Consider the following 234,092-nt stretch of genomic DNA (forward strand, 5'->3'; position numbering starts at 1 on the left):
TGTATCTCTATTACAAATATGCGTGTTTTTTAGGAGGTACTTTAAGAAGTAAATGATCTGGTCACGTGACTAGTTAAAGAAAAACCACCCACCTTGAAATGTTCATCTAGAGTCCAGGAAAAGTGTTGAATTTATGTAACTCTTAGGCGATACAAAAAAAGAAGAAGAAGAAGAAGATCCCATTTGTGGCTGGAGAGATGATAGAAATAAAAGTGCTAGAAGTGCTAAAAGTGCTAAAAGTGATAGAAATAAAAGATTGCACATCCTTTAGGTCATGTTTATAAGTTGTTTGTTTTCTACATTGTCATTATACTGTCTTTTATTTGCTTGGAAGCAGAAAAATGGAGGAATCTGATGAGTGTGAATCCTTTTAAGGATTGAAAAGGGACAATTGAATTGGAGCATTGCAGTTTTCTGTAAGCTTAGTCTATACTGATTCTGGATTTGAATTCTGAAAGGGTGCCAGGTTTTTGTTTTTTTTGTTGTTGCTAATTTTGAAGGAAAAGAATGTACTAAAATGGGGAATGAGCATTTTCAATTAAAACTGTGCAGCGTCCTGATTTATAGTCAAAATATTGATCGTATCATTCATTTCTATGGAGGGTGCCAATAATTTTGGAGTTAAGTTAATTATTTATGGACTGCACTGAAGGACAATGAACAAGTTTCTTCTCTCTCTCTCTCTCTCTCTCTCTCTCTCTCTTTCTCTCTCTCTCTTTCTGTGTGTTTGTGTGTGTGTGTGTGTGTGTGTGTCCAGGTCCTGGACTGGATCCAGAACCATGGAGAGGCGTTTCTCAGTAAACACACTGGCGTGGGGAAGTCTGTACATCGTGCACGAGCTCTACAGAAACGACACGACGACTTCCAGGAAGTGGCACAGGTACAGTATGAACAATGTGTGTGTGTGTGTGAGAAACACAAGCATACCTAAGCCCTACTTAACTGCCACTTAAACCCTACTTAAATCCTGTAACGAACCTGAAGTTGATTATTTTCCCGTAACTGCACATACCACGGTTTTATTCCTCTTATACTGTACCATAGCAAATAATCAGTGATTCATATTATTAATAAGTTAAAAAATGACACGTCATACTTCTTTTTTAATCTGTTCATAGTTACATTTAATGTTGTGAAATATCCATGAAACAGTTTAACTTATCATTGTTTTTCTGTCTCTTGAAGTTAATGAGATTTTCCTGCTGTTCTATAAAATGAATCACCACCTTCTGACCAATCAGAATCGATAATGCAACAGTAATATGATGTAGTGTAATGTCTAAATTATGTACACCTCTCTCTCTCTCTCTCTCTCTCTCTCTCTCTCTTTGAAGAACACCTACACCAACGCTGATAAGCTGTTAGAAGCAGCCGAGCAGTTGGCTCAGACGGGTGAGTGCGACCCGGAAGAGATCTACACCGCTGCCCATCACCTAGAGGTCAGAGTTCAGGAGTTTGTGCGCCGAGTGGAGCAGAGGAAACTGCTCCTGGATCTCTCTGTGTCCTTTCACACACACACCAAAGAGGTAAACATCACCCACACACACTTTTGGGAGACCTTGAATATCCAAAACTCCCTACACAAAGGTTATTATGCTTTAAAGTATTATAAGAAATAGCACTTTTTTAAGCATATGTTTTTTTAGGCACACCATAGTATCTACAGAACAGCACTAAAGAAGAAATCGGACATTGTATTCTGTTGTATGGTTGTGTACAAAGATTTCCCCCAGAGGAATAAATTGATAAACCTTACGTGTATGTAAGTGTGAGTCTGTACAGTATGTATACTGTATGCCTATAACGCCCCTGTGTGTGTGTTTGTGCAGCTATGGTCGTGGATGGAGGAGCTGCAGAAGGGCCTGGTGGAACCCGTGTGCTCGGAGTCAGTGGACACGGTGCAGGAGCTCATCCGGCAGTTTCAACAGCAGCAGAGCAGCACGCTGGACGCTACGCTCAACGTCATCAAGGAGGGAGAGGAGCTCATCCAGCACTTACGGTGAGATCCGTTATGGTGAGATTACTGTTCGTGTTTCATTGTGCACTGGAGCTACAAAACAATAGAAGCAACACCAGTGAGAAGATGACACCCTGGAAAATGACACATCTGGCACTGAGTCAGATCAGTGCCAGATGTGTTCATCACCAAGTATTCAGACCTTTAATATTGCATTAAGGCTGCCAGATTAGAACAGCTGGCAGTTGCGCAATGTTGCGTCTGTCCTCCGGAGCTCCCGTCACCTTTTCACTGCTGTGTGTGTATGTATGTGTGTGTGTGTGTGTGTGTGTGTGTACAGGGACTCAGCGCTGGCGAGTAACAGGCTGCCCCACGCCAGCTCCGTGGCTCATATCGAGAGCGTGCTGCAGCAGCTGGATGAAGCGCAGGCTCACATGGAGGAACTGTTCCACGAGCGCAGGATCAAACTTGACATCTTCCTGCAGCTGCGCATCTTCGAGCAGTACGCCCTGGAGGTGTGTGTCATGTGCGTCACGCGCAGAAAATGATTTACAGTTCTGTGTTTGCAAGCTCGTCCAATTTGACGATTCTGAGCCCAACGTGCTTATCAAGCGCTGCTGTATTTGAACAGATGGATTATCAGCACGATTCGGTACGAGCCTGTGCTTGTTGATTTTGTGTCTGCGTACATGTTTTGTGATACACCAGGTCAATAGTTACATAGTTAGCTACTCAGTGTGGGTGTTTGTTGCTAGGGAATATGTCTCTTTATTTCTAGCAAGTGAGCATACCTTCGGTTGGCTGTGAGTCAGAGATTTTAAAGGTGTTTTTTAAAGAGTACTTAAAGGAGCAGTAGGTGATTTCTTACTAGTACAAATAACCTGGCCAATATGTATCATTTGTCTTCTGGGAACATGTAACTATCTTATTTAGCATTTGAAGGGCAGTACTAAATGAAAAAAAAAAAGATCTTTAAACAAATAATAATAATTTATACCGATCGTTCTGTTCAAAAGTTTACACCCCCCTGTTTCTTAATGTATGGTGTTGCCTTCATGAGCATCAGTGAACGTTTGCACCTTATGTAATAGTTGTGTACAAGTCCCTCAGTCGTCCTCAGTGTGAAATGATGGATCTCAGCATCATATAGCCACTGTTGGAAAGGGGTCAAATATGCAGAAGATGCTGGAAAAGTAAAGAATGTGCAGGACCTGGAGGATTTTTCTGAAGAACAGTGGGCAGTTTAACTGCTCAGGACAAACAAGGGACTCATGAACAACTCTCACATAATAAATAAACAGTCATTGATCATCCAGGTAATGACACACAGTACTAGGAATCAAGCGAATGTAAATTTTTGAACTGGTTCATTTGTGTAAATTCAGTTATTATTGTGTCTTGTGGACTATATGTAAACATGTGTTATGTGAAATAGTTTATTCAGGGCAGCACTAAATAAACAACTAATTGCAATTTTTATGATCCCCCTTCTTCTTCTTCTTCTTCTTATTTTTTCATTATGTTGAAGATTTTGCAATGGCATATGTAAACTTATGACCTCAACTGTAGAACTTGATAAAAAAGTCATTGTATAAGCCCTGACCTCGGCACAAGTGTTTTATGTGCCTGAGAAAATCCATTTTGCGTTATTGTATTCTGCACATTCTGTGTTGTTATGTTTACTTGGGCCTCTTTTTATAGAAACTCTCCAACGCCCCTTCACTCCACCCCCATCTCAGTTTGTTCAGAAAGAAATTTATGGCTGGAATCGGTAAGCGCTCAGCGCAGCCTGATAGTTTTACAACGAGCAAAAGATCCATGCTGTGCTTTGAAAAAATTATCAACAAGATAAACCAGAATAAACTGGCAGCATTTTTCCAATATGGAGTAATTTATTACTGGTGATGGTGATGAAGTGTAAACTTAATATTCTAAATCTTTAAAAATACAATAACAAATATTCTTATCTTGTTAATTTGTACTCGTAGGTTACAGGCGAGCTGGACGCATGGAAGCAGGATCTGCTCCGCCAGGCATCTGAATTTAACACAGAAGAGCTCACGCTTGCCGAGCAGAGGCTCCACCGTCACACTGAACGCAAACTCGCCATGAACAACATGACCTATGAGGTCATCCAGCAGGGACAGGACCTGCACCAATACATCATGGAGGTGCAGGCGTCAGGTAAGACACACAGATACTAATCCTGCTTTTCCATTTTATCCAAAAAGCACATTAAAATGTGTGTGTGTCCACATCAGGGCTTACAGTGACACACCTGATTTCACTGATTAAGCACTAACTGTTATCAGCCAGGACTTTAATTAATTAAATCAAGCCCTGTTAATCAATAATTGATTTGAACAGAAGCTTAAAGTAATACTGCTGCACTGAAAACCAACACAGAATGAAGCCTCTTCCAGTGATGGAGAGGAAGATTCTTTTGACAGGATCCCTGAATTTTTTTGTTGTTTTGTTTGTGGCGTAAAGGCTAGTGTTTGTGTTTAACATCAGTGGTCTAGACGCTAGACACCATGATTTTAATCAACTGAATGGTGAGCTCAGAAAATCTACAGTACTTAAGCATGTATGTAACCTGACTCTGAATACACATAACTTTCCCTGTCTAAATATAGACGCAACTCTTGGACATTGACTCTAGACACAGCGCGTAGTCGGTATACTGTATCTAGAATGCTGATCAAGGGCAAGTTTTATAAAGAAGAGAGGTTTGGACCAATCAGAGAGAATCTGGTAAGAACAGATAATAAAAAAAGCAGCTAATTAATAGTTTGTCGTCTACCTTGTGCATGAGTTCTTGGTTTGTGTGCGAGATGTGTTTTAATAGATACACAGAATTTTCAAGCAACCCCCGAACCATAAACAATACAATTAAAAACCTTGAACATACCTGTGAGATAGCTTTAGGGTCTGATTGCTAATTTATAGTAAAGCCTGGTGCCTAGTCATGAATGTTTCTGACAGCAGTCAGAGCAGAGACAAAAAGATGGAGAATGGTGCATGGATGAGTGCGAGGCTTTAGAGAGGATGAACGAAATGCTGTACGAGTATATGGTATGGTTTCAGTGGCTCCTGTGGGTTTCTCCTACACGGACAGCGACACACCACCTCCAAGGCTCTTGGAGTTCATGGGCTGTTTGAGAAGCTCATCAGAAGGAGACGAGTAAGAGATAGACAAAAGAGAGCGAGAGAGAGAGAGAGAGAGAGAGAGAAAAGAAAAGAACAAAAAGTCCTAGCAGGTAGGCGTGAGGACAAAGAGTTCCATGTATTGGTGAGAGGAAGACAGAGACAGAAATGGAGCGAGGGATCTTTTCCATATAATTCCACATACACAGTGTGTGCAGGGGTGGGGTTGCTATGGAAACCCCCCCCCCCCACATTCCCTATACCAAGGTTGCCATGACGACAGACCCCCTCTCTAGTCACCGCCGGGTTGCCGACGGACATGGTCCATCGTTCACGTCCACGGTTTGCGGTTTGTGCAACGCAGGCTCCTGTACACGCCACCTTGTCACGCACCTATTACGTTCCCATGGGAACCGCCTCCTCCTGCTGCCTGGTGTGGAGTTGCCATGGAGACTGCATCAAGCTGCCCGCAGGGAGTAACTGTGGGGGTGAAATGAGAGTAAAGGAGGGGTAAAATATCCTTTACTGCTCCAGCAGACTGAAACACACAGACAGTAGTGCCATAATGCATATGGTGCGTGCGTGTGTGTGTGTATGTGTGTGTGCATGCATACAAATATTTGTGCAGACGTGAGAGAAATTTTAAGAGAGAACAAAATGGTGTTTCCCGCACCACTGGGTAGCTGGGTCACTCGGTGGTTCCGCACAAGCACTCACCTGGACGCTGTGTCCTCTCTCTCTCGCTCCTCACACACTTTTTTTAACAATTACACACGGAACCGAGATGTCACGCTATGCTCATCTTATCTCACTAGTGCCTCCTGCTGGATGCCTCTACACTTGCATCCCTGCTCTGTTTAATCTGCTCCCCATTCCGACACATGAAAGGCTGCTAATTATCATGGGAACTAATATGACATGACAATGCACTAGGTAATTATATATATTTTTAAAAATCCACTGACTGTGAGGCAAAATTTGGGAATTTCTGGTTTATTATTTATCTCCAAATTGAGTCAGAAATACACAGCTAACTACAGAATTACTGGCACACTTCATGAAAATGAATAAAACTAAACAGAATGTCATCATGAACTCCCTCCTTCCTTCTAGGATATAAATAAACAAACAAATCTTGAGTGAGACATAGAACAGGTGAACACAATCAGGTAACACTGCAATGATAGGGCCAGGGGCGGACAATAGAATAGGAATAATACAGAAGCAAAAGCGCATGATATGAATCCAGATTGACCTGAAAAGCGCAAACGCTGTTTACATTGTCATGTGCTTTTGTTGCTTTTCTAGTCCTGTCTCAACCCCTGTCCTGTCATTTGAGTGTTACCTGATTGTGTTCACCTGTTCTGTGTCTCACCTTAATAATAATAATAAACTTTATTTTATAGAACGCCATTAAAAGTAGCTTAATAAGTAGCACAATAAAAAAAGTAAACATCAACAAGCAAATGCTAGTTTAAAAAAGTATGTCTTGAGTTTAAAAATGTCATAAGTTTGAGCTTCCCTAAGTTCAAGAGAAAGAGAGTTCCAAAGGGAAGGCGCATAGACAGAAAAAGCCCTGTCACCCATAGATCATAAGCGGGTTTGTGGAACAGTCAACAAATTAGACTGTGAGGAGCGCAGTCTGCGATTTGGAGTGTAAGGGATTAACAATGCAGATAAATAATGAGGAGCCAAGCCATGTAATGCTTTGTATGTCAGCATCATAATTTTAAAATCGACACGAACCTGACCGGGAGCCAGTGCACTATAAGGACTATATATTACAGGAGAAATATGATTGCATGTCTTGGTCCCAGTCAGGATCCTGTGTTTTGTACATATTGGAGCTTATTATGTGTGGCTTTAGAAACTCCGGCTAAAAGGGCGTTACAGTAATCTATCCAAGAGACAACGAATGAGTTTATCAGCTTTTCAGCTACAGAGAAATTTAGCATAGGGTGCAATTTTGCTATAAAACTATATTTAAACTGTTAAAGCATCCCTTTTTCACCTCAGAAATATAGCAAGATTGTACAAAAGAATCAAATAGAAGACTGGCATCAAAAATGACTCCAAGGTTCCTCATTTTACTCTGAATCTCCAAAACAGAGCCATCAACAGAGACAGTGAACCAGCTTTGAGAATTTGATGACGGGAACCTGTAAGCATAACTTCAGTTTTTATTTCAGAAAGAAAGTCAGAAAGAAAACAAACATCAAGATTTCCCCCAGATTTTGAGTGTATATAGATTTGGGTATAGTCAGCATAAAAGTGTTAACAGAGGCCGAGTGATCGCAGGAGATGCCCAAGTGGAGATAAATAAATATTGAAAAGTAAAGGGCCTAAAACTGAGCCCTGAGGAACACCAGTGAGTACACAGCTAATGTCAAACCTGGAACCACCCATAGAAATAAACAGGGAACAGTCAGTAAAATAGGATTTACACCAGTTTAAATCTGTCCCTGACACACCAAAAACTCTTTCAAGGCAGGTAAGTAAAAGACCATGATCAAGATGGATGAGAATTGAAGTTGGTCCAGAATCAGAAGCCATCAACAAGTTATTGGTAACTTTGACCAAAGCCTGTGAAATTTACGAAAACCTGACTGAATGGGTTCAAAGAGGTTATTAATTGCAAGATGATTACACAATAGAGAGGCAACAAACCCCCTCAAGTACTTTTGCCAAAAACGGAAGATTTGAGAAAGGACGAAATTTGTTAAAATCATCCTGGGGCAGCATTTTCTTTTTTTGGTGTTATAGCAGCATTACTTTAATGCTGCTGGAACAACCCCAGTCTCCAATGAATCATTTATAATACTAAGGATAGCAGGGCACCAAACATCGAAGCAAGATTTAAATAAGCTTGTGGGAATAGGATCAAACAAACAAGTGGTAAGTTTCATGCTAGATACCTCTCTTGCGAGAGCCTCAGTATCAAGCTGTGAGAAACGAGAGAAACACCAGAGAACTCAGATGGACGGAAGAGTGAAACGGTGAAATCAGATGTGGCAGAAATTTGTTTACGAACATTATCGATTTTAGAATTTAAAAAACTGAAGAAAAGAATTACATACTGTAGCAGCATTAACTTGAAGCAATCTATTTATAGTTTGGAACAAGCGTCTGGGATTTCCTTGATTGCTTACAATAGTCTGAGAGAAATAAGATGATCTTTCGGGCTCAATTAATGCTCTGTAGTCACCCAGAAGATCCTTCCAAGCTTGATAATAGACATTCAAGCCACTAATGCGCCATTTACGCTCCACTTTCTGACAAGCAACCTTTCTAATGCGCTGATTTTCATTATACCAGGGAGCAGAGCGGGTGAAAGTAACCTTACGTGACCTTGGTTGAGCAAAAGAGTCTAGATTAGTAGCAAGAGAAGAATTTAACTATAACACTTTCCCCTCCAATGATGTAGGATGCAAATTACTTAAAGTGGAAATAACAGAATTGGGGGAAAAAACTGTCTGATGAATAGACTTCTACTTCCGGAAAGTTACTGTTCGGATGGTAGGCTCATTTGAATGATACAGATCCAGATTAAAGAAGACAGCTGAATGATCCAACAGTCTACAGATGTCAAGAGATGAAAACTGTGATACAAACGAGCCATTTACATTCACAAGATTCAGAGTCGGGTCAGTTACAAACTGTGACAAGTTAAATCAAGTAACGACAGAAATTCTTAAGCCGTCACTCCGGTCCACATGATTGTTAAAGTCCCCCACAATTAAAATTCTGTCAAACTTCTCTACTCAATGTTGACATAAAACCTGCATGTGTCTTAGTCTTTGGTGGTTTATAGACTGTAGCGATGATGGTAGATATAGGAGCAGAAATACTCAAGACCTGGCATTCAAATGATGAAAAGTGGGGAACGGACACAGAGCTTATGTTGAACTTCAGATTGTAAACCACAATAATGCCTCTGCCTCCGCCAGATAACCTCAGGAGATCTAATACTCCAACGCCCGCTCGAGTGATCTGGTTAAACAGGAGCCCATCATTTTCTTTATGCCAGGTTTCAGTTAAAAACAATAAGTCCAGCTTTTTATCTGTAAGAAGATCCATTAAAAGCAGCTCCTTGTTATTCACAGAGCAGGCATTAAATAATGCGGCATAAGCCAGGCTCTGAAGCGGAAACGACAGTGGTTTAATCTCCACGCCGGGAACCAATATTAAATTACTGTGATAAAACACCAGTATAAAACAGTTTGTTGGTCTTACGTCGACAGGTAGGGACAAAGATGTTAGGAGAGGATGAGACAGCAAAACTGCACCTCAAACCCTGATGGATATATCGTTTAGGACATAGCAAGCAGAGTTCTTAGAGTCTTTAGCTAGACAGTAAGAGCTCTGCTTTAAATTCAGAAGTTGGCGTGCAGTGTACCTTAGGGCCATGGTCATTAAGTGCACATACACAGCCAGACTTTGCAAGCATTGATTCCCTGTTGCACGTGTGGAACACCGAAGTCAGAACAACAGTCCAAATTATATAAAATGGCACCACATCGCAACCGTAGAGGCACTGAAAACAATATATCTTAAGTAGAACAAACAAAATGGTGAGAGGAGCGGCAGCCAAACGCACCAGCATACCCTGTCAAACTATGTCTTGTATGTATATATATATATATATATATATATATATATATATATATATATATATATATATATATATCTCCTGCTCTTTCTGTGTTTCTTTGCTGCGAAGTCTCCTTAAATTCCATATGTTCCCCATCTAATAGTTCATGGTCCTTCTTTGTCTTGTTTGTTTACCTTGACCCCTGCTATGTTTTATGACTACGATTCCTGAACTCCATATATTAAAGAGCACACTTTTTAACAAGTTTTTTTGGAACAAAATTCTTTTTAAAGGCTTTCCCAAGTAGTAAATATTTTAAACGCTCGTTTCAAAAATGATAGGCATCCCACAATGAATATTTACAGAAGCCTCCCCTGGAGACAAAAGCAACACTGAGCCTCTTCCTGTAATGTCTAACAAGGTGGGAGAAAATTTTGTAACTCAAGAATTGCTTCCTGAGAGCAAGATTAATGGCATCGTGAATTCCGCTAAGTACCGGGATATTTTATCTCAAAAGCCACTTGCTATTGCTGTGAAGATAAGACTTGGCAGTAGTCTACGGGAAACCTGTGGTGTGAATTGAAGAGGGAAGACTGCATGCACAAACCCAAGAATGTAAAAAATGTCAAATGTTCCGCACTGAGAGGGGTCCAGGATTCTCTACAAGTGTCTCAAACCTTGTCAGACATTCCAGCAGTACTGTTATTATCACTAGAGGAGGCCTATGATTAAGATGCTAATTGGAAGGGTGCCAGTTTTTTTGTTGTTGTTGCTAATTTTGCAGGATGTACTAAAATGGGGAATGAGCATTTTCAATTAAAACTGTACAGCGTCCTGATTCACGGTCAAAATGTTGATCGTAGCATTCATTTCTATGGAGGGTGCCAATAATTTTGGAATTATTTCTCTCTCTCTCTCTCTCTCTCTCTCTCTTTCTCTGTGTGTGTGTGTGTGTGTGTGGTGTAGGTATGGAGCTGAGTGGAGAGAAGGATGTGGATCTGGCAGCTCAGGTCCAGGAGCTGCTGGAGTTTCTGCACGAGAAACAACACGAGTTGGAGCTGAGCGCCGAACACACACACAAGCGCCTCGAACAGTGTTTACAGCTTCGCCACCTACAGGCTGAAGTCAAACAGGTCTGTGTGTGTGTGTGTGTGTGTGTGTGTGTGTGTGTGTGTTCATGCACCACATTGCCCAATCCTCATTACGCACGCACACACCTGGCATTTTTTTGCTGATAGTTTAGTTTCCATTGTCATGTCAGCAAAACTGAAAAAACCCAGTGCTTTGATGCTCGATGCTGTCTGAGTCTCTAAGTGATGCCATTACCTCTAAGTGTGAATGCCAGCTGATGGTGCAGCACTCTCTCTCTCTCTCTCTCTCTCTCTTTCCGACCGGCATGTACTGTGTGGGTTGCACTTCCTGTCCAGCAGAGAAGTGAATCAGTTGAAAAGCATGATTGTTTCTATGGCCTTGAGCAGCAGACAGGAAGACTAGCTCAGATGCATGCCATAATTCAACCCTCATGACACCACAGCACTGTCAAATTCTCTATTCTGATTGTTCAAAATCTGTTGATTCATGTTCTATAACAGCAGCTCTGACAGTAGCTCCAGCTGCAAATCACAGGTTTACATTAATGCCCTCGTGCTAATACATTACACAGGGACTCGTCCGGCTGCCGCTCCACATAAACGCACGAAACATTTGTATTATTGTTGATTTGGTGAAGATTTTGGTGTAGTCTCCATTGTAACAGTCAATAAGTATTCTGACATGGAAAGTCTTCAGGACAGAGGACTTTGCGCTTTATGGGTTCTCTGTAACATGACAAAAAGTCAATATTTTGTCTTATTAACTTTAAAAGAGCGGAAAAGAGAGACTGCTGAGGGAGCTACCATTTATAGCTGCTATAATTTAAGTAATAACAAGAAATAATACTATATGTATTAATATAATAATACTAATTCTATTAGACTAATATAATACTATAATACTAACAGTCAACAGGAAAAAGTATGATGCGTCCCTAGGTGTGGCAAATTTCTGTGGAATAATAAAACATACTGTTATAAAATAAATAATCGACTTTAGGGTTTAACATGAACTCTGCTTCATCAGATTACTCTCTCATTGATTATTTTCCTATAATAGCATGTTAGGGGTTTTATGCCTATGGGGCTCTTGGGAATAGATGAACTACTAAATGTGTATATGTGTATAAACACTATGCGTGTGTGTGTGTGTGTGTGTGTGTGTGCAGGTTCTCGGCTGGATCCGTAATGGCGAGTCCATGCTCACGGCGAATACTGTGAACGCCGGGTCTCTGTCTGAAGCAGAGCAGCTGCAGAGAGAGCACGAGCAGTTCCAGCTCGCCATTGAGGTAATGACATCATCAGCTTATACTTCAATGTAGTGTCTTCAATTAGTTTCACTATTTAACCGGTTCTGTGTATTGTTCCTGCCAACTTCTGTCTCATGAAAGAGTTAAGCAGTACTCTTCCTGTTGGAGTGGAGCTCAGTTTAGGGCCATAACATATTAAACGAAAGCCTGAGACACCAAAAAAAGTTGTCAGGTGCACTGCATTGATCGCTTTACAATACTGATAGTTCAGACTCATCAGATATATTCTCCCAATATATCGGCAGCGGTTTGTCATTTTTAGAGCCCTCTGCTTCCTGTAATGTTAATTGCAATTGCAGTGAAAACAAACTACTCCACCCTTTTTGCTGAAATTATGGCGAATGAACCGAAGAACGAACTAGCAGAAGTATTTAAATTTACTACTACTACTACTACTACTACTAATAATAATAATAATAGTAATAATAAGCTTATTCGTTTATTACAAGTTTTAGTTTGATAAGTATTTAGTTTATTCGTTTATTATAAACGCCTGGAAACGTGTTTGTTCCCTAAAGTGCCATCTGCATCAGCAATGCACCTGCGAGAAACTTTAAAGTGCCCCCGAAACTTTTGACTACGTCAACACTCAGTAAATATGTGAGATGATTTTAATTCAGCAAATTGCCTCCTATAATTCACAACTAATGAGAGCTGGTTTAAACCGGAGCTTGCGAGCGAGCTCAAAAGCAACTCTGATTGTATGCCAAAGCGTTGCCTCTGCCAGACACTCCAGAGGCAATCAAGGTTAAAACACTGCAGTGCACCAGGTTCATTTTTTAAATGTAATTACATTTCTTCTTCCGTTTGTTCGTAAACAAACACTGGGTTAGAAAGCAGCTATTCATTTCTGTACTAATAAAAGGGGACAGATGGATTAAATGATGCTGGTGCCAAGGAAGGACTAAGAAAGTACAAACAACTGAAGCAGTTAGAGTTAACTCAGCCACAAACTGAGATGGTGTTAAACAAGGAAGTTCAATAGAGAATTAAATTAATAACCAAAGCTGAAATTGACCCCCAAATGCACAAGGCACAATGTTGACTGTGAAAGTTAAAGTATATGCAACGCTTACTTGTTAACTATATTAGCCCTGTACTTATAGCACAAAAGAGAGACTAAAATCTTATTATTTTTACGGGTTTCGTCTTTCCGATAGAACTTTTAAGTGTGCACTATACTTTTTTTTTTTACTAAGAGTGTATTTATTTTTCAAAAAGGATTCATTTTTAACTGCTTCAATTCACCTTCTTACTTAATCTCTGTAATAAAAAATCTGATGTCATGGCGTCCCATCCAGAATAGGCTCCAAATCCACCTCAGCTTTAATCAGGATAAAGCACTTACTGAAGATGAATTATCAGAGAAACTGAACTGAGCCCATAAAGTTTCCTGTTCGAATTTCAAGCACTGATTCTGATGACACTTTTACTAAAACAAAAAGTTTTATTGGAGAACGTGGGGCATTTCTTTTAGAGGAATAATTAGAAGTCATAATTCACAAATAAATCACAGAAATAAATTAAGGCTTAGTGTGGCTTTTGGAAATGCAGGCATCAGAGAACGAGCTAGATTCTGGCAGAAATATTATTAATTATTATATATTTTTAGTGATTAGCATTACAATTTTTTTTATGTAGCACTTTTTAAGCAGTTTTATAAAGGACTTTTTTTGCAGAGTGCATAAAAACAGTGACAAAAATGTTTTAAAAAGAAAAAAAGAAGACAATAAAGAGATTTTTAAAAAAGACTTTAAGACCTGACTAAGTATGCCCGTCAATTACACAATGGTTTTCACTGTACCCTGTGTGGCCTCTTACTCAAGTTTAAGGCAACAAAAGTAAATTGAATAATAAAAAAAGACAGTAAACTTAATTTAATTCAAATCTCTCTGAAGTGCCTAGAAATGTGCAGCATTAGTTGATGTTTTGATTTAATTTCTACTGAAACAGAAAGTCAGGGACGGACATATCGATTGCTTCCTCCCCCTTTTAAAATAGCCAATAGCATTTAGCTTACCTCACAGCTTGAGCTAAGCCGTACTTGGCACAAGCCCGAGCAATAACTTTGTGTTTCGGCAAGGTGATTTTTATAATGTTGGGGGGCGGGACACTTCAGATTCTCGAGAGAAAATCTGATGAGAATATTGCTTGATAAAAAGTGACCGAGCAGGTGCATGTCTAACAGAAGTATAAGTTCATGTGTAAGTGATAATTAAAGCTAAGTTTAACTCTTTGTGCCTCCAGTCTCTTCTCCATGCAGATTCACTCCAGAGGACACATCAGAGCGCTCTCCAGCTACAGCAGAGAGCTGAGATGATGCTGCAGGCCGGCCATTACGACCCGGACGCCGTTCGAGCCTGCGCTGAGACCGTGGCGCTGCACTGGCAGACGCTCATGCTGAAAATGGAGGACCGACTCAAGCTGGTCAACGCCTCAGTTGCCTTCTATAAGACCTCCGAGCAGGTGCTGTGTGTAGTGTGGAGGAGTGTGTGTCTCTTATCCGCAGAAACTAAACCTTAATTATTTACATTCTGCAAATGTAAAACAGTTACATGAACCGTATTAAGCTTTCGTTTAAGTATCATTATTAAATGTTGTCCTATGTTGTGTTTTTGGCATGTGTGTGACCCACTCAGGTGTGTAACGTGCTGGAGAGTCTGGAGCAGGAGTACAGGAGGGAGGAGGACTGGTGTGGAGCGCACGACAAACTCGGCTCTACGTCAGACACGGACCACGTGTCTCCTCTCATCAGCAAGCACCTGGAACAAAAAGAGGCCTTTCTCAAGGTTAAACACACACCCACACACTTTACTCACGTATTTACTTACGTGTTTACCCACATGCATATACACAAACACACTGCATCTGTCCCGACACACCTGTCTCTGTTTGGCTATGAGCCTGGAAACACCTCTACATTTTACAATCCCTACAACTTGTAAATGCTTCCATAGCATATTCAAATGAGTTGATTAAAACCATTGCAAGTTTGCATCCAAAACAGTTGAACACATTTTAATATATGAATACAGCTCTGTCTAGACTCTCTAGGCTTTGCGTCAAACATCCAAGTTATTCATTTTGATTTGATTTTTTGTTTTAAAGCATGGAAACATTACAGGTTTTTGTTGCTTAGTACTCATTTCAAAAGGCTTTGTAACAGTATTTGTGGCGGGGTTATACACGCTGTACGACTACGCAGTAGTTATGCGAGCACATTGTGCATATACTCGCACATGGAGTGTTAAAAGTGATATCTACTGCAGGGCAAGTCAGATCCCAAACATCCCTGTCTGTCTAATGCAGGGGTGTCCAATCTTATCGGGAAAGGGCCGGTGTGGGTGCAGGTTTTCATTCCAACCAAGCAGGAGCCACACCTGATTCCACCTGTTTAATCAGTTGATCTTGGCTTTCAATAGACACAGGTGTGGCTTCTGCTTGGTTGGAATGAAAACCTGCACCCACACCGGCCCTTTCCCGATAAGATTGGACACCCCTGCTCTAAATGTACGTTCACACACACACACAGCGATTTTATCGCTGCAAATCGCCAGTCACTTTACTAGGAAGTCGCCAGTAGGCGTAACCTACTACTGGTTGCCATGGTAACATTTATCAGTGGGTGGCGCAACTAGCATTCCACAAACCAGTTTTCTTGCCGTTAAAATGAAATATTCTGTAGGGAGAGCGTTTGTATATAAAATTCGCCACTGTATATATGCATCCTATGAGATGAAGGAGAAGCAGCGTGTGATCTTTGCCATCACAGCCATTTAAATGGTAAATGGTCTGCTTTTTCCAAAGCCCTTTACACTGTGTCTCATTCACCCATTCACACTCACACACACACTCACAAACCAATGGTAGCAGAACTGCCATGCAAGGCGCTATCTTGCCATCGGGGGCAACTTGGGGTTCAGTGTCTTGCCCAAGGACACTTTGGCATGTGGAGTCATGTGGGAATCGAACCGCCAACCCTACGATTAGTGGACAACCGGCTCTACCACCTGAGCCACAGCCGCCAAAACTACAGTACGTGTATCCATCTACAGTATGTGCGGTGACAGCACAAGCACTGGACTGTCTGGGTCAAATGAAACCACTCGGACTTGCAGGCAGCATGGCGGATCACAGATTATGTGCCCTCTACTGTCTTCTCTCCCACTAGGAGTCACTGCACCAAGTCGCTCAAAATTTGTATAACGTTGAAATTTTCTCAGCTTTGTCGCGTTGCTGGACACGCCCACATCTAGTCATCAACGGTCGCTGTCGCAGTAAGTCGCCAGCTCTCATTGAAAATGAACCGTCTCTGGACGCTTTGTAGCTGCGAGTCGCTGTATGTGTGAACGTACCTCCATGTTTCCATATCGACCTGTAAGATGTCAGGTCAGCTATTCTAGAATATGTTAACTCTTAGATGAATTATAGCTTTATGCCAGCTGCATTTGTGTGTTGGTAGAAAAGAAAACATGATTTCTGATCAAAAATATCGTCAGGGTTGTCTGGGATTTTACCCAAGTCTGGGGAAAAACCTACCGGTTCTTTTCTTACAAAACAAAACAAAACAAAACCCTGCAGGACAATCATATAAAATAAATTCTGCACTTTAAAACACAAAGGAAAATTGTTGCTTGACTTTTTTAAACTGGTTGTTCTGCTATTTACTGCTCAATAGTTCTTTTTCTGATTCCTTTTGTTTGAAAATTTTCATTTCATTGAATTATTTGTGAAGGTACTCCTTTTTCCGCTCCCAAGAGACTCACCAGTAAAGCATTCGCCCATCCGTGGGCAGGAGTCAAGAGAGAAAAATTGTCCATGCTCTCTGCAAGGGAGGGGTGGTGTACTCTTGTCAATCAGAGCAACACTAGCCAATCACAGGCATATGTGAGCTCATGTATGCAGAAGAGGACAGATAGCGCTTTCCTCCGAGTGTGTTACGCTGCCCTGTGATGCATGTCTCAAAGGAAACACGTGTTTACGCCACCCTCCCCAGTTGGTATAGCTGTTAGCTAGTTAGCTAGGTGAGAGAGCGGTAGTTGGCAAGACCAAAGTGGGGTGAAAATGAGGGAAAAATCTATGTAAAAAATAAAAAGAACACTTGTTTCAAATACTAGCACTCAGGGTACACGCTGCATGTGAATAAAGCCATGTGGGTTGTGTGCAGAAAAATAGCACTCCATTAAAGTAGACCTACAGCAGACCCGTGAAGTTCACTCTATATCTGTCAGACAGTCGTGTGTCGGTTTGCGTGCAGGCCTGCACTCTAGCCCGCCGGAATGCCGAGGTCTTTCTGAAGTACATCCACCGCAATAACGTGAGCATGTCAGGGGTCACCAGCCACAACCGAGCACCTGAGACACAGGTTAAAGGTCGGTCACCAAAGCTTGCCTGAAATATCCCACAGCCTGCCTGCACGTTTCCTTTAAATAAGCCTGATTTCATACAGTATGTGCATGTCTTTCCGTGTATTATAATGTGTGTGTGTGTGTGTTGTGATAGCCATCCTGAGTGAACTGCTCCAGAGAGAGAATCGTGTCCTGCATTTCTGGACGCAGAAGAAAAAGCGCTTGGACCAGTGTCAGCAGTATGTGCTGTTTGAACGCCATGTCAAGCAGGTGAAGAGGAGATTTTTGCTGACCTAAAGGACGCTTGTAGTGTTAACTGTGGCTTCGATTTGTATTAAAGAAGCCAATGGTCTCAGTGACAGACAGCTACACACTAGCTACTGTTCACAGTAGTTTACAGTTTTTTGAAAACTTTTTGCTATAATGTGTCTTTGACAAAACATAATCGGATAATAATCATTAAATATCATTTTTAAGACGGACAAAAAGTGACAAAATACATAAAAATTTAACTCAGACCTTCCAGCTTTAAATAACTGTAGTCATTATGACAAATAATAACTTTGTGTCGGGCTACGTCATTTTCCTATAACAACACAGTATATAGTCCATAACAAGCCATCGTCTTACTTCTTCTTCTTCTCTCCCTGTTTTCATACTCAGGCATTGGACTGGTTGCAGGACACTGGTGAGCAGTATTTGTCCACACACACATCTCCAGGTGAAACCACAGAGAAAACTCAGGGACTGCTCAAGGACTATGAGGAATTTCGTGTCTCTGCAAAGGTACATTGAGATTTGATAAAATAACTGTCAGTGTTCTACTCTTAGGTGAAGCTGATAGAAAACCTTGTGCTTTCTACCTGGTTATTTCTCAGATTTAGGAGAAATATGTTTTAAATTAACAGAAAACAGCCTTTTTGCTTATTTAGTGCTTTATAAGCCTATACTCTTTCAAACACACACACACACATATATATATATATATATATATATATATATATATATATATATATATATATATATATATATAAATATTAATTGAGTGGCTTTTCTTCCATCCAATCAGATTTTCATAGTGTAAATGTGTTTCTACTGTTTCAATCAACTCTCTAAGTACAGTCTAATGTCACCTCCAGCAAACCCAGGAGAGGGTCAAGCTGTTGATCCAGCTTGCTGGCAGTCTGGTGGAGAAGGGCCATGTCCATGTGGCTGAGCTGAAGCGGTGGGTGTCCACCGTGGACAGGCGCTACCGGGACTTCTCTCAGCGCATGGGCCAGTACCGCTCTAGTCTGGACCGAGCGCTGGGACTGTGCTCGGAGGTGAGGAGCTCGTCTTCACCTACGGCCTTTCTGGATAAAGGAATAGTGCGTACAAAAAAGCAATTGTGGCTTAATAATGAAGGAAAACCAGGAACAATCTGAAGCTGGCCCAGTGTCCATTTTGGGTGGCCCTCCCTAAACAACATTGGGCTAATGTTGGCAAAAGAGCACTTTTCACAACAGCCCTACCCAACATTGGCCCAATGTTGACAAAGGCACACTTTTCATAACAACCCTGCAAACACTGGCCCAATATCAGCCAATCCATTGGATAAATGTAGGGTGCCAATTACAAGGTGGACTTAAAAGTGACTGAAAGTCTGTTGGACTTGAGGGCCAACGTTGAACCAATAGACAGAATTACATTCCCAGTGGAATATCTATTGATTGGCTAATGTCAGTCTGCTACCTTAGTAGTTAGTATTATGGTTCCTGCAAGATTGAGTCACTTTAACATAAACCACATTATCATATCATTATCCTCCTCTTCTTAGTGACTTTCTGTTTCCAGTATTCAGGGTTTCTCCTTTTCTTTTGATTTGACCGCTTTATGTTGGTTTTATTACATTTCTAAGATCATTTAATACAAGTTTTTTTAACAGCAGTGTATCGCAGCACACTGTGTTGTCTCTGACAGGACTATAAAGATCTGGAGTTGGACATTATCCCCGCCAGCCTGACCCACTCCGACCCAGAGGTCAACCTCAACGACCCCAACCACGAAGTCAACGAGGAGAAGAAAAAATCGGCCAGGAAGAAAGAGTGAGGCAGCCAAAATAGTGAACGCATCAAATGCAGTCGTTCAGTTTTATACTTCCTTTTCCGAATCAGTTCCAGACAGTGTGTGCTCTCAGTCCAGCTTGTTATCACACATTTCTTGGCAACTAGTTCCTGGAGGAAAAGCTTTCTCTGATCAATATTTCAAAGTACAGAGTGTTTTTTGTGGAACTCAATGAAACTTTCTCTCTGCTGCAGGTACATCATGGCAGAGCTGCTGCAGACTGAGAGAGCGTACGTCAGAGATCTGCAGGAGTGTCTCGAGGTGTGCTTTTGTACAGACCGTCCAAAAATATTGAATTCTAATTATGGTGTGTTTAATTGTATGGATTTCATGTCATATCGGGCTGACTTTACACGTTACGGCAGAGCACTGTTCTCGAATTCTGATTGGTCAGATGGTGTTGATTCATTTTCTATGACAGCAGCTCAGTAGTTCTGACTCCAAGGCAAATCATAAGCTTATAATAATGCATGTTAAATGACAGACTGACATTTACCATTTTTGGAACTAGGCTCCAGTGGTAGCACTTTTTTCAAGAAAGAGACTGGTGATGGAACAGCTGTTTATACCTGCTGGAACATAAGTGATAATAGGAACTAAATTATAGCGAGAACTTTCTACATCAGTGAATGTAACTATAAATGGATAAAAAGTATGACCTGTTGTTTGTTAATAAATAAATAAATAAATAAACTGTTAGTATTGCTGTGGTATAAGAAGGGGTGAATCTCCACTTTATGTTGAGCCACATCACACAACCCAGATGCTGATTATTTTCCTCTAACTGCATGCCCCTGAAGTGTTTTATTTCCGTACTTATAACATAATTTAAACAGAAGATCTTAGTGCCTGGATTTGGGTTAATCATCTGTTTGTTCGAACTGACTTCTCATGTCTTCGTTCCTTTGACAGACATTCTTGTGGGAGATGACCAGTGGCATGGATGAGATCCCACAGGGAATCGCCAATAAGGAGCATGTCATCTTTGGGAACATTCAGGAGATCTACGATTTCCATAACAAGTATATCGCATACCCTATATTTAATATTATGGGTTTATAGCTTGGAAAGTATTTAGCTGTTCTTATTTTTATTTGATTTCACCCTAAGTAGTTATGAAAATAAACAAAACATTTACTACCATTGTTTGTAGCATTTTTCTGAAAGAGCTGGAGAATTATGAGCAGCTTCCTGAGGATGTTGGCCATTGTTTCGTTACTTGGGTAAGAAATTATATTACTTATGTTGTCCTATCTAATATACTTTTACACCCTAGAAATGTTAATTCTGTCAATGTGAATTCTGATTGTCAAGAGGTGTTGATTAGTTTTAATAACATTGTCAATAACAGCAGCGTTGACAGTAATTCCAGTTTCAAGATTGTTTTAATGCGCTATTGTTTCTCTAGTAATTGCTAAATCACAAAGTGTTCTAAAATGAATAATAAATTAATATTATTGAAATAAGAGAAAAATCTAATCAATATGGTGAATTTTCTGTGAGGACATATTTATGTAATATATATGGAAGGAGTCTCCGGTGTCAGTACTTTGTAGCCGTCATTAAATTTTAGACCTGGTGAAAGTGTTCAGGTCATAAAACTTTCCGGTTTCTTGGTAACATGACACACTGCATTTTTTTGTCTCAATAACTTTAAGTTAAAAATAAAGAGTAAGGTTGGTAAGGGAACAACAGATTAATGTAACTATAAATGGATAAAAGTATGATTTGTCATTGTTTATTTAATAAAAAATTGTTGTATTGGCAAATCGCTGTGTTATTAGTGAAATAAAACAATTAGGGCATTCTGTAATTGGAAAATAATAATAATAATAATGCCTCCAAGTGGATTATTCCTTACATAATGTCCTATCAGTCTTCCTTTTAGTCCTGCTTAGTACTGTAGCATAAACATCACTTCATTCGCAGTGCAATTTGAATTTTAGTATTAGTTTTATGACAAGAAAATTACAGTTACTATTTCTTTCCTGGGTTTTTTTTTTTTTTCAGGCTGATAAGTTCCACATGTATGTCACCTACTGCAAAAACAAGCCAGACTCCAGCCAGCTGATTCAGGGTCAAGCTGGACGCTTCTTCGACGTGAGTTTCTTTTTTCTTGTTTAGGGAAAGACTCGCCAACTGATCTGAGGATTAAGTTCACAGTTAGATGGCAGCAGAGCGCTTCCATAGTGATCCAATCTGTTCATCCCTTTTGCCTTGACTTTATCTTAGACCAAATTTTAGCACTTGTACAAAAAGTGTAATAAGAGGAATTACCCAAACAGGATGTAAGGGTCGTTATGAAATAATTTTTTGTCCAAATTTTTTTTAATTAATTGTGGCTTAAAACACATTGTCGCTAGAATGAAGAAATAGTGCTTAGGGATTTTTTGGTGCTTTTTTAAAAAAATACATATTGTGCTTTTTAAAACAGTAACACTCATTTTTTCAGTAGTGTTACCACTCATTTAAACAAAAGACTGTTGTTAGAAATGTGATAGTATGAAAGCAGAAAAAGTAGCCTGTTTTAATTTTTTTTTCTGTGTGTCATGAGATCCACGTAATGGAGGTTAGGATGGATGCAAATGCAGATAAGAGTTTATTTAGAGAGAGACAGGCAGACAAGTCCAAAACAGGAGACAATAGCGAGGTCAAGAAACAGGCAATGGGTCAGGAGATTGGCAAACAGGCATAAACAGGGCAAGGCAAGACTCGAGAACGAGAAACAAGAAGCAAGATCAACGAACATGAAACAAAACGAGGAACAGGGTACAAACGTTTGGTATGGTGATAACACTCAATACTTCGCAAAGTCATTGTGTTCAAACAGTCTCTTTATACTGTGGTTGTGAGTGCTGTGAATTCGATGCAGGTGTGCGTGATTAGAATTAATGTGAGTGTTCTGGGAATTGCGGTCCATAGCGGCCATGTTTGTAGGCCGCAGTGCAGGATGGGAAATGTAGTCACTGGTTTGCTGTGATATGACCCTGTGCCTCTGTGATTTCCTTTGATTCAATGTAATATTGATTAAATAGTAAGTAAAAAATATTTATTTGACGTTTTTAGCCATTCTTTTATGGTCGAAGAATTGTTTTCCCTGTTTTCTGTCTATTTCTTTTGTCAAAATTTTTTTGTTGTGTGTTGATTTATTGATTGATTAATTCATTTATTGTTTTTTTTATTTATTTTCTAGTTTTGGGTGAAACTGATGCTTGGTATCTCCAATTTCAGTGCTAATAGTTAAGGCTCTGGGTTACTGTTCAGAAAGTTGTGGGTTCAAGCTGCCACTGTTGGGCCCATGAGCAAGGCCTTACCCGTATCTGCTCCTTGGGCGCTGTATCGTGGCTGACCCTGCGATCTGACCCCAGCTTCCTAAAGCCGGGTTCACACTATACGATTTTGGCCACGATTTGGTCGTCTGAGACAAATTTTGAGTATCCTAAAAGATTCCTATAATCCTAGGCTAAAATCTGTAATCTTTTATTGTTGGTTTGATATGTTCCCCGAAAGCCGATTAACGATTGTTGTGTTCAGATTTTTCCTCTGATTAAATTCTGGCAGTGTCAGAAGATTTGAGACACAGTCCTGTAGTGTGGCTTCTCCTACTCCGTACAGTCTTCTTGCATGCTTCCGTTTTTCCCGTCTTGACTGTCGTACAGTCTGACATTAATGACTGAGATCTCCGTTCCTACAGTGTGGCACGGCTTAACAAGCTGGGATATGCGAAGATAAGAATTTCACTGTGATTTGATAAATATACTTCTAATGGTGCTGATGTGTGTGTGTGTGTGTGTGGTTGGGGGGGTTTTGTTTGTTTTTTTAGGAGATCCAGAAAAGGCATGGGCTGGCCAACTCCATCTCCTCGTACCTCATCAAACCTGTGCAGAGAATCACCAAGTACCAGCTGCTGCTTAAGGTAGAGCGTGAAACTTCAATATTACTGGCAATTAACAGGCTATGTTCAGAATGGTGTGTTTTAAATGTGTTATGTGTGTATATGTGTGTGTGTTAACAGGAGTTGTTGACTTGTTGTGAAGAGGGTAAGGGGGAGATTAAGGAAGGGTTAGAGGTGATGTTGAGTGTGCCTAAACGAGCCAACGATGCTATGCATGTGAGCATGCTGGAGGGTAAGAGCTTACAGTTTTCCACATTTAACTCCATAGCAATATAAACATAAAATATAGCATGAAAACGCACCATCAGTTTGGAATTAAGTAGATTTTAATGTTACTCCCATATCATTTTCTGATCTTTGTGTCTGATTGTCAGTCTGATCTCATTTACACCTTCGCTGATTCTAGTTCTAACCTCCACAACATCCTTATGGATTCCAGGTTTTGATGAGAACCTGGCTGTTCAGGGTGAGCTGATACTACAGGACACGTTCCAGGTTTGGGACCCCAAATCTTTGATACGCAAAGGCAGAGATCGTCACCTTTTCCTCTTCGAGATCTCGCTGGTGTTCAGCAAAGAGATGAAGGACTCGTCTGGACGCACAAAATACGTCTATAAGAGCAAATTGCTGGTAGGTTGTGCAGAGAATCAAATGTTTGACGTTATACCACAGCTGTTGAATTCTTGATTCTCATTGGTCAGAAGGTGTCGACAGGAGTTCTGGCTCAAATTCAAATCATCAGCATTGTTAAAATATGTTATCATGCATGTAGTAACATGATATTTTGAAGTTTTATGGAAGGAGACTGTAAGGAGTCTCCAGTATCCATGCTTTTTTTGTAACAGTCCACTGGAAAGTCTTCGAGAAACACTTCCTGTTCCTGAAGACTGTTCCCAGTTTGTTTTGTTTTTTTTGCCTCATTAACTTCTGGAGAGAGAAAAAAGAGAGGCTGGTGAATGAGCGCATTTTTATAGCTGCTATAATGTAAAGTATAATAGGAATGAACTTGTTTTGTGGATGTTCCACAACATTACATAGTTGGGGGTTCCACCCCCGCCTCCACCCTCTGTGCGCGGAGTTTGCATGTTCTCCCCGTACTTCAGGGGTTTCCTCCAGGTACTCCGGTTTCCTCCAGCAGTCCAAAGACTCCAATGCTTTGTAGACTGATTGGCATTTCCATTTTGTCCATACTGTGTGAATGTGTGTGCGATTGTGCCCTGCGATGGGTTGGCACCCCGTTCCAGTTTGTCCCCCGTCTTGTGCCCCGAGTTGCCCATAATAGGTTCCAGGCTCCCCTGGATAACCGGTACAGAAAATGGATGGATGGATGGAAGTATAAGTCATTCCTGAATGAATAAAAACTATAATATTTCTGCTGTATAAAAGGAACAAAATACTTTTGGACATAAAGTTTGTATGTTGTCTTTACATAAAGTTGACTGTAGACTGTAAAGATGTTTAAATCTGTTGCTGTATTTTTTAAAATCTTATTGTAGGTCAAAGCAACGGAGTTGTTATTTATATTTAATTTTTTTATGAATGCCTCAAGAACACCTGGCCACATTAATTGATAAAATTCTGATTTTTATTTTTCACTTAATTCTATTTTTGAAGTCACTTTCCTGTCACTGTTAATGCTCTTACAGACTTCTGAGTTGGGAGTGACGGAGCACATCGAGGGAGACCCGTGTAAATTCGCTCTGTGGGCCGGACGCACCCCGACATCAGACAGCAAAACCATCCTGAAGGTAAACGTTGTGTTAGAAGTTCAAAAGTGTATTTTGCTTGTGTTAAGCTCCGTTGCCTGTAGCTGTAGCCTGTGCACTCACTGTTGGACTTCCTTGTGCACTTTTCCTGTAGGCGTCCAGTATGGAGGTGAAGCAAGAGTGGATCCGGAATATCAGAGAAGTAATCCAGGAGCGGACGGTGCACCTTAAGGGGGCCCTGAAGGAGCCCATCCACCTCCCTAAAACTCCATCCAGACAGCGCAGTGTCAGCAAGAGGTCCCTAATATAATCCCTTTAACTCCTGCTTTATTCCCCTGAACTAACTTTTGTTTTGTTTTGTTTTTTTGTTTTTAAATCTGTCCCTTCTTGTCTCTCTCTACTCCATATTTCTCTTTTTTATCTAATTTTCGAAGTCATATAATAAATGAATAAAGCCTTACTGTGTTTATTTATTTTTTTCATTTATTGGTGTTGATCATGCTTGTATTTTACATGTCATTATTCAGGGAAACAACTGAAGACGCAGACAGTCAGGGTGACGCCAGCAGCCAGCCGGACACGATCTCCATCGCATCCCGCACCTCCCAAAACACAGTGGACAGTGACAAGGTAGGATTACAGCCGTCCTCGATGTGAGGCATTCTTTGTGACTGTAACTGTTTAGAGAGCGCAGTGATTATAAACGTTTGAGCAGAAAAAAGTTCTTCACAAGCAGTTGGAAAAAAAGAAGTTTTACATTTTTTTTAAAAAGGGGGATCAATTCTGTGGGAGCTCAGACGATCCAACACCTTTGGTTCATGTGAGCTCTGTTGATGTAAATGTAAATCATGTCTCATACAGTTTTTTAATATTTGATGTGGTGAGAGACAGCACGTTAACCAGGGGTGTCAGATTCATTTTAGATAACGGGCCACGTTATTGAGTTTAGTGAGATCTAACACATCAGCAACTCCTCTTAAATGTTTTCAATTAGGTGCAAAGAAAAAAACGAGCGAACGCATAAGTTATTCACCCTGGTTGCTGCGAAACCTTGACATTAGAAAGAGACATGGTAATAGTGTCAAATTTGTACCTTGCTAATGAAGAATTACACATCATTAAGACTTATTGTCAGTAGCTGAGTTCATGACCCTGAATTTATTGCTCTATTTTTTTCTCTAATGGAATAACAGAGACTATAACTTTTTTTTTAAAGAACTCAAAATTAATTTGGTCATTAGTACCGCAGGCCGTATGTTTGACACCCCTGCCTGCTCCTTCTAACACTTTATGATTATTAGAGTCCCCAGTTTACATGTTTACAGCTATGATTCCTCTTGTCATGATTTGCCCAACAATGTAAGTACATTTTGATTGATAGTACAGTATGTCACCTTACTGCGGAAATTAGCTGATAAAGCTTTAACCTGCTTTATATGCGTTGTTGTTTACTTGTACCTGGAGTCGCTGTAGAGAAAGGACGAAGTGCTTAGAAGCACACAAATATCTGAGCAGCTCTCAAATCTGTGTTAAATTCCGAGATCTGAATACAAATGCATGTAATTGTAGTATTCGTAATATTAACGTCTCAGCACAAGATCAAATTTGTGGTGGCTTAGTTGTTAGCACGCTTGCGTCGCACCTCCAGGGCTGGGGGTTCAAATCATGCCTCCGTCCTGTGTGCACGAAGCTTGAATGTTCTCCCTGTGCTTCGGGGTTTCCTCTGGGCACTCTGGTTTCCTTACCCTGTCCAAAGACATGCGTTGTAGGCTGATTGGCATTCCCAAATTGTCTGTAGTGTGTAAATGGGTGTATGAGTGTGTGTGCAATTGTGCCCTGCGATAGGTTGGCACCCCATCCAGGGTGTCCCGTGAGTTCCCTGGGATAGGCTCCCCCATGACCCTGTGTGGGCAGTGGTAGCTCGGTGGTTAAGACGTTAGGCTACTGATCGGAAGGTCGTGAGTTCAAACCCCAGCACTTCCACACCACCATTTTTTGGCCCTGAATTGCTCAGATTTATAAATGCAATAAACATCTGCCAAATGCCATAAAATGTAAATAAGCAGTATGGAAAATGGATGAATTTGGGACAAAAGGGCCTGTGTCTGAGTAAGCACCATTAAACTGGGTGGAGAAACAGGTCATCAGTGGTGTGTGTAGAGAGGAAGGAGATGGAAAAAATTACCCTCTCCCATTATGGTACAGTGTGTTAATGGACCTGTATGTGTGTGTATATATACTGTATGTGTGTGTGTGGTTTGGTTTCGATGTTAGGGTGTGTCTATAATCCACACAGTACAGTAATACAGTTTTCTCCTAGTGAATTCTTATGTTTTATGCAAAGTACAGTTCTTTCTTTTCTCTTATTGGCCATATGGTATTAAAATAGCACACAAACATATTTCTTTGTACTATAATATATATTTAGTGGTTTGTGTAATTGGGATTTTGGACAGCATCCTCGCAAACACTAGCATGTTTGTCCCCAATAGTGTACAGAAAAAACCTTATTATTGCATACAGCATGAATCACAGTTTGGCATTCAACTTTCTTCACTTCTGGTTTTTTTTTTTTGGTCTTTTGCTGCTTCGTCCCACTTGATCTCAGTGACTCAGCCCTGTTTCTGCTCAGTACGCTTCTGTGGAAAAGCTCTGTCTGATCTGAGATAAATGCAGTGGTGTGATTTCACTCTGGCAGAAGTATCACCAAGCAAGTGAAACAGACGTGCCAGTGAAGATATGAATCTTGCTAGTGAGTGAATATAAGGAGATTTATGTTAAATAAATGTTCCATTGCAAATATTCCGAGTTTGAAATTTAACTAAAAAATCATGTCTATTTTTGGGAAGGTCGCTGGTATGTGATTTGACATCTCACTTTAACTGTGGCTGTGTGCAGTCAAGTCACACAAGCAGCTAAAATTTTCTGTGTTTTATGCCTCCTTATTTAAACTTTATTACTGATGTATAAAATAAATCCAATAGAGACAGCAAGCTAGGCTAGTTAGCTAGCCAATACTATCCAGGACTGGTAATAGAAGCATGACAAGTGTGAAAGCAGCCAGTGTTGCCAACTTTTCAGAGCCATTTCATTTATAAAAAAGACCCTAGTGACAAATATAGCGATTTTTTGAGCAGATATTACCGACTCGATATGTGGCTGTCCTGTTTATGTTGTTCCCAACGACCAATCCCTGATCACCACTGCTCCTAACAACCAGTCATTAATCATCATTGTTTCCAACGACCAACCACTGTTCACTAATATTCCTATAACCAATCACCATTGTTACCAACAACCAATCCCTGATCACCATTGTTCCCAACAACCAATCCCTGAGCACCATTGTTCCTAATAATCAATCCCTGATCACCATTGTTCTTAACAACCAATCCCTGATCACCATTGTTCCTAACAACTAATCATTAATCGCCATTGTTTCCAACGACCAACCCCTGACCACCATTGTTTTTAACAACCAATCCTTGATGACATTCTTCCCATTGACCAGTCACTGATTACTAATGTTCCCAATGACCAAACCCTGATCACCATTGTTCCTAACAACCAATCCCTCCCTGATCACCATTGTTCCTGACGACCAATCCCTGATCACCATTGTTTGTCCCACCTACACACTTCTCTCTTCTTGGCTTTAAACTTATTGCTGATGATAATTACAGCAATTAAAGTGAGTCATTTCCTGAATCCTTGCTACTACTGCTACAATTTGTCCATGTTCTTGATTTAAACAATAGAATTTGGTATTTTTTGCGATTAAGTAAATAGTCTGTTCATGGTGTAATGTCTTCATTACCAGTAATGTCTTCTATCTATACATTTATTATAAGTTTAAATCTAAATCTGTAATTCTCTATTCTGTTCGATTCTGTTCTTTTCGAAGTGTCTTCAGAAAATGTTCCTTCTTCCTGTAACACGTTTTGATATGCTAGTGATCATGCAATAAATATGCAAATTAGTTGGCCCCGCTGCGATACACAACTTCTTCCCACTAGTCCTGTGAGTCTGTTTCGGTCTTTTGTCCTTTCTGTCTGTCCTGTTTTTCACCCACCTTACAGTAACGCTAAGTATCCTGAGCACAGATGACATTATGGCTTTGGGTTTTTGCTGCATGTGTGGGCGGCTGCATTGGACACCACACTGCAGCGCTAGGAATAAAAAAAAAAACACTGACATATTTTTCCAGACATTTGGCCATTTTGTTGGACAGTGGTGTCACTGTGAGTTTCTTTGCAGCACAGTTTGCACAGTGAAAAACAAGAAACAGCCCAAACAGGAAGCAACATAATTTCAGGTTGGTAGGCCGAGTTTATTTTATACCAACTCGAGACGCCGGAACATCCACAGTGACGACAGTAAGAGCAACCACATCGTCGGTTCAGTGCGCATTGATGCGACTGTAATAAATGAATTAACACTGTTATCATTGGTATCATTAGCCAGTTGATTTTGGCTGTAACAAAAGTACTGATGCAGAAAGGATTTCAACTCTTAAACTGGCAGCTTCATCCTAAAGCATATTTTCAGTAACTACTATGAATGAATACTACGAATTATTTAGTAATTCCTATAAAATTAAGCAGAAATAGTCTGTGGACCTGCCAACAAAACCTGAGAATTTAATGACAGGACAAAAAAAACATTATCGTAACAAAACAAAACAAAACAAAAAATAAAAACGTAGTTAGGAGATCATTGACGAATTAAAATACCTGAATAATTAATTTATTTGTATGTATGTTGTGAGACACAGGGTGCAAAACCAATCAGGTTTGTGCATACTATTGTTAGCCCTGCCCACGAGTACCACCAAATTACACTCTCCTCAAGGTTTTCGGAAGTATATATGTCTTAGTCAGTGTAACCGTTATGGTCATATGAACAGTATTAAAACTTGTGTGTGTGTGTGTGTGTGTGAGAGAGAGAGAGAGAGCGAGAGAGTGTGTGGCTGAATCCACATACTGTTATTACCCAATCAGACCATACACACCCACATATGCTGTTTGACCTCAGGCTCTTTGCATGTAATCAAGCAACATCTTTTTCTATCTCTCTCTCTCTCTCTCTCTCTCGCTCAGGCAGGACTACACTCAGCTTTAGACCTCAGTCTTAGTTGTGCAAAGTTAACCCAGCACATCAGCAGCTCATTACCATGCACAGAGAAGTTTGGGTAAGGGGGCGTGGCTACACTTTTTAGTCTAGACAGACAGCCAATCAGAGTCAGGGATATTTTTGCGGGTTTTTGGTTTTAGGCTGGGTATTTGGATGAGAGACTCTGGCAGTGTCATGCCAAAGTGGAGAAGCTTCACACAGCCCAAGGGTACAAGACCTGTGAGTAACGCTGACATTTGTTTTACTAATAATACAGCTTTATTATAAACAGTTTCTTTATATCATTTTTTTTTTAATTTCAAGCTATTTTTTTCTGATTTCTCAGATAGAAATGCCTTTATTTTACATCATTTGTTAATTCTTGGAGAAGAGGGTCTGTAGGATAGATTGCAGAAATACAGGATATTTTTTAACCTGTTGTGGAGTATGAAATGAATTGAGAAGTGTATAAGGAGGATTAGGCAAAACAACAGTATGGCTTCTGTGTGTTTTTAGGGAGGAGAACTTATTTCCATCTCTCTGTTTATGCGTGTGTATATGTGTGTGAAAAGTCATAACACTGTAATGACACATTGTAACCTCACACCCTCAACCGCTTGCTACTTTATCATTCATTAATACTGAATTTTACAGAAACAATTCCTACATTTAAATATTATATAGTGTCACTTTTACGTTGTGGTTGTCTCTTCAAGATGTTTAGTAATCACAGGTGAGAAATTGTTTGTCGTTGTACTATTGTTATTTAGAATTACAGTCCACATTATATTACATGAAGTCGAAATAAGGTGAGCCCAGCACAGAGGTGAAGCGGGTAGCGTTGCCGCCTCACAGCTTCACGTTCGATCCTCAGCTCTAATTACCGTCTGTGCCGAGTTTCACATTTTCTCCTCTCCACCTGGGTTTCCTCTGGCTTCCTTGGACCTCCCAAAACATTCTAGTAGGTAGATTGCCTATGCTAGGTGTGAACAGGTGGGCCAAAAAATTTGTCAGCCATCTTTGCTCAAAAAGATGATCAATCGGGCCAATGATGCTACAGACATCCGTGGCCAGGAGTTTAGAGAGCAAAAATGACCGTGCTCTGTGGGTGGGGGGCACACTCTCTCCTCTGTCAATCACATTGACACTAGCCAATCGTGGTCATCTGTGCGCTTGTGTATGCGGAGGAGGGCCAAAAGCACTCTCCTCTACAGCATTAGCAGCAGTTTGAAAAGATGCAGTTGGCTGGCTTTACACATCCCGGAGGAAGCACGTGTTGAGAATGTGCAAAGCTTAATTAGGAATATGGTTAAGAATTAAATATATACACTAGTTTTGGTTTACTGAACTTTTCTTGATCCCAGTATAATTGAATATGTCTTCATTATAATTATAGTAATAAATGAAGACCTTCTATGAGCAGGGGTGCGCAAACCTTTGACTGTTAGTGTGGCTCAGTGTGTGTTTTGAGTTGCACTAAGCATGAGCTCACTCTTGGAGTGTATTCTCTCTCTCTTGCTCAGGAGGGAGTGGCTGTCTTAGCTCTATTCAGAGTGTTTGTCCAGTTAGATTTATTCCTAAAGTCTGAAACTCTGATAACCTCACCTTATACAAGCATAACATTACGTAAGATGCAGCAGAGGAAGAAAAAACACTAACAGGTTTACCCTAAAAACCAGTGCTGAGGGTTGCGCTTATAGGAACCCATGGTAGAATATGAGCCTATGCTATACTAACAATATCAAACAATGCATTATGAGTATGTCTGGTTTATTAGATTTGTTCTTTTTACTTTCATTTTGATGCCTCTGAGAATTCGCTCCATGTGGAGGACACCGTGTTCCATATGGTGGGAATTCCTGGCCAGATGTGGAGACTCAGAATGGGAAGCAAGGCGTGCTCCCTTGAGGAGGGTGTTCCTCTCCTCCTCTTCCTCCTCCTCCTCCTCTTCCTCCCTGTCATCATTGTCATCATCTCACACTACTTTTTCTTTATTGTTACTCTGACATGTTCTTGAGGGATTCTCGTAGAATTCAGATTAGAGTTAGTTTTTTTTGTAGGCACACAAACACACCCACAAAACCTTTCAAGAGAATAAAAAGACACTACATATATAGAAAGCCCAGATTCGAATGGAAAAATACAGTAAATATGGATTTACAGTATTGTACACACGCTGTTATGTCGAGCAACTCACAAAAATGCTTTGTTGTCCAGAGAAGACAGTGCTCGTAGAATGTAACCGAATATGAATACTTTATTTAGAATAAACTGTTTATAATGTGTTCTAAACAGATGCAAATACAGATAAGAATAGGAGGCATATTATTCCTGTTTTTTGTAGAACACTTACCCACACAGGGTATCGTGCTGAAACTAGAGATGTCACATACTTTCACACGAGTTGAAGGTTGTGAGCAACCTGTCCCAGGACAAACACTCGTTAAAAGGTACATGAGTTTCTTTGACGAATGAGGTGTCCGTTCATTCATCCTTAGTAACTGCCTGTTCAGGGTTCCAGATTTGAGATTTATTTAGACTTTGAGAAATAGAACCACCTACATTTGTTAGAAAATATTGCAAGCAGGTAGAAACAAAAATAATAGCTAAGCAAGCATGAATTTTCCTAATTGAAAAGTTATGAAGCTGAGGTCGAGGAACTATCAGAGCCAGAATTCACACTCCATGCTGACACATTTCTACTTGTGAGGGTTTTTCCCCAGTGTTTCCAAGCACATGGTTGTTTAATTTTTTTAAAAATTGTACTTTAGGCCACACCCACTTCACAGATACACATAGTGACATTCCAATACACTACTAATACATAGTAAATGATTAATTTATTAATATTTTAGTCTAGAAACACTTTTTTCATTTTTCCTAAAAAAATTTTAAGCCTGTCTTGGAGTATTATTAACCTCTAGATTAAAATATATTTTCTTTTGTTAGCAATTTTATATATTGCGGTGCATGTCATATTTTGATATGCAATTTATTTTTTTTTTCGTAATGTAAGCCGTGTGTTTCCGGTCTGGGCCGGTGATGCCTGCTCAGCTCATACACATGCTGATGTGAAACAGAGGTTGGGGAGCCGATCACTGAGCTTCAGTCAGATCAGTTACAACTCCCAGAATTCTTTAATACAGAATGCTTTAATACAGCGCCAACATCCTGGGGCAGGGGTCAAAGGTCAGCTTTAGGGATGGGCAGGAAAAAGAGGTTGGGGTAGAGTTGGCTATAGTGGGTGAAGTACGCACAGCTGTAAAAACTGAGCACTTCCATGTTCACTTTACTCACTGAGTGATTCATGCACCCAGAAAGAGATAGAGAGGGCGACAGTGTGTGTGTGTACTCTACATGCATCTAAACCTGATCTCCAGTTGAGATAATGTGTGTATGTGTGTGTGAGTCAGGCTGTAAATACACAATCCCTGCTCTTCTTCTGCTGACAGCAGTAGTGTTAATGACTCGGGTGGGTCATGTGCTTCTGTCACAGCAGGGAACAGCTATATCACACACACACACATACACACACATACACACACAGATATGTTCTGTATCCTCCCATCCTCCTGCTTTCTCTCTAACTTGCTGAGTTAATTTATGTAAATATCTTAAAACAATGGTTCTCAAATCACGGTCCAGGAATCCGTGAAGCATAAACACATGGTTGATGTCGCTGATTTTGAAATCACAACCCACCATTATTAAAGTTAGGATATTTATTATTGAGTTCTTATAGGTATTTTGCTGTTTGACTGTCATTTAGGTTTACCTTCATAATGCCATTTCCCAGAATGCACCACTACAAACATGGCCCTACAACTACAACTCCCATTGGAACACACAGACACTTCTCCTTCTTCTGAGGACTAATCACTCACACCTGTTCTCTATCACACCACACTACTTAAGAGACTCTCACACACACAGCCATTGTGAAGTATTACATTCAGTTGCCCTAGTCACTGTATATTACCAAGCCGTTCCATTGATTTGTCTATTTTGGTTTTGATTCTGCTTTGCCTTTGATGTTGATTTATGCCTTACCTGTGCTAGCCTGTTTGCCTAATCGCCTGACCACTACCTGTCTTTGTTTATGTCTTTTGCCTTGCCCTCTGAATATTATTGTTACGCTCCCGCCGGCAGATAGCACTGCAGCGTCGACATGCACGAGACTCTTGTATATGAACATGCGCCTTTGTTTGTTTTGGTTCTCCCCCTGTTTAAGCATTAGTTGATGTTCGAGGGTGTGTCTTGATTTACTCCAGGTGTTTGTGTTTTAGTTTGATTGTGTTTGTTATTTAAACCCCTCGTGTGGCTGTGCACTTCGCGCAATATTATCCGTGAATGAGTATTAGAACCTGAATGTAACGGTGAATACGCTACGCATGCTAAGCAGTCCTGTTTGCATGTCCCATTCTCGTTCCATGCCTTGACTTCAGTTCTATGTTCAACCCGTTAATCTTGTCCAGTATAGATCGTGTTTCCTGTGTATTGTCTGCTGTGTAAAAATAAAGACGGTGATCTGCATCTGCTTCTGCTTCCCGACCTGTTTCGTAACAATTATAATCTTTATTAAAACTCTTAACTGCAATTGCATCTGTCCTAACCTTCCTTACGTGACAAAAACAAGTAGCTTAATATTGTCAAATAACGTCAACTTGAATCTAATAGCAATTTGAATAAAATGTCTGTTTATATATATATATATATATATATATATATATATATATATATATATTATTATTATCCCTTCAATATAGATATCAAAATATTATTGTACACATTTAAATTATGTACATTAAATAATTACTGAAAGAATATTATTTTACATTAAAGGTATCCCTGGCTGCGAAACGTTCAAGCACTCAATGCCTCTGTCTTCTTTCTCTGTTTATTAAAATCATTTTCAGCTTTTTGAAGAAATTCAATTTAGTTCCTTCTGTATTAGCTTCTGTTGGTCTACTTGTTTAGAAATATTTTCTATGTCCTTTTACTTTGACTAATGTTAGCTCTTGAGACAGAGACAGAAAGTCCTGGAGGCATATTTGCTTCTGATTTTTAGAGGCTGATACATGAATACGTGAGCACATTGTTAGAATGGGCAAAATGTAAAAATTTGAAATCGACTTTCGACATCTAAACTTCCAAATGTATTTCAGTTGTGGATTACTGGAATTTTCTCCTTTTTTCCTTAGGCTAAGGAGCAGTTTGTTTATTTCGTTGAAATTTATTATCCTAATATCATGTAACCATAGTTGGAAAATGTTCTTTAAAAACAGAATGGATAAAACATGTTAATGGGATAATTAATGGCTGTATCTTTGTATGTGTCCAGTATCTTTCTTGCCTACCTCCCTTTTTACCAGGGGCATGTGGATGGAGCTAGAAATAGTGCAATCAATTGTCACAGAATTGCCCTGATAATGTCTGAGCGGCTTTTCGAACACTAGGGAACATTGATATTTAGTAACAGTGTAGTAACGGTAACAGTGTAGTCTTTAACATTGGGTTAAACTGCTCCCTCAGTTTTTCTCCTGACTTTTTGTCTCTTAATCCCATTGGTAATTTAGCACACAAAATTTCATCATGGTGTTGTAGATTATGTGTCTGAATTATTTATATGACTTGCCCAAAACTGTAGATTTGTGCCCAAGAACTGCTGCTGTTATCAGAAATTCAATTCAGTTTTATTTCTACAGCACTTTTAACAATGGACATTGTCCCAAATCAGCTTTACAGAAATATATAAATTCAGGATATAGATTTTAAATGTGTGAATTTGTCCCTAATGAGTGAGCCGGTGGTGACGGAGGCAAGGAAAAACTCCCTGAGATAATATGAGGAAGAAACCTTGAGAGGAACCAGACTCAAAAGGGAACCCATCCTCAGCTGGGTGAAACCGGATAGTGCGATTATAAATAAGTCCCTGGAAGCTTCTTGACAATATACTCTTATACTCAGTTAGTATTGATTCTCTTTACTATTAAACACCTGTATACTTGAATGATTTATAATCCCACTGTAAGGATTATAGTCTGGTTCCTCAAACAGGTTTCTTCCTTAATGTCACGTAATGGAGGCTGAGAAGGAAGCAAGTGCAGGTTAGGTGGTTTAATAGAATAGTCCAAAGGATAAGGCAGAAATCAAGGTACATAGGCAGACAAGGGTCAATCGAACAGGCAAACAGTCCAAACTAGGCAAGGCAAAGAGACAAGGTCATAAATGAGAACAAGGTCAAAACCAGAATAAACAAACACGGTATCAAGGCTTGGTAACGACAGAGACTTAAGGCAACTGAGCATATACGTTGCAAAGAGTGAATGCATAGAAGGTCCTTTTAAACTGTGGTTGTGATTGTGCTGTAAATTGGATGCAGGTGTGCGTGATTAGAATGAAGGTGAGTTTTCTGGGAATTGCGGTCCATGGCGGCCATGTTTGTACGCCGCAGTGCAGGATGGAAATTGTAGTCACTGGTTTGCTGTGATGAGACAGAACCCCCTCCCGAAGCGCAAAAATACACTCCCTCCCCTGGCGGTCCTGGCCCTCTGGGCAAAATGTTCACACAGCCCCTCAGGTTCCAATGCAGGCATTGTCCAACAAGTGGCAGGTTCCTCAAGGAGCCAAGGAGCAGACATGAGGCTGGGGCTGGTTTGCCGGGGTCATTAGGCGATACCTAGGCTTGGGAAGTTGTGTCGTCAGCTTTAGACGGGGGCTTGACTTGGTGGGCCGTCTTGTCTGCCTTTCTTGAGTGTGGAGCGACGTCCTCAGTGGAGCAGGGAGGCGGAGCGACGTCCTCAGCTGTATAGGGATGCTGAGCGGTGCCCTCAGTCACGCAGAGAGTCTGAGTGTCATTCTTCACCGACTCTGCCGGCTAAACTCGGTTGTCCGCGTCAGCAGACTCGGGCGTGAACATGGTCTGAGATGCCGTCTCCTCGACCTCCGACTGGAACTTGGCGTGGGAGGTCGCCTCGTTGACCTCGGTCAGGAACGTGGTGTGGGAGGTCGCCTCGTTGACCTCAGTCAGGAACGTGGCGTGGGAGGTCGCCTCGTCGACCTCGGACAGGGACATTTCTTGGGAGGCCCGTCTCTTCGACCTCGGACAGGGACGTGTCTTGGGAGGTCGTCTCTTCGACCTCGGACAGGGACGAGTCTTGGGAGGCCGTCTCTTCGACCTCGGACAGGGACGACTCTTGGGAGGCCGTCTTTTCGACCTCGGACAGGAACGTGTCTTGGGAGGCCGTCTCTTTGACCTCAGACAGGAACTTGACTTTATGCTGGAGCTCTGGAGATGAGACAACCTCATGTGTCTCGTGCTGGAGTTCTGGGGAGGAGGTCACCATGTTGGCCTCCAACTGAGGCTTTGGACAGGAGGTCGCCACTTTGACCTCCAGCTGGAGCTCAGCAGGTGAGACCACCTCGTGGGTCTCAGGTTGGAGCTCTAGAGATGAGACAACCTCATGTGTCTCGTGCTGGAGTTCTGGGGAGGAGGTCACCATGTTGGCCTCCAACTGAGGCTTTGGACAGGAGGTCGCCACATTGGTCTCCAGCTGGAGCTCTGTGGGTGAAGTCGCCATGTTGACCTCATGCTTGAACTCCGGAGATGACACTCCCTCATGTGTCTCATGTTGGAGCGCTAGGGAGGAGGTCGCCACATTGACCTCCGGCTGGAGCTCTGCGGGTGAGACCAACTCGTGGGTCTCAGGCTGGAGCTCTGCACTTGCTCTCTTGTGGAGCCATTTGTGGGCATGCCAGCTGCCCTTGAAACATTCCTGAGAGCAGAAATATGATCCGGGTATCCCAAGTTTACTACAGGTGGGACACTGTAGCTGGGCTTCTTTACAGCAGCCTTTGGTCTTGCAGGTCTGTGTCACCCCACCACTGCCCTGTCGGCTGGGGGCTGAAGCTGAGCTGTGGAGGCCACCTTGTCGATCCATTCATAGTAAGTGTGGAACAACAGATCATTCTGGCCCACTACTCTGACTCCTCTCAAGAGTTCATCCAGCCTGCAGTTCTGCCCTGTATTCCCAAACTCCTTTGAAAATAGTTCCGCAAACTGAGTTATTTGGGCGAGGGCACTGGACCCTGTACTGGCCAGATGCTATGCCCATTGGTAGGCTGGGCCATAAAGCCAGGACACAATGAAGCCGAGCCACTGCCTTTTGTCTGGCTTGGGGTTCACCAGGCTTGAAAAGTACATTTGGCAGTGGAACATGAACTGCCTCGGATAATCACACAATCCATAATTCGGATCCGGGAGGTCTATGTCAGTCCGCTGGGGAAACTGGACTGACCTGAATGGTGGCCAGACATCCCCATGTGCTCTGGCGTGACACTCTCCTCGCTCTCCTGCAGCTTCCATGTTGCAGGCAAAGTATTCTGTCACGTAATGGAGGCTGAGACGGAAGCAAGAGCAGGTTAGGTAGTTTAATACAATAGTCCAAAGGATCAGGCAGAAATCAAGGTATATAAGCAGACAAGGGTCAATCGAACAGGCAAACAATCCAACCTAGGCAAGGCAAAGCGACAAGGTCATAAACAAGAACAAGGTCAAAACCAGAATAAACAAACACGGTATCAAGGCTTGGTAACAACAGAGACAGAAGGACCTTTTAAACTGTGGTTGTGATTGTGCTGTGAATTGGATGCAGCTGTGAGTGATTAGAATGAAGGTGAGTTTTCTGGGAATTGCGGTCCATGCTGGCCATGTTTGTAGGCCGCAGTGCAGGATGGGAATTGTAGTCACTGGTTTGATGCGATATGACACTTAATTTGTCTCAGAAAAATGTTCCTAGCCTTTGGCTTGCTGATTAAGGATCAAAAATCCTCATTTCGATTTCTATGATAATGTCTGTTATACAAATTGTGTGCTTCAATGATTTTGTAATCTTTGTGATTTTTCTCTCCTCTGTCCTTACTATAGCTCTCGGGTGGTTGTGAACACACAGTGGTGCTGCAGGACTTTGTGGCGTGTTCGGCGTGTGAGCTGAGTGTGCACTCAGGACAGACGGTGGAGGTGTTGGAGCGCTCGAGCGATCGACCTGGCTGGTGTTTGGTGAGAACCACAGAGCGCTCACCCCCTCAGGAGGGACTCGTGCCCAGCAGCACCCTGTCGGTCTCACACTCACGCAGCAGCGTCGACATGGACTGCTTCCTCCCCTCCGGCAAAGGTAGGGGGAAAGAAACGGAAGAGTCGTTCACACACGGCATAACCATAGAGTGTGTTTCAGGTGATCTGATCACAAGTGGACAGCACTAGTGTAAAATGTGATCCGATAACTCAAACCACTTGCACGAATAATCAGGGATAATAGATGTGATTTGTAGAATGCATCCTGATGTGTCCCCAAAATACATTAAAGGATGACCTACTGGGGGATTGGCTTAACCAGAAATTCTGATCACATGTAATCAGGCAAGACACATTCAAAACACATTCAAGACACAAGACACACATTATCAATTGGATTACTCCAGACAGACACTCCTCTAAATTCATTTCAGGTAAGATATAATTTGTCCCATTGGCTCAGGCCATATATTTGATGTGGCAGGGAATCAAACCCCCTGCTTTTTTAATCTCAGATTTACAAATGGCAAACATTTTAGGTGTTTAGAAACCTTATATTTTTTTAGGATTCACTTCTTTTTATTCTTGTTCTTCTTTTTTGTTTCTTAGGATAGCATAGTGTAGTATAGCATGGCATAGATTAGTATAGTATAGTAGATAGTATAGTATAGTAGGGTTTAGTAGAATAGATAGATATAGTTAATTCAATTAGTATTGTATAGTATGGCATGGTAGATAAAATACATTCAATATAATAGTATACTATATAGAATTGTTATAGTATAGTGTAGTAGAGTATGGTATACTTCCATCAAAACTTATTCACTCAGTCTCAGCTCTGGAGCATGATAGCATGACACTACATGCACTCTTGTGTTTGTCTGGACCTCCCTAAACCATGGTATGAATTTCATGAAAATTGGAGAACAATGATTTTTTTCTCGGCACAAAATTCAGATGAAAATTTTTATGTGCTTAGGATAACTCAGGAGTGCACTTATTTTCATTCTATACTGCTCCAATAGCATAGCATAGCATAGTATAGCCTAGTATATGTCAGTACAGTATAGTACAGTATAGCTCAATATAATCTAGTATGATGTAGTATAGTACGGCATAGTATAGTATAGGACAGTACAGTACGGAGTAGTATAGCATACCTTAATATGTTATAGTAGATATAGTAAGGCAAGGCAAGTTTATTTATATAGCAAATTTCATACACAATGGTAATTCAAAGTGCTTTACATAAAAATGATGAAGAAAATACTAGGTATTTAAATAATATACAAGAACAAGAAATAAAAGTAAGAAATAAAAATTAGAAAAATGCATTAAAATGAGCAGGAGATAAAAAAAAAAGAATTGCAAAAAGTTACAGAGCTGAAATGATATAGCTCAATCAGTAGAGTGCAGCATAGTGTTCAGTCAGAAAATGTGAGGCTAAATAGATGTGTTTTCAGTCTGGTTTTTCTAGGTGGCTAGAATTTGAGCACGTCTTACTTCTTCTGGAACCTGGTTCCAGCCACGGGTGGCATAATAGCTAAACACTGTCTCACCTTGTTTAGCTCTCACCATTTCTAACTGACCTGATCCTAATGATCTGAGAGGCCTGTTCCATTTATATTCAGTAAACATATCTGTAATATTAGTAGATGTTGCCAGAGCCATATTTCCCTGCAGTTCCCGCCTGGTGTCCCACTGAAGCTAAGCAGCGTTAAGCCTGGTTGGAAGTGGTATTAGTGCAGCCAGCAGAGGGTGCTCACTCTGTGGTCTATGTGGGTCCTAATGCCCCAGTATAGTGACGGGGACACTATACTGTAAAAACAGCACTGTCTATCAGATGAGATGTTAAACCGAGGTCCTGACTCTCTGTGGTCAGAAAAATCCCTATATATATCCCTATAATTCTATATATTTGCACAAAAATTGAAATGCATGTTCATGACAAGATTCTGTGCCTAGGTCGGGGTGTAATCATTCATTAATGTTAACATCAAATAAATCTGATTGAGCTGAGATTTGCTATAATTTATAAAGATGTTTCAACAGTAGGAAAGCTGGAAAAAAAATAGTAGTTTCACTTTTAGTAAAATATTTCAAATGGTTTGTTTCGAACCTGGACAGATGAGCTGGGTTCAGGAACTAAAAAAGATCCCAAACAAACATTATTCAAGATATACTTTAAATAGTTTGTGTTATTGTTGGTATTATGATTGCTCGTACAATATATAGGCTATGAGGAATGAGCTGTAGTCTGGAAAGGACTAGGTCTCATCTGTTTTTGGGTTGAACTTCACAAATGACCTCAGAAATTTACATTTATTTAAGGAACCAAAGAAGGCAGCACTCCTGGGCCGTCCTGCATACTGTGCTTTCTGGTTAAAGAATAATTAGAATGAGCTTATTAATTAACAGATCAGGAGAGTCATGGGAGATGCTGATGATGATGATGATGATGACTGTAGGTTTCCTGCTGTGCTTTTGAGCCTAATGAAGAGCCTCTTGTGTTGACTGAGGCTTGAGACGTGTGGTTACTATATTAGTGCTAACTCACATGATGTAGTCTTCTGAGGGGTAAAAACAGGAGGCAGTTGGAAGTTGTCATGAAAATATATCACAATTTCTTTATGTTTCTAAGACTAATTTTATAATAACCTCAATAAAAGTTATAAAGTGACAAGATTAAAACTTTATAACTGATAATGTAACCATGACAGTTAAAGTGGTGACAAGTTATTTTAGTGTTTGGAATTTTTTTTATTTTAATGTTGATAAGGAGTCATCAGGAATATGCTGCGGATTTCTGTCAGTGTTGGAATGGGGTCAGCTATGTTTAGAGTTTATGTTCTGTATTACGCAACCAACAGTATTGTCCTCTTCTCATTTCCCCTTATCTCACAAGTCCTATTTTCCTCAACTTGCAAGACGCACATTTTAAACATCTCCTCACAAGCCCTTTCTTTCGAATAGACGGCCTGTCTGTTTAGACCTGTTTGCTGTTTGGGCCTCAAGTTGGATATAAACTATTCCTAAGAATAGGAAAAGGAAGTAAGTGGGATGAAACGTGGCCTGGTAGAAAAACACCAGAACTAACCACCTTGTGGAATGAGGTAAGCTGAACAGGAAAGTGTCAGGAAAGTGTCTGCTGAGCAGCAATATTTCAGTTTGTAGGATTTTTTCACGTATTCTGTTATCTCAGATATGATCACAAAACCAAGCTTTAAACACTCATATTTACAGTACATTTCACATTTAAGCCATTTATGGTGTCCACATATAGAAATATATTAGATCACTTTATTAAATCACTTCCAAACTGCTCCAATGGTATAGACATTATTTTCCTGATTTTATTTCTGTATGAAAGTGACAAATGCAGTCTAAACCTTTTACAGCCATGTGTGTGTGTTTGTGTGTGAATTTAAGAGTGCATCTCTATTGCTAAAGTAGGTAAGGAGACAGGCTGAAGGTGCTGAAACACAGACGCTCTTTTTTAAAGTGGGCCACTGCGGTATGCTTGGGATGTGTATAGCAGGGGACATGCACGCACACACACACACACACACACACACACACACACACACAGAACCACTTGCTTTATTGCTTAATAATCTTTTTGTGATTTCCAGTAACCAGATATAATGTTATTCCTTGGTGATTAGTTCATTATTCAAAACGACTACAACAAAACAACTATACAACTATTCTCTCTCTCTCTCTCTCTCTCTCTCTCTGTCTCTCTCTCTCTCTCTCTCTCCGCCCCAGTCCCTCCTCTGTGTGGTGTAGAGTAGGACAGACTGAATTTTCACACTCAGCTTTAGTGCCAGACAGACCCTCTGTCTCCATCTCTCTGTCTGTCCCTCTGTCTTTCTCTCTCTCTCTATACCTGTCACTACATCTCTCTGTCCCTCTGTCTGTCATGCAAAGTTGGAGATCGTGGAGATCGTGTTCTTTTGGAGAGTGTTTCAGGTGGATTATAAAAAAGGTGTGCTGTTGTGAGGGGACAGGTGCGTACGTAACCTTGGTTATGTCGTTAAGACATTAAGGGGTGAGTGGTGTGTGTGTGTGTTATGTGTGTGTGTGTATGTGTGCAGCGTGACATAGAGGTGAGTGCATGTGCAGATTTTGCTAGATTTTCCAGTCTGCTATATGCCATTGAGACGAGTGTGTGTGCACGTGTGTGAGAGAGGTATTGGACCATTAAGTGTGTTGATAAGGTCACAATGCTGATAGGGGAGAGCCGGCCGCTCCACGCTTAGTTAATAATCAGGTTCATTCTGAGGCTGTTGGAGATTCTTAAACTTTTGACCTCAGTGCTGCAGAGCAGGTGAGTAACCCTGAACCTCATGTTCAACCCTGCAACCTGCGACAGGACACACACTGAACCTACAGACACTTTCAGAGGAAATGTGTTGTTTTTGTGTGGCACAAAACGTTTGTCTCATTTACTTCAAAAGGCTGTTTATTTAACAGAATATATATTATATGGTTATATACGATATCTCTCTCTCTCTCACTCTCTCATATATATATATATATATATTCAGAATTAAAATAAAAACAAAATGTAAAATAAAATAATTTTTTTTAAAAATTGTTAATGCCTGACTGTTAATTTTTGTCCTTATTTCTTTATCACTTTAGATTGTGAAAAATAACATTCTGTGAAATTTAGAACAATGCTCGCATTATAATGCTAACATTAAATGTTTTAAATGCAGTATATACAATAAAAGTATAACTTGATGCCTGAGTGTTTATGAAGCTGTATTAAAAAACTAATTTTTTTATACCTAGTTTTATATTCCTAAACATTAAGAGAAAAATAAAAGAATTAATAACTTAATAAATAATACATTTAAAATACATCACGTACAATAAATTCACAACTAAATCTTTGACTTTTTTTTTATGTCTTCAACCCTTTAATCTCAATTTAAAGATGCTTTATTTTTGATTAATTTCGATTAATATTTGATTCCCAATTTCAGTCTGGGCATGTTGTAGTGTTTTTAACAAAACTACTACATACTTTAATGAGCTCAGGTACAGATGACAGAGATGATATTTTTTGTAATGTTAAATTTGAAGATAAAAATGTTTTTAAATGTTACATTTAAAGATCTTTCCTATGTTATTAGAGTCTTTTATGTTTGTCACCTTCTTTCTTCATCATTCCCGACTTGTCCTTCATTTCCTCCCTGGATTTTGTTTTCTGACTATTTGTATCTGTATATGTGCATGTTACATACACGTGTGTGTGTGTGTGTGTGTGTGTGTGTGTGTATATGTGTATCTAATCTTGCACTGTTTTCTTCTAACCTAATTTCTGACCAACACTCCAGTGGCTTCTGGCTCCTGTTTGCTTTGTAGCTGTGTTTGATTTCGACTGAGCTGAGATAAGACATCTCGGTTATGAATCTTTTCCTATTCTTTGTGTGTGTATATATATTTATATATATTTTTTTTACCAGCTTGGATTGTACAGCTAACCCTCGTATAGATATGTGCATATTTGTTTAAGAAATAAGAAATGTGCAACAACAGAGTTTTGCAAGCAGTCAAGTTTGCAAATGTTTTATTCATTTATTTTTACATTTATTTCTGAAGTTTTTAGTTGAATTAAGCATAATGAAATTGTATTCTATGGCTTCGATTTGTGTACAAGGTTTCAAATTCAGGTTTATAATAATAAAATTGAGGTGCAGAAAGTTTGAATTCAGTATTTAGAGTCACAATTTTTTTAAACTACTATACTACTACATTATTACACTACTATTACATCACTGGTGATCGAATATGTGCTCCTTTGCCATTCTCTCTCTGCGGTTGTAGTGTTTTGAGAATCTGAATCTAAATTTGAAGATCTGAATTTGTAATGGATCGTGCCACCAAATATTTCATACGAACACTCTACACCTAATTATTATAAACTTGAATAAGAAACCTTTCACACAAGTTCAAGCCATGGAGTACAATTTCATTTTGAAGTAACTTGAATAGAAATTTAAATAAAGACATAAAAATCACATTTGTAACTGAATTAAATTCATATTGTCATTCTGTAAAATTTCTATTTTCTCATTTTTGATGCTTTGGGTTTAACAGTCAGTATAAACCCCCCCATTTCAAATAGACGATTTGGGGGTGTTTTTCAGCACAGATTGATTGAGATGGAAAAGATGATGCATACAAACTTGTTGTTGAATGTTCAGATGTATAATTGGTGTAGGTAATGAATAACAAAACATATGATTGGATAAAATGTCTTGTTTGGTGTTGCTGTTCATAGTAAAACTATTTCACATCTTGAAAATCAAGCAGCAAATAAATAAAAATGCAAAACCTCTATGATCCAAAATATCTTCATTGCTAAACTGTGAAGTAAGTAAATTTGCCATTATGATATATTTTTTTCCTGTTAAGCCACTGCTAATATTTCTACGACAAGCACAAAAAAATCCAAAATTATTAAGCAATATGATCACAAACTTTCAAGGGCTACTATGCTTTAGCTGCAGTGATAAGAACAATACTATTTTTGTTTTATTTTATGTTACTAGCTATAGTAACAAAGCACAATTACTGTTTTTCAGTACTTTCCACCTCGTAATTCCCCTCTGTGCATTTGGTTTGAAAGTGAAAGCGTAGAGATTCTGTGAAAGAACCGCTCCCAATAAACAGCATAACCTTGTCAACCCTGATCACACACAACCTTTGTCTCATTTACAGAGAGAATATAAGAGAACAGGAAGCTATTTTTCCTCTGAGAATGATAAAATTGTTGAATCAACAAATTACATGTACATGTTTTAGCTAGTTCAGATAGACATGTGTATAAACCAGAACCTGCTATGAGTCTGAAGTTGTTGCCAGGTTGGAATGGTGATGATCAAATCAGCATCATCTCACCGCTGAAATAAGATGGTTTGCTTTTTATTATCTCAGTTCAATTTTTTAAAAGTACTATAGTAACAAAGCACATTTATTTTGGTACTTTCTATCTCTCTTCCTCAATCTCTATCTCCATGTGTTTGTTGCTATAAACATGAGGTTTGAAAATGAAGGCATGTGGGTGTTGATGCATTACACTGACCCTCTGGCACAGTTTCACTTCCCTGAGACTGCAGAAACACTCACTGAGTCATGTGTGTTAATTGTATGTTAGAAATTCCACAGTGTGTGTAATGGCTCCAAGATCAGGTCAGTCCGGTTTGGCAATTCTGCTCGAGCCCAATCACAAGAATGGACTGGCTTTGAGCTGTCTGGTTACACTTCCTGTGTCGTGCCACGGAGAAGGGTGTAATGTCCTCTTCTGAATTGAATGCTGGATTTTTAGTTATTTTAACTGTCTAAAAAGTGAGGCTACTGATTTCAGGTGTTGTTTATATACTATAATGTTCTTTCATGCTTTTTGCTGTCTGTAATGCTGTCTGAATTTTTTTTCTGTTTGCTACGACCTCAGCTGTAGTTATTTTGCTTATTGTGTTAATACTAATAAGCACAAAAATACTTTCTACCGTAGAGAATTACCCAGTGGGCAGTTCGGAGGTGAAGTCGGAGTCTGTGACATCACTGCAGCCTCAGGCGTCTGTGAGCTCATTGCCGAGTAGCTCACCAGGACCCAAACGCTCTGGAACGACTGGAAACACGTTAAAGAAGTGGCTCACCAGCCCTGTGCGACGCCTCAGCCACGGCAAGGGAGACAACGCCAACGCCAAGAAACCCAACAACAAACAGCGCAAACGGGACGGTCGCAAGAGTGTGGACCTGGGAGCTCAGCACGAGGACAACGCCGAGGAGGTGGGTGGGAGGAGTCAGGGGAAGTTGTGGGAGGGGTTTTAGTCAAGGTTAAGGGTGGAGGAGAATGAGAAAAAAAATGCATGGCATGATAACTGTACGTTCCAATGTCCTGGATTTCAGTGCATCGCAAAACATTTGCATTTAAAAGCAGCACATGACCAGTTATATAAAGTCAACAAGTTAATCATAATTATGTCTATGAGCAAGGAAACTTTTCATAACATAGATAAAAAGCACATGTTGATCTTTAAAAAAATAAAAGATTGTTTTATTGTTGACACATTGCTGTGGTATAAGAGGACTAAAACACTTCAGGATGTACTATTATATTATAAAAAAAATCAACTTTAAGATGATAACAGTAACTCCACTTTGTCAGGCTGCATCACATGTTGATTATTTTCCTATAACAGCACAACCCCAATGGTTTTACTCTTCTGAGGGTTGCTAAAGTAGTAGTTTTAAGTAGGTAATAATTCAGTGAACAGTGCAGGACGGAGTCTTTTATTCGTCTTTTATATTTATGCTCTCAGTTATATGCGTATACGTGCTTTAGTGCTCAACTGAAGGATGTTGGTTTTTTGGGGGGTTTTTTTATGTCCTTCTCCCTGTGACTTTACAGAGAGGAAGACGAGGAGCAAACAGTGGAGGAGAGGACGAAGCAGAAGACGAGCCACATACACCTCTGCCTCCCCCAATGGAGATCATTAAAGATCCCTCAGCTCAGGAGGAGAAGGTTCAGAAGCTTCTTTAATCAACCTACTTGCACATGATTTATTCATAATTCATGTTTTATGTATCGCATGTACAGTATAGTCTGTTAATTATTTATAACTTACTTTATCATCTGCTTATTTATTAATTACAGTTCAGTGAAAAAGTTTGCACAAAAAAAGCTAAATATTCAGATATACTGTGTCCTACAGTTTGTCAACAGATAGGATCAAATTCAGAGAAGCTAAAAATATAAAATGTTTACGTGTTCTAGCACAAAAGTTGAAAGTATGAGGCAAGGTCAACAGGAATCTAGTTTAAAAGATGTTTTGCCATTCCTCGATCTCCAGAAAGCAGTCTATGACACCAGGGATGTCAAGAAGCATATTACTGAAGATGAAGATTACAAAAGCTGCTTAGAGGATGTAAAAGAGAGAATTGTTATCATTTTTATCGATTCACTAGTCACTATTAGTACGGTTGTGTTACTTGTGATAATGAAGGAACATTGTGAAGCTCAGCCCATTAAATGTCTTGGTATAAAATCATTTTAATTTTCCTTTGTTTTGTCATAAGGGCGTGAAAAATGTTGCACTGTATTTGTATCTGTATATGTATATATATATGTCAGTTTCCCTTTTCTTGATACTTTGGAACAGTCTTAGGCTAATTAGAATAATTCTGTTTGACAGAGTCCACAGCCTGGATCCTTTGCTCCGTTGGCAGCGTCCGATCAAACACCCCGAGACCCAGAAACAGAGAAGAAGAACAAAGCCCTGAGAGCACGCATGTAAGAGTCCACCTAAAAACATTAGTAGTGTGTGTGTGTGCGCGCAGGTGTGTGTGACCAAATGTCCCTACAAGGGTAGGAATATTTGACTGGTTAGACCTTTGGCAGGTCCCCATTTGGAAAACTGTTCTTTTACACACAAAAAAATGTATAAAATAAAATAAAATAAAAAATTATGATTAAAAAAACTAAAACATGGCAAAACATTTTCTTTTTGGATACTGACGTTAAGGTTTGGGTTAAATTTAGGTGTAGCAAAGCATTAATTACCTGCATTAATAATTGGGTCAATAGAAGGTAGTAATAACAAGGATAGTAATACAAATGTGTGTGTGTGTGTGTGTGTGTGTGTGTGTGTGTGGTAAACATAACACTGTAAAGCTGTTCTCTCTACAGGTTTGTAGTGAATGAAATGGTGCAGACAGAGAAGGACTATGTGAAAGACCTGGGTATAGTAGTAGAGGTAAGTGTGATATACAGTGTGTATTATTATAAAAAGCTGTTTTGGATGTTACTATAGAAACGAAAATAAACCTGCAATTTGCCTTGTAGCCAAAAAATATTGTCAGAGCTGCTGTTACAGAAAATTAATCAACACCTTCTGACCATTCGGATACAAGACACACAGGCCTAATACTTGTTTTTCCTTTCCTGTATTCAAAGGGTTTCATGAAGAAGGTTGCAGAAAAAGGAGTTCCCGAGGACATGACGGGGAAAGATAAGATGGTTTTCGGGAACATTCATCAAATCTACGACTGGCACAAAGAGTGGGTCGTGTTTTACATCATACTCCTTATACACAAAGTGTGATTAAAGATTTAAACACATTAATTAAATGATTTAATCTACATCACAAAGATTTATGGAAAACCCCATAACAGCAGGACACAGATATCACATTATAAACAAAACAAATCATGTAGGACACTAGTGAAAGCACATATGAGTAATGTTTTATCATTTACAATCAAAAGTCCCAAGAGCACATTTTAGTAAATTTTAAGTTAAAAGACTTTTTAGCATCCGACAGCTTCGTGGAATCAGTTTAAGTTCCTACAAATGTAAACAGCTAAATGTTAACAACTCTTCTGCGATGTACATTTTGTACTTTGTATCACAGCAGTTTGTATTGGGACAGCTAGCTAGTAGTATTCAACTAGTATGTATGGCCAGAGTCACTGTAATGCTAGCTCTTTTCATGCTAGCTAAATGTAACAGATTTAACAGAGAATGAGATCTGATACACGTCACTGTAATCTGTCTGCTGTTATGTACACTTTGTATTTATTAAAGAAGTATTCATTGGAAAAGCTAGCAATCAGCATAAGTTTGGTCAGAGTTATTAGCATGCTAGGTAATGTTAGAATTAGGAATAAAGCTGTTGTTACTTATATTTAGATAATGTTTTTCCACATTAGTTCCTTGGTGAAAGATGTACTTGTTTATGTATCATAAGGAACTAAAATCAGTGCGTGATTTCAGGCATCTTTTTCTGTTGTAAACTCTTCTCATAATTTAGGAGTTTACGAAATGACTTTTTTTTTACTTTAACTTTAGTGAAATACACTTTAAAATCTTACCAGAGTATTTATTAAAAAGTAAAGATTTTAATGTAATTTTACCAGCTCTGACAATGTAACAGGACATACTGGTCTTATGTAACACCCAGTTTTCATGTGTTTTATGGTATTACTGAAATGCTTTCTTTGGGTCATTTGAAGGTTTTTCCTGGGAGAACTGGAGAAATGCCTGCAAGATCATGACAAACTGGCTGAGCTTTTCATCAAACATGTGAGTACAGAATTACAAAATACATATCTGCCAACCTAACTGTACAGGAAATAGGGATATCAGTGATGGAAAACCTAGAGAATTTTAATAAAACCTTGAGTCGCCCCAAAACCCCAATAAAAAACTTTCACCATATTTCCTTTTGTGTTTTTATTGCCATTGCTGTCTTTGTAAATTAAAGATGATCATTTTGTATGTGTATGTGTAGGTGAGTGGATGTGCATGTATGTGTGTGTGTGTGGGTGTGTGTGTGGGTGTGTGTGTGCGTGAATTACTCTTTAGTGCTGTGCTCTGTATTATTCAAGCTTTACTCTGTGTGTAAAATGGCTCAGAAATCACTGAGTATGGTATAGTATAGTATAGTATAGTATAGTATGTTATACTATAGTATAGTATGATATGGTATAGTATAGTTTAATGTGATGCGGCATAGTATAGTATAGTATGATATAGTACAGTATAGTATAATGTGATGCGGCATAGTATAGTATAGTATGATATAGTACAGTATAGTATAATGTGATGCGGCATAGTATAGTATAGTATGGTATGATATAGTATAGTATAGTATAGTATGAAATAGAATAGTATAGTGTGATGCGGCATAGTATAGTATAGTACAGTATGATTATAATATAGTATAGTATAGTATGATATAGTATAGTATAGTATGATGCGGCAGAGTATAGTATAGTATGATATAGTATGATACGTCATAGTATAATATAGTATAGTATGATGCGGTATGTTATAGTATAGTATAGTATAGTATGTTATACTATAGTATAGTATGATATGGTATAGTATAGTTTAATGTGATGCGGCATAGTATAGTATAGTATGATATAGTACAGTATAGTATAATGTGATGCGGCATAGTATAGTATAGTATGGTATGATATAGTATAGTATAGTATAGTATGAAATAGAATAGTATAGTGTGATGCGGCATAGTATAGTATGGTATAGTATAATATAGTATAGTGTGATGCGGCATAGTATAGTATAGTATGAAATAGTATAGTATAGTGTGATGCGGCATAGTATTGTATAGTACAGTATGATATAATATAGTATAGTATAGTATGATATAGTATAGTATAGTATGATGCGGCAGAGTATAGTATAGTATGATATAGTATGATACGTCATAGTATAATATAGTATAGTATGATGCGGTATGTTATAGTATAGTATAGTATGATATAGTATAGTAAAGTATAGTATAGTATAGTATGATGCGGCATAGTATAGTATAGTATACTATAGTATAGTATAGTATAATGTGGAATAGTATAGTATAGTATGATATAGTATAGTATGATGCTGCATAGTATAGTATGACATAGTATAGTATAGTATGATGTGGCATAGTATAGTATGATATAGTATAGTATAGTATGATGTGGCATAGTATAGTATGATGTGGCATAGTATAGTATAGTATGATGCGGCATAGTATAGTATAGTATGATGCGGTATATGTTATTTTTTATAGAATATGCTATGCTATGTTATACTATACTATACTATACTGTAGTGTACTGTACTGCACTTCACTTTACTATACTATACTATACTATATTACGCTATACTAACTTTCAGCTTTAGAGCACAACAGAAACAAAACTGAATACAGTTCTGTGTTAGTCTTGACCTCCCTGATGCATGTTGTGCATTTGGTGAAAATCTGAGAACCTCAAATTGCGTTTTTTTGGGTGATAAATTCAGTTCTCCTATTTGCACTCATCATGCTTACAATATATTACACTCAGTAAAATATACAGGTTTGGACACACATATTTAAAGATTTTAATGGTCTATATCAGTTAAAATAAATACACAGTGCATGTGCTTGGGTGGAAATATAACAATTTTATATCTTATATTACACTGTACTATATTATAACATACTATAAGAATTTTATCTACCATACTGTAGTATAGTATAGTGTCCCAATGTTTGGTCTTATTTCATGCTATGCTACATTATGCTGTACTGTACTGTACTGTCCTATACTGTACTGTACTGTACAGGATGTGTGTGTGTGAGTGAGAGAGAGAGAGAGAGCACGAAAGAGTGTGAGAAAGTCAGAGATAGAGAGAGAGATCATTATGTATGTACTTTCTCATTACAGGAGCGGCGACTGCATATGTACGTGATTTACTGTCAGAACAAACCTCGCTCAGAGTTCATAGTGGCTGAATATGACACATTTTTTGAGGTGAGAAATGCTTGAAATAAAAAAAAAACACAGTTGTTCTTCATTCGTACATGATTTTATTTCATATGGACTGCTCTCTTATTGCACTCAAACAGGAAGTCCAGCAGGAGATCAACTCCAGGATGTCCATCAGCGATTACCTGATCAAACCCATACAGCGGATCACCAAATATCAGCTGTTGCTCAAGGTGTAGCATTGTAACAGTAATAATTGCTTTAGCTCATTATTGTATTTCTGGACATGAAGTATGTAAATTTTATTTTCCAGGACTTTTTGATATACAGCTCTAAAGCAGGCTTGGACTGTCAGGAAATAGAGGTAAGATGCTTAAACGACCTTTTATATGTATTCTCATGTGTGCACTCCAAGTATTTTAAAGCGCCTACATATGCACTATATTGCATCATGCAAAACTTTGCATCCCCGATGTTATTCGTCCACTTCATATCTGTGTATAATGTTATGGAAAGTCCACAAAACAAGTTCGTTCCTGTTATCATGTATGTTATAGCAGGTAGAACCAGTCATTCCTTCACCAGCCTAATTTTTCGCTCTCTTTAAGTTAATAAGGCAAAAAGAAATCTTTAATTCAATAAATTCTTCTATCCTAAAAACTTTCTTGTTTCAGAAAACTGTTATAAAGTGCTGACACTGGAGACTCCTTCTATAAATGTAACTAAACTTCTCCTCACAAAAACCATATCAATAATGGTTTCAATATCAATCGTCCACTATACAAGTCCCTGCATGATAATGTACACCTTGCAGTCAGGGCTGCTGTTATAGAAAATTAACCAACACCAATCAGACTTAAGAATTGAACAGCACTGAGGTTTAAGAGGGACTATTGCAAAAGGTGTTCATAGGATATAAACGAGTTTGGCATAAAAGTTATCAGAGACTATTTGTATCACATTCAGAAAGGGAGATGCGAACTTTTGGACTGATATCATTTTGAAACATCAACATACGCAATTTTACTTGTCTTAATGTCATGATAATGAAGGGACATCTAAATATCTTGTTGCGATGAAAATAATTTATTATATATTTTTTAAAAGGTGTAAAGACTTTTCACAGCATTGTAAGCCTTAACTCATATTTCTCCTGCCTACAGAAAGCATATGACCTGATGTTGCTGGTGCCCAAACGCTGCAACGATATGATGGACTTGGGGAGGTTGCAGGGCTATGAGGTGAGGCTTAAACCTTTAGCCATGCGATTTCAATCCGACACACCCAAAAAAAAAAAAACCCACACAGGAGAACACATAACACATCAGGGATCAGCTGGAGACCCAGTGCTCCTATTTTGGTGCTGTTATAAAAGAAAAAGAAACTCTTTTTTTGTGTGTGTGTGTGTGTTGTTATGGGCGTTTTCACACTTGGCCCATATACTAGCGTCCGCACCCGGGATCGATTCTTGGATCGCTTGGAGGAGGGGTTTGTTTTCACACACAGGAATTCCCTCTGAACTGTGGATCAGGTACGCAGTTGTGCATATTGTAGTCCTGGTTAATTATCACAAATAAATCTTCCCAGCATTTTAACTCATTTTAATCGAGTTCTGTTTATATACTGAGAAACACTAATGAGGTCGTCAATGTAGTAGTAGTAATAGGCATGGAATTTATAGTATGATGACAATGTTTACAGATATACAGTATGTTCGGTAATCTTATCCTGTCTGAATATTACAAAAGATCAAAAAAGACAAACTGTGAAGAGGAAAAACATATAAACGTTGGCGACGAGCGTTAGCACATGTAGAGGAGAAAGAAACAATAAACAAGTAAAGGCAAAAACAGACAAGTGCAACAAAAAAAAAGCCCTCGTGAGGAGCGCACCTAGTGAGTGGAATCCAGTGGGAGTGTGAAATCAAAGCAAACCCTAGACCGCCGTTTCCAGATGGACCAGGGATCGGTTTTCTCGACCACACCCAAGTTCGAAAAGTTCTCGACCACATGCACCAAAGTGTGAAAACACCCTAACACTGCTCTAAGTGAAGTTCCAGTTCATTTCAGTCATGTTGTCTGCCATACAGATGGTTTATATCTGATATGTTGCTTGGCTAACACTGCGACTATTGCATATTTAGGGAAAACTGACAGCTCAAGGGAAGCTGCTGCAGCAGGACACGTTCTTTGTGACTGAGCAAGACTCGGGTGTTCTCTCTCGCAGTAAAGAGCGCAGAGTCTTCCTCTTCGAGCAGATCATCATCTTCAGCGAACTTCTCCGCAAAGGATCCTCAACGCCTGGATACCAGTTTAAGAAGAGCATCAAGGTACAGAATGGAGAGTCTGGGAATCTAAAGCGATGGTTTACATGATTGACACAACAAATGAAATAACACTGCTATTATTATAGGAAAAGAATCAACAATAGGGCGATGTGTTATCGCTTAAATTATAGCAGCTCTTGCTAAGTTAACAAGAAAAAAAAAATGAGGTCGTTATGATTTTACCTCAGTTACAAAGCGCTGACACTGGAGACTCCTTTCAAAAAATTTTAAATAAACTTCTCCTCACAAAAATCTTCACTAGATCAACAATTACACACGTTTTAATGTTCACACAAATCCCTGTGAATGAGACTATAGAAATAATAAATTATTAGAACAAGTGCATTAATATAAATTTGAATTACAGCCAGCGCTACCATCCGAGCTGCCATTCTAGAAAATTAATCAACACCTATGCATTTGTACTGACATACTGTGTTCATATTTGTTAAGGTGAGCTTTCTGAGCATGGATCAGCACGTAGAGGGTGACCCGTGTAAGTTTGTCCTTTCATGCCGTGGCTCATCCGAGAGGCTAACGCTACAGGCTGCTAACATAGACATTAAGCAGGAGTGGGTGCGGAGCATACGAGAACTTCTAGACCTGCAGAGCAACTTCCTCACAGGTAGGAGACTGGAATTGACATCATTTTAAGATCAATGGTTGAAAATATGGATGGGTTGCCATGGTGTTCCCTTTAAATGTGCCATTTGTAATGTTTAAAAGTGTTTCCGGGTCTGTAATAAATCATATGATTTCAAAGATTAGACAAACAGATCCAGTGGATTTGGCTACTTTCTTTATTCGGAATTGCGTTACATTTTTCAGGAATAGAAATAAACCCCACCCTCATTCAGAACACAGCTATAAGACAGTGGGTGGGGTTGGCTAGGGGGAACAGAAATGCATGTCCATGTATTCACTGCAATTGCAAAGCTCTAAAAATTACAAACTGCCCCTTTAAATGCAGTATATAATTTCACAGTGATTGACATTAGTGTCAATTTTTCACCTTTATTGTTCGCAGCGCTCCAGAACCCACAGGAGTACCAGAAGAAGGAATCCGGATCCTCTCACTCTCTAAACCGCCAGGCGTCCGGCAGCAGCCGCTCCTCTTCCTCGCATCCCTCTACCCCGCTCAAACCCTCTTCCTCCAACAGCAGCCCCGCCCACAAGCCCAGCAAGCAGCAGGAGGAGGTCAGTGAAAAGGCATGAGTCATGAGTCTCGAACAAATATACCAGTACACTTAAGAGTTCAGATTTCAGATTTATTTCCCTAAGAGATGGACATGGCATGCATGTAGAATTGAAATCACAGTAATTAATATCAAACATTATAAAAACATATATATACGTTATTCTGTTCAAATCTTTTTAAAATGCCTTAAATGCAACCTTTACTCAAACAACTTGTGACCGAATTGGTTGGGAGGTGAAAAAGATGGACGTCACTCAGCACTTTTCTTTTAACTTTCAAAGCCCTTCTATGACTGCGGTGCTTTTGAAAAGCTTCCAATAGATTTACATATTAGGAATTTAGGACTCTGGTACACTCAGTAACAATATTCATTAATTTTTAACCATTTCAAAAATAAACAGACTAAAAAAGGAATTAACTTCCTGTTTATTTAGACCAACTTAAACGAGACCAGTGTCTGAAATGGTGCCCTAGTACATATTCCCTACACAGTTCATTATGAGTATTCTGTAGCCTCTAAGGAAAGTTATTTGGACTTGAACCCATTGCAGGGTGTATGCTTTGGGATATTATGTCCAGACATAACACCAGTTCCATAGTGAGCGTTAGTGCAGTGCATCTGTTAAGTTCAAGTGTTTGCACAGATCACACCCACACCATCTTTCAGGAGAGGAGTGGATGGTTATTCTTAGCAGGTCGACTGGCCTAGTTTACCTTCTGTTCACTCATGTCTCATCGGTCTGCAGTCTCTCTCTCACTCTCTCTCTCCTTCTCTCTCTTCATAATGCATCTTGGCCTTGGCGTATCCTGCTTTCTAGGGCTGCAATAAATCAGCCTGTCACTGGGGAGCAGACTGGAGGTGGAGCTGCTCTGCTACGTTTTATTTTTGAAAACGTCTCAGAGCTCAGCCCCGTCAAGTATTCAGGCAGCGAGACATGGGTCAAGGTCCTGATTAGTCACAAGTGGACTATATATTTAATCAATTTTAAAATTCATAACAAGAAAAGAAACAAAACAACAACAATAATAATAATAATAATAATAATAATAATAATAAAAGTATGATATACAATTAATGTAAAAGAAATTTGCCAATAGATGTGAAGCAAATGATACAGCTAGTTCAATGTGTATATATAAATTGGAGAAAAATTAAAAGAGCAATTAATATAAAAGTAAATAAAAAGCTAGTACCACACTGAAGTAAAAAAAAAAAAACACTGAAGTGAAAAAGCACCTTTTGTACATTTTTCATACATAAATAAATGTACATTGCTTTAAACAGTTAAAAAGAAACTAAAGAATATAAAATAATATAAATGTAAAATTGTAAAGTAAGGTAAATATTAAAATCTAGTTAAATGTTAACGTTATGTGTGTGTGTGTGTGTGTGTTTGTTTTGACCTCCAGGACTCGGACGAGGCAGAGTGTAACGGCTTGTCGTCAGTGATGGTGACGCAGGACTACAACGCGGTGAAGGAGGACGAGATCTGTGTGGTGGTGGGCGAGAAGGTGCAAATCCTGGCCACCAATCAGCAGAACATGTGTCTGGTGTATCGACCTGCCAACAGCCAATCGCCTGCTGCGGAAGGCTGGGTGCCAGGACACGTGCTGTCCTCAACCCGGTAAATCCACGCCCCCTTCCCTGCTTGAAAACTCTGGATTAAAAAATGAAAAAAAAATTTAAAAACGACTCACGAAACAGCCAGCATTCAGCGTTCAGTTTGACAACAGACCATACGCCAAGCCAGGACAGCACTGAGGACTCGTCAGTCAGGGTCTGTCTATCCCACATCTTATTGCAGTACAGCTATGAACTGGAGATGCACGCTAAGTTAGACTTGGATGTGACATCATTACTGTTAATACGAGTCAAAACAGAAAAAATGAGAAGTAATAAATTATATTAATAATAATAATAATAATAATAATAATAAAAAGATTGTCTTGTATAGAGAGGAAGTGAAATTGTTAGTGCATTAAGTGTGGATGTTTCTGAATGTTAGTGCTCGACGTTCTCTGTTGCTCTGGAATGTACTGTTCTCTTCAAACAGATCTCTCTCTCTCTCTCTCTCTTTTTTACTGTCTATGCCAAGTCATTTGCACACTGTGTACTATTATTTGGGGGGGTTTTTAAGTCTTTTTCCTTTTTATTTTTTTACAGGAAATCTGTTATTATTTGCTGTTCATTTCCAAGGTAGAAAAAAGAAAAACATTCTGCACCCCCCCCCCCAAGTTATTGCAAAGATGCCAAGTTGTGCAATACCACACTAGTCACCATGCTCATCATTGTACCTTTAATGTAACTAAGAATTTAAATGTATTATTCTGTATCATTTGAAAGTTGTACATAATATTTTTGCCATTATAGAAAACAAACCAGAGGAGACTAATAAAAAAAAAAGAAGAAAAAAAAAACAAAGAAAAAACATAGCTGCTTAGCCTAAAGGATCAGATAAACGATGGTAGTCCACACTGCCACCTCAGTCTGACGGTTATTTTTTACATTTGACGTTATTCTTCAGATTTAGAATCATCCAGTTCATAGCTGGCCAAAAAAAATGTTTACTGAAATTAAACTTCATTAAAGTCAGTGTTGTTGATGGAAAGACCTTTATATAATTGTCAGTATCTGCTCTAGCAGTTTTGAGTGGCCTCATGATTGCAGCTTCTTCCTGCAGAACTTTATGTGTACATAAAAATAATAATAAATCTAGCAGGTATTTCACTTATTAATCTCTGGAATGTGGTTCATAATAAAGCTGGCAATTTTTCATCTTGGATATTTTGGATTGGTTATTGTTTGTAAACAGAAGCAGAGGATTAAGAGAGATCACGGGTATTCTAGCTACACAACATTCCTTGCTTCCAAAATTCTGGATAAGCCACTAATCAGTCATTGCCATTCAATCAATGCCATTCACAGAGGTTTTTCGTGTTTCTTTTTGCGGAAAACTACTTGAACTGGCGAAATTACAATTCAGTCCCTAAAGGATTCCGCGATCTCAGAAATGAATGCAAAATCAATCAAGCAACTGCCATGATATTCAGAGGAGATTGCAATTTTGCCAAACAAACAGTGTTGGCAATTCAAGTAGTTTTACACACAAAAAAAAAAAAAAAAACTGCAAATTTTGAAAAAATTAGCAGCAAAATCAATCACAAAAAACTCTGCAAAATCTTGTATGGACTGGCAGTTGCATGAAATTGTTTTGCACGGTCTTTCACAGTGATGTTTGTTGGTAAATGAGCTGTATCTTTTAGCTGTACTCGTGTTCGATGCACGTGAATTGAAGTGGACTTTGGCTGAATGTGCGTTGTTATGGCCCAAATCTGCAGTAATTTTGAAAAATTGCAAGCTCCCCCGAATATTGCAGGGTTTGCTTGATTTTGCATCCATTTCCATGATCGCAAAAATCACAAAATCCTGGAGGGACTGCCTAACATGACAATCTTAACAACAGTTAGTTATGATTAGTATATAGGTAGAAATAAAATGATTTAACACTGGTGCTTCATGTTACCATTTTTGACTAGTGCCTGATGGGAGAATAAACACATACTTCTCCGTCCAATCATCTTTAAAGCTTTTTGTACCTCTCCTTTAGTGTTACAGCTACAGTGGGGGGGGGGGGGGGTTCTTTTCTCAATTTGTCACTTCTAGGAAAATAGTTTTTTATTTTTATGATTCATCCCGTACTAGTCTTGGGTTCATCCAGTGAAATACTCTCTAGAATGTATATGTCCCACCTCCAGGGCGTTTCTTGCTCTACAGTATCAGCTTACTATGCAGCAAATGTTAAATGATTCATCGGTGCACGGTCTTTAAATGGTCAATTAACCAGCAGGCTCTTAACTACTAAACCGGTTTAGAAATACTGGAAGATATTCTCGTTTCTTGACACTCTTGTCTAAATTAACTTCTAACATTTGGGATAAACCCATGATCGTGGAAAATGAACCTAAAACTAAACAGCAATCGAGTCAGTGTGTACACAAGTTGTGTAAGCAAAGCCATACTACAGACCTAAATCACACCTTCCATGCATTTGAACATTAAAGAAACAAAATTTAGTTAATTGAAGTTTGATTTATTTATTTTCTTACATACAGGTTATTGCACTAATAACTGGATACATATAATACATAAAAGACTTGGATTCTCACACGGTTATAGGAAATCAAGTCAACAATTGGATGGTGTGATGAAGTGGAGCTACTGGTACCAGCCCAAAGTTGATAATTTTTCCATACCAGCAATTTATTCATGGTAAAAAACAATATTTATTTACTTTACTTCCATTTATAGTTCTGTTTAATGTTGTGGAACATCCATGAAACATGTTTGCTCCTGTTATCCCTTATGATATAGCAACTCTAAAAATTCATTCCCTCACCAAACTCACCCCCCCTTCCTTCAAGTTAATAAGACAAAATAAAATACAGCTTGACATGTTACAGAGTACGCAGAAAATGCAAAGACATTTCTTTAACATTTATGGAAGGAGTCTCCAGTGTCAGTGCTTTGTACTGAAAAGTGTGACCTCCGCAGTCCTGAAGACTTTACCATGCTGGAAAACTGTTATCAAGCACCGACACTGGAGACTCCAGGGTCATTAAATAAACGTCTCAGTTAAATAAACATCTCCTTAAAGAAAGCTTCATCATAAAATAATTATACTTTTGTGGGGTTTTTTTTTTTGTTTTTTTTAAAATAGCCACGCATTTTTAAATGTTATTATATTATTAGTCCTACATTATGTGGGCCATCCACTATATAAGCCCATGTGTAAATTGTTACTACAGAAACAATAATGTATTACAACGAGCGAATTAACAAACCTGTGATTTGCAGCTAGAAGCAGAAAATGTTTCAGGGCAGAGTGCATAATCCATAATGCGTCACCTTTGCATAGTAGTGGGCTTTAAGCAATTGCCCAGAGCTTATTACATTACAAAACATGCAGGAATAAAAAAAATTTTGGACTTAAACATTTTTTGACTTAATATGAATAAGTAATAATTTAAAACATTTTACAAGAATATTTTAACCTCTAGAGATGCATTACATTACTCCATTTTGCAGAGATCAATAAATTTTTTCTGGAAGTGATATGAGATGCCACTGCAATTTATGTTCTGGCACACTGCAGTTCTCTTTTACACTTCAACCTTATGAGACTTACAGATGTAAAAACTTTATGTCTTTCTTATTCTCTTGGTGAGCAGCGCTGCCTTCAGGTCCGGGGGACAAAGCGCAGGTTTATAGGTTCTGAAGGAATGAGGAGAGTCCTCGTTTTGGGGTGGACTGTGGGGGCTCCATCCACGGGAGAAAGCTCATAGTGCTGCAACAGCTGGGAGAGCAAGAAGGGGTAGAAGGGTACCTCAGGATCAGCAATCAAAGATAATTCAGTGTAAGGACTATGCATATCTTGATCGTTAGACAATAATCAAACCCAAGCTGGATGGAAGTCCAGAGACTTTACTCAACCAAGAGCTCCAAGTTATAGAAGTTATATAAAAGACACGTACAGGTACATATCAGAAAATTTGAATATCATGGGAAAAACATTTTTTTCCTGCAATTTAATTCAAAAAGTGGAACTTTTGAGATACTTTGAGATACTGGATTTTTGATTTCTGTGAGCTGTAAGACAAAGATTTTAACAAAAGAAGGCTTGAAATATTTCACTTTATGTCTAATGAATCTAGAATATATGAAAGTTCCACTTTTTGAATTAAATTACGGGAAGAAGTGAAGTTTTCCACAATATTCAAATTTTTTGAGATGCACCTGTATATAACTCACCCTAGACAGAACAAAGTACATCTCCAGTTCGGCCACGCGTCTCCCCACACAAGCCCGAACTCCGACTCCAAATGGGATGGAGCTGTAGGGGTGGTGTTGGGAATGCGATGGTGTCCCCCTCAGCCAGCGCTCTGGAATGAAACTTTCGGAGTCTGGAAACTCGTTCTCATCGTGACTCGCAGCATAGTGACACAGATGGAATTGTGTCTGAAAAGGAGGACAATATCAGCATATGTAAGAGGTCCATTAAAAGCACATAACTGCCAGTATATTATGAATTGGGTTTTTATACGATTTTACCTGTTTTGGGAACCAGTAGCCACCTACAGCAATCTCATTTTCCATGATGAGGCGTCCATTACCAGGCACGACAGGATACAGTCTGCACAAACAGAGATAAACAGTCCAACAGTTAGGGCAAAAAGCAAAAAAAAAAAAAAAAAAACACCAACCCACAACAACCTCTTATTAGAGTTGAGAGTCGACTCTTACTGATGAGCAGAGCCAAATACTCTGAAAAAATCTGAAAATGCCATCACTGCAATTAAGCACTTACTGGTGATCTGACTGAAAAGAGACAGGAATCTTAATCACTACAAGTAACTGTTTGGGAGCCGAAATAATTGTCTGTTTTACACGAGTCATTTCATTTAGCTCAGCCTCAGTGTAGAAAGTCAGAATTCCCATCACTACAATGTGTCTCAGCAAGCACGTTTGCCGCACACCTCTGGCATTGGGGGTTCAATTCCCACCTCCACCCTGTGTGCACGGAGCTTGCATGTTCTCCCCATGCTTCAGGGGTTTCCTCCGGGTACCCTGGTTTCCACCCCACGCCCCAGTCCAAAAGACATGCATTGTGGGCTGATTGGCATTTCCAAATTGTCTGTAGTGTGTGAAAGGGTGCACGATTGTGCCCTTCAATGGGTTGGTACCCAATCTTGTACCCAGTGTTCCCTGGGATAGGCTCCAGGCTCCCCCAGGAGGACAATCGGTACAGAAAATGGATGGATGAACAATGAACCATTTGGGAGCTGAAAGAAGCAGCTCTTATTGATGAGCCAAATCAAATGATCTGACTCACTGAAAAGAGCCAGAATTCCCATCACTGAGCCGTTTGGAATCTGAATGAAATCAGTTTTTTTTTTTTTTTTTTTTTTAAAAAGATGAGCTGAGCCAGGTGATCAGAGCTGTTCAGGAATCAGCTGTGATTGGTGAGCCGAGCGATCTGAATCCCTGAACAACAGATCCAGAAAGCACAGTTTTAGCTCTGTGTTATTAATGATTCTAAACGCAAATGTCTCACTCACGCACAAGTCACCATTTTTGCTAACCAAGAAATGTCCACACTGTTTTATCATCTATTGCATTCTGTCTTCCTTGAGTAGTGTGCTGTCGTTGTTAAACAGCTCCCCTTGCTGGTGATATTTTTAATGTCCACATCCTGCCTTGTAATAAACTGACTTTTGACTACAAATATTCCTTGTCTAAAGCTATAAAATCAGAACACTGAGAATGAGTTACCTGTGAATCAGCATCTTCACAATAAGTAAAGAAGGTTCATGTTATTATTATTATTATTATTATTATAATAATAAAAGTCTGGGGCCAAGCACCCAGACTTAATGAGCCACATTCACAGATGTGCTACAAATGTTGCCTCGGCAATCACAGGAAAGTAGAGCCATAACTTTAGGCAAAGGGATTCAAGTGTGATTTGTAGTTTCATTAAAAATTGGAAGCATTTTAAGCATGTTATTGTAACTTTTGACCAGTAGGTGACACCATCATAAAATGTGTTGCATAGCCTCCGGCCATAGACCTGAAGATGCCTACTAAGTTTTGTGTCAGTGCACAAAGTTGTTGCTGAGATACAGCCTCACATCCTGTTTGTTGATGACGGGACAAGATTTGTAGCAGCAGTAGTGAAAGACAGTTTTTTTACAAAATCCAAGGCGGCAAATTTGGACACACGGTTCAAAAGTTATGACCATAAACATACAAAGTGTACAGTGCACACATGATCGATGAATTCTTAAGAAAGATGTTCAGAGTTTCTCACCTGGAGTCACCTAACTGGTCAGACTAGATTTACAAGTTTATTTTAATCTCTTCTTGAAAGAAGTATTTGCGTACGCTCAGGTCATTCATGACATGGTGTCAGATCTGCTGCAGAGAGTGGAGCGAGTCCGCTAACACAGTCAGGACAAGAGCACTGCGTTTGCAGCACTTGGCACAAATTTAGTCAGAATGCCAAATATCACAACTTTTTGAAGAAGAACGACAAGAAGAACAAGAAGAAGAACAAGAACAATTAAAGCTGCAAGCAGCGATGAAAGGGCCCTCGCTCCCGGATGCACGTTGGGTCTGCTCTGCCAGGGGCACTCCGTTCCATATTTTTTTTTTTTTTTAAGCATTTAGATGTTGTTAGGAGTGTGTCACAATGTAAAATGTATCATTTCCTCTTGCCAGCAGGTGGCACTATGACTACTACTACTGAATCTTGGCATGTAGATGTCTTCAGGCTGGGACCTTTATAAAAGACGTGAAGTTTGGAGCAGATTGGACATTCTGTGTTTGAGTTATAACAACTTCCTTTTTCATGGCGAAACATCGTAATTTGTGAGACTGCCACGCCGTGCAACGAAAACTCAAAAGCTTCATCCGATCTGATGAAAGCTCTAGGAGGAGTACGTTAAAGTACGAGGCCTGGAAATGGCAAAAAAAAAACAAGCAAAAATTTAAGAGAAAAATCTAAATGCCTGACTTCCTGTTGAGTTTAGAGCATGGGTTCAAGAGATGTTTTTGTATGTTTGGCCATCTTAGACATGTTTACAGAATTTCGTACATGTAGGTGAAACATGGTGCGAGGCGCACATCATTGAAATTTTGTAGGTGGCGCTGTGGAGCCATTTTGCCACACCCAAATCTGGAACCCCCATCAGATGTAAATTTTCACCGGTTCTTACACGTCTGCAAAGTTTCGTGAGTTTTCGGGTATGTTTAGGCCCTCTAAAATGCAATTCATTTCGGAAAAGAAGAATTATTATTATTATTATTATTATTATTATTATTAATATTAACGGAGCAGATCCAATAGGGTTTCGCACCAGCGATGCTCGGGCCCTAATAATAAACACCGGATAAAACAATAGGGCCCTGCACCGCCAGTGGACACCGGAGGTGCGGCACCTTCAGTGCTCGGGCCCTAACAAGAAGAACAAGACCAAGAACAAGCCTACAAACCTTTGGTGCTTGGCCCCCTAATAATAATAATAATAATAATAATAATAATAATAGAAAACCTTTATTTAGTACCTTTCATACAAAAAGCAGTTCAAAGAGCATTACAACATTAGTTTGTGCATGTGGGTTACACATGTATGTGTGCATGCACAACCTAGGAATCTATTATCCCCTCCCACACAGATTATACATCAAGGGTTTATGTTACATAACAGATTTTTTTGCCCATGATGCCATTTTTGTATCGTCCCTAATTACATCCAGCTGCACATTCACTATATGGCCGAAAATATGTGGACACCACTACTAAAAATGGGCGTTTCAGCCACGCCCATTACTAACAGGTGTATAGAAATCAAGCACATAGCCATGCAATCTTCATAGACAAGCAGAGGCAGAAGAATGGGTCGTACTGAGCTCAGTGACTAAAAGTGACAGTGTCATAGGATGCCACCTTTACAACAGTTCAGACACTTGATGCTTAACAACATCCTTTTATTAACTCTGACAAGACAGAAGTACTTGTACTAGGACCACACATAGCTAGAAGTTAGCGTTCTGATTACACAGTAGGATGTCCTTCCCGTTTCATCGTGTTCAGCAGTAAAAGACTTTGGTGTGATTATTGACCCGAGTCTTTCATTTGACGCTCATGTAGATAATATTACTAGCATAGCCTTCTTTCACCTCAGAAATATTGCTAAGTTAAGAAAAATAATGTCAATACACAATGCAGAAAAATGGAAGAGCTTTCTCTTACAAAGCCCCACAGTTATGGAACAGCATTCCAATTAGTGTTCGGGACTCAGACACAGTCTCAGTGTTTAAGTCCAGGCTGAAAACATATTTGTTTACCCAAGCTTTTTAGGAATCGTTTTTTATTCTTAGGTAAAGGAGCAGATCTAGAGGGCACATAGGCATAGAGTGTTGTGGTGAACTGGGATGTTTGGATGCTGTCACCACCCCACTTTCATGCGTTCACCAATGTTTGTTGTTTGTTGAGGGTGGAGTGGCTGCCCCCTCCCAGGGAGCCCTGATGTCGGTGTTCCCTTCTGGCTTGCCCTTTTAGTTATGCCATCATAGCTAGTCCTGCTGGAGTCCCTGTTCGCACTCACATAAAGTACATGGTCCTTAACCATAACTTGACAATAAGCATACCTAATAATCTCTCCCTCGCTTTCAATCTCTCTTTCTGTCGAGCTATACATGATATTCCTGAGAGACCAGTGACCCTGACTGTTTCTGCTCTCTGGACCTGCCTGATCCATCCTGATGCCCTACTTCTAGCTGGGGTTCTCATCAATTGGAAGTCACCTGCTGCTACTGAGGCCACTGAGGATGGCTCCACATGGTGCAGCCTAAAGTTCAAGATTACTGAGGATGGTACCACTTAAAAACCATAAAGATGGCTTTGGACCTCAATTCATATGAACAGTTATGCACAGGGAAGTAGGTGCATCCCTTCCCCCTTCAATATAAACAAACAATACTTCTTAGTTCTGGATCCTATTTCTCATAGCAAGTGGTATTTTCCGTGTCTGACTTCTGCCTATCTTTTTGGATCCCTGTATGTGGATTTATCTCTGATATCAATACCGGCATGTGTTCTGACCTCAATTCTGTCCGGGACTCAGGATAAGGCTCAATAAAAAGGCATGGCATACTTCCATTCAAGGACAGATATAAAGATATTGAACACAAGAGAAATTCATTTGTCACACGTGAAAATGAACTCATCAGTGCTGCAACATTACTGCATACATGAGTGGTGTTACTGTAAGCAGTATGACCTTGCATAAACAAACAAAAAACAAACAAACAAAAATAAATAAATACACACATATATACTGCACCCTGAACTATGACTCAACCCAGTACGAATTACCCTTATGCCCTGAATCTCATTGTTTACCTGAGAATCTCCTTGATAACAGCTTTAAGGTACGGCATTCTGCTCAAGTCCTCCGTGGTAGGCAGCTGCCTGTCCGGACACACAGACACCACCTCCTGATAGAGACGACTCTGCACCTCCGGATCACGGGCAAGATGATACAAAGTCCAGGACATGGTGTTCGATGTCTGAGAGAAGGAGAGAATTCATTTAACACACATACAGTACAGTGTGTAGAACAGCTCTCTTTCCACAATCCAAAACACATGATTAATAATTCGATGAGTTAAGTATGGAATAAAAAAACAACACCACATAGTTGCACGTTGTTACAAGAAAATATTCGAGGGTGTGATGAGGCCCGACATGAGTCAGGGTTACGGTTACCACCCCGAAGCCGACTGTGTTTCAATGACACAACCCAAAGTATTTTACTCCTCTTACATCACAGCGAACTGACAACGATTACAATCTTTATTAATTAAAGATTGAATTGAACATTTTATTCATTTAATGCTGTGGAATGTCTGCAAAACAAGCAAGTTCACGTGCGTAACATTTTTCCCCCTCACTGGCCTCGTGTTTAGCTTCTTGGGTTACAGAGACACCAGAAAATGTGAAGATGTTTATCATTTATGAGAGGAATCTCCGTGCTGGTTTTTTCCTTTGTCAGCACTTTGTAACAGTACAGTCACCTGTAAAGTCTTCAGAGCAGAGGAGTTCGCACTTCCTGTTTCTCAGTAAAATGACAAATTATTTTATTGCTTACTGACTTCAAGAGAAGAGAAAGAGGGGGAAAAAAGTAGGAAGGTGAGGGCTAACATAACTAAAACTTGTTTTTAGAGACATCAAACCAAACGAATAACAAGGGAAGATGTGTCAGTCTTTAAAGAAGAATAAAAGTTCAACTGTTGGCAAATCACCGGACGGACGGACGGACGCACGCACACACACACACACACACACACACACACACACACACACACACACACACACACACACACACAGGTTTTGGGCCTGATCTGAACCTGAATGTCAGTGACATCACTGAATAAACCGCACTCACCGTGTCAACTCCTCCAAGTAAAAGCTCAGTGATGGTGATATAAACCTCTGGCAGGGAAAGTTTGTTGCTTGATAACAGGTAGGTAAGGTACATGCCTTCCACCTTCTCTCCACGCTGCACCTGCTCCTCTATCTGCTTCACCTTCCTGTCAATCAAATTCCGTGCTGAAGGCCAGCACATTAAGGGGACATGTTATGACTTCCACCTAGTACTTCATAACAGGTTTTAATTTTTGCATACTGGTAAATGTGTCTTAGTGAAGACATGTGTTCATCCAGCATACCTACACCGTAGAGATCATCCCAGGCCTGGATGAACTGCTTCCAGAAAGGAAATATCTTCCGAGTCCAGTGAGGGAAAAACAGCACGGTTTCGGACAGAGTTAGCATGTTATTAACTGCTGTGATAAAGCGGAGTGTTTCCGTGGGAATTTCCTCCTGCAGACAGCCCAAGCGGGTTTCAAAGACAATAGAGGAAATACCTTGAGAGCAAGAGCGAGCGAGCGAGCGAGAGCGAGAGCGAGAGAGAGCAAGAAAGAGGCAGCCTTCAGGAAAATGAGCACAATAAATGCATGAACTTCAGTGATGTTTTGAGCTTAAATATATAGACACTAACATAATATTTTCTAAACCCCCTCATCATTAAAGATTTTCTTATATTTTATCTGCATGGCCTGTCATACATTATTCCTTACTTATTATATTATGTGAGGAACACTGACTTTTCACAAAACTGTATATTGAATTTTAAGGTCCTGAGATTTGATCACAATTGTTTTTTACTATTCAATAAAGGAAGTCTCGACTCCAGTTCAATCTCTGACCTTCAAAGCCGAACTTGTAGAGTTCGGAGGAAAGGTCACACACAGTGCTCTTGTCCTGACTGCACAAGCGGAGTCGCTCCATTCTCTCCAGCAGATCAGACACCACGTCATGAATGACCTGAGCATACGCAAATGCTTCTTTCAACTTCAGCATTTTTGGATTCAGAGCGCCACGCATTCGGTACCACTCCTCACCCGTCCTGTTGGGAACAGAAGGTGTGTACTGAACGCGATGCTCAAGAAGAGATACGAGATGAAAATAAAACACGTAAATCTATTCTGACCAGTTAGAACATGACTTCAGGTGAGAAAATCTGAACATCTTTAAGAATATCCATCTGTCTTGCAAACAGCACAGAGTGCTGAAAGAGACTCACTCAACATGGAGCCCATAAGCCTGACCCCTCATATCTAGGTACTCTTTCCAGTGTGGAAGTGCACTGCGCACTGGGTACCGTCCCTCCTGACGGATCACCTGGGAGATGAGCTCTGCTGTCGCCACGTTCACAATGTCAAACGGCCCGAACCGTGAGCGCCAGATTGGCCCGTACAGGCGCTTGTGCTCCACCTTTAACAAAAGTGTTCATCCAAATATTAAAATCAGTGAAAAGTGGAACTGCAGTGGAACTTTTGGCTGGATGCCTCCACTTTTAAGGCAGCATGACTTAGATACATTATCCATACTTTCATTTGCATGCAATTTTTCAGTACTGTTTCCACCTCTATGTATTCCACTTCCTTAGAAGCACCATCGCTGATATACAGACTCAACAGCTGAAAAAAGTGCCAAACATAAGCACAGTGTGACTCAACACATACCTCTGAATAACAGCAGGAAGATCAGATTGTACCGGTCAGTACCCTATATCATCATGTATCATCATCTCACTCTGCCGGCATCCCGTAGTTGACTGCATCAAGTTCAAGTCTTTCTGGATGCAGAGCAGAAACTCACCCTATCTACCATCCCCATCTCGATGATCTTTACTCACAATGATCTCCATGCATTTATTTATTTATTTATTTATTTATTTATTTAAATTCCAATCACTTTTGGTTTCCGTAATGGATCTGTTTTAGGTTTTTTCCCCCCCACACCATTCAGTGTAAACTCTAGAGTGTTGTGTATGAAATTCCCAGATCAGCGGTTTATGAAATACTCAAACCAACCTTTCTGTTACCAGCATCCATGCCACTATCAGAGTCACAGAAATCACTCTTTCTCTGCATTCTGATGTTTGATGTGAACAGTAACTGAAGCTCTTGACCTGAATCTGCATGATTTTATGCATTGTGCTGGTGCCACATGATTGGATAACTGCATGAATGTGCAAGTATACAGGTGTTCCTAATAAAATGGACAGTGTGTGCATGTTCAAACAGTTTGCCAGTAATATTACTAGTTAGTATTTTCTTCCCCTGTGTAGTAGTAATAATCAGCAGTAGTAGTGAAGAACAGATAATGTAGTTTGCATGTAACAGATAAACCCTCTCCTTGGCTAGAGACACCAAACGAGCCTAGTTAGAAAAGTTACATTGTATCGGTCTGGTAGTCTTACGAAACAGTGACAACACCCAAGGCAAATTGTATGATAAATAGCTTTTTCTGATCATATCATGCATTGACAGCCAAGTTACCCCATCTTCCTTAAACCAAAACTCTAGACTACTAGCTGAGCTGGAAAAAGAAATGCAGGGGGAAACGCATGGAAACCGTCTATTCAGAAGTAGATTTTTAAACGGTTTTTGATGGAGAAGAATCTGGGCTAACACCCCGGATGATTAACAGTTCAGACAATGCCCCTGATCAAGAGTAGGAGTTTCCAACCTGTAATGCATGGCTTTTATCTGCATATCCTTTCCCGAACAGCCAGTAAACCGTGGCGGACAGACTGGGACCAGGCAGCTCATCCATGCTCTTTAATTTCCCAGGTGCAACCGCGGCAGACTGGAGATTCAAGTCTCCAGCCTGTGACTTCACATTCCGCGCTAACAGCTCCTGAACCGAGGAAGTTTTCCGGCTGTGTCTCGCTGCGAGGCTGAACGCTCTGAAAGCTCCACATGCTGTCATGGCGAACGCAGACTAATAGGAAGACTCGATAAACACGTACAGACACACTCACTTTTGAAGAGACGCGGGTAGGTGTGTCTTCGTGGAGGCTCGAGACCACGCCCACAACCAAACTGGGTTATTTTTAACAACGCATATTTTGTCTCATTCTTTTCAACAAGTGTTTTGACTGCTGGTGTGTGCACTCTTTAATGCGGGATTTGAGTTGGAAAAGGGTCATAATAGTCCCACAAACAGCTAAAGCGCACAGTTTAAATCTAAAGCTGTTTAATAAAACTCGTGGAAATGCGCATTTAAATACGAAAGCCCTAAGCGGCCATGCAGTACTATCTTTTTTCCTGTTGTTTTCTCGTGATCTCGACATAACAAAATTTGTTTGGAATTGGAAAATTAAGTCGTGATCACGAGAAAACTGAAAAAAGTAATAATGCATGGCCACTTAGGGCTTCCCTATTTTAACCGTCAAGCGTTACAAGTTGAGGTGCTGCTGACCTTCCTCTCCATTCCACTCCATACACACACCATTAACCTGCAGCGGATATTTTTACTAGGCTGAACTCTGCAAAAGTGGGAGAGTTTCTGGTAGATTCACCATGGCACAATGACAAAAGATTTATTTTGTAAAGACACAGTGCTCCTACCCAGATAGCAAAATTTTCTGGCCCACTTGTGGGCCACATACTTGCTTTAGTTCTGGCCCAGTATACGCCTGGGTCCCAGACCCAAAAGTGGCCCACACACTGAAAATCGACACATACAATTTCCCCTGGTCCAGATCCGGCCCAGACACTGTAAAGTGACTTATATTGTTTTATGTGACCCAGATCCAGCCCAGACACTGTAAAGTGACTTATGTTGTTTTATGTGACCCAGATCCGGCCCAGACACTGTAAAGAGACTTATGTTGTTTTATGTGGCCCGGGTCTGGCCCAGACACTGTAAGACAGATGTGTCCCAGAAACTGCTAAATGTACTTCATTTTAGCAGGGAAACACAAATTCAACCATTTAATAAGATTAAGGGCTTTTATTAAACATTAACAAATAGACTACAATATGAACATTTATTAACAACACACTTTTAAAAACAACAAAATAACAAGTAAATATATTTACAGTATATTTAAAGACAAAACAAATTCTCTCTCTCTCTCTCTCTCTCTCTCACACACACACACACACACACACACACCTACCAACACACACAAATAACACACACAAATAAATTCAAGCACTTAAAAACATCAAGGACTTTTATAAACAATAAAAAAATACAATATGAATATAATATGAATATGTATTAGCAGATAACAAGATAAGTCAAACAAATATATTTACATTTTGTAAAGAAAAGACATATAGAGAACATACAGTTGCGGTCAGAAGTTTACATACCCCTTGCAGAATCTACAAAATCTTAATACTCTTAACAAAATAAGATTGATCATAAAAATCCCATGTTATTTTTTATTTAGTCCTGTCCTGAATAAGCTATTTCACATAACAGATGTTTACATATAGTCCACAAGACAATAGCTGAATTTATAAAAAATTATCCAGTTCAAAAGTTTACATACGCTTGATTCCTAGTACTGTGTGTTGTTACCTGGATGATCCATGACTGTTTTTTTTTTGTTTTGTGATAGTTGTTCATGAGTCCCTTGTTTGTCCTGAGCAGTTAAACTGCCCACTGTTCTTCAGAAAGACCCTCCAGGTCAAAATGGATTACTGTATGGGTTTTTTTTTTTTTTGTTCAAAAGGCCTATTGATTTTCACAATTAGGGAGTTTTCCCATCAGAACTGAGTTATCAGTTAAAAGGGATGATTGTGTGTGTTTGTGTCTTTTGTACCAATTATTGTAAATTGCAGCAAACATATATTTTTTTTTTATTTAACTTACAATCACTGTCCCACTTTTGCTGATGATCTGTCCCACTTTACCTGAAAATACTACTCGTTCAGTGAAAAGCAGTGACTATGTTCAAATGTCTATCATTATCACATTCAAGCTATATCAAATATTTGTTTTCAGTCCATTTACGTCCAGCTGCTGCCCACTGAACCCCACAATGAACCTTCAGCTGTCGTTCTGGTACCAAACATTTTGTTTATTTACGAAAGCAACTCTGTCCAAGCAACAGAGCGTCACCAGTGCTGGTGAGCTGAGCAGCGCCTGGTGCAGTATTCAGTTCCTCTCTTCCAGAGAGTCGGTTCTGCTGGTTTAAAACCAACCAAGCCTGTTACTCAGATCAGGAAGTAATCACAGTCTTTATTACTCTGATGGAGAGAAGTGATATTACTGATTATTAGATGAACACTTTTGAGAAATAGATCTTGAGTTTTTGTAATTGTTATTTGCAGGGATTCTCTTATCATGTCAACACAGAGGATTGTTTCACTGGCATACAGGTAAGGGATTATTCATTGTAGCGTCACAAAATTTTTGTTAATTGCAGTGACTAATCATGTTCACTTTAAATTGTTCTCTTCAGTGTGTATCTGGGAGGGTTACAGAATTCATTTCCTGTAACTGCATGGAGGCTGTCACCGTGCCACTTGAGGACCATGTGGTAAATTTATTACACTGTCATGATGTGTATATGGAGATAGTAACTTATGGAATTTTTTCCGTTGTACATTTATTTGTCCGCAGTGTCGATATTTGGTTTTGTTTTTGTCTTTTTTAATTAACAGCAACCCTTTGAAAAGTTGACTTGCACGTACCTGTTTGTGGGAGCAGATGGTCAGGTGGACACTTCCACTTGGGTTCAGGATCATGAAGATAACTCTCCCTACAGCGATTCAGAGAGTGAACCAGACTCAGACTCAGGTGTTTCAGACCTGATGTGTATCTACATACGCTGTTATTCCCCTGAACGTGAGGCTGTAAAATTTACTGTGGTAGTTGTATTGACTCATGGCTGCAATGTGGCTTGCAGCCTTAAGATTATATCCTGAATAGAGTACATCTGTAAATAGTATTAACTTTAGTAGAGTGCTTATATAGTTTAATTTAATAAAAACTTTCATTTGCTCCTATTGCAGCCTCATTCTGATTATTTCTATTCATCAAGATATATACCATGTTCATTTAAAAAGCAACCCAAACACACAAAATGAATTTCACACTGATATACAAATCCTTTTTAAAGAATGTCATAAACTTTGAGTAATTCTCTAAAATATGGAAAATGACAAATAAATAGATATTTATAGCATTGGAGAATATATTGAGAGACCCAACCTGTAGAAAAGCCTGATTATAGAGTCTGAAATTCTAATTGACCAAAGATCTGTGAGATGGCACCATTTTACATGTATTAGTGGATTGGTTTACATGGAATAGTATTGACAAATTCAGGAATTAAATCATTATAGTATAGCATCTATATCAAGCCATCACTCTGTTACTTTTTAATAGGAAATATTTTTTTAATAACAGAATTTCAGGACAAATCAACCAAAACAACAACAACGAACTCATGGTTATAAAGTTAGTGAGAAGATAAATGTTTCAAATTTAGAGTTATGCATATTGCCTTTCAGTCATTCCATAACACACTGTTAGTGAAACGCTAGAGTGGCTATAAAATAAAAACCAAATAAGTGCACAATGTCCACCACAATTAACCAAAAAAAAATAATAAGTAAAACATTTTCAAGAAAACAAAAATACTTCATTAAACAGATTCTTGTTTGAATCTAATGACTTTTAATTTGAGCTTCATACAAATAAGAAAAGAGAAGAAAAGTAATAACCTGAGAACCATTATCCTTATACATTTCTCCAAATGAATTTATCATGTATATGAAGTGTACATTACATTATAAGTATACAGTAAGTCTCTTAAAATACAGAGCAATCATTACACAGGTAAAAGGCCACATGATTCAACAGTCCGGTTGATACTTTGTTTTTTATCTGTTTGTTTTTAATATAAAAATGGACTTAATTATAGATTAATTTGTTCATTTTAATGCACAAATTGCATCTCATGCAGAGTCTCTCAAATTATAGAGGACTTGAAATATGATTTTAGAAAAAAATTCGAGAGGTCACCTTACTAAAAATTCCTCCGTTTGTACTGCAAAAATGGATTTGTGTATTATTTATTACATATTATAAAATATTATATTTGTATTGGTATAAATGAATACTACATGTATTACAATTATAACTATTTAATTAAATTTAACCTTAAATATCAAATAGTCAGTGGAAATCAGTGGAATTTCATGAAGGTTTTCTGATTTAAAGTCCTTAGTTAACAAGAGAAATTACCACTTAAATCTTACGGTCTGCTGTAGGGGGCATGTTCATTGTGGGGGTTGCCATGACACTTTTTTTTTAACACGCTCTCAGCTCAAAGTCGGGGCTCATAGAAAAATAGGAGTTCAAGTTATACTTTCATGTGCGTTCAGCTCATAATTATGATATTTTCAACAGGAATTGAAGTCACCTTATGTGAGTGTAGTCAAAAGCAAGCAGGAAGTTGAAGTTGACCCAAAAAAAACTACTGGCATTAACCTTTGACCGAGGACCCCCTTTTGCAAGATGTCTTTAAAACACATTAAAAATACAGACTTCTGAATATATACCCCTTTTTTATTAATAATCACATCTTACATATTTACATTACATTAGGAATTGATTGTGTGTGTGGTTGTCAGAGTGAGAATTTATTTTTCACACCAAATTGTTGAGGCTTCCCTGGCACCCCCTTTCGGCCCCCACTTTGTAAACCACTGGTCTAGCCATCACAATTTGACCCTTGTCAGAGTCGCTCAGACACTTACCCATTTTTCCTGCTTTCAATACATCAAGTTCAAGATCTGACTGTTAACTTGCTGCCTAATACTGTGCATCCCACCCCTTGCCAAGTGCCATTGTAATGAGAATCAATGTCATTCACATCACCTGTCAGTGGTTTTAATGTTATGGCTGATCAGTGTAAAATTCTCATGACAAATATCATCACATATCTGTCATGTAGATACTGTATGTATAAGATGTACTACTGTAACAAAATAAACAAAGTTAGTTCAAATCATGTGCAGATGTTTATAATCTAATCATTTTCAAACAGTCCCAAATTCCTAAACATAGCTCAATAATTCTGGACAGCATGGTTCAGGTACATTGGGAAAGTCTTAAAACACAGTAAGTGGAGAGATGTAAAGTGAAGGTATATAATGGATTATCATTATTATTATCATTTTTGTGTTATGCTGGTATGGCATGAAATAAATGATAACATGTTACTTACCTTTTAGTGGTAATTTTTACTTAATCTGTTCACACTGAATTGTAGAAAAGATTGAGCATGATTTTGGATTTTAAAAAATAATACACTAAGCAAAAATTTCTACATACTCAGTAGTAGGCTGTAGTAATGTTCTATATAGTGTTCTTGCACGATACTGTTCACATTTACTCAGAAGACTGTATAAGGCTATACTCACTCTATATCCAATATTATATTTTATTCTATCTATCTATCTATTCATCCATCTATATTTCTTTCTTTTTTCCCAGTCTACATTATATACTTTATATCCTCCTGAGACCCCGCACGTGGACTTGTGTCCTCTGTAGTGGTTATATTGTTTTCATGCATGCACTTTGACTTTTTTGAGCTACTCTAGCAATTCCTGTTATACTATAAATAGGACACCCTGAGCTTTCTAGTGATGCGTCATGTTCTAGGCTGGGATGCTAAGAACAATTTCTTACACTGCACCCAAAATGGCCAGCATAGGAACAAGCACAGTTTATGGAAAGAAGAAAGATAACTAAACTATTGTATTTTTTATTGGTTTTTTTTTTAAAACTATAATTATCACATATATTCTTGTTTATTAACGTATCAGGAATAATAAATTTAGTTCCGAAAGCAGTCAAATTGTTTGTGTTTAAAGATATTAGGATGTACTATTAATGTATTCATTAATATTTAATGAATGTCAATCATAGTGGACACCAAGACCATCTTAATGTACTTAATGACGCCATGTTCTATACACACACACACACACACACACACACACACACACTATTCACTACAACCAGTGATTAATCTTCAGTGACAAATAATTCATATTGTATAATTTCACAAATATAATCATTGTGGCTTGAAGATTATCCACATGGTATCATGAAATATGCAAACTGTTTGTACTCTTGATTTGGACAAATTGTATGGAGATACACAGTGTCCTCCACTAACATTGGCACCCTTGATAAATATGAGCAAAGAAGGCTGTGAAAGATTGTCTTCATTGTTTAACCATTTCATGTTTTGTTAAAATAATTAACAAAAATACTCTGCTCTCATGGATATCAAACAATCGCAAACAACACAGGTTTATAAAAATAAATAAATAAATTTGTTAAATATAGTTGTGCGACAATTATTGGCACCCCTATGAATGTGATAAAAATATATTTTTTAAGTATATTCCCATAGTTTTCATTTTTTAAATACACCTGGGTGACACAGAACAGGAAATTGTTCAACCATGATTTCCTGTTTCACAGGAGTATGAAAATAAGGTAACATATAGGCCAAATTCCCTTAGTCATTCATAACAACGGGTAAGACCAAGGAATATAGCTGTGATATGCAGCAAAAGGTTGTTGAGCTTCACAAAACGGGAAGTGGTCTCAACACACTGTGAAGAGGATGGTTCAAGTGGACAAAAAATCTCCAAGGATCACAGCTGGAGAATCAAACAAAAGATCAAAAGGTTCAACAATAAAGACAATTTTTCACAGCCTTCTTTGCTCATATTTACCAAGGGTGCCAATATTAGTTTAGGACACTGTATAATGACTATGCGTTCAATTTTAATAGAAAATATTACTAACAATCCAGAATGATAATTTTAGCTGTCTTTTCAAACTAAAATGATCCTGTGGTCCACTACAGTGGACATGATTTAAAATTAAAAATACAAATAAAATTGAAAAAGTCTAAATTGTAGAATTTTTTTTTTTTTTTTTAACCCAAAATAGGTAGGAAATCAAACAAAACAAAAAAATTAGATGACACTTTTTTTCCTTGGGTCTCAGGAGGCTCTACACCCCCAATTCCAAAAAAGTTGTGTAAAATGTGAATAAAAACGGAATGCAATGATTTGCAAATCTCAAACCCATATGTTATTCACAACAGAACATAGAAAACACATCAAATGTTTAAACTGAGGTCAATGTACCATTTTAAGGAAAAAATAAGGACGTTTTGAATGTGATGGCTGCAACACCTCTCAAAAAAATTGGGACGGGGGCAACAAAAGGCTGGAAAAGTAAGTGTTACTAAAAAGAAACAGCTGGAGGTTAATTGGGAACAAGTCAGCAACATGACTGGATATAAAAAGAGTATTTTAGAGAGGCAGAGTCTTTTAGAAGTAAAGATGGGCAGAGGTTCACCAATCTGCGAAAAACTGCGTCTACAATTTGTGGACAATTTCAGAATAATGTTCCTCAATGTAAAATTGTGAAGACTATGAATATTTCATCATCTACAGTACATAATATTATCAAAAGATTCTGAGAATCTGGAAAATTCTCTGTGTGCAAGGGACAAGGGTGAAAATCAATATTGCCTGTGATCTTCAGGCCCTCAGGCAGCACTGCATTAAAAACAGGCATGATTCTGTAATGGAAATCACTGCATGGGCTCAGAAACACCTCCAGATCTCACGGTCTGTGAACACAGTTCGTCGTGCCGTTCACAAATGCTGGTTAAAGCTCTATCATGCAAAGAAGAAGCCATATCTGAACTTAATCCAGAAACGCCACCGTCTTCTCTGGGCCAAAGCTCATTTAAAATGGACTGAGGCAAAGTGGAAAACTGTTCTGTGGTCAGACGAATTGAAATTTGAAATTCTTTTTGGAAACCATAGACACCGCGTCCTCTAAACTAAAGAGGACTAAAGAGGAGAGGGACCATCCGGCTTTTTACCAGCGCTCAGTTCAAAGGCCTGCATCTCTGATGGTATGGGGGGGCATTAGTGCCTATGGTATGGACAGCTTGCACATCTGGAAAGGCACCAGCAGTGCTGAAAGGCATATATACAAGTTTTAGCACAACATATGCTTCCATCCAGATTCTTCAGAGAGACTCTGCCTCTCTAAGATACTCTTTTTATACCCAATCATGTTACTGATCTGTTGCCATTCAACATTCTACATCTAGTGGCAGGTATTTCCCCTTCAGGTTCACTTCTAGACTAAAGGGTTCAGTCTGGCTTCAGGATCAATTTGCCTTAACTTCATCCTGATCAGACAGAAGTCCCGATCCTGTTGTCACTCTTTGTTTGCCCTTCTTTGTCACAGCTGAGTAAGCCATTACATCAGCTCATGAATTGATGATCACAGCTTAAAGGAAAATTACAGCTTTTGTAGAAAGCTTTGCTAAGTATTTGTCAATTAAGCTCTACATCTACTTCTTCCAAAGGTAGGAATTTGTGGGTATAAATTATTATCCTTAACACATATCAAACAGTCCAGGATTTTGCGATCGCGAAAATGAATGCAAAATCAAGCAAATACTGCAATAGTTTGGAGGAGATTGCAATGTTCCAAAATTACTACAGATTTTCTGCAGATTTGGGCCAAGAGGCATCATTTGACATCATTTCAACATGCACTCAGCCAAAAAGGAAAGGGAAGGAATAAACGAGGAGCTTGTCTTAGTTGTAGAGCCATAATAAAAAAAAAACTTTATAAAAAAGTGTCGAGCTGTGAGAATCAGCATTTCTCACGATGATGCCAAATGCTCGGAGTCTCCAGACTGCTGCTATCCGAAGAACAACTGAGAGATCAAGGTTCTTCAGCCAAGCTGCTACTTTCTGAATCATTTGAAGGGGTTTGATGGAGCTGGCTGGGAGGCCTGAGAGTAGTGTGTTGCAGCAGTCCAGTTTTAATATGACAAGAGCCTGGACTAGTACTAGCAATACTTGCAATACCGGTACTCGGGTTACTGTCTGTGCAGCAAGCAGGTGGACTGGCTACACCAGAGTGGCCCTGGCTGTGAGTGAGTGTGTGGACAAAAAGTTTATTGAAGACCAATGAATTATTTAGAAGAAGAAAAACAAAACACTGAGAACACACAGAACAAAAGAATCAGACCGAATGAACTGAATAATACAAAGCTCTTTGTAAACTGAAAAAATGCCCTGCAGTGTTTCGTCCTTTATTTATTTTCCACTCGAGGCTTGTAGAGAACAACCAAAACAAGCATTCAAGCGAAGAATAATGCTGGTATTGTTTAATTCCCCAAACATTATTGATGAATGATTAGCTATTGTAAAAGCTCTGCAGTAACACCTACGTAGACTTGATATTTGTTCCAAATTCTTCCTCAAACCCACCGTGACCATGATGTGGAATTAGAGGAGGGACCACAGGAATTAGGGCTCAGTAAAGGAGTTCTGTGTGTTCGAACAATTCTGTTCATTCACCAGCCTCATGTGGCATTATTGCTCGAACAAGACGGGTAAAAACAGAAAAAGAGGAGAATTCATTTTGAATAAAATTGAGGTGTTTTGAATGATGTCTTGGTGGAAATGTAATGGGTTTATAAAAGGTGTCATTGTTATATTGAACTGTTGAGTGCTTGTGAGCAGGTGATATGTTTTTGTCAACTTTAAAAAAAAAAAAAAAAAAAAAAGACAATATATTCATAAAGGATATGCAAGATAATGATTTAGTTAGAAAGTTGACAGTTCCTAATGTTCTCATAAACATTATTTAAATTGAGACAGCTTCATTTTTACATACATACAGAATAATGACAAGGGCACTTAGTTATACTCACCTAGTTAGAAACAAACTTGAGACTTTTTTTTTTTTTAAATTAAAACCAGGAGCACAAAAAAAAGTGAAATAAATATTTTTTTAATTATTATTTTCATTATCATTAGCAACACTATACAAAGTGCCAGCTGTTTACAGGCAATCTCATGATGTCCAGCAATTTGTCCAATCAGCTCTGCTTTCACAGCAGGTCACAACCTCATTGGGCCAATCGAATGCCTATCATGCATATAATCTTGAGTTTTAAAAAAAGAAAAAAAATAAAATTTATATATATATATATATATATATATAAAAAAAATATGCGCCGCACTGATATACAGATTTGATATAAACAGGCTTATTGGTCACAAACGAAATTGAATTATAAACATGGCTTTCTCGTACCATAGACAAAGCAGACAAGAGAGTTTTGAGTCAGATAAGTGAACTCTGTCGAAAAGAGAAAATCTTTCTTTTTATTTATTTCCATTTTAAATAATTTTTTTTGGTTGTTTTTTCCCCCTTTTGGTTAACTTTAATGATCTTTTTCTTTTCAGTTGTGTAGTCAAAAGCGCAAGGCATTGAGCACAGTGCCCTTTGCACTGGCAGTACTCAAATCAGAAAAAGGCCTGACATATATATACACACACACATACACATACACACACACACACAAAGTGCATTCAGGAGTGGCAGCAGTGGCACAACGAACTTCATTAGAAAGCCTGTCCTGTTAGTAAAGTGAAGCCAAGATGGTGATTGGGAACAAGTTGTTAAAGTGTCGAACAGCAACAACATGGTGCTGGCTTGTTCAAGCCTGCAGGCTGCATTTCAAGAAGACAAGAATGCAGACGCACAAGCAAACGCATGAACAGTGCCACTTGTAATTCGAGTGGTACATTCCTGCATGAGCTCGGCTCTTCCTACCACACCGTGTCAGAGAATCCTACTGTTCCCTGGCTGTACATACAATCAAAAGCATTCATACACTCTTACACACACTCTTACAAACACACACACACACGATGTGCCAAACATTCACTGCCAAAAGTATTAAAATCAGTGTACAAATTATGGTCTCCAAAAATGTGCAAAAATTTCAACATCAAAAAGGACAGACGGTTGTACAATTGTACATGCGTTACAAACGCCTGCACACCGAGTACGCTAACAGACACCGAATAATGCTTTCTTTCCATTTCAGGTCGAGTGAACAGAACACGTGAAGAAAATTCTGACCTTTTGACTTTGGCTAAGCACAACATGGAATACAGTATAGCAATAAAATATATATTTAAAAAAAAGTGCTCTTGGCTCAGAGAACTGGGACGTACCAATAGTTTCTGGTCTGGAGGAGGGGTGTGTGTGTATAGGGGTGGGGGGGTATCTGGATTGTACCTGACCTTGCATTAAGCTGAATGAGGGTGTCGATGTAATCACTCGAATGAATTCGAACAACAGGCTCTCAGAGTCTATAACAGTAAACAGAAGAATCTGGAGTACAAAAACTGTAAACATCGCTTGGAGTGAAACAGTTGCATCTTAATCATCAACGGGTCTCGCTTTTTTTTTTTTTTTTTTTTTTTTTTTTTTTTAAAGCACCAGCCTAGAGGCTTTTCTTGTTTGTTTGTTTTTTTTCCCCCTTGTGGTTCTTGTCAATACTGAGCCATGTACATGGCAGCATTCTGATCCATGCCATATAGGTACCAAGTGGAAAATCACAACTGCTACAAACAAACAGAGTCCCTACAGCTTTCAAATTTAAAACATTAAAACAGCTTTCACACACACACACATAAAACAGCAGCACAGTGCCAAGCCGAAGCCATGTTTTCTTCAGGATAAGTATAACTGGTTTGAGGTGATGCCCAAGGGTACCATTTAATATTCAATAAACCACTACTGAAAGATTGGCGAGCAAACACGTACCATCACTTCACGGTGAACGATTAAACAGATCGTGTCCGATACACCTCCACCACCTCCTTTTAACAAGTCGTGTGACCAAAAATAAACCAGCAGCTTTTTTTTTTTTTTTTTTTTTAAACAGTTAAATAACTCTTCCTGTTAAACACAAGTACCTAATGTGTATTCATATTAATGTCCAAGGTTGTTTTTTTTTTTTTTTTTAAATAATAACAGCTGTATGTGAGAGGGAAATGGACTATCCATGAAGAGCTATGTTTACATGCAAACATTAATGTAACTAAAATCTTCACCACAAATGGAAAAATCTTGTTCCACTGACAAAACTTAAAAGGTTCTCCTTGTTATTGTAATAAGTAGATACAATACATGTGGATGGGATTACATGTAACACACACAAGGAGATTTAACAGGCTGTTTGAGGTGAAGATAAATAAATAAATCAAATAATTTGTTCGGTTTAGTGAAAACGTCTGCACGTAAACATGGCCGACAGGCAAAACATCCGCTTCATTCATTTGATTTCGTACTTTGTTAAAAGGATGAGCTCACTTGGATAATTCAGTGGTGTTGTAAACGGTTTAAACAAACTCTGACGCCAAAGAGCTGTGAAAGACCCCGGACATTAAAAGGTACCAAAGAGAAAATTATGTAAATGACCAAAACATAGGCACTGCTGAACAAGAAAAGGAAAAGCAACACATTTCTAACCATAACACTGATCTACACGTCTGCGACCAAAAGGCAAGCTAAGACACTAAGCATGCTGCAGTAGTGTGTGCAAGCGTGTGTTATGGATTAATAAGATGAGCTTACAAAAAAATGAAAATAAAAATACCTGTCTCAAGACGTTTGTGGGATAGTGAGGTCAGTTTCAGTTAAAAACGGTTACAAATACGGTCAAGTACTGTTGAGCATTAATGAGAACTTGAATTCATGTTGGGCGTGAGGTCTGCTTTATCGTTTATAAAAATAAAAAAAATAAAAACACTGAAATCAAATCTTTAATAAAATTTCATCTTTTTTTCCTTCTTCATCTCATGGCACTGTAAAAAAAAAAAAAAAAAAGAAAAAAAAAGAAAAAGAAAATAATACTTTAGAATTCTGCAGGCTTCCAAAATATGGCAATTAAACGCGTATGGATAAACTGTAATCTAAACAAGCCTTGTGTTTATTTCCTCAATCATATATTTCAAATAAATAACATTCATGCTGCTGTTAAAGGAAAACTCCACCCTGAAACACAACATACATTTATATTGAAATATCTGTGGCGTGTTTAAAAGTCTCCGGTGATAATTTTGTACACTGGTGCTGTCTTTGTCCTTACTCCTGTGAAAAGATCGCACTGCTCTGATGTCACAGGGAGACGTTAGTTACAGTGCTGTTTAACAGGAGATAAAACTCGCCGAAATTATGGTCCAGCTCATCAAAAAAGCAAGAGCTTCTTTTATCGCTAACCGTTCTCCAGTGGCGTTTGACGTCATAGGAACGAGAATTCCAACACAGAAATAGTGGAGATGGTGCTGCACATAGTGGGCACAAAGTCACAGAATGCAACACAGCTATAAACGTGACTCAACCGTGCGCGTTAAGGCAGCGGCTAGTTAACGATCTACTAGCACTGGCACTGACAGGCGAACACATGAAAGTTGAAGCTTTGGAAGCTGATGTTGGTGCACGGTGTACAGATCTGGAAGTGAGAGAGCTGGACTAAAAGGACTAAAGCGCCACTGCATTGCATTGTGGGTAACGTTAATTGAAAATAGATCCTCGTGTGAATGAGAAGTTTTTAAAAAAAAAAAGAAAGTCAACATTACAGAATAAATCTTAAACACTACTAAAGATGTGTTCATTTGAAAGATTAATACACGAGTCATTCATGGTGGATTTTTCCTTTAAAGACTTGAATGATTGTAGTCTCTAGGCACCAGCCCCAGCGTGTGTTCTGGGTTTTTGGCTTTAATGAATGAATGTGTTTAAAAGACGACCTCAGCTTACGCTGAAGAATCCGGCACTGTGTTACGGGAAGGCAAAAGGAGTGCTTAAGGAATTGTTTGTTAATGAAGCAGAGAATAAGAGAAGGAGAAGACTTCATAGCACAAATCACTCGGTGTGGGAGCACAGACTCAAAACGGTTTCCACAAACCTAAAAGGCACGAAGCAAAAGCAACACTGACTGAGTGAAACAAACGAATCACAATCCTGCTTGACCCTACAGCTCAAAAATAGTGGCACACTCTGATAAACCGTGAACACGGAGAGGGAGAGACGGAGATACAGCAACAACTAACGTTTGTACAGCATAGTGAGAGATGAAATCTACAGTATAGATGTTGATGAAAGTGTGTGTCTGCGGTCTGTACTAACTGTGCAAGAGAATGAGAACTTAGAGGAGTAACGCTGGAGTCCCAACACCCTGTGGTCTGATTTTTTATCCTTAGATTTGCCTTTTTTTAGCAGCTTGATGGCACACCAGCCCTCTCCTGGGCTCGACAGTACATTCTGGGTCGTGTTGGAACGAGATAGCCTCTCAGATTCATCCCATAAGCCTAGAAGCTGACGAGACTCCCTGGAGCATAGTCTCCTAGTCCAAGTTCACATAACTCAAACAAAAAAAAAAAAAAAAAAAAAAAAAAAAAAAAAAAAAAAAAAACTACAATAATAAAACTCGTTTAGTCTTTAGGGGTACTTACCCCTGAGTGAAATTAAGGTGCAATGTTTTCATACAGAATCAAGCTGCTCCCAAATGCTATCCTCCACCAACAGAGGCATAAAGACCCTTTCTGCTAAGCCACACCTCCATTCTCTCTGGTCCAATGGAAGCGCTCTACAGCAGGCTGGGCGAAGTGTAGAAAAGGGCAGACACTTAGGGTTGTCTCTAATCGTTCAGTGATCGAGGGGTTAGTGAACAAAAAAATGCCGTAATAAGTCCTCAGCAGCTGGCCGTTGTTTTGTCTCCACAAAAATGCGTTTAAGGAAGTCACGGCAGTGGTCAGACACATGGGCTGGGAGTGTAGGGTTGGTCGGTTGAGTTGCGATTTTGAAGATGGCTGCCATCGCCTCGAACTCCGCCCAAGGAGGCCGCTGGGTTAGCATTTCAACTACGGTGCAGCCAACACTCCTGCAGAGATAACAGAGTATCACTGTTATTCATTACCATCAAGTTCTTGTCCACAGTGCGCTTCAGTCCCATTGTCCTTCTAAAACTTCCGCCACTGATACAGAGGCTAGGTGTAACGCCTCTCCTAAAAATGCATTTTAAAAAAAAAAAGGCTATGGAATGTTAGTTTTAAAAAGTTACAAAGAAACAAAAGGAAAAATTCACTCGAGGTCATGCTAAATAAATATTAGCTAGATAGTTGGATACAGGATTTTTTGAGGGGTTATAGTAAGGTTATTAATTCTTAAGCCAGTCTTTACAGCTTTTCACCTTTGTCTCACCACATGCCAAACAGGCTTAGTCTCTCTTGTCTTTGAGTTACTCCTTTTCCCCTACCAGAGTTGCTTTTAAATAATACGCTCTGGCTATAGCCTGACCAACAGGAGCCAAAGGACTCAGAAATGGTCTCAATCATGATTTTGTACGTGTGTAACAAAGAAGGCAACCAAAAAAAAGCAAAGCAGAAGACATCTTTTTGACAGAAAGAAACATTCTACTCTAAGAAACTGAGCTGGACTCCAATGTCTAGTTTCATGGAGGGAAAGCATTTCAACTATTAATAATTGACTATTTTTATAAACAAACCATCGGTTTACAATGGCAGAAACCGACCAAATGAAAACATGCTACTTATGGGATACAACTTGTGGGCCTTTCCTGCAGCTCCTTTGGTGCCCCCTTGTGGCCATGGCTCCCAGTTTGAGCTCTGCTGGCTTTAGCTACAAAGAACAGTGTTCTAAAGACCCAAGTGAGCTCAGGTGTACGAAGTGGAAGTACTGGTCTATGAAAGGTTTTGTAATTTGAGTTACTTCAAACTGCCTAGAATTAGTAAGTCAAGGCAAATGCACTGAAGGATGCAATAATTTGAGGACTCGTTTGCAGTGAAGTCGTTAAATTACACTGCAACAAGTCCAGCTGCTTTGCCTTTATACTGCCATGCACATTATAGGCATCTTCACGTACCATATATCAGCTTTCCTTCCATAGCCCTCTCCACTAATGACCTCTGGGCTCATCCAGTATGGTGTTCCTGTCACTGACTTTATGCCCGTTCCTGACAGACAGATGGTCTGCAGCCGACGACTTGCCCCGAAGTCGCCTAACTTCACATTTCCAGCTGAATCTCTCAGGATGTTGGCACCTGACAGGAAAAAAAAGAAGCACAAAAACAAATGTAAAAAAAAGTATGAGAAACAAAACAGGGTAAGGATTTTTATTAAATAAATAACCCAAACATTGCTTACATCGAATGAGAGCAACTAATTAGTGTGAAATTATTTTCTCATGACTGAGCTATTCCATCAAAGCGACAAGCCTTTTGATTGTCTTGTGAAAAGGTTGCAGAAATGTCTACCCTTATATGTCAGTGTCGGAGCTGTGGGTGTCTTACGTTCTCACCTTTGATGTCTCTGTGTACAATCATGTTGCTGTGCAGGTAACACACTCCTTCCAAGATCTGCCGTGTGTATTTACGAGTGACGTTTTCTGTCAGGGCGCCATAAGACTTGAGTTGGTCTTTAATTGATCCCTGAGAACACAAGCACAAACATCACATCTCGAAGGACGGGATTTTAAACAAGGTTAGGCTTCAGATGGCGGAAAAGAACTGTGTGTTTTACCCCAGGCATGTGCTCCATGAAGATAGAGAGAGTTCTTTCGTGTGTGTCCCGCAGGCAGCCGTAGTACTGGACTATGCGTTCATGAAAAAGATTCTTCAGGAGCTGGATCTCACACTCCAACGCACTCACCTCCTTAACACGTAAAAAGACCAAAGCGTGATGCATATACAAAACAAATTATAGTGTATGTATACGCGTAAATGCATATACATACAGTGGCTTGCATAAATCTTCACCCCAGTGAACTCTTCCACATTTTATAATGTTCCAAAATGGAATTAATTTGTTATTACATGCCATGGATTTACACAAAATATCCCATAATATTCAAAAGGTAATGACTGGTCAGTGACCGGGTTAAGATGGGAATTAGTCAGAGAAGCAACAAAGGGGCCAAGCATGCCTGTCAAACTTGACGCTATCACCACCATGCTTCACTGTGAGCATGTGTTGCACAGAGCTATAAGCAATGAACATTTATGCAGTGAATACTTATACAAGCCCCTGTTAGTCCTTAGAGTAAATTATAAACATTGCATCATATTCACGCTGCACAAATACTGTGTGTTTCTCTCTAACCTTACTGGTCTCCGGGCTGTCTGGGTCGAACTGGACCTGTTTGACGGCAAGTTCTCTGCCCGTGTCAGCATCGTAACAGAGGAAGACCCGACCAAATCCTCCCTGACCCAGCAGCTTTCCCAGGCGCCAGTTTGTGGGGGCACGAGGAGCTACACGTACAAACACACACACACACACACACGCTTAGTGTAATGTCCACTTTTCATGTCATGTCTGCATCTGCATTAGATTAACCCAACATGGCAAAAGACATAAATGAGAATGAAATTTTCATTCCTTTAACCTGGGAATTTTTCGATTTACCAAACTTACAGCGACTGGGCGGGCTGATGTCCATGACAGAGAGTGTTGGGTTGGGGTTGGGCTCAATGTCGCTGCCACGGCGCCGACGACCTGGCTCTTCCAGTTCAGGCGAGAAGATGCTGCTGCCGCTGCTGGTGCTCGGGCTCTGGTCCGTCGGGCTGAAGCTCATGGGTGAGCGAAAGCCGTGGCCCTGTGTTCGCCGTGCTCGTGGAAATGTCTTACGCCCTGCAGTGAGGAAGAGAGAAATCAAACTTTACAGACACACTCCTGGACCAGTAGACAAATGATCATTGTCTAATGTTTTATTAGATATCCATGCACTTCTTAAGCAGCTCATTATGTGATGTTCATCGAAAGTCTCTTAGGACACTACAGACCTTACAGAAACTTAAAGAAGATCTCACAGTTTCGGTTTGAAATCTCGGTTTCATTCCGACGTTTACTAGAGCCAGTGATAGCTCTGCTCTACAACAATTAGATCGATTTTCAAACTATTCACGATGGACGCAAAAAGCCCTTTACCTGCAATATAACTGCTCGACATAAACAACAATAACGACAGCAACGTTAACATTATTTGCATTAAAGTACGTAAATGGTCCCTCACCATCACTGTAGTCCTGCAGACCGAAGGGGACGGGATATCTCCGTGGATACGTACCACCCTTCCCTGACTTCTCGAACACTGGAATGTCACATTCTGAAACAGGGAGGCTTATATTATTCTTCTTTTACAACCATGTTACAACAGATCAAACAGTAGAATTAGTGTTTGTGTGTTTGTGTTTATAAAAGCTTACCCGGAAAGTCCTGATGGTTATCTGGGTAACTCTGAGCTCGGGGCATGCGGGATTTAGGATAGCTATCGCTATAAGATGAGAAAATAAAGTCATTCATATTCCCCCATCTTAAAATTTGTGCGCACACGCGTGTCATTTAAAAATACCTTTCAAGAGGGCTATCCAATGAAGGACAACTGCCTGATGCTGAATTCTCAGGGCTGCTCATGGATAGCGGATCCAGCATCTGTCCATGCAAACACACACTGGTGTCACAGCTATTTCCACCCCCGATCTCAACATGTGCTAAAGCTTGTTTGATATTCAAAAAAAGGCAGTAAGTGTGTCATCACCTGGTCCATGCTCTCAGGTATGAACTCTCCCTCGCTGTTGATGCTGGTGAACGAGCCGTTTCTGGCCACCTGCTGCAGAGCGTCAGGGATGTAGCCTGGTGGGGGAGAGCTGCGGTCTGTCGATTGAGATCCTGCACAGACACAGCGGTTTGTATATCCCTTTAATTAAATTCGATCTCATCTTTAAAAGAAATAAATCTTTGAATCTTTGTTCGAGACTGTAAAACAGAAAAACGGTCGTGGTCAGTACGACAGGTTTATCTTAATTCACATCGAGAACACCCTGTCTGCAAACTCAGCCTCATCTTTAGAGTGGGAGATTGAGTCATGGCTTGGCTGCAATCGTTTACCGGAATGAAGCTATAATTTCCCAAACACATTCATTCAATCAGATCACTAACTGTACATGATGTACACGGTTTGAGACGTCACAAAAAAAATAAATAAATGAGATGCACAAAGATTAAGACGACAGCTTAGAAACTCAGCACTGACCTATCAGGGCCAGCATGCTCTTCCTGTCCGTGTTGTCCAGATGCTCGTGCGTCAGCAACATATTCATACCGGAGAGGGAGTTCTGATCAAATAAATGTGTAAAAAAAAAAAAAAACAATAAATTATATGACTAGGATCATTAAAAACAAATGCAGCAGAACTATTTACATTCCCCTCAATGCGAGTGTTCATGTACGTTAGTGAGAATAAATACTATTCTTAATTTTGACTACATCTACTGTATAGATTATGGCCAAGCTGTACAGATGCTTACACTTATCCAGAAACCTGCTTGTAACTCCATTAAGTACCGTGAGCACTGGCGAATGAAACCTTATTTAACAAGATCCGATTATGCGAATTAGACTTTTAAGACGACCTGTCATTTTAAAAAAAAAGACGTTTTCTATTAACTCAGACTGACCTGAGTAGATGCTGAAAGCACCAGCAGAATCTTGAGACTCTTCATGTGGACGGAGCGATCCAGCAGCTCAACAGCCTTATCCAGATCATCTTGGGTGCTCAAAGGAATCACCAGCTACAGAGGGGGAAGGAGAGAGGGGGAGAGAGAGAGAGAGAGAGCGTACAGAGACAGGGCAAAGAAGGAGACAGAAAAGTGAAAGTGAAAGGATAAGACGAAGGGGTGAAACAGAAAATAGGAAAATGATTATAACTTCCAGTTCATTTCTGATGAATTTCAGTCAAATCTGTGTAGCACATTAATTATTATTCCATTCAAAATGATCTTGCATTATGTTCTAATCATGCATAATAATAATAATTATTATTATTTCTGTACACAGAGCAACGAAGCAGATGCCAGGTCAGTAGTAACTACGAGGTCCAATGTACACATGCACACTGATCTCTGATACCTCATTATTGGTGTAATGCAGGTCCATTGTTTGACCAAATGCCACTTTAGCTTTGGCACTCAGATCGTCCAGCCTGAGAGGTCGAGGAAACTGCAGGATCCTGAAAAACCACACCGAAAAGTAGATAACAACATATTATAATGTTAATACAGTGTGTACACACACACACAATACTGTTATGCAACATTTTAACATACCCACATCACATAAATACAAAACACTAAACAACTATACACTGTATTCATCCTGTATATCAGCATTTCTGAGAGTGGTCCTTAAAGATAAACAGACTGCATATTTTTGTTCTCTCCAAGCTTCCAACACATCTAAAAAGAGGAAATATGACAACTGAATAATCAGTACAGGTGTGTCAACAGCTGGGAGAGAGCAAAAACCACTCCAATGTATTATTAACAAAGATGAATAAAAATAAATTAGTAAAATATTAGCATAAACCAAAGTGTAACCTAAAATATATTACAAACGTAAACAGTTACGAGTAGATAACAGTAGTACGGGACTTTCCGAAGCTTTACCTCTTCAGGTAAGAAACAGGAACTTCAATTACCAACTAATAACCCATTTTTGCACTTGTGAAGCATCATTGTTCTTTACATCACTAACAAAGACGCAGAGCTTAATTTGAAAAGGCAACAGAAAAAAAAGGCAATGGAAATGCTCAACTATTGCTAATAGCCAATCAATAGCCTCTTTCACATAACGTAATCATTTCAAGCTCTAAGGTCACCTGAATTTGTTGTCACGAAGTGAAGCCTACAGTCACGTAGCATGTGTTGTAGAGAGTGTCATGGCGAAAAGAAAGCAGTTATCATTACCAGCATTTTTTAAGAACACAAACAAAATACTAAAAAAGGCAAGAGTCCAAGAGAGCAAGCAGCAGCAGGTCACTGATGAAGCAGTTTGGTGACCGATCCTACGACTAGCAGTGATAACGCTAGTCTGATTGTGGAAGGTTTTTAGAAGCGCTTACGAGGCTAAACGCTGTCAATCTGCGCATGGTTTTGAAAGTGAGATTGGCTGCCCGGAATTAAATAGAGTTACCAGCCCACGTACAGTCGTTCAGGCTTTTACGGAGTACAGGGACTCAAATAGACAAAAAGTTCCAGAAAGACTGAAGCAGTTCTTGGCTACTGTGAATACCACACCAATCTCGAGTGAAGCACGAGCGGGGTTTCTCCAAAATCACCCATTTGTAGCTCGCAGCGTGTATCACTTTTCATCCCCACCATCTTGTCTATGATGTTTATGAACTTACCAAGTTCAATCCCGAGCCATTTGTGCACTCATGGATAAGGGACACAGGGAAGAGGAGGAGGACACTGACACGACAGCTTTATAGAATATTTTGTCTTAAGAAAGACGTTTTTTTTTTCTTGATTACGTTGTCCAGGTAATGTTTATTGTAAGTACGCTTACTGTACGAAATCACACTTCCCAACATTTTAGGCACGATGTTTGATTATCAACACCAGCAAACTGTGAATAAGAGCTCTTTAGAAGATGAAGTCAATACCTCTTCTCTCCTCGGTACTCAAACTTCACCCGAACATCATTCTGTAAGGAAGAAAGCATCATTACAGTATCAAACCGAGTAACAATACGTTTCGTTCCATCACTTCCTTCATTTTACCATTCACTAAAAACAGAGTATATAAATACTTCCCTTATACCTGTCTTTGCATGGAGCTGAACAGCCACAAATGGTTATATGTTCATCTAGAACTTCCTAAAATCTGTCACGTTTCTCACTGTACTCTTCACTTTTAAAGCTTTTAAATGATTTTGGGCTGTGTTCAGTAAACAACAACAACAAGGCAAACGCAACAGACCTGGTTCTTGGGGGACGAGGCTTTGGGTTTTCCCAGATCAGGCATGGCTGACCGGCTGGAGCGCTGCAGTTCAGCCAGGTCCTGCATGATCGAGTTCAAAACCTCCTGTTCGTCTGTCAGGAGAAACACAACCATTTTTCAATAAATAAATAAATAAATATCTGGCAATAACAGAAAAACAACAGACAAGGTATTAGGAAATTAGTACATACCCATGATCACTGCTCAGATTTTGCCCCAGGAGCTCAGGAAAGAGGATTTGCCCATCAAATGGGTTCCTTTCTCCTACATACAGAGAACACATTTTTAAAGATTTGCACTAATGAACATGTGTGCAAGAACTCTTGCTTCAACGTAGAACTGAATTAAAGTAATTTCAAATAGGTGAAAAAAAAATTACATGTGTAATGCTTAATCTTAACGCCAGACACTGCAGGTAGAAATAACAACTTTGGTTACATTAATCATTTTTAAATTTTAAAAGTTATTAATTGCATCTATAACATGCTTTTATCTGAAACTGTAGAAATAAAATATCAAAAGTCAACAAAAAAATTATTTTACTGTTTTTGTTATCGGAAACTTAAACTTTAAAAGCTTTGAAGCCACTTCACAATCACATCATGTCTCACACACACACACAAAATAAATAAAAACACATTGTTTCCTGCTATACAGGAACTGTCAAAATGTTTGATTTTGTGGCGGCTCTTTTTCTTCCTTCTTTAGAATTTGGGATGCAATTTGCAGAGTTTTTGTAATTTTTTTTTTGCGAACAATTACTTGCATTACACGAAACTGTTTTGCACGGTCTTTCAATGTGATGTTTGTTGGTAAATGAGACATTTTAACTATACTCGTGTTCAACGCAAGCGAATCGAAGGGGGCTTTGGCTGAATGCGCGTTGTGACGTCACATGATGCGTCTTGGTCCAAACCTGCAGTAATTTTGAAAAATTGCAAGCTCCTCAGAGTATTATGGAGTTTGCTTGATTTTGCATTTGGAGGTACTTTATAAAACTTATAAACCCCACTAACTACAGCGGAAATTGAGGTTCCCTCAAAATCAGTTTTTTCCCCCCCTATGTTCAGAACCAAAAATGTTCAGTATCTAGATCACCTTCGTTCATGAAATTTTACTCGTTCACTCCGATTCCAAAGAATATTACATTCTCCTGAATAGGAATTTCCTAAAATGTTAATTATTGTTAGACTTAGAGTAGATATTTCTACTGAAAATGCCTGGGTATTTCCTTAGAACTTAGGGACTTATACATACCTTTTTTCCATACTCATCGATACTGATACCGAAATGAAACCTGCGTAGTATTAAGCAATCGGGGGAATCGTGGATGCAAGGCTGTGATGGTGTCCGACCTGTGCGATGGTCGTTAAACATGAAAAAGTAGCGTGAAATGCAGCTCGTCTCCGAGTATCCGTGTCTCAGTGCTCACTCATATGAAGTGCTCTCGTGTGCAACAGGTTTTCTTCAAGGGTCACTTTTGTACGTGTGCAAAGTTCGAGTCACGCTGGACTCGTTTTTAATGACCACGCCCACCCTTACATCCTCTATTAAAGATACTGTTTAAATGCTATAAAGATGTTTCATCAGGTTATTCTCTATTGTAGGAAGATGCTGTAGCGGCACCTCTTTATATTTTCTGATTCGCTTGGCAATGAATGCCGTCGTTAGTCGTAGAATTGGATGTTATCAGTGCATTGTGCTAGAGTATGAGTAATAATGATGACTAAATGCATACAGTATCAAACCTACAACTGATATCAGTTATTAATACAGTACTAAATGAAATTATTTTCCAACAATCTTTTCTGTAAAAAGTCTCTCTCATGAGAGTGTGTTCACAGTGAAATAAATATTTAAATTCTAACAAACATTCAAAGACTACGGGTTCTTTTTTTTTTTCCTTTTCAAATTAAGCATGCAAATTTACGCATACTTGCATAGTTCACTAGACGACGTCTCATTTGCATAAATAAAGTAACAATAAAGATATATCGTTATACCTATCGTTAAGGAAATTGTAACTTTTATGATACAAACTGATAACGCTGACAAGTTGTGAAGGGGAAGAAAAATATTTCTTCATGACTTCAGTTGCTGTCAAAGTTTTGCCCGATGTTAGCTTCTTAGCATGCTAAATGCTGCTCGCTAAAGGGCTGTCGGTTCCAAAAAAAAACACACACAAAAAAACTAAGTGACATAAGTTTACTCCACAGACCTACAAATTAACACTTTATAACCAGGAATGAACAGAATTGTTACAACAAAAACACAACAGTTCAGCGTGGAAGTAAACTAACGAGAATACTAACGAAAGCTAACATAAGCACCTTCATACCTTTCTAAATGTTTACCAGTTTTACGAAATTAAACATAAACATACTAAGAATATTAGCTGTGTGAAATATTAGTTAGGATATAAATACAGCTAAACTACAGGAGAGTTAGACAGCTTGCTAGTTATCGACAGTCCGTCATGTTAGCCTGCTAAACCGCTAGCATACTCCTAATGCAGCTTTAGTTAGCTGACTGGTTTATCCAAGATGCTGAATAGTAATCAGTATATAGTATGTGCTTATTGAATTAAATTGAATGTTAATTAAAGCAGAAACCCAGACAGTCAGGGTTTGCTAGCTAGCCGCTACAGCTATGCTGATTTTCGACGAGGCTAGCTATAGTGTCGCGCGAGACTAGACCACACTACACTACACTGCACTGCACTACACTACACATAGCCAGATAGCTAGCAAACATCGTCTCGCGCAAGCCGAAAACGTTCACTAGCCACACGAATGCAGTTACTTACAGGTATTTACGGTTAAAATGCATAAGAGGAATTGAACAGCAAAGAAAATAAGCACGCTTCTCACCTGGGTTGTCTGTGTTGAGTTCACTTCCTCATCCAAAAACGGCCCTGGAAGTGCGGGCCTCGCGCTAATGTGACAAGTTAGAAAGTCCGTTTAGAAGTTCAACTTCAGCGCAAGGCCTACGTGCATAATCACAATCATTAGCTTCACTTAGCTTAGCATATCATAGCTCTGCATAATGTCGCCAGGCATATCCATTAATTAACCACTGAACAGTTCACTAACTTGTGACATTTGATAGAGATGGTTTGTTTGTGTGGTCGTGCCAATGCGCGCGCATTTACATAAAACACGTCTTTAAAAAAAAACCCGACTTGGACAGCTAACGTTAAACGTCTCAAGCGTTTTCGGTCTGTTTTGTTTACATGCAAAAAAAAAAAACCCAAAACCTTCAACACGACACGATCCGAGAAACCACGAAGCTGCTCCCCCGCGAATACGGTTACTGTCCGTAGAACAGGCCGAGCGCTAGACAAATTAAGGGCGGGTCTAAAATCTCACCCACTTCCCTATTCATGTGCACTACATAAAGGTTAAAAAAACACCCTACCTAGTGCACTAAGTATCTAATAAGGAGCTATTTGAAATACAACCCTCTGACGCGCACATTTGATCTTCAGGGCAAGTTGCTGTGGGTTTGATTATCTCTCCACATCACACTGCCGTCAAGTGGCCATCATGGGTAATTCAAATCCCAAAGACTATTTATTCGGTTATTGGGTCAAGTGCAAACAAAAAAGGTGTTTTAAAATCAGGTCTTATTAGACCAGTGGTTTTCAATCCGGGTCCTGGGGACCCACCGCTCTGCACATTTTGTATGCTTCCTTTATTTAACGTACATGAATTGAGCTGAGTGTGTCAGATGTAATGAGTCTTTATTTGTCACATATACATTACAGCACAGTGAAATTCGTTTCTTCGCATACCCCAGCATGTCAGGAAGCTGGAGTGAGCAATGATACAGCGCACCTGTAGCAGAGAGGGTTAAGGGCCATCAAGGGCCCAACAGTGGCAGCTTGTTAGTGCTGGGGCTTGAACCCCTGACCTTCCAATCAGTTACCCAGAGCCTTAACCGTCAAGCCACCATTGCCCACATGAGATATGAGAGAGACATACAAAATGTGCAGTGCTGTGGGTCCCCAAGACCAGGATTGGAAACCACTGACTTAGACTGAGGTTAGATTGGGATTTAGGGGGTGGGGAAAGTGGGAGAAATCATTCCTTCATTCATTCATTCAAGTCCTTCATCCTGGTCAGGATCACCATGCGTCTGGAGTGTACCCCGGGAACACTGGATGTGAGACAGGAATACACTCCCGGAATGAGACGCCAGTTTAGAGTCACCTGGCATGCTTTTGCAAGGTTGAAGGAAACTGGAGAACCCATAAGAAACCCATGTGGACATAAGAACAAACCGGGGAGCCTGCAACAACAATACTTTTGGGGTAACAAAATGAAAGCAAATTTAAAGTTTCGATTGCCCCTCTTCGTCTCCCTCCGCTGGCTTCCTATAGATGCCCACGTCAAATTCAAGACCTCGTCTGGAACAGCACCCCCCTACCTCAATAGTTTCCTTGAACTTTATGTTCCCTCCCACAACCTGCCTGGTAGAGCTTACTCAGCAAAGCATGAAGTCCCTTTCCAGAACCTTCAAACTGGCTGTCCCTCAGTGGTGGAATGAACTTCCAAACTCAATCCGTACAGCAGAATCTGCCACTATCTTCAAAAAATGGCTAAAGACCCAGCTCTTCAGTGAACACTTAACTAACCCCTAACTTGTCACATTCAAGAAAAAAGCTGCACTTACACCTGCTCTTACACCTCTACTCTGTGAACTTTGCTCCTCTGGCACTCAATTAAAAATCTTGTATGGGAGCACTACTTGTATTGTTCTCTGTCTGATGTATCACTTTGCTTGTCCTCATTTGTAAACATCTTTGGATAAAAGCTTCTGCTAAATGAATAAATGTAAATAAATGTAACTGCACAAGTATTCACCCCTTTTGCTCTGAAACACCTAAATTAGTGCTAGTAAAATCACATAAGTCACATAATTAGTTGAATATAGTCGACCTGTGTGCAATTAAATAAATACACTTGTATATTCCTGGAAGACCCCAGCGTTTGTTAGAGAACATAGCTAAACAAACAGCATCATGAACACCAAGGAGCTATCAAAACAATGTTCTAGAAAATATACATCACTTATTATTATTTTAAAAATCCCAAACTTTGAACATCCCACAGAGCTCCATTATTAAAACCTACCATTAGCTGCATTATTTTGAAATGGAAAGAATTTGGCACAACTATGACTACCATCCACCAAACGTTAGTGCCCGGGTTAGAAGGGCAATAGACAGAAAGCCATCATGATGCTACCACCACCATGTCTCACTGTGGGGATGGTGCTCTCAGGGTGATTGCTTGCTTGTCAGTCAGTTTTGGAATTTAAATGAGATGAATATATATACTGAAGCTGAGACTATTATCCAACCAGTGGTAAACACAGTTATTGGCTTTACAGAGGGTACAACAGGCCTTAGCGGAAAGATACTGTTGTGAAGAACTGAAACAGGATGACTCTTGATGTTCACAGACATTATTGTTGTTCTTTATTTACACAATGTGGTTGAACTTCCTTTTTTCTATCATTATATATTCTACTTCACTGAACACATTAGCACATAGCACACACAACTCTGCTAATTTCCTGGTGATTAAGTCTTTAAATGCTACAAAGTTTAAATTCAGGTCATGTATTTAGTATTTACACACAAGGCACTATTTCCTATTTATAATTTTAAAACAACAAACTGTCATACACAACAGCACAACAACACAGTGCTGGTGAAACCAGATACATAATTACATAAATTAGTTGAGTGGAGTTGACCTGTGTGCAATTAAAAGGCAAGAAAGGCATAAAGGAAAAACAGAATCCATTATGTAAGCTTGTATATGCACACTAATTTAAAGCCCCTGGCAACACAATTTAAAATGATATCCCCTACTACAATTTAATTATAGCTTAAAGCTAGTAAAATTCCTATTTTCTGCCTGATCAGTATTGCATGGGCATCAGACAACATACTGATTGACAGCATCCTTGTGAACAGTGCTAGCGCTAGAAAAGCATGTACAGTACTGTAGGTATGACAGAACATACATATCACCTTGTTTCTACATATTCCTAGTGGCATGTTGCTTTAGGAAAGCAGTAAAATCAGGTATAATTGCTACACCCTGCTGTTTAGCTAGTTATACTGCATAGCAGACCAGGGCGCTGCAATGTGCAAAAGAAACAGGCTTATTGTTTTGATAAAATAGTTGACAATCAGCTGTTCTGTCCCCTCATTTAAATGTCTATGATCATGTGGTGGCAAGAAGCTTATTAACCCTTTTGAGTTGAGAGTATTGCTGGTGAAGCTTGGCATGATCAGATTAACTTTGTTGTTGTTTCTTTCCATGTATAACATTATGATTATGATTTTCTTATACAACTATGAGCAACAATGTCAGAATAATTTAAACATACGTTATATGTACATTCAGGAAGGGGATGGGGGTTTATACACGGTCGATAAACCTGACATTGATGGGAGCTGCGGGACACAGCAGGCCATGAGTTTTGGCTTGGATGTCGCCTGTGAGCGGAGACACCTCGATGTGGAACTTCTGAAGGAGCTGGAAGAGATCACACAAGTGTTAGGGAATATAAACAGCTGGGGAAAAAAACCCTACAGAGTACAGAGAAGTTATGTCTAATTTGTGTGTTAATGCTGGAAGACTTTCTGTGACTTCAATTCGGCTTATCAGCAGGTCATGCAAAAGTCAATCTGATGAACTTTAGTTAAACTTGTGTGTGTGACACAACAGGTGTTAAAGGTCACATTGTTTGAGCCAGATAAAATTTATCTAAATGAGGTACACGGCTATAAAACTAGAACATAGCTATATACATGTTCTGTTTCATGTACACACACACACACACACCTGGGTGAGAGCCAAGTACATCTCGAGTTCTGCTATCCTCCTGCCGATGCAGCTCCTGATGCCGTAGCCGAAAGGAATGGAGCCAAAATTTTCCACTCGATCCAAAGTGTCTTTACGGAGCCAGCGTTCGGGACGGAACTCTTCCGCTTTGGGAAAATTCTCCTCATCCATGGAGGTGGAGTAATGACAAAGAGCCAGCTGAGTCTGAAATGAGAGAAGGGTGCCAATATTTATGAGGTTAACTGTGTTTTACAAAAGTTGCTAGAATTCATCTCATATTGTTGCCAGAATATCGATGAATATCAGATGAATTCTAGCAACTGCTGTAAAAACCCAGTCAGCTCCATAAATATTGGCACCCTTCAAAAGATCGCTGAAAAATGACCGCATAAAATAAACATACGCATAAATTGCATTTCTCTATTCAAATATGAAGATGCACACACGTGAAATCTGTTTGTTATTCATCACTATCTAGGAAAAAAGGCAAATTAATTAGTGATATTTTATATTAGGGCCGGTAATATGAGGGCGGTACAGAAACATAAACTGTAATTCTGAGGCCAGTAATTTCCTGTAATTTAAAAAAAAACAAAAAAAAGTGACAGCCGTAGCAGACACACAAACATGCATAACCAAGACGTACGCCTTTGGGGATGAAATAACCTCCAACGATGAGGTCGTCCTGAGTGATTCGACCATTTCCAGGAAGAACAGGATAAAGCCTACAGTCGACACAGAGAACAAATTTTTTTTGACATATTTTTGCGGTTAGGAGCAGAAAACATTTCCCACTAGATAAGTGACAGGAGTGTGAGATGTTTTTACCTGAGTGTCTCCTTGACGAGTCCCTTAATGAGTGGCAGCTGAGGAACATCATCAGCAGTTGGGACTCGTCCACCGAGTACACGCGTCACTTCCTCATAGATCTCCTGTTGTACCACGGGATGCTTGGCCAGGAGGTATGTACTCCACGATAATGTGAAAGACGTCTGGAGGGTGGAAGAGAAGTTTGTTAAAGATTAGAATATTTCTCCTGTCCTTTCCATATATGACTTGGTTGCGTTCACATTTCTTTCCAGAAAAACTTGTGAGAAAAAGGCAGAGTGATGTTAAACGTTTTTGTTTTTTACCTCCCGATCAATTAGGTCACAGGTTGGGGAGGGCAAGTGAGAAAAACAAACATAGCGGACAACGTGCTGGTTAAAATTGAGTGTTGAACGAATATAAAGAGATTCACGACGTGTTGAATCAAGAATATTTCATTGCCAAAATGACATATTTCAGTGTTTCAACAAAACTAAAAATAACAAATAAGCACCCCTAGTCAACACTTTTTCCGTGGTAGGGGACTTGCATAGTTTTTAAGCAGTCAAGAAAGAAAGAAAGGAAATATTCTAACATATATAAGTATACTGAAATTGTTTTCTTTGCATATCCCAGGTTGTTGGGAAGCTACTATAATCAAAACTCTCTCTCACACACACACACACACACACAGACACAGACACACACACACACACACACACAAGGGCACTTGAGTACAACCTGCTTATGTATTGCAAAATGACTAGCACTTTAGCCTTTGGCACAGGATTAGATCTGCAGAGAGTTTTAGTCTGCTCTCATACTACAAAATATGTAGTTTAATGCCTCCCTGAACTCAAAAACAACATTTTTGAATGCTTAACTCATCCTGTTTAACTGATTCTTTTTATATCAAATATATATGTGTTTGGGTAAAATTTGTTTACATTAATTACTCCCACCCCCACCATTTAAAACTAAGAAACTTTATCCATATTTCAATAGCTAATTTGGCTAAGTCTGTCATGAAACAAATCTTGGTTGTTGTGGTATATTTTGACAGGTTTGACTTCGACTACTCAGAATATGATGATGGAAAATCAAAACTTGGATACTGAAATCCCTCGTGTCTCCCTGACAAACGCAAGCTAGTTTTCTAGCAGTTAGCTAGCCAGCTAGTTATGTGGGAAGACAGCAGGACATGGGGGCATCTCCAGATTGCTTATTTATGCATATTCATAGGATATAGAGTGTTTCACAGGTATTAAAATACATTATAACAATTTATTATGAGAAAGACTTCAGGACAGAAAATTTGATAAGCAAACATTTAAGCTGCATTTTGTCTAACTGACTTAAAGAGAGAGAGAAAAGAGAGCTGGTGAGGGAACAACTGTTTATAGGTGTTATAAGTGATAAATATTATAAATAAAATAAAATGTAACTATAATTTTAAAAAATTATGTTCTTTAATTAATAAAACTTATAATGTCATGCAATTATGTATTCATAGGCAAATTGCTATGTTATATTAGGAATTAAACACTTCAGGACATGCTGCTATAGGAAAATAATCAACTATTATTAAATATTCGTACCGTGTCCACACCAGCCAAGAGCATTTCAGTCATGTTGGCGTAGATCTCTTCCAGATTCATCTCCTTGGTGACCAGCATGTGAGTAAGCAGACCTCCTTTCACCTCCTCTCCCCTCTCCACCTTCTGCTTGATCCCCGCCAACTTCCTGTCAATGTGGATCTGGCCTGAAACACACACACACACACACACACACACACACACACAAATCCATTTGGTACACAGTTGCCATGCATGTTTTCAAGAACCTGGCCACACACACACCTTCCCAGAATTCCCCCTCCATGCTTACTGAATTTGAAAAGGCCATCCCAGGAACGGCAGAACTCCACCCACGGTTTGGGAATGATGGGTCGCAGCCATTTGGGGATGGCGCCGGCATACATGGAAGTCTTGAAGGAGCTAAACATGAGATGGAGGGCCTCTATGTATTCCTGGCTCATCTTGGGAATCTCGTCTTCCAAGCAGCCCAGACGGGTCTCGTACAAGATGGATGCCACACCTACGATTAGGGTTTGATCACAAAATAAACTCAATTGCATGAAAAGCAATATGGAAAGCCAACAGAGTCAAAACACATTTCTTGGGTGTAAACATTACCAAGCCTGAGAGAATTGTATTAAACGTTGCTTTTTAATTAAAGGTTTTTTATAAAACCTTATTTAAAAAAAATAAATTTAGAGAAATTCCTCGGACACATTCACACACTCACCTTCCATAGCAAATTTGAAGAACAGGTCGTTGACGTTGAGGACTGTAAGTCCATCTGGCTGCTGTCTGCGCAGTTTGCGCACTTTTACCACCAGGTCTGCCACCACTTCATTAACGTCGTCTGAGAATACTGCAACATCGCGTGGACGCATGATGAGCTGTCGCAGCACACTGCGCATCTTCAGCCAATCATCAGCCTCACTGAAGAGAACAAAGTGGCACACGTCTTATAACTGTTTACTGTTAGGCAGCATTCACCAAGACTTGGAATCCTTGAAAACTGAACTACCATTTATCTGAATGTCTTGACAGACCGCTCACACCAATGCATGCTGATGCGTACTAATTATGCTCTGTCATCCATTCAAAAAAGTTCACCAGAGTTGAACTTTACAGCATGTGTAGAGGTGTAAGTTTTTACAGTATAGCCTTAGCGTTTATGGTTTTTGATCCCTTTCTACAATAATACAAGAACCACTTGGTCAGAACAAATGCAAATAAAAATCGCTGGGCAGAAAAGCTAATTCACAGAAGGGGAAATAAAAGACACACATTTATGTTCTGCCTAACACAAACTTTACCTAGGTTTAACCTGTGATCTTGTGCCTTGTTCTGGTGAGCCAATAGATAACAAGAAGGCCAGATGCTTTCTCTCTAAAATCATGTCATCATAACTGCCTGTAAATGTAAATAGCACAAAGCACATATTTCACCTAATATCAAATCACCAGACAGCCTGACTTTATTCTCTTCCTGTTATCATGTCAACCATTTCTAAAAAAAATATTTCTACACATATTCCAAAAATGTCAACAAGATACACAGCGTTAACCGTCACAAACACATAAATGTAAATTAGGCTTTACGCAGAGATGAGGCCAGTGGCACGTCCTCTCATGTCTCTGTACTCTTTCCATGACTCCATGTTGGCTCTTTGAGGCGCTACACCTTCAGCCCTGAGCACCTGCTCCACCAAGTCTCGGCCCGCTACCGACACGACCAGCTGCGGCCCAAAGCGTGACTTAAAGATCTTCCCGTACTTCTGACTGTGCTCCATCTGAGAGAACAGGGAAAAGAAAGAGATGCACGTGAGATATAGTATACTCAATCACTGCTACTACATGATGTTCAACACAACAGCAAATGCAAAACTCATCATTGTAATCTCATTTACATGGCTCTTGTCTACTTAGGCATCTCAGATGCCAATCAATACATGTGATGCATTTTAACCTACATATTGTATATAGCTAATATTGAGCCCAGATTGTCGTGTTTTTAACGCAGGCACCTCATGGACACTCCATAGAGCATTAATAAAGAGTAGAACTGGCTTAAATAAAACCAGTGCATTCATGTTGCTACTTGATGAGATTCAATTTATAGATAAAACATTACTCAAATCATAAATATCTGCCTAGAAAGTCATGTCACTTGGGGTTCTTTGGATAGTTAAAGATCTTTAGGGTTGTAGAAATCATAAGGATTCAAGATTTTACCTTTTTTGTGTAAGAGTATGGAGTGGAAATTTGCTTATCAGTTGAAGAAGTGACTAATGATCACCACCTGACTCTAGTACCTCACCTATTTAAATACTAGTTAACCCTTATATATATATATATATATATATATATATATATATATATATATATATATATATATATATATATATATATGCATTACAGGTCGACCGATTGAACGGTTTTGTAGATTAATCGGCACCGATAAGCGATTTCTGGAACTATCAGTTATCGGCAAAAACGGTTGCGGCTGAGAAGCGAGCACATTCATTATACAGTACGAGAGCGACCTCTAGAGGCGAAATAAAAACCATCGCTGACAAATTTTGTTGTGTTATTTGATGTGTTTTTTTGTTCATTTTGGATGTCTATATTTATTTGTTATTTGGAGTGTTACTTTTTGGTTCAGTTGGATGTACATATTTTATTTAATTAATAGTTTATATATATGTTATATATATACACATTTCATTTAAACAAGTACAGTACATTTTCATGGTACAGTCAGTACTGTTTATTTTTGTAATAAAGTTCAGCAGTATTTAACTTTGAATGTTATGTTTTCATACGGTATCAGTTTTAAAAACTATCAGGTGATAATTCGGTTATCGGCAGGTACCGCCCAACTTCGTTATCGTATCGGTCGACCTCTAATATGCATGTTGCTCAATCATTTATACAAATCAGAACTTATAGTGAATATAACAAAAATTCTTCTACCATCTTCAATAATCATGTAAACAAATTGTCAAAATATGTTCGGGCATATCATTAAATAAAATATGGCTTGTCCTATTTTCACATTTTTATTCCACGGGCTAAGTAATGCAGATTGCACCAGACTACAGTATATTAAACACTTAAGCCATTTTGTCTAACAAAAAATAGCAAAGTATTCTTTCAATTTTGTCATTGAGTTTAAACAAAACTCAAACTAATGCACAAGGTAGACGAGGAAAATGACGTCATGTGCTTCCTTTTAATTACAAGGTAGGGACACTTGAACCTGGATCTCGTGGATGCGGCTGAAGCCGTCTCTGTAGAAGAACTCGATGAGGTTCCCAATGGCGCTAGGACCGGGCATTTCCCGCAGGCTCTTTACCGGTCCCGCGTGCTTCAGCTCGGCGTCGGTAGCGTCTCGTGCGGGTTCTTCGGGCACAGTGGAGCTGTGCAGCGCGCGACGCTGCAGCAGAACCCGCGTGCTCGTGTCATTGTGCAGCGATTTACGGCTGATATGAAGCAGAGCGTTCCGGAGAGCCATTGCAGAAGTTGCAAAAGAGGAAAATAGACAGAAAAAGACAGAAAACAAAAAAAAAAATAAAAAAAGAAAAGAAAAGAAACGACGTCTCAAAGCTCCAGCAGAGGAACTCAAGAACTTTCTTCAACACAGGAACACAAACACAAGAGGGGAAGTTCTCCAGAGTGGGCGTGTCGAAGCAAATGCCAAGGAAGTCTGAAATCCTTGTATTATATCCAACACTATGTAACAATTCACCTCCTGTTTTTTTTTTTTTTTTTTTTTTTTTAAAGTCTACAAGAGAATATGAAAGACTCGTTATGACGTCACTGCGGGTCACCTGTAAACTTTGAGCTCATGATGAACAAACCTGCAAGCTGTCAGAGTTCACCAGTCATTTTTACACATAGCACACCAAACAGCCATTTTACATTTATGGCATTTGGTGGATGCCCTTATCCAGAGCGACTTACATTTATCTCATTATACAACTGAACAATTGAGGGTTAAGGGCCTTGCCCAAGGGCCCAGCAGTGGTAGCTTGGCAGTGTTGGAGCTTGAACGCCTGATCAGTAACCCAGAGCCTTTAACCACTGAGTCACCACTATTTTAATGATCTACACTGGTAAAGATGAATAATCTGATCTGATCTGATCACCGCAATCTTTTTCACAGCACTGGTGAATTCTCAGTTGTGACTGGGCAGAAGGTGTTGCTGATTTTCTATAGCAACAGCTCTGACAGTAGTTCCAGCTGCAAGGCAAATCTCAGGTGTATACTAATACGCTCCTTCTAACCTTATCATTTCTACACAGATTTGTATGGCAGAGGATCTCCATAGTCTAATAATCATGACAGGCCTAAACAGATAAACAATGTGTTGTTATTTAACAAACAAACACGTCTAATCATTGACATGGCAAAGGAGTCTCCGGTGTTGGCGATTTTTAACAGTCAGTAAGTTTTCCACCAGAGGAAAATCTTCAGGACAGAGGAATTTGTGCTTGCTTTTTGGTTTCTCGTTAACGTGACAAGCTCGCTTTGTTTGTTTTTTTTTGTTATAACATTATTAAACTTATTATAACAGCAAAGGAAGAATAAATCTGGACTGGGATCTTCAAATGTTTGTGCATATGGGTGCACAAACATTTGGCCATGGTACATTAAGCGGTTTCCTATAGAGTCAAAAGCGCTTAACATGAAAATGATTTTCTTTCTTTAATTGCTGTATTATACTTTGAGAAGTAGATACGGTTTATGACAAGAAAGTGTGTCGGAGATTAAATTCTGATTGTTTGGGCTGTGTTTTTGATAACAGAACTCTCACTTGCATTCTCAACTTAAAAGCCACCAAGCATGGAACCTCAAGGGGTATTTTATCCACTTTGGCAACCACAACAGTGAAGGGGTCCAATAGGTCATCTGAGGTAAAATTCTTGGAAAGAGTCTGTATCATTCATTATATAAACGCAAAGATTAGGAGAAAATCTCCTGCTTTCCTGAACAGTACACAACGTTTTTCCTTGTTCATTCATAACATGATTACAAAACAATACAGATTTACACAGACGACTTTTACTGATATTTTCATGAAATATAATGAAACAGTCAATGAGAAACAGCTTGCATTTGATACAAAACAAAAGAAATAAAATACAAAAAGTCACCAGTATGGATTTCACTCCATATTGCTTACACAGATCAGGTCATGGCGAGCCACGGCACAGGCTGGGTGTTTATTCTTTCCCAATATGCACGCTTTAAATCATAAAGTACTTGAAAAGTATATTTCAATATATATTTGAACATTTTGGAGAAACTCAGTGGACCACCCGCATCACATTTTCTTCGTTTCAGACTTTATTTCTTTTTCCATTAGTGCTTTAGTCTATGTTAAGACAACACTATATTGTAACTACACCCACTCTTTCTTCCCGGTCTCTCACCAACAGCTTGTTGGTCCTATTCTATAAAGACGCCAAGTTTAGACCTGGGGTTTGAGACTTTCAGGAAAGCTGTGTGAGTGAGTATTAGAAGTGCTGTTCTTCTCCGCGCTCACTTTCGGAAGCGTTTGAAGAGAGGGTGAACGTTCTTGAGGGCTGCCATCTTGCTGCTGCGTGACGACTGGTACTCCATGTAGACGGTGTCATCTGCTCCTGACATGGAGCTCATGGTACCGGTTCGGCGAGAAAACTACAGAGGAGGAACAATCAATCAATCAATCAATAAATGAAGGTGTAGGGGAGGAAAGAAAGAGAAACCAAGAGACAAAGAAAAAAACCTTAAGAAATTCTGGAGAATGAGAAAATCACCTTATTTAAAAAAAAAAAAAAAGAATTTTACTTTAGTTATGTAGAAGCCACATTTGATTTTAGGTCACATTATAACCTAGTTCTCTTAAGATTTTATTTACACAATTAATAGACTGAAGTGCTGGTTGTGAATCATGTACCTTAATGTATTTTGATTAATATACAGGTGCATGTCAAAAAATTTGAATATTGTGGAAAAGTTCATTTTTTCCCATAATTTCATTCAAAAAGTGGAACTTTCATATATTCTAGATTCATTACACATAAAGTGACATATTTCTAGCCTTCTTTTGTTTTAATCTTGATGATTACGGCTTAAAGCTCATGCAAATCTAAATCCATTATCTCAAAATATTAGAATAAAGAATTTATAATACAGAAATGTCGATGTGAGAAGATCTCTAATCAGCTAATTAACTCAAAACGCCTGCAAAGGTTTCCTGAGCCTTTAATCTCTCAGTCTGGTTCAGTACACAAACACAATCATGGTGAAGAGGAAAGTAAATTTTGCATTTCACTTGGAAATCAAGGTCCCAGAGTCTGCAGGAAGAGTGGAGAGACACAGAATCCAAGTAGCTTGAAGTCCGGTGTGAAGTTTCCACAGTCAATGATGAATTGGGGTGCCATGTCATCTGCTGGTGTTGGTCCACTGTGTTTTCTCAAGTCGAGAGTCAATGCAGCGTCTACCAGGAGATATTAGAGCACTTCATGCTTCCATCTGCTGACGAGTTTTATGGAGATGATGATTTCTTTTTCCAGCAGGACTTGGCACCTGCTCACAGTGCCAAAACTACCAGTGACTGGTTTGCTGAGCGTGGTATTAATGTGCTTGATTGGCCAGCCGACTCGCCTGACCTGAACCCCATAGAGAATCTATGAGAGACACCAGACTCAACAAAACAGACGAGCTGAAGGCCGCTATCAAAGCAACCTGGGCTTCCAGAACACCTCAGCAGTGCCACAGGCTGATTGCCCCATGCCACGCTGCATTGATGCAGTAATTCATACAAATGGAGCTCTGACCAAGTATTGAGTGCATAAATGAACATACTTTTCACAAGGTCGACATTTCTGTATTATAAATTCTTTATTCTAAGATAAACCTTGCCAGTCTCATTCTTCTCTCTCAAAAAAAAGAAAAAAGGAAAAAAAAAAAAAGCAGCCTTTCATTTTACCAAGAAACCCGAAAAAGCGTAAACTCCACTGTCCTGAACACTTTCTTGTGCTGATAAAATCTGAAAAGCATCGTGACTATTACTAGGCACTGATACTCAAGTCTCCTACCATAAACCTTAAATATTATTTTTTAAAATCTATTTATTATTAGTCTTAACATCTGCCATACAAGTCCCTGTAAATGAGCCGTTACTATATAAACAATAACGTATTAGAACGAGCACATTAATATTAACCTACTGTTTGTGTTACAGCTGGAACAACCTGTTCCTGTGGTGATACGAAATTTCACGCACACCTTCTGACCAATCAGATTTGAACGTTCAACCATGCTGTGGTATAAAGTAACACCAGTATTAACTGACATTAACAAAATGTTTATTTTTATTCATCTTAACGAATTAAATTAGGAAACATTTCATTACAGCATGTTACTCAGTGTTGATAACTTACCGAATATTAAAACCAGTTCTGAACTTTGCTAATTATGTGCAAATGTGCTGGTTGATATTTGGCATAATTTTACTGACTTATGGGATGCGAACACTATGTAGTTTGGTTTATAATAAAAGAAAACATTAATTAATACAGGTTGTTAATAATGCTGCTGATGGTAACTAATGTGTTTAAATAATGGCATTTAAAGGAACCTCAGTGTAAAGCATTACCCAAAAATAATGCTCCATGTCAGTGTTTACATGTGGCTTTCACACCGACGGCATGTTCATCCTTTAACCCAGAATGCTGAGTGCTGTTTCAGCACTTCCTGATGGGACCTACCTATACGTGACACCTGTTTATATTCTGCTGAGTGTACACATTCTTCTGCTGGCTTTTCTTTGTAAACACTGGACGTTTTAAACAAGTTAACTCCATATATGTGGAAACTAAACCGCAACGATTTCTCTTATATATCATTAGTAAGGATTAAATCACATGGGGACATGCTGTTAAGGAAAAACAATCAATGATGGGGTGGTGTGATATCACCCGAGTTACTGTAACAACCCAAAAGCGGATTAGTTTCCTAAAACAGCACGTCCCAAAGTGTTTTATTTCTCTTCTACTACAGCAATTTGCAACCTATAACCATGTTATAATTTATTAACGAAGAACGTGGTAATTGGTATCCGTTTAATCATAAAATCTTAACTACGTGTACCTGAGTTTTCCCTCCGAACTCTCCGGTCACCACCTCTTCCTCTGCGTCCAGGTCAGTCGCTGCCAGAACTTTCTGTAGCAGCTGCTGCTGTTCCTCACGTGTCGAGAACATCAAGTCCTCCTCTTCCATTCCTGCCAGCTTAGTGATCACCTTAACGAGAGAATGAGAGATCGCTTAGATTCAAGTTTAAATATTGAAAAAAGCTTTTAAATCGTCGTGAAAGCTACACTTAATGAAATAAAAGTAGCCTAATAAAATGGTAGTGTAGTGTTAAACCTTAAAACTGTATCCCTGGTCCACCAGGAAGCGCTGTCTCTTTGTAGAATAAGCCATTTCCTGTGTGTCCTGAGACACCAGTGAGTAGAAGTAGGCGTTGTATTCCTCAGCAACCATTCCTGCACAAAAAAACACCACCACATTTAGTCCTACACAGATCAGCAGACAAGCATTTCAGAATGCTTTTCTGAGTTGTTTTTTTTGGCCAGTGTTACCTTTCTTGGCACGCAGCACTCTGCCCAGTCTTTGAGCCTCCTGTCGACGAGAGCCTCCATGAGATGAGATCTGAATCAAAACGTTTGCCTCGGGCAGGTCGAAGGACGTGTCTCCTACCTGAGACAGAGAAGGAAAGCGTTAGTGGTTAAGGTTTTGAAATTGCACAAGGCCCATATCTCTCGACTACATCGCTCTGAGCTTGGTAAAAGCTTGTTAAAGAAATTTATTTTCAGCAACTCGGGACTCTACTCTTTGAGTCTCAATATTTAGTAAGAAATTTGAAAAGCTATTTGTTTAGCAAGGTAATTTTTTTTTTTTGAAATAGCATTGTTCTCGGGTAAACGTGCAGATCTGGGGAGTTCATGAGCGTAAAGAGCTTTTGCAAAAACTTGGATGTTGATGCTGAAAATTATACTTGAATGAAAGATTTTAATTAAATTAAGGTATGCACACAGCAAAGTCATTAAATGAACTGGTAGCTGGTCAAAAGAAAGGAAAAAAAAAAAACATTTTAAGCTGTGAACAGTAACCAGTACTTGGAGGGTGTAAATTAAAACATAGGGGACAATGAGTAATTTTTAATTATAACTTTAGTTAAAGTACAAATCCTTAAAAAAAATCTAAGAGTTAATGTATTTAATAATTAATTAACATTATAGTAATTATATCCAGCTCATGTGAGCCTACATTAATAACACTTTGACCATGATAATAAAGTGAAGCTGTCATTACAAACAAAGGCTTCTCCACTAAGTATTAAATAAATTTCAGTTAGCGTGTTCAATCCTTTTTTCCTGTGTCATTCCTCTTGATTACACATAACTTAATTTATGGACTTTAATGTTGTGAATTCTTTATATTTCTGGATTTCTTGAGTTAATTCTGATGTCTGGTGAAAATTTCATGTGAATAGCCTCATTGGAAATATATTTACTGAAAAAAAATGTTGACATGTCCAATACTTGTTTCCCCCACTGTATGTATATATATATATATATATATATATATATATATATATATATATATAAAAATTCTGGAGCATCTGCATTCACTCCTCTTGTGATGTGCCTGTGTGTATATGATGTATAGTCTGGAGAAGGAGTGGGGAAAAAAAAAAATTCCAAGTCATGTATAACACCTATGTCATGCTTCCTAAAATAACATTTTCCTCCAATTCATAAAATCATAACCTTAATCAGTTACTCTATACAGATGAACACAGTCGTACCACTTCAGACTGAGCGGCGTTAGAACCACTGTTAGAACAAGGATGTGACGACAAAGATGGACTAAAGAACAGAAAATCTGATCATCAAGGCTTTAAACGCATTCCAGCCGAGAGGAGCACAAACCGTAGTGGCTGCTTTGTTCAAGTTAAGCTGATCCGATTAGTGGTTAATAAAACCACCTGACCTCGTCCCTGGAGTACATGTGGGAAGGATGAATGTAAAATAAACGCTTTTGTCAACCTTACGCAGCTATACAAACAGTGTAATAATGGACACTTGGTGATGTGAAGTAATCTAGAAAACTACAATGAGCCTGGTGACACAGTTTTTCAGCACCGCTTGACCACGTCTGTACTCTACTCCGTGTATGAGGTGCGTTACACCTTGGAGATGAAAATGGTGTTGATCTTTGGGTTGTGCTTGAAGTTCTGCAGGATCTGCATTCGCTCCCCTTGTGACGTCGGTCCGTAAATGTACGGTCTGGAGAAGAAAAATGAAAGGCGTTACAATGTGGCATAATGTTAAATGTGTTAAAACTGCTCTTAAGAGAACATTCAGGTTCACAAGAAAGCAACTGATTTGATCAGAAGCTTGAGCTCAGGGGTCAAAGCAAAGGTCATCCTGGTGCATGAGATTTGTACCAACCATGAGGAGAAGCAGACATAAAAGGTTAATAGAAAAAATTTAATATTTCGATTTTGGGTGCTTCCTTAACCTGCCTGAAAAAGGCAACATATATTAAAAGATCTGCATTCGTATATTGATTTTAGAGCATGAAAACGACTGGCCAATCAGTGACCGGTCATTTTGTGCGTCCTGCATCTGGACTGTATCACAATACCGTTTTTAACCACGTGTTTATACTTGGAAAAATAAGTCGAATTGACTATGATGATGATGATGATTATTGTTAAATATATTTTTATATATATTATTAAATATATTATTATTATTAAAATCAACTCATAACAGCTTTCCTGTGATGTTCCTCGTTTCAGATAACACTGGTGACTGTATCGAAAACCACGACTTAGCACGCTTCTTTACTTGTTGAGGCGGATGGCGTATTCCTTGAGCGCGAAGACATTGTCGGCGAAGACGATGATCTTGTCGTTGCGTCTCTCATGGAAGCGGATGAGGAACTGGCAGGCGCGGAACTTGTTGGGGTTCATGGTGTAAAGCAGGATCCGTTTCTTCGTCTTTATAGCCACGTATTCGTGATAAAACTCCGGGGACATAGGACACCATACCTGCGAACCGAACGTGGTTAAAGAGCGCTCGTACATCTATATCCATTTCTGTTTTTGATGCACATGCAAACTGGGAGTGCGTAAGATCAATATTTAATCCCTTTGCATCCCGCTCTGTTATTGTAGCTCGTGTGGCTCACCTCAGCACACTGCACTTTCGCGATGTAGCCGTTGTTCTGCAGCTCCATCCAGTTGGCCTCGTACAGTTTGGGCCCAATCAGGAAGTTGAGATCGACGATCTTATCATCCTCTCGTACCAGGGTGGCGGTCAAACCCAGCTTACAGTGGGCCTGGACTATGGTCAGAACACGCCTGAACATTCTTGCTGTATGATGGAAGAGAAAGCCGGAAAGCAAGAAAGTACCTTCATTAAGGAATTAGTTCAGAACCCAGGCATGTTAAGCCGCTAATGTTTTTCGACTCTCTCAAGGTTTTTTAAATCCTCAAACTCATAAAACTCCTCAAATTCTTATGATATTTTACTCATCTATCGATCATGATCATTGGTTTGATTCAGGTTTTTGACGTTCAAAATATGGAAACATAGCGAAGAACTGCAATGAACACACCTGGGATTGTGTGGACCTCGTCGAGGATGATGAGCCCCCACTCCTGGCTGCGCATCCACTCCATCACTCTCTCAGCCTCCCAGGAGCGCTTGGTGGTGTGGCCCAGCATGGAGTACGTGCTGATGGCCACCGAGCAGCCGATGGGCTTGTCCTTGGCATCCGACGTGAAGCGGCAGATCTGCGAGTCATCGATGGTGGACCACATCTTAAACTGGGACTTCCACTGCTCCACTGACACGGAGGAGTTCCCCAACACCAGACAGCGCTTACGCACGGTGCAGGCTGCTGTGACTCCTACTAGAGACTTCCCCGCTCCTGAAAAGCACAATGTGGGAAAGAACAGAAGAAAAGACATATTTCCCGCTAAATATTTAAGCAGTTATCTTTATTAGCTAGAACAAAAGTTTGTATCCCCCTGATATCAATACAGTATTTTGTAATGTCAAGCTGTAGCGGCTGGGTGGGTGGGTTAAAAACTTTTGCACTCAACCGTATATCATCCTAAATGTTTAGCGGACGTTTACCACAGGGCAGGACGATCACACCGGAGCGAGCGCGACCGTTGCCGAACATCTTGCGCAGGCTCTTTTCCTGGTACGGTCTGAGCACGGCGGTGGGCTTCAGGTCCATGTTGACGTCGGGGTTTACCGTGTCGTTGCGGAAGTCATACTCGGCTAATAGAGGGTACTCCAGCTGGATACAGCGCTTCTGCAGCTCCTCGATCATCTCCTGAGACAGAACAAGCGAAAAACCAGCAGAGGGACTCAACACACAGATGTGAACAGAATCGAATAGATAAAGAGTCAGAAAACTTGAATTAACGTCGTCATAACGAATCTGGAATTTGCCGTTTAAAATATTTATATATATATATATATATATTTTATATAAATATATATATATATTTGCCGGGCGTAGCCGAGGGAGTTAAAGATGCGTTAAACGCTTTGACGCGCTCTCCTACCTGCCGGATCTCAAAAGAGACCGTCTGAGTCTCTTCCTCTTCCTCCTCCTCTTTGTCCATCTGTTCATAGTAGCTGAAGATGTCCTCGGGGACCTGGGAACTACTGCAGTGTCCGTCCGCTGACTGCGACGTGGACGCGCCGCCGTTATCCTGCAGAGTCTTGGAGATCTGAGGGAACAGGAATCAGATTATATCTAGCCTATACAATCTAAATGCGTACAGATTACGAGTGCAAAATGACTTTCTGAAAATGACCTTGCTTGCTGATTGTGTGTGTGTGTGTGTTCACTCACCGCAGGTTTGTTAGTGATGACCTCTGTGATGAGCTCAGGCTCCTCTCCCTCGGCGGTACGGAGTCGACAGTCTCGAATCACAGCGTCCTGCAGCAGTCGCTGGATCACGTCTGGAAAGGCACTTTCCACAAAATACCTACACACACACACACACCTTTTACTGTTACACTTTATCAGCTAACTGTGTAAGCTGAGCCTGAGAATCACAACGGAACACACACCTGTTATGTTTCAGTACCAGCTTGACTTTCCCATAGCTCACCGTGCACAACTGAAACCCAACAACGAAATAAACGACAGTCAGTTTTACCGTGCGTCAAAATACAAGCGTCTCTCGGTTATGTTTAAACGCAACTCTCTTGATTCATCTCCTTCCCTGCCTTTTACACGCTCGTCTGGTTTTGGTCGTGCTCACACCTTTATGAACTGAACGATGCCGTCAGGGACGGACGTCTTGCTGAGTTTCTGCAGGTACTCGATAATGTCTGAGGTCTGCAGGCCGACGCTGACGGCCGCGTACAGCGAGTAGGCAGTCAGTTTATACTCGTGCACGTGGCTGGGCCTGCACACCGGCTCGGCGATGGCCACCAGAAAGTCCTGAGCGTACCTGTAGACCGGCGAGAACCCCTCAAGGAAGATATGACCGTCAGGAGCCTGACAGACACACACACAGAACGATACACCAGTTATGTTTACACTTCAATCCGATTTTTTTTTGTACTTTTATAAAAATGCGCTACCAAAACCCACTGTTTCACTTAAACGCTTTTATTAAACCTAACCTTCATTAGGGTATCGGCAGATATTCAGAACTTCAAATTTAATACTTTTTAATACCATATTCAATAAAATTTTAAGACCTGCACGTCACTTCAATCAAGCAACACGATACATCAGCTATAGTGGACTGTGTTCATGCATATACATCCATTTCTGGGTTTAAGTAAACTATAGCAGGATAAACTTCTATAGAGGAGTATGGGAGACCAGAGCAAATATCCTTTTTGCATTACCACTTGCTCCAACAGTGGAAAAAAAAAAAATCCAGTATTTCCTTTCCAAGAACAGAAAAAAATATATTTAGAAAGATGGACTACGGCAGTCAGAAGAGAAAAAGGTGTCAAATTTACTATCACTCCCTCGCAGCAGTGTTTACTAGTACTAATAATATATAGTAATATAACAATACTAACGTTTTTCTGACTTAATTCACTTTTATACGTTAGACACTGTGACTTTTATTTTGGCTGAAAACTGTAGGAAGACCTCCTTTCAGGAGGTTGGCAACAGTTTTTACTTTCACTTCTCATCACCGATCAGGTGAAATGCTGTAAACCTCCGCCCACAAAAATGTTTGAGATTACGCTAATGTAAAACCAAAGTCAATCTGGCTTTGCAGGTTATAAGCGACTCAAACTCACAGCAAAGACAGAGATGAAGTTGATAAGGAGCGGCGTTTACTGTGAACCGAGCCGCTCTGAAACAATGATGAGCCGCACACACACTCCGAGTGTAACACAGTGACATGGGTTTATCATTTCAAACAGCAATGAGCCAAAGACGAAAATAAATAAAGCAGTGCAACAAATAATAAAGCACGATAATACATCCGTATAACACTTTACACTATTTAATAGCGTACAGTTTGAGCTCTTCGCTCAGCTTGAAATGGTGAATTCTGGAAGTGTGCAGCATGGAAGCTCGTGTCCGTCACCATAGAGACTGTCTGTCTCCTTATGGCTCAGTGAGCGGTCTTCCTTGGATGGAGGATGTAATGTTTATAGAAGCTTTTTCCAAGCCGCTGAACCAGGACCAGGATTTAAACCGCTACGTTCAACTCCGGCCCCATCAGCGTCAGAAAACACGGCTGCCGAAATGACTCTAAACTAGCCGAGTGGGATTGGATGGCGAAGTGCAAACTGCAGCACCGAATGCAGCCTTCGGCACAGGGCTGGTCACAACAGAATTCACTATGTGCGAGAATTTGACTTTGGATTGACCAGACATCCTTTGGAAGCAGGAGAGACAGCATACAGTGGGGGAAATAAGTATTGGACGCATCAACATTTTTTTCAGTAAATATATTTCCAATGATGCTATTCACATGAAATTTTCATGCATACAGCAAAGGAAACTCTCAATTGGTTTCAGAGAAAAAAAATCAAGGCGTTAGAATGGCCCAGTCAATCACCTGACCTGAATCCAATTGAACGAGATTTAAAGACAATATGTTTAGAAGAATGGTCCAGAAATCACACCTGAATACTGTGGACAATTAATTCCTTCATACAGGAAGCGTCTTGAAGCTGTCAATACAAACAAAGTCTTCTCCGTTAAGTATTAAATAAATTTCAGTTAGCGTGTTCAATACTTTTTTCCCGTGTCATTCCTTTTATTACACATAACTTTATTTATGGACTTTAATGTTATGAATTCTTTATATTTCTGGATTTCTTGAGTTCATACTGATGTCTGGTGAAAATTTCATGCGAATAACCTCATTGGAAATATATTTTCTGAAAAAAATGTTGTCGCGTTCAATACTTATTTCCCCCACTGTACAGTATACAGATGAGATGATGGTGAAAAGGCCATCATCGAGCTCACAGTCTGTAGTATGTAAGAATGATCACATGCTTTGGTTCTCTTACCACCCACAGAGGTCGAGAGGAATGATCCGCTTTCAGCAGCATCTGTAACCTGTAGTCTTTAGCCCCGTATTCATCCAGTTTGGTGCTGGATTCATCCACCTGCTTGCCAGCCGCTGCGGGTATGGCCTCCTGTGACTCGCTGCCAGGGGCATCCTCGTCATAATCCTCATCGTCGTAATAGTGTTTCTTTGACTTTCTCTCTGAAAAGCAATTAATATGTGATCAGACGATTAGCACTACATGAGAATAGAATAGAATAACACTAACATGAGAAGATTTAATACAAAAATAAATGAGCAAATGTACAATGGCTGAATCCCAATTGACTCCCTAGCGTGCACTGTATGAGGATGAGAGAGTAAGGATGAGTTATGAGATTTTATAGTGGTCAAAAAGTGAAAAATGATCGCATATAGTACATAAATATTAGTTTAACTACAGTCCAGGATTATTTATATATCATTTGTTTAAAAGAAAAAATGAACTATATATCTAGACGCCTGGCTAACTAAACCAAATAGGTTCCTGCTCCCTAGATTAGTGCACTAATACAGAGAGACATGAAATGACGTCTGAAGTACACTACATATCCAACATGAGTGATTTAGAATTCAGCCACAGTTTAGAATTATCTGAGGATTTATGCTAGTGTTGTAGTTTTACTACACCAAATAAAATACCGTGATTACCTCGGTCACCCTTTTTCCCCATAGCGCTCACTATACAGGAAAAAAGAACTATTTAAATACAGCGCTAATTTGAAACGAACTACATGAATATAATACAAAATTCAGCAGCGCTATTAAGACTACGTATAAACTACGTCCGCCATGTTTACTGTACTCTTCTTCTCTGAGTGAGACGGGAGACTCGTGACGCAATGTCGCTGCGCTGCTGCCACCTAGTGGCTAAGATAGAACTGCATGTAAACGCCGGGCAACAGGACAAGCTGGCATGTGTATAGAAAGAAAACATTATAAAAACATACATTGTAAAAGTAAAAAAAAAGGATAAATGTATATGATTAAAAAGAAATAAAAATCATTTAAAAGTTTCAGTAAAAGTGACACAAAATCTAAATGATTCAAGCTAATGTGACTATAGCTGCGTGCCTCCATCTAGTGGCTATAATAAGAACTGCAAGTCAAAGCCAGGCAACAAAAAATGAGGTGTGCAAGAAAATAATAATCTATGATATATATATATTAATTTTAATTATATGATATATATATCATTAAAATGTGAGCAAAATAAAAGGAACCAAAGAAAAGAAAATGATTAGAAAATAAGCCTAACGGAATACTAAAGCTGTCTCCGTCTAGCGGTTAAAAGGGGAACTGCAAGTCAATGTCAGTCAAGACAAGCTAGAGTCTGCATTTTTTAAATTATTATTATAAAATATATAATCGAAAGTTTTATTGGAAAAAGGCAGATGCTCAAACTTGGTGAAATGCTAAAGCCTCTACTAAAATATAATTTGATAGAACTTATATAAAGGCAAAAAAAAAAAAGTCACTGTACATTAGGATTTGATCAACTTTATTGTGCCCAGATATAAAAAATAAGGCAGGTAATGCACTGATTGATGCATGGGCTGATTTTTATTTTTGACAGGCAGGATTTAATAAACAAAGCATCCAAATCAAAAGATAAAATCAACAGAAAATTGGTTTATATGTAATAAGCTCTACCATATCTATCCAGTTTTAAGGATATGAAAGATATCAGAGGCATTTATAAAGGCAAAGACTGCCCTTCCAAGTTATTACAGAACATTTCTATCACATTTTAAATAGTTTTTTACTATTCCTATCATTATACACATTTTGTTTTGTAGCAGTGAGGGAAACTGAACAAACTACACATCTAGGTGTACAAATTAAACGTTGTTTATTTTGTGGGTGCACAAACTACTGCACTGAACTGTATTCGTTACAGATATATCGTTTGTAGTCTGCTGGAATAATTCAAATTACTAGCACTTAATGGAAATGTAATTAAATGAATGGAATCTCCTGTTGTGTGTAAATGGCTGGATTAAAATGAATAAACTAATACATGTAAAGGCTTCAATGGACAGACTGTGACAAATGAATAACAGAGATGGTTTGAGGTGAATCTGTATTAAAATCAGCATAGGTCTTCTTTACATTTTATTCGAATACAGAAGAAAAAAAGGACAAACGGAAATGTGGATCAAACTGTGGATATGAAAAATATAAAATGGGAGAAATAAAACAGTGGAAATCTGCCAGTTACTGAGTCCAGCTTAGAGGATGTGTGGTGAAGCGGGGTTCTCTGTAGGACACAGCTGGGCTCTGCTGCGAGCTCATGTGCTGGGGGTGTGACGTCGCTCAAGTGGGAGTGAGCTTTATGCCCCAGCGTCACTCACACACCCCGAGTATCTGTACGTGTACAGCTTGTTGTCTGCGCCTCCGCTTAAAATCAGCTACAGACAGAGAGAAGAGGGAAAAAAGAAAAAGAATTTTAGACAAGACTCCAGTGATGTAAACCTGAAACAAGAACACAATACAGTCACAGCTCACAAGATATAAAGAAAGTGTTTTGAGAATAGTGTTGAAAATAACTTCAGAAGTGTTTGTATTAACAAGCTACACTGCTCACGCTCTAAGGAAATATCCTCACACAGGATAAATGCCTACAAAGCATTAATATGATGTATGTGTAGTCTTGTTCTCCTCTCTGTGCTGTGTGATTATGGTAAAATGTGGCCTCACATTTTAAGCGAGAGATAAAACATAATGCTTCTGCTCTTAAATCGGTCACGTACCCCGCTGTCTGTCCAATCAGCACACAGCACTTTGTCCTCATGAGCCGCCAGATCGTACAGAGGAGCCTTACAACTGCAGAAACAAAACACACCATCAGCGCAGCATAGAAACATGATACATTACACAATATAACATTTGATTGGTTAAAATGTTTAAGTAACGTGAACATTTATATCTCTCTCTCACACACACACACCTCCTCGTGTCCCAGAGTTTGACCATGTTGTCCAGTGAACCGGAGATGAGCTGCTGCTCGTGGGAAGGAGACCACCTGACTGCTGTTACCCAACCGGTGTGTGACGTCAGAGACAGCAGAACCAGAGAACCATCTGAGAGCGAGAGAGAACGTGAGACCAACAGAAGGACAGGAGACAGACAGAGCGCGAAAGTGAGTGAGTGTGAGCGACAGATAGAGAGAAAGAGTGAGACATTACAGACGAGACAGAAAGTATGATAGAGAGACATGAGGTATACAGAGAGAAAGACAGACAAGCAGACCCAGAGGCAAATAGACAGATTAGATGAAAAGAAAGAGACACACACACACACCAGATCCATGAGACAGACAAAGATTAAAAGGAAAAAAACTCATTTAGAACTAGAATATATTGCCAAAAATATGTGGACACCTGACCATCACACCCATATGTGGTTCTTCCCCAAAATGTTACCACGAAGTTGGAAGCAAACATTTGTATAGAATGTATTTGTGTGCTGTAGCTTTACAATTCTCCGTTCACTGGAACTAAGACGGCCAAAACTATTCCAGCATGATAATACTTCTGTGCACAAAGCGAACTCCATGAAGACATGGTGTGTTAACGTTCGAGTGGAAGAACTCGAGTGTCCTGCACAGAATACTGATCTCAACCCCACTGAATACCTTTGGGATGAACTGAAACGCCGACTGCACCCCAGACCTCCTCACCAACATCAGTGCCTGACCTCATTAATGCTCTTGTAGCTGAACGAACACAAATCCCTACAACCACGCTCCAAAATCTAGTGGAAAGCCTTCCCGGAAGAGTGGAGGGTATTACGGAACAGGATATCCAAAAAGCGCAGGTGGGTGTGATGGTCAGGTGCCCACAAACCTTTAGCCATGTAGTGCATGTACTCATTCATAGCAATGTGTATTTTTTGTGTGCGTCTTACTCACCTTTAGAGCGCGGGTCCCACAGACGGACGTGCCTGTCCGTGCTCCCTGAGGCCAGACGGCGACACAGTGGTGAGTACGAGATGCAGTTAAACACCTTGCTGCCTGTCTACAACACAACCATTACAGCAAGCTCAATCCATTTATACTACAAAATCTATACTCTTAATCTGTTATAATTACTGTGTAAAGCATTATTATTATTAGAATTGTTATTAGTAGTATGTAAGTTGAGCATTATTATACTACTGTTGATATTCTGTATTGTGTTGTGTGTTAGGTTTAAGCTCAAAATATCACTTTTTGTATGTTAATTCTGGAGTTACGGCCTGACAGCAGCACTATCTGTCCTGTGTTTAAACCCGTTTAGATTTTCTAGCCAAGACCTTTACAGCTTGTATTTCCCAGTGTCTGTGTCTCACCAGCGTGCTTTTCTGCCCTCCCGTCTCAGCGTCCCAAAGCCGAATAGTGTGGTCCCATGATGCACTGCACACCTCCTCCGTATCCATCCACAGGATGCTGGAAACGGCCTCTGTGTGGCCTGATAAAGTCATCAGAGGAGTCTGCACAAAGACAAGGGAGAGACAGGAGAGAAACAAGAGAGACGGGAGAGAGAGAGAGACGGGAGAGAGAGACAAGCACAGGAGACAGGAACAGGAGACAGGAGCAAGACAGAGACAAGCACAGGATGGAGAGACAGGAGAGAGAGAGAGACCAGAGAAGAGAGAGACAGAGACAGGAGAGAGAGATAGAGACAGGAGAGAGAGAGAGAGAGAGAGAGAGAGAGAGACAGGAGAGTCAGCAGCATGCGTTTTAATCAATTCCTGATAATTATCACAAGAGATTTAAGGTCAATCAAAAGATATTTATGAATGTATCTTCAAAATGCCCAGTAGGTGACAATATTACACACTATCAGACATCATGTTTTAAAACTAGGGTTATAAATATTCAAAAAGTGAGTCAATGCAATTACGAATCAATCTTTCTGAGCATCTGTGTAGTTATTATTTATATTATCGTTCCTTTGGCACAGTGTGTGTCTTTCTCAGTATTTTTCTCTCATCCCTTCTGCCTTGTGTCTCTTCCAGTGAGATGGGGCATGGCCTTCTTCAGAAGCCGTAGCATTCAGGTCCAACTGTTTAATTCATTTATGCCTAGGCGTTTATGAATGGTTTGCTTTTTCTTGTAACCAGTGTTGACGATATAGCCTCTCACTTCAAAAAGCACTACAGAACGTCTTCAAGCTAAATGCGTCGGCTATCGATAAAAGACATACAGAGCCTTACTTTAAATATAAACTAGTGCAATGTTTATATCAGGCAAGTAAGGACATTTTAAAGTTGCTGCCAAGATGTCGAAAACTCGCGTATAGATAAGGGTCAACGTGTGCAGGGAAGTCACCTTCGTCAGACCCAGTTGTTCAGTCTTCTGCTTTTTCCGTGGCCTGTTGGGTTCCTCCACCTCGTCCTCCTCATCTGTTGGAACTGACGGAGGAAGAGACGTTTTTTTCCTCAGTAAAGCACATCTATAAAAGCCGAGAACTCTGTGTATTTCCTATTGCGGCATCTTACCTGCTGACCAGAGCTTCAGCATTTTGTCCCAAGATCCGCTGCAAAACTGAGATAAAAGAAAATATTAGAAATTCAAGTCTCAGTACATGTTCATATCTGGATGGATGGACGGACAGATGAATTCATACACACCTTAGTGCGCGTGGGGTCGACTGCGACGGTGTCCACACTCCCAGCGTGTCCACGGCAACAGTGCCGAGCCTTCAGTTTGTTCCTCTCAGAGTTCCACTCCCACAGCAGCACCGTCTGGTCCAGCGAGGCGGTGAGCAGCAGCGAGGTCAGTCCCTCTGAAACCGCACGCACGCACAAAACAAACTTCAACTTCAAATGTGTAACACACAGTAATATCACGCTACACAGCATGTGCATGTTAATAAATCACCGCAGATCTGTAGCACCTCTTTTTATCCAGGCCACATCCTTCACCACGTCCGTGTGTCCAGCGACCGTCACCATCGCCTTCCCTTCGAGAGACCAAATCCGTGCTGTCTTATCATACGACCCTGTGAGGATCCTAAAACACACACATACGAGAGAAGGAATTAAACACGCCCATCAAACGAGCTTTCACTGAAAGAAGATGAAGAAGTCACAGCTACACGCCGGGCAGAATGTATTTCTCACTCTCACCATTCTGAGTCTGCCTCCACCGAGCTGATCCAGTCGTCGTGCATGATGCACTCCTCTGGCTGCGGCGCAGCGAACTTCTCGACGTACTCGATCTCCACGACGTCTTCCTACACCGCGCACAAGGAGGTTATTACACAAGGACGTTTTTACATTAAAGCCATTTACTGTATGCCTAGAATTAAAACACGGCTTTGGTACCGTTGAGATGTTCTCTGCCTCCATGTGAGCGGCCAGTGAGGAGCGCAGGAACTGGCTTCGAACCAGGAAGTCAAACTGCACATGTTTGTGATCCGCTGCCAAGTCAAAGAGTCGAATAAGTAAGGAATAAAACACCAATGTCGGCATGGCGAGTTAATGTTACCACTTGCAAAGCTGGTTATTTTCCTGTAACAGCTTACATGTCCTGAAGTGTTTTACGGAACTTAACATTTATCCAAATCTTCCTTCTTTAGGAAACATACCTTTGGACTACCTGATCTACGCCCAACATGTCTTAATTGATAAACTACTGTAGCAAATGTCATGTCAGATGGACCGTCAGCAGCTCACCGTTCTTGGCCTCCAGCAGTTTGTTTATCACATCGCTCAGGTGTGTGACCTCTGAGGCAGCCGGGATGGAGAAAGGCACATCATCTACAGCGAATCTGCAAACACACACACACAAACACACACAAACACACACAAACACAGGAAATTAAACCATACAAAAAGTGAATGCGTGGAGTGTTTGGGTTTGCTTTGCATCAGTTTTGTGCACTTTTTTTCTGCTTTGCAATACAAAAGTACGTGTAAAATGTTTTTGAGGATGTGACATCAGAATCACAGCAGGCTGTAAGTCACTGCAACAAAATGAGTCTCGCGCGACAAACTGTATAAGCTCAAGTTTCGTAACGCTATATTCAATTCAGTTCAATTTTACATTTACAGCATTTGACGCCCTTATCCAGAGCGACTTACATTTATCTCATTTATACAACTGAGCAATTGAGGGTTAAGGGCCTTGCTCAAGGGCCCAGCAGTGGTAGCTGGACAGTGCTGGGGATTGAACTTCTGATCATTAACCCAGAGCCTTTAACTACTGAGCCGCCACTGCCAAATGTTATTTGTATAGCGCTTTTAACAATGGTCATTATCTCAAAGCAGCTTTACAGAAACATATAAACACAGGATAGAGATTTTAAGTGTGTGAATTTATCCCTATTGAGCAAGCCAGTGGAGACGGTGGCGAGGAAAAACTCCCTAAGATGATATGAGGAAGAAACCTTGAGAGGAACCAGACACTTCTGGGAACCCATCCTCATCTGGGTAACAACGGATAGTGTGAAAGTAAAGGGAAGTTCATTATGGTTTTACATGAAGTCTGTTTTGTTGAACTAGTCCACTGTTCACTAATGGAGACTTGAGTGCAAAATTGTGTGTAGCAATTGCAGTCCTAATGCCATAGTAGTAACCATAGTCCCAGTGCCATAGCTGTATGGCAAGTGGAATTAGCATATAAAACTTTTTGATTAACTATCCATAATTATATTTTAGATAGTTACAATTGTGTTTCGACGAGTCATAATTAGAATCTGACTAGTCAGAATGATAATTAGAGATGTCTTTAATTATAAATTGACTAGTAAGTAATCTGATTTGAGATATCTGGAAATACATCTAGACTAGTCACTATTCCATTTACGATAACTGACATGACGTCATAGATATCGTCAGTTGACGCGTCATACATACACAAAGGTCATTAGAGATATCTCTCATTCAATTCTGACTAGTCAAAATGATATTGTCAGATATCTGAATTGAGTTTTGCCCTAGTACAATTTGCTTTCTAAAATTTGCAACAAATAAATAAATAAATTTAAAAAGGGAAAATAATTTTTCTGGTTCGTTATATGCATGGGTAATTACAAAATCTGCAAAATGAGGTGTAAAGTGATTATTAATCCCCACTGACACGGTTTTTAAACAGATTGTGAGTGAATTGAAGACAAAAGACAATGGATAGAAGAACAAAAAAAAATAAACACCCGTGGGCTTTAGTGAATATTTGACAAGGTGTGAAGTGTGAATATGTTTTAATATAAAATGTGAATAAATTGATGGGAATGTATGTGTGTGAATTAATGGCATTGAACTTCTGAGATATGTATATTTACATCTTGCAAATTGTAAACAATGATTTATAATGTATTTTATAAACGTAAATAGTTTTTTTGTAATGACTTGCGAAACCATTCAATAAAGTTTGATTTGAAAACGGAAACACTGCTCTGAACCTTCTGGCCACTGTCTCTCTGATTTTTTTAAAGGCGCATAAGAATATACTGGCATGTGATACAAAAATGTGGACTGTAAACATACAAATGAATTTGTTATGGGTTGATGAACTTGACATGTGTGGCACTTTTCACTGGCTTTTTCCTCTAGTCAAAGAATTTGTAGATTAGTATTTCTTCAAGCTTTATTCTATCCCGATTTAATAACATTACGCAGGCCCATAGTTTGTTGCACAGTCATTCTTTTCTCCGATTAATAGGCAGATCTGATTCGGTATATAGGTTTTAATGTTTCTTAATTTTGTCCGAACTGCACTAATTGAGTGGTTAAAATAGAAAAGGAGGGGCGGGGCTTAGCAACAAGGTGATCTGAATACACAATTTAGATAACTGTAAAGTAATTTCGACTAGTCAGGATGTTAATTCAAGATATGTCTATTGAGATTTGTCCTAGTCAGAATGACATTTGCAAATCTCTGTAAATAAAGATTTCCCTAGTCAGAGATCCACTTGAGACATCTATAATTACATTATAGAGGTCTTTAAACTAGAGATGCACCTATGTATCGGCCGATAATCAGAATCAGCCAATAAAGGCAATTTTTCACGCTATGGGCCATTGGCGGTAGTTTAAAAACATCCGATGATCAAGGCCGATTATATCCTGTCAATCAAAAGAGGGCGGGAAAACACATGGATTTCGTGCTGTGTGTAAAGATGATGTCTCTTGTGTGGAATTATGACAAAACTGCAGTTTGTAAACTCTGTAATCTCTGCACTGCTAACATTTTATACCGGAAGTGAGCCGCAGTGAAACGGTTGGTTTCGGCGTCGAGTCAAATTTTATTTTATTTTTTTTGCCGCACTGTTCGAGCTGCTCGCGCTGAATTAAAGGTCCAGTACACCGTTGAAAGATTTAAATGAAGATGAGTTGATATATATATTGCACATAAAATATATAGTATATATTGCACAGAAACATATAAAGTATATATTGCACAGAAACATATGTTTGTAGAGTAGTATATTTCATATCCAGTTAATGTTAATATATAAAAAAAAGTTGATATTATATATTACCAGTTTGACGTTCAGTGACGAAGTAGAAATGCTTTTGTTTGTGGTGAGTGAATGTGAGACTAACAGGAGGTTTTTTTTAGAATTCAGTCAATGTTAATATGAATTAATAACATTCAATAAGTTAAGAAATCTTACTTTAATCTTCAGAATTTAGTTCGTGTGTTCATGTTAATTAGAGTAATGTGTTTTCTGTTTATGAGACCAGTTACTGTCAAACAACTTGTTGAAATGGAAAGAAATTTGCATTTATTTTGGAATTGTGGAATTAATTTTTATTCATTTAAAAGAAGGTATAAAAGGCAGAATTATCGGTATCGGTTATTGGCTGAGAAATTTAGTATCGGTGCATCTCTACTTTAAATAAAATGTGACTAATAATAAATCAAATTCAAGATATCTACAATTGAATTTTGACTAGTTATATGTTAGTTTCAGATCTCTAAAATGTATATATCTTTAATGATGAACGTCAGATAGCTTAAATTTGAATTATGACTAGTGACAAACCAAACAGAGATATCTCGAATGACATTTTGTACTAGTGAAAATTCAATGAGAGATATCTCTAGTTAGAATTATACACAGTACAAAATGAATGATGGATACCTTTCATTATAATTTCTACTACTCTAAACTCATTTGTAGATTTCAGGAAATATTATCCAATGGAAGTACATGACTAGTCAAAATAACACGGTAGATATCTTCAGTGTATATTATGACTAGTCATAATTATGTTGTAGATATCTTTAATGTCAATTATGACGAGTCAAAACTAAATTATGACTAGTGGAGCCAGGGGCATTAAATGCTTAAAACAACATGCCATAAACGCTATTCGTTTACGAGCCTACTTCTACCGTTTTAAGGACATAAAGTTATATCTGCGTGTACGAATATAGTTTTAATAATGCTTAATTACGAGCAATAACTCAACATCACCTCAGCTACACAGCTTCCAGCTAACCATACTAGCTAAACTTACAGTAGTTCTGGACCACCAGCTATACTAACCAAGCTAAAAGACAGAAAGAAAGAAAAAACATACTTACTTTTTGTTTTCGGTGAAAAACCTCGCTTGAACCTGTGACATTGTTGTTTTTCTCAAAAATGGACCGCGGGTTCTGAAGTATTAGCTCGTTAAATGAGTAAATATTCCCATATAGTTATCAGTATGGTAGTGGAGAGTGCGATAACCATGTGCTGTGTGTGAAACCAGGCTTAACGAGTCGACCACAGAGCAACGGATCACTCGAAGGGATTTGCGATTAGTGATGCCTGATTACGTTTTTAAAGCCCTCACTGGAGTTTTGTGACTTTTGGTATGAATATGTTAGCGTTAAGGGTATCTATAAGCTAGTGGGCTCTTAAAAAAACGACAAAAATTCACATTTAGAAGATATATGCATTCAACATTTACAGTCTTTCTCTACCATCAATACGAATCAACAAGTTTAATGACGTCATTTTGCACTTCTGCGTCTCATCAGATTTTCTGTCCAATCAAATGCTCTGTAGAATCTGAAGTGTCGCACTAGCAGCAATTATAATAATCCATGGTACACAATCCACGTCAAGTACGGCTTAATCCGTGCTGTGAAGCAAGATAAACGCTATATTGTCTATTTAGAAAGGGTGAGGAGCCACTTCATATGTCCTGCCCTGACTTCCTGTTTCAGTGGAAATTACATCAACACATGGAATAACACTAAACTGCGCAGACCGATTGGCGGCTGACTTGAAACAGTGCATGCCGGTTAGACGTTTTGTCCGACTTATGACGTATGGCATCAAAGTCCCGCGACAGCAATACGAGAGCAGTCAGCTCCCTCAGCCAGCAGCTTCTCCAGAGCGGCTGCACGAGCTCCGATAACGACACACGATTGGCCAGACTCACTGACAATAAGTCACTGACGATTGGCCAGACCCCACTTTGTTGGTTTTTAAATAATACAGGCTTATGAACTTTCTTCTTGTACATATACAGGCACTGTATTAACTTAACCTATTCACTGAAAAGTGCTTCTGGTTGCTACAGGTAAAATTCAGACGTATGTTTATAGAAATATTATCATATGCGATAATAAAAGCAAACACAGCGCGAGCATCACCACGGGAAGCAGAAAGTGTCCGACTTGACGGCTCCGTTTTCAGCTAGCTGACCACAGCTTCCTGACATGCAGGGGTATGCAAAGAAAAGAATTTCACTGTGCTGTAATACATATGTGATTAATAAAGACTCATTATCATTAGAAATCACAAAAATCAACCAAGAATGAAGAGCATCTTCTTAACTAACTAGACATGTACCAAATATAAATAAACTAGTGTTTTTCTTTTCTTTTCTTTTCTTTTCTTTTCAGAGCACGTGGCATTTCTGCACCGCTACAGCTCTGTCCCTTGGATCAATTTAGCATCTCTCATCCGCAAAAACGTGCCGTAACCCAGAATACATTGCAGGTTTGGTTCACTTAGATTCCGAGTCAAATCTCTCTCGCATGAATCAGTTCATTCGGATTGTTGTCGAATTGAATATAATTTTCACATTTGGATTGGATTTACAATAAATGTTATGACGTGGTCTAAGGCAACATAATGACAAATTTAAAACCCCTCCTTCAAATCATCACAGATATAATTTCTATAGAAATGAATTACACCTATAAACATATTAAATTATGGACACATTATCTTTACTAGGAAGGAGAAAGCCACAAATGAACAAATGACATGGGCGGTATTCCATTAATTCAAGAACTTCAAATCGGAAATGAGAAGAAAACCTCACCCTGAAACACAAGCGAGATGTTTATATTACAATATTTGTAATGTGCTTCGCAATTCCAGTGCAATTTTTTTTTCTTCCAGTTCATGGTGTTTTTTCATTATTTTCATGAGAAGTCAGTGGTTGTGTGCTGCACAGAGAAGCAGCCAAGAGGGCAAAGGTAAGGCTCATCATGATGCTACCACCACCTTGCTTCACTATGAGTATATATAGTGTTCTTTTTCCACAGGTTTGCTGAGTCTAAAACATGTGTTTTTAACAATGGATTAAATTTTAGTTGCAAATCATTTTGCAAACTTTGTTAGATTTTCCCCCTCACTCCAATATTATTGGCTATTTTGGGACATATAATCCCAATTAATCTCATTTCAGTTCCAGGTCACAATACTACAGATTATGGAAAAGTTCAAGGGGGTGAATACTTATGCTGTATCAAATTGAACTAATCATTTACATCATGCCTATTTTGTAATGTCGTTTTAGTAGTATCTATACGACATTGTAAATAATCTTTTCCGTGGCCTCTCCAGGGCTTTGTAAAATCATCTTGCACAGATCGTGCGTTCTAAGCCTATTTCACTGATTGCACAAGACCGGGAACTTTGTTCCATTTTCCTGCTTTCTTTTTACATCGCCAATCGCATCCATTAGCAGGAGTTGCACAAATTTTGTAAGTATTTTCTACACCCAACAAAGATCTATCTCTACAAGCTGTGCATATATCATATATCGTGGCCTCTCCAGGGCTTTGTAAAATCATCTTGCGCAGATTGTGCGTTCTAAGCCTATTTCACTGATTGCACAAGACCGGGAACTTTGTTCCATTTTCCTGCTTTCTTTTCACATCGCCAATCGCATCCATTAGCAGGAGTTGCACAAATTTTGTAAGTATTTTCTACACCCAACAAAGATCTGTCTCTACAAGCTGTGCATATATCATGACTCCTTATCAAGTGAATATTTCCACTGTCATTTGGAGATGGCCAAACTGGCACGTGTCCACTGTATGCACAACTATAGCTGGCCTACGCTTTCAAATAGCTGTGTCTTGCTTCTATGTCCTCTGCACACCTGAACAGAACACGAAAAAACAGGAAACACCAAATGAAAAAGTTGCACTTTTTGTCTTTTTTATTTTTTTTACAGATGGACATATTGGATATGGAGTCGTAGAGGCACACTACTGCTTTAGCGTCTTACTTCATTCTCTTATAAATGCATTAGGATGCAAGAGACAAAATTCAGTATCCTTGGTCACAATATAAAGATTGACACTTCCCAGATACACCCCCCCAGAACACAGGCACCTCAGTTTGTTTAAATTTTTTGGGTCATGGCGTCCGTGCAGGTCATCAGGCCAAGGCTTGTTCTGGGATGGAACTGCAGCTGTGCAGGGACACGTTGCTTTTCCCAAGCCCCCTCCATCCTGTCGGGGGACACCCTGCAACTCCCCTGAGCTCAGTCTGTTTGGCAGCGAGCGCCTGGGGGAGGCAGGGCAGAAGATAACATGCTGCTTGAAGAGCCCCATATTACCTCACCAGATAAGGCAAAGGGAGGAAGACGGAGCTCTGCGAGGAGGACGCCGAACCTCTGGGCGGAGAAGAGGAGTGAGCCCCAGTCACACAGCTCATCCCTGAGACCCAAGCACTGCCACAGTGAGAGAGACTGGTTCGGTGTGCTCTCTGGTCATTCCCATGGCAGACACGACGCTGGCAGAGGCTTTGGCTGGGGAGCAGGGGGAGATGAGAGGGAGACATCAGACTCTGAGATGGACACAGCCATGCGTGAGACAGGCCGTGCACCGAGAGCCAAAGAAGTGGGTGAGTCAGACCAGCAAACAACCGATGCTTAGTTACATGGAACAATAGAAATGCAGAAACGTTTGTTTGTTGGATTGATTACAACCCAAACAATCCTGAACAATTTTCAAACCTTGATGTTTACAGTACATCTGTGAACTTTTTTCTTAACACCCGTTTCTCGTCATCCTTCCCTTTCCTAATTTTACAGCCAAGATCTGAGCCTGGAGTACAAGCCAGAGCATCAAAGACACAAAATTCCCCTGAAAATGCAGCGAGGGAAAGGAGCCGAGTGCGAAACCTGCGCCAGGCATTCCAGAGCCTCCAGGCCGCTTTGCCATCGGTTCCTCCGGACACAAAGCTCTCCAAGCTGGACGTTCTGGTCCTGGCCACCAATTACATCGCACACCTCACTGAGACGCTGGACCAGGGGGGAGCGGTGTGTGATCATCCCGCGCTGCACAGAGCTGAAGGCTACCTGCACCCTGTGAAGGTGAGTTTCACTCAGAATTTATACATACTGTTATATAGACATGAAAAGATTTTCAATGTCATATTTTATTTTAGAAATATGCCACAGAGATTATTTTGTGCTTCGTATATGATTTCAAACTTTTGGTTTTGTAATTGTAATGTGGACTGCGATTCTGTATGACATTCTGTATGATAAAATGTTTTACATTTTAGAAACTATTGTTTCTCTTTTAATAGCTACGTCTAAAAAGTGCAAGTGAAATGGAGATCATATCTTTTTTTTATTGCATTGGAATAATTGTACATTTTCTATCAAACTAAAAATAGCATCTCTTCTTTTACCCACATAAATGTACTTAATACAAATATTATTTTTAATGTCCACTTTAATAGACACATCTACAGTTCAATGCAAACTTTTGCACGCCCCTTTATTTATTTATTTAGGTATTTATTTATTTTAATGATCAAAACCGTCACATGTAATGTGAGTTAGGTTTCATAGATGATCCTTCAGTGAATTTGAATATATTAATATTGGAACATTATTTCTAGATACGTTATAATGTGCTACTGAGGAATTCTTTCCCTTAGTTTTTGATTTTTTTTTTTGTAAAATTTGACTGCTTGAGAGTTTGCGTCTGTTTAAATATTTTATGTCTTAAATAAGGCTTAAAGTTGTCTGGTTTAAATCATATGACACTTTAACGAGGCTTATTCAAAGAAATTAACCAGAGCAACGTGGATGCAAACTTTTCAGCTCGTTTTGTCAGCTTGCTAATAACTGCTGACTGAGACTGAGCTGCTGTAATATTTAGGTTTTATATCACGAAATATCTAATATTCTACAGCTAATCTGTTTCTTTTTTTTTTCCTTTTCTGCAAAAAAAATCCACTTGTAATATTTTAGCAAGTGTAAATATCTTGAATACGGGTTGATTTATCTAATATTTCTTATTATGGGATTGTTATAAATCAAATATTCACGTATTCATCCTGTTTTAGATGCTTTTTACACATCTCAAACTTGAAAAATGATCTGCCAATAGGACGGGATTATTTCGAGCTTGAAATTATATTTCTAGACGGATGCATTTGGTTTATTGTAATATTATAAAAGATTCTAGAGAAATGAGAAGAGATTGTTTTGCTGGACATCTGTTAGTAGATATAAACATTGTGATAATATGTGTGTGGTGGTCTGGGAAAACCAGTCATTGGTATTTTGGCTAACAGCTATAAAATATAGAACAATTAGGTTTTCCCTGAACATAGTTTTTTTTCCTACATCATAAAACACTGACAGGTGGGGCAGAACGTAGCGCTGGCACCTCACAGCTCCAGGGTCTCTGCTCTCATCCTGTGCTTCGGTTACTGTCTGTCCACATAGATGTATATTTCTGAAAATTCGCTGATAAGTGTTCCTGGGATCCAAACTCTGGACCTAACATGATCCTACCCAGGATAAAGCAACTAATAAAGCTGAATGAAGAAACAGGACATCTGCTATAACAGAAGAATAGAATGGAAGCTACTGGAAATATGCTGTATTTTTGTCTTGCATGAACTGCTGCCAAGAGAATATTTAAAATCTGCACCTTTTCTCTCTCTTTATCTTTCAGAAGTGGCCTATGCGCTCTCTGCTGTACTGTGGGAACATCGGTGAGCGACTACCAGGAGCAAACCCCAGTCAGGAAGAGTGTCATAGACCCAGCATCACGGCCGAGGTCCAGGCAGACTGAGCTGATGTAGACGTCTCGAATCATTCCTAAAGCAAAAAATTTTATCATTTAACATGTAATGTTTAATAATGGGGTGAATTCAGATCAGATTCAAGTAGTACAGGTTGCGAGTCTTCTTTACTCCAGTTTAATTGAATTTGTTTTCTATATGAACTTAATAGAATTGAATTAAAGTTGGGCATGGTGGCTTAGGGATTAGCACATTTGCCTAGCATCTCCAGGGTTGGGGGTTCGAATCCCACCTGACGTTTGCATGTTCTCCCTGTGCTTCAGGGGTTTCCTCAGAGCACTCCGGTTTCCTCCCCGAGTCCAAAGACATGCATTGTAGGCTGATTGGCATTTTCCAAATTTTCCGTAGTGTGTAAATGTGCGTACGATTAAGCCCTGTGATGTATTGGCACCCCGTCCAGGGTGTCCTCCAGGTTCCCCCACAACCCTGTGTAAGATAAGCGCTATGGCATTAAAGATGGTTTTTATGTCCCCTATTACTTGAATCCACCCTAACAGCCTATAATATACATCCATCTTCACATTTAAGCATACAAAAAAAAAAAAAAGGTTATGATAGATACTGGTACCACATAAAAGTTCTACTTCTACACATTAATTATATATCCCAGTTTTATGTCTTTTGTTTTGTTTTTTTTTAAAAACCTGATTAAAGCTAGATTTGCTATTTATTAATGCGTCCTATAAAAAGTGCACGGTTATCCTGTTGCTAAGTGCGTCTAAGTAAATAAGACCGAATTTAACCGTAATGTTCCTTTTTCAAATTCTTTTGAAGCAAGCCTCATTTCAGCTGTCTGCAATCTCCTATTCCCTCCCTGACGTGTTTTTTTTTTCAGCTTTAATTTGCGTGTCTAGTACTAAACGGGAGTGAATGAAAATCTTGATTAGTAGATGGGGAGGGTTGTTATGGGGAACACTTGGCAACCAAATGAGAGGAGGACCCATGATCTGATGTGCTCTTAATCAAGTTCCTTGCAGCAGGATTTCACATTAATTCCAGCACTACTCACTTCGCAAATCCTCACTAATAATTCACACGTGCTCAGGTTTATCATCTAGATACAAACAAAATGTTTTTACAGCGTATCCTGGGCAAATTCCTGGTTTTATATGTCAGAGGAAAACAAACAGATCACCAAATTCAGCTGTGTCCATGCAACATCAGTCAGCTCACTTATAATAAGCATCCTGTGATATTCCCATCCAAAGGATCAGGTCTTTCTTGCACAACGTGGGCACGGCTCCATAAGGAACGGTACAGCGGTCAAGGCTAGCTCTATAAATCTGCTGAACTGTCCGATAAAAGCATTCACTCTCATGTTAACAGCAGGAATTGTTTCACTAAGGCAGGGGTTACAGACCAAGAGAACGAGGGCAAACATTTGTGCTACTTCCATTTTTACTTCGTGTTCTCGCCAATTAAGGTTAGATTTTGGTTCATCATCCGAGAACAGAAAGAAGTGCTTCTTCTGTAAATCAAATATATAGATGTCGGTAATAAATTAAATGCTTGAATGTTCTTTTGTTTTGTTGTAGAAAACAAAACTTACTGGACATCTACTACTAATTCTACTACAAAGATACAATTTATATCACTACACACCTCTGGTGGCCAGCTTATGATTAAAATAGCTCCTCTATCTCCGACTCATTAAGACCAGCACATACTGATAGCTTGCTGAATTTATGCAGTGAATTTGGCCACGCTCCCTGAACTGGAGCAGCCTGTGCAGGCCAAAGTCGGAGGAGGAAACTTGGGAATAACGTATCTCACACACCCATAATGCGCAGAAAGTAGACCTACATCAAAGATGATGGCTTTTTCAGAACCCTGAATGGTCAAACTCAAGTCTCTCCGTTCTGCCAATTATCTATTTTTATCCCCCAAAAGAAAGAATGAAAAGAAAAAAAAAAAAGGATTTGTACACTAGGTTAAGATGTTCATGTTAAGATGTTAAGTCCCACCCTAAATCACTGAATCATTAAATCCACTCAGACACTTCTCAATCTGTTTTAAATGGATGGTTTTAACAGCAAGTCAGTGAAAGGCATAAGCATGAGATAACAAAATATGTATTTAATGACTGAGGTGAAATGTCAACCTCACAGTGGACATTTCTCTCAACAGCTCGGTTTTATGATATAATGCACGTTTATGTAAGCTTTCTTCAAACTAAAAAAACTAAAAAAAAACAACAACAAAAAAAAACAGTCGTACCCACACACAAGGCTAAACGCTTTGCAGTGACAAGATCATTCATGAGGGCACAAACTTTTCCAACTGAGCTATGAACAAGTGATTTTTAAAGGAGTTTAAAAAAAAACAATGAAATGATTGTTTTAATAAACAAAAACAAACCCACAGTCCTTTATGATACCAGTGTTAAACTGGTCTGAGACAGTCATGTGACAACGACATGACAGACCTACAAGTCCAAAGATGTGTAAAAGTTCCATGTACAATAAAAATTGTTAAAGAGGGAAATTTATTGTCCTTCCTCTTCTTTAACTTTTTTCTTCTTTTTCTTCTTCTTCTCTGTAGTCTGGTAGGAAAAAAAAAAATCATAATTACAAATAAGCTAACAGTTAAGTGACAAAGCATTGCTTTCCCATGCATACACATGGAAGTGCAAAGAGCCAAACACACTGCAAGATTCTGAAGCACATGGACAGAAAAGTGTACAAAAAAACCCCCCAGACATAAGCAAAACATCCAATATACAAATCTGTTACCTCTTCTGTGGGGATTACTTCCTCCTCTTCGGGCTCAACTTTCTTTTCTTTCTTTTTCTTCTTTTTCTCTGTTGTCTGTGAACATGGGTAGAAAAAAAAAAAAGAAAGCTTTTATTTTTAATAAAGTTGATTTCCTGTTGACTAGGACACTTATTCAAGTGCCATAAATAAGATGGGAACTACAGAGGTGATCAAACATGGCAGTTCTCGCTCCTCACCACTTCTGCTGGACCGGCAACAGCCTCCTCCCCCTCCTCCATCTCCGCTTCCTCCTCCTCCTGCTTCTTCTTCTTTTTCTTTTTCTTCTTGTGTGTCTCTGTTTCTTCAGCTTCTGTGAGCAAATAAGTTCAAGCATCCAGTTTCATATTCATTTTAAAAACTACTATAGTTTCAGACCAAGTTTAGATTTCGAATCATTTCGAACAAGTGTGAAATAAGAGCTGGTTTTTTTTTTCCTTCCTCAAAAATACAAAGTAAAGGACATAATTGGGACTGTTGTGTTAGTTTTGACATTAGCCCCGAGTTCTTCACACTGCCCTAAATCTCAAAATGATTCCTTGGCCAGTTCATTAGACATGGCGTGTAGTTGTGTTTTTAATCTCACCTTCTGTTGGCATTTCCTTCTTCGCTTTCTTGGCTTTAACTTCCACGGGCTTGTCTTCTTCCTCTGCCTCCTCCACTTCCTCTATCTTTCTCTTCTTGGCAACGGTTGGAAGCGTCGAGTCGCCAGAAGGGTCGTACAATTTAACGTCGCTGTTAAAGGAAATAAGCAGCAAAGCGTGACGTTACAAAGCAACAACAAACACATTTTCTGTTTGAAAGGAATAAACACTTCTAGTTGTAAAAAAGTTACAGCAAAAAATAAATTGACTACAGGGTGACATGGTACTGCCTGATGCAGGGCTGGGCGATATCGATATAATGTCAATATTTTGTCAATATATGTCAATATACACTTTTCCGCGATATCATTGGCAGGGTGATAAAAAAAAAGTTTTTAATAATTACAAATTAAATGGTACTGAATGGATGCTGTTGATATGACGTATTAAAAAAAAAACTTCTTCCTTTTTTTTAAAAAAAATCTTTGTATTTGTAGGCATTAAAGAAAAATAGTCAAACTCAGTTTAATATTTGTTTGGTTTATTTTATTACTGTTTTTCAGACAAATTGTTAAGTAAATTATATACAGTGATATATGCTTTGTTGAACTGTAGAAGTGTCCTCAAGCATCGCGGTGTGATATTTGTCACATCGCCCAGCCCTAGCCCTGATGTGAATTGGTGTTACTGTTACCAATAGTTTTTCAATAACTACAAGTCCCAAAGCGTTTTGTTACTCTTACGCCACATCGGTTTGCGAACGATAAAAAGATCTTAATGATTAAAAGGAGGACACGCTGCACTTTGTTTCGATATCCTGTCATATTTCCTAACATCCTCAGTGGGTGACTAGCCGAACTCACCTCTTGTGCTGATACTTGTCTGCTCTGGCCAGAGCTTTTCCTGATCCGCTGATGCGTCTGATCTGAAGAGAGATGAAAAGCAAAGAGCTTTACGTGACAAATCTCTGATCTTTATGCAGATAAAGACTGATCTACTATTAAGCTCAGATGAGGTAGTGACAAAAAAGCCACATGGAGACTTCAGGAACGTGACATTATGTCATCATCATCACCGCCTATACAACACACAAGTAGATACTAGAGATTTACCACACACTCACCCCTTTCTCCTCAAGATGGCGTAGTCGAACCTCCAGCTTGGCTCTGTTTTCTATTGCCATCTCGGTGGTGGTGTTCTCACCCAGCGCGTCGTAGCGGATGGCCAGGGACGTCTTGGCTGCCAGCATTCTGGAGATCTTGCCCTTGTTTTTGGCTGTGGTCTGGCCCACCATGGACGCATGGTAGATAAGACCGTATTTGGGTGTGTCCCGTCTGGTCTTTAGTGCTCTGAAGAGAGCTTTCTCCGCACCCAAGATCTGCACCGTAGACGCAGGGTGCTTCGCCAAGTTCAGCAAGGAACCTGGTTAGAAGAATGAGGGGGAATTTATGAAGAAACGGAAGAATAAACCCAATGAGTCCGAGCATCCGTCATTTCACAAATTCATGACACGTCTATAAGCATACTTGCATTTCATATTTAAGCTAGCCTAAACAGGTCACAACTTCAATTTTCTCCAAAAACAAAATGCCCAATTTTTACATCGTGACCAAGTTAAAATGCTGCAAAAGCAACGGGGGTACTTGTACAAGACTTGGACTTTTCACGGAGTGTTAGGATGCTATGAAATGTCAAATTGGGTTTCAGTAAGGACCAGTGATGTAGAACTCCTAGATGTCCTAGATTTGGAGATGAAATCAAGTTATAGTTCATGAAAAAAAAAAGAAATTACTCAAAATACACCATGATTCTTTAAAATTCGTACCAAAAGCACCCCACCACTAATGACTCAGGAACGTGGACTTGATACCGAGACTCACCAGCGTGAGAGATGAGCCGAGCCCCCACTAGTTCCCCCACCATAACCGTCAGATTGGGCGCGATGGCCATCATGCGGTTTTTCAGGTAGTCATACAGCTGAGTGCGATACTCTGAGATTTCAATAACCTAAAACAAAAAACAAGAGAGAACATATACTTATATTGAACATGCACAGATCCATTAATGCAGAAGGAACACCCACAAATCCTTGTCATCAGACACTCAAGGTGCTCTAAGAGACTCATACACGATACACACCTGGTCGCACAGGTGTATGATGTTGCTGATGTCCTCCTCGGACACTTCTGTTCCCATGGAGATCTCTGCAGCTAGTCTGACCTCTGCCTCCACCTCCTCCGGCAGCACCTCGGACAGGTCGGTTGTCGCCACGTTCGTGCGGGCACCTACACACACACACACACACACACACACACACACACACACACACACACAGAGAGAGATAGAGAGAAATACAGGTCAAGCTAGGCGTGTGCAATTTGAAGGAAGGGTTGATGGTGTTTGCATCGTTGATAGATTACACTTTCTCACGGCAGCATTACGTACACCTAACATGCTGCCATAAGAAAATTATCAACTATGGGGTGGTATGATGAAGCAGAGTTACCTGAAATTGATTATTTTCCTAGAACAGCAGCACCACCCTGAGGACTTTCCACATGGTGGAAAAATTAAAGCTGTGAAGCAGGTTCTTGCACAAAACTTGACCAGAGCAACATTTATACATTTAATTTTGATAAATAAAGTCCCTGTGTAATTTGATACTATAGAAAAAGGTTTATTAAAATAAGCTCATAAAAAAAAATTTGTTTTTCAACCTTGCCATCTTCAGCTGCACTACTACCAGAGCTGCTGTTATAAAGAATTAATTAACACCTGTTGTTAAGTAGCTCTATGATGTGAGAGATGCTATTGGTAGCAGTTACAGGACACGTTTACGAGTGTGTGCACGCACCGATTTTGCGGATGGTTTTGCAGTACGCCATGTTGTCCGTGATGACCTTGCCAAGTTCAGGGAAGTGCCAGCCGTACCACTCGCGGCAGCGCATGATGTAGTTATTCAACTCCTTGTCCAGGTCGTCCAGGAGAGCTACAAACACAAAGAGAAGGCAGTCCAGTGAGGTGAAAACTCTGACACCAGCATAATCGTAGCATTAACTTAACGTTCTGCATTACACACAAGCTCAGATGAGGTAGTGACTTAGACACCTTCATCGATCTCAGGGTCTTGACACAAGGTCATAATCATCAACGCTTGCCTTTTATGAAACCATAAATCATGACTCAGAATTGAAAAACACTCACATATGGCTTGAACAATCATGGTGTCCACTTTGTCAGGGCTGAACTTCAGCTTGTAACGGGAAAGGCTAGGTGGAAAAGAATAAGGCAATATATTTCAGCGTATGAGCACGAACAGAAATCATCAGAATAAGCAAGCACGTGATTCATCTGCTTGCTGTCTCAGTGGTAGTGACGAATGGTGGTTGATTTCTTCAAAGAAGTCAGTCATGCAACTAATCATTGACAGCAGACTTTTTTTTTTTTTTAAACATATCTGTGCGTGTGAAAGCTTCCCACCTGTGGGCCAGACCCAGAGACATGGCACTGATCTCTCTGGGAGGAAGCCCAGTGATCAGACCCTCCATCTGTGCCCTGATGCCCCTCATGAGCTCGGCCACAGCGGGACTGTGCACGCAGCTCAGGTTCAGCTTGTCCTGAAAGGGGGGTTGGAGAGCACAAACCAATCACCATCCGGCCAGAGGAAATTGGTTCATTCCAAATAAACTAAACGTTTCAGCAATATGAGCAAGTATCCTTCCAAATTATACTTCTATTGTTTATTTATATGACCAAGACTCCACACAAATGTTACAGGAAAGACTGAAATTATTCTTATTTTCAAAGGTGTGTAGTAACGAAAGAGCACAACGTAGACTTGGACTCTTACAACTTTTACGTTAGAAGTTGACCGATTGAACAGTTTTGCTGACTAATCGGCACCGATAACTAATTGCTGGAGCGATTGGTTATGGGCAAAAATCCAGACCGATAGTTCTTTCCGGTTGCCAGAGCGGCTGAGGAGGGTCCGCTGTCATTATACAGTACGAGAGCGGCCTCTAGAGACGAAATAAAACCGATCACGGGTAATTTTGTTGTGTTATTTGAAGTGGTTATTTTAAAATTAATTTTGGATGTCTCTATTTTTTGTTTGTCATTTGGAGTCTTACCTTTTGGCTCAGTTTAGAGGTAGATCTTATTTACTATTATGTTTATATAGTATAACATTAATAATAATAAAATATATTACATTAAAAAAGCACAGTACATTTTCATGATACAGTCAGTACTGTTTATTTTTGAAGTTCAGCAGTATTTCCCTCCGAGTGTTTTCTTTCTGTAACAACGTTAAAAACTATCATCAGTCGACCTATAGTTTGCATATTTACTTCTGCATAAATTTTTTTGCGTTCTTCTCTTTTACATCTAGATACATTTTCAAACATTGTATCCATGTGTGTGTGTGTGTTTAATATATATATATATATATATATATATATATATATATATATATATATATATATATATATATATATACACATACATACATATACATACATATACATATATACACTTTGCTGCATTTCAATTATACTCCAATACTCGTTAGCATTATATTTATATACGTAAACTGATCGTCATAAAATGTTTTGTTGAATTGTCTTGCATTCTGGCTGCTTAATAATTTCTCCTCATGCATGTCATCCACCCAAGGACACTGTCCATGATAAATTATTACATAGACAACACAAACGCCTCGTACTTTCTGATCAGAGCCTAAGGCTGCGGTCACAGTAGGCTTTAACGCTCCATTGACTTCTGTTCAAATGCATCATGCGTAGAATTTTCGTACTACGCCGCGTGATGAAAGTTCAAATTTGGTGAACTCTGACTTGCGTAATCTTATCTTCAGCATATCACACGAGGATGTGTGACCAATAGATGATTGCAATGTCACCTTGTATTTTTTAACAAAAAGGACATTCAAAAATGGAAGCGCTAATTTTAGCAGAATTCCACCATCCTGTACTTTATAACACACCTTTGAAAGATTATAAAAACAACTTGTGTGAAGCAGCAAAATTTGACTGATGTCATATCCCGTTCCTGCCCACATTCGCAGCGGTGTCCGACAAAAATACACATGCATAAAGCCTAGTGTGATTGCGAGGTAAGGCTGTGAAAGCACACAAACCGCATTGTACACACGTACGTACACATACAGAGATGCTGCTTGAATATTCTGAAGAAAAAAGCACTTCTGAGTGAGTCTGGACATGGATTTTCCAGTCAGTGTGCTTACTTTAATGACTCCTCCCAACTTAGCGTCCGTTATCGCCAGCTGCTCGTGAGCCTCTTTGGCCACCACTTTCTTCAGAACCTTCTTTAGCGTCTTTCCCATCTTCCCCTCCACTAAAGCGGTGGCAGCTAAAGGGAGCCGGAGAAACAGTGAGACTTGCTTTCAGTGAGTTTCGCTAACAAAAAGCCATGCAAGTCAAACAAAATTAAATCATCAGAAGATCTTTAACATGCATTTCCCCAAATGAGCAGCATCTCAGTGGTAGTGACAAAATTACTGCGTATCGAACTCATGGTGTATCCAGATTAACAGATACATCATTAACACATGCACACACATGTATAATTATATATATTGTATAATTATTACAATAAACAAGCTGGTACCTGCCAGAGCTTCGGTTGTGTCCTGAAACTTTTCAAAGTGCTTCAGTTTCACTCTGTAACAGGAGAAAAACTTCACATGAACAATGTTAAGCACCGAGCGCATTTTTACACATACATGGCAACCTTGGTATAATGAATAACATCAATCCTACTCGCCCCCCCTCCTCCTCCTCCTCAGATGTATGGCTTGCAAATTGCAGCTCATATCCTTCTTCTATTTCTTCAATCCGGTTAAATTTGTTTACATGTACAGCTGAGACCCAATACACACACACACCTCAGACTTCTCACATTTAAACGATTCTTAAACCTGTCTCACATTTTATTGGCTTTCTCCGGCGTTTCAAACTCCTTCCACAGGCTGTCAACCTGCTGGAGCTTCTGCTCATCCAGCACCTGTGTGAAGAAGAAGAAGAAGAAGAAGAAGAAGAAGAAGAAGAAAGACGTTCAGATCATCAAAAAGTGTTCTGGAGATCAAAGTAATCTTCAAAGTGATTTTAAAAGTATCCAAAACCCTCTGTGGCTTTTATCTCACGTGGCACGTGGGCATGTTTTTTTCTGATCACGCGCAGCTGTTAATTTTAATTCACTTTCTTTTTCCTTGGATGAAGAAAACATGACCAGAGAAATAGTTCGTGTATAAATATGTCGCATGTTGTGTCACCAGCTTATAGAAGAAGAAAAAATCCACGTTAGCCACGTTAGCTAGCTAGCTTAATCCAACACCCAGGGCCCGCATTAAAGCTCTGCTGAGACACGAGCGAATGAGTGAATGAATACAACACTCCCCTGACTTATTGATCAAGCATATCCAGCTGACATTAATACAATCGTGATAATTGTATAAGCCATATTCATTCTACGCAGAAATCGTTACTTAACTTCCAAATGTATCACTGCTAGCCCGCGTGCTAGTTAGCTAGTCAATTTAGCAAACAAATTACCCAAGAAATATCTGTCACTAATGTAAATAAAGTATACATACCTTAAATATGGCATAGCCTGCAGCTGTTTCGAACAAAACTAACATTTTCAACTGTGTTTATTCTTCCTAAACTAACAAATGTAGCTCCCTAGGTGAGAGCGTGCTCATCTAGCAGCGCACATGAACTTCTTACCACGCGGTACTGGAAGCAGGGCGTGCTAACACGCATGCGCGACAGACGGAGCGCGGAAAATGTATGCGCATGCGCAGGAAACCTGTGTTGCCAGGTGCTTTGGTTTCTCTAGAGAGGAAAACGTTTGAACTGCTTTCTTTCTTTCCTTCCCTCTTTAACAGGGACATTATACATCAATCAACATAATTAATAAAATAAATGTGTTAGATTTAACCAAAGAGATCATTTTTATTTGATGTCCCAGGGAAGATTGTGATTTAAGAATAAAAAAGAAAACAAAACGAATGATTTTTTAATACTTATGTTGTTGTTTTTAATTTTGCAAACATTATAAATATGTTATATAACTAAACATCACATTGGCACTTCTGATTTTCAGCAATTGTTCATGCTGCCATGGATTTTTTAAAAATCCATACAGCATACAATAGTTTAATTGTATATACATCCATCATCCATTTTCTGTACCGCTTATCCTATACCGGGTCACGGGGAGCCTGGAGCCTATCTATCCCAGGGAACTCGGGCACAAGACAATCTTGACAGGGTGCCAACCCATCGCAGGGCACAATCGCACACACATTCACACACTGCACACTATTTGTAAATGTTAAATCAACGCATGTCTTTGGACTGGGGGAAGAAACCGGAGTACCTGGAGGAAGCCCCCAAAGCACATGCACACAGGGTGGAGGCAGGATTTGAAACCCCAACCCTGGAGGTGTGAGACAAATGTGCTAATTAAGAATTAAGATATAATTATAAAACTATTATACATAAATATTCCCATTTAAACAACAGTATTTTTCATAAATCATATATCAAACTGACGTCAAAATTGTCATAAATAACTGCTGTAAAATACAATATACACCCTAAACATTATATTTATCATTTGTCTACTCATTTACATATGTAGCTATTGTTTATTTATTACAATATTTATAAAAATATGGAATTTTTATGAAATAGTTTGTTGAAAATTATTTTTGAAACCTCTACATTTTTTTTTTTAATTAAATACTACACATTTCCCCATTGCAATCTGCAATAATATTGATGTTGATGATGGACTTTAAAAGCTGTGAATAAATTTTGGATGCAGCCATAAGGCTCTAGATTAGTGTTTTGAAATGGGTTTGAGACGCAGATTTGGCAACCCTGGTGCTGCTGCAAGCCAGGTTCAGGTTGTTCTTTATATCAGTGGGTGAATTCATTATGTTCACTTGGGCAGTGTTTCACCGTCATGTTGTACGTTGTAGAGTTTTTCCCTGCTCACTTGACTAACACCTTGTTAAATCAGATAAATAGCAAAAACAGGAAATATATTACATTTATATATATATATATATGTGTGTGTGTGTGTGTGTGTAGTGTCATCACATCACCTATATCTAAATATACAGAATAGAATTAGAACAATGGCGTGTAAATGCACTTTAAAGTTCAACATGAATAACATTGTAAATCATATGTACATTGAGATACGATTAGAATGTAGTAAAATAAGTACAATAAGAATAACATACAACAACAACAACAATAATAATAATAATAATAATAATAATAATAATAATAATAATAATAATAATACAAGTCAGTGGAGAGAGTGGAAATGAGACTTTTAATCCAAATTCAGATATTAAAATTGTTCGTAGTACAACATGTACTTTTAACACATGAAACGTTGACATCAAAACAAAAAAAACATACTATTTATTTATTATTATGAATATATATATATATAATTTTTTTTTTATTCCGGCGGAAAACACCTTGGGTGTTCCACAGGAGCGCTGTGAGCTGATCGGATCTGCCTCCTCCTACTCTACTGAGCGTGTGTGTCCGTATGTTGCTCCTACATTACACACACTTCATTTATCAATAACATTACACCTTGAAAAGAGATATACGTTGTGGATTATCATGTCAGACACGGTGAGTTTAAATATCCTTTAATACTTTTAATACATTTCCAAAGTGAACAACATTTCCTGTGTTGTTGGTGTATAAAAATGAGACCCAAGCTAACTGGGAAGCTAACAGTGCATTTATTTAGCCTAGCTCTCATGCTGTTAGCTGGCTGATTTGACCAATTTGACCATAACTGCCGACGTGGTGTATCGTTTTCTAGTTTTTCTGTTGTATTCTAATGTTTACTGAGTGTCTGCTTTTATTGTAAGTGGGGGGAAACTGTATTTGACTTTGGTTTCGTTGGCTAGCTAGCTTATTAAGCTAGCGTAAGACTGTTAGTTATTTCTTTACACCGATATTCAGGAAGATTCCGCCTCCTGCGCTAGTATTGGCTAATATTCAGTCTACTACGCTAGGATTGACTATTAGTATTCGGTCTCCTGCGCTAGGATTGGCTAATAGTTTATACTACTCCAGTGGGTCGGCGCGTCAATCCAAACGCGTCAATGGCGCCGCCATTTTAGAAGGGGCAAAAGGTATCTAGCTCAAGAGTGGAGGGTCTTATTTTGGTTTATGATGATGTTTGTCCACACGAAGGCAACGTTTTTGCCTACGATATACAGACTCCACGTTTCAGGAGTTAGGTTAACTCGAAATATTCATTATGAAAATATATAAGTGTATACCTATTATTATATTACCTGGGACATGCCGAAGTTATATTTACTGTCTTATATTATACACGTCATATATTTTATATTAAAACTCATTAAAAGCGATTCCTAATTGAGTAAGAATCTCTTCATAGATCTGCATTGTCTTACAAGTCAATCTCACCCTTTCCAATATGGCGAACAGGTGGACGTGTTTCAGTAGTTAGCGTCACAACAAAACCAAGCCTAGCGCAGGAGACGAGTTCCTAGTAGCCAATCCACGCACAGGAGCTTGGCTATTACTGACCAATCCGGTTGCGATGAGGTGGGGCTTGTCGCAAAAGCAATGGGAAAAACAACACTGGTTAGCTTTTAAAAGTTAGTTGTGTTGAATATGTTGCAACAGTGAACAAGAACTGAACTTTACACGCGTGTGTCATTGATTACCGACGTGTTGTAGTATGCGGATTTCATTAAAATAAATAAATAAATAGATAATAATATCAACTTTTAATCAGAAAGTGAACACTTTAATGCTGAGCTCCATGCTAGGTTAGCAAACGCTATCGTCCAATTCAGCGACTTAGCCGAGGTGATTAGCAGGTCGCCAGTGTTTACAGTATTTAAAGTGTGACTTCCGCCAGCCCGTTCTTCTCACCTGCTCGACTTGTTACTTCTTACGACTTTAAAGATGACCATAAACATGTTCAAGTAGATTAGAAGATAACTTTAAAAACAACATAATACAGTCCAAAATGACTGAAGGGTCATTTATTCCTAGAGCAGTGAGCTGTGTTTATGCTTTTATTTGTAATCTGTTTGTCCAAAAGTATGTGGACACCTGACCATCACACCCATATGTGGTTCTTCCCCGAACTGCTACCACAAAGTTTTAAATACACAATTGTATAGGACGCCTTTTATGCTGTAGCTTTACAATTTCCCTTCACTGGAACTAAGATGCCCAAACCTGTTCCATCATGACACTACACCTGTACACAAAGCGAACTCCATGAAGACATGGTGTGTTAAGGTTGGAAGAAGGTGGAAGGACTCGAGCTCGAGTGTCCTGCACAGACTCCTGACCTCAACCTCACTGAACACCTTTTGGATGAACTGGGATTAGAGACTCTTCACCCAACATCAGTGCCTGACCTCAACCTCATTAATGCTCTTGTAGCTGAATGAACACAAATCCCCACAGCCATGCTCCAAAACCTAGTGGAAATCCTTCTCAGGAGAGTGGAGGTCATTATACTTGCAAAGAAGGGATTGAATCTGGAATGGGATGTTCAACAAGCACATATGGGTGGGATGGTCACATGGTGTCCACAGACTTCTGGCTGTGTAGTGAATGTGTGCGGTTTTAATCATGCTTGCGTTTCTGCTGATTACAGGAGACAAAACCATCCAGTGATGGAGCAGAGAAGAAGGATGGAGAATACATTAAACTCAAAGTGATCGGCCAGGTAAGGAGCACGCAAGGATGCCACCTGATCGGCTCCTGAAAGAGCTGTATCGACGCAACGTGTTCTTCATAACCTGTAGTCACATAATATATATGCTTTCAAATTTTTCCCATTCCCCTAAATAGTCGCATGCATTACGTATCACCCATAAAAGCCTGAATAAGTGACCGTTACAATACTCTGCTGCTAATTTTTCTTCTCCTCTGTGTTTTTTTTTTTTTTTTTTTACCTTTCTCCCAGGACAACAGTGAAATTCACTTTAAGGTGAAAATGACGACGCATCTAAAGAAGCTGAAGGAGTCGTACAGTCAGAGACAGGTAACGCATACGTACTGCTTTCTCATAACGACACGAGCCTGCATTATGTAGCACTTTCCTTTTGTACTTATTTGCAGCTGGTGATGTTGAGACTCGTTCGAACGGGCGAGTACTAAATCAGGATGGGAACTAAACGGCGACGTGATCACGTTGCTCAACACAAACATTTCTGCTTGTTAAGTTAATTACATGTTCTGCTGCAACACCCGCAGCAGTGTTTTCTGTTCAGCTCAGCAGTTAGGCAAGTATTTTAACGGGTCAGTGAAAGTTGTAGACATGTGTCTTTATAGTAATAATAATAATAAAATGCACACAGGAGTCAAAAACCAAAAACGATTTGCACTGTTATCCAGTATGACAGCAGAACTGAATATATGAATGATAAAGTATTATACTATTTTAATGAGAAAACAAAAATAAATAGTATTTTAAGTGTAGTATAAAGTACCAAGTAGTATAAAGGTACGCTAGGTGGGATTTGAATTTAATTTCACTGAAAAGGGTGAACAGATGTTTTAAAAAAGAATGTGACCGTTTTACACGAAATCAGCTGCTTCTAAGTCTAGTTTGCATTTGTTCAAAGCAATGTTGGGAGAACGTATACCAAGTGTAACGATAATGACACGGTGCTGGATTTTGTTCTACAGGGTGTCCCCATGAACTCTCTACGGTTTCTCTTCGAAGGACAGAGAATCGCAGATAACCAGACTCCCAAAGAGGTTTGTTTTCCCTCCTTTCCTTCACGAGACTTTCATTTGCATGCCATCGTTTGTCAGTCGCTTCTATCCAAAGCGAGGCAGAAGACACGCGAGCTGAGCAGAGAGTCAGGAAGAAAGGAAGAAGATTTTTGTAACAAATCTTCAAGTCTGATCGTATTAATTGGACACATTTCAGCATTTCCCGCCATCTCTCGTACTGTATGTAGAAGCTCAGGTTGATGTTAGTGACGTCGCGAACTTAACAAACCACATCACATCCGATATCCCAAACAAATGATAGCAGGATGGTGGCGGTGATGTAACTAGAAACAACAATGCTAAAATGTTATGTTGGATTGCTTATGGCATATTGAAGCAGGTTCCATAGCTGTTAGACAGATTAAAGATGCAGTATTAAATGTTTTTTTTTTTTTTTTTTTTTTTTTTTTTTTTTTTTTTTTTTTTTTTAATCCTCACTTGTACAAATAACCTAAAAGATATATAAAACATGATAAATAAATTTTAAAAAAGCACATGTTTGGTTTGCTTTCTGCAAACAGAAAGCAGACCAGGACCCCGCTCAGACAGGCGCTCTCGGACCGGTTATTTTGCTTCTCGGGTCCTTAGAATAGCACAGCTCCGAGAGGGAGAAGACATCAGGGTTGCTCTGAAAGCCACTACACGTTACGTACGTGAAATCAGTTTTGTTCAAATGCCTCTCTGTGACTAAGTTTACATGGACAGCAGTAATCTAATTATTGAGCTTATTCGGAATAAGACAATATTTCGATTAAGGTGTTTACATGTGTTGCTTTTAGTATATTACTTTCATGTTTTACATGTTATAGAACATAGATCGATTAACGGCACACGTCATTACGTCACCGAGCCACGCCGTCCGACGTTCCCTCCAGAATTTCACGTATCAACATACAGTTCATCTTCGTTATGGTACCGTATACAGTTTTGGGTGTTTTTATTTTTAACTTTATGAACACTTCAAATGCAGTTAATTATTTGTCATGCTATACGTGCAAATAGACAACTGCTTGAAGCCGTGGGCTGTGTCCCAAACCGTATACTTACCTACTATATAGTATACAGAAATACGCGTATTTCACCTACTATACAGTAGGTCAGTACGCAGTTTCGGACGCAGCCGTGCTCTCTAGTTTGCCGTGAAACGGTTGAGCACTGTCGTGTGTGTACGTGTCCGGTCGCAAAATGCGGTGAAAACTCCCACACAATGTTAACAGTGTGATTAAGGTGTGTACATGTCTATAATACACGTCGATAATGCGACTAAAACAGGAGTACTCCACATGTCTTAATTCGATTTGTGTTTACTTCGAGTATGCCTTTAGCCGGATTAAGGTCATCAATAATCGCTGTTTACATGCTAGTTTCTTAATCGGGATTATTGTTGTCCATGTAAAAGTACTGTGTGTCTCTCCGTGCAGTTGGGGATGGAGGACGAGGACGTGATCGAGGTGTATCAGGAACAGACTGGCGGCTACTGGAACGACTAGACCTTTTGCTTCCTCTCCTTTCTTTTTAAATCTTAATTTTGTATGTACGATGTTTCTTTCTTTCTGTTTCCTTTTGTGCTTCTCTCAGAGGGAAATGGAAAAAAAACAAAGAAAACCATCTGGATCAAAGCGATACTACTCGGCTGGAGAGATGGGATCAGAGGTATAGGAAGGAGGAAAGAATAAGGAAAAAGATAACTTTTTTCCAAATCTTCCTCTCTCTCTCTCTCTCTCTCTCTCTCTCTCTCTCTGTGTCTTTCAGTCTTTTAAATACAGAGTCTGGATTAGTGTGTGCCACTGACCCTCAGAGCAGCTCTTCAAATTCCCCCAATGAATTGATCCCCATCAGTGACGCTTCATTTCTGCAGGATAGACACTAAATCATTCATGTCTATTCCTACATGATATTCCTCTAATATGCAATTATTGTCGGATGATAAAACGTGTGCTGCGTTTTCCTTTGTACGTGACATTTGCACATATCAAGGGAGCGACAGCTTCGTGTTGTAGCTGTTTGTGATGCATGTTGTTGTTTTTTTTGGTTCGTTTGTTTCGTCTCTCCGTTCAGACAATTGCTCCCCTGTTTATTAAAATAATACATAACGCAATAAGGCCCTGTTTTATCATTACATAAGAACGATCGCTGATCAACACTCAGGGGGCGACGAAATAACTCCACTGATCGATCTCTCTCTCTCTCTCTCTCACACACACACACACACACACACACACACACACACATGATGATGATGATGTCACTGCACGTTTAGCTTTTTCGTCCACTTCTTAGCTTGCATTTTAAACTTGAGAAGACTTGGTCCAGATGGTTTGTGGACATAGAAGAGATTGTTATTTTGCTTTTGTCTTGTTTTTTTTTGTTTTTTGTTTTTTTTTTAAATAAAATGTGTCATAAAAGCACATACTAGTTTGTGATCTTTGCTCACACACACTCGGTACATATTCAGAAGTTTTATTTTCTTGAAAATTTGTAACTGCCGTGTGTGTGTGTTAGAAGTAGATGGTTTAGCAAAAACATGCTTGAGTTTGGACGCTAGGTGGCGACAGAGGCACTGTCTGAACAAAACACCCCCAAAAAACCAGAAAGCGAAAAAACCCTCACCAAATGACTAGACAGGGTTGCCGGGTCTGTGGTTTTCCCGCAGAATTGGTATACTTTTTAGACTTGTATCCAATGTATTATTATTATTATTATTATTATTATTGGAAGTAGTAGTATTATATATTCGGGGGGTGAATAGTGACTTAGTGTTTAGCACGTTTGCCTCGCACCTTTGTTATGGGGTTAGGGGCTTGATTCCTGCCTCCACCTTGTGTGTGCGGAGCATGCATGTTCTCCTTGTAATTCAGGGCTTTCCTCTGGGTCAAAAGACATGCGCTGTAGGCTTTACATTGTACATAGTGTGTGTGTGTGTGTGTGTGTGTGTGTGTGTCCTGCAATGGGTTAGCACCCTGTCCCCCCACTTCGTTCCCAGAATTCCCTGGGATAGGATCCAGGCTCCCCATGACCCTGTTTAGGATAAGCGGTATGGAAAATGCATGGAATATATATGGGAGTTTTATTATTATTATTATTATTATTATTATTATTATTATTATTATTTAACTTATTGGTTTTATTTTACAATTTATCAATCTTTTTTTTTAATAGTTTCAGATTTTTAAAAAAAAAATGGTACTATTATTGTTATTACATTTATTGTTGTTATTATTATGATTATTATTGAAGCATATGTCAAGTAGGTGAAGTGTAGCACTTTTCATGCAGACTGTAGGTTCTTGTTCTGGTTATAATGAGCAAATTAAGATCGTGGATATGTAGTATCGTATGATTAAATTAAAATGAACTACAGTATAGTAGACAAAGTTTTGTACTGCATGAAGGTGTGTTAGTGAATTTATTGAATCCTCTCATAGTTATTCTTTATTTGTAAATAATAATAATACAGGTTGTGCAGAAGTTTTAGGCAGCCATCTTTTTGTACAAACTGTAATAGTTTTTGTTTTTAATGACTTCTACATTATCGAATCAATACGGAAAACATTTTAGATTCCCAAACATTAGTTTTCCAGCACAAAATTAAATGATACAGAAAAATGTTTGTATGTCAGTAAAGAAAGCAGTATATTACATAAGAGAACACTATTCAGACAAAAAAACACAATGAAGGTTGCTGGGTTTCGCTGCAAAAATAAGAAGCAAGTGCGAAAGTTAAATTCTCCAGAAGAACTGTGTCTGGTTCTGCAAGATGCTCAATAAAACTTACAGCTCATTTCCTTATAAAACTGCACACACTGTACCGGAGACTACTATTTGTTTTTGTTTTTCTCACACCAAATATTGACTGTTTCATTTACTACTGTTTACTGTATATTTTTTTTAAACATGTAGAAACAGTTAATTTCATTATAATGATAATGAATCTTTATTGTCACATATACATTACAGCACAGACTGGCACCCTGTCCAGGGTGTACCCCACCTTGTGCCCGATGCTCCCTGGGATAGGCTCCAGGTTTCCCCGCTACCCTGAAAAGGAGTAAGCGGTAGAAGATGGATGGATGGATGGATGGACATTACAGCACAGTGAAATTCTTATTTTCCACATATCCCAACATGTCAGGAAGTTGGGGTCAGAGTGCAGGGACAGCCATGATACAGCGCCCCTGGAGCAGAAAGGGTTAAGGGCCTTTCTCAAGGGCCCAACAGTGACAGCTAAGCAGCGCTGGGGTTTGAACCCCTGAGCCTTAACCGTCAAGCCACCACTACCCAGTATATTGAAAGCATCTTTTCTCTACAGCATTTCTTTGCATGCGCTTAAAACGTTTGCACAGTCCTGTATACACAGTCTTAGACAGTACCTTGAAGAAATAACTTTAGTTTCCACAGTGCTTCACATGAGTAAATATTATAGACTAGAATAGAAACGGACTGGATTCGTTGAAACAGACCTGGCAAGGTTTCCATGATAATCTGGAATATTATCAACAAATCACAAATTTATTTGCTGCATTTACATGCACTTGAGTAATTCCAGTCAGGACGAGTCAGCCAGTAGTCTGGATTAAACTCAGTTATGATGTCATTTTCTGATTTCTTTTGTCTGTCACAGTATGGTAGTACAAACGTTTGCATGCCCCATGATTTCCAAGACAAACCCTCTATATACACTGTTCGACATCAAACCTTCAAGAGCTTTGAGCAGAGAGAAAGAAACTGAAGAATCGTGGTCCATTCAGCTGGAAGTCAGTCATAGGCCCTTATTTGTCTTTACTGTACCTCTAATGATGAGTGTAAGAAGTATTAATGAACATTAACCTCATGATCGTGATGCTGTTTAACCCTTATAACTCTTATCTGTGATTATTTTTCTGTTCAAAAATCGGAATCGTCGAAAACATTTTTAAAAAGTCAATTTTTTTTACTGATTAAGCTGTATTTTGCTTTTAAACTAGTAACACGGTTGTTGTTTTTTTTAAAACATAGAATTAGCAAATATGTAAAATGTGGTTGAGTTTCTATCACAATATCACTGAAAATAAGCCAAAAAAATAAGAGAAGGGAATAAGAGAACTTTTCTTCTTCCCTTGATTTTCAATGTACATTTTTTCAGAACCTATATAATAGATGACTCATGGAAAAAGATGCTTCAAGACTAAGATGATTATATATGATTATATTTCAAGTTAAAGTGTGAATATAGTGAGGCGGGACAGGCAGAAATGCTATCACGCTATTTTCTAATCCATGTTTTAAGTTAATTATCTGAAACATGCACACAGGTTGTTGTGAAGGAACGTTTGAACTGTTTTGTTTTACCTTAAATTAAATCTAAATTTAATATCAGTGGTGTATCCCAATCATTAAAAAAAGTCTAATCTGGAAGAAATGAAGTATTAGTATTAGAGAAGGGGAAAGAACAAAGTGTTATGCAAAGAAAGAGGAAAAAGAGAAGGGCATGAAAAATGGAGGGAGAGAATTAAGAGGAGAAACGTGGGAGTGAGAGGAAGTGAAAACACACGGCCCGCCTCGGGCTCTCCGGATCTCGGGATCTGCAGTCGTGGATGCATTTCCTCGGCTGAGATTACGGTCTGCTGTAAGATTTATTCTCCTAACAAGCAGAGTTTTCCTCTCAGCTTTAACAGGAACCATGGTGTAGAGTGTTTGTTTTGAGAAACACGCTGTAGATGGTTATAAATGGAGCTGTATAGCGTTGCGACTCTATGTGTATGCTGTTCGTTATACGTGAGAGCGAGGCCCTCGGCGGTGAGGCTCTGCTATAGCTGAAACCCAGAGGGAAGATCGAGTTTCTCAGCAGCACACCAGGCCTGAACACTACCAGATGAGGGGCAGAGAGGAATGGGGGAATGGGGGAAGGGTGTGTGTGTGTTAGGGTAAAGGGGGGGATGGGTGTAGAATACCTATGAGCTCACGTCTGTGTCCAACTACATTTTCTTTGTGTATATGGGAAACGAGTCCAGTGCGGCAGGAACGTGGAGTCCTCTGTGCTTTAATCAGTTTCATCTCCAGACAAAACACAGGTAAAGAAACAAAAACAAAACACCTCTCTAAAGACGTCTCGCTCTACCCAAAATAGATTACTATCAAAATAGATTTTCGTTCACATTCCCAAATATCCCAAGTCAAAGGCTTAGTTAATGAAATCCCTAAATAAGATGTACTCTTGCACCAAGCCTTCATAATTATACCAAGTGATCTATAGCAGTTAGTTCGATTCGCTATTGAATTCTCGATTCTGATTGGTCAGAATCGAATGTTGATTAATTTTCAGAAACTTTGACATTATTTCCAGCTATAATTCAAATCACATGTCTATATTAATGCACTCATTCCAATACATTATCCTTTCTATTGTAGCAACTCAGTCGCAGGGAGACGTTTATTTACATTTAGCAGACGCCCTTATCCAGAGCGACTATACAACTGAGCAGTTGAGGGTTAAGGGCTGACAGTGGCAGCTTGGTGGTGCTGGGATTTAAACTTATTACCTTCCAGTCAGAAGTCCAACATCTGAGCTACCACTGCCACAACCTTTATGGAAGGAGTCTCCAGTGTCAGCTCTTTGCAAGCTGTAACTTCCCAACACAGGAACATCAGCAACAAGCTTTGTGGTTTTTTTTTTTTGTCTTTGCGATGTCAGAAACCGCAGATTTGGCTTTGTCGCGTCATGTGATGTCATCACAATGCACACTCAGCCAAAGCCCTCTTCGATTTACGTGCGTCCAACATGAGTACAGCTGAAAGGTCTCGTTTACCAACAAACACCACTGTGAAAGACCATGCAAAACTATTACATGCAATTTCGGTTTCGCCGATTCAAATAGATTTCCGCTAAAAAAGCAGAAAAAACTTTGCAAATTGCATCGCAAATGTTTTTTTTTGGCCACAATCACAAAAACACTTCGCAAAATCCCGTATGGGCTGATTAACTTAAAGACATAATAAAGAGGAGCCTGCTGATGAAACAATGTTTATGATTGCATCTGCTATAATGTAAGTGATAACAGGAACTAACTAGTGTTGTGGAATTAACAACGATGAAAAAAAAAGTATGCTTTAATAACGAAAAAACTGTAATCATTGGGAAATTGCCATGTTATAAGAGGAATAAAACACTAAAACAATGCAGGACCTGCTGTTATTGGACAATGTCACGTTCAGGGTGTTGTACTAACTCTGCTTCGTGTCAGGCCTCATCACACCACCCCATCGCTGACTATTTTCCTGATATTTAACAGCACGCCCATAAGTGTTTTCTTCCTTAACGTTTGTCCTTCTGAACATTATTAACCCCATATGCCGCCATCTTAGAGGAAATATTATATTTCGGGAAAGAATGCATCTCTGGCACTGTGTACAGTGCTCTGGTTGTAACTCTCTCAACATGAAAGCAGACATCAGATATCTGGTCATACCACTGGGGCCATCTGCTGGGACAACACTCCTACATCGGGTAAACATCTCGGAAACAATGTTTGACAAAAGTAAAGGCGTTGTCCATGCTGGATATCGATCCGATTTACGCAACTGTATCTCGTGGGACTGAGGGAGAGGGAACAATCTGAGGAAGGGGGTTCTGGTTACCTGAGACTTGACCCATCTGTTTTTTCTCAGGAAGGCTGAGAAAGTGGCACCTGTACAGCACAAAGGCCATTGTAAATGCTACACCGTGGGGATGTGTCTGCAGGAAGATTGATGTGGATCACAAACAAACAGGCATGAAGTAAATGGATGCACACCAAAGGTTTTGGTTTGGGCTTGAGTTATGTCTAAAGCCAGCTCTCACGTTTAATTTCCTCTGAGGTACTGTATGTCTGTCCAGGACTGGAGTTACATGTCCCTGTTATGGACAACTGTGAAATGCACCTGTGCAGGACGAGTCGTGCTTTGTTTGGTCAGATTTGACTCAGTCTGGTTTAAAACACACCAACAAGCAGCACTGGATCAGAATTGTTTTTTTTTGTTGTTTTTTTTAGCCATCACAAAAAATATATTGGTGGTTTCAGATCTGAGTTTGGAGCCTACAGCTTCACGGTAAATGTCTTATAACACTACACTGGCATCGGAAGGGCTACATTAATCGGTTAGAAAAGCTTTGAAATTAGAGATGCACCGATGTATCGACCGATAGTAAAAAAGATTTTAAAAACATCCGATGATCAGGGCCGATTATATCCTATCAATCAAAAGAGGGCGGGAAAACACATTGATTTCGTACTGTGTGTAAAGATGATGTCTCTTGTGTGGAATGACGACAAAAGTGCAGTCTGTAATCTCTGTAATGCAAAAATTTTACACCGGAAGTGAGCAGCAGTGGAGCGGGAGTTTCGGCGTTGAGTCAATTTAATCTTTGTTTTGTTTTGCCGCGCTGAATTAAAGGGCCAGTACACCGTTAAAAGATTTAAATGAAAATGAGTTGACAAAAAGGTATATATATTGCACAGAAACATATATTTGTATAGTAGTATATTTCATATCCAGTTAATGTTAATATATAAAAAAGTTGATATTATATATTACCAGTTTGGTGTTAATGATGAAGTAGAAATGCTTTTGTTTGTGGTGAGTGAAGACTAACAGGAGGTTTTTTAGAATTCAGTCAATGTTAATATGAATTAATAACTTTCAATAAGTTAAGAAATATTACTTTAATCTTCAGAATTTAGTTCATATGTTCATGTTAATTAGAGTAATGTGTTTTCTGTTTATGAGACCAGTTACTGTCAAACAACTTGTTGAAATGGAGAGAATAAAGTTTATATGTGGATTTCTTTCAGAATGAATTATTATTAATTTAAAGAAGGTATAAAAGGCAGAACTATCGGTATCAGCCGATATCACTCTGAATAATCGCTTATCGGTATCAGCTGAGAAATTTAGTATCGGTGCATCTCTATTTGAAACCGGACCTAACAGGATCGGTCTTAGTCTTTAGCAGTTCATCAAAACGATTTCTCTGAAAATATGTATAATGAAAATACTTCAATTATTTGATCCATTTTACAATGTAGAAATGTTTACTAGTTAAGTACAAAACATTTTATACACTCAAACAAGGGTTAAAACTGGAATTTGGAAGTTGTTGCAGGTTCAATTGGATTGGTTTACATTAAGATTAACGTAGCGTTACGTTTCGGTTCTACACACAAGTTAACAGTAAGCAAATGTGAAAAAAAATCGATTGGGATAACTTAGACAGCAAACAAACCACTGCAATAGAGTACTGTTTACAATTCATTTATGCATTTCACGTTTTTCACACATATAGCTAGCTAACCTGTTCATACATAATCCGATAAACAATTTCGGACATTTAATTAAATGTAAGATTATCACATCTATCATTACAAGTTTGGTTAGATGAACAGTTACAGTTAACGCAGCTTGATTTGAGTTCCTGAATCTCTCGTCAAATTAGATTATAAATCTTTAGCTCATACTGATTCTTCAGCACATCCTGGATTGCACTGATCTGTGCTCACCACATAACTAGCACATGGCACATGATGTAGTACATACTTGACATATTTAGCATTATAAGCGTCACTATTATTAACACACCTCTGTCTATACAACTAAAAACAGGCCTAGCAGGTGACATGTTTCCTGATTTTGAGGTTAAGTGACCAATTTGTATTTACTGGGTGGGTATTCCTAGAAACTTCACACATATCAAGCTGTAAATTACAGCAATTGTTTAAATTGGTTTGACAGATTGCATGCGATGAGCAGTTCGAGGATCGTATGTCTGCAGTGTCACACCCACATGATTGGATGTCATGTTAGATTTAGAACAAAATGATTTAATCTGCGGTTCCAGTTCCTTTCGCGTGTGTGCAGAGGAATGAATGTGACATGCAGTTAAACAACTATCATCAACAACACCGGCTTAAGAAAGGTCTTTCCTAGTTAGTCATATTATGAGGTATTATCTGAAGTTCAGTAACACAAAATGAATAAATGAATACTGGTCCATAATCTTTTTTGGCATGTTTTGACTTCGGTTCCAGACACATCGGGGTGAAAAATTACAGAGGAACTGTACGCAAGTAAAAGCGTGTCAAAAACGTGGTTAAAAGTAGAAGTATTGAGTCGAAAATCTAGTTGAGAGAAAGTCAATCAATCTCCTTAAACCAATCAAATGTTAACAATCCAGACATGAATTTTCATTTATTTATTCATTTGATGAAATATCTATCCAATATTCCAATCAGACCAATCAAAAATTCGGCTTGCTGGTTAGTTATAGTTTAATAACCGCATTGGAAACTGCGACCAAAACAAAACTAGCCGCTAAACTAGCCAGGATTTCGCAGAGGTTTTTTTTTGTGTGATTGTTGTGGCCAAAAAGTGCTCAATTTTGCTGGGGCTTCAAAAAATGTTTGCGTTTATGCGTTTTTTTGGAAAACTACTTGATCTGGCGAAATAGAATTGCAGGAAATGGTTTTACATGGCCTTTCACAGCAATGTAAATGAGACCTTTTAGCTGTACACGTGTTCTACGCACGTGAATTGAAAAGGCTTTGGCTGAATGAGTGTTGTGATGACGTCACATCACACGTCTCGGTTCAAATCTGCGGTAATTTTGAAAAAATTGCAAGTTCCTCCGAATATTGCGGAGTTTGCTTGATTTTCACAAAATTGCGAAATCCTGGAGGGGCTGAGACATAAAGCTAACCGTTTCTTTGATTGGATGGCAGGAATAAAAATCGAATAACACGTAAACATACCTGATTGGAATAACAGCTGGGCAAGAGAAAAGCTTTTTTGCTAATTTAATGAGTAATTTGAAGGTTGAAACAAAAATGTAAGAAGTAAAAAGTATGTGCTTAAGTACTGGAGAACAAGTATACAATATCAATAATACTCAATAGTTTCAACTGTATAAATCTTCCAAAATTGTACTTACGTGCGCTACAATTACTCAAGCTTTTCCTTACATGATTATGTGAGTCATATGAAAAAAATTTCACTAGGCGCTGAACTTGTACATGAGAATTCAATCAAACACACACAATATCATATGAATTCTATGTGATCGCGTATGCGGATAAATAAAAAGCACTTGCACTACGTTTGTCAAGTCCGCATGTGAAAAATAATGTCGTGAGGTGTCTAAAAACCTACACACACGTAATGAACTTCTGATTGTGTAACCTTTCTCTCATTTTGGTCCTTTATGTTCTACAAAATGTAACGCATGAAAAAAAACACACATCTGTTGTATGTTTATGGTATTTACAAAGAGGATTTATAAAAAGAATAATAATAAATGAATACATTTTCCACTGCTGTATCTCAAACATTAGTGCTGGAAGTTTTTGCCTCGAGCCTTCAGCCCCAACCCCCTCTCTGAGCTAAGCTGTGGATACAGTAACCCCAACAACCCCCAACACAAACCCAAACACAAGGTTAAGCTTTTACCTTAGACTGAGGAATGCTGAGCTACTGCGTTTCAGCACACGCCTGAGGAAGACTGAGGGATCGTGTGCCTCGCCGCATCTCCACTCTTCCTGTCGCCTCAAAAGCAGCGCGACAGACTTCACACCAGCTCCTGATTATCTCCCGTTATCGTGTTAGCTCTTTTATCTCGGCCTGCTTCTTAAAAGAAACATTTAAACTTCCTGGAGAACTCCCAAATAACCGTGTAGCTCTCAGAGGCTCTGGCCCTCCGGCACACACTGTCACACCAATCAAATCAGTTAATAGGGAGGCTTGTAAAAAGGAGCTGTTAGTGTGTTACAATCAGTTTTTATGACCAATTACGTCGAACGTATAGAAATACCTAAACGTAATTTGCGCAAATGTATACACAAATTGACCAACCACTATAAAACATGGCCTACAGGGATAAACAAAACAAACAAACTAGACTCGGTTCCTAGACAGAGAACAGACAATATGGTTTTCAAAGTGAGGTCTGGAGAACCTCAGGAGTCATGAAGCATATTTTGTTCAGAGGTGGAAATCACAACCCACCTTTATGTAGTCTGTACAGGATTTCACGGAAGTTTTTGTTATTGTTGCCAGAACGCTTGCAAGTTTTTTCAAAATTTGCGATGCAACTTGAGTTTTTGGTGTTTTTTTGTGGAAAACGACTTGAATTGGCGAAATCGCAGTCACATGAAACTGTTTCGCATGGTCTTTCGGAGTGATGTTTATCGGTAAATGAGAACTTTTAGCTGTACTTGTGTTCGACGCACGTGAATCAAAGAGGGCTTTGGCTGATTACGTATTGTGATGACGTCACATCACGCGTCTTGGTCCAAATCTGCGGTAATCTCGAAAAATTGCAAGCTCCTGTGAATATTGTGGAGGAAGATTGCTTGATTTTGCGTTCATTTCTGTGATAATGGAAGTTATTAATCCTGGACTGGAATCTAATGAAAAATTCGAATGAAAGACTACAGGTAATATTCTACAAGTTTATACATATATGTTCCTAAACTGAAATAGTTTGTAAAATAAATCTGTGCTGATTGGGTGATTTTTCTTTTGCAGTCAAGCTAATGGGAAAAAAAAACAAAAACCCCACATTTTAGCACAGAAAAATATTAAAAGAAACTTTTCAGAAAAAAAAAAACAAACATCAATACATCAAGAAGTTCTAAAAATCTACTCACTTTATTAAGTGAAACTGCTGAATGGAGAATATGGTCTTAAAAATGAGTTTACTTTAAATAAATACATGTAATGTCTTTAAAAAGTAATGACATTTTTAAAAAAAAAAGAAAAAAAAGGGGTTTTCCTCCCTCCTCTGAACTCCTACATTTAATCCCACCAATCACAGCCACATCATCCGAGCCCGTCAGTTTGAATTCTTCACTAAACCATAAAAACTCCTGAAGTCTTACAGTCGCATGAACTGAACGCATCTACTTCTAAAAGGACATTTAACATGTATAAAAATCCTGCACTATCTGTGCAAAACAAAAAGGATGAAATAGACATACAGGGTCTGGACAACATTACAAGGCACAAGATTAAAATACTACGTTTTGGCCACTGTGGAGATCATTCTCTCGACATTACAATGTCAAACAAAGCATTTTTTGACAAGGCACAGAACCGTTTTTTCATTTAAAAAAAAGCATTTTCGAACACTTTATAAAAAAAAAAAAAAAAAAAAAAAAAAAAAAAAATCCTTTGAAGTCATGCAAAAGTTGTAGAAAAAAAAGTGTAGACAGTCAGGGCTAAAAGTTCAAGTATTTAAGTGTCACAAGGTGATCTATTTGGTGTGGGTGGATTATCTGAGCAAAGTCCTCCTGCAGGCATTTTACGTCATAGAAGTCAGATTTTTTTTTCTAATCCAGGCTGCAGTTCTGAGACATGTCTGCATGGCAGTCCTGAACTGAACGTCTATCCAAAATTTCACACGGTGGTCTCGCCCTGCCCGTTTCCGAGCCGCTTGTAGAACCTGCGCCACGACTGCAGCGTCTTCCCTGACCAGATCCAGAATCCGGACGTGATCCCGACGATCATGGTCATGAGGTACTTGATCATGAAGACGGTGAAATCTGGGGACATGGGCGCGAAGTCGGCAGCGGGACATGGGACGGCGAAGCGTTTGCACGTCTGCATGTGCCAGGTCTTCTCCCACTGCTCGCGGAAGGCCTGTTCGTAGAAGTAGCACGCGATGACGATAGTCGCGGGGACGGTGTAGAGCACGCTGAAGACGCCGATGCGCACCATCAGCTTCTCCAGCTTCTCCGTCTTGGTGCCATCGTGCTTCATGATGGTGCGGATGCGGAAGAGGGACACAAATCCGGCCAACAAGAAGGACGTCCCGATGAAGAGGTAGACGAAAAGAGGCGCGAGGACAAAGCCACGCAGCGCCGCGACGTCATGGATGCCTACAAAACAGACGCCCGTCAGTAGGTCGCCGTCTACTTGGCCGAGCGCCAGCACCGTGATGGTTTTCACGGCAGGTACAGCCCATGCTGCCAAGTGGAAGTACTGCGAGTTGGCCTCAATGGCTTCATGTCCCCACTTCATGCCAGCGGACAGGAACCAGGTCAGAGACAGGATCACCCACCAGATAGAGCTGGCCATTCCAAAGAAGTACAGGATCATGAACAGGATAGTGCATCCCTCTTTTTTGGTTCCCTGTGCCACCGTTTTGTAGCCGTTGTCCCCGAACTTGCCAACGCACACCACCTGGTCCTCCAGGAGGAACCCAGTGACGTATGCCACAGCCACCATGAAGTAGCAGCCGGACAGGAAGATGATAGGACGCTCCGGATAACGGAAGCGGCGCATGTCCACAAGGTAAGTGAGGACTGTAAAGAGAGTACTCAGGCAGCACAGTATGGACCAAACCCCGACCCAAAGGCGCCCAAACTTCACCTCTTCCTCTTTAAAGTACATGAGTCCGTGTGGCTGAGAGTGTTCGCAGGGTGCGCCGCAATCTTTGGCTCCCAAAAAGTTATAATTGAGGTAGGAAGGCACGCTGAGCTGAAGAGGGCACGAGAAAGGGTGACCAAATCTATCATTCGGGCGCGGTGTGAAATTTTCTTCCATGTCTGGCGTCGGTTCCGATGTCGGCTTGCCGGTGTCCGACGTGTTCTGCCCAACGCAGATCTCTCCTGCTCCGTGCACTGGGAAGTTCTCGCACTGCAGGCGCTCGGGCCACTGGAAGCCGAACTTGTTCATGAGCGCCTCGCAGCCTTGCCGTGCCCGCTCGCAGAGAGAGCGGCACGGAGGGATGGCCTGCTCCAGCACGGTGCACACCGGTGCGTACATGGAGCACAGGAAGAACTTGAGATCCGGAGAACACTGCACTTTAACCAGCGGGTAGAACTGGTGCACCTCCAAACCCGCGTCCTCTTGGTTTGTGTGACCCAAGAGGTTTGGCATGATGGTCTGGTTGTACTGTATGTCTGTGCACAGAGGGATGGAGATCGGCTGGCAGAAACCGTGCTCTGGCACGGAGATCCCCTTCTCACCGTGGTACTGACCACAGCTCGATCTGAGGAGCAGAAAAAACGCCACGAGCGCGCGCACCACCACCTGGCTCCAAACCGCCATCCTGGAAAAGTGAACCACACACTTCGATTAAAAAACGCACGCGCGGGGACACGCACACACAAAAACCAGGACTAATTTCACCTGTGGCTGAATATCAACCTCCTCCCAAATCCCTACACGTGTTTACTAGGTGTAAACGGGATAAAATAATGGCTCCTACAGCCTAAGCAGTGCACTGTATGTCCAGCAGGGAGCCATTTGGGATTCAGCCACTGACTTCCAGCTACAGTCCGCTCTCTCTCGTATCCCATTAACTACACAGTACACAATGAATACACAACCTTAATTAATGTCATCAATTAATAAGAATTCACTTACTTTAAAAAAAGATAAATCCGCCGGGAAAAAAAATCAAAGTTCGAGACTCAATAACTAGGAAAATCCCCGGATGAAGCGTAACCGACCCCCCTCTCGGAACGTTATTCACAAACTTACAATCCAGCTTCTTTTGTTTCCGCACAAAACTCAGGTATCCGTGCCCTTATTCCGCGACTTCATTGTCGTCGTCGGAAAACTGTTTTGTTTTCTTTCCGACCTTCCCTTTTTCCCGGGTTCCAAACAACGCCGGTATCTAACTTTCTTTCACAAACTGGTTAGTCGCGTCCGCCGCCTCACTCGAGCCGATCCACTGACTCCACATTGGCCTCGCGCTGAGGGGAAGACGGTTTCCAGCCTCCCGCCTCCTCCCTCATTCACTCTTCAGCACGCAGCGCGTCTCCACGGGGCGCCTTGAAACCATCGGCGCGTTCTGGCCAATCAGAGGCTTTGTTTTTCCTAGCGTGCAATTCCTCATTGGATAAATACGAGCGTATCGGTGTGGGCGTGGCTACTGGAAAGAGCAGGCTTGAAATGCATGCTGAGATGAAATGGAAATCTGTGGACTTCGAAAGTGGTCTTTTACAGAAGTGATCCTAATATGTTATTGTTTAAGGATCAATGAAATTATTACGTGTTCGTTGCCGTTTTAGCTTTGAAATAGAGAAAAATACAAAGTATAGTAGAATAGAGTGCAAAAGATTTTGCAGCAAAGTATGATTTCAGGCTGAAAAGCAAAACATAACTCTAGTTTCCCAGTTTCATACTTCATTCATCTTCAGTTAGAGCTTTATCTTGGTCAGGGCTGATCCAGATGCCACCCTGAGAACCACGGGCATGAGGCAGGAACACACACCTGTCCACTGCAGGGAAACACACACACATGGGCAATTTAGACTAGCCAATCTACCTACTGGCCTATTTTTGGGAGGTGGGATGAAACTGGAGAATCCTGAGGAAATCAAAGAGGAGAACATGCACAGAAACTCCACACAGACAATAACTCAAGCTCGGGATCAAACCGGAGACCGTGTGTTGCCCACTCAGTTAACAATATATACACAATATTTAAGCATGTACGTATCTCAAGAAGAATGGGTGATATAAGTTACCACTGAGAAGTGTCTTCTTCATTTGGTTTTAATGGTGTGCATACATTTGCACTAAACTGTACAACTATTGTTTGAAAAGCCCTGATGGATTTATTGCACCAACATTTCACAGTATACATGCCAAAGCCACTCCAAACAGGCAGTGAGTTATCATACTAACAAAACAAAAGGATATGGACCAGGAACATGCGGGATTGATGCCTGAGAGTGCAAAAAGAACCTGTGTGTGCTTGTGTTTGAAAAATGGCTGGCTGTATGGGTTAAAGAGCAGAGATCGGGTCAGTGGCTGCTGTAATAAAGGTTATATTTATAGCGACGCTTGGTGCAGAGAGTCTTAGTAAATCATTGTGGTGCGTTAGGACCGGCTGGAGACTCGATTCGTGACTGAAACAAACTATCATCAATAATTAAATTACAAAGGAATATACTTTTATAACATGCTTACATCACACATAGCTGTTGATTTTCAGGGTCTTAGAGGATGTATTTCGGTTCTGCTGGTGTGTTTTGCAATAAGTAGTAGTCATTAGGGATGTAGTAGAGCAAAGAATTGATTTCATTTACACACATAGCATTGTCTGTAAATGCTTTGTCACCAAATTGGTCATTTCCTCCCATATTGGCCAAGGGCAAACATGGTTCAAATGCAGATTCTTTTAACTCCAACTAACTGCTGTGGCATGACAATGTGAGATTTTCTGCACTGAGTCAAACTTTGTCTGCGGTTCATGCTGGTGATTTACTGCTGTCAGTTATAACATGTCTGCGGTTCTTGTTGGACAGCACCATACAAGTACACCCCAATCAACCACGCAGCAAAAATTATATGGTATGTGGACGTTCTTGCAGAACTTGCAGAAATGTTCGGAATAACTGGCGATTAACTTTGAGGCCTGTAAATGTACACAAGCGAGAAGCTCTCGCTGTCTAGTCCATGTTTGTGAACTTTCCAAGAATGTAATTTTCTTTCCTTATTTCCCATTCTTTTACCCCAGCTTGGAACTGTTTCAACACAAAAAGCAACCTAAAAAAAGACAAGAGTAGAACAAAGTGTTCACTTTGTTTTCTGAAGATATCTCATTCAAAGAATCACTTCAGTTATATTCAATTTAATTGTGCATCAGTTTAGCAGATTGAAGGGAGAAACAATAAAGGAAATCCCAAAAGAACAGCTTTAATGCTCCTTGTCTTAGATTTTCCAAGTGTACCTGTACTGAACAATGTACTTACAAAAGATATTCGTTGAGATGGTGTTTTTGATGATGGTGCTGGAGAGCGCTGTCGCTGTCTAAGAGGTCAGTCCAAGAACCTCAAATGGTTGAGATTGGGTTTGTGAAGGCCATGGCATATGATTTACATAATTTTCATCCTCATCAGTGAGTCCTAGAAAACCTGTGAATGAGAGGCAGGGTCATCCAGCAAGAGAGCACGGCCACCAGAATAGACCTGTTTCGTAGTATACAAACATTATATATAAAATCTACATTTTTATAAATATAAAAAAAATGATCGACTTTCTATCTGTCTGTTTCCCACACATGCTCTGACGACAATGTGTCATTTTTCACACTGCTCCGTAGTTTCCTCAGTGCCAGACCACCTTTTGGTCTTCGTGTGCTGCAAACGAGATTACGACGATATGCATCACTTATAGTCGCGAAATGTGAATCGTTCACTCTCTTGTCAGCCTAAACTTACAAGCACAACATGTGGAGAGTGTGGTAAAAATGCCAAAACATTGTTAAGGCCCTAAGGCATGTAATGAGAACACCAAGAATAGGTTTGATCTGCAAAAAATGTAACAGTCCCATGGGCTTGGGATTTGGAAAGACTAGCCTGTGTCAGAGTTTTTAACACAGAAAACATGTTACTGTTTACTGAAGTATGTTCATGGATATTGGATGTGGAAGTATTTCTGAACTGTAATTAAGTGCCTGTAAAGCAGTATTCACTGCTCTTCACGCTGCCTTTCTTTCTACACTGTAACTTAATCTCAGACTCATTTTGGAGGTCAATGAAAGGTCACAATTCCTGTATTAACCACTACTTTGCCTTGATTTTAAAGAATGCAATTCAGAGTAATTCTCACATTGAGGCTGAATCTTCGACAATGCAGTGCTATTTCCCTGCAGATTCTTTCCATCGTACTCATGCTTATGTGGCTTGCATTCCTGTAGATAATGGCTATTAGGTATTAGGAATATAACCGAATACAAATGCATTGTTCGGAATGAACAGACAAACAGTGTTCTAAACAGTGGTAGGGTGCATATTTAAACAACCAAACAAACAAAATCCTTTCATAGGCCAGTTGAGGTTTAAGTCTGAATACAGATAGATATATTTGGACCATGTTCACATGAACATGAACATGTGGCACTGCATGGTGCATTTACAGCGTTCGTCCTTAGTAACTGCCTGGTCAGGGTCACGCTGGTTTAAATTCGGTTACTAGTTATTTATATTTTGGGAAATCGACCAGTTAAATTTGTTAGAAAATATCACAGGCAGATAGAAAGAAAAATAAGAACTGTGTAAGTGGGATATTTGCCCCAGTCCCGGGGCAAATATCTCTAGTTGAGAGCAATTATGGACTCGAGTGATGTAGCTGAGGTTAAGGAACTGTGAGATTCAGATTTCACACACCATGCTGACATTGCTGCTATTTCTACCCCTGGGTTTCTTTTCAGCATTTCCTGAGAGAAAGTGGTAGGGTTCATTTAAAAATAAAAATAAAAAACAAGCAAAAAAAAAAAGAATCAGTTCCGGTTTAGGCCGTGCCTACTCTGGGTTAAAATCTGAATACAGAAATATGGATACTGATATTTGGAACACTAAACAGATATAGATAGTGGCACTGTGTTACACCCCAATTATGTATAATATTATACAGTTGACGGATCAGTACATGTAGTACCGTTAATTCTGGATTTGTTTTTGTTTGTCCAGCATCTGTTAAAACTGTTGCATGGCAGCCCTGTTTAATCAGTGATAAATCACTGCAAGTGGCCTCGTGCACTCTGGTTAATCTCTAATTCATTCAGTTCTCTCTCAGGACCATAGCTGAAGCACCGGCGGGTAAACAGAGCAGGCCGAGAAGTCAAACAGAACCACCAGGGCAACTCCATTTTAGGAAAAAAACTGCACCCCAGCCCCCTGCTTTGTGTATAGTATTGGTAACAGGTTGGTATACATTTTACTTGATCTCAGTCCATCACGTTTGCTCACTTGTGCCTTTCGTCTCCCTTTCTCTCTCACGCTCTCTTGCGCTCTGTCAAACACACATGCAATCATACACCGCTTTTTTTCATGCCCTGCGCTTGTTTTAACATGCAGAACTCATCAGTGGCTCACTGTTGATCATGATCACGATGATCCAGTGGGGGTTGCTGGGTTAAAAGTTTCCTAGGGAGGAGCCGGAGGAGCCAGGTGAGCGGGTGGAGGGACACGCCAGATGCTCCAGATGGATTAAATCTGTCCACAGTTTACTGTTTATATTGCACGTAGTATTAAAAGATTCACAAGTTACTAATTTTTGCTTAGGATAAGCCACAGTTATCATTGTAAGTACTGTAGAGATGTATGAACACTTGAAACTTGTGGAACACCTTAATATATACAATTTACAGAAAGTTTGAGACGTGTACGGTTACACATGAGTGTGTGTGTGTGTGTGTGTGTGTGTGTGTGTGTGTGTGTTCTGACATACATATTTGGAGTTATGTACTCTATATGTACTATATGTTTACACTTAACACCCACCCAACCCTTGACTGTCTTGTCACCAATCACGGTCACCAATTTCCCTCCTGACAAAGTTATTTCAATTTTCTTCTACTCGTTCTCTCAGTCCATTCTCCATTCACTTTCACCCCCCGCTCTTGCGCTCCCTTTCTCTCTGTCTCTCATTCCCTCACTCTAGATTAGACCTCTGTTGTTTTGCATTCCATCTCTGAGAAAGTGGAGCTGACGAAAGCCAGATGACGGTCCCATGTACAAGCATTTAGCCTCCTCCTTCCACCACTCTCTCCATCTTCCTATCCATCCTCACGTTCGTCCACTCCCTCCGCCCAACAAGCTCCGTTCCTCTCCTTTTTTCTTTTATTTCATTTTCTCTTTTTTTTTAAATTATTATTATTTTTTTTTTTACATAATTCTTTGTAGACAAGAGACACGGATTCCAGCAGTGGTTATTTCTCATTTCATTGTGAATCATTAAAATCTTTTTTTTTTAAATCCAATTTATTCAATGTTGTTATCCAGTGTTGGAGAGTAGCTAGCTACAAAAAAAAAGTGATGTTACTAGTATGGCAATAGCTGAGATACTTTCAAAAAAACGTCTTAACTAGCTTTTCCCACCAAGTAGCATGATAAAACTAGCAAGCTAAATCATTCCAGAAATGAACTGAATCAGGAGTAGTGGTCTAGTGATGATGATGATTTACAGTTAAGTAATGTTAGCTTCTTACTAAGAGGTTGATAAAGCATGTATATTTTATTTTGTAAAGAAGTAGCTGTACAATAAAAGGAAAATCTTTGATTTCTCTTAGTTTGACAAAGTAACTTCAGTTAGCTATAGTTGGCTAATTTGTCTTATTAGCCAAATGTAGTTTGGCTATAGCTTAGCTAGTTCAAATCATGAGTAGCTTATAACTTGACAAGTTATATAAGTGGCTTCAATTAGCAGTAGTTAGCTACTTTTTCGGAATAGCTTGTAAATATATCTTTATCAAAAGGGTAGTTTGGCTGTGTAACTATTATCTATTTTAAGTCACCACTGCAAGATACATAGGTTCAGTTAGCAGTAGCTAGCTATTTTTCTTAGTAGTTTGTAGTGTAGCTAGATACTTGTCGTTTGGTTGTAGCTTAGTTATTTTCAATCAGGAGTGGCTTGTAGCTTGACAAATTACTTGCAGAATGGCTTCAATTAGGTGTAGTTAGCTTTTGTTTTCAGTAGCTTGTAGATCAAATTTTCTCAAATGGTATTTTGGCCCTAGCTTAGCTATTTTAAATCATAAGTAGCTTGAAGTTTGACACATTACAATTGCAAAGTGGCTTCAGTAGCTGTAGTTAGCTACTTTATCAAATAGGCAGTTTGGCCATAATTTAGCTATTTTAAGTCACAGGTAGCTTGTAGCTAGACAAGTCACAATTGCAAGGTACCGTCAATTACCTTGTAGCTAGCTATATCAAAAAGTCGAACATAGCTTCAGTGGGTGCAGTTAGCTATGTTTTTCCTCAGTAGCTTGTATTGTAGCTAGCTAGTTTAGTTGTAGTTAGCTACTTGTTTTCAGTAACATGTCTACAACTAAAATCATTCAGTCAGCCCGCAAAATCAGTCTATTTACTGGAAATATATGACATTCCAGTGTGGTTTGCATTAGTGCCTTTAAACCAGGAATATGTTCACAATATAGCTCATGCATTATTGTGTAATTACAGGGAGTGTGTGTGTGTGTGTGTGTGTGTGTGTGTGTGTGTGTGTGTGTGTGTGGGGAAGTGCAGTTCTTCAGTACAACAATCTAAATCATTGCCATGTGAACCTCATCATCTCACACAGAGGCAGTCCATGTGTTTTCAGCAGTAAAAAGCAGACATGTAGCTCGTGAAAAACAGATCACACTGCTATGACCTCGGGGTTAAATTTAGTTCCAGACCTATCTCATGTAGGTTACATAGGTTGCTAAGTTGGTGTGCAAATGTTGCGTGCTATTCTGATGCAATGGGTGGTAACGTCCTGGCTGAGGTTCAGTAAGGATTCAATAAGATCTACAGCCTATTTTACACTGGCTGATTCTTTTCTTTTGTGATTATTACTTGTCACACAGTACGAGATAATAAAATCTCGTTTATGATGAATTTTTTATTTATGAGGTTATGAATTTATGATGATGATCCTCTAATGATAGACCTGCGATTAAAGAAATGTATTATGTTCTGCTCACGTCATCAATCGGCGTGATCTGGACTCGTACAGAAAACAGTGTCACATAAACAGAAACAATTTTCAAATTGAGCTTTTAACAAAAAAAGTATTTTTATGTCCATGAACACGTTTTGCCATTGCTGTATTTGTAGCTATCCTATGAGTTTTGCGTAATTCTATGCCGTCCATCTGGTAGTGGATTTTAGACGCATGCCGTATTGGTGCTCACACTTTAAGATTTTAATAAAAGAATTTGTCACACTGTCAGAACCCTGTCGTTGGCGTTCTTTGGTTTCAATGACAGTAAATTGGCCGTTGTTGAGAGCGTGAAATTGTGTGTTCTAAGACCGCTGATCTTATCTCACGACGAAAAATTCATTTATGATGTGAGATTTTGGGCCATACATTGCACATCATAAAGCTGGTTTATAAAGGTTAGGCTTAAAGCATCAGACAAAATATACACAACAATGATTTACTTTGTAATGTTCTTAGAATATTTCATAGACAGCATTTCCCGGTACACAAAAATAAACATAAAATATTCCTGCAAAACTAAAAATCACCTCACACCTAAGTCACAAAATTGTCCACAGTAAAGCTGTATATGATCGGTCTTACAAAGAAATATTTCCAGAGCTTAAGCCGGCATAATTAACTGTAAAAGTGAGACGGCCACACCTGAAACAACCTGTCAATCATGATTTACTTTGAAATTGCTAACAAGGCAACCAGTAATAATCAAATAAAGCCATTTTAATGATTTGATTTCTAAGAAGATTTGATGCTGTTAAACAGAACGTTTTGGAGAATGATGAGAGTGTAATGATTGGAGTTATCAATAACACACTTCACAAACATGTGGGGAAAAGCTTTACAACAATCTTCAGTTACTCACAGGTAGTTGGAGTATATAGTACATTTTAAAGCTGGCGTAAGAAGGTTAAGCTTGGAACATTATTGAAAAACGACTTTCCTGCAAATGTCTTGCAACAACAGCCATAATAACGTTTTTTTTTTTTTCTTCCAAAAAGAAACATTAGAAGGAAGACCTTACACAGGAATGTTGTTCAAGGAAAAGTTTCTAAAACTTAGCTGGTGCAATTAGACATGAAGAAATGACAGCACCCTAAATAACCTGTCAGTCATAAAGTCCCTTGAAATTGATGTCATGAAACTGGAGGAACGTTGAGAATGTAGTGTTTTGATACTTTAGTATGCAACGTTTTTTATGGCTATATGACTTACTTAAGACATGTGGAGCTTCGTTGCTACAGATCAACAGGAGTTCCCTGCTGAAACAAAAGCAGGAATGACAGAACGTGTAAATGAGACCATGAAAGACAAAAGAGTCGTCCTTCCCCAAATCCCATTATCTTAGAGGAAACCAGCACTCCTCCGCTGGGCCCCTCGCCGGGCTGTGCTTTTTCTCACTACATAACTATCATTTGCATGCTAAGTATGGGTGGGTATTCTCTTGGTAATGCCTATAGGCTAGTGATAAGCAGATTGACATTGGAGGGGCTTTTGTCAACAGATTCGATCTCATGCGGAGCTGAGAAGCAAGAAAACGAGACAGAGAACGAGAGAGAGGAATAATGATTGCAGTCTAAAACAAATCCGCAGCTCAAAGAGTTTTCACTGAGGTTTCCAGTCTTGTTTTTTTTTTTTTTGAAATCTCTCACTTGGATGTTTCTGATCCAAAAGGACATAGTTTTTGCGTTGAAAAAGGGTGGAGCAGAGGAAGGGACAAGACTCGTGCTTCAAACATACAGTATCTGGGTCTTTTCTCACACTCACACTGAGATGAAAGCAACCCCCTCCACCTTCTTGTTTTACACTTTACCCCCAGATCCTATGGCTTGCTCATGGGCAGAACCTAAATCTAGCCCCCAGGCCTGGCAAGGCCTACGCAGCGTCGGGGTTGTGTGTGTGGTAGCAGCTGTCTCTTGCATCTGTCTGGCAGGGCTGTGAATAAACACAGAGAGATAAACAGAACAGCGTGGAGACAGACCACACACCGTGGCCGTCACACACTTGGATACGCTAACACGCTTTTACGACATAAGACAAATGCTACTGAAAACCTCCAAACATAATCGAGCAAGCCGAATGCCTTCGTTTATTTGAGGGTGTCTATGGGTTACCGCAATGCTTATTACTCTTCTAATCTAACCAAGATTAACTCGGGCGTCTGGGGAAAACCTGTGAATCGTAGCAGACAGTCAGAAGAAGACTAGTCATGTCAGACAAGAAGACTCACAACTGATTAGTTATGTAAACGTAGCAGAGGAGGAAGAGAAGGAGGTGGTGAAAGAGAGACGCTTGACTGCTATCACTCATAGACTGAGACTGTCAGGCACACTTGGACTGGTTTCATCTTTTAACTTTGGTAGCACAGAGATTGTGTATAATATATCTGTAAGATGAGCCAGTAGGCTGTGAACTTGTAAATACGTGCATGCACATGATCCTCACACACAAAAAAATCTTCACTGCCTTTGTATTGTTCCCCAAGGATGGTTCAATATAATATCATCTGCATGAAATGGATATACACCATTTATCTCAGGAGAATGGCATGTGTGTGTGTGTGTGTGTGTGTGTGTGTGTGTGTGTGTGTGTGTGTATATATAGATGAGAGTTTAGGATTCCAACTTTTATTGCCTGGTATTTACATCTAGATGTGTTACACAACATAAAACATAAAACCTTTTGTATCAGACCACCCAATGTTAAAGTGAGCAAAAGTATAGGAACAGAAGTCCTGAAGTAAATTAAAGTAAATAACATTTGGTTCCATAATATTAACATTTGGTTCCATAATATTTGGTTCCATAACCCTTGCTTGCAATAACTGCATCAAGCCTGCGACACAGTGACATCACCAAATTGTTGGTTTCTTCTTTTGTGTGCTTTTCCAGGCTTCTTTCAGTTGTTTCAGGGGTTTCTATTCTTTGTTGTATTGGCTATGCCCAATGTTTGTGCAATGCCTCTGACTGATTTTCCCTCTTTTCTCAGCTTCCAAATGGCTTGCTTTTCTCCCATAGACGGCTCTCTGATCTTCATGTCGGTTTATCCTTTTTAAGAACAAATGCAGTCTTCACAGGCGAAACTGAAGGCTAAAAAGAGTAGATGTTCAGAGCTATTCATTGTTTAAACAATCAATCTAACAGGACACACCTGGGTAACAAGAAACACCTGTCAGTCACACGTTCTTGTCTAGTTTCAGAGGGGACTGTATATAAAAACAGTGCTGTTGAATTCTCAATTCTAATACGTTATCTTTTCTATAGTAACAGTCAGGGGTGGAACTTGGCCTGGGCATGGGCAAGATTTCTTCTTTAGCCCCGAATAATTCTCCACTTGGAGCAGTTTGTCACTACACCACTGAATATCAGTCAAAGAAGACGGCAGTGTTGTGATTTTGTATCTTCAGTGAACGGAGTGTTGTATTTTATCTTCAGTGAACAGAGGTCAGACCAATCAGACAGGATTTACAGGAAAATATGTGGAAATAATCGTGTCTTGTTGGCTAACAGGTCTCAATCCTGCCAAACGCTAGCTCACACAGTCAGTTAGTGTGAGGGGAAAATGGATGTATGCCAATTTCAAAAAGAATACCAGTAAAAGGGTTCAAATTGAAACACTAACATCCTCCCATGCTGAGCAGGAAAATAAGGTGTGTAAATGCCTACATGAATGTGATATGAGAAGAGCATATGGACAGATAATGTACTTTGCATGGCTCTGTAGCAGATAAACCCATACAATGATAGCTTAGTTGTGCCTCTCCTTGGCTAGCGACACCAAACTAGCCTAGTCTCGTATTAGATAGCCAAAACGTTTTATATTTTATCGGTCTGGTAGCCCTGCAAACAGTGATAACACCCGAGACAAGTTTTATAATAAATCCAACTTTTTGTCCAATTTTCACATTTTTAAAGCAATTAGCTCTCACGTGCAAGAAAAAAAATGTCTATATAGAGCATGTTTTTAAAAGTTTTTTCATGGATAAGAATCTGGGCTCAACAGTCCACTAACGCCCCTGGTAACAGTCCTATTGTAACATCTTATTGGCAAAAATCATAAAGACGGACACTCCGCATGATCTAAAGCTAATAATACAAAGTGTTTTGTTATTTAACAAAGGATATGGTGACATTTTCTATGCAGAGGTGTTTGTTTATCATCAATGGAAGGAGTCTCAAGTATCAGTCAGAAGTAAAGGTTTTCCACCATAGGAAAGGACAAGTTTTTTTCCTTTAATTTGTCACACACCAGTATATATAATACTGTATATTCACACGTCTCTAAAAATTCTCTAAAAAAAACAAAACAGCACATATATTAAACATATTAAACACACACCTTGTAAGCTGATTTAAAATGAATCGGCAACCATCGTCTGAACTGTCAGAACACCAGGTTACGAGACCACATCAAAACGACTTAAGCAAAGCAAATATGGAGAAGATTATGAGTAACTGCTTGCTTGCTTTTTTTTTTAACAGCCTTGAATCATTTCATCAAAGCATGCTGACTGTGTCTCGGAGAGGAAACTCAACACACAGGGCTTTTGTCTGCGCTGAGATCAGCTCGTTTAAGAATCGGTGGGAGACGTGTTTTATGTGAAGGTGAACTGGAGTATGATGGAGCCACTGCGTACTGTACTATTCATACAACAGTGATAGGAAAACGTCAATGTCAATTTTATTTATATAGCACCATTAAACACAACCAGTGTTGACCAATGTGCTGCACAATAAAACAGAACACTTAGACAATACAATATCGTTTCTAAAATACAGTGCAATAAAACGTCCTCATTGATTACATGCCAAATCAAAAAGATAGGTATTTAGCTTAGATTTAAAGGCAGATTGTGATGGCACACTAGAATGGTTTGATTAGAAGAAAGAGACAGTGCTAAAATGCATGAGGGGAAAAAATGGAGGAAGAGAGATGAAGTGAGGGAAGTGCATGTAGTGTGTGTGTGTGTATAAAGTGAAAACCCTCCAGGTATGTATGTAACCCTACCCCTGTGAGAGTCTTGCGTGACATTTCACAATGTACTGTTTTTTAAAAATATTTCTCACTGTGTGTTGTGATGAGGCGTCGTTTTTTTTTTTTTTTTAGAAAATCAAGGAAGTCAAATAGACGGTCGTCTGGTCTGAGAGAGATATTTATTGGAACATGAACAGAATTAAGCATTTGGACTAATACATACACATTTGCGACACCAGCTGTGCTCTGCTCACATGCTACACACCTGTACGGATATGAAATCATCATACAGCCGATGATTCGGGTCATCAGTGTATGCAGATGTTGCTCCAACAGCTGGAACGGTATGTGAGATGATTCTACTTTATACTCCTGTTCCCGGGTTTTAATCAGCGAGCAGTAAGTACCAAATCAACAGTCCTGATTAACAGGAGAGCATGGCTAAAGAAATCCGTTCGACACAGAGTTATCCTTTTTATTTTAGCACAATGATCTGTGAAATATATTTGTTCAGATTGCACTTAGACAGCATACAGGCTAAATGCTGTACAAACCTAGCACAATAAGATGTCAAACTGAGGGAGCGGTCTGACAGGACCATGAAAAATAACAAGACATCACCTGAAAGGATTTGGAAGAATGAAGAACTTCCAGGAAAGTATTGTTCATCACTCTCTCTCTCTCTCTTTGGTGGTAACTGGAATCTGATCCAGCTCTTGTTCCCATATGGCCATGACCTTTGAGTTTGCAATTTGCCTTAACACTCATGGGTCAGCGTGCATATGTGAAAGATTTTTAATCTCTTTCTCTCTGGCTCACTTTTTTCCACTTTAACGGGTATTCCGGAGAAATATTTTAAAAAATCTACATGAATGATATGCTACAGAGATGCCAACATTGCTAACACTGAAACTCAAGCATTTCAATGGATGAGCTAGACAGTTTTCCCCCCAGATGTGCACCAAGCAACAGTGAAAAAAACAGCAAGACAAATGTTTGGTGTGAAAGTGCACCTATTATGGTTTTTCAAATATTACCTTTCATGTAGTGTGTTATAGAGCTGTTTTTGAATGTAAAAACATCTGCAAAGTTTCAGAAATCAAAGCGCACGACAAACAGAGTTATTGACTCCCAAAAGAAGGAAGTGATTCTGAACAGCTGAAACGAATTGTCAGTAATTCCAGACTTTACTTCCTGTACTAACCTACATAGGTTTGTAACAAAAAGCCCCGCCTCTGGTCTTCATTGGCTGCTCGCTGATAGCGGTAGACCAATCACAACAGACTGGGACATCTGACCAATCAGAGCAGAGTATGCTCTCTGAAAGGAGGAGTTTAACGAGTCATTTGTGACACTGGGGGAAAAAAGGTAATGCTGTGATTTAAATTATGAGCACATTAAAGTGTTTTTTGATATTGGATGCATGTAAATCTATTGTATGAGACATTTAAAACAAAATTAGGCACGTTTCAAAACCGTAATAGTTGCGCTATAAGATAGTTAATAAGAGACAGTTCCTCAGTTTTTTTTACCAACCAAAAACACTACAGCCACACCTTCTCGTTTTGTATCGGCTCCCAATACCGATTCTTCTCAAAGAAAGCAAAAGTAACTGCTAACAGATGCAAATGAGCATCTTTCACATCATTATGATCTGAATTTGTTCTCACTGACTTTGGTTCAGAGGTTTTCAGGTGTCGAAATGATACAAAATACAAAACACTATGGTTAAACTGTAGATCTTGGCACCTCCGTATGCTATATCAAAAGTGCTACTTATGTCAAGTCCTTCACTGATTTCAATACCACGCCTTCAAGACTCCAGCATGTCCTCCATACCATCCATCCATCCTTCCTTCCTTCCCAAGACCTGACCAATGCACGCTCACTACAAATGAATAGTCCCCTTAAAAGCATCACTCAGGATTGTTCTATTATTCTTGCGAACGAGGAATCCATGATGATCCTCCATTACCAAGAGTTTGTTTTTTCTTTCCTCCTCTTCTGAAAAGTTCTGTGTGGTCGACGTGGGCCAGCAGGAGCCTCTCACCAGCATTTCCTCTGGGGCACGAGGGAGGATTTCATCCGTCTGTTGGGGCTGAAGATATCACTCACTTCCGTCTCCAGCCTCACCCCAGGCACCTTGAAGACGGATACGGCTGACAGAAAGATGCGTGAGAAAAAGACATGAATCAGATTTCAGTGATAACACCAAGATTATGATTTATAGCTGTTAGTCATTTTTAAAGGAATACTCCCTAAGTTTTTTTTTTTTTCCTAATCTCACACTACTACAGTTCTTAACACAACACGTTATCCTGTGCTGAGAAAACCTGTTACTTATAATAGAAGTCTAAGGGCAGTTGTGTGTGTAAATGTTTATGGGAAACACAATGTATTGTTTTGTAGAACAGTTTCATGAAATGTTCAGTCAATTATATATGGTAATTAAGCTCTAAATCTTTACATTTCATCCTTTCAGAGAGGAGATTAGGAAGGAATTTGTGATTACGTGTTTCTGGTTGCACATGGGTCGTTCTAGTGGAACTCAGGGCAGTTGTGTTTTTTTTTCTCCAAAAATAAATATTTAATCATAAAGTGCATTAACATACAGCAGGTTGCTCAGTCGGTGTAGGTGTTCGTGGGTGGAGGTCGATTTTAAGTGAGTCACCCAATATGTCACCCAATATGCAAACACTGGACGTGGGCCAAACCGAAGCTCACTACTGCGATTAGTTTCTCCTCCATCTTATCCAACACTGACATAAAAATCTTTACTCATCTATCTTGGTCAGTATGTTCAGTTCAAAGCATGGGGAACTTTTTTTCAGACTACAATGTATAATTATATATCAGCTTGCATTAGTGCTTATTAAAATACGTGCGTATTTTATTTTAATGTTTATTGACAAACTATAGCGGGGTTTCCTATAAACCGTTATTCTGTTCCTGGTGCGGCTTGCTTTTGTGTTTTTCTTTGCATGTGCTTTTTTTGGTTTTCCAGCCCTATCTCCAGCACTGTTCTTACGTACTTGATTTCCTTTATGTATTTACCAATAGTATGTTTCACGTTAATCAGTTTGGTTATTTATAACCGATTGTTTCTCTTCCTCCTAGCGAAGTCTTGCCAGTCATCTCGTGCATTTCTGAGTATCTCGTTTTCTGGTGTTCCAACTAGTGTCTGCATTAGCATTTTTTTGATACTGCCTACAAGTGTATGTACCTCTGCATTAAACTTTGGCTACAATTCTTGCCTAAAACAAAGCCCACACTGAATAAACGCACTCGCATCCTGCCTTTAGCCACACGTTACATCTTTTCTCAGTACAGAAAGGTGGTGAATTTACTGATCCTGGTAATTGATAGAAATTAGCTTGAAAAGTGCAGGAGTATTCCTTTAATGGTGTGAGGGAACACACACTCACTATCTCGCAGCTGCATCACAGGCGGAGGCAGAGTGTTGAAGTAGGGATGGTGTAACGCATCCTGGGCTGAAATCCTTTCGTTTGGAATCATCGTCAACATCTGCTGCGCCAGGTCCTCCGTCTTATAGGGTAACTGTGCAAATCTGAGCCAACACACGCCCACACACACACACACACACACACACACACACGCACAGAGGCAAAGGTATGGGTCAGGCCTTTGCTTAGGAAGTTGCAGATGGGGGTGCTGACTACACAAAGACCCTTCTGTTCTCTCTTGGAACGAACACAGATATGCACACACATGGGCGCACATGCACACACACACACACACACACACACACACACACACACACATACACTCAAGCTAAACTGATATTACCTTTTCCAGACATCTCTGAATTGCTGGGGTTTGCATGGCAGGAACCATTCTGTAAGAACACACACAAAATGCTCTCTCAGTGTTTGGAGAAAGCCGAAACCAGCGGCCTCCACCTCGATGAAAAACCTCATTCCCCTTCTCCCGGGACGAATGTGACCTTGCACGCCCTGGAACCCACACGCTTGGCTGTGTCATGGACACATTCTCTCTCATGCCTTCCTTTCCTCTTGGTGGATGGCCACCCAGTCTCTCTGTCTCTCTCTCTCTCCCTCTCTCTCAAAGCTATGCTGTGTTCACCTCATAGCACACCTGGTTGTGGTTGCGAGTCTGGCCTTGTGCCTGAGCCTGACTCAGACACTCAGAGAGAGATTGTGCCATACACGCCACACAGCATTACTGCCATGTTCACAGCTTATACTGATTCTGAGGATGTGTTCATACAATATAATGGTGCCTGTTTTTCTGGCTTTATCAATAGACAATAGCTAGAAGCCTGTTAATGTGAATGCATTGTGCTTTGTATCATTCAGGTTCAGAAAAAAAAAAAAGACATCGCCAGGTTCCTCATACCTCCCAGAACATACTGCTAGGTGGATTGTTGACTCTAAATTTCCCCTAAATTGTGAATGTGTGTCTGGATGTTTTTGCGTGTCCTATCCATTATGTATTCCTGCTTTGGGTCCAGGTTCTAGAAGTCTGCAATCCCCCCAAAGTAAAAAAGGGAGAAAATGTAATTTATTTCATTAGCATGTTTGCCTCACACCTCCAGGGTTGGGGGTTCAAATCCCGCCTATGCCCTGTGTTTTTGCGAAGTTTTCATGTTCTCCCCATGCTTTTGAGGTTTCCTCCGGGTATTCCGTTTTCCTCCCCAGTCCAAAAACACGCGTTGTAGGCGGAGTGGCATTTCCAAAATGTCCGTAGTGTGTGAACGTGCGTGCGATTGTGCCCTGTGATAGGTTGGCACCCCGTCCAGGGTGTCCCCTGTAACTTTAAACTACAGTAAAGTTCTGGCACAACACTTGTGTCATCACTCTGCATTTTTCACTCATGTCTGCTTGCTTGACCTTTACCACCTCGTCACACCCTTCCTGTTTCCAGTGTGTGAGGATGTGCGTTTGTGTCTGACTCGGAGATGTGAAGTTACGTTGTAACGTGTTAGCTTAGCACCTGTAGTGAGCATGCAATGCAATCACACACACATGCATGTCAGCCAAAGGGGCTTCAACACCACTCTGTGAATTTTTTGCTGCAGTAGCCTGGGCAAATGTATATGTTTAATGGGAAAAGTGAATGTGTGTGTGTGTTTGTGTGTATACTGTCTGCCACACCTACACACACACAGGGACTGTTAACCTTTTTAATAAATAAACCAGTGACTTTTCATTATGGGAAATGTGGTAATAGGCAACCTACTTCAAACTTTCTCTTGCGCTCTCTCTCTCTCTCTCTCTCTCTCTCACACACACACACACACACACACTAAGTTTAAAGCATGGCCGACTCAGATGACCAACTGTGTGAGGTGTGAGACATCAAAGCATAAAAATGAGCTTATCATTAACCCTTACTAACACTTCAGGATGAGGGTGTAGGGCCGAAGAGCAGAACAGGACGTGCCCACTCACCCGCTTTATAGTTTGGCAGCTCGCTCACTCCCGGCCAACTCTCCTCCGAGGGCACGCCGAGAACCTGGAGAGCAAATCAAGGAGGAGAACGAGGTGGAGGGAAAGAGGAGAGGAAAGGAAATGAACAAGAAAACAGGAGATTAGATGCTGCTCTCACATGAGGCCACCAGTATTCTAGATATTTCACCTTCTATATACATTTCACAGGGGTTATTAAAGGAATACTCAGGTGTGTTTTCAATCCAGCCTCTATTTACGACATCTGCAGTGCATGTGTGATTACCAGTGACAAGAATTCCTACAAGCTTCCCTATACTAAGAAAAGAACAGAAAACCTGTTTAGTCAAATGTCACTTATTAAGAAAGTTTAAGGGAAGCTGTCGAGGGAGGCAATTAGCATTTATGCAAAACAGCAACACAGGAAGTTGGAACTCAGGATTACCTCATTTTGACCTCCGAGTTATACACAAAGTTATACACCGCTGACTGTGAGGAGTGATGTATAGATTTTTTTTTTTTACAGTCTTATAGATTTAACAAGCAAATATGTCTGAATGTTGATTGACCTAAAGCAAATACTTGCACACTGTGTGTGTTTATATATACAGTATACAGTTATATATACAGTCCATGTTGATTTGACATCGCTCGCTGAACGAGGGGACGCTTTCTTTCCTTTTTCCTAGTCTGAAAATTAGGAATAAAGAACTTAAAAATATGTAACTGGGGCTTTCTTCTTCATGCCCCCCCCCCATGCAGTCCAGATTTCCATATTTGAGATTTGAATATTGTGTTGCTAGCTCTTCATGTCAAACCAGTAAAGTCAGAATCAACATGAAGCACATGTACAAATATGACAGGCAGTTACGTAGAAAGCATGGTTGCCAGATTTAATGTTTAAAAAAACAAAACCCTTCAAAACTGCACTTACACCTAAACATAAAGATATCATCCAGCACGTGGTTAGAATTCAGTAAAAAGTAAATTATGTTACTATAATCAGTAATGCAGTTGTAAGATGGATAGTTCAGCATGGTACAGTTTCATCTTTCTGAAAAGTCTTTCTGTAGCATTATACAGGAGAGAAAAAGATGTTGGAGAAATGCAGGAAATTATTCACCTATGGGCTATAACAAGGCTCTTTAGCTAATCCCCAAACACACGAGCTTGGATTTTAAATAAACAGATAGATAGATAAATAAATAAATAAATGCAACCCAAAAACTTCAATTATAAGTCTTACTATGAGACAGACACAAGAGAACATCGTCCCAAAGATGTGCGTGTACAAATATATGTGTTTTGCACAAACATTTTTTTTGCCCTTAGACCTCCATTGTAAACGAGTTAGAAACAGGCTTTTTGATTCTCTTTTCATTACAGGGGAAAACCTGTTGAAATTCTTTTGACAAATGCAAAAAAAAGAGATTTAGATATAAATCTAAATTTTAATCTCTATAAATAGAGATTAAGTATTCTTTTAATGATGTTATTAACTGTCGTTTTTTTTGCCCATATTTTGTCTGGTTTGAACTTGCAGGCAAAAACACAGAATATTCACTTACTCTCCAGATTTTCACCAACTGTTCAAAAACATCAGCCACGCCGGGGAACGCTGGCACCCCCTGTAGCATCTCGATGAAAATGCAGCCTGCGCCCCTACAAACACAAAGCAACTGTTGTGATGGTTTGGACGTGTGTTATATTTAGATAAGTTATATTCAGTGTGTGGTAGACCTTCCTACCAGATATCCAGTGCTGTAGAATAATCTGTGGACCCCAGGAGAACATCAGGTGGTCTGTACCACAAGGTCACGACTTCTGCTGAGTATGTCTGGCACGGGATCGACTTGGACCTGGCTAGACCTTAGGGAATTCCAAAGCAGGGATTAAGAAGCATTACAAGGAAACGAAAACGAACAGAAATATTTATAGGACACAATCCAAAACACAAACAAAGTTACTCTGGATTGTTCCAGAGTGAAAATGTTGTTTTAAAACGTGTGTAACCGGTTAACAATGTTATTTTTCCACTCATATAATTACCCAATCAGCAAAATCATGCGGTGGAAGCAGCATAATGCAGAAAATCATGCAGATACAGGTCAAGAGCTTCGGTTAGAGTTCACGTCAAATATCAGAATGGGGAAAATCTGTCCCCATTCCGTCCAGTTTGGGTGATCCTGTGCTCACTCTTGCTTCCGATTCCTGTTCTTGGCTGACAGAAGTGTAACCTAATGTGGTCTTCTGATGCTTTTCTGCTCACCATGGTTGTAAAAAGTGGTTATATGAATTACAATAGCCTTCCTGTCAGCTTATATATACACATACATATATAAACACATACATAAACACATACATACATACACACATATACACACACACACACACACACACACACACATATATATATATATATATATATATATATATATACACACATATTTATAAATACCATTCTGTGTATAATTCTGTCTAGAGACTGTTGTGTGTGAAAATACCAGGAGATCAGTAGTATCTGAAATACTCAAACCAACACGCATGTCATGATCAAAGTCACTGTGATCACATTTCTTCCACATTCTGAGATTTGATTTGAACATATAACTGAAGTTCTTGACCTTTAGCTGATGATTGCATGAACGAACGAACAGGTGTACAGGCATTCCTTTAAATAAAGTGTTAATGAAGATAAACAAAGCACGGTTTCATTTCGATGTGTTTCAGAAACCCACCAAAGTCGGCGAGTTTGAGCTCGCCCAGGTAGCTGATGAGCAGGTTCTGAGGTTTAAGATCCCGATGCAGAATCCTCCTGCTGTGGATATACGATAAACCTCGCAACAGCTGGAACATGAAGATCTGTCAGAAACAGAGAGAGAGAGAGAGAAGACAGAGAGATGCATTTCCTATCATCTCCTTTCGTTTCCTTTGATTTGCTTTGAACTGAAGCAACATGAAGCCAAATGATTATCTTACGCGAACATTCCATGGGTGAAGTCCTCCTGGATGCTGGATCATATACTGAGCCAAGTCTGTTTGCTGAGGGAGTGGAACATATGAAGATGATTTAAAATCAAGCCCCAGAGCTAGCGTTCTCTTAACGGTTAGCACTGTTATAACATGAACATTTGTTATAATGTTTTGCTGATGGTTTTAGTCATCCGTGAAACTATCGAGAAGTGAGAACTTTAAGAAGAAGGAGAACGCGACAGTGTATTGAACTCACCATGTACTCGAAGACGAAGGTGAGGGACTCGCGTGTGTGGATGATGTCATGGAGCAGGACAATGTTGGCGTGTTTGAGGCCTTTTAACAAAGAGGCTGGGGAAAGAAAACACAAACATACTTTTGAGAATGTTAGATTTTGCCTTGAATCCAAATGTATTACATGGACAAGAGGCAGCTGATGATAACTGACTGATGAATGGTAAGGGTTTTCTTGCCTTCCCTGATTGCAGTGAAAGGAACGCCTTCCTCCGTTTTCATTCGGATGACCTTCAGCGCCACCAAGTGCCCGTTTATCCTTACAGAACAACATAAAATACATTTAGTGTCTGCTGAAAACTCTCTATAATATAATCGTCACTAATTATACCCTTCCTGCTGAAAAAAACCCCAAAGCAAACATCATTACAATTTAGATCCGTAAGTAAAGAATAAAACACTTGAGGATGTGCTGTTAGAGGAAAACAATCAAAGATGTGGTGGTGTGATGTGGCCAGGGCAGGAAGAGCTACTGTTACTCCCTTGAAGTTTATTATTTTCCAATAACAGAATGCACCGAAACGTTTTATTCCTCATATAGCACAGCAACATGCCAATGATTACAATTTTTTTATTACTTACTTTATTAATTAATGACATGTCCAACTTTTATTTATCCATTTATAGCAACATTTAATGTTGTAGAAGGTCCACACAACTACGGTTGTCACGGTACCAAAATTACAGTAGTCAGTACCAATAGCAGTAACATTCCACGGTACTCGGTACCAATTTCGGTACCGAAGCAAAACACAAAAACATGCTAATTAAACAACACACTATTTTATTAACAAAGTTAAATACCAATGTAAAACATATTTTTTAAAATGCCATTGTGTATTTCAAGTATATCATTATTAAAGCTACTAGGAGTTATCCAGACAAGAGTAGAAATGTTTTTCTGACTGATATTAAAGACATAAACAGTGCTAGCCACACATCTATTATTTTCTAACACATAAATTTCACATATATCGGTCATCAAAAAGCCTCTGGTGTGTACAATTATTAAACCCCATCATGTCCTCCTATTTATTTTACCCCAATAGAAGTTAAAGCATTAAATGGTTAATAAGGATGCCTGACTGTATTAGCTTTAAACGCGTGTATGCTAAACATTAAATAAGCGAAAACGAGGATGTTTTCTTGCAATTATACCCTCCAATTAAACTATGCTACAACATTCACAATGCAACCGCTACCATCATTTTAAACTTACCTGCTTGAACTGCTTGAATAAATACTGTGGGTAAGCAGCCGCTCCTCCTGAAAGCACGGTTAATCTATCCGCACATAAATTTTAGGGGCGCGGCATTTGCACACTTGGCGGTAATAGCACCGAACGCAGAAAACGAGCGTCCGAGAGAAACACATGTATTTCGCCTACTATATAGTAGGTAAGTATGCGGTTTCGGACGCAGCCATGGGAACCGGGGGAGCTGCTACTGCTGCTTTGGCTCTTCTTGTTGCACGGTGCACCCATGAAAGGTTCCCGACTGACTACCTGTCAGGCAGCATGTCAGTACTTTTTTCCTTTTTAGTACCGACTTGGTACCGAAATACCGCTACTTTTGACAACACTACACACAACAAGTTCTTGTTAATGTAACTTATTTCAGAGTATAAAAGTTCGTGAGAGGTTAATATGGAAACAATCTTTCTATATTAATAATGTTGCCATGAAAGAAGTGTTAATGACATTATGGCATTACAAAATGTTAATAATAGGGGAAAATTACACCGTACATTATAAATTTTGATCTCCGTTTTTTAACAATGCAGTGTATTTGTGGTTTGATTTGTTCTCAATACAAAATAAACGTTTTAAACGTTTATATTTTATTTGTGTTGTCTTCATTCGTGAAGCCTGTATCCAGATATAGCTCGATTTAGTGTATCGTCTCATGCCTAGTTAGTTGTTAGTCATCCATAATTCAATGAGCTCATTGAGGGACCAGTCCACATCAGCACAGATAATTACATCCTGTCGTTTACACACATCAAATGAAGGCAATGCTGGAAACCCATATATCAGTCACTGTGATGGTAAATCACTTTCAGTCTATATAAGGGAAAACCGAATCAATCAGTTTGTCAGCCAGCCAGAAGATGGCAACTGCATCACTACTCTGCTTCTATTTTAGCGGTGGATTTGTTACAGCTTTCTGTTTCCATACCAAGTTCACACCTTGAGAGGAGATTGTGGAAATTGAACAGAAGTAGTCTATTGTGCAAGTGTTGCATGGTGCTATTTTAGGCTCGTGACGTAATTTGCTCCTCGCTTGACCGGACAAAGAGGGAAAACAGGTTTGCTGGAAATTCACCGCTCTCTCTTGATGCATGATGCAAAAGCACCTCACTTGACTACTATGCAGTGACAGTCATCCTGTTAAAACACACATGGATATAGAGGTGTGCAGGAGATTTTTGTATTCCTGTTTCCCATGGAATTCTGACCACTTAAAGTTTGACCAACACTGATGTTACTGAAGGTCAGTCCTCACCAGCTGGCCCACCACCTGTCTTCTGGACCCCTTCACCTCACAGCTCCTGCCGTCTTCCTCGCTCGCCCATGTCATTAATACATTACTCATCACAGAGAAATTTCCCATCACAGGCTAACATAGCTTCACTGCTCCATAAGCCATATATAGAAATACATAGAGCTAAGCCAAAAACCAGAATGTGAGTTAGAACAAAAGACTCAGCTTGTTTAGGTTATTTAATGGGAATACTGTGCTTGATTTGTAATGGGGTCATGTAATGAATCAAATGATGATGATGATGATGATGATGAGGAGGAGGAGGATGAGGAGGAGGAGACAACCTGTCAGACTAAAAGACTAAAGTGCTGCTGCAACACTTTACAGATAAAGTGAGGGCTAATGCTGAATTTCCTACCTTCGGCCAAAAATTCAGCACATGATGTCATTCTCATACCGTCAACAAACCATCAATAAACCATCACTTCACTACTTATTTACTGTAGATCAATAGACGTAGCCACTTTAGTTTTTAGGTTAAATCTATAACACTGACTATACAGCATGGTATTTTGCGAAAGTAAATACATCATAAACTTTCACTTTCATTAATCACTCACTTTCGAGTTCAGACTTCACCACTTCTGAGTTAAGTCGAATGCAGCATAAATCCCACTATCAGCAGGTAGTCAAAAGGCATTGTGGGTAATGTCGTAGTAATGTAGAAAACTGAAACTCGACCAACATGTTGATGAATGAAGTTTAAACTAAAAAACTCTAAATTAAATTTTGGACGAGCCTATTAGCTAACTACCATGCAGACACTTCTCCTATCCGTGCTGCCTCTGGTTTTGTTTTATGTTTTCCTCCGTAGTCACGCTAGGGGTTAATGGTTCAAGTAGACAGGGCAGAGGCCCTGGGGATTCAGGAGGACAGAAGTCTTCTGCCTCATCTGCAAACTTTTTGTCACTATCCATATCATTATTCTGAGTGCTCTGGGAGGCCCGCCCCCCTTTTCCTCCCCTGCCTTTCCCTGCCACGCCCACTCCCCCTCCCTTCTTCGCACAGCCATCCATGCCCATTTAAGCTTTTTTCCAAAAACATTGAGAGGTAGACTTGAGCTGAAAAAGGGAGGTTTCATGACCCTTTAAAGATCACAAGTTAACTATCAAAATAACTGTTAATATACAAGTTGTTCAGGAACCTGTTAAAAAGTGATGACTCTGCAGACGACTTCCATAAATGTTAAACAAACATGTGCGTATGCAGTACTAACCTGCTTATTCCTTTGTATACTGTAGCGTATGCACCCTCTCCTAGTTTCTCCAGGTTCAGGTATGAATTCGCCGTTCCAAACTGCAGACCTGTGTTCTGTGCATGCAAGATATGTCTGTTACACTCAAACGGTATTAGCAATATTTGAAAATCCATATGTGTGAATGGCTGGTAAAACTGTGATGGTGTGGATGCGTGTGTGTGTGACTGTGTGTACAGTACATGTGTGTATGCTGACCCATTGAAACTCTGGCTGAAAGTTCTTTCCGCCCAGTGGGTCGCTGTTGCTGCGTCCTCTCTGCGCACGGAGCCTGCGCACTTGTAGAGTGTGAAACCACTGAGGCTGAGGAGTTTCCACGCCATCCAACTCTCCTAGCTACAGAGAGAGAGAGAGCAAGAGAGAGAGAGTTTGATGTAGAGAGAGAAGACAATTCACAATTAATACTGTTATCATTTCATGCTGAATTATTTAATCATCATCCCAAAGAAAATGAGACATGAGGAGAATAGAGAGCGAGACAGAAAAGGAGCGCGACAGAGTGGGAGTCAGTGAGACGATAATACAGATGAAGAGCTACTGTAGCAGGAGAGAGTTATTTGTATATACTGTATATCTGGCCCAGTATTATCCAGCAATGCTGATTTTGTTTGCTGATAAGCTTACCTAACAACATCCAATAGAGATGTCTTTGTGTGGCTGTGTATAAATGTGTGTGTGTGTGTGTGTATATCCATCCAATTGTCAACTTGAGTCACTCTCGAGTTCCTAATTGACTCACTTGTGACTCAAATTAGACTTTTAATCCACTGAACTGTGATTCAAATTAGTCAGAGGCACGCAGGAAGAAACCCCTTCCGTCTATTCCAAAAGGTCATGCATCCGAAATGAAGCATTATCCCAAACAGATAATGACTTTGCTTCATCAGGATGGATGCATGTCTTCATTTTGAATAAAATAAAACCCGAAAAGAGAACACTAGCATGTAAAACATGTGGTGTCGGAATAACCGACACGAGGAATGTCATGTATAATGTATAGACACTAACAGGTTAATCTAAAAAAATTAGAATATCGTGGAAAAGTTCATTTTTTCCCGTAATTTAATTAAAAAAGTAGAACTTTCATATATTCTAGATTCATTACACATAAAGTGAAATATTTCAAGATTTTTTAATCTTAATGATTAAGGCTTACGGCTCATGGAAATCTCAAAATATTAGAATAAAGAATTTATAATACAGAAATGTCGACCTGAGAAGAGCTCTAATCAGCTAATTAACTCAAAACACCTGCAAAGGTTTCCTGAGTCTTTAATCTCTCAGTCTGGTTCAGTACACACAACCATAATCATGGGGAAGATGAAAGTCAATTTTGCATTAACAGCAAGTTTTCTGCCAGGGGAAAGTCTTTAAGATGGACAACTTTGCTAGAATAAAATCCCAGGTTTTGTCTTTACTACCTCAGTATTATTATCTAGCTGTATTTTTGCTAATTCATCTACAGCGGAGATTCTGGACTGACTCATAGTCAACAGCTCGTGACTTGGTTCAGACTCAAACACCAAATTTATGTCGGCAGTTTTCTCCCATCTCAGCACATGTTCATCCCGCACGTAGACAAAGTGTATTGGCTGCAGCAGGACTGATGGAAACCGTCATAAACCAGAGACGGCTTAAACACAAGCTCTGAAAGTGCTGCCTTATAAATAAATGACAGTGATTCTTAGAAAGAAAGCCCTATTTATGATGAAAGTGCATTCTGTGCAGGATGTAATATATTAAAGTCTGGACTGTCAAAGCAGAAAAAGGAGTTTCTGGAGTAATTTAACGTGCATTACTGCTAGAGATGCACCGAGACTAAATTTCTCAGCCGATACTGATAACCGATACCGATAGTTCTGCCTTTTATACCTTCTTTTAAATTATAATAATTCATTCCACAATTCTGAAAGAAATGCAAATAAAAACTTTATTCTCTGAATTTCAACAAGTTGTTTCACAGTAACTGGTCTCATAAACAGAAAACACATTACTCACATTAACATGAACACATGAACTAAATAAAAACTAAATGAAGATTAAAGTAAGATTTCTTAACTTATTGAATGTTATTAATTCATATTAACATTGACTGAATTCTAAAAAAATCTCCTGTTAGTCTCACATTCACTCACCACAAGCAAAAGTATTTCTACTTCATCACTGAACATCAAACTGGTAATATATAATATCAACTTTTTTATATATTAACATTAACTGGATATGAAATACATTACTCTACAAATATAGTTTTCTGTGCAATATATACTTTTTTGTCAACTCATCTTCATTTAAAACTTTCAACCGTGTACTGGTGCTTTAATTCAGCACGCGCAGCACGGCAAAATTCTTTTTTTTTAAAAATTAGACTCGACACCAATACTCCCGCTTCTCTGCTGCTCACTTCCAGTGTAAAATGTTAGCAGTGCAGAGCTTACAGAGATTATAGACTGCAGTTTTGTCATAATTCCACACAAGAGACATCTTCTTTACACACAGCACGAAATCCATGTGTTTTCCCGCCCTCTTTTGAGTGATAATCGGCCCTGATCATTGGATGTTTTTAAACTATCGATTCCGATTATCGGCCGATACATCGGTGCATCTCTAATTACTACTTATCTGTGGGGACAGGACTATAGCTCCTGATGTACTTATCCTCAGCGATGAATATTCTTTATTTATACCATGCTATCGAATTGTTGTTTCTGTGTAGTTTTCTATTACTGTAGTCCCAGATGCAAGACTGCAACATATGTTATTGTTTCTACAGTAACAACGTACACTTGTATTCGGGATGCTCGACAAACATATTAAACAATGTGTATAATCACTGATATGGTGGAAGGAGTCTCCAGTGTCAGGAAAGTCTTATTTAATTGAAGAGAGATGAAAAAATTGAGGCTGGCAAGGGAACTGTTTATAGCTGCTTTAAATGATAACAGGAAGTAACATAGTTGTATTTGTAGCCATAAATGGAGAAAAAGTATGTCGTGTTAGCGTTTAGACAAATTGTTATGGTGTAAAAGGGGAAAAAAAGCTGTAAAAAAATGTGCATCGAGCCACATCACAGTGCCACCATGTTGTGTGTTAGTTTCCAATAACAGCATGCCCCAAAGTGTTTTATTCCTTACATTACACACTTACACCACAAGTCAAAGGTTTGGACATGCTGCTCATCTTAATATTTCACATTTCTCTACACATATGGGATTATGCCATGACTAAGAAATGTGTTAAATCAAATCTATTAAATTCTTAGCAGTTGCACAAGTTACAAACCAGAGCAGAAGACACAGACTATGTTACAGGGACATTGTACAATATGTGACAAAGTCTGGCTGGATGATTTCACCATCTTAGAGCTCAGACTGCTCAAATCCACAGGGATTCACAGGACATGATCCATGTCCCATTTTGTTGCAGCACACAGAAAGCATTTTTGCTCAGCATCAGCACTATGTACAAAGTGTCAGGGATGGATATTCACATATTTCTGCCAGCCTGCTTTTAGAGACAGTGATTGCCCTCTCACTGCCTCCATGTCCTCCCTCTCACTGCCTCAATGTCCTCCTTCTCACTCCCTCCATGTCTTCCCTCTCACTGCCTCCATGTACTCCTTCTCACTGCCTCCATATCCTCCCTCTCACTGCCTCCATGTCCTCCCTCTCACTGCCCCAATGTCCTCCTTCTCACTCCCTCCATGTCTTCCCTCTCACTGCCTCCATGTACTCCTTCTCACTGCCTCCATATCCTCCCTCTCACTGCCTCCATGTCCTCCCTCTCACTGCCTCAATGTCCTCCTTCTCACTCCCTCCATGTCTTCCCTCTCACTGCCTCCATGTCCTCCCTCTCACTGCCTCAATGTCCTCCTTCTCACTTCCTCCATGTTTTCCCTCTCATGGCCTCCATGTCCTCCCTCTCACTGCCTCCATGTCCTCATTCTCACTGTCTCCATGTCCTCCCTCTGACTGCCTCCATGTCCTCTGTCTCACTACCTCCATGTCCTCCCTCTTACTGCATCCATGTCCTCGCTCTTACTGCCTCAATGTCCTCATTCTCCATGCCTCAATATCCTCTCTCTCACTGCCTCTATGTCCTCCTTCTCACTTACTCCATTTCCTCCGTCTTTATTAAAACATTTTCATAGAATGGAGGAACTGTGCCGTGCCCAGACAGCATGATCCTAAATCCATTTTTTTAATAGTAATTTCATAAGTTAATTACTACGAACTCAATTTAGACATCTTGACAAAATCTAGGCCAGAGCATTGTACTGCATTATGTAAGGAATAAAACGCTTAGGCGTGTGCTGTTATAGGTAAATAATAAATGACCGGGTGGTGTCAGGCCACTGCAAAGATGATTTTCTTATAACAACACTTCCCAAAGTGCGGTATTGCTCGTATTTGCCATTGATAACAATATTTTTTATTAATTAAAGAACAGCATGCTTTTTCTGTACATTTATATTCAAATTTTAATTTGTGAAACGTCCATGAAACAAATTCTCCTGTTGTCTTATACTATAGAAGCAGGTGTTCCTTCACCAGCCTCTATTATTTTGTCTCACTTGAGGTTAATAAGACAAAAGAAATGCAGCTAGTTATGTTACAGACAAACTATTACATGTTGTTACTATAGAATGTACAGTTTTCCTCTTACTCAAAGTGTAGTCCATCAGCGTAGACATGTTTGTATTATTTGGTTTGCTCTGGAGCTATGAGGCTAGTAACGCTAACAGCAGCCAGATTAGCATAAATCTTTACATACCTTCCTCAGAAACAATGTCTTTTTTTGCTTTCTTTCAAGCTGTCACAAACCACACAAGCAGATCAGTGTAAAATACAAAACAACTCACAGTTTGAAGCAAGTGTGTGATGATTTAGCCATGTTGTTTCCTCAGTGCAAAACTAGCATGCTGTATAAGCTTCACCTACTGTACTTGTTAGCAACATTAGCTGCTTAGAAAATTGGCAAATTTCTGTCACCAAATATATCTCGTATGAAGAGCTACATTTAGGGTGAAGCAAAAAATTTAAACAGTTCAACTTTGCTAAAAGGGAAAATGTGACATAATGTGAGATTAAACTTTGGAAAGGTAAATTAATAACTTAAAATTTTAATTTTTTTCTGCCACTGCAACCTAAAGCATCTAAGTAAAGTTGCCCCTGCTGAAAAAAAAAACAACAACAATAGAAAGCCTCAGAAAATTTAATGGTTTTAATGGTTATAATGGGAATTGTAATGGTTCCTTTAGATCTCTACTGGTAATTTGTTGCCTTCTATTGGTGGCATGTCATGTCTCGTGATGTGATGTGATGGTTTTGATTTTTTTTTTTCCAGCTGGGGCATTATGATGGCAATTTTATCTATGATGTTACTGTAAAAACTTTTTTTTTGTCAAATATATTAATTATACATTGTTATTTCCTGAAACAAGAAAGGAGTTTAGGCTTTGTTTAGGCTTCCATTTAGCGTCCTTAAATGTTCTTTGGTTTGACCTAAAAAGTCCTGTACAAAATCTAGTTTCTGGAGCATTAACTATCCAAAGTACGCTTTAGGAACCATAATAAAAGTGTACCTCGGGGGCAGGCAGTGATGAGACACTCCAACTCCTCGAGGACGTCTCTTGTACTCCCAACTCTTCTTTTCTCTCGTAAAAAGGTTCCTGTCTCTCCTCTACCTCTTTCTGTCTTCCACAACACCAGCAGCATTTTCTCGCACACAGAGAACCCCAGAGCCGGAGCCTCCATTGCAAATCCTCCATTACTGTGTCTTTGGCTCTATGGGCAAGCCTTGCTCATATGACTAGTGTGTGTGTGCGTGTGTGTGTGTGTGTATAAGTATGTGTATGTGTGTGTATTTTCTGTACAGAAGCTTGGTCTTATGACCGTTAACCGTTTGTGAGAGCAAAACAAACACAGTCATGTTCTCTTTGCTAATGGGAACAAGTGTGTCTATTCAACCATACTGGATAGAGAAAGAGAGAGAGAAAGACATAGAGAGAAAGAGAGAGTTTATTATGTCTGATAGATGGAAGAATGAAGAAGAGAGAATGCAGAGCACACAGACAAATGTGAGATGCTTGTGAAAATTAGCAATTTTCTGGAGGGAAACTAAAACAGACCATGGTTACTATGGTCACCAGCTCATCACGCTAGTAAGTAAGGAATAAAACGCTAGGAAAATAATCTGCAGTGGGGAGTTATTCTGATTGATGATTGATGATTATTTCCCTATAACAGCATATTGTGAAATGTTTAATTTCTCTCATGTACTTTTTAATCCATTTATAGCAACATTTAATGTACCAAATAAGTTAGTTCTTGTAATCACATACGTCACTGGTACCCAAAGTAGGGGGCGTTACAAATGGGGTCATGAAACTCTCTTAGTTCTTTTGTTTTATAAGTTTATTTCACAAAAGAATAACACAAATATCACTTTAGACAGATTTGGTGCGCTATTATTTTGAAATGTTATAGAGTCATAATCAAATCTTTTTTTTTTTTTAATAAGAGTGTGTGTCCTAATTTACTCTTTTTTCTATCTTGATGCACTACACATGTGTAGGAATTCAGCAGTAAAAAAATATTCAATCCCTTTCTGACCAAATTTCTCTGAATTCTCATAACTTCGCTAGTTCCTTGACAAACAAATGAAAGTAAACAAACACAAATAATTTGCTACACTAAAAAACAAACAAAAACTGGGTCAAAATTGGGTTATTTTTAGCCCAATGTCTGGGTAAATATAGGACACAACACATTTTGGGCTAAACTAACCCATCAAGTTGGGTTGCTAATTTTAACGCAGCAAAAGGGTTGTTTTCAACCCAAAGGATGGTTTCATTTTTACAAAAAACGCTGGGTTCATTTTATTTCGTAAATGGGTTAATATTTTCAGGGTTATTTTTACCCTTTGAAAATGGCAAATCCAGTGGGGGAAATAAGTATTGAAACTGTCAACATTTTTTTCAGTAAATATATTTCCAATGAGGTTATTCACATGAAATTTTCACCAGACATCAGTATTAACTCAAGAAATCCGGAAATATAAAGAATTCACAACAATAAAGTCCATAAATAAAGTTATGTGTAATAGAGTGGAATGACACAGGAAAAAGTATTGAAAATGCTAAGAAAAAGCAGTTCTCCAAGGCACGGTAAGGCAGGGAACCAGATGAAATCCGTAAGTAGTTAGAAAGTAATTATACCCCTTATCTTAGTAATTATACCCCTTATACCCCTTATGCAAATTAATATCAGCTGGGTTAGTAAATTGATGGTCTATATAAAGGCTTTTTGTTACCAAGGTGTCGCATAAGAAACATCTCATGATGGGTAAAAGCAAAGAGCTCTCCCCAGACCTTCGCAACTTTATTGTTGCAAAACATATTGATGGAATTGGATACAGACTTCTGAATCCTCCAGTAAGCACCACTGGGGCCATTATTTGTAAGTGGAAGCAACATCACTCCGTCATCAACCGGCCACGCACAGAAGCTCCTCGCAAGATTTCTGACCAGGGAGTCAGAAGAATAGTCAGAAGAGTAGCCCAAGAGCCAAGGACCACTCGGAAAGAGCTCCAGAAACACTTGGAGGCAGCAGGTGCCATCGTCACAGAGAAAACAATAGGCAATAGGCAATCCATTGCTCACGCTCACCCCACAAGACTGCATTACTAAAGAAAAGGCATGTCGATGCTTGTTTAAAGTTTGCTACAACTCATTTGGACAAGCCTATGAAGTACTGGGAGAGTGTAGTCTGGTCAGACGAGAGCAAAATTGAACTTTTTGGCTGGCTACACACCATGTTTGCAGAAGAAATGGCACTGCACATCACCCTAAAAACACTATAGCAACAGTGAAGTTTGGAGGTGGAAGCATCATGGTGTGGGCTGTTTTTCATCACATGGTACTGGCAGATTTCATATAATTGAAGGAACGATGAATGGAGCCCTTTACCGGGAGATTCTTGAGACGAATCTGCTGCCAGCCACCAGGATGATGAAGAAGAGACGTGGGTGGAGCTTCCATTAGGACAACGATCCAAAGCATACAGCAAAGGAAACTCTCAATTGGTTTCAGAAAAAAAAAATCAAGGCGTTAGAATGGCCCAGTCAAATCACCTGACTTGAATCCAAATGAACAAGATTTAAATGCAATATGTTTAGAGGAATGGGCCAAAATCACACCTGAATACTGCGGCAAATTAATTTCTTCATACAAGAAGAGTTTTGAAGCTGTCATTACAAACAAAGGCTTCTCCACTAAGTATTAAATAAATTTCAGTTAGTGTGTTCACTACTTTTTTCCCATGTCATTCCGCTTTATTACACGTAATTTCATTTATGGACTTTAATGTTTGGATTTCTTTATATGTGTGGATTTCTTGAGTTAATACTGATGCTTTTGAAAATTTCATTTGAATAGCCTCTTTGGAAATATATTTACTGAAAAAAATGTTGATGCATTCAATACTTATTTCCCCCACTGTATACCACATTATAAACAAATATGTCAACATGGTATTTCCTTTATATACACAAGAAGGTGTTCAGAATTTTATTGCTAGAGCTGCTAAAGTGGTGTTTATATATAGACTTTGTGAGTAAATAACTCAAATAAGTCATATATTTAAGAAGAAAACGTCAGATTTTGATCAAAGGAGATGTTTAAAACACCCAAAAAACTGAGTAACCAACTTACAATCCAGTGGGCATTACAAACAAGTAAGCCAAAGCTAATGAAGATAGCGGTGCTTTTAATGTCATGTAACCTGGACTGTTATCATACATTTTTGCTTTTTCTAGTGTACAGTAATGGTTTTCTGGATAAATATATTGATACGAACGTTATTTCTCCAAATAAATCTAACAGTCGGTCCGTGTGAAAACCACTACCTCCACCTGAGGTGAATTCAAACAGTCCGCGTGAGTTGATTTGACCCAAGGAGCTGGGCTAAGGCGTCGGGGTGGGGGAGGGGTGCATTGATGCAACTGTCAGTGAAAATGACCCAGCCACTAACCCAGTGGATGGCTTACACAAAACTACCCAAAAACTACCCAAGACTGAGAAAATAACCCAATTAAATAACCCAAAAGGCTCAACCCAGCATTTGGGTAGAAAAAAATAACCCAGCATTTTTTAGAGTGTATATTGGCATGTTACCAGTAAACAACGCCATCTGTCCTGAAGAATTCCTCATGGAAATCTTACTGACGCTGGAGACTCCTTCCAGAAATGTTAAATGAACGTCTCCATACAGAAAACGATTCTATGTTTTTCTTTGTTAAATAATAATCAGTCCCTCCAGGATTTCATGATTTTGCGATCACAGAAATGAACACAAAATCAATGAAATTCTGCGGTATTCGCAGACGTATGTGACGTCATCACAACGTGCATTCAGTCAATGTCCTCTTCGATTCACGTGTGCTGAACATGAGTACAGCTAAAAGGTCTCATTTACCAACAAACATCACTGTGAAAGACCGTGCAAAACAATTTTGTGCAATTTCACCAATTCAAGTAGTTTTCCGCAAAAAAAGCACAAAAAACTCTGCAAGTAGCGTCGCAAATTTTTTAAAAATCCATAGGAAATTTTTCACTGCCACAATCACAATAAAGAAATCCTGTGTGAAAATCCTGTACTGATTAAACAATACATTTTTAAATCCATTTACTACGGCACCCACCCTGTGTAAGTTACTATAGAAGTAATAATGTATTAGAACTATTGCATTAAATATACATTATATATGTGTATGTATATACATACATACGCACATATATATACATATATACATATGTGTGTGTGTATATATATATATATATATATATATATATATATATATATATATATATATATATGTATAAATATAAACCTGTTGATTTGCTTTGCAGCCAGAACTACTGTTCTGTATACGGCATGAGCAGCAGAGAGGAGAGAGAGAGAGAGAGAGAGAGAGATAGAGAGAGAAAAGGATGCTGTTTTTCTTGGTCTTTAGTCATCACTATTCAGGCTCATTCTGCATGTCTCTGTGTGGAGACATGGTCAGCAGAGCTAAAAATGAAATGCCACTCAGTGTGGGCAAAGGACAAGCATCAGCAGGGAAAAGAAAGTGAGAAAGAATGTGTGTGTGTGTGTGGCTAATCGTGCTGTGGTGCAGTTTCATTTGCTCTTTCATTACAAAAACTATAAACACACACAGAAATCTATATGTCAAAATATTCCTCTAAAGAGATGCTGAGATGTTTCTTACCTCCTGATAGCCCATGTGTCTCTGCTTCAAACCTGGAAAAACAACAACAAAAATTTTTTTTCTACAGATACATTTGCAAATATAATACTTCACAAGCACATAAAATTAAAAAGTAGTTTAGCTCTTGTGAAGAATAAAATATGAAAGCCTCGGCCAGTAGGGTAAAACCTACAAGAAAATTGGAGGTAGAGGAATTAAACACAAAAGGATAAAGAGATGAAAAGAGAAATAAAAAGAAAAGCAACAAGAGGATGACAGTAGAGAATATTGATAAAGAAAAAAATTAAATGTAAATAAGAGGAGTAAAAAGAACAGAACAGACAGAGAAGAGAACAGAAAAGAAAAAAGTTTTTTTTTTAAATAATAGGAAAAAGTAAAAGAAGAGAAGTGAAGTGCAAAAAACAGAACAGGAGAGAATACAAGTAAACAAAAAAAGAGGAATCAAGAAAAGAAAAAAAAATTAACAAAAAAATGAAGAGACAATTAAAACATTTAAAAACATTAAAAATACAAAAGAGAAGAGAAAAAGTAAAAAAAATGTATAAAAAAAAGAAAAGAAAAGAAATAAAAAAAGAAGAAATGAGAAGAGAAGAGAAAAGTACATAAAATACAAAAGAGAAAAAAAGCACAAAAAAGGAGAATAGAAGAAAAGAGGAATTGAGAAAATAATTAAAAAAAGTAAAAAACGAAGAGAAAATTAAAAATGTAAAAAGGAAAGGGGAAAATTAAAAGAGAAAAGAGTAAGAAGGGAAGAGAACACCGCAGAACAGACGACAATACAAGTAGAGAAAAAAGTATAAAAGAAAACAGAAGAAAATATGAATCAAAAAGAAAAGAACAATTGTAAAAATAAATAAATTAATTAAAAAGGTAAACATAAAAATGAACAGTAAAATGGTAGAGATGTGAAAAGAAAAGAAAGTAAATTAGAAAAGATGGAGAAGAGAATGAAACTGAACATATACTGTATATAGTAAAAAAAAAATCATTGAAGATAAAATGTAAAAAAAAAAGCGTAAAAAGAAATAAAAGGAATAAAGAGAAGAAAAAAAGACAAAGATAATGTGACAAACTGTGTCTGGAAAAGTTTCAGAGAAATCGTGAGCACCAGTTTGTGTTTACACAACTCCAGATGAATTTAATAACACAAACACATATTCAGGGAAACATGTTATATTTGGATGGACATTGCTGTTTAATCTCAAAATATGAGAAATGTGTGTGTGTGTGTGTGTGTGTGTGCGTGTGTATATGTGTGTGTGTGTGTGTGTTCAGAGCTCCAGCTGCAATTTGCTGAAAACTCTTTTGGCACTGAATGATGGTGGCATTGTGCGAGGGGGACAGCTGCTATGATTCAGCCAGTCACAAATCTGCCAGAGGTCAAAAATCAGATAAGCAGGGCTGAAGATAGAGATTTGTATATTTGAACAAGGTAAATGTGTAATCTAGGGCTGCACCACTCTATTCTTCTCCTTCTGCTTCGCCTTCTTCTTCTTGTTCTACTTAATAATAATAATAATAATAGTAATATTAAAAGCGTTTGAGTCCAAGAGAGCAATATTGTTATGTGCTCTGTGGGTGGGAGGGGTATACTTTCCCCCCTGTCAATCATATCACTACTAGCCAATCCCAGGCATCTGCAAGCCCATGTACGTGGAAGAGGGCAGGTAGCGCTTTCCTCCAAAATGGCAGTTCCAAAATAAATGTTGTTATGCAGAAGAAAAAAGACACGAACGTGCTATATGAATCTGCAAATTGGCAACCATTTACATTACAAAACCATTTACATTTACAGCAACCCTTCACTGTGCAATAACAGAAAATATTTGCATATTAGAACGTGATTGGCTCCTACAATTTATGATGCAAAACCACTTCCTTGTCTCATTCTAAAAATCAAAGAAAATCACAGCAGTCTCGATTTTCACAATTTCTCCAGTCTGCTCACTCAAATGAATTCCCTGGAAGGTTTTAAAAAGAGAGGCTGGTGAGAGATAACAGGATCTAACTCGTTTCATGGACATGGTTCGCAAAGCAGAGTTCAGGGACTTTTCTTTTTAATTTTTTACAGTGCTGGAAATCACAACCCACCATTATACATTATTATATTTAGGGGTCCAAGCACCAACGTCAACTCAGACCTAAAGCGTTCTAGCTGTGGAAAGCTCAGAAATGGAAAACACTAATATATAATATATATAATTTGACAATATTTAATGTGTACTGAAAGGGTCCATGTAATTATGATGGCTTGACAGAGCCAGCATATTGTTCTTCATAATCTTTTTCTCCTTATTATTATTATTCGATTTGAAAATTTGCACCATTTTCATGGGTCGCAATTTTTGACGTACAGCCATGAAATTTGGCAGGATCATAGATCACATAAGGGAATAGGGAGTTTTAGCTTTTGGGAAAGATCGGAATTATGGTTGTCATGTAGCAATGCTCCAAAGTGCATTCCTCCCCATAGGAATACATTGAAAATGTCAAAGATTTGAGCCATTCTTCATTAAGCTATACTGAAGACAATTAAAACTGCATTGTTGCACCTACTGAAACCCTAGAAACCAGCTGGTCTATGGTATCAACCAGATAGCCCTAACCTAGATAACACCCTAGCAACCATCTGAGTTTCCTTGGCAACCGACTAGCTACAACCTAGCAACCAACTGGGATCATATCAGAATCTCCAACACCTCCAAGAAACACCATAACAACCTCCTGGGACCCCATAACAGCCACCTAGCAACACTCTAGTAACCAGCTGGCTTAGCATAGCAGGGCTCTGTCAAGCCAACATCAATGTTCATCCATAAACTTTAGACTTCTAGATTTATTTTACAGTTCCCTGGCTGCAAAAAGTTTACTTTAATTAATAAAAACATTCTAAGCATTGACAAATTCCTGTAGTATAAGAGGAATAAACCACTTCAGGACATGCTGTTATTGGAAAATAATCAAGTTAAGTGTGGTAACAGTGACCTTGCTTTATGACACTACCGTGTCATTGATTATTTTCCTAAAACAGCATGCCATGTTGTGTTTTAGAAGCGTTGCTGTTTTTCACTGTGTTTGTCTTTCTCTCACTGCAGTGTCAGAGAGCAAGAGAGAGAGAGATAGAGAGCTCCCTGTATCCTTCCATCCCTCTTTTCAGTCAGCTCTCCTCATTTCTCCTCTTTCCATCAATCTCGCCTCCCAGCATCCTTTTCCATTTAACCCTGTATTGTCCATGTTTCCCTTTCTCCCTCATCCCCATTCATTTCTAGTGCTGCTGTGACTCTCCTAGCTCTATTCTCTCTCTCTGTCTCTCTCTCTCTCACTCTCTCTCTCTGTTTAACAGTCACTCCCATGTTCCCTGAATAGCCTGCAGGGTTTGCAGAGAGAGCAGTGTTCAGTGTGTAGGCAGCAGAGAGAGACGTTAAGGGGACAGCACTATCTATAACCTGTAATACCGTAGAGCAGTGTGAACGCAAGACATGTGGAATAAAATCCACTTCCTGCATGTTTTACTTGCAACTAATGCCTTGTTTTTCGTTGTGATCCGATCTAAACCGCCGAGCTGCTACATAGAAGAAAAAAATGCAACCAGGATATCGTGTGTACACCTCACACACAGAGGTAGTAAAAGTAGTGATAAGATTCTATAGAAGCCTGCGGCTGGATTTATATCAACATAAAATATTGGTATAAGACCATTAATTAACCTCTAAAGCACACACACAGATACACGCTATCTCTCCGTATTCCTGACATGCACAAAGGCTTGTTTTCCTTCTCAGAAAGGTTACAAGAGCAATCTAACAATCATTAGAGCATGTATTGACTAATTATAAAATTGTACAGCATTATGATTATTAAAGAGAATATCAGAGCTGCCGTGTCAGCTCACAGCCAGGTGCACTGATATCCTTCAAGACCGAAGGTTCAAGTTTAGCAGAGCTGTGTGTATACTGTCTTAAAGGACACAAGAGCTTAATGCAGATATGTTTTAACTGGGACAACACAGAAAATCAATTCATGAAAGAATGTTTTAGCGTGTATTTGATAAGATATGAATCAATAAGTGCATTCGCTGTGAAACAATTGTGGGGGGGGGTTGTCGAGGGTGAGACAGGCGACGCTGAGCAAGTGAGTGTTGCTGCTGTTCCTATTTCCATACTAGGTTTAGAGAGAGGCGCCTTTATATTCCATGAGGAAGGCAAAATGAAAGAAAGGAAAAAAGGCGAGAAAAAAAAGAGAGGGAATGAATGCTGAGTGGACAGAAAATGGATGAGTATTGCAAAAGGATTTTTTTTTCCATTTCCAAACTTTTTCTGTATTTGGAAACAGGAAGAAAAGCAAGGGAAAAGGAACGGAAAGGGTTGATGAAAAGAGGGGAAATTAAAACTAAGGAAACACAAAGGAGGGAATGATATGTGAAGAAAGGAAGTGACAAGAAAGAAAACAAGGAAATGGGAAAAGGAAAGGAACAGAAAGGAAAGGGATGTGAAAATGGAGGAAAAGAAATGAAATGTGTGAGGAAAAGAGGGTAAAGAAATAGAGGAAGGAAAGGAAAATGGGTGAGGATAGGGAACATTTTCAGAATTTCCATACTCTTCCTGGTTTGGAAGCAGGTCCATTTAAATATCACGAAGGAATGGAAGGGAATGGAAGGAAAAGGGTGAGGAAAAGTGTGGAAAGGAAAGGCAAGGAAAAAAAGAAGATAGGAAAGGGAAGGAAAGAATATAAAGGAAAACAGGGAGGAAAGGAAAGGAAAAAAGGAAAGAAAATGAAAGAAAAAGAGGAATGGAATAGAAAGGAAAATATGAAAGAAAAGAGCAAAAAAGGAATGGAAGGCCAAGGAAACGAGGAAATAAATGGAAAAGAAAGGAAATGAAATGGAAAAGAGAGAGGACAGGAGAGAGAGAGAGACAGAGAGAGAGAGGTAAACTGCATGTCCAACAGAATCCTCTGCACGTCACACTTAATTATTCCAATGTTCAACCTTTTCCTCTCCTTGTCCTTACTTCCTCCATCATCACCTCTCATCACCTCTCACCTCCTCTGCACATGTGTGTTTTCTGCACGGTTCTGTACTCTCTGCACTCACCCAGCCGCTGGAACGCTTCAGTCGCAGCGTGTCGGAGATTCTGCATGCTGTCGGAAAGGATCCAGTGGAGTGAACAGATGTGGAGCCTCACAGTGATCGACACATCTGGAAGAAGATTGTGGACCTGTGCGAATTCACCTTGTCCTACTTGTAGCTCACAGCAACAGTAACAGCAGCATCGCCTGCATAACAAGTTTTCCTACTCCCTCTCTCTCTTTCTGCTTCCCTCCTTTCTCCTGCGTAATCGCTAGCGAGCGCGTACGTGCGTGCGTGCGTGTGTTGCTAGCCAATCAGGACAGCCGGATGGGGGCCACCACCCAATTGGCTGAATCAAGAGTGAAGCACTGGGGTAGTGTTTGTTTTGAAAGTCTGGAGCCAAGTGTGTACTGTGCACTGTGTGTGTGCGTGCAGTGTATGTATGCAGTGCGTGTGTGTGTGTGAGAGAGAGAGCAAGACACTTGTGTGCACTGCAATATATATATATATATATATATATATATATATATATATATATATATATATATATATATATCTGTGTGTGTGTGTGTGTGTGTGTATGAATATATGTTTATATATATATATATGTGTGTGTGTATGTATTTATATATGTTTATACACACACACACACACACACACACACACACACACACACACATATATATATATATATATATATATATATATATATATATATATACACGCAGCAAAAAAAAGAAACTCCCTTTTTCAGGAGACTGTATTTTAAAGATAATTTTGTAAAATCCAAATAAACTTTACAGAAATTTATTGGAAAGGGTTTAAAAAATGTTTTTCATGCTTTCTCAATGAACCATAAACAATTATTGCACATGCACCTGTGCACAGTCCTTTAGACAGGAACAGTATACAGGCAGTATGAGATTCAGGTCACAGTTAAAATAACTTAGGACACTAAAGTTACCTCTCTACCGATTCTGAAAAACACCAGAAGAAAGATGCCTAGAGTTCCTGCTCACCTGCGTGAACATGCCATAGTCCTGCTGCAGGGACGCATGAGGACTGCAGATGTGGCCAGAGCAATAAACTACAGTGTCTGTAATGTAAGACGCCTAAGACAGTGCTACAGGTAGACAGGAAGGACAGCTGATTGTCCTTGCAGTGGAAAATTACATGTAACCGTGTGTCCCCCCCAGACGTGATGGAGAATTTGTAAATGACTTGGTGGAAGAGTGGAGTAATATCTCACAGCAAGAACTGACAAATCTGCTGCAGTCCATGAGGATGAGATGCACTGTAGTAGTTAAAGCAGATACTGACTTTTACTTTTAATATTGACCCCCCCTTTTTTCAGGGACTCATTATTCCATTTCTGTTCGTGTCTGTGAAACTTGTTCAGTTTATGTATCAGTTGTTGAATCTTTTTAAAGATTAATTACACAAATAATTACAAATAATTACACATTTACACACACACACACACATTATATATATTATATATATATATATATACATATATATATATATATATATATATATACACACACACACTCCCTCACTCTCTCACTCATGCAGTCCCTCACCCACTCTCTCACCCACTCACCCACTCTCTCACCCACTCACCCACTCTCTCACCCACTCACTCACTCTCTCACCCACATACTCTGTCACTCACTTTCTCACGCTCTCACTCACTCTCTTACTCACTCTTTCTCACTCACCCACTCACTCACTCATGCAGTTACTCACCCATTCTGTCTCTCACCCACTCTCTCACCCATTCACTCACTCACCCACTGTCTCACCCACTCTCTCACTCAATCACTCTCTCCCTCTCACTCACTCACTCCTGCAGTCCCTCACCCACTCTCACCCACTCACTCTCTCACTCAGCTTTATACTATAGCACTATTGAATTCTCCATTCTGATTGGTCAGAAGTTGTTGGTTAATTTTCTATAACAGTATCTCTACCAGTAGTTCCATCTACAAGGCAAATCACCGGTTTGTTTATATGAATACACTTATCATAATATGTCATCATGTCTGTAGTAATAACTTACACAGATACTTGCATGATGGATGCTCCATATAAATTGATTAAAATGTGTCTAGGTTACTAAATAAAATTATTATTATTATTATTATTATTATTATTATTATTACTACTACTACTACTACTATTAGCAGTAGCCTTAACAATGAATTAAATTTATTTTCAATTTACATTTTTAAATAAATAAATAAATATTATTCTAATAATTGTTCAAATGAATTGTTTTTATTTACAAAAGCAATAAATAAAAAAATAACAACAATCGTAATACATTTTATTTACTAACTTTTTATTAGTAGCATTTTTTATTATTCAAAATAAAAATAAGAACATTTAGCAAAGAATATTAACTTTACTAACTACTATTATTAATAGTAGTACTAGTAGTAGTAACCTTATAAATAAAAATAAGAAAAGTTACTAAAAACTTCTTCTCTTCTTCTCCTTCTTCTTCTTATTGTTATATAAACATTTTGCAAAAAATAATAACTTTTATTTACTAGTAGTTGTATTAGCTTTATAAATCAAAATAAGAACAATTAAAAATAAGAAATAAATAATAAATTATTTACCAATTTCTTCCTCTTCTACTTCTTCTTATTATTATTAATTTGTGCTGAAAAATATAATAATTACAATCAATGACTCTGCACACCATTTCTCTTATACTACCGTCAACAAAAAGCGAACTGCTAAATGTCTCGCGCGTTTGTCCCTTTCGACGCGCCGTAGCAGAAAGCTTCACAACAACAGCCGTCTGTAGTCAGCGACATCCTGCGCCGCTTCGATTTGCCTGTTTACCCCATTACATTACACTGAGGAACATCTACACCGAACAGTTCTCCCTTCTTCAGGTGTCGCGTATCTGAGCGGTAAGTTCACAATATCGCTGTTTATCAACAGTTAGCTACACACACACACACGCACAGCTGGACACAGGTTAGTCACTGAGCGGCAAAGGCGCTGTCATCACACCGGCCGAGTCCCAAACGGCTTCTTTCTCCCTACGTTAGTGCACTACATATGGTATGAATTGCTGATCTGTGCAACCTAAATGTGTACGGGGCAGCTATTTGGAATTGGCCCACTGCGTTTGCTAGGTAGCTAGAACATTCATTCACTAGGCAATAATGATAATTCTTATTTTGCTTTAATTAAAATATCGAGTTAATTATTCAGAACCTGAACAGTTTGTTGATGTTGAGGTGATAAATATGGTTTATTTAATTTTTACTAACCTGTCACGTGCCTCATGACATCTCTGCAATTGAATAATAATAATAGTAATAATGATAATAATACTAATAATGTTTAGGTGTAGTAGTATATTGTTACAGTTAGAAAAAAGTGTACAAAAATAAATAAAAAACTTTTAAAAGAAAATGAAACAATATTTATCACAATCAGTCTTTGCCAATGAATATTTTTAGGATTTTAAAAATATTTTAGATTTTTTTAAAAAAGATGAATAAAACAATGAATTAAAATGACTAAATTAATTAATATAGGAAAACATGAAAGAAAACAAGTCAAGGAAAATAAAGGGATAATCATATGCATACGTTTGCGTATTTAATCAAACTGAAAATCTTTTGACGTTAGAATTAAAATGTTTATTTCATCATGCGGACTCTCTTTAGAGAAAGACTTCTACAGCAAGGTTTGTTGGAAACTCATTTCATCTTTATTGATCATTGTTTAAAGGAAACGAAAGAAAAAATTTTTGTTTATGCAAATAAGTATATGCCTGCATATTTAATCAAACCAATCATCTTTTGGTATTAGAATTAAAGTGTGTAAAATGTTTATTTCATCATGCGGACTCTCTATAGAGAGAGAACTTACAGCAAGGTTTGTTGGACATGCATAATATAACTATAAATCCAACAATAATTAATATTTTGGGAAATTCTGCTGCAAGCAGTCTTTTAAATATGATGAGGGATACAAATGAACATTTTATATCGAAAACGAATGCATTTTATTCATTTTTTTGATTCTGAATATAGCCAGAACTGATTTTAAGGGAAAAGACTTTTAAAAATAAACGTGTGTGTGCTCTAGTATGTGCGGTTTATAAGGTATATAAAGGAAAGTGACCTGTATAACAGAATAACACATGGCTTGACGTGAATATATACACGGTGGACATGAGTGCATAAAAACAGTTGAAGAAGACACATTTTGCAGTTTATCCAAAAATCTGAAAAGTGATGCGACCAAAAACGGTCATTTCTGTATTTAGTCTCTTCCTATGAGGCTGTTAGAATGGTTGATGGTTGATGATTAACATGTTGGCTGTTATAAATATTTAGTTTGGGGGATTCTCACCCCTCTGTCCTCAGCTAACTTGTCCTTAATATCAGCTTTAAGCATGTGGATGCATCTACAGTATGACCTCAGTTTAACAATACTCTACGTTTTCCGGCAGGTTCTGTCGTCTGCACGTGTTCGTCCACCATGTTACTTCACCTGCCATGACGTGACATGGATAAGCTGAAGAGGTGAGACCTGGCGATAACCTGAGATCACGATTATGACCTGGGAGTGATCAGCTTCTTCTCTCAGCTTTTCCATTCTCTGTACATGTTGAAACAAGAGGTCTCGTTATAACTGGAGCTGGCCTCTGGGGCATCATGAGGTCTCGCATTGAATAATTCAATATCGCACAGTTTAGTTCAGCTTGAGAGTGTAAAATATTAAGTGTTCAATTTTTACACCATGCGATTCAGGCTGGAGAAGTCCCCTTTTTTCAGCAGTAATCGTATATGTGCACTCGTTCCAGTATGTTGTCGTTTCTATAGTAACAGCGAACACACAGGGACTTGTATGCTGGAAAGTTGACACGATATAAGATTAATAATAAACAGATTAAAAATGTGTTGTAGTTTAACAATACAAAATGACTAATTGTTGATATTTACTATTTATGGAATGAGTCTCCAATGTCAGCACATTTCTGTTCATCTGTGTGTGTGTGTGTGTGTGTGTGTGTGTGTGTGTGTACACGTGTGTGTACACGTGTGTGTACGTGTGTAGTTTGGGTGAGGAGGAAAGCTCTCAGGTGCGAGGAGTGCTGCATACATGGAGAGGTTACTCCTACAGTGTCACTCCAGAGAAAGTGCTCCTCTCTCGGCCCGTGCTCCAGGCTGCCCTCGGGGCTAAACATGGAGTTCTGCTGTTGGAGGGTAAGAGAACAGGATTTAGTGAACAGCTAATACATTGTCGGTAAACCTAAGTTCACTACTTAGCAGGTCCAACTATCTCATACTATCTTTTTATAGCAACACAATTCTATCTATACGATCTTGTTAAATGAATTGAGTAAAGTGTGTACAATTGTATCACGGACTAATGGAGTCTTTATTCACCCTCGGTCAGGTGGGCAGGTATACAGTTTTGGCGAGTTACCGTGGAAACAGAACCCATCATCTCTGAAAACGACAGACCCTATTCTGGAGGCGGGGCTCAGCGAGAAGCATGTGGTTTACGTGTCAGCGGGGATGTTCCACAACGGGGCTGTGACGGAAGATGGAGCCGTGCACATGTGGGGGGACAATACTTATGGCCAGTGCGGTCTGTCAGGACTCTCAGTCGTCCCCAATCCCACGCCGGTGGGTGTGGTGGCCAGTGAGACCACGCCCTCTCGGCCGGTCAGGATTGTAGAGATGGCATGCGGTGAACAGCACACGCTGGCACTTTCGGTTGAGCATGAGGTGTGGTCATGGGGCAGCGGCTGCCAGTTAGGGTTGCACGTCTCGTCTTTCCCTGTCTGGAAGCCGCAGAAAGTGGAGCACCTAGCCGGGAGGCATGTGCTGCAGGTGGCATGTGGTGCCTCGCACAGCCTTGCGCTTGTGCGCTGTCCACCTCCTCCTCATGAGTCCCGAAGACCTCCTGAGGACAAGTGCGGGCAGTGCAATCAATTACTCTACACCATGACCGACAAGGAGGATCACGTCATCATCTCAGACAGCCACTACTGCCCCCTGGGGGTGGAACTCGAAGACGACGACAACAACAAATCTGCCTCGGAGCATGGCCTAGTTCACGGGACTCCTAGTTCAAGGGGCAAGATGAAAAGTTCCCCATCTGAACCGGTTTTAATGACACACACCCAGAGCCCCAAGTCCATCTTTCCTTCCATGTCTAGCCCTGTCCAAGCACCTAGTCCTGTTCCTGAATCTCAGGATCAGGTTCAGATTGCAGGGGAAGTGCTTGTTCAGTCAGACTCTAAAGACCTGAAGGAATCTCAAGATCCGGTGACTAACGGTGAGGTGTTTGAAGCAGCCACGGAGCCAAGCACTCATGAGAAGGAGAACTCAAATGCTACCCAATGGTTGACCGGGACAGGCACCAAATCCTCTCAATACCCAGACGAGCAGGCACTCAAGGATTACCTGAAGAGGCTTTCGGCTCAGACGCTGGCTGAGCAGGCTGCTAAGAGCCCGAGTACAGCTCAGTGTGCACAGGTTGGTGATTCTCAGTACTCTTTTTGTCAGATGTAGAGTAAAACAGTATCGTGTAACGCGACAAGAAAGCAGCATTCACATTGGTGATCTGGTTCTTGCGTCATTATAATCAATTTTTGGACCATTATATATACGTTTATATACTGTGTACAAACCTGTCTCAGGGTATTTGCAGTAAATAGCCAGTGTTTGTAGATATAGCAGTTTGGATAGATGCGTTTTGCTGTTGCTGTTCATTTCAAATGTTAATTTAAAAGGCTGATTTTCAAGTGATTTGTAAATAAATTATCAGACTAGCACGGTGACTTGTCTGATACTTTGAAAATAGTCCTACTCTGCATCATCATTCGTGAATTAACGCATGTATCATACAATAGCAGATTCCAGTATTGAATTGTTGGCTTACGAATAGAAATCGTCTTGTTTAACGTGGAAGCCAGAGGTTTACACCCCTAGTAGATGGAGGTGTAGGTAAAAGTTTTCTTAGTGTAATTTCTAGTTGTAAAATGTAACCGAGAACTACAAGTCTATGATGGTGTTTTGTATCAATGGTTGTAACACCCTGGTAAGTAGAGAAGGCAGCCAGGAATCAGGAAGCAGGCTTTGGAGAGAGTTTCTTTTTACCGGAGCGTAACAGTACAACAAACCACAAAGGCAGCAGGATGTTTCAGTTGTCGGTTTGTCAGAGATCAAGGTTGTCACTCTGTCAGCTCTCCTGGCGTCTTTACGCTCTCACTCACTGAAACAGAAACAGACTATAAATGCTCATCATTCTTAACCACACACAGGTGTAACCACTCACTCATTATCCGATCATTCTCTGCTATTCCCCCTTCCATTCACAGATAGTACTTTATCATGCCCATCGGTACCAATTCTTTGTTGCTCAATGATAACAATTCTTAGTTCTGTCTCTCTCTCTTCCCTCACAGCCTCTCACCGAGCCCGCTGTTGTTTTCACCTTGGACCCCTCAACCCCCGTGGCACAGTCAGTCACCCCGATGGGCTCTGCGCTGAACAACCTGGTGGTCTCGTATGCGTCAGCTGTAGGGGAGAGAGTCGCTTCGACGTACGAGGCCCTCTCTCTGAGGAAGGTGATCAGCTACTGGGTGAGCGTGAGAATTTATACGTTGTGTTCGTCACTGTTCTACCAGAGCATTGTCACATTCTCGATTATGATTGGGCAGATGGTGTTGACTCATTTTTCAACAGCAGCTCTGACAGCTCTCACAGGTTTATATTCTCTATCTAAGTTATCTTGTATGCTCCAAATGAATGTTGTATAATCCAATTATGGGAAACATATGGTTTATTTAGGCTTCTTTTGAGTTGTTTGTGTGTGTGTATGTGTGTGTGTTCAGGGTCCAGGTGAGGAGAGAGTGCGTCAGGAGGAGCACAAACAAGGCAAGAAAAGCTCGAGTCTGGGGGACATCCGCGAGGAGGAGGCGGAGGGGCTGAGTCGCCGTCTCTCACTCCCTGGCTTGCTCTCACAGGGTACATGCGCTCTCCATATCTTATACCACCACATGCGTAAGTCTGCACGCACCAATGTGTGTGTGTGTGTGTGTGTGTGGCATCCGTGTTTGAGTCGTTACCTTGACTGGCTTCGTAGAAGTGTGTGTACAGTACGTGTGTATGCACCTCTGCATGTAGGTATGTGATTGTGACTTTAAAGAATAGCTTAAAGGGTCTTACAGTTCTCTCGTTGTCTTCGAGAAGCGCTGCATGATTAATTATACATCTTGCTGTTAGTTTTTGGCGTTTGGAATTATTGGCACCCTTCACAAACACTCGTATACAAAAGAACACTGTGTAGTTTTATCTGAACAATAATTGGTTTATAAAAGCTTGCCGTCTTTTTTGCCACCTTCACCAAAGTATTGTACGGGACAGGAGTACGCACGTTTCCCAAGTTTATTAATTATATATGTCTTTTTATTTGAATTACCTGACTGTCTCTTTGATCTAGTGACGAACAGCATTATAAATAACCCCCCCCCCACCGATTTCTTTGGTTTTAACAATGGTTAGGCGATCTGACAAAATAATCATATCACAATACTTCAAAACATCTACAAGTATGCCGCACGATATATCATTTAGCTAACAAACAAAGTTTTATTGATTTAAGTAAAAAAAAAAAAAGAACATCAAATCAGCTTCTTCTGTTCAGTTCCATTTAGTTTCTAATAAAAAAATAAAAAACATATTGCAATACTGATGATATCTGAGAAAAGTGTATCGTGACGTAATGTATCGCAGTATTGATATTGTTTTGTCGTATCGCCCAGCCCTATATCGAGCCCTTTTCATTATCTATCTATTATTTAGAGATATAAATTATTTTGGACATACTTTTTTTTAAAAAGAGAAAATACTATTATTCAAAAAATTACTCCTTTTTTTGTTTTGTTTTAGTGAAATATTTCAAGTAGTTGTTTGTCGTATTTCCTTTATACAACAGTTTGTTTTTGCCCATTTTTTTAAAGGGTGCTAATAATTCTGGACTGTATTTGACTGAAAGTCTTAGGAAAAAGGAGCGAGTTCTCATTTTCAAGGTGGCCGTGTTATAAAAATAAAAGACAGAAGTGAAAGCACAAGACACAAAAAAAATCACAGAAAGAATAAAAATCATGTCACAGCTTTCCAGGAATGGGTTTTATTTTATCATTACGCGTATTAAAGCAAAAAAGGGAAGAAGAAAACACAACATGGTGTGCTGTAATAGGAAAATAATCAACGACGGGGTGGTGTGATGAAGCTGAGTTAGTGTCACCACTCCTCCATTCATTATTTTCCAGTAACAACATATCCTGAGGTGTTTTATTCCTCTTATACCACAGCAGTATATCAACGATTACAATTTTCCTTTTATTACAGAACAAAACCTCATACTTTTGATCCGTTTCTAGTTATTTCCAGTGCGAGCAGTTGCACTTCATCACCTTGCCGTCTCCTCGCCTCTTCTTACCTTCCTCCCAAACAACAGATGGACCTCTGCAGGGATGGAACAAAGCACAGCGTGACAGCAGTGTGTGTGTGTGTGTGTGTGTGTGTGTGTGTGTGTGTGTTTGTGGATGCCATTTGTTTCTCGGCTGCGTTGGTGAATTATTCATGTGAACATGCTGAGCTGTTCTTTTTTTTTTGTTTCGGGGTTGCTCATACCGTGAAGTTGAATTGGGAAATGGCTTACTGAGGGTGTTAAATCCAAAATCTGACATGAATAATAAGGCTGTAAAATCATATCTTATTCATTGTTATTGGCTTTGTGTATAACATAACAATATGCAAATGACGACGCGAACACTTTAATAGCGTATTCTGTGAGGTTTAAGCATCTGATTAGTTATCTGATAAACCCTGGTGCTGGCACGGCATATTCATGATTTTTTAAACACCTCCCTCGACCGACTTCTCAAATCCAGTCCAATACTTAGACGTATCGATCCCAATACTGATCATTAGTATTTAGGATATCCTTGAGCAGCCTTTAGCTATGACAAATCAGAAGTTCACTGACCTTTTCTATTTCTTTATAAACTATATTGTATATACAGTGTGTTATAACAGTGTATATTAGAGGTCGACCGATAGTGAATTTTACCGATACCGATAAATAAGTTGGGCGGTACCTGCCAATAACCAATTAATCGACCAATATTGGTGCTACATTCAAACTGAACCAAAAAGTAACACTCCAAATAACAAATAACTATAGAGACATCCAAAGTGGATCAAAAAACACTTCAAATAACACAAGAAAATTAGTCAGGGATCGTTTTTATTTCGTACTGTATTAATATTTAGTATTTTACTATATAGTATTTATAAGTACTGTATAATGACAACGGACCCTTCTCAGCCACTCTGACAACGGACGCAACCGGGAAAAACTGTCGGTGTAGATTTTTGCCCATGGACGATAGTTCCAGCAGTGCCGATTAATCGGCAAGACCGATCAATCGGTTGACCTCTGGTTTATACTACAGCGCTGCTGAATTCTCGATTCTGATTGGTCACAAGGTGTTGGTTAATTTTCTGTAACAGCAGCTCTGAGGGTGGTTCCGGCTCTAAGGCAAATAAAAGGTTTAATGTTAATGCACTGCTCTAATACATTATCGTTTCTATACTAACAACAAAGGGGGAAGGGGGAGAGGGGTGCCACATAAACTAAAACTAATTATAAAAAAGTGTAAATACAGTTGTATACTTGTTGATATGCTGAAGTTTTCTTTAAGGCGATGTTTATTTAACGTTTATGGAAGGAGTCTCCGGTGTCAGCACTAAACTGTCTATAACACAAGAAGCTGCGTTTTATTGGGGTTTTTTTTTGTCACATTGACTTGTAAACTGACTTGTTTCATGAATGTTCCACAACATTAAATGAAACTAGAAATGAATAAAATGTATGACGTTATTCTGTAATGAAATAAAAAAAATTAATTGTTGATAAATTGCTGTGGTGTAAGAGGAATAAAACACTTCGGGTCATGCAATTATAGGAAATTAATCAGCTTCTTCAGAAATTACTGGTAACAGTGAATAATTATGTCCTTATTATAATTTATTCTCTCTCTCTCTCTGTTTCTCAGTGTCCCCACGTCTCTTACGGAGGGTGAGTCGCCCACGTGACCGCGCCGTTGCCCTCACCCCAGCTGGCGTGGCTGAATCAGACGCCCGCTTGCCCTCTCTGCAGACGGAGGTGTGGAGCTGGGGGCGGGGTCAGGAGGGGCAGCTCGGACACGGAGATGTCCTGCCCAGGTCAGCTACCCACAATGCACTGCGATACAGATGACTGAATAGCAGAATAACCTATTTATGAGTTTAAATGAAAACACACAACATTCTAGTTGTATAATATAAATGATCCTTATCCTTATTAGTGTTCTAACTGATTCTTGTGGTCCAGCATATCTAAACACGCTCGCACAACATAAAATGAGCGGTGACATTTCTCTTGTTCTCTACACGCATTAATAATTCAAGCATTCGAAAATTAGGCCAATTCTTCAACTTGTCAACAATCCTGTTACCAAGACAGAAAACAAATCTTGAAAGCTTGAAATGAAATTAAGAGAATAATTTCTTTCTCTTTTCTCTGTGCAGACTGCAGCCGTTGTGTATTAAGAGTCTGAGTGGCAAAGAGGTAGTGAGAGTGGCTGCAGGTGCCCTCCACTCACTGGCCCTGACTGCCCAATCACAGGTGTGTATGTGTGTGTATATGTGTTTGTGTATATCTGTGATGTGTGTATGTATGAGAGTTTATGTTCCTGAGCTTTATTATAGTGTGCTCTTAATTCAGCATCATCATCAACTCCTAGATCACCTTTAAGAGGTGCCTCAGTGCAACAAAACGGCAGAATTTATTGTTACATTTAATGTTGCAGAACATCAGTAAAGCAACTTGGTTCCTCTTATCACTTACATTGTAGCAGATATAAACAACCATTCCATCACCAGCCTCTCTTTTTTCTCTCTTGAAACTCTTGTGGGGGGGGGAATTCAGCTTTCAATCTCTGGAACCACTTTACTTCTAAGACTGGAGACTCCTTCCAAAGTTGCTGAATATATATATAAAATCATGAATTTGCTGCAACTTTGCAACTTATACATAGATCTAGTACATTTATACTGTAAACCTGCTACTGTCAGAGCTACTGACCAATCAGATTTGAGATTTCAACAGCACGGTGGTATAATAGTAATTATCACTCAGATTATTGTTTATTATATTCAGGGATACTTTAATGTGTGTAAATTGTATTAATATGTGTGTGTGCGTGTGTGTGTGTGTTGATATCAGAGGAGAGAAGTACATGAATTTATGGCGGGATGATTACAAGTGTGTATGTGTATATAAAACAGTGTGTATAGTTAAATGTGTGTGTTGTGTGACAGGTGTACTCCTGGGGCAGTAACAGCTTTGGTCAACTGGGGCACATGGAATCCCCCAGCACCATCCCTCATCTAGCCAAGGTATACACACACACACACACACACCAGTGACAGGACATTCTTTCAGGGTCTAGTGCATTATCTACTGCTCGGAAGAATCATTTAAATTACAGAGCATTAAAAAAAACAAAACAAGGAGTTGGCTTTCAACTACTATACACTCAAAAATGTACATACCAGGAACGTCACACACCCACGTTAAACAAACAACAGGTCATTTTCATGGAGTTACCACACCACTGACTTTTTCAAAATGGTGATTACGCAGGTTTCTTGTTCCTTACTCCAGTGGTTCTTATCCCTTTTGTTTCCAGCTTTGACTCCAATTCTTTCTTTCCTTTTTTGTTATACATACTCAAGATCTTTCCCTTTTTATTTTCCACAACTAGGTTGTGTTTTTAAATCAGTGATTAATACAGTTATACCGTGAGACTGTGATATTTTCAGACTAGGTTATCATACCTTGAAACTTTCAAACCCTTAATCAAGAACAAACCCACCTGTCCTCTTTTTACTATAGTGACACATTATTTTTCTTTAAGTAAGTAAGTAAAATTTATTTGTATAGCACGTTTCACACAACAACGCTGACCAAAGTGCTGAACAGAGTACAGAAAGTAAAATAGAAACAGAATTAGACCAAATAAAAGCAGACAATAGACAATAGAAAAAATCAATAAAAAAATTGTTTAAACAATTAAAAATCTGATCAAAAAGCCTGGTAGAAGAGATATGTTTTAAGCCTATTTTTAAAAGTAGTAATAGAAGGTGCAAGGCGGATGTCCAGTGGCAGTTGATTCCATAGACGGGGGGCAGCAACAGCAAAAGGTCTATCCCCCTTTGTTTTTAACCGGGAACGAGATCAGAAGATCTTAAACATCTGTTTGATGAATGTGGATTAAGAAGATCCACAAGATACGAAGGAGCTTGATTATTAAGAGTTTTAAAAACAAACATCAGAACCTTAAACTGAATCCTAAAACCGACTGGGAGCCAGTGAAGCGATGCTAAAATTGGGGTGACGCGATCAAACTTCTTTGCCCTGGTCAACAGCCTTGCAGCTGCATCCTGAACCATCTTCTGTTTTAATAAAATGGCTACCTATTTCTTTACCCAACTTTCCAAATCTTACAACATGCTGATTGGCTGTGTGTAAAACGTGATTAATAGGATGTGAGTTTCACAGTCAGTGGCATGGTATGACCTTCGAGACACCTTGTTGTCTCCGCTTTAAAAACCTAATAATAATTGCAACACTTTTTAGTAGAGATGGTAAATTATACAGACACATTATTCCCCACATCCTAATGATCCTTTGATACACACGTACACAAATCCTCCATCCTCTCTTGCTCTGTTTGTCCTCTCTGTCTTTGGTCTGTAGTTGTCAGAGGGGATTCGTGCATGGGACATAGCAGCAGGACAGCATCACACTCTCCTATTGGCTGACGGAGACTGCCTTCAGCCAATCCTCTACTACAGCGGCCAGCAGGTGAAGGAGGGATCCGGTGAGACGGCCGAGGAGGAGAGTGGAGGTTACACGCAGCAACCCGTACTTCTGCCCTTCTGCATGAACGTTAGTGACACTGTACTTCCACGATTTTTCAGCATCATGACCATAGTGCTGGGTGATATGATATCGATATCGCAATAAACAATGTAATAATAGCCTGACATCCTGATATTAAGAAACAATACTGCACAGGTATAGATTATATATTATAATAATAATAATAACTCCTTTTATAATGTAGCAATAATATTTTGTCAGTACATTATCATCCAAATGTCTCCCAGTATCATATGATATTTTTGCCATGTTGCTCAGCACTAAACAACGTAATAATAATAATAATAATAATAACAATAACAACAATAATAATAATAATATGCACTTTGAAATAATCATTTCATCTCTACCGGGTATCATTACTGACCTTTTGTTGTTGTGTACTGTTGTGTATGTGTTGTTTGTGTGTATGTGATGTAGCTGGGCTACGTGAGCAGTGTGAGTGCGGGTGGACAGGTGTGTGCAGCGATGGCTGACCGCAACGTGGTGGGTTTAATCGCCAGTCTGCACGAGCTGGCAGCAGCTGAGAGAAAGTACTACTGCAAACTGACGAACATCAAGAGCCTGCTTCTGCAGCCACTGCTTAAACTGGGTATACTGTGTGTGTGTGTGTGTGTGTGTGTGTGTGTGTGTGTGTGTGTGTGTGTGTGTTTTTATCTTTTTTAAAAGGAAGTGGTAAAAAATATTGCACTCAATAACAATAAACATTATATACATATTTATTTATTTTATTTTTATGTTGGTAGAATCTTTAAGCTCTGTGCTGGGACCCTCATGCACTGGACTCCTCCAGAACCTGATTGGTCGATTCAGCCGCCTATCACAGTTCACGGGTCAGAACTCGGCAGCCTTGACCTCCTTCCTGCGGCGCTCGCGTGATCTCAGAGGCCTGGTTCTCCTTGACAACACACATCTGTTCCTGGACACGTATTCTGAGCAAGTACACACACACACGCACAGAATCTGAGGTCATAATAACACATAACACAATAACATGCTGATATTACGGAAAATGCCAGAACGAATCAATAATCTAATGAAGATCTGTAATTTCCTGTTTCTCTCTGCCTCTGTCTCTCTCTCTCTTTAGGTTCTGTGCTGCAGTGGGAAACATGCTGGTCATGGGTGGCTTTCAGGCTCTTGTTAAACCTTGCCAGTGAGTCATTGTCGTGTGTGTGTGTGTGTGTGTGTGTGTGTGTGTGTGTGTGTGTGTGTGTGTGTGTGTGTGTGTTTTAAGATGTTTTAAAGAGTGAGAAATGTGAGTCTGGACCTGTCGACAAGTCCTATGGTTGCCACTCATTTTAGGTAACGAGTTACACATGTTACTCTTACTCCAAAGCTAAGTTGGCCAGACCCCAAAAACAAAACAAAAAAATTATTGAACAGTAACACATCAACAACGCCTCTGTTCATTTATCTGAAAGACCAACACCAACAAAAGCTAAAAACAAATGATGGATTTGCATAAGTATTCACCCCCTTGAAATTTGTTTGTAGTTACAACATATTGTACAGTTTATTGCTCTGATTTTCTCCCTAGTGGAATAACAAAGACTGATTTTGTCCCCCCCCCCCCTATCTTTCAATTCAATTACAGTCCACAATATTATTTTAATTTTGAACATTGGTTCTAAACTCATATGGGCAGATGGGATTACAGCCTTTTTTCTGCTGTATTTTTGACACCTCTGCTTACTTAAAGAGCGTAATTCTTCCTGAACTAGAAAGAGTTTCTTGTCGCGTCTTTGCCTTAGTAAGCTTTCGTCGTTATATTGTTCTAATGGGTTGAGATTAGTTTTGTGTGTTTTACATGTTAAAACATATGATAATGTGGTTCCACTTCTACAAAATCAACCATTACACAGTATAGAAGCTATTATAATTTTTATTACGTTATATGCTCTTATACTGTTTAAAGACAATAAATCTACAGCACAACAAATTAGATTTTTGCAGATCCATAATTATATGGATTTTTTTTTTTTTCTTCAGATCTGTTATAAATCGTGATACCTGGGCTACAAGATGTTGTTGATTTTGAACGCTTGTTGTGTAGGGATGTGTTCGGGAAGGGTGCAGAGACGGTCCAGAAACTGTCCGAGTGTTCGGAAGACGGTGCGATGCTGGCCGACGTCCTGGCTCATCTGTTTTACCTTCCCATCCGCCATCTCCACGAGTACAGCCACCTGCTGCTCAAACTAACATCGTGCTACAATCCGGTATGCGTAAGCGTTATGTCCCTGCTAAATAAATAATAACAGTTTAATGCTGTGTAATAACAATCATGCTGTACAGTAAATGTATCAAATATATTCTGTAGTTATTGAATAGTTTTATGTGATTGATGACCGTGCGTGTTGTACCTCAAACGCCTTTTAGAGCTGTGCGGACTATCAGAAGCTGCAGGAGGCCTATCAGAAGTACGAGGCTCTGGCTGTTCATCTTAAGAGGAAGAGGAAGGAGGCGGAGTACACGCTGCACTTCTGGAGGAGCTTTCCTGGAAAGATGACCGTGAGTGATCACTTAAATATTTCTTCAATTCACTCTTAATTAGACGTCTGTTTCTTCTTGTAAAGACTCTAGACGCATTTAATGAGAGGTTGTACATGAAAGGATAAGATGAAATATTTGTGACCTATTACTCCAGACTAGATATTCTGGGAATTGTGGGAAGTGTTTAGAGTCGATTGTTTTTTATATTATTAACCGATCACCCTGTCATATCCGCCGTTATCTCAGGACTCGCTGCGTAAGCCGTCTCGCCGCTTGGTGTGCGAGAGCAGCAACAAAGCCCTGACCTTGCAGAACGCCGGACGCTTCTCCGTCAACTGGTTCATCCTTTTCAATGATGCTCTTGTTCACGCTCAGGTACTTCAGGTTCTTGCATTCCTCTATTCTTCCAAACTGCTTTTGCTTCTGCTTCCCCGTGTCTGTTGATCTGTTGTGATGCTCCCGAGGGAGATCTGAGTGTCTGATGTTTTATTTCTGTCCTGGTAGGGAATGTTTGCCTCTAAGGGGCTTGTAAGTATGAATTAGCGCAAGAAAACAAATATATAGAGAATTCATTCTTTTCTAGCACAGCTTCCCCAAGTGTTCAGGGCTGGGCTCAGCGCTATAGTGCAGTTTGTCTTTCGCTCTCTGCTCTGTGTTTTTGAATAATTGTGACTGTGATGATGTAGAATGATGTCAGGAATAAAACGGATCCTTATCGCTGGCTAGAGATTAGGAACATAGTTATTGACGAATATCAAAGTGCAGCATGATCTATCAATAAGAGACACAACACACGCTTGCCTGCCCACAAATATCTCTCAGCTTGTGTCACATATTTATGAATAAAAGTTTTCACAGGTATAAATATCTTATACGTTGGGTGTATATACCTTATATAAGAAATGTTTTTTTTCTTATTTTTTATGCCTTTTATAAAGGCAAAGCAAACTGTGTATTCACAACTTGCACAGAGACTGTAACATTTATGGAAGGAATCTCCAGTGTCACCGTCAGCCGTGTTATCGTTTCTATAGTAACAACTTAGACAGGGCTTTGTATGGTGGCTGTATCCATATATTTAAAATAATAAATAATAAATGTCATTATTTAAGAAAGAAAAACATAGGCATCTCTGTACGGAGATGTTTATTTGACATTTATGGATTATTCTCTGTATTGAAGAAAGAGAAGAAGAGGGTGATGGAACGAGGTTTATAGCTGCTATAATGTGGGCACTAACTTGTCTCGCATAAACTTGACTAAAAATGGATACGGAGTTCTTTAATTAAAGAGAAAATTGTAATCATTGGCAAATCGCTGTGGTGTTAGAGGGAAATATTGACTTCATGGTGGTAACAGTAACCCTCAACTCTCAGTAACACCCAGTCGTCGATTATTTTGCTATGACAAAACACCCCCCAAGTGTTTTATGCTTTACGTAATACGTTTTGACAAATCATTGCATGTTCATTTAACTATTTATGTCACCGCAGTTCAGTTCACATTTGTGATTTGTCTCTTATTAACAGATCCTAATCAACATATTTGTCTTTTCTGTTAAGAGTTTGGTCGTTGTAATGGTTATATACTAAGAATCATTGCTGTGTTGTCTCTTTTTGGAGCCACTGGCACACAAGTGCCTGATCCAAGCCCTATCCTGTGCCTGTACTTGCCTCTTCCCCGGCCTGTCCCCCTTGAATGCTGCAGTACGGTGTTTTAATGTTTCCATTGGTGCTTTGTGTCAGACACAGTCCCAGTGTTGGTCATCCCTTTGGCAGGCTCCTGCCAGTATTAGTTTTACCCCTGATTCTCTAATTTACTCTTTTTCTGGGTTTGTGTGTGTGTGAGTGTGTGTGTCTGTGTCTGTGGTAGGGCTGCACAATATATACAGAAAATCATAATGTATCGTGAATACGCTGATCAATGAAATGACCAAAAATAAGGAATAAAACACTTGAAGGCACACTGTTACAGGAAAATAATCAACGATTGCATGGTGTAGTCTCGCAAAGTTGATTGTTTTTCTCTTTAAGCACGTCCCAAAGTGTTTTATTCCTCTTATACCTCAGAAATTTGCTAACATTAACAATTTTATAGATAAATTTATAGATAAATGTCATCGAACGTCCATGAAGCTATTTTTTCCCCGCGTGTTACCACTTACATTATAACAGTTATAAACACTTGTGAGCACGCCAGCATTTCTTTATTCTTTCTTTAGCTGTTGGAGACAAAAACAAAAAAAGACGCAGGCTTGTCATGTTACCAAGACAACTCAAAGGAATATTTCCTTCCATAAATGTAAACTAAATGCCTTCTTACAAAAAAACTTGAACATATCAGTAATTACACACGTTTTATCGTCCACCATACAAATCCCTCTTAAATGTTGTTTCTATCAACACGCAAATTCCGACCAATGAGTATCACAAATTCATCAGCGCTGTGGTATAAAAGGATGAATCGTATCATATTGTAGATATCAGCACTGACATAATGGTTAGTATGTGATGTACTGTGCAGCCCATGTCTTTGCGTGATCTATCCAAATCTCTTTTTACAACCCCAATTCCGAATGTAAAATGTTAATAAAAACAAAGACGAGGGATTTTGTAAATGTACTTTCACTTGTATTGAAACAAAAATACGTGTAAAGACAAGGTATTTGATGTTTTACCTGATCAACTGCATTTTTTTTTTTTAAGGTAAGCGTTTATTTTACAATTGATGCATGCAACGTGTTCCAAAAAAATTCGGGCAATTTAGGACTAATAGCGATGTGACAAGTTGAAATAAGAAGGTGATGTGAAACAGGTGACGCAATCATCTAATCATAGTATATAAGGAGTTTCCAAAAAAAGCCTAGTCCTTCAAGAGCAAGGATGGGTCGAGGCTCGCCAATCTGCCAACAGATGCGTCCGCGAATAATCCAACACTTTGAGAACAACAACAAAGACAAATCTGTATGATTTTGGGCATTTCACTTTCTACAGCGCACAATATAATTAAAAGATTCAAGGAATCCGGACAAATATCGGTGCGCAAAGGGTGAGGCTGAAAATCCCTCAGACATCACCGTCTTAAAAACCGTCATGAGTCTGTAAGTCTGTAATGGATATCCGGACGTGGGCTCTGGAATACTTTGGTAAACCTTTGTTAGTCAACACCATTCACCACTACATCCACAGATGCAAGTTAAGGCTTTACTATGCAAAGCAGAAGACATACCTCAACACTGTCCAGAAGCGCTGCTGACTTCTATTCTGAGATGGACAGTAGCACAGTGGAATTGTGTTTTGTGGTCAGAAGAGTAACATTTCAAATAGTTTTTGGTCAAAACAGCCGTCGTGTTCTCCGGGCCAAAGAGGAAAAGGACTGTCCAAGCTGTTATCAGCATCAGGTCCAAAAGCCAGCATCTGTCATGGTATAGTGTGTGTCAGTGCCATGCCATGGGTAACTTGCACATTTGTGAGGGCACCATTAATACAGAAAGATATGTACACATTTTGGAACAACATATGCTGCCATCCAGAGCAGGACAACGCCAAACCACATTCTGCCTGGATTACAAGCGCATGGTTGCGTAAGCAGAGAGTGCGGGTGCTAGCATGGCCTGCCTGCAGTCCTGACCTGTCTCCGATTGAGAATGTATGCTGCATTATGAAGCGCAAAATAAGGCAATGAAGGCCCTGTACAGTTGCGCAGCTGAAGAAATGCATAATGGATGAATGGGGGAAAATTCCGCTTGCTAAACTTAACCAACTGGTGTCTTCAGTCCAAACTCTTAATAAGTGTTATTAAAAGAAACGGTGATGTTACACAGTTTTAAACAGTCGACTGTCCCAACTTTTTTGGAGTGTGTTGCAGTCATCAGATTTGAAATGAGTGTATATTTTCAAAAATAAATTCAATTCACAAAGTAAAACATCAAATAATATGTTAAGAATGTGTTTTCGATATAGTACAGGGTGAACAAAATTTTCAAGTGACTTTTTGTGTGTTTGTTTGCATTTTCCATACTGTCCCAACTTTTTCGGAACTGGGGTTGTATGTTTGTGATGAAATGTGTGCTAGCATGCTGTTAATGAAAACAAATCTCCTGTGTTTTTGGCATGCTCTGCCTTTATAGAGTTTATTTGGCTAGTAAAGTCTCTTGGCCTTGTCTTGAACGTGTGTACGAATAACTCTATATTCTTCCTGCACTCTTCCTCAGTTCTCCACTCATCACGTCTTCCCGTTGGCCACGCTGTGGGTGGAGCCAATGTCTGACGAGAACGCTGGCCTGTGAGTGAGCCGGTGAAATCGTACTTCCTTGCTAAATAGTGTGTGTCATGATCGCTGTAATAAAAATGTGTTGTGTCGGGCAGGTACGGGTTGAAGTTGACCTCACCTGAGGAAAGCTTCATGCTGCTGGCTTCCTCGCCATCCGAAAAGGTAACATGTCAATCAAACCTGAAGGCAAGAACTTCATTTTTGCATGGATAAGTAAGGAATAAGACACATGGCGGTGTGATGTTATAGGAAAATAGTCAATAATCAGTTACTGTTCCCTGCCCTGAAGTTGATTATTTTTCCAATAGCAGCATATACTTTACACTTATCCCCACTCTTGATTTTACTGTTTATGTTTTATTCCTTTCAGGCGAAGTGGTTGCGTGCCATAAATCAGGCAGTGGAGCAGGCACTAAGTGGAGTGGGGTCATACACAGTCCCTCCTACCGCCGGGACGGGATTGAGAGCAGACCCGCCCATTTCCCGAACCGCCTCCTACACCTTCTATAAGGACAGCAGGTTGAAGGACGCGATGTACGAGGGCCGCTGGGTGGCAGGCAAACCCCACGGGAGGTTGGTTTCTCGGGAAGGGGCGGAGCTATTGTGCATGACGACAAGGAGCTGATTGGTTGCTTCTGTGTTATAGGGGCGTGTTAAAATGGCCAGATGGAAGGATGTACACTGGGACATTTAAGAATGGACTCGAGGATGGGTTGGTTGCATATCTTTAATATGATTATGGATAAATTTCTGCACAAATAAAACGTAGCAAATATCTCAATATTGATTTTTGGGTTGTTGTTGGGTTTTTTTTCAGGTTTGGCGACTATATTCTTCCTAACAAGAACCTTAACAACAGTGATTATTACCAGGGCCACTGGAAGGATGGCAAGATGCACGGATTTGGGACCTTCAGGTGCTGAGTTCAATGCAATTCAACAGACACCAAGAACGTGGTGCTATTATTAAGGAATAAAACACTTGTTGGTGTACTGTTATAGGAAATTAATCAACAACAGCGTGAGGTGATGAAGAGGAGTTAATGTTATCATCCAGAAGTTCTTAAAACTGTACTTCTTATATCCTGAAGTGTTTTATTCCTTATAAACTACAACAGTTTACCGATTTTCATTCATTAATTAACGACACATCATGCTTTTTTTCTCTCTTTTCCATTTTTACGTACATAGAATGTTGTGGAATGTCTTCAAAAAAAGTTCCTTGGTGTTTCCATTAAAGGGTTTTGTGTAATATGTGTGTGTGTGTGTATGTGATTGTAGGTATGCCACAGGAGAAGTGTACGAGGGCTCGTTTCAGGATAACATGCGTCACGGCCATGGCATGCTGAGAAGCGGCAAGCTCAACTCCACCTCCCCCAGCGTCTTCATTGGCCAGTGGGTGAACGACAAGAAAACTGGCTACGGCGTGTTTGATGACATCACAAGGTGAGAGAACGTTGTAGCTCGCATTTAACCCGGTGAGATCATTTGCATGATTTTACGCATTTCGCTGCTGCAACATGTCCGGCTCATCGGATAATTATATGAACGAGCAGGTGCACTGGTGTTCCTAATAAAATGGAAGGGTAGAGTATGTATTTGAACCAAGAATATAGTAAAAGAATACTGTAAAACCTTGGTATCTTGTACCTTCTCAACATTGCATAATATATAATAATTTGAGATGTTTTCTGTGTTAAACATGTGAGAACATTTTAATGTGTGTGTGTGTGTTTTGATATCAGAGGAGAGAAGTACATGGGTTTATGGCAGGATGATCAGAAGCAGGGGAACGGCGTTATCGTCACGCAGTTTGGTCTCTACTACGAGGGAGCTTTCAGCAACAATAAAATGATGGTAAGACCTAAACACAAACTTCTGCTTAACTTTTCCATTACACGTCGTTATTCTTTCTGTTACTTATTGTCTTTTCTTTCTCTCCCACACACTCAGGGGACAGGTGTTTTACTTTCGGAAGATGACACCACGTTCGAGGGGGATTTCTCAGAAGACTGGACTCTTAATGGAAAAGTGATTTTGAAAGCACACACTCTCTCTCTCTCTCTTTCTCTCTCTCTCTCTCTCTCTCTCTCTCTCTCTCTCTCTCTCTGTGAAGACATTTGCATACAACTTGATTTCTGTGTAACAAAATTTATAAAATGTACCTCAGTTTACTCCTGAAACAAAATTTCATCTACTATAAATAGTGTTTTTTTGTGTTTTTTTTTTTTTTTTATATAACAAAGGCTACAGTTATTTTAAAACAGTAGACATCCTCTAGTTCAGGAGTTCCAACCGTTTTAACAGCTGAACTCCATCAACCTGAATTATTCACCTTAAGCAGGGTAACATTAAGTGTAAGAAACTGTTGTAATCAATGCTGCATTGTAGCTTATTTCTTTTTATTTCATGTGAATTTGACATTCCCATTGCTCACAAAACCCCTGTTTGGAAAACACTACTCTCGTTCATTTATATATAAATGGCTCGTTTAGGTGTCTAATGACTATAATAAGAATTAGTAATACAGTCGCTCCAGGATTTTGCAAATTTGCGATCACAGAAATGAACACAAAATCATGGTAACTCCTCAGTATTCGGAGGAGCTGGCAGTTTTTAAAAACCTCTGCAGAATCCTATATGGACTGGTAGGTAAATATGTTTAAGGTAAAATGTAAGAAAATGATTAAAAAGGCTCTCAAGTTAAAGTTACGAGAGAATTGCAGAAATGGCTATTATAAGGTCTAAAACAGGAAATATTAACCTTTCAAATATTGACTCTGCTCAATAAAATAATTAAAAAAGATATGGAAAATTCAAAAACAGCAGGAGTCTGCAAATGTCATTTTTATCACACTCATAAATCTTTTTTTTTTTCTTTTACTTTTAAATATCTTACATATAATTTCGGACCATTTTGTTGCATATAATGTTAAAGAAACAGTGTGAAACTAAAAGAAAAAAAAGAAAACACTCATTTGTTTCATTAGTTTAAAGTAGGGGTACACACAAATTTTTGTACTCGGTTGTATAGAGTTCTTCTTTGTAGCACAAATATGTTTTTAAATTCACGCTTCAAAAAAAAAGAAAAAGAAAAATCAGCGATATTCAGTTCTGCAAGCTCCACCCCAGTAGTTCCTCATCCTCAGAAAAGTACCTACACTAGAGCAAGAACCTTAAAAATGTCCTGTTTTGGAAACATGCCTGACACCCCCTATCTCCAGGGTACTCTGACGATGCCTAATGGAGACTACATCGAGGGTTCCATCAGCGGGGTGTGGGGAACCAGCCTGAAGATATCAGGGTCCTACTACAAACCAAACCTGTATGACTCAGAGAAGGACAAGAGCCGGGCGCTGTATGTTTATTTTACATGTTCACCGTTTCAATAATACATACCTTATGGTATGCTTATGTGTGTGTGTGTGTGTGTGTGTGTGTGTGTGTGAGAGCAGTAAACTGGGTCGGTTCTCCGTGCACCCTGAGGAGAAGTGGAAGGCGGTGTTTGGGGAGTGCTGGAGCCGCCTGGGATGTGACACAGCGGGACAGGGAGAGACCAGGATGGCCTGGGACAACATCGCTATAGCGCTGACCACTAACAGGAGACAGCACAGGGACAGGTACAGTCTGACTCTCTGACTCAGTACTGCGACAAGACAAAGTGTGCACCACGTCCGCCATCTTGAAACACAGGGAAGCAGTATACTTGTAACTCCCAGTTAGTATGGAAAAAGTGCCTGTGTAAATTTTCCTATAGATAGACTGAACACATAGGCACTACATGGACAGAAACATCCAGTGTGTGTGTGTGTGTGTGTGTGTGTGTGTGTGTGTGTGTGTGTGTGTGTGTGTGTGTGTGTTGTAGTCCTGAGCTGCTGAGTCGTTCCCATAATAAAACTCTGGAGAGCCTGGAGTTCATCCCTCAGCATGACGGGCCTGTTACGTTGGAGAAATACGACATCATTCGCCGCTACCTCATCAAGGTCAGTCCTGTACACTGACTGCAATGAGAAGATCAGTACTGTTCTTATGTACCCTGACGTTTGGCGTTTGGTCCCAGGCGTGTGACACACCGCTGCACCCACTGGGGCGCTTGGTGGAGACGTTGGTAGCCGTGTACCGGATGACGTACGTGGGCGTCGGAGCAAACCGCAGGCTGCTGCAGCAGGCTGTCAACGAGATCAAATCCTACCTCAGCCGCATCTTTCAGATCGTCAGGTGTGTATGTGTGTATATATATGTGTGTGTGTGTGGTACTTAATCTGTATTTAAATGGATTTCAGTGGTTTAAAAGAATTAGTATTCGAATGCATTGATATATTAATGAGAATATGTTACAGAAAAGGTTATTAATATAGAGACGAGTGAGTCAGTCCCGGTTGGAAATTCCGATTTGGAATCACGTAATTTGGTTTCCTTATTTAGACTTTATTGTAAGAAATTATTGAAGCATAATGGGAAAATAAAGTATGCAATGAAGGATAAACGGCAAGTTTGAGGTCATTTTGCCTAAATGCTTAAAGTGCCTCTATTATGGTTTTTCAAATATTACCTTTCATGTAGTGTGTTATAGAGCTATTTTTGAATGTAAAAACGTCTGCAAAGTTTCAAAATCAAACGGAGTTATTGACTCCCAAAAGAAGGAAGTGATTCTGAACAGCTGAAATGAGTCGTTAGTGATTCCAGCCTTACTTCCTGTACTAACCTACGTAGGTTTGTAACATAAAGTCCCGCCTCTGATCTTCATCGGCTGCCCGCTGACAGCGGTAGACCAATCGCAACAGACTGGGACATCTGACCAATCAGTGCAGAGTATGCCCTCTGAAAGGAGGAGTTTAGAATGAATCATTTAGAACGGATCATTTAACGAGTTATTTGTGACACTGGGAGGAAAAATGGTAATGCTGCAGTTTAAATTATGAGTATATTAAAGCACATGAGCACATGTTTTTTGACCTTGGATACATGCAAATCTATTGTATGAGACATTTAGAACAAAATTAGGCACGTTTCCAAACCATAATAGGAGCGCTTTAAGAAACGTGTTTTGTTATGTTGGGTGTTGAGCAATTCTCCGATCTCAAACAATCAAATGTACGCTAAATATGATAAAAACACATTTTTTAATAGTATTTGAATGGTGACGTTTCTTCTGACATCCGTATTCCATTATGATGTGCTGTGACTGTGAAATGATCGCTATGCATTGATCAGTGTGAGTTTGTGTGTGTGTGTGTGTGTGTGTGTTTGGGTGTGTGTTGTAGGTTTCTGTTTCCTGATCTTCCAGAGGAAGGTGGGTTGCTGGCTGAGGCGCCGAATGAAAAGAAGGAATCAAAGTCATCTAGCAGTGACCTCGAGTCTCCGAAACCAGGGTGAGAGTCAGAATCAAGACACACAAATCACGCTTATTAAAGAACGACACATGGTACTATTGTATCTCTTACAGGTTACTTACATACAAACAGATGTTGCGTAACATCTGTGAAACACATTAGTTCCTGTTATCGTACACATTATAGCAGATTGAAATGGTCATTCCGTCGTCAGCTGTATGTCGGAAAATGTAATGTTTAAAGCTTTACCTCCACAGGCGTGTGGTGAGTAGCTCCGCCCTGCTCCTGCCTGTCTTGCTGCCGCGTCTCTACCCGCCTCTCTTCACGCTGTACGCTCTGGACAAGGAGAAAGAAGACGACGTGTACTGGGACTGCGTGTTGCGTCTTAACAAGCAGCCCGACCTCGCGCTTCTCGCCTTTTTGGGAGTGCAACAGTGAGATATACACGCAGACTACATAACACTACACAAGCACTGATGATGTTTTGTGTGCAACCATGTTCGTTCATCAACATTTTCTGATTTCGTAGGAAATTCTGGCCTGTGGCCGTCACAGCACACGAAGAACAGCAACAGGTTCTGTAGACGTTTTGTCTATACCAAATTTCCCCTCACATCCAGTGTAGACAAGATGGTCATTATATCCTGTATGTATGTATGTGTGTGTGTGTGTGTGTGTGTGTGTGTGTGTGTGTGTGTGTGTGTAGGTCCTACCCAGCACTAAAGATGCTTGTTTTGCTTCAGCTGTGGAGACACTTCAGCAAATTAGGTTCGAAATCCTGTGTGAATTTGAGCTACAGAGCTTTCAGACTTGCCCAGCTTTCAGATTTTTATCATCAACATGTTTTATGGTGTTTTGGTTTTTTTTTTTGTCCTCCAGCACAACATTCACTCCCTCGGACAAGCTGCAGGTCATCCAGTTGACCTTCGAGGAGATAACCCAGGAGGTGCTTACCTTACTCAAACAGGACTTCCTGTGGTCCATGGACGACCTGTTTCCTGTTTTTCTCTACGTGGTGCTGCGTGCTCGGTAACACACTTCGAATCAGAGACCCCTCCATTAGAGACACTCCTTTTGAAATATCAGCTGACATCCAGAGATGCTGTGTAATCTGCTTCTAGGTTCATCAAAGTACTGTTGTTTTTTTTTTTTTCCTCTCCAGAATTAGGAACTTGGGGTCAGAGGTCAGTCTGATCGAGGACCTCATGGACCCGTGTGTGCAGCATGGAGAGCACGGCATCATGTTCACCACATTAAAGGTACTGCACAAAAACATGCACAGAATTTGAAACATTTGAAACTTTTTACGTCTGAATTTGCTTCTCTGTCCTGTCAGGCGTGTTATTATCAAATTCAGCATGAGAAGATCACATAAGGAGCATGCCGATGAGCTGAACGACCGACAGACGGAACCGGCCGCATGCTTTCATGACGGACATGTGATGAGCTGATCGTGGGCTGGGCCAGGATCATGACGCAGCTGCCTGACAGGGAAAAAACCCTCCCTGATCATTCCTGTCTTTTTTTTGTTTGTTTGTTTGTTTGTTTGTTTGTTTGTTTTGCAATATATCTCTTTCAGTGTGACTATAGACCTTAACCTTCATCTGTACTCAACCATGGATTTTTCAAATCTAGCTTTATCTGTGGATTTTCTCTTTAAAGCAGCCATCCTTCTGTTTTTTTTCTTATATGTTTTGTTTTTTATTATTATTTTTCCATGAATGTAAAAGAGGCTAAAGTCGTTTCTGGACACATACAGGGACACATGATCCTGCAGCAGGGTGCCTTTTTCAATTTATTTATTTATTTATTTTTCCTTATTCTTCAGTGTCAAACCAGACATTAGCAAATCCTGTGTCTTAGATAGCACTGACGGTTGATGTTTGCATAGCTACATAGATGAAGGTGTGATTGGATGATATTGGTGGTCACATGCTGCTCCAACAGCCAATCAGATGTATGGAATTCTGACTTGAGTTCTTTTGAAGATTTTTTATTTAATCATATGCACATTTTGCCTAGTTTTTCTTGTCGAACACTATTTAAATGATTACAGTTGCAGAGACTTGAAGTGTTTCCCTTTTGCTGTAATTTTGCGGTTCTCGTGCCACGGTCCAGTTATTTTATAATTTTTTTTTTTTTTTTACCATCTTTACTATAAACGTATTACTAGACGTTTAATTCTCTCACAGAAGCACACTTCTATTTATCTGTAATTTTTTGGTCTTTATGTGATATTCATGTGTGCACGTGTGTGTGTGTTTGTGAGAGAATGTGTTGCATACAGCAATACCTTTTACAGTAATCTGAACTGACCGTGCTATTGACGCGATCTACGTTTTTAATAGCCGAGGTTTTATTTATTTAAGATTCAGACATCCGGTTGCAACGATAATCTGTACAATATCTGTGGATAATCTAATATATTGACACTCATCTTACTGAGATAATGAAATGAGCGATGGTGCAGACGGAGAAGTGAATCTCGTATAGTGTTGAAGTAAAAAGACTGATCTTTTCTTCCAGATGTTTACAGAATTGAACTTTTTTTCAGTTCTGCGTTGTACTTCCTGCCGAGTTTCGGTCTTCTTCAGTGCTTGACTGTGTAAATGTCGTCTTTGCAAGACATTGTGAGGGTTTGTCCGGTTGGTACGTTCTGTCCAGAGCTGTCTTTGTACCTACAGAGGGCAATAAAGTGGCTGGTGGAATGTTTTTCATTCGTGTTTCTGTCAATTTTTTGGGTTGCACCGTGTCATGTGTGTCATTATTAGCTTCGTACTGATATCAGTATGCAAATAAACCTCATAATCCAGGGGTCTAGAATCTGCGTTCTTAGGAAAAAAATGGTTCCTTCAAGGTTCTTTGGTTGGTTAATAGTTCTACCTTTCGTTTTTATTGGATCTAGTTTTAAAAACATTTCTGAAAGGGAAACCGTTTGTTGTAGGGGATCCTCAGAGCATCCTTAAAGAGTACTATGTATAATTTGAAGTCGCCATGAAATAGCGTTTTAGCTGTGATTTGATTCCATATGTCGACGTATTTCCTTCTGAAGCAGCAAGTCAAAGTGACAGTGTGCTGAAGTGCTTTATTTTTGACTTTTGATGTTTTGGGATATGCACTCACACTGCTGCTCAATCTAAACAAACCTGACAGTAGCTTAGTGAGCTAGCTGAATATGCAGAATAGTAAGAAGAGATTAACGAGATCCTTTTACTTACAAATGAATATCAACCATTTTTTCTTTAACTAAGTGATGGTTGGAAAGTAGACTATTACCGTACATCCAAAAAACGCTCCGACAAACCATCTTTACTGCTAATGACCTACTACTGTAGAGAACGTCCCACCTCTGGGAGTCTCGTATACGATTGTAGAGAGCACTTTATTGGACAATCATCATGAAGTTTTGTCTAGTTATGAATCATTGCAAATATTTGATAGTTTACACAAAATTGAAGGACTATAAATTTGAAACAAGAAACTTTACAAGAAAATTTCCAGATACTATTGTGTGAAGCTGGGACACTTTAATGCAGGGACACTTTAATGCAGGGG

The 234,092-nt window shown here is 39.4% G+C and overlaps 12 protein-coding genes and 3 non-coding genes across 24 annotated transcripts in view; 4 read left to right on the forward strand and 11 right to left on the reverse strand.

Annotated features, from left to right (window-relative positions):
- Positions 1–58,921, forward strand: part of kalrnb (kalirin RhoGEF kinase b) — an 88,720-nt gene extending 29,799 nt beyond the window's left edge. Inside the window, exons 10-48 of one of the 3 annotated variants that reach the window (XM_053637230.1) lie at positions 758–880; positions 1,335–1,526; positions 1,830–1,999; positions 2,298–2,472; positions 3,946–4,141; positions 10,662–10,828; positions 11,956–12,075; positions 14,344–14,562; positions 14,736–14,885; positions 17,354–17,468; positions 17,599–17,714; positions 18,108–18,230; positions 18,584–18,766; positions 19,404–19,528; positions 19,742–19,808; positions 20,460–20,569; positions 20,701–20,770; positions 21,558–21,647; positions 23,371–23,463; positions 23,563–23,674; positions 23,882–24,072; positions 25,089–25,190; positions 25,303–25,445; positions 25,676–25,778; positions 39,187–39,433; positions 46,862–47,139; positions 47,762–47,875; positions 48,546–48,643; positions 49,040–49,106; positions 49,307–49,410; positions 50,365–50,434; positions 52,573–52,659; positions 52,755–52,847; positions 52,928–52,978; positions 53,778–53,855; positions 54,758–54,943; positions 55,394–55,565; positions 55,968–56,137; positions 57,549–58,921. In XM_053637230.1, the coding sequence (XP_053493205.1) occupies positions 758–880; positions 1,335–1,526; positions 1,830–1,999; positions 2,298–2,472; positions 3,946–4,141; positions 10,662–10,828; positions 11,956–12,075; positions 14,344–14,562; positions 14,736–14,885; positions 17,354–17,468; positions 17,599–17,714; positions 18,108–18,230; positions 18,584–18,766; positions 19,404–19,528; positions 19,742–19,808; positions 20,460–20,569; positions 20,701–20,770; positions 21,558–21,647; positions 23,371–23,463; positions 23,563–23,674; positions 23,882–24,072; positions 25,089–25,190; positions 25,303–25,445; positions 25,676–25,778; positions 39,187–39,433; positions 46,862–47,139; positions 47,762–47,875; positions 48,546–48,643; positions 49,040–49,106; positions 49,307–49,410; positions 50,365–50,434; positions 52,573–52,659; positions 52,755–52,847; positions 52,928–52,978; positions 53,778–53,855; positions 54,758–54,943; positions 55,394–55,565; positions 55,968–56,137; positions 57,549–57,767 (5,289 nt within the window). In that variant the 3' untranslated portion in view covers positions 57,768–58,921. Of the gene's footprint in view, positions 1–757; positions 881–1,334; positions 1,527–1,829; positions 2,000–2,297; positions 2,473–3,945; positions 4,142–10,661; positions 10,829–11,955; positions 12,076–14,343; positions 14,563–14,735; positions 14,886–17,353; positions 17,469–17,598; positions 17,715–18,107; positions 18,231–18,583; positions 18,767–19,403; positions 19,529–19,741; positions 19,809–20,459; positions 20,570–20,700; positions 20,771–21,557; positions 21,648–23,370; positions 23,464–23,562; positions 23,675–23,881; positions 24,073–25,088; positions 25,191–25,302; positions 25,446–25,675; positions 25,779–30,097; positions 30,501–39,186; positions 39,434–41,323; positions 43,344–46,861; positions 47,140–47,761; positions 47,876–48,545; positions 48,644–49,039; positions 49,107–49,306; positions 49,411–50,364; positions 50,435–52,572; positions 52,660–52,754; positions 52,848–52,927; positions 52,979–53,777; positions 53,856–54,757; positions 54,944–55,393; positions 55,566–55,967; positions 56,138–57,548 lie in introns of those variants that run through there. The other 2 variants (XM_053637231.1, XM_053637232.1) reach the window with 2 other exon arrangements.
- Positions 58,922–60,909: 1,988 nt separating this feature from the next.
- Positions 60,910–71,301, reverse strand: LOC128615288 (sterol 26-hydroxylase, mitochondrial). The gene is made up of 9 exons (XM_053637234.1): positions 70,799–71,301; positions 69,348–69,538; positions 68,971–69,170; positions 68,431–68,628; positions 68,148–68,311; positions 67,103–67,269; positions 62,248–62,329; positions 61,948–62,154; positions 60,910–61,492 (listed from the first exon to the last, which is right to left on the reverse strand). Exons 1-9 carry the CDS (start codon positions 71,039–71,041, stop codon positions 61,376–61,378), a joined length of 1,569 nt encoding a protein of 522 aa, XP_053493209.1. The 5' UTR covers positions 71,042–71,301; the 3' UTR covers positions 60,910–61,375.
- A 10,085-nt stretch (positions 71,302–81,386) lies between these two features.
- On the reverse strand, positions 81,387–96,307 carry map3k2 (mitogen-activated protein kinase kinase kinase 2). The gene is made up of 17 exons (XM_053638039.1): positions 95,676–96,307; positions 92,997–93,069; positions 92,785–92,897; positions 92,469–92,509; positions 90,935–91,034; positions 90,484–90,597; positions 90,060–90,141; positions 89,565–89,695; positions 89,379–89,458; positions 89,233–89,300; positions 89,040–89,132; positions 88,442–88,657; positions 88,130–88,278; positions 87,551–87,682; positions 87,330–87,459; positions 86,895–87,072; positions 81,387–85,892 (listed from the first exon to the last, which is right to left on the reverse strand). Exons 2-17 carry the CDS (start codon positions 92,998–93,000, stop codon positions 85,673–85,675), a joined length of 1,851 nt encoding a protein of 616 aa, XP_053494014.1. The 5' UTR covers positions 93,001–93,069; positions 95,676–96,307; the 3' UTR covers positions 81,387–85,672.
- A 522-nt stretch (positions 96,308–96,829) lies between these two features.
- Positions 96,830–106,007, reverse strand: LOC128615905 (cytochrome P450 27C1). 3 transcript variants are annotated; one of them, XM_053638291.1, is made up of 9 exons: positions 105,308–106,007; positions 103,648–103,838; positions 102,783–102,982; positions 102,363–102,572; positions 102,074–102,237; positions 100,497–100,660; positions 100,315–100,393; positions 99,669–99,872; positions 96,830–99,359 (listed from the first exon to the last, which is right to left on the reverse strand). In XM_053638291.1, the coding sequence occupies exons 1-9, from the start codon at positions 105,560–105,562 to the stop codon at positions 99,243–99,245; spliced, it is 1,584 nt and encodes a 527-aa protein (XP_053494266.1). In that variant the 5' UTR covers positions 105,563–106,007; the 3' UTR covers positions 96,830–99,242. The 3 variants fall into 3 exon arrangements, with proteins under 3 accessions (XP_053494266.1, XP_053494268.1, XP_053494267.1); XM_053638293.1 differs by lacking the exon at positions 105,308–106,007 and adding an exon at positions 103,363–103,459 and having other exon boundaries at positions 103,648–103,728; XM_053638292.1 differs by lacking the exons at positions 103,648–103,838; positions 105,308–106,007 and adding an exon at positions 103,363–103,638.
- A 1,084-nt stretch (positions 106,008–107,091) lies between these two features.
- Positions 107,092–118,882, reverse strand: ercc3 (excision repair cross-complementation group 3). The gene is made up of 15 exons (XM_053638289.1): positions 118,326–118,882; positions 117,637–117,836; positions 115,403–115,639; positions 115,207–115,256; positions 114,986–115,121; positions 114,693–114,860; positions 114,253–114,457; positions 113,729–114,043; positions 113,300–113,484; positions 112,957–113,159; positions 112,293–112,389; positions 110,680–110,797; positions 110,465–110,583; positions 110,189–110,338; positions 107,092–107,731 (listed from the first exon to the last, which is right to left on the reverse strand). The coding sequence occupies exons 1-15, from the start codon at positions 118,345–118,347 to the stop codon at positions 107,594–107,596; spliced, it is 2,343 nt and encodes a 780-aa protein (XP_053494264.1). The 5' UTR covers positions 118,348–118,882; the 3' UTR covers positions 107,092–107,593.
- A 336-nt stretch (positions 118,883–119,218) lies between these two features.
- Positions 119,219–129,078, reverse strand: wdr12 (WD repeat domain 12). The gene is made up of 13 exons (XM_053638711.1): positions 128,197–129,078; positions 124,338–124,432; positions 123,987–124,081; positions 123,789–123,895; positions 123,557–123,672; positions 123,291–123,445; positions 123,159–123,204; positions 122,989–123,071; positions 122,007–122,147; positions 121,588–121,693; positions 120,625–120,757; positions 120,428–120,500; positions 119,219–120,085 (listed from the first exon to the last, which is right to left on the reverse strand). Exons 1-13 carry the CDS (start codon positions 128,235–128,237, stop codon positions 120,008–120,010), a joined length of 1,269 nt encoding a protein of 422 aa, XP_053494686.1. The 5' UTR covers positions 128,238–129,078; the 3' UTR covers positions 119,219–120,007.
- Positions 129,079–131,109: 2,031 nt separating this feature from the next.
- tcf23 (transcription factor 23) lies at positions 131,110–135,931 on the forward strand. The gene is made up of 3 exons (XM_053638506.1): positions 131,110–131,749; positions 131,940–132,221; positions 133,825–135,931. Exons 1-3 carry the CDS (start codon positions 131,624–131,626, stop codon positions 133,942–133,944), a joined length of 528 nt encoding a protein of 175 aa, XP_053494481.1. The 5' UTR covers positions 131,110–131,623; the 3' UTR covers positions 133,945–135,931.
- Positions 135,932–136,010: 79 nt separating this feature from the next.
- On the reverse strand, positions 136,011–144,063 carry nop58 (NOP58 ribonucleoprotein homolog (yeast)). Its single transcript, XM_053638505.1, has 15 exons — positions 143,920–144,063; positions 143,254–143,330; positions 142,935–142,987; positions 142,552–142,676; positions 140,769–140,905; positions 140,493–140,557; positions 140,143–140,277; positions 139,428–139,573; positions 139,169–139,295; positions 138,412–138,710; positions 138,152–138,213; positions 137,291–137,439; positions 136,905–137,017; positions 136,687–136,761; positions 136,011–136,496 (listed from the first exon to the last, which is right to left on the reverse strand). Exons 1-15 carry the CDS (start codon positions 143,962–143,964, stop codon positions 136,440–136,442), a joined length of 1,665 nt encoding a protein of 554 aa, XP_053494480.1. The 5' UTR covers positions 143,965–144,063; the 3' UTR covers positions 136,011–136,439.
- LOC128616394 (small nucleolar RNA SNORD11B) lies at positions 138,288–138,371 on the reverse strand. Its single transcript, XR_008387443.1, has one exon. It is a non-coding gene; the product is annotated as a small nucleolar RNA SNORD11B (small nucleolar RNA).
- LOC128616395 (small nucleolar RNA SNORD11B) lies at positions 140,365–140,447 on the reverse strand. Its single transcript, XR_008387444.1, has one exon. It is a non-coding gene; the product is annotated as a small nucleolar RNA SNORD11B (small nucleolar RNA).
- On the reverse strand, positions 140,640–140,725 carry LOC128616391 (small nucleolar RNA SNORD70). The gene has a single exon (XR_008387440.1). It is a non-coding gene; the product is annotated as a small nucleolar RNA SNORD70 (small nucleolar RNA).
- Positions 144,064–145,458: 1,395 nt separating the features above from the next.
- Positions 145,459–151,523, forward strand: sumo1 (small ubiquitin like modifier 1). Of its 4 annotated transcripts, none has more exons than XR_008387375.1 (7): positions 145,459–145,515; positions 145,844–145,990; positions 148,017–148,088; positions 148,329–148,406; positions 149,054–149,125; positions 149,665–150,055; positions 150,565–151,523. XR_008387375.1 is itself a non-coding variant. In XM_053638721.1 (5 exons), exons 1-5 carry the CDS (start codon positions 145,979–145,981, stop codon positions 150,631–150,633), a joined length of 303 nt encoding a protein of 100 aa, XP_053494696.1. In that variant the 5' UTR covers positions 145,832–145,978; the 3' UTR covers positions 150,634–151,523. The 4 variants fall into 4 exon arrangements, 1 of the variants encoding a protein (XP_053494696.1); XR_008387374.1 differs by lacking the exon at positions 145,459–145,515 and having other exon boundaries at positions 145,655–145,990; positions 149,665–149,792; positions 149,953–150,055; XR_008387373.1 differs by lacking the exon at positions 145,459–145,515 and having other exon boundaries at positions 145,655–145,990.
- Positions 151,524–158,771: 7,248 nt separating this feature from the next.
- fzd7b (frizzled class receptor 7b) lies at positions 158,772–165,880 on the reverse strand. 2 transcript variants are annotated; one of them, XM_053638605.1, is made up of 2 exons: positions 164,636–165,880; positions 158,772–164,201 (listed from the first exon to the last, which is right to left on the reverse strand). In XM_053638605.1, exon 2 carries the CDS (start codon positions 164,198–164,200, stop codon positions 162,545–162,547), a length of 1,656 nt encoding a protein of 551 aa, XP_053494580.1. In that variant the 5' UTR covers position 164,201; positions 164,636–165,880; the 3' UTR covers positions 158,772–162,544. The 2 variants fall into 2 exon arrangements, with proteins under 2 accessions (XP_053494580.1, XP_053494579.1); XM_053638604.1 differs by having other exon boundaries at positions 164,519–165,879.
- A 9,885-nt stretch (positions 165,881–175,765) lies between these two features.
- cdk15 (cyclin-dependent kinase 15) lies at positions 175,766–204,814 on the reverse strand. Of its 2 annotated transcripts, XM_053637346.1 has the most exons (14): positions 204,416–204,814; positions 199,324–199,355; positions 189,253–189,390; positions 189,016–189,110; positions 185,436–185,515; positions 185,219–185,313; positions 184,969–185,031; positions 184,728–184,851; positions 183,738–183,858; positions 183,558–183,651; positions 181,993–182,056; positions 180,368–180,416; positions 179,986–180,128; positions 175,766–178,719 (listed from the first exon to the last, which is right to left on the reverse strand). In XM_053637346.1, the coding sequence occupies exons 1-14, from the start codon at positions 204,459–204,461 to the stop codon at positions 178,607–178,609; spliced, it is 1,257 nt and encodes a 418-aa protein (XP_053493321.1). In that variant the 5' UTR covers positions 204,462–204,814; the 3' UTR covers positions 175,766–178,606. The 2 variants fall into 2 exon arrangements, with proteins under 2 accessions (XP_053493321.1, XP_053493320.1); XM_053637345.1 differs by lacking the exons at positions 199,324–199,355; positions 204,416–204,814 and adding an exon at positions 194,639–194,824.
- Positions 204,815–207,221: 2,407 nt separating this feature from the next.
- als2b (alsin Rho guanine nucleotide exchange factor ALS2 b) lies at positions 207,222–233,250 on the forward strand. The gene is made up of 35 exons (XM_053637344.1): positions 207,222–207,318; positions 208,878–208,950; positions 209,486–209,634; positions 209,828–210,915; positions 211,848–212,024; positions 212,277–212,409; positions 215,508–215,676; positions 216,022–216,118; positions 216,814–216,891; positions 218,255–218,446; positions 218,861–219,032; positions 219,187–219,376; positions 219,531–219,596; positions 220,497–220,659; positions 220,820–220,951; positions 221,180–221,308; positions 225,147–225,217; positions 225,301–225,367; positions 225,576–225,778; positions 225,852–225,917; positions 226,023–226,121; positions 226,486–226,650; positions 226,950–227,061; positions 227,158–227,235; positions 228,429–228,562; positions 228,660–228,824; positions 229,070–229,187; positions 229,265–229,422; positions 230,469–230,576; positions 230,795–230,971; positions 231,067–231,112; positions 231,244–231,305; positions 231,417–231,566; positions 231,700–231,796; positions 231,874–233,250. Exons 2-35 carry the CDS (start codon positions 208,934–208,936, stop codon positions 231,910–231,912), a joined length of 5,067 nt encoding a protein of 1,688 aa, XP_053493319.1. The 5' UTR covers positions 207,222–207,318; positions 208,878–208,933; the 3' UTR covers positions 231,913–233,250.
- Positions 233,251–234,092: the final 842 nt, after the last annotated feature.

Source organism: Ictalurus furcatus, chromosome 12, assembly GCF_023375685.1.
Source record: "Ictalurus furcatus strain D&B chromosome 12, Billie_1.0, whole genome shotgun sequence".
In the NCBI taxonomy this organism is placed as follows: domain Eukaryota; kingdom Metazoa; phylum Chordata; class Actinopteri; order Siluriformes; family Ictaluridae; genus Ictalurus; species Ictalurus furcatus.

What these genes read in the sequence shown, in the direction of transcription:
- LOC128615288 (XM_053637234.1), bottom strand. Translation starts at nt 71,041, where the DNA reads ATGACAGCATGTGGAGCTTTCAGAGCGTTCAGCCTCGCAGCGAGACAC. An exon ending in CTACAAGTTCGGCTTTGAAG is followed by an intron (nt 68,629 to 68,970) that starts GTCAGAGATTGA and finishes CTTGCTCTCAAG; the next exon opens with GTATTTCCTCTATTGTCTTT. An exon ending in TACTTGGAGGAGTTGACACG is followed by an intron (nt 67,270 to 68,147) that starts GTGAGTGCGGTT and finishes TCCTTCTCTCAG; the next exon opens with ACATCGAACACCATGTCCTG.
- map3k2 (XM_053638039.1), bottom strand. An exon ending in CCTCGTCCCCCAAGAACCAG is followed by an intron (nt 92,510 to 92,784) that starts GTCTGTTGCGTT and finishes TCTTCCTTACAG; the next exon opens with AATGATGTTCGGGTGAAGTT. An exon ending in TGCATTACACCAATAATGAG is followed by an intron (nt 90,598 to 90,934) that starts GTATCAGAGATC and finishes CCCCCTCTGTAG; the next exon opens with CTGGTGATTCCTTTGAGCAC.
- LOC128615905 (XM_053638291.1), bottom strand. Translation starts at nt 105,562, where the DNA reads ATGGCTCTCCGGAACGCTCTGCTTCATATCAGCCGTAAATCGCTGCAC. An exon ending in CTCGTCAAGGAGACACTCAG is followed by an intron (nt 100,394 to 100,496) that starts GTAAAAACATCT and finishes TGTCGACTGTAG; the next exon opens with GCTTTATCCTGTTCTTCCTG. An exon ending in TGTACTTGGCTCTCACCCAG is followed by an intron (nt 99,360 to 99,668) that starts GTGTGTGTGTGT and finishes GATCTCTTCCAG; the next exon opens with CTCCTTCAGAAGTTCCACAT.
- ercc3 (XM_053638289.1), bottom strand. Translation starts at nt 118,347, where the DNA reads ATGGGGAAAAAGGGTGACCGAG. An exon ending in TCATCACTAACAAACCTGCG is followed by an intron (nt 114,861 to 114,985) that starts GTGAGTGAACAC and finishes CTGTTCCCTCAG; the next exon opens with ATCTCCAAGACTCTGCAGGA. An exon ending in AGTGCTGCGTGCCAAGAAAG is followed by an intron (nt 110,584 to 110,679) that starts GTAACACTGGCC and finishes TTTTTTGTGCAG; the next exon opens with GAATGGTTGCTGAGGAATAC.
- wdr12 (XM_053638711.1), bottom strand. Translation starts at nt 128,237, where the DNA reads ATGTCACAGGTTCAAGCGAGGTTTTTCACCGAAAACAAAAA. An exon ending in GTGGAGGCAGACTCAGAATG is followed by an intron (nt 123,673 to 123,788) that starts GTGAGAGTGAGA and finishes TGTGTGTTTTAG; the next exon opens with GATCCTCACAGGGTCGTATG. An exon ending in CTGATTGGACAGACAGCGGG is followed by an intron (nt 120,086 to 120,427) that starts GTACGTGACCGA and finishes CTCTGTCTGTAG; the next exon opens with CTGATTTTAAGCGGAGGCGC.
- tcf23 (XM_053638506.1), top strand. Translation starts at nt 131,624, where the DNA reads ATGGCAGACACGACGCTGGCAGAGGCTTTGGCTGGGGAGCAGGGGGAG. An exon ending in ACCGAGAGCCAAAGAAGTGG is followed by an intron (nt 131,750 to 131,939) that starts GTGAGTCAGACC and finishes CTAATTTTACAG; the next exon opens with CCAAGATCTGAGCCTGGAGT. An exon ending in GCTACCTGCACCCTGTGAAG is followed by an intron (nt 132,222 to 133,824) that starts GTGAGTTTCACT and finishes TTTATCTTTCAG; the next exon opens with AAGTGGCCTATGCGCTCTCT.
- nop58 (XM_053638505.1), bottom strand. Translation starts at nt 143,964, where the DNA reads ATGTTAGTTTTGTTCGAAACAGCTGCAGGCTATGCCATATTTAAG. An exon ending in CACAACCGAAGCTCTGGCAG is followed by an intron (nt 142,677 to 142,934) that starts GTACCAGCTTGT and finishes GGCTCCCTTTAG; the next exon opens with CTGCCACCGCTTTAGTGGAG. An exon ending in TCATACACCTGTGCGACCAG is followed by an intron (nt 139,296 to 139,427) that starts GTGTGTATCGTG and finishes TTTTTGTTTTAG; the next exon opens with GTTATTGAAATCTCAGAGTA.
- sumo1 (XM_053638721.1), top strand. An exon ending in AGTCGTACAGTCAGAGACAG is followed by an intron (nt 148,407 to 149,053) that starts GTAACGCATACG and finishes TTTGTTCTACAG; the next exon opens with GGTGTCCCCATGAACTCTCT. An exon ending in ATAACCAGACTCCCAAAGAG is followed by an intron (nt 149,126 to 150,564) that starts GTTTGTTTTCCC and finishes CTCTCCGTGCAG; the next exon opens with TTGGGGATGGAGGACGAGGA.
- fzd7b (XM_053638605.1), bottom strand. Translation starts at nt 164,200, where the DNA reads ATGGCGGTTTGGAGCCAGGTGGTGGTGCGCGCGCTCGTGGCGTTTTTT.
- cdk15 (XM_053637345.1), bottom strand. Translation starts at nt 194,824, where the DNA reads ATGGAGGATTTGCAATGGAGGCTCCGGCTCTGGGGTTCTCTGTGTGCG. An exon ending in TTCACCCATGGAATGTTCGC is followed by an intron (nt 184,852 to 184,968) that starts GTAAGATAATCA and finishes TGTTTCTGACAG; the next exon opens with ATCTTCATGTTCCAGCTGTT. An exon ending in AGTTGGTGAAAATCTGGAGA is followed by an intron (nt 182,057 to 183,557) that starts GTAAGTGAATAT and finishes TTTGCTCTCCAG; the next exon opens with GTTCTCGGCGTGCCCTCGGA.
- als2b (XM_053637344.1), top strand. An exon ending in TCTGACGAGAACGCTGGCCT is followed by an intron (nt 225,218 to 225,300) that starts GTGAGTGAGCCG and finishes TGTGTCGGGCAG; the next exon opens with GTACGGGTTGAAGTTGACCT. An exon ending in CGCATCTTTCAGATCGTCAG is followed by an intron (nt 229,423 to 230,468) that starts GTGTGTATGTGT and finishes TGTGTGTTGTAG; the next exon opens with GTTTCTGTTTCCTGATCTTC.